Source organism: Botrytis byssoidea (assembly GCF_014898295.1).
Source record: "Botrytis byssoidea strain MUCL 94 chromosome Unknown BBYS_017, whole genome shotgun sequence".
Classification (NCBI taxonomy): Eukaryota; Fungi; Ascomycota; class Leotiomycetes; order Helotiales; family Sclerotiniaceae; genus Botrytis; species Botrytis byssoidea.
The window spans coordinates 427,112-681,648 of record NW_024065858.1 but is presented as its reverse complement, the minus strand read 5'-3'; the positions used below and the strand labels follow the sequence as shown (position 1 = coordinate 681,648).

At 38.9% G+C, this 254,537-nt stretch overlaps 75 protein-coding genes across 75 annotated transcripts; 37 read left to right on the top strand and 38 right to left on the bottom strand.

Annotated features, from left to right (window-relative positions):
* Window positions 1-6,659: 6,659 nt before the first annotated feature.
* EAE97_008270 (uncharacterized protein) lies at window positions 6,660-6,866 on the bottom strand (the record flags this gene model as incomplete). Its single annotated transcript, XM_038878784.1, has 1 exon — window positions 6,660-6,866. The coding sequence occupies one exon, from the start codon at window positions 6,864-6,866 to the stop codon at window positions 6,660-6,662; it is 207 nt and encodes a 68-aa protein (XP_038730464.1).
* Window positions 6,867-11,026: 4,160 nt separating this feature from the next.
* On the top strand, window positions 11,027-12,553 carry EAE97_008269 (uncharacterized protein; the record flags this gene model as incomplete). Its single annotated transcript, XM_038878783.1, has 6 exons — window positions 11,027-11,072; window positions 11,181-11,353; window positions 11,408-11,491; window positions 11,549-11,897; window positions 11,952-12,350; window positions 12,408-12,553. 6 exons carry the CDS (start codon window positions 11,027-11,029, stop codon window positions 12,551-12,553), a joined length of 1,197 nt encoding a protein of 398 aa, XP_038730463.1.
* A 1,950-nt stretch (window positions 12,554-14,503) lies between these two features.
* Window positions 14,504-17,490, top strand: EAE97_008268 (uncharacterized protein; the record flags this gene model as incomplete). Its single annotated transcript, XM_038878782.1, has 4 exons — window positions 14,504-14,708; window positions 14,947-15,416; window positions 15,478-16,549; window positions 16,598-17,490. The coding sequence occupies 4 exons, from the start codon at window positions 14,504-14,506 to the stop codon at window positions 17,488-17,490; spliced, it is 2,640 nt and encodes an 879-aa protein (XP_038730462.1).
* A 790-nt stretch (window positions 17,491-18,280) lies between these two features.
* Window positions 18,281-19,493, bottom strand: EAE97_008267 (uncharacterized protein; the record flags this gene model as incomplete). The annotated part of the gene is made up of 2 exons (XM_038878781.1): window positions 18,281-19,159; window positions 19,227-19,493. 2 exons carry the CDS (start codon window positions 19,491-19,493, stop codon window positions 18,281-18,283), a joined length of 1,146 nt encoding a protein of 381 aa, XP_038730461.1.
* A 326-nt stretch (window positions 19,494-19,819) lies between these two features.
* On the top strand, window positions 19,820-20,594 carry EAE97_008266 (uncharacterized protein). The gene is made up of 6 exons (XM_038878780.1): window positions 19,820-19,847; window positions 19,904-19,952; window positions 20,016-20,062; window positions 20,113-20,141; window positions 20,196-20,232; window positions 20,288-20,594. The coding sequence occupies exons 2-6, from the start codon at window positions 19,929-19,931 to the stop codon at window positions 20,307-20,309; spliced, it is 159 nt and encodes a 52-aa protein (XP_038730460.1). The 5' UTR covers window positions 19,820-19,847; window positions 19,904-19,928; the 3' UTR covers window positions 20,310-20,594.
* A 183-nt stretch (window positions 20,595-20,777) lies between these two features.
* EAE97_008265 (uncharacterized protein) lies at window positions 20,778-21,786 on the top strand (the record flags this gene model as incomplete). The annotated part of the gene is made up of 2 exons (XM_038878779.1): window positions 20,778-20,898; window positions 20,948-21,786. The coding sequence occupies 2 exons, from the start codon at window positions 20,778-20,780 to the stop codon at window positions 21,784-21,786; spliced, it is 960 nt and encodes a 319-aa protein (XP_038730459.1).
* A 177-nt stretch (window positions 21,787-21,963) lies between these two features.
* EAE97_008264 (uncharacterized protein) lies at window positions 21,964-22,752 on the bottom strand (the record flags this gene model as incomplete). The annotated part of the gene is made up of 1 exon (XM_038878778.1): window positions 21,964-22,752. The coding sequence occupies one exon, from the start codon at window positions 22,750-22,752 to the stop codon at window positions 21,964-21,966; it is 789 nt and encodes a 262-aa protein (XP_038730458.1).
* An 8,305-nt stretch (window positions 22,753-31,057) lies between these two features.
* EAE97_008263 (uncharacterized protein) lies at window positions 31,058-34,818 on the bottom strand. The gene is made up of 4 exons (XM_038878777.1): window positions 34,237-34,818; window positions 33,972-34,061; window positions 33,544-33,918; window positions 31,058-33,495 (listed from the first exon to the last, which is right to left on the bottom strand). Exons 1-4 carry the CDS (start codon window positions 34,342-34,344, stop codon window positions 31,594-31,596), a joined length of 2,475 nt encoding a protein of 824 aa, XP_038730457.1. The 5' UTR covers window positions 34,345-34,818; the 3' UTR covers window positions 31,058-31,593.
* Window positions 34,819-35,028: 210 nt separating this feature from the next.
* On the top strand, window positions 35,029-36,870 carry EAE97_008262 (uncharacterized protein). The gene is made up of 4 exons (XM_038878776.1): window positions 35,029-35,395; window positions 35,451-36,046; window positions 36,096-36,184; window positions 36,241-36,870. The coding sequence occupies exons 1-4, from the start codon at window positions 35,139-35,141 to the stop codon at window positions 36,364-36,366; spliced, it is 1,068 nt and encodes a 355-aa protein (XP_038730456.1). The 5' UTR covers window positions 35,029-35,138; the 3' UTR covers window positions 36,367-36,870.
* Window positions 36,871-43,949: 7,079 nt separating this feature from the next.
* EAE97_008261 (uncharacterized protein) lies at window positions 43,950-44,228 on the top strand (the record flags this gene model as incomplete). Its single annotated transcript, XM_038878775.1, has 1 exon — window positions 43,950-44,228. The coding sequence occupies one exon, from the start codon at window positions 43,950-43,952 to the stop codon at window positions 44,226-44,228; it is 279 nt and encodes a 92-aa protein (XP_038730455.1).
* Window positions 44,229-44,842: 614 nt separating this feature from the next.
* EAE97_008260 (uncharacterized protein) lies at window positions 44,843-46,258 on the top strand (the record flags this gene model as incomplete). The annotated part of the gene is made up of 1 exon (XM_038878774.1): window positions 44,843-46,258. One exon carries the CDS (start codon window positions 44,843-44,845, stop codon window positions 46,256-46,258), a length of 1,416 nt encoding a protein of 471 aa, XP_038730454.1.
* A 2,010-nt stretch (window positions 46,259-48,268) lies between these two features.
* Window positions 48,269-49,432, bottom strand: EAE97_008259 (uncharacterized protein; the record flags this gene model as incomplete). Its single annotated transcript, XM_038878773.1, has 3 exons — window positions 48,269-48,914; window positions 48,970-49,126; window positions 49,198-49,432. 3 exons carry the CDS (start codon window positions 49,430-49,432, stop codon window positions 48,269-48,271), a joined length of 1,038 nt encoding a protein of 345 aa, XP_038730453.1.
* A 5,495-nt stretch (window positions 49,433-54,927) lies between these two features.
* On the top strand, window positions 54,928-55,278 carry EAE97_008258 (uncharacterized protein; the record flags this gene model as incomplete). Its single annotated transcript, XM_038878772.1, has 1 exon — window positions 54,928-55,278. One exon carries the CDS (start codon window positions 54,928-54,930, stop codon window positions 55,276-55,278), a length of 351 nt encoding a protein of 116 aa, XP_038730452.1.
* Window positions 55,279-58,096: 2,818 nt separating this feature from the next.
* EAE97_008257 (uncharacterized protein) lies at window positions 58,097-59,275 on the top strand (the record flags this gene model as incomplete). The annotated part of the gene is made up of 1 exon (XM_038878771.1): window positions 58,097-59,275. The coding sequence occupies one exon, from the start codon at window positions 58,097-58,099 to the stop codon at window positions 59,273-59,275; it is 1,179 nt and encodes a 392-aa protein (XP_038730451.1).
* A 1,479-nt stretch (window positions 59,276-60,754) lies between these two features.
* Window positions 60,755-63,564, bottom strand: EAE97_008256 (uncharacterized protein; the record flags this gene model as incomplete). Its single annotated transcript, XM_038878770.1, has 3 exons — window positions 60,755-61,491; window positions 61,545-61,610; window positions 62,119-63,564. 3 exons carry the CDS (start codon window positions 63,562-63,564, stop codon window positions 60,958-60,960), a joined length of 2,046 nt encoding a protein of 681 aa, XP_038730450.1. The 3' UTR covers window positions 60,755-60,957.
* A 1,138-nt stretch (window positions 63,565-64,702) lies between these two features.
* Window positions 64,703-65,007, bottom strand: EAE97_008255 (uncharacterized protein; the record flags this gene model as incomplete). The annotated part of the gene is made up of 2 exons (XM_038878769.1): window positions 64,703-64,838; window positions 64,931-65,007. The coding sequence occupies 2 exons, from the start codon at window positions 65,005-65,007 to the stop codon at window positions 64,703-64,705; spliced, it is 213 nt and encodes a 70-aa protein (XP_038730449.1).
* Window positions 65,008-65,011: 4 nt separating this feature from the next.
* Window positions 65,012-66,757, top strand: EAE97_008254 (uncharacterized protein; the record flags this gene model as incomplete). Its single annotated transcript, XM_038878768.1, has 3 exons — window positions 65,012-65,211; window positions 65,260-65,997; window positions 66,049-66,757. The coding sequence occupies 3 exons, from the start codon at window positions 65,012-65,014 to the stop codon at window positions 66,755-66,757; spliced, it is 1,647 nt and encodes a 548-aa protein (XP_038730448.1).
* Window positions 66,758-99,272: 32,515 nt separating this feature from the next.
* Window positions 99,273-103,155, top strand: EAE97_008253 (uncharacterized protein). Its single transcript, XM_038878767.1, has 7 exons — window positions 99,273-100,316; window positions 100,367-100,515; window positions 100,575-100,663; window positions 100,719-101,531; window positions 101,590-101,896; window positions 101,946-102,075; window positions 102,124-103,155. Exons 1-7 carry the CDS (start codon window positions 99,568-99,570, stop codon window positions 102,899-102,901), a joined length of 3,015 nt encoding a protein of 1,004 aa, XP_038730447.1. The 5' UTR covers window positions 99,273-99,567; the 3' UTR covers window positions 102,902-103,155.
* Window positions 103,156-108,483: 5,328 nt separating this feature from the next.
* Window positions 108,484-108,871, bottom strand: EAE97_008252 (uncharacterized protein; the record flags this gene model as incomplete). Its single annotated transcript, XM_038878766.1, has 2 exons — window positions 108,484-108,788; window positions 108,820-108,871. The coding sequence occupies 2 exons, from the start codon at window positions 108,869-108,871 to the stop codon at window positions 108,484-108,486; spliced, it is 357 nt and encodes a 118-aa protein (XP_038730446.1).
* Window positions 108,872-111,969: 3,098 nt separating this feature from the next.
* On the top strand, window positions 111,970-112,959 carry EAE97_008251 (uncharacterized protein; the record flags this gene model as incomplete). The annotated part of the gene is made up of 1 exon (XM_038878765.1): window positions 111,970-112,959. The coding sequence occupies one exon, from the start codon at window positions 111,970-111,972 to the stop codon at window positions 112,957-112,959; it is 990 nt and encodes a 329-aa protein (XP_038730445.1).
* Window positions 112,960-114,401: 1,442 nt separating this feature from the next.
* EAE97_008250 (uncharacterized protein) lies at window positions 114,402-115,148 on the bottom strand (the record flags this gene model as incomplete). Its single annotated transcript, XM_038878764.1, has 1 exon — window positions 114,402-115,148. One exon carries the CDS (start codon window positions 115,146-115,148, stop codon window positions 114,402-114,404), a length of 747 nt encoding a protein of 248 aa, XP_038730444.1.
* Window positions 115,149-115,678: 530 nt separating this feature from the next.
* On the top strand, window positions 115,679-116,145 carry EAE97_008249 (uncharacterized protein; the record flags this gene model as incomplete). The annotated part of the gene is made up of 3 exons (XM_038878763.1): window positions 115,679-115,705; window positions 115,756-115,917; window positions 115,993-116,145. 3 exons carry the CDS (start codon window positions 115,679-115,681, stop codon window positions 116,143-116,145), a joined length of 342 nt encoding a protein of 113 aa, XP_038730443.1.
* A 103-nt stretch (window positions 116,146-116,248) lies between these two features.
* EAE97_008248 (uncharacterized protein) lies at window positions 116,249-117,801 on the bottom strand (the record flags this gene model as incomplete). The annotated part of the gene is made up of 2 exons (XM_038878762.1): window positions 116,249-117,525; window positions 117,736-117,801. The coding sequence occupies 2 exons, from the start codon at window positions 117,799-117,801 to the stop codon at window positions 116,557-116,559; spliced, it is 1,035 nt and encodes a 344-aa protein (XP_038730442.1). The 3' UTR covers window positions 116,249-116,556.
* Window positions 117,802-119,377: 1,576 nt separating this feature from the next.
* EAE97_008247 (uncharacterized protein) lies at window positions 119,378-119,910 on the top strand (the record flags this gene model as incomplete). Its single annotated transcript, XM_038878761.1, has 2 exons — window positions 119,378-119,524; window positions 119,590-119,910. The coding sequence occupies 2 exons, from the start codon at window positions 119,378-119,380 to the stop codon at window positions 119,908-119,910; spliced, it is 468 nt and encodes a 155-aa protein (XP_038730441.1).
* A 1,526-nt stretch (window positions 119,911-121,436) lies between these two features.
* On the top strand, window positions 121,437-122,973 carry EAE97_008246 (uncharacterized protein; the record flags this gene model as incomplete). Its single annotated transcript, XM_038878760.1, has 3 exons — window positions 121,437-121,485; window positions 121,539-122,590; window positions 122,647-122,973. The coding sequence occupies 3 exons, from the start codon at window positions 121,437-121,439 to the stop codon at window positions 122,971-122,973; spliced, it is 1,428 nt and encodes a 475-aa protein (XP_038730440.1).
* Window positions 122,974-123,475: 502 nt separating this feature from the next.
* EAE97_008245 (uncharacterized protein) lies at window positions 123,476-125,772 on the bottom strand (the record flags this gene model as incomplete). The annotated part of the gene is made up of 7 exons (XM_038878759.1): window positions 123,476-123,693; window positions 123,762-124,286; window positions 124,342-124,607; window positions 124,659-125,144; window positions 125,204-125,404; window positions 125,459-125,565; window positions 125,617-125,772. The coding sequence occupies 7 exons, from the start codon at window positions 125,770-125,772 to the stop codon at window positions 123,476-123,478; spliced, it is 1,959 nt and encodes a 652-aa protein (XP_038730439.1).
* A 736-nt stretch (window positions 125,773-126,508) lies between these two features.
* On the top strand, window positions 126,509-127,636 carry EAE97_008244 (uncharacterized protein; the record flags this gene model as incomplete). Its single annotated transcript, XM_038878758.1, has 2 exons — window positions 126,509-126,991; window positions 127,040-127,636. The coding sequence occupies 2 exons, from the start codon at window positions 126,509-126,511 to the stop codon at window positions 127,634-127,636; spliced, it is 1,080 nt and encodes a 359-aa protein (XP_038730438.1).
* Window positions 127,637-129,051: 1,415 nt separating this feature from the next.
* On the bottom strand, window positions 129,052-130,153 carry EAE97_008243 (uncharacterized protein; the record flags this gene model as incomplete). Its single annotated transcript, XM_038878757.1, has 4 exons — window positions 129,052-129,429; window positions 129,486-129,654; window positions 129,707-129,800; window positions 129,847-130,153. The coding sequence occupies 4 exons, from the start codon at window positions 130,151-130,153 to the stop codon at window positions 129,052-129,054; spliced, it is 948 nt and encodes a 315-aa protein (XP_038730437.1).
* A 1,973-nt stretch (window positions 130,154-132,126) lies between these two features.
* On the bottom strand, window positions 132,127-133,623 carry EAE97_008242 (uncharacterized protein; the record flags this gene model as incomplete). The annotated part of the gene is made up of 3 exons (XM_038878756.1): window positions 132,127-133,157; window positions 133,243-133,518; window positions 133,578-133,623. The coding sequence occupies 3 exons, from the start codon at window positions 133,621-133,623 to the stop codon at window positions 132,127-132,129; spliced, it is 1,353 nt and encodes a 450-aa protein (XP_038730436.1).
* A 1,786-nt stretch (window positions 133,624-135,409) lies between these two features.
* On the bottom strand, window positions 135,410-136,443 carry EAE97_008241 (uncharacterized protein; the record flags this gene model as incomplete). Its single annotated transcript, XM_038878755.1, has 2 exons — window positions 135,410-135,799; window positions 135,982-136,443. 2 exons carry the CDS (start codon window positions 136,441-136,443, stop codon window positions 135,410-135,412), a joined length of 852 nt encoding a protein of 283 aa, XP_038730435.1.
* A 321-nt stretch (window positions 136,444-136,764) lies between these two features.
* EAE97_008240 (uncharacterized protein) lies at window positions 136,765-137,303 on the top strand (the record flags this gene model as incomplete). Its single annotated transcript, XM_038878754.1, has 3 exons — window positions 136,765-136,884; window positions 137,018-137,143; window positions 137,193-137,303. The coding sequence occupies 3 exons, from the start codon at window positions 136,765-136,767 to the stop codon at window positions 137,301-137,303; spliced, it is 357 nt and encodes a 118-aa protein (XP_038730434.1).
* Window positions 137,304-138,015: 712 nt separating this feature from the next.
* On the bottom strand, window positions 138,016-140,369 carry EAE97_008239 (uncharacterized protein; the record flags this gene model as incomplete). The annotated part of the gene is made up of 7 exons (XM_038878753.1): window positions 138,016-138,384; window positions 138,602-138,719; window positions 138,817-138,996; window positions 139,116-139,278; window positions 139,374-139,481; window positions 139,888-140,017; window positions 140,334-140,369. The coding sequence occupies 7 exons, from the start codon at window positions 140,367-140,369 to the stop codon at window positions 138,256-138,258; spliced, it is 864 nt and encodes a 287-aa protein (XP_038730433.1). The 3' UTR covers window positions 138,016-138,255.
* A 1,566-nt stretch (window positions 140,370-141,935) lies between these two features.
* On the bottom strand, window positions 141,936-143,704 carry EAE97_008238 (uncharacterized protein; the record flags this gene model as incomplete). Its single annotated transcript, XM_038878752.1, has 2 exons — window positions 141,936-142,721; window positions 142,772-143,704. 2 exons carry the CDS (start codon window positions 143,702-143,704, stop codon window positions 141,936-141,938), a joined length of 1,719 nt encoding a protein of 572 aa, XP_038730432.1.
* Window positions 143,705-146,954: 3,250 nt separating this feature from the next.
* On the top strand, window positions 146,955-151,496 carry EAE97_008237 (uncharacterized protein; the record flags this gene model as incomplete). Its single annotated transcript, XM_038878751.1, has 4 exons — window positions 146,955-147,096; window positions 147,333-149,992; window positions 150,045-151,399; window positions 151,457-151,496. The coding sequence occupies 4 exons, from the start codon at window positions 146,955-146,957 to the stop codon at window positions 151,494-151,496; spliced, it is 4,197 nt and encodes a 1,398-aa protein (XP_038730431.1).
* A 2,205-nt stretch (window positions 151,497-153,701) lies between these two features.
* Window positions 153,702-155,137, top strand: EAE97_008236 (uncharacterized protein). The gene is made up of 2 exons (XM_038878750.1): window positions 153,702-153,982; window positions 154,123-155,137. Exons 1-2 carry the CDS (start codon window positions 153,810-153,812, stop codon window positions 154,895-154,897), a joined length of 948 nt encoding a protein of 315 aa, XP_038730430.1. The 5' UTR covers window positions 153,702-153,809; the 3' UTR covers window positions 154,898-155,137.
* A 517-nt stretch (window positions 155,138-155,654) lies between these two features.
* On the bottom strand, window positions 155,655-157,874 carry EAE97_008235 (uncharacterized protein; the record flags this gene model as incomplete). Its single annotated transcript, XM_038878749.1, has 6 exons — window positions 155,655-155,791; window positions 155,911-156,086; window positions 156,220-156,992; window positions 157,047-157,219; window positions 157,278-157,625; window positions 157,751-157,874. 6 exons carry the CDS (start codon window positions 157,872-157,874, stop codon window positions 155,655-155,657), a joined length of 1,731 nt encoding a protein of 576 aa, XP_038730429.1.
* A 1,039-nt stretch (window positions 157,875-158,913) lies between these two features.
* EAE97_008234 (uncharacterized protein) lies at window positions 158,914-159,351 on the bottom strand (the record flags this gene model as incomplete). The annotated part of the gene is made up of 1 exon (XM_038878748.1): window positions 158,914-159,351. The coding sequence occupies one exon, from the start codon at window positions 159,349-159,351 to the stop codon at window positions 158,914-158,916; it is 438 nt and encodes a 145-aa protein (XP_038730428.1).
* A 37-nt stretch (window positions 159,352-159,388) lies between these two features.
* EAE97_008233 (uncharacterized protein) lies at window positions 159,389-161,735 on the top strand (the record flags this gene model as incomplete). The annotated part of the gene is made up of 6 exons (XM_038878747.1): window positions 159,389-159,460; window positions 159,511-159,587; window positions 159,776-159,797; window positions 159,844-160,394; window positions 160,444-160,581; window positions 160,628-161,735. 6 exons carry the CDS (start codon window positions 159,389-159,391, stop codon window positions 161,733-161,735), a joined length of 1,968 nt encoding a protein of 655 aa, XP_038730427.1.
* Window positions 161,736-164,563: 2,828 nt separating this feature from the next.
* EAE97_008232 (uncharacterized protein) lies at window positions 164,564-165,520 on the top strand (the record flags this gene model as incomplete). The annotated part of the gene is made up of 1 exon (XM_038878746.1): window positions 164,564-165,520. The coding sequence occupies one exon, from the start codon at window positions 164,564-164,566 to the stop codon at window positions 165,518-165,520; it is 957 nt and encodes a 318-aa protein (XP_038730426.1).
* Window positions 165,521-167,190: 1,670 nt separating this feature from the next.
* On the bottom strand, window positions 167,191-168,648 carry EAE97_008231 (uncharacterized protein; the record flags this gene model as incomplete). Its single annotated transcript, XM_038878745.1, has 3 exons — window positions 167,191-167,628; window positions 167,686-168,000; window positions 168,049-168,648. The coding sequence occupies 3 exons, from the start codon at window positions 168,646-168,648 to the stop codon at window positions 167,191-167,193; spliced, it is 1,353 nt and encodes a 450-aa protein (XP_038730425.1).
* A 5,250-nt stretch (window positions 168,649-173,898) lies between these two features.
* On the top strand, window positions 173,899-175,970 carry EAE97_008230 (uncharacterized protein; the record flags this gene model as incomplete). Its single annotated transcript, XM_038878744.1, has 7 exons — window positions 173,899-174,162; window positions 174,216-174,497; window positions 174,543-174,638; window positions 174,695-174,968; window positions 175,021-175,595; window positions 175,659-175,841; window positions 175,911-175,970. 7 exons carry the CDS (start codon window positions 173,899-173,901, stop codon window positions 175,968-175,970), a joined length of 1,734 nt encoding a protein of 577 aa, XP_038730424.1.
* Window positions 175,971-177,467: 1,497 nt separating this feature from the next.
* Window positions 177,468-177,647, top strand: EAE97_008229 (uncharacterized protein; the record flags this gene model as incomplete). Its single annotated transcript, XM_038878743.1, has 1 exon — window positions 177,468-177,647. The coding sequence occupies one exon, from the start codon at window positions 177,468-177,470 to the stop codon at window positions 177,645-177,647; it is 180 nt and encodes a 59-aa protein (XP_038730423.1).
* A 438-nt stretch (window positions 177,648-178,085) lies between these two features.
* On the bottom strand, window positions 178,086-184,297 carry EAE97_008228 (uncharacterized protein; the record flags this gene model as incomplete). The annotated part of the gene is made up of 2 exons (XM_038878742.1): window positions 178,086-178,565; window positions 178,616-184,297. 2 exons carry the CDS (start codon window positions 184,295-184,297, stop codon window positions 178,086-178,088), a joined length of 6,162 nt encoding a protein of 2,053 aa, XP_038730422.1.
* Window positions 184,298-184,522: 225 nt separating this feature from the next.
* On the top strand, window positions 184,523-185,514 carry EAE97_008227 (uncharacterized protein; the record flags this gene model as incomplete). Its single annotated transcript, XM_038878741.1, has 3 exons — window positions 184,523-184,724; window positions 184,780-184,842; window positions 184,907-185,514. 3 exons carry the CDS (start codon window positions 184,523-184,525, stop codon window positions 185,512-185,514), a joined length of 873 nt encoding a protein of 290 aa, XP_038730421.1.
* Window positions 185,515-185,869: 355 nt separating this feature from the next.
* Window positions 185,870-186,223, bottom strand: EAE97_008226 (uncharacterized protein; the record flags this gene model as incomplete). Its single annotated transcript, XM_038878740.1, has 2 exons — window positions 185,870-186,097; window positions 186,194-186,223. The coding sequence occupies 2 exons, from the start codon at window positions 186,221-186,223 to the stop codon at window positions 185,870-185,872; spliced, it is 258 nt and encodes an 85-aa protein (XP_038730420.1).
* Window positions 186,224-186,808: 585 nt separating this feature from the next.
* Window positions 186,809-187,725, top strand: EAE97_008225 (uncharacterized protein; the record flags this gene model as incomplete). The annotated part of the gene is made up of 3 exons (XM_038878739.1): window positions 186,809-186,983; window positions 187,035-187,050; window positions 187,101-187,725. 3 exons carry the CDS (start codon window positions 186,809-186,811, stop codon window positions 187,723-187,725), a joined length of 816 nt encoding a protein of 271 aa, XP_038730419.1.
* Window positions 187,726-187,954: 229 nt separating this feature from the next.
* Window positions 187,955-188,516, bottom strand: EAE97_008224 (uncharacterized protein; the record flags this gene model as incomplete). The annotated part of the gene is made up of 2 exons (XM_038878738.1): window positions 187,955-188,234; window positions 188,287-188,516. 2 exons carry the CDS (start codon window positions 188,514-188,516, stop codon window positions 187,955-187,957), a joined length of 510 nt encoding a protein of 169 aa, XP_038730418.1.
* A 307-nt stretch (window positions 188,517-188,823) lies between these two features.
* On the top strand, window positions 188,824-190,096 carry EAE97_008223 (uncharacterized protein; the record flags this gene model as incomplete). Its single annotated transcript, XM_038878737.1, has 2 exons — window positions 188,824-188,945; window positions 188,998-190,096. The coding sequence occupies 2 exons, from the start codon at window positions 188,824-188,826 to the stop codon at window positions 190,094-190,096; spliced, it is 1,221 nt and encodes a 406-aa protein (XP_038730417.1).
* A 346-nt stretch (window positions 190,097-190,442) lies between these two features.
* EAE97_008222 (uncharacterized protein) lies at window positions 190,443-191,560 on the top strand (the record flags this gene model as incomplete). Its single annotated transcript, XM_038878736.1, has 2 exons — window positions 190,443-191,037; window positions 191,088-191,560. 2 exons carry the CDS (start codon window positions 190,443-190,445, stop codon window positions 191,558-191,560), a joined length of 1,068 nt encoding a protein of 355 aa, XP_038730416.1.
* A 667-nt stretch (window positions 191,561-192,227) lies between these two features.
* Window positions 192,228-192,967, bottom strand: EAE97_008221 (uncharacterized protein; the record flags this gene model as incomplete). Its single annotated transcript, XM_038878735.1, has 2 exons — window positions 192,228-192,486; window positions 192,540-192,967. 2 exons carry the CDS (start codon window positions 192,965-192,967, stop codon window positions 192,228-192,230), a joined length of 687 nt encoding a protein of 228 aa, XP_038730415.1.
* Window positions 192,968-194,258: 1,291 nt separating this feature from the next.
* EAE97_008220 (uncharacterized protein) lies at window positions 194,259-195,211 on the top strand (the record flags this gene model as incomplete). The annotated part of the gene is made up of 2 exons (XM_038878734.1): window positions 194,259-195,064; window positions 195,124-195,211. The coding sequence occupies 2 exons, from the start codon at window positions 194,259-194,261 to the stop codon at window positions 195,209-195,211; spliced, it is 894 nt and encodes a 297-aa protein (XP_038730414.1).
* Window positions 195,212-196,082: 871 nt separating this feature from the next.
* On the bottom strand, window positions 196,083-197,351 carry EAE97_008219 (uncharacterized protein; the record flags this gene model as incomplete). The annotated part of the gene is made up of 4 exons (XM_038878733.1): window positions 196,083-196,249; window positions 196,367-196,418; window positions 196,471-196,744; window positions 196,792-197,351. The coding sequence occupies 4 exons, from the start codon at window positions 197,349-197,351 to the stop codon at window positions 196,083-196,085; spliced, it is 1,053 nt and encodes a 350-aa protein (XP_038730413.1).
* A 1,550-nt stretch (window positions 197,352-198,901) lies between these two features.
* On the bottom strand, window positions 198,902-199,866 carry EAE97_008218 (uncharacterized protein; the record flags this gene model as incomplete). Its single annotated transcript, XM_038878732.1, has 3 exons — window positions 198,902-198,964; window positions 199,026-199,378; window positions 199,431-199,866. The coding sequence occupies 3 exons, from the start codon at window positions 199,864-199,866 to the stop codon at window positions 198,902-198,904; spliced, it is 852 nt and encodes a 283-aa protein (XP_038730412.1).
* A 1,170-nt stretch (window positions 199,867-201,036) lies between these two features.
* Window positions 201,037-202,662, bottom strand: EAE97_008217 (uncharacterized protein; the record flags this gene model as incomplete). Its single annotated transcript, XM_038878731.1, has 1 exon — window positions 201,037-202,662. One exon carries the CDS (start codon window positions 202,660-202,662, stop codon window positions 201,037-201,039), a length of 1,626 nt encoding a protein of 541 aa, XP_038730411.1.
* Window positions 202,663-204,178: 1,516 nt separating this feature from the next.
* EAE97_008216 (uncharacterized protein) lies at window positions 204,179-205,651 on the top strand (the record flags this gene model as incomplete). Its single annotated transcript, XM_038878730.1, has 3 exons — window positions 204,179-204,503; window positions 204,554-204,789; window positions 204,848-205,651. 3 exons carry the CDS (start codon window positions 204,179-204,181, stop codon window positions 205,649-205,651), a joined length of 1,365 nt encoding a protein of 454 aa, XP_038730410.1.
* A 207-nt stretch (window positions 205,652-205,858) lies between these two features.
* Window positions 205,859-207,374, bottom strand: EAE97_008215 (uncharacterized protein; the record flags this gene model as incomplete). Its single annotated transcript, XM_038878729.1, has 2 exons — window positions 205,859-206,847; window positions 206,936-207,374. 2 exons carry the CDS (start codon window positions 207,372-207,374, stop codon window positions 205,859-205,861), a joined length of 1,428 nt encoding a protein of 475 aa, XP_038730409.1.
* A 4,383-nt stretch (window positions 207,375-211,757) lies between these two features.
* EAE97_008214 (uncharacterized protein) lies at window positions 211,758-213,642 on the top strand (the record flags this gene model as incomplete). The annotated part of the gene is made up of 11 exons (XM_038878728.1): window positions 211,758-211,940; window positions 211,997-212,051; window positions 212,104-212,180; window positions 212,235-212,402; window positions 212,452-212,457; window positions 212,512-212,538; window positions 212,588-212,661; window positions 212,725-212,767; window positions 212,816-212,914; window positions 212,970-213,191; window positions 213,271-213,642. 11 exons carry the CDS (start codon window positions 211,758-211,760, stop codon window positions 213,640-213,642), a joined length of 1,326 nt encoding a protein of 441 aa, XP_038730408.1.
* Window positions 213,643-214,949: 1,307 nt separating this feature from the next.
* On the bottom strand, window positions 214,950-215,883 carry EAE97_008213 (uncharacterized protein; the record flags this gene model as incomplete). Its single annotated transcript, XM_038878727.1, has 4 exons — window positions 214,950-215,542; window positions 215,599-215,703; window positions 215,760-215,822; window positions 215,871-215,883. 4 exons carry the CDS (start codon window positions 215,881-215,883, stop codon window positions 214,950-214,952), a joined length of 774 nt encoding a protein of 257 aa, XP_038730407.1.
* A 1,640-nt stretch (window positions 215,884-217,523) lies between these two features.
* On the bottom strand, window positions 217,524-218,344 carry EAE97_008212 (uncharacterized protein; the record flags this gene model as incomplete). The annotated part of the gene is made up of 2 exons (XM_038878726.1): window positions 217,524-217,682; window positions 217,775-218,344. 2 exons carry the CDS (start codon window positions 218,342-218,344, stop codon window positions 217,524-217,526), a joined length of 729 nt encoding a protein of 242 aa, XP_038730406.1.
* A 318-nt stretch (window positions 218,345-218,662) lies between these two features.
* On the bottom strand, window positions 218,663-219,545 carry EAE97_008211 (uncharacterized protein; the record flags this gene model as incomplete). The annotated part of the gene is made up of 2 exons (XM_038878725.1): window positions 218,663-218,937; window positions 219,005-219,545. The coding sequence occupies 2 exons, from the start codon at window positions 219,543-219,545 to the stop codon at window positions 218,663-218,665; spliced, it is 816 nt and encodes a 271-aa protein (XP_038730405.1).
* An 848-nt stretch (window positions 219,546-220,393) lies between these two features.
* On the bottom strand, window positions 220,394-221,139 carry EAE97_008210 (uncharacterized protein; the record flags this gene model as incomplete). Its single annotated transcript, XM_038878724.1, has 3 exons — window positions 220,394-220,459; window positions 220,552-220,719; window positions 220,810-221,139. The coding sequence occupies 3 exons, from the start codon at window positions 221,137-221,139 to the stop codon at window positions 220,394-220,396; spliced, it is 564 nt and encodes a 187-aa protein (XP_038730404.1).
* A 338-nt stretch (window positions 221,140-221,477) lies between these two features.
* EAE97_008209 (uncharacterized protein) lies at window positions 221,478-222,441 on the top strand (the record flags this gene model as incomplete). Its single annotated transcript, XM_038878723.1, has 2 exons — window positions 221,478-221,966; window positions 222,025-222,441. 2 exons carry the CDS (start codon window positions 221,478-221,480, stop codon window positions 222,439-222,441), a joined length of 906 nt encoding a protein of 301 aa, XP_038730403.1.
* Window positions 222,442-223,098: 657 nt separating this feature from the next.
* EAE97_008208 (uncharacterized protein) lies at window positions 223,099-225,112 on the top strand (the record flags this gene model as incomplete). Its single annotated transcript, XM_038878722.1, has 5 exons — window positions 223,099-223,130; window positions 223,182-223,295; window positions 223,343-223,465; window positions 223,520-224,181; window positions 224,253-225,112. The coding sequence occupies 5 exons, from the start codon at window positions 223,099-223,101 to the stop codon at window positions 225,110-225,112; spliced, it is 1,791 nt and encodes a 596-aa protein (XP_038730402.1).
* Window positions 225,113-225,352: 240 nt separating this feature from the next.
* On the bottom strand, window positions 225,353-227,235 carry EAE97_008207 (uncharacterized protein). The gene is made up of 2 exons (XM_038878721.1): window positions 226,134-227,235; window positions 225,353-225,970 (listed from the first exon to the last, which is right to left on the bottom strand). Exons 1-2 carry the CDS (start codon window positions 226,948-226,950, stop codon window positions 225,864-225,866), a joined length of 924 nt encoding a protein of 307 aa, XP_038730401.1. The 5' UTR covers window positions 226,951-227,235; the 3' UTR covers window positions 225,353-225,863.
* Window positions 227,236-227,589: 354 nt separating this feature from the next.
* Window positions 227,590-229,955, bottom strand: EAE97_008206 (uncharacterized protein). The gene is made up of 3 exons (XM_038878720.1): window positions 229,222-229,955; window positions 228,579-229,150; window positions 227,590-228,496 (listed from the first exon to the last, which is right to left on the bottom strand). Exons 1-3 carry the CDS (start codon window positions 229,303-229,305, stop codon window positions 227,914-227,916), a joined length of 1,239 nt encoding a protein of 412 aa, XP_038730400.1. The 5' UTR covers window positions 229,306-229,955; the 3' UTR covers window positions 227,590-227,913.
* A 3,322-nt stretch (window positions 229,956-233,277) lies between these two features.
* EAE97_008205 (uncharacterized protein) lies at window positions 233,278-233,889 on the bottom strand (the record flags this gene model as incomplete). The annotated part of the gene is made up of 2 exons (XM_038878719.1): window positions 233,278-233,827; window positions 233,885-233,889. 2 exons carry the CDS (start codon window positions 233,887-233,889, stop codon window positions 233,278-233,280), a joined length of 555 nt encoding a protein of 184 aa, XP_038730399.1.
* A 700-nt stretch (window positions 233,890-234,589) lies between these two features.
* EAE97_008204 (uncharacterized protein) lies at window positions 234,590-237,945 on the bottom strand. The gene is made up of 2 exons (XM_038878718.1): window positions 237,335-237,945; window positions 234,590-237,278 (listed from the first exon to the last, which is right to left on the bottom strand). Exons 1-2 carry the CDS (start codon window positions 237,428-237,430, stop codon window positions 234,960-234,962), a joined length of 2,415 nt encoding a protein of 804 aa, XP_038730398.1. The 5' UTR covers window positions 237,431-237,945; the 3' UTR covers window positions 234,590-234,959.
* A 221-nt stretch (window positions 237,946-238,166) lies between these two features.
* On the top strand, window positions 238,167-238,882 carry EAE97_008203 (uncharacterized protein; the record flags this gene model as incomplete). The annotated part of the gene is made up of 4 exons (XM_038878717.1): window positions 238,167-238,181; window positions 238,338-238,422; window positions 238,527-238,760; window positions 238,812-238,882. The coding sequence occupies 4 exons, from the start codon at window positions 238,167-238,169 to the stop codon at window positions 238,880-238,882; spliced, it is 405 nt and encodes a 134-aa protein (XP_038730397.1).
* Window positions 238,883-239,090: 208 nt separating this feature from the next.
* Window positions 239,091-239,771, bottom strand: EAE97_008202 (uncharacterized protein; the record flags this gene model as incomplete). Its single annotated transcript, XM_038878716.1, has 4 exons — window positions 239,091-239,135; window positions 239,189-239,278; window positions 239,465-239,636; window positions 239,692-239,771. 4 exons carry the CDS (start codon window positions 239,769-239,771, stop codon window positions 239,091-239,093), a joined length of 387 nt encoding a protein of 128 aa, XP_038730396.1.
* Window positions 239,772-240,380: 609 nt separating this feature from the next.
* Window positions 240,381-241,177, top strand: EAE97_008201 (uncharacterized protein; the record flags this gene model as incomplete). Its single annotated transcript, XM_038878715.1, has 4 exons — window positions 240,381-240,383; window positions 240,490-240,759; window positions 240,859-241,115; window positions 241,168-241,177. 4 exons carry the CDS (start codon window positions 240,381-240,383, stop codon window positions 241,175-241,177), a joined length of 540 nt encoding a protein of 179 aa, XP_038730395.1.
* A 529-nt stretch (window positions 241,178-241,706) lies between these two features.
* Window positions 241,707-243,758, bottom strand: EAE97_008200 (uncharacterized protein; the record flags this gene model as incomplete). Its single annotated transcript, XM_038878714.1, has 1 exon — window positions 241,707-243,758. One exon carries the CDS (start codon window positions 243,756-243,758, stop codon window positions 241,707-241,709), a length of 2,052 nt encoding a protein of 683 aa, XP_038730394.1.
* A 149-nt stretch (window positions 243,759-243,907) lies between these two features.
* EAE97_008199 (uncharacterized protein) lies at window positions 243,908-245,371 on the bottom strand. The gene is made up of 2 exons (XM_038878713.1): window positions 245,000-245,371; window positions 243,908-244,925 (listed from the first exon to the last, which is right to left on the bottom strand). Exons 1-2 carry the CDS (start codon window positions 245,192-245,194, stop codon window positions 244,251-244,253), a joined length of 870 nt encoding a protein of 289 aa, XP_038730393.1. The 5' UTR covers window positions 245,195-245,371; the 3' UTR covers window positions 243,908-244,250.
* A 208-nt stretch (window positions 245,372-245,579) lies between these two features.
* On the top strand, window positions 245,580-248,486 carry EAE97_008198 (uncharacterized protein). Its single transcript, XM_038878712.1, has 6 exons — window positions 245,580-246,083; window positions 246,136-246,945; window positions 247,008-247,080; window positions 247,133-247,397; window positions 247,454-247,566; window positions 247,618-248,486. The coding sequence occupies exons 1-6, from the start codon at window positions 245,814-245,816 to the stop codon at window positions 248,295-248,297; spliced, it is 2,211 nt and encodes a 736-aa protein (XP_038730392.1). The 5' UTR covers window positions 245,580-245,813; the 3' UTR covers window positions 248,298-248,486.
* A 2,245-nt stretch (window positions 248,487-250,731) lies between these two features.
* On the top strand, window positions 250,732-251,356 carry EAE97_008197 (uncharacterized protein; the record flags this gene model as incomplete). Its single annotated transcript, XM_038878711.1, has 3 exons — window positions 250,732-250,760; window positions 250,785-251,099; window positions 251,194-251,356. 3 exons carry the CDS (start codon window positions 250,732-250,734, stop codon window positions 251,354-251,356), a joined length of 507 nt encoding a protein of 168 aa, XP_038730391.1.
* Window positions 251,357-252,264: 908 nt separating this feature from the next.
* On the top strand, window positions 252,265-254,279 carry EAE97_008196 (uncharacterized protein; the record flags this gene model as incomplete). The annotated part of the gene is made up of 2 exons (XM_038878710.1): window positions 252,265-252,995; window positions 253,043-254,279. The coding sequence occupies 2 exons, from the start codon at window positions 252,265-252,267 to the stop codon at window positions 254,277-254,279; spliced, it is 1,968 nt and encodes a 655-aa protein (XP_038730390.1).
* Between the last annotated feature and the right edge of the window lie 258 nt (window positions 254,280-254,537).

Below are 254,537 nucleotides of genomic sequence, written 5' to 3'. Positions count from 1 at the left end.
GTTCGACGATATCTCTGTATTGTGTTCTTCAAACCAATCATCAAGATGAGGAATTCTACCCACCCAATCCAAAATTCCCCTCTCATCTCCACACACCCAAGAAGAGCGATGCTTGCTCTCTCGGTCGCCCAAAGCTTCAAAAGGTCGGTTGTACGGGATCCAAGGATACCCACCTAGGTATTCGTAGGAGAAAAAAAATAGACCAAAATTGATCACTGGCGAAGGACTTTAATAATCCAATTGTTTAATTTCAGTTCAGAGAACTAAAAGTTAAGATAGTATCATAATTAAAGATTATCTAAGCATTTATTTGATACCCTAAATTCTCTTGATTCCATTTGTACTTGATTTATGATAGAATTTCTTGAGACAATCAATTTTGACCTCTCTTTTCTCCTATGAATAACATACCTACCTCCTATCTACCTCCTACATACTTCGTAACATACATCACATACATCACATCACATCACATCACAAACGCACGGTCATTCCCTCATTCTACGAATAGATCATCTTGTGGTCTATGCAAGCAAGCTCTGTCTATATTTGATGATGCTCTATACATCCTTCGTACATACAGGCGACCTCGGATACAGAAGTGATCAATGATCAATGATCAATGATGAATGATGAATGATATTTCCCCTGCCATGAGACTCCGTTTCAAAATCTACATACAATCTGATTGGAATAAATTAAACGCGTGGCGACGGATGCTTACCATACACATTTCTCATCGATGTGACCATACAATCCTTTGGTAACCGTGATTGTGGTGGCGATATCGACGACGACATCAAACCATACCATATCCCTTCCCCTCTGAAAAAAAAAAAGTCGATTCCATCACACAACCATTGATCTTGATTTTTGTACCGGTAATACATGCATGCATGAACAAATGAATGAATACATACCTACATTTCTAATCCAGATATCCAGATTCTCACCCAATCGGAGATAAGACTGTATTCTACAATAGTTATATAATTCCTGCACTTAATATCATTATATTAGATACACCAATCCCAATTCTGATATATGATAGAAAGTTCTACACTCATTGCTATACTAGTAAGATCATTCCCGTCACGACATTCGATATCAACATCTCAAAGCCAGCCACAGGAAGTAGAGTAGTCCGAGATGCACATACGATACATGAGGTAGTATTTCCATCCATCTCGTCACCATGAGATCTCGACATTGACTGATCAGCAGAAGATCAATAAACGCTCTTGCTCTCTCACTCCTAAAAGATTGTGGTAGTTATGATATGCTACGAATAGTATGAATGGTAAGGATACCTACCTAGTATCTTCCACCATCTACCCCGCTTCCTCCAAAGAGGCAAAGCAAAGCAAAGGAAAGCAAAGGAAAGGAAACAAGAATAAAAATAAAATCAACAATTAGCAAATACATGCACACCCACCACAAAACAAAACGAAATCGACCATCCCAAACCAGACAGAGAAAATAAAAAATGATAATCCTCTACCCATCCCATTCCGGTTCTCCCACAGATAGATACATACCACCATACCTACCTAGTCCATCCATCCATCCATCCGTCCATTCGATATCCTTCAACCCGCCCGCCTCCAGGGAAAACGTGAAAAGTTGGTGCGCGCTGCACCGCCGTTGAAACGCAATTCGAAAAAACGTATGATGCCGTCACTGTACCGAGGTGAGATGTTGGTTGCGGATTAAAGTTTCATTACATAGCTACCATAGGTAGGTAGGTAGGTAGGTAGGTACTTTTCCTGTCAAGAATTTGGGATTTTGTGTAGGTGGTTTTATACTTCTTTCTGTACATTCCAGATAGAGCAACTTGATAAATGATGTTTGAGAGGTGATGATAGATCTCTGATCGTTCAACCGGAATATCTCATTCGTTGTTGGTTATATGATATTTGTCTCATACATATATTGTCGAATAATATAAAATCTTATATACAATACAATAAAACAAGCTATCTAAAACATCGTACTTTGAATAAGTAGTAATAGGTAGCAGGAATACTCCAATTCATCACTTATACCCATAGATAAGTACCTACCTAGTATCCCAACGCGAAGACAGACACATTTATGCCTACCATCAACCTCCTCACCTGCTCTGCTGTACTCAGCGCGGTCACAGCCAGCGACACAAAACCGCATCATAGTCGTAGTCGTGGTCGTAGAATACAAAGTCCATCAAGTAGTAATCAATCAATCAATCAACCAACCAATCACAGCAATCCATCCATCCATCCACCCACCCATCTCTTCCATCTCTACAGCCAGCATTCATGCAATCAGCTACATATAACCTCACATCACTCGCCTCGCTCATCTCACTCTTCCCAAGCTCCCAAGCTCTCACCTCCACCAACTTCCTTCCTTTCCTTTCCTTTCCTTTCCTTCCCTCCCTTCTTTTCCCTTCCCAGCCCCAATCATCTCACAACATTCAATCAACCTACCCACCCCCCCAAGTCTAGTCCATAGCCATGAACACCTACATTATTTACTGCGCGCAGAGGGTTGGTCGTACACGACAATCTCCCTTTTAGGGCGTGGAGATTTATGGGTATTAGTTGTGTATCTGGTGATATGGTATGTTGTTTTTCTTTTGTTTTTGCTATGGAGTTTTGGATGGTATGTATATATATACGTACTCGTATATCATATTATATAGCATCTAAGAATCAGATATTTAACCTCACCTACATGGGAGAATTCCATTACGAGGATTTGATATAGAATATAGAATGCGTATAGAGAGATAGATACCTAGATAGATCGATAGATAGATCGATAGATAGATAGATAGTGGACTGAATGGATAGGTAGTTCCGTGATCAAACTCAGATCTAGATCTTTCGATACCTATATACATACATACACACCTACACACCCATCTAGATACCTATACAGAGATGCCATGAATATCAACACCAATAAACAAATAAACGAATGATCACGAATCACAATAGCTTGCTTCACCATTCTTGACTTTTCCTCGCGTGCTGGTCTGATCGAGTCTGGTCTGGTTTGGTCTTTTTGAATGAATACCGGTATGGATTGACAATGATACGAAGCCACCTCCCCTCCCCTCCCTCGGACAAGAAATCACGAGCCACGAGTCACGAGGACAACAACGAAGAAGACCAATACTAATGATACATTTTGAGATTTTGAGATTTTCGACGACATGATATGATACGATATGAGCAGGACAAAAGAACAGGGGCTGTTAGGGGGAATGAAATGGTAGAGGATGGATGGATGGATGGATGATGGATGGATCATATATGTATATGGTCTCGCGTGTAGATATGGATATACATATAAATGTGAATGCGTATTGAAATCTAACATCTAATATCTGATAATAGCTTCGAGCTTCGCAATGAACATTTCGGCTCCTGATTTTGAGTAACTCATGGTGGTCTGTCTATTAGCTATGGCTACCTGCTTAGCCGTGTTTTATCATTATCGCTCTTATTGACATTTACATTTACATTTATTAACATTTAATCGATTCAAACTCTTTCACTTGCAAGTCCTCAGATTATGCAATTCTCTGGATATAACTTCATATATGTATGTATATAATCCTCATTCATATATACCTAGATATAATACCTGATATCGATATTAAGCAACACAGTGTACGTACAGTACAGTACAATACATACCGCAATCCCTCCATCCATCCATCCATCCAGCCCCTCTCGCTCATCTCATCCATGCCATGATCCATCTCGTATCCCCCCCATCCCATTCTCCCCTGTGATTCACCCACCACCGTATCCCCATTCCAATCCCCAAATCCTTACCATCCCATAATTTTCCTGGACCCGTGACCGAATAAACCCTAAAAAACCGGGTCCCACCACGGACGACAAGCGTTGCAAAACGGGCCTTAACTCACGCTTGCGTTGGTCGTTTGTTGGCTGCTGACTTTCTCTCTAACTGCTCTCGGTTCGGGAGAGAAAAATGCATGAAATTCATTCCTACAGAGGGCGCGTTCAAGGTGGAAAAAATCATATGGTGCGGGAACTAGGTTTGACGAATAGGTACCCTGGATTTTAGTCGGGACCATGTTGGCGGTATCTAATTCTCATTGGGTCTCGGGTTGAATTTTGGGATGGGTGTTAGACTGATGGAGAGGGGTTTGGAACTTATTGATAACATGAGCGACACGAGGAGAGTTGACGAAACGTCGGGTTTGGGTGTGTTCTGTCTGTGTCTTTCTAACCTTGTGAATTGTACATACAGTATGGCTTGGTGTAATGAAGATGTTGTTGGTGGCTGGTGGTTACCTTGAAGCTTAGTATACTTCATTAAGCAATGTTCAGAGTTACCTCCCTAGTCATCAATGTAATTATGGATATGTATGCTGGCTCGATGATTCCACTGAAAGGAAAGCGAGAAGCCACCAACAAGCCATTTCCTACACTGATCAACAGATACATGATGCTGAGTACACCAAACACTATATGATGAGACACTCTGCAAACGAATTTCATGCCTCGAAAAGTCCAAAAATCCAAAAGGCTTCTTTGATATCTTGGCTAAGCCAAAGACCGGGTTGACAGTACTTGGTGACTTGAATGAGATAAATCAAATCCAGTCATGATTCGTGGTACTTCATATTTGTCCTACCTTACAATCTCTTTGAATTACATGCAGATTAATCACTTGTATTCCCCGTACCTATAAGGTACCGAATATCAAGTATCAGTATCGAGTATACCATATCTTGTCAACTGGTACAACATTGCCTCAAATGAAGAGATTTGAAGCCAATCCTGACCGGAATCTTTGTAACTTGGCCCGTGCATTGTATACCAAGAATGACCATGTGCATCCCAGAACATTCAACCCGACTGGTGAAGGAGACTTTTAGTGGTAAAACAAAAGTGACCATTCCTCAGGGAATTGCATCGCATCAGATATAGTAGGCGAAAGACGAGATAAAATAGATTGACTCTGTCCTTCAATCCACCAATTTGAGCCTTCTTTTCATCAAGGGATGTCCTTGACCTCACAGATTGATTCCCGCAAAAGGGGGCTCACGAGGCAAATGGATGTTGCTATGAAGTCTCACAGAAATGATGGATGGACTCGAAAAGGATGCAAAGTACCCGTCATTTTGCGCCAAGAACCGGGTACCCATAATGACTACGACATCCAGATGAGGCAGTGTATTGTCTGTACGGGTGTAACTCTTACCGTTAATATATCAATACGGCAGGTTGCCGGCCGCGGAGAGACACAGGATACCCTGAGGAGGTATCATCCCAATGAATTGGGAACATGGGAATCGACATTCCCATCTAGTATCGTGGACATTGACTCCTTTGGGCTAGCCGAATCCAATCGAATCATCAGGGGGATTGACGATGATCTGATATGGCTGGACACACCTCGCATCTAGACTCTGTGAATGAACCTCCTTTGGGAATCCTCGAGCGTGAGTATAACCAAATTCTATTCCCTCACCCTCACACGTCCTCACACGGACGACGGGGAAGACGGAGAGAGCGACAGAATGATTCCATCTCCTGCTACATCAGCATGCTGTACCTCACCTCTCTACCCACTGGATGGGACTTGCTGTCCTTTTTCTTTATATATGTGCACCCATTCACTCCATGCAGCATTGCCCCAAAAGCGTAATTAGCTTCAGCTCCATGTACGCGTTGCACCACTCACAAATCGCAAAGCTCGACCTCTAGTCGATCGTTCGACGTACATACCATACTACATATGGACGTGCGATACGCTTATGCAATGAGGACTGTTTTGGGATATGTCACGGGTCACGGGTCGTTTTTTTTTTGATGGTTATTTATGATTATTTTTGATCGATGGATGTTTTTGATCTATGGAGTAGTTATCGAAAATAGAAATGCAAGTTCAGGCATGAATACATTATTATTCATATTATTACTGTACTCCAAACATCATACCTACCTATTAGAATCAACAGTCCATAAATGAATGGATTTGATCGTTTAATTCTTTATTAATAATTCTCTTTCTCCTTCTCTTTCCCTCTTACGTGCCTTTCTCACTAAAAGATGCTCAGACATTAATATGGCGCGTGCTGGGGCATCAGAATTGATCCCATGATCGTTTTTAAATCACTCCATTACTGAAACTTTGTCCTCTTGGGAAGCCTTTATGGAACCTTAATCACAGACTTAAAACCAAAAATTGAATTGGCATGTGCTTGTTTGTATGTAACTTTAATGATCAAAAGTCATTTATCCCCCTTATTCATCAATACGTGAATAAGGAAAGAGGTACTCAATATCCATATTGTACTCGGTCTGAAATTGATTGAGGGGGGGAGAGAGAGAGAGAGAGAGAGAGGGAGAGGGAGAGAGAGAGAGATGGAGAAAGAGAGATGGAGAGAAAGAGAGAGAGATAGAGATACTAGGTAGAGATAGAAAGGTGGTCCATAACCACCACACTGGCACTAAGTACCGGGTTCGAGGAATATAGAATGATTGTCCTACCTTACCTTGCCTGACCACGATGGGATCTAGTAAAGAGGACGTTCACACATGATCTTCTGAGCATCTCACATACCAGGTAGGTCGAGCATAGTTCTAAAACTCGAGGTACGATTCGAGGTGGCAATGACTTGACCAATTGCATCAACTCCCCATTCCCAAGGGATGATACATAGCAGAGTACGTAGCTCCGTGGAGGGCAATCTCGACAGTATTAGCTTGCGAGCGAGCAGGTACCGTTCCACGTTCCTGAAAGAAAGATTTTCCGGGTCTCGTTTTATGCTTTACCAAGACTGTGGTGATGGCAAAAAGATTTCCAAGTATGAAGGCCATAAAGCTTGGATATGACATCAATGGTTTGGTATGTTGGTATCTCGAGTATTAATAATCGGAGCTTGATTGAACAAGTAATCAATGCTAGGAAATCGAAATAGGGAAAAAGGAAGCTCTTTTTCTTTGTTCCTCTCTTGGATGAATTGAGATGTGAGATACCCAGAGACTTGATTGAAATTCATCAAGGCACAAAATGTAATTGTGTACATGTAGTCTGCCGTAGACTTGTTAATATGCTTGTTGCTTCTATGACCTAAATACAGAAAGAAATACCACGAGATGATATGAATATCTCCCATCAATATGTGGTATAGAATTCTGTCAAGTACGAGGCGTACGCTATCAAAGGTAGCACAGAGGATTTAAATGTCTATAATGTCATTGATTCACAAATCAAGGTCATGTTAGAGATCTTGACAGAAAATAACCCCTAACTAAAAACTACTCGATGCCGAGAATTTCGAACCCCTCATTCTTGTCCCGCATTGAGCTTCACGTTTATCATTTCTCATCATTGCTCAAAGAATACCAAACTACCTACTGATTGTCCTTGGAGATTCGGAGTTGATTTATGAAGATATACATCTAATAAATTCCGACTCTACTAACAGATCATTCGTTCTACCAAACGGATTTAGATTATTCTATTTAGATATTTTATTTACTTCAAACCTATAAGTTACCTCATCATTTCTCTACCCAGCTTTTTCCCTTCACCATCCGCCTCCTCCTCCTCCTCCTCCTCCTTTAATCCTTGTCTCTCCCATCTTTCTCTCCAGTACTCCACGAGTCCTATAAAAATAATTCATCCCCTTCCCTGTCTTTTGCCCCCCCCTCTGTATACACTTTGCTGCAATGCAGGACAGAAAAAAAGACAGCAAAAGGAAAACCAAACGTCAAGCTCAAGCACGCTAATCTAAGACCAAATGATTAAGCGATTGTCATCTTACCTACGTCTATCCGCTTTTTATGTTGGTGGTGACCCCTCATATGGCTCGTTCTTGCCAACCCTTCGCATGGACTAAGGCAAAGCATCCACTATCCACTGTTGATCTCTGAGAGGAAGAAGATCATTCGCCGACACGCCTCTTACTCCACAATCCAAAGTTTAACACCTGCACCATCGAAATTTATTCACTAGACGACTACATTCGTCAAATGAACACGGAGCTTGATATTCTAGGTACAGCTTTCGCCCACAGTACAAAGTACTCGCTTCGTACCTACCGGAAGATAGAGAGAAAAGCAAGTAGAAGTAGATGATAAAAATTAAGGAATTTTGACAAAAAGTAAAAAGAAGGGACTTTTAGCCCCTCTCTCTTATCCTCCACCCTGTTCATTCGATTGAGCTACAAATCTTGACTCCCTATGATTGTCGACAAGAAGACCAATTTGATCATTCAATTTACTCGGTACTCAGTCCAATATTGACCTCGGAACCCCCTGTGCTCACTCTATTAAACCTCTCACTACATTTACATCACGTTATGAACTCCCGTCTCGATCTTTTTATCCTTCTGCCTTCTGACCTACTACCAACAAAACAAGCCATCATCTAATCCTACCTCTACCAGCCTCTTCTGATCCTCGTTGGGACCCCTTCATTAGACTGTGAGAATTGATATCACAAAGTCCCGGGAGTCTGTTGCAAATTATCGAGGCGTCTACTCTAATTCCATCGCCTGACTGCTAATATCTTTGATACCTCATCCATCCAATCCGGTTCCAGTCATTCTCAGTTACCAATACTACATATATGTAATAATTACTTATATCACAATGCATTCAGAGTAATAAGATCAAATCACAGCCTTGTTAGACAATATCAAATCGAGTCCCATAAGCCCAAAAAGGAAAGATTAATTAACAAACCTCCCTCGACTATTTTGTTGTGTCATGATCATTTATTTGAATTAGATATTGGAACAGCTACATACAGCCTTTTAACCTTTTCTACTCTTGCCTTTCTTCCTGCCCAAAATACAACGTGCCAGCCTTATCTCATCAGTCACTTCCCCAACTGTTTTGTTCTATATCATCGAGATTATATCTTTCGAATCAATCCCAAACAACGATTCAACATTTTCATCTTGAATTGTGTTACAAGACCCAAGAGATCCTGTCCCCCCCTCCCCTCATTACAAACTATTGGTACCTTTTTTGACTGCGGTACGGTACGATGATTGGTAAATAAGAGGCGCACGAAGAAGTCGCTAGGAACGAGACTACTGAGAACGAATTAAACACTACGCTTGAAGGATCATGAGCAACAAGTGACCATTACAAAAAGCACAAACGGGTCAAACCTTTTTGAACGAATCAAGAAGTCAGGAAATACTACCCTAGTCGACCATTAGTCCCAACTACTCCCATCTCCAAAAAAAACCGAGCGCGTGAGCAACATAGCCAGTATTTTGAGAGCCAAGGAATAAATAACTTTGGAGCCAAATTCAGACAGGACAAGACAAGAAGCAGAAGAGTAGAGGAGTTGGATTCACTTAGCAGTACGCAACGACAAACTCCCTTAGCTACTACGTACACATTCACATTCAGGACGCAGGCAGTACGGAAGCACGATCTACGAACTACTCCCTTCAATCTTATTTTATAACTTCTTTTTTTTATACCTCAAGTATATTCATCCATTCAACCTCTTACATTACAATAAACTTCTCTCTCTTTTTCCTCTTTTACCCTTTTAGGTGATTTGTGGTGTCTTTTGGATCAAATCAAGAAATTGACCAGGCAAATTCACCCACCCAACGACCACTACTACTACCACCACCATTACGATCTCTTCCTCTCTCGCTCTCTCTCTCTCTCTCTCCCTCTTTTCTTTACTTTACACTGCCTCTACAGTCCCTTGACCATACACATAGACAATCACTATACACCACGCATCACGCACCTGCACTACCTTAGTTACCTTGCCTTAGTCTACCTTGCCTTAAGTTACCTTAGTTTACCTCAACCTTCCTCTTACTTCATCCATTCTCCATCTCACTCCTAGATTCCTCCCTCGCTCTCCGGAAATCATACAATCATACGGCCATCCGCATACGACCATTCGAGCATCGACCGACCATACGGCCATACGACCAATACACACCACCTCCTCCTCCTCCACAACCATAACCACCACTACCACCACCCACCATTCACCACACATCCCATTCATCCATCAACAAATCAATACATACTACCATACAGGACATATTACATACTATCCACTCAACGAACCACTTCAATTTTACCTTGATCACCTTACCTGTTCCGTATTTGAGAAAAGAAAGGAAACCCAAAGCAAAGCAAAGCAACACAAAACAAAACAAAACAAAACATAACCAAAAAATAACATAAACAATCACGCACAGCAACTACCATTGTCGAAGTTGATTTTATTCATTCATTGGAATAATCCTCGAATTTCGAACTTCAAGGTCCTTTCTTTACGAAATCGATACAATCTCATACATACCATACATACCATTCAAATTCGCATTCAATCCACAAATACATTAACATAACCATTACCTCAAGTTGAATTTAAAATACGGTACGCCTTGACCAACTCTTCTTTTGCCTTGCCTTGTTCATTCATTACTTCCGTACACATAATACATATTGGCACACTTGCACACTTGCACACTTGGACATTTACATTACATACACACCTTGTCTTTCTCTCTCTCTCTCTTATTACTCTCTCTTCCTGTCTCTCTCTCTCTCTCTCTCTGCCTTTACTTCTCCCTCCACACCACACACCACACACCACACACCACATACATAACATAACATAACATAACATCCATACATCCCATACATCCCCCCCCCATCCCACCGCCTTTCACCCCAACCCCTCCCAACCATTAAAGGGCCACAACCACTAACTCCCCAATTTCTCATCAATCAGCCGCAGTCTCACTTTGGTCATTAATCTTCGATTTTTTTCCAAGTTTTCGATTTTCAAATTCGGTGAATAATTTCTTCGACTGCTCGGCCTGTCACGTTATTGAAGATCATTCACTTGGTAATTACCGATTGATTACTTGTGGTCGCACACTCGGTATTCAATTGCCCAACACGGACTACAACAGGTCATCAACCAGTCTCCTCACAACCCTCCTCGTTTACAGCCCACTTCACGAACGATAATAATCGGTGTTTTGGACTTCACTATGTCGTCAAATCGGCCTGCTGCCTTCTCGAGCTTAAGAATGGGAGGTAAGAAACATACTCCTACATATGGTCTTTCCCCTTACCTTGCTACCATCTCTTTTTTTTCTTTGGGGAGAAAGATTGATGCTAACGTTTTTTTTTTAAATTCGACAGAAGTCATCCGTGAAAAGGTCCAAGATGGCGTTACTGGCGAAACCCGAGATATGCAATATACACAATGCAAGATTGTTGGAAATGGTTCCTTCGGTGTTGTCTTTCAAACCAAGTTGTCACCTTCAGGAGAAGATGCTGCCATCAAACGCGTTTTGCAAGACAAGAGATTCAAGGTCCGCGACGTCTCTTCGAGTCTACGAGGAATTGGTTACTGATACAAATGATAGAATCGTGAATTGCAAATCATGCGCATTGTTCGTCACCCCAACATTGTCGAACTAAAGGCCTTCTACTATTCCAACGGCGAGCGAGTAAGTGTATTCCATCCTGCACAAACATACTGAGCATTTCTAACGACCTTTGGGTAGAAGGATGAAGTATATCTTAATCTAGTGCAAGAATTCGTCCCCGAGACCGTTTACCGCGCATCAAGATATTTCAACAAGATGAAGACAACCATGCCGATCATCGAAGTCAAGCTTTACATTTATCAACTCTTCCGCGCCCTAGCCTATATCCACTCCCAAGGAATCTGCCATCGTGATATCAAGCCACAAAATTTGCTCTTAGACCCAGGCAGTGGAATTTTGAAGTTGTGTGATTTTGGTAGTGCAAAGATACTCGTAGAGAATGAGCCAAACGTTTCATACATTTGCTCACGCTACTACAGAGCACCCGAGTTAATTTTCGGTGCTACTAACTACACAACCAAGATTGGTAAGAACACACGCATGGTGAAGACGGAGTAAATGATGCTGACTGTCTTGATAGATGTTTGGTCAACTGGTTGTGTGATGGCAGAATTAATGCTTGGTCAACCACTCTTCCCAGGTGAATCTGGTATTGATCAACTCGTCGAAATCATCAAGGTCTTAGGTACACCAACTCGGGATCAAATTCGTACCATGAACCCCAACTATATGGAGCACAAGTTCCCTCAGATCAAGCCACACCCATTTAACAAGGTCTTCCGCAAAGCCGATGCTAGTGCCATCGAGCTCATCTCCAAGCTGTTAGAGTATACTCCTACTGAGAGACTCTCAGCCATTGAAGCTATGGTTCACCCATTCTTTGATGAGTTACGTGAACCAGACAAGACATTCCCGGATTCTCGCCACCCCGGCAACTCAGCAAAGAATCTCCCAACTCTGTTCGACTTCTCTCTTCATGGTATGTTATGAATTTTACTTTATGTGATACTAGCATATGATACTAATCCTTTAATAGAATTATCCATTGCACCGGAACACAACCAACGGCTGGTACCGCAATATATTCGAGCAGGTTTGGTAGCCAGAGATAGCAAACTTGATATTGATAGCCCAGATTTCAAACCATTGACGAGAGATGCGATGATGGCAAGATTAGATTGAGGGAGGAGTTAAAGCAAGATGACTGATGAATGAATGCTTTCCTGTCGCTCGACCTTAGAGCTCTGCAATGGAGTCGAGATTTTTCGAGCGATAACACCCGGCTATAAAAAACCCCCAGCATATTAAAGGTTCTGCATATCTCGTCTGCAACGTTGGCAGGCCAAAATCAAGTTTGTGGAAGTCCGGGAGATGCATGGCAGGAATACGAAGTTAGTCTATGATGATGGTATGCGTTATTTGGTTTGATAGGAATACCCATAAGGTGGAATTTTCGTTCAGCACGAGTTTTCAGTTCCAGCTAAGGATACTCCCTTGGTACTCGAAACAGCGGTGATTGGGAAAGGGATATGCAATATGATGGATATTGATTCATGAGGGGGGTTGTGGAAAGGGGGTGGGTGGTAGTTTATGGGATTCAACGAATACTTCTATCGGCACCTCGTTACTAGACTTTCTTGCATGAGGAGAAAAAATTATGGCCTTTTTGCTCTCGTCTCCCGTTTTTTGTTCCACAGTGTGTTGTGTGCCTCGTGTGATGAGGATTGATGGGTTGGCTGGACCTTCTACTTTTGCATTTTTCTGACTCTTTTCGTTTTCATCCTTTTCATTTTCTCTTCTTTCTCGGCACCTCTTCGATCGCTACTTGATATTTTGATACTCCAACACAGGCATGCAAGCAAGATTCAGGCGTGCCTCTTTTTTCTTTTACATTTTACATTTTAGTTGTGGTTGTCATGGTGGACGAATATTGATATGGCATGAATGGAAAGGATTAATTGATACGAGAGAAATTAAAGGAAAATAAATAGGATAGGGGTTACTAGGCTTACTATTAAAAAAGGGAAAATTCAAAGGGGTTGGGCTACAACTATTTCTCCATGTTACTGTTGATTCTTTCTTCTCACTTGTCTTTTTCAGAGCTTGATGGATTTATTGAAAGGGGAGAGGAGAGATGGAGAGAGGGAGGGGAGATAGATTGATCGGGATCGATGAACATGAGGGGATACTTTTCTTTTGTCATATGATCGAGTGGGTGGTTAGGATTGGTGAGGGGAGAGTTTGCTTATTGTTGTCGTCGTCGTTGTTGTTGTTGTTGCAATCGTTGTATTGAAAATGGACAAACCAGAAAATAACAAAATATGAATTAATTGAAGTGTATTGTGAAATGAAGTGTTTTTTTTTGCTTTGGTCTGTAAGTGATGAAATGTGATGAATATATTGTTGATGAGTCTGTGATTATGTGTAGGGGCACTATCACTACATAGGTAACTAGATGTGTGTCTTGAGGTGAAAACCCAAAGGCACTGAGAAGTATCTTTTCTTACAACTATATCATCCTTGCCTTGATGTATACACATTGTGACGATGCACAAGTGTGTATTGAGTTCTTTGAATAATAAAGTAGGTATATTGACGTTTTCTACCACCCTTTGATTTATTGAATTGCTGGGTACAATGAATGGCACATTCCATAGCCTCTCGCTGTAGTACCGGTATGTATGCTAATAAGGCAACAAGGCAACAAGGCAACATGGCAGCACGTCCTTCCTACCAGAGATGGACCGAGCTCCTTTTTTAGCATCACAGCTCGAATCTTGAAGAGGTTAAATGGATAAATAAATAAATCAATCTTCAAGGTTTCTCGAAGATTTGGTATTGGAATTGACTACGGCACCGCACACAAATCGGTCAATTCGATTGAGGGTTTCAAAGCGGGACGTCTTTTTTTGAAAGATTGTTTTGTTTGTTGATTGGTTTTGATTAATACGATTCGACACTTGGGAATTTTTAAAGGCTGTCCGCTGTCTGATCGATTGAGAAGGCAGAGGAGAATAAAAAGAGGAAGAGCAATTGATCGCGAATACGAAGAATAAAGCACATTGGAAATCAAATTCGGGCGCGACTCGACTGCGAAGTGAGAGGGATTTAGTAAAGGGAAAATAAGAAAAGATGGCGGATTATGAGAGAGGTGCTGAGAGGGGAGGAGAGAATAGAGGAGGGTATCAGGGAGATAGAGGAGAAGGGGGAAATAGAGGAGGGGATCGTGGGTATGGTAATGGGGAGAGGGAGGAGAGAGGTGGGAGAGGTGGTGGGTATAGAGGGAGATATAATGGGGGTGGTGGAAGAGGTGGTGGTGGTAGGAAGAGGTATAGAGGTTAGTCGATGTGCTTTTTGTTTGTTTTGTTTTCATTTTTGAGACGAGAGAGACGGTGTGGATAAGGCTTCGAGATAGTAATGAAGTCGATTGACGGAAGGGAAAGTAGTGATGAAGAAGATGGCGATTTGGAAGATGAGCTTCAGCTTCGAAAGCTTTGACGACAGCTTCGATTCTCGAGGGTTTCAGTGATCGCAGCACAAGAAACAAAGCTAATAATGTCATTCTCAAACCACAGATGAAGATGATTACGATCGACGACCTCAAAGACGTCGCTACGAAGAACCACTCATCGTCAAAGTTCGCAAACAACTTCTTTCTATCGCCGAATCACCTCTCAAGCGCGTCGAAACGGAAGTAGCCGAAATAGCCAAAACTGTTTGCGACAACTACGATGATGTCGAATTGCGTGATTCATTCTATGATTTGTCGCTGCAATTGGTCGTAGAACAACCTTTCAAGATCCCCTTCGTCGCTGCAGTGGTTATGGTATTGAATACTTTGAAAGAGGAGATGGTTATGGAATTGTTGGAACGAGCTGTAAAGGGCCTGAACAAATCGATCATCAAGGGCGATTGGAGACAGGTCAAGTTATATATGAAGTTCTTGGGAAGCTTGCAGGGTTTATTGGAGGGTGATGGTGTTTTCACTATTCTACAGGATTTCTTAACCAAGGCCCTGGATTTGCAGACGGAGAACAATGAAGAGGTGAGAGATTTGCGTGATGAGATTGTCTTCTGCGATTGTTTTGCTAACATTGACATTTTAGACTATCGGCCCTGAATTGGTCAAGATTATCCTTCTTACTATTCCATATATCATGGCATCTTCAGCGACAGATGCTCATGAGAAAGCTGCAGCTATGATTGAGAACACTGATATCATTGCTTCTGAACCACATGTTTTACAAGCTTTGGTTGATCCATATCCAGGAGATGCCAAAGATGATACCATTGCACCAGTTGGTGTTTTGAGTCTTTTGCAAAAGCAATTGCAAGCTGAATCGCAAAATGGATGGGAACTCTTCTGTTTACCAAGACCGTGGAAGATGATTGAGCCAGAACAACAAGAAGCTTTGGCTTCCGCTTCAAGACATACATTGCCAACAATTACTCTCCCTGAGGTTGTCAATGCTGGACCAAGACCTCTGTTTCCTGAGCTTTACTTTTCGGTTTACGCCAATCAGGATGTGGAGACTGTACCACCTATCACGGATATTTCATCATGTCTGTTGAGAGATGCTTTGGTTGATACGATCAACATCTTGGATTACAACAGAAATGCTACTGCCAAATTCTTGATCGATATCGATTGTTACTTTGCTCCTGACACTTTTGTCAAGAGAGCTACACCATTCGACAGACTTCGAGATGTCGAGGGAGATAGATCAACATGGAAACCTGAGGATGTTGCAGTCGATGCAGTCTTTTCTCAGCTATTCCAACTTCCAGTTCCGGAACACAAACTTGTTTATTACCATGCAGTCTTGACGGAATCTTGCAAGATTGCACCAGCTGCTATCGCGCCATCTCTTGGTCGTGCGATCCGTTTCTTGTATAGAAATGTGGATTCGATGGATCTAGAATTGAGCAGTAGATTTATGGATTGGTTCTCACATCATTTGAGTAACTTTGGTTTCACTTGGAAGTGGACTGAATGGATTGATGATGTGGAACTCTCGGATTTGGACCCAAAGAAGGCTTTTATTATCGGTTCTTTGGATAAGGAGATTCGATTGAGTTTTGCTCAGAGAATCAAGGGCACTTTACCACCTCCATACCAACAGTTGATCACAGAGGAGAAGGAAAAGGATACGCCTGATTTTAAGTTTGATGATCCAAGTAAGTAATATCATTTCTAGAGATAAGAGCACTTCTAATAGTCCGCAGGCACACCATTTAGCGCCGAAGGACAGGAAATCCTCGCACTTCTCCGCAAAAAGGCAACAGAAGAGGAGATTCAACCAGTAGTCGATCGAATTCACGCTTTGGCAGTTGAACAAGCACTTCCAGATCCTCTCGTTCCATCTACAGATGCATACGTAACATCAATCTGCTACATCGGATCCAAATCTCTCAGTCACGTTCTCTCTTGCATTGAACGTTGCAAAGATCGCCTTCTAGCCATTGGACCCGTCTCCCCAGTCGCTAGACGCCAAATCATCACTTCGGTTATGCAATATTGGAAGGATCAACCAGGTATCGGTGTTAATATCATTGACAAACTTTTGAACTATACAATTCTCAGCCCGCAAAGTGTGGTGCAATGGGCGATTGGTAGTGAGGGCAAAAGACTCAGTCAGAGTTTCGTGTACGAGATGGTTGAAGCTACGGTTGGAAAAGTTACTGGACGTATTCGTCAAGTCCAGCTCAGTCTTCGTGTTCCGGGATTATTAGAGGAACAGAAACAATTGATTGAGAAAACCGTCGAGATGGAGAGAATCAACATGAGAGAATTGGGAAGGGAGATGGATGAGCTTTTGACGGCGTGGGCGAACGGATCCAAGGACCAGGAAATCGAAATGGATGGAAGGGAAGAAGATCGGGAGTTGGTCAGGGGATGGGGAGAGAGATGGTTGAGAGTTTTTAGAAGAAAATTCGCGGTTGAGGAGGCTTGGGGCGTAGAGGCTAGTAGGTGGGTGGCGCCTCCCGAACCGGAGGTCGAGGAGGTGCAGGAGGTTGTGGTGGGAGAGGTTAAGGCGGTGCAGAATCCCGAGGAAATGAAAATTGATGGGGATGTGGAGGTTGCTGCTGAGGCGGCGGATTATGAGGGAATTAATTAGAGGGGGTTTGGATTGCGGATAGGGTGTACGTTTGTGAATTGAAAAGGAAAGGAAAGGAGGTCCAATAAAAAGAGAAGAAAATGGAGATGAGAATTTGCATACACAGCAAGCAAGTAAAGTGTCACATCATATTGCAAATGCAAGGGAGTTTTTTGCAATTTTTTCCATACGTTTCAGTGTTCACTTTTTGGGGGAGTGTACGATAGATAGCGCAGAGCAGAGCAGAGTACGACGCAAAAATGAGGAAGTTGACATGACAAAAATACAAAGAGTTGAGAAATAGATAACATGAATACTTGAATGTCATGTTGATTGACAATTGTTTATTATTGTACTATTCTTCCTCCACTCCCTCACTCCATCGATATGTATATGTATCTTTTAATATTTGATGCTGCGTGAGCGAGCGAGCATCGGGGCCATCTAGAACTATAGCTGTAGTTGTAGCTAGCTGTAGCTGTATAAAAGTGTTACTAACTATTTTGCTAGATACCGAAATCCATTCATCCATTGATCAGACGAATGAATGAATGGATGGATGGATGGATGGATGGATGGATGAAAGATGCAATGTAACGAGTGGTGGTAACTCACCCCTTTGGAACGCCGTTGTGAACGCCAGTCCTGATATATATCCATTGCCCGCGCTTGATTTTCATGGGTGCTTTTTCTCTTCTCCTTCTCTGGTATTCTTGACCAAATTTATCTTTATCTCTCTCCTGGTCTCAATCTCACACTCCACAAACTCACATTGCGATTTTTAGAATCTCGTTATTTATCCCAACTTATCTCACCTCCTCCCATAACCTTGTCCTCCATGACCTTGTGGTCCCGCTGGTGGCATCCCCATCGGCATTCCCTGAGCACCTCCAAATCCAGGAGGTGCTTGCATGTTTAATAAACCGGGCGGAGGAACCATTCCTGGTTGTCCAGGAGCTGGCATACCTCCCGGTGGAGCGAATCCAGGTGGGAACTGAATTCCTCGTGCAGGTCCAGTAGTAGGATGTCCGTATGCTCCGCCTGGACCAGTGGGTGGAACATGTTGATTGTGGAAATCCATTTGTGGGCCACCATAGCCGGCTTGCGAAGGGGGTGGTCTTTGAGGGAGGCCAGATGGAGGAGGTGGGAGATGCTGGGGCTGTCCCCCTGGAGCACCGCGTGGACCACCGGGGGGAGGGACGGAATTGTAAGCGGGACGTTGTGGTGGAAATCCTGGGGGTGCGGTAGGTATGGGAGAGTCGTTCAACATTGCTGCTGGAGCTTGTGGGATTCCATTCATGCCTAATAATAATCCTGGAGGCATGTTTTGTAGATCTGGAATTACGTTGTGTTTCTTTGCTTGGGCTGCTAAGGCTCTCTCGGCTGCATCTCCGTGTCTTTCTCCTTTGCCATCTTTCTTGTATGCGTATTGAACGGAGATGTCTTTGTTCATTAAATATTGACCGTTCATATTTGCGATTGCATCGTCGGAAGCTTCGAAGTTGGCATAGGATACGAAACCGTAACCTTTAGAAAGAGAGGATTCGTCGCGAGCGATCTTGGGAGGAGAGATGAGAGATCCAAAGCGCGAGAAGGTATCGTATAGGGTCTTTTCGTCCACCATAGGGTCAAGATTACCAATGAACAGCTCGGCGCCCACTTCAACAGTCTTTTGTTTATCGGCAGAGGCCTAGATTTCCTAGTTAGTAAACTCTTCATGAATTTGGAAGACTGTGTAGAATAAGAATAAAACAAACCTTGTTCACACGGATTGGTTTTCCAAATAACCGCACTTGATTCATAATGCGCGCCGCATATTCAGCATCCTCTTCCGATATAAATTCCACAAATCCATAGCCCTGATGATTTTGAGTGACGCGATCTTTGGGTAAATGTACATTGACAATGCGCCCAGCTTGTAGCATCAATTCCCATACCAAGCTATCAGTAACGCGCTCATCAATATTGCCAATATAGACGGTGGCTTCCTTGTCTTGTTCCCTAAGAGAGCGGCGTTGCGCCATGGTTAGCTTTGGATACTTTCTGGAGGCTTGAACTTGGGAAGGCTAGCAATTTGAAAATTGAAAGCTGGGAACAAGGAATTATTCACCAATGTCTTGCTCCTGACATATTGTTGTTTTGGTTGGAGCTAGAGAGTGAGTTCCCGTTGTTTATGTTTAATAAAGTGAGAGTAAGATGGAAAAAGTGCAGCTGTAGTGAATATGCATGGAGCTGTACAGTGAAGCTCAAGATGCGACGGAAAAATAATGGTGGATTAGTCATCAGCCTTGTTGATTGTGAGAAACCTTGATCACTTTTTTATACTGGAAGTAAAAGTATAGGAAGACAAGCCAGAACATTTGATTTTACAACATATTGTATGTATACTTGTTGGAGTATTTCTTCTTGTCTGCAGAACACTAATTGTCTACAGCTCTGAATTAAGAAATTTTATCAAAATGCAACTTTCTGAAGAATCTAAGGTTCGCATGCAGATGCCCTTCATATGCTGGATGGGTGGAATGGTTTTGTTGACTTTAGAATAGGAGCGCATTGGAAAGCTCATTGACTATTCCCGTGTTGCTATCCATTAGTGAGGATATTCTTCATCTTTCATATTGGAATTATTCTGACAGTTTACAGTGGTTACCTCCCATTGATCCTCTACCTTGGTACGAATTGGCAAACGACATGAAGCACAAAGACATGCATGCTAATGAAATCAGGATACACCCGCAGTGAACCAAGACCATCCATTGTCAGGTCAGTCTCTCTGCAGGCTCTGAATGCTAAAGCATATACTAATGTCCATCTACAGACTCCTCTCTCCTCTCGCATAAATTCTTTATCAAGAATCACCAAACGGAAATGTTTTACTAGTCGGCATGGATATGGAGATAGAGATTCACGGGAAGGAATTGCGAGGCAGAACTGAACTATATATGGGGCCACTGGCATTAACCAGAGAATGATATGACGGTTGTAGCAATATGAGGCGTTCATGAAATAATGAAATGCTCAGGGAGCTTATGTTTTATGGTGGAAACATACCATACGAAGATAATTGTACAATAGCGCAAAAAGCGCAATCACCACTACGAAATCAAAACCATTGCCTGTCTTCAGTCCTAATTTTGAATGCCTCATTCTTTGTCGTCTGAATAATGTGAAACTCTACTCAATATGTCATTTGCCCCCGCCTCGGCAAGCCCCAGAAAATTATGAAGCTTTATTTTCGTCATCGGCTGTAAATATATTGCCCCTCGCAACTTCAACATTCTCGCAATGACAAACATAAATCTTCCCTTATGACCGAAAACCATGCGCGCATCTCTCCCGCGCTGGTCGAGACAATTGCTGGCCTCTCGGCCGGTACAGCATCTACCCTAGCCGTTCATCCTTTAGATGTTATCAAAACGCGATTACAAAGTAACTTTATGCCCCTCCTTCCTACTCAATCCATTGCTAACACCATCAGTTCACCGCAGTACATCCCACACTCCAGCCAGCGGTCTCACCATCCTCCGTAGTCTAACCCAACAGCCTCAACCTCTACAAAGTCTCTACCGCGGTCTAACGCCCAATCTCATCGGCAACGCCAGTAGCTGGGCCCTCTTCTTCTACTTCAAAAATATCTTCGAATCGTCCCTTCGTTCCTTCCACAACCAACCTTCACATTCCAATTATGCCTCTCTTACACCCATCGACTATTTTCTCGCGTCTGGCTCGGCAGGTATCATGATTACCATCACTACAAATCCAATCTGGGTACTCAAGACCCGAATGCTGAGTTCGGATCGAAGCAGCAAAGGAGCGTATCAAAGCATGTGGCATGGCGCTCGACATTTATGGCAACATGAAGGATTACGAGGGTTCTACAGAGGTGTGGGTATCAGTCTACTGGGCAATAGTCACGGAGCCGTACAATTCGCCGTCTATGAGCCCTTGAAGAATTTCTGGCGTAATCATTGCTCACACCAGACTCTAAGGGGCGATAGAGAAAGTTCTCAGGCTAAACTTGGGAATACGGCGACGCTGTTACTTAGTAGCTCGGCGAAAATTATTGCGGGAACGGCAACGTATCCGTATCAGGTTGTGAGGAGTAGATTGCAAACGTATGATGCGGAAGAACGGTTTGGGAAGGGAATTAGAGGGGTTGTTGGGAAGGTTTGGAGAGAGGAGGGATGGAGGGGGTTCTATAGAGGGTTGGGTACGAATATTGTGAGAGTTTTGCCTGCGACTTGGGTGACGTTCTTGGTATATGAGAATGCGAGGTTTTATCTGCCAAGGCAGTGGAATATAGATGGGGAGGAGTAGGAAAGGGGTATAGATGAGGTAAGAAAATCTCGCGAATTGTATTTGTATTGAGTGTAAGCTATCATACGCGCGCAAATTTTGGGCTTCGGATGAGATATAGACCATTGTACTATAAGAGCTTCAGGAGATTGTATTGCTATCTACTGATAAGTAGAGGATCAGTTGCCGTGTCTCCAATCACTTTTTCCAACAAACCACTTCACCACAGCCAGTCTTCCACCAGCATCCCTCCGTTTTCTCCCAAGCATCCCACTCTTCAATCATTTCTCTGATTTTCTCATTGCTGTCCACAACTCCTAGCCTGACCGCGTTGTTGCCAACATCACCAGTCATCAAAGAGTCCTTCCAACTCGGTTGCATCAGATAACTGTAACTCTCCACCACGTTCTCATTTTCAAAACCCGCTTCTCTAGCCCACTTCCCCAAAAAATTTCCAGCATGTGGCTCTGATCCTTTCTCTCTGATCATCGCTTCCATGATCTCAACAGATCTCTTGAGTCCAGAAGTGGAAGGATAAAACAGAGCATCTCCCATATCACTCTCCCTACAAGCCACAAATCCCCCTACTTTACAAACTCTCCTCATCTCCTTGATAGCTTTCACAGGATCTGGTAAATGAATGAGTAGCTGATGCGTATACACTACATCAAATGTCTCATCCTCAAAAGGTAACTTCATCACATCGCCAATTTGAAACGAACAGTTCTTCAATCCCAGATCTTTGGCTTTTGCATCAGCAACCTCAATGACTGATTCCCCAGCATCGAGACCAACAATTGACGCCTGAGGAAGGAGTGAGGCAATGTCAGTTGTGATTGAACCGGGGCCACAGCCGAGATCTAGGATGTGTGACTTGAGAGTCAGGTGAGGTAGGAAATAGGCGCAACAGGTAGAGGCGCGACGGAGGGAGTGTCGATCTACTACTGCAGGACTGTAGCCGAGGGAGTAAGTTTTGTCAGATGCCATGGTATGTGTGATAGGTTGTTTTGTTGATGACTGGTCTATATGTTAGAGAAGAGCTATTCAAGAGGTTTCCCTCCGGAGATAAGATGGAGGTAAGTAGTGATTACGTCATCGTACTTTCCTCGATATGTTATAGCAGGTAGAGAGCAGGTCAAAGCTGCAAATAGCTGAGGCTAGGAATTGAGATGTATCAAGTACGAGCTGAGTTTTTACACAGCAGCAATGTACTTGAATAAGGTAAAATCTGCCTTGGCATGCTGACTACAGCCTCATATGTGCTCTTCTGCTGATCAGACAAAAATTCCTGAGAGAGTCAGGCCAACATGAGAGATCCGTTGACGTATGAATATGCTGTGTTTCAGTAGATAATTCTTAGTGCACCACCTCGGGCCAAGTCAAATTTCCCATCAGGTCTCCTTCTATGTAAAGCTTTCTTTCAAGTTGATTCGAAAGGCGTCTACTGTTGGTGAAGATAAGCAACAGTATTTATCTAACTGAGCATATATCTGGAGAAGGTATCGTATGAGCCGAATAAGGGTTGACAATCTGATACTTCCAGGTTTACTTGCATTGAAGCATTGGGAATTCATTGTCCAGATTGAAGGAAAACATTGATACACAACGTTTGAATCAAGAATGAACAATTTGAGCCATTTGAACAATGGCCCAAGCTGGAGAAATCTGACATGATCAATGAAATGCGGTATGGAAGTGGCAAAATGTAGATTGACTTCACTGTGCAACTATATGTGGAAGCTGGCTTGGATCTTTCAGTCTGCATCGCCAGCAGTGTTTGATTGGTGGTGGATGAGGCTTCATGATTAAACTCACCGTAGCCTCATAGCCGCATTGTCTTGTCAGATATCATGCCTTCTCTTCTTACTCTTCCGTTAATTTGTTCGCAGACGCAAAAGCATATCGCCACAACAGAACTTGCTCGTGATGGGGTGAATACAGTTTGCAGCTCTCCACTTGCGTGCAGACTTATGTAGATTGCGACCTTGATTGCCGGATTTGAGTTCCAGATCATTTGTAATTGGTTCTTTGATGGGAGCAAAGCAACATTTTGACCATGTCAGGTCTATACGAGATCGACAACTGACTTGTGATTGCCCTCGGGCAATATCTATCTACAGAACCCTAAGTTCGGCAGATATAACACTGAGACCGGTGAGTTAGACTTGTGCTCGTGCTTAGATGATAATGGATGTGAATGGAAGGGCGAGGATACAAGTGATGACGGGAACAAGCTTGAAAATGGGGGCGAGAGCATAGATAACAGTAATGAGGATGAGAAAGATTACGAAGAGGAACCTACTTCCGAGGATTAATGCAAGTACAGGGGTTGAACTGAGTACCTATGTACAAACTGCGGTCGAGGTTCGTCGGATTTGACTACGGCGGATTAACAAAAACTTTATAGTCTTTAATGATAGGGCTTCATTGCGTCCCAGGTTCTCACGCACTGCGTGAATGACCACTTTGTCAATGATCACTTGGAGTAAATTTCGAAAAAGAAAAACACGGATAGAGTGAGATCTGTGACCAAGATGGTGATTGCAAAAGCAAAGTTGAAAGTAAGCATCAATGCTTCGTGCCCGGATAGTATTGGGTTTGGACTTGGTAGATGAAGAATATTTACAATTCGGGACTACGTTTATGATCAACACACGTTGCAATTTGATATACTTCATGACATCTCACAACGAAATATGATGTATCAAATGTCTCATTGAATAGCGAGCACTGAGTTCTTGAAGGTTCATCGTATAATATCCATCTATGATTCGTATGCTACGAGCCATAGGAGTAGGAGCAGGTGCTCGTGGCGTCGCTAAGGTTACGCAGCCAGTGTTCAAGTCTTTAATCCCTTTCAGGTAATCGATTTTGGTGCTTTTGGACAACAAGGGAAATACTGCTGTATTCTGAAATACGATACACAAGCATGGATATTTCTCTGGACTGCAGCGAAGCTATATGTCGGGACATCGATCATGTGATCAAAGAGGGCACTGTATTAGCTAGCGTCGCGCTAGCGCTTCCCTATATTAAGTACTAGCTTCCCATAGATAATAATGATCAAGACAATACAACCACCATAGAACTAAGTACTTACACTTATCAACCAAGTTGATACCAACACTATAAAAACGTTGAGAGAAAATAAGTGAGATTCACACGTTTGATGCCCGAGAAATGGATTCGCGAAGAAGACAATTATGTGAATAGTAATTTGATTCGTATCTCGAAAATAAGATTTATCTATCAGTGTTCACACTGAGTTCCCCAGGATCATGTCGATCATGGAAAACCAGATCGGCTTGCACAAATTGTCAAACGAAACAGCTGGGATTCGAAGAAAATCCGCCTTCTCAGGGTTTGTTGACCCTTTGTCAAAGTGTTGATGGGTGGCCATTTTTCCAAGTACAATAGTCGCAAGATAGGCAACGAGCTCGATGATGTAGAGATTGATATACACCTTCAACTGAGACTACGATCGAAAGCAAAGACTTTCATGTGGTTTCCCGACACCATCCAAAGTTCAAAATTGACAATCGCCGTCTCACTATCATTGAATGGCATTGTCCCCTTCTTATGGAGCTCTTGTTTTCTCACTGAACTCAAAATATCCCGTTTCCTGCCTCAAATTTTGTGCCTTCATGACTAATTCCTTTCGTATCTCGAACGTGTCTAATCAATTCGAATGTCTCGAAGGAGCGAAGCCTGATAACCCACCCCACACTGTTTTTAATTCAGTTCTCAGGAGATACAACGTCACAGCGATAAAACCCCAGCAGAATCTCACTATTCTCACTAGTCTCGCGGGTGTCAAAGGGCCTGCACCTGAACCCAAAATGCGTTCTCTTTCACGTCGACGTCCCGCATCGTGAAACGTAAATCCCACGTACAGATAATCCCAAACGGTTCCAAACACCATCAATACCCCCACAATTGGATATATAAGTAGTTCTAGGGCTCCATTACATTCTTCAGGATCTGCGTGTGCTTTGCATGGCCATCGGTGTACAAATTGCATACATCTCATGATAAATTCGCGATGGTATCTCGCGGTTAGAACGAAACAAGAGACTAGCAATGCTGACAATGGCATTTTGAATTCTCAGGTTTCTTGAATGGAGTTCTAATTTTCGTCGTATAATAGGTTTCATTTCATGCGGCAAATTGAGGAAGGAACAATTCAAGGCCTAAGAATTGTATAGAAATTTATTGCATCTTATAATGGTGAAGGACGAAAGTTGAGAGTGTCGGGTATGTGTCGGATGCCATCTTTCCTTATCAAGACTAAACACACCGAGACTAGGTTTGTGCTGGGCTAGCACTAATTTCCAACTTCTTGGAGGCCAAGCTTCGATGGAAAAGCTTAGTTTTATGGAGGATCTCTTTAAATTTATGGTCTGCAAGAATTCATTGTTTGGTTCTCAACCAATGAAGGATAAGTTCGAGAAATTAAACAGGCGCACATATTCGTGAGGTACTCTTTGTTCAAATGATTGAATCAAATAAAGAAGTGGATACTTTACCAGAGCTTTTTCCTCTAGTCCTCGAATATCTAAGAGAAATATTAAAGCTGGATGCAGTCATAGAAGAAGGAGCTAGCCTGAATAGGCATATAATGTATGATTAGAATAACACCAAAACCTTCAGGGGTATGGCTAATCCAATGGTAACCAGATCAATTATAATAAAATCCATTTTTCTATCATTTAGAAAACGAATGAAGCTACCTAGCTTAAGTAAAGAGTATTTTCTGGGGAAAATAGGCTCATTTTATGATTGACGAGTCAATTAACTACTGCTACATGATGTTAACTTCGTTGATCTCAGCAGAATATTACGAGATCATCTAAAACCAATGACTGTCCTCTACTTCATTTGGTATTGAGAATATAATGGCTAACGTCATTGAGAAATACTTTCTGAGCATGCCAAACTCCGCCTGGAGCTGACATTCATAGCTTCATTGCCTCAAAAGATCGGCAGTATGTAAAACTTAGCAATAACACACATTTCTTCCACCTCTCAAGGGCTATTGAGAGCTGATGCCTGATGTCAAAATAGTCAATTATCTTTGATCTCATTCTAATCAGCGACCCAGCTTGTAGAGTACAGTCACTATAAAAACGGATTTATTATCTAAGGATATTCCCACCGAGTGAGTATGAAGTGACTCGAAGTGGAAAATTCCTACTGATCGCACTATTTCATCTACACGATCCACAACTGCATGATTGGTGTTTCCCGAGAATCTTGATGACTAGTGCAAGCCACAAAATGCAGACGTGCAACAGATACATGTAATTACATACTTGGAAGCTGGTACAGATATAGTGTTTCTTGGGACTTCTCTTGTGATAGGTCAGCCTTCGTTCTCTTGGGTCGTTTATTTCACATCACACTAAGTAAGCTAAACTCAGACCCGGGATGTCCTTACCATGCTCGGATGTTGGCTAAAAAACTTAGTTCTCATAGCATATCTCGTTACAATTAGATTCCTATACGTTATTTTTTTACGTCTAGATGAGTATATCACAACTTTAGTAGCATCTTCTCATTATTCGCCACGCCGTAGATGATATTTAAAGATAAGTAAGAGATGTGTGAACAGAAAGCTTAACAAATCGTAGGTGATGATTAGATGAGCTCCAACTTTCCTCATTCCTACATGAGCTTTCACTAGATAAATGTCATAAGTGAGGAGAATACACAAGTGTCCTCGAACTGCGCCAATTACTATAATTAATTCGCATTGTACTCACCAGCTCTCCCCTTTCAAACAGCTCCATGGACGCGGGAAGTTCAGATATGCAACGAAACAAAATTCTTGCTTCTCTAGGATATCGTTGGGGGATGTTATACACCGTTCATATAATAAAGCTAGAGATACTTCTTAGATGAAATTTATTACATTGTGCATGAAGCTTAGATTTGCAACAAAAGGAATTCTATGTTGCTATAGGATTTTACTGGGTGAGTTATGTAGACTACTAAATTACCAAAACTAAAAGTACATCTTGATGATAAGCTATATCATTGTGCATGAAGTTTATATGTGCAACAAGACAAATTTCTGCTTCTTTGGTATATCATTGGAAGATTGTTTTGTACTATTAGAACACCACAGCTAAAGATAAACCTTAAATGATAAGTCTCTTAATAATAAAATATGTCATTGTGCATGAAGATTAGATGTGCAACAATGAGACTATTGTGTTTCTATAATACGTTACTAGAAGGGATATATAGACTACTGAGATAGCAAAGCTAAAGTCACACCTCGAATGGTAAGTTATGTCATTATGCATGAAGCTTAGATTTGCAACAAAAGGACTTTGGTATTTCTGTGAGATTTTATTGGAAGAATTTCATAAAGCACTCGAATACTGAAGCTAAAGATAAGTCTCTAATGATAATTTATGTCATTATGCATGAAGCTTAGATTTGCAACAAAAGGATTTTATCATCTCTATCAGATGTTATTGGAGAGATACAAGGAATTAGCGTGATAGCTGCTCACCTTCTAACTCCTTAAAGATAGTTCTTCATCATACCAAGAATGTCTAGGAAAGCTTTCCTACTTGAACTACTTTCGTGTGATATTAGAGTTTCTTCCTTTCGTCATATTCTCATGCTTGAACTACTTATCACTATTCACAGACAGCAATACCCTCCTTGCAATACGATAAGTCTCAAAACACTCCAAACCAGACCTTCGTTTCTTCACACATCTCGAAAACTACGTAAATAAATGACATAATTGACGAGAGTATGATTTCATAATTCTTAATTTTTGCACATCTTCAACCATCTAAATCTTGAGATTCAAGACGCACAGCACAAAGATGACTTCAACATATCTCGTGATTCAGAACCAAGATGAAAGAAGACCATCGAAGGTCGTAGAAGCCGCCATAGTCTTCCGATCAAGCATAGAGAGAGCGATTCAATATGATGTTTGATCATATGAATGAATGATATGGAATCCTATCTCGAGTATTATTCTATCATGCTCATGTTTTTACTTCCGAAGTCAATCTGCTCCAAATAATCATTTTAGGTGTTATATGTAAATAAGCAAAGAATTTTATTAGGCAAAATAGAACCTCAGAGCAGCTTCCATTGCCATTTGTTTCCTTGAGCGTCACTGATTTCTAAATAGTCACAATTACCGTCGCGACTCCTTGCCCCAAAAAGCAATTCCCAAAGTTTTCGAGCTCTAGATTATTCAAGGAGATCCAGATCCTTGATAACTTAACCTGTGAAGCGGATAGTGTAAAGTTAGACAAGATAGAAAGATTTTGAACAGCCAATAACATACAAAGAAACCCACAAACCATTCTTATGTTGCATATCGCCGGAGATTTTTCGCCGGCCAAGAAGTATACAAAGGTCAAATTTTCAACTATTATAAGCATGAAGGTGGTATTGAGAAAACACATCATGGTAGGTAGTTCCAAACAGCCAATAACAAACCCCCAACCTCCCAACCCATCCTTTTGTTGCATATCTTCGGAGAATTCTTCGGGAGCCAAGGAGTATACAAGGACGCCAAGTTTTCACCGACTCAAACTCAAAGTGTAAAAACAATATCGGAAACCGAAGCCGAGGTCCCGTAGACACATTCATTCCATCCCCCGTGCCGCTCCAGACCCCATTCAATTGTTGCATATCTGCGAATTTATTTGGAAATAGTTCCCTTCAATGAAGAGTCAAGAACCAACCACCATCCGCCATCACCCATCCACTATCCAACTTCCCCTCCCCCCCCCAAGAACTCCACATACCATATTCAAGCGCGATAAAACATGACGTTCTCGAAACCCATCATAACAAATCCCAAAGCTCCACATCAAATAAGCTATGATCATCACACCCTAAACCTCCTATACCTCGCTAGTTCTCGTTAGTTCCTTCTCGCGAAAACTAGCGAGAAACTCAAAAATCGATCTACAGAAGCCCGTTAAACTTCACTTTTCCTACTTTGAAATTCCCGGAAATAAGTTCATTGTCTGATCTAACAATTATTACCGATGATCTAATTACTTCACCTTGATGTCTTGGCTTTCGGTTTCGACGAAGAAATCAGCTTTATAGATGTAGAAGGGGTTAGGGTTGTAACACTATGGATCTAAGATTATTTTTTGATCTACTAAAGTCGCGCCTTCCATATTTACCGCTAAAAACGATACTCAATTGAGCAAGTCTTTGCTTTATCAACTTCCACCGGGACAATATATTCCCTACTTATTTATTCACTCGCTCATTATTGCTACCTGGGCTGGTAATTATTTCCAAATCTGATGGTTTACCGTAGCTGTAAATTAAGTTTATCTTCAGTAATGCCAAGACTTCGATAGAGAACACTAATGGAAGACACGGGAAAAATGAGACGTGCAACAAAAGTTTGAGATGCAATTATCACCTAATAGAATAACAGAGATTGAAGGAAAAAAAGGGATTGGAACAATAGAAGAGCAAAGAAGTCGTTACATCCACTCGTTGATTCTTACCATCTAGGTAACAATCCCCCAATTGTAAAATCATCCTAGCCGTGCTTTGAGTTCCTATAATATCAAACCCAAGAATTACTATCAATATAAGCCATTAAAAACACAAGACATGCGACAAACATTCAAAATACAATTCCTATCGAGTAGAAAAGAGAGATTGAAAGAAAACTGCCAAAGCAAAAGAATACCATCAACAGAAAACACGAGAAAAACACGACATGCAACAAAACTCTCCAAATATAATTTCCACCCAGTAGAATCCAAAGGATCGAAAAGACGAAAGAGTAAATGATTCATCATGTAAGATCTCCACAAAGCTCTCAACCACATCTTGTAAGCTCTCCATACCCATCTTCATACCCCCCAAAAATACCATCCACTATCATCCAAGACCCGCCCTACTTAACCAGCCATATAGTATATATTCGATGAAATACTCCACTATTAAGAACATCAGTGGGTGTATGTGTGTATTGACAGGACACTACAAAAATGGCCTTGTGAATATCTCTCGATGTATCAAATTGGATATCTTGGAAGTTGCTGTAATCAATTAACTGATTTGAAACCATCAAATTATGAGTTTTGATATGAAGTGATTGAAGACCGAATTTATTAGAAATTTCGAAAGTTGGGAAGTGCTATGTCAATCCATGCACCTACTGGTGGAAGTCTCATCTCATGTAATAATATAACATATCAACCGTCTTAATTCAACCCAAAAGATCACAATACCAATCACCAATCACCAATCACTTAATGACTATAAATAGATCTTAGAGAACGTTTTCGAAAACGCTATATATATGTAATGCTGTCTCATTTCTATTATGACCAGCCCCAAAGCTCTATACCCAACCCTGTCCTCTCTATTTATAATCCCATCCTGGCCTCTAATCCCTTTTCCCTTAATGACGTTGAATTTTATAAGCACGCTATAGCTCTCCCCACTATGAATTCGATCATTGATAATGATCTCCCACGCCCTGAGGTTTTTGCACATTGTGCTTTTAACCTATACTCTGATTGGAATAGATATAGTTTGATTCAACCCTCTTAAGAATTGGATCCTAAGGCAGGCTGCCAAATTCTCTTACATTTCCTCGCTAATAACGGCTGTAACCCCGTTCTAAAACCAAAGCCCATGTCCATATACACATGCCATGACCATACCTATAATAAATGGTATCAGAACGTACCTCTAAAACGCCGTTACCAATGTATGAGGATCGACCATGATGTAGGCCTCCTCCAAAATTATAAAAACCTCCCCGGTATATCCAGACGCCTTGAAAATTCTTTTACTCAACTCCTTTCACATAATATTACAAACCCTATCTGAGTGATCCGAATTTTTGTCCTTATCTTTAGCATCCGCGTCCGTGGTTTCCTTGCTTCGCCTCTTACCCTTCTTACTACCTTTGCGGGATATTCCACCAATTGCTTCAGCAGGTTTCGCGAGATCTCCATTAGTACTAGGATCAACAGGACCATCTAATCCCAAAGCAGGAAGAGCAGGCACAGCAGGTATAGATTCTTTGCTCGTATCTGGCCTTTGTAGAGACTCTTTGCTTGCCCTTGATATCAAGTCTTTAAAGTAGGACCTGCGGTTTTCTGACTTTTCGTTCGAGGAACTTTGTGGTCGACTTCGAGATGCCTTGCTCCTCCGAAACGTTCTTGAAGTTCTGGCACTGACCGGCTCCTCACCTGGCGTAGCAGGAGCTGATTCGTTGTCTGATTTTTCTACGCTGACACTACTCGCATCCGTGGCCGCAACGCTTCCTCTTCTGTCATCATCAGGAAGATTAAGGCTTCTACGGGATCGATCAATTTCGGATGAAAATCTGACAACAGAATTCGAACGATCATTAGGTGGCGGGGTAAAATATCCTTCGTCATCGCCGCTGCCACTGTTTAAATCTGGGCTGGCCTTTGAAATCTGTACATCTATACTTGGAACAGAAGAATATGTGTACGATGGAGGTGTCGTGTTTTCAGAAAATCTTGCCAAATCTTCTGGGGAAAGGTTCGCTAGTATAGGAACAAATTCATACCACAGAGTGACCGGCATTCCGTATTTGCTGTCCTGCTTTAGAGCTGCATCAATGTCTACCTTGGCTACTCGTCCCCCCCTTGCAATGTCATCGTGGACTATCCAGCAGTCATCAACATAAGCTGGTGGATGTTGACCATCTTTCGGTTGTACAGAGTCCAAGTCACCATTAGTCTCCACATCTAAGCGAATTAGCGATCTATAATGTCCACTTTCGAGTGATCCTTCGTGGCAAATCATCGATCGAAGTACTAGCTCGAAACAATCTGAGATTGCTATCTCGTTTGATCCTTCATATTCATGGACCAAGTGTGGTGGTAGTTTCATTTTCTTTGGGATATCAACATGGGTGTTATTCTTTTTCAGAATTTCTTTGCCGTCTGGTCCCTCAACATTGTGATATCTTTTCAGATCAAATCCTAGCATTGGATGATGGTTTTGTTTGATCCGTTCAACGAATTCTCGATTGTTTGCAGGAACGGGTTTGGAAAACCAAACTATATCACCAATTAGTACAGGTACAGTCTTAAGTGGAGCAATATTTGAATTTAAATGGCAAGAACTAGGAGACCAACTACTGGACGGACGAATCAGCTTAGATAATATGAACGCGTCGACTTCTCTTTCTTTACGAGTAGACATACGACTCGTCGTACGATTTAATGACCCTCCATCATGTGTGACCTCTCGAGTGAGATGGTTTTGGGATGATGACTGGCCATTCGTCTCCATATGGCTTGGAGATACAGTGTCCGATTCAGCTTCTGTGTTCTCGACGTGTTCCGAAGTTGGCTTTTTACTAGTATTAGGTTCGGCTTCTGTGGTCTCCACGTGTTCTGGGACTGGTTTTTCGTCATCGTCGGGTTCGACGCGTCTCTGAATCTTGACTAAAGATAACAAAGAGCGTTCTATACATTCTTCGAGCCGCAAACGACCTGGCCCCTCATGATCGGTTGAAATGGAGATTGGAAGCGTTCGCTCCTTCGAGGTTCTATGATCATCCTTTTCGCGGATACCACCATGTTCATAATCGACTCTCAAGTCAAGCATTGGCCAATCGAGAATATCCCCAATCTTCATGTGTGCCTCAGTCGGGTCTTGCTCTTTGCGTTTATCCAAGTCGTCCCAGCCGCATTCGATCAAACTATCCAGGATGCGTTCGGTCTGTTTGGAATTAGCAAGTCAATAAAGTATATGGAAGGCAAAACTAACAATGTTAACTTCAATCAAAATGCCCGATCTCATAAGGTTTACCCATAATCGGATTAGTTGGATCAGGTTTTGTTTGAGAGGATCTTCATAGAAGTTGTTGAGGAGCTCTTGAAATTGAGTAGGGACTGTAAATAATGAAGCAAGAAAAGAATCCAGCCAACAGGTAACTCCACGAGAATTCTGTGCTCCGAGCATTGTTATTTTTGGATCATATGGATATATAACCCCGGAGAGCGAGTTATGGAACACTAGCAAGATTTGATGTGCTTTCTCGACATTTCCATTGGCATAAATTGAATTCAGACAAAACAGAATTTGATCGTCTTTCACATCATTGTGTCCATCGGACTCCAATAAGCTTCTGATCCGAGAGATCTATTATTCTGTTAGCAAAGCTGTTCGAGTAGTCAACTGTGAACTAGTCCAACCTTTTCCTGATCTTCATCTTGTTCCTTCTCCGACTTCGAATTTCTGATATAAACAAACAACGAGGTAAAAATGTCAGAAACTGATCGACTCTAGGATAAGCAAGAACAACACGTTAGTAATTGTGAATCTAAAACTGTATCGTCGTGTCATCATTGCATCGGAAATGCGCCACGAAGAAGGATGCTTTATGAGTAACTGCCAATCTTCCCGCCCCAAATGCCAGGAAGATTAAGCAAGGAGATATGGATGTCGCAGGCGCATTACCTTCTTCTCTGTAGATTTCTCGGCCGACTTGTTGTCTCTTGATTTGTCTCGTTTGTGTGAAGTCTCCTTGTCCTTATCCTTATCCTTTCTGCCGCCAAATTTATTCATGATGAAGGATGTGTTCGTGATGCTCTCTGAGAGGCCCGTATGTGAATGTTATTGTTGTAAAGAAACCGGTCAAATGATTGGAATAATAGGACCCTGAGTTTTGATTGTTGATTCGAATTGTGTACGAGTAGAAATGGGGTACGATTCAACGTTGGGAGGGATTGGTATACTCCATATTCCGAAGACGAAGTGAATGAGTGACTGATCGCTTTTTGGAACCTTTTCGCAGATGAGTCCGAGGCGTCTTATTAAACTTTTAAAGACAGTGAAATTGATGACTGTTTTTTGTATGATATTCTGAGTGTATGTAGAGAAAGTTTGAAGCAAAAGCGGGTGTTGTTGTGGTTATGGTTGTAGTTGTTGTTTCTTCATTTTCATCGAGTGGTTACCACTACACTACCTAGTACCTACCTACTAGGTAATCTCGACTCCACACCTGTTGTAGTTCGCTCGTTCGTACTGCGTAGAATCTTGGTGATCCTTCCCTCGGTGCAGAATGGAACTTTTCTCCGAACTTTTTTTTAATAAGGGTCGGACGATAAATGATAATGCTAATCCTTGCTGCATGACACGTGCATGGGGTTTGGGAACTATTCAAAGATCCGTCAACCAATCAATCAACATGCGCACTGGCTTGTTCCCTCTTGGATATAATTGAAAAATGTCTTAGATAAGCAAGATTTACTTTGGAGATCTTGTGGCCTGATACGGAAAAATAAGGCACTTGTCGAGATATTTTTTGATATTGCTGTTGGGAGGGTCGATCAAAATATCCCTCGATATACCCAAACGACATGGCTTTACGAGAATTACCTTCGACTTTATGTCGATTCTCGAGGAGGGAAATAAGATCAACACCCGTATCGATAGGGAGGAATTGTCGCAGATATGCATCTGGTGAAGCTTCTGCCGCAAAAGAGAGTCCAGAAGATTTCCAGGACCTCGAATCGCAATCTTCATTTGCTTCAACATCTGTACCAAATGAAGTAATTGAGACTTATGACCCTGTAAAGAGGGCACAAGGGCGGAAGAGAGAACTTCCTTCCAGTCGGTATGACTGCGACAGATCCCAAGTCAGAGAGGGGCAATGCTTATACCTTTTATAGATACCAATTTCGATCACCGAGATATTATCGAGGTCCCCTCCATCCTCATCAACCTCCACCAAAATCAGATCCATCCTCTCGAGAATTCGTCCCTGGTCCATTCGGTCCCAATCGTCTCGAACAAACCTACAAATCAACCATCTCCCACGACATCATGACCATGGCATACGTTCATAAACCACCTGGAACCGTCACAATTCCTAAAGCCGATCGTTTAAGAACATGGGACGATTCATCACCATATCATAAAGGCAGACCAAAGAGAGGTCCTCGTGGTGGAGATGTTTTACGTCTCATCGAACAAGATATTACTTGGCGCAACATTCCTAAGATCGAAGAAGTAACTGTTCATTCGATGGTTAAGGGTGCGCTTGGAGATTCCGCATACATGCATGTCGCCGGTATTTTACTACAATCAATTACGGGTGTAAGACCAGAAATTCACAAATCAACACATAACGTTGCACAATTCGGTATTCGAAAGGGCATGCCGGTTTCTTTAACTTGTACTATGAGAAATAACGATGCATTGGAGTTCCTCGATAAGTGTATCAATGTGGTGTTCCCAAAAATTAAGGATTGGCAAGGTGTAAAGGGTGAGTTTCTTCGGTAGATATGTGATAGAAGGAATGCTAATTTAGATAGGCTCAACTGGAGATGGAAGTGGAAACTTGTCATTTGGTTTTAATAGAGAAGGAACTATTTTATTCCCGGAAGTTCAGGTCAACTACGATGTAAGTTTTACATTGATGATTTGCATGCACATTCAAAAACTAACATAATCTTCTAGATGTATCCACCTAGGTTGATTCCTGGATTCCACGTTACAGTCAAAACCACCGCAACATCCGATCGTCATGCCAGACTTTTGCTTAGCGCCATGGGTGTTCCTTTCTACGGAAAGTTAGTTGATTAAATTCGATCTTTCACAATAAAGTGTATAAGACGATATAAATCATGTGTAAATATAGCATGGAACACAAAATCACCATGTGCAACACGCCTGGCTTCAAGTTTTGTTTTGAATCGCACAAGTGATCGCTTACAAAGGGGATATAAGGTTACTAGAAGAAGTAATCGATCCTGTCATTTGGTTGTCAAGCCCATAGAATAACTGAGAGTACCAAGGCGTGAATGAACACAATCTCGAGCCTTCGCGCTACCTCCTTACCCCTCGTGAACCTCTATCCATCAATTATCTCAATCCCTCAGAATTTCTCTACCACTACGCTGCACCACTCCAGCCTTCACAGGGATAAGATGAAAGCAACACCTGAAATATGCACATAATTCAATTTTCGATATTCAACAAGTCAAACTATGAATCGAATTTTCAGGAGTCTCTGACACTTAATGATTAATTTTATTATATTCCGCTTTCTACATCCACAGGTTGTGGAGTCAAATTATATACAAAAACCACGTGCTCTTCCTTCTAATATACTTCTGATATACCTGTATCATGATATACATCGGCTTTTTCTTTTTGCGCTCATATTCTCTCCCCACACCAGCTACCTGAATTATTTCCCCAGAGTCACATGCCTAGGTATATAAAGCCTCTACAGAATTAAGTCGAGCTCTTCATCTTGTCAGCAAGAAACAAAGCTACATCGAAGTTATGGAGTATGGTGCTTGTTCTGACAACTGCTGTCCTAACTAACAGGTTCGAGCGTGATTTTTGGAGAGTTTTTGAAGGTGTTTTGAATGGGGTTTGGGCTTGAGTCTGCTTTTTTTCGTTATCTTTCATTGCTACTTTATTATTGTTGAATTTTTATCTTTGATATTCCTTGTTGTCGTTGTTGTGGTATGGATTACACAGTTATCGTCGAATCCATTCTCTCTGAATAGGTTGAACAACAAAAAGACAGGTCTCATCACTTTTCCTTACTCAAAAACGCGCAATGCACTATAACACAATCATGCATGCTCAACCGCATGAAGATAGGATTGTTTTATCATTACAGTTTACCTCGCTGATTCCCCAGCCCCTGTGTAGAACAGTTATTGAGCAGACATGGACACCGAGGTCAAAAGTTCTTATATAAGATCTTACATCTTGTGAGGATATTTTGCCGAATTGGGTAGCATGCACTGATTCTCCTCATGATTGATAGAAAACATTATCTTCACATCTCTCTCTGCTCATTCGCAAATTCACTTCTTCTCTCATCCACCAGACTCCATAGAGCGGAGTCCTAAGTCTGTTCCCTGATCGCTATATAAATGTGTTTGTCTCGGAGTTTGGTCAAGACGAATTCAAGCACATTTTGCAGAAGAGACGAGGAGTGAAAGGCGTCCCTGGTCAGTTTCTCTCTTCCTTTCTATTTTCTCAAACTCGCTACAGTAGTATAAATTTGTCTAGGTTTTGTGATGCATAATTTTGAGGAAAATGGACAGTTAACTATCGACAGTACTCAAATTACCTGGTAACAACATTGGTTCAAGCATCAACAACTCAATTTTCAATTGGTGATAAGAATCAGACGAGTGTTACTAGAAAACGCATAGCAGGATGTCTCACCATTTCGAATCTCAATTGTTCCTAGATTTATTGGAAATTTGATGCATCAGTCGTCCTTGCGGAATCTTGCTCCCACCTCATCTTTGATCGTAGTGTCGAGAATGAAGTCGTTGATTGTGCCAGGGAAATCTTGACAATCAGGGACTAAGTACGTATATGCAATTCAAGACCTTTTATATTTCTCTTGTGGCAAAGAGGAAGGGGATTTTTGACGTATTCACTACAGGTAGAAATCAACTTTTGAGGTTTCTTAGTTTGATTTGTAGATTATTGAATCATGCCGCTCTTTTGAGTACCTATGGATGCACATGAATTCATTCTTTTTGCTCGGACGCACATCTCAGGATTGGATTTGAGTGTTATGTAAATCAATACTGGATCATGCGAAAAAGAAAAGTATCTAAAGAACGGAAGGAAACTCCGACTGCCTATGGGATGAATCCTTGGCTCTCTACTGAAGAGCATAGTCGTAGATGAATTCTTTTGGAATCTCAGAATGATGTGTGATTGATAATACTGCTCAAATTGAAACCAGCATTGCAAAGTATTTATTGAACAATAATCGTGCGTTGGAAGCGACAGTCATAAAAATTAATGACAAGTAATGGCACCTCCTTATCATCTCCCATGATCATTCTAAACTCCTAATCTTGACTTATGAATTTGTCGAGATTATGGGAAGCCACTGATACGATAGTCTTTCATTAGACTCATTCCCACGAACTGACATGGAAATCTCATCTGGTCAACTATGCAGAGCGTACACAAGGCGATATGGAAGGTGAGATGAAAGCTTTATATACCCTTCTCGTGTGAAAAATAATGAAAAAGCGGGTAAAAGAAGAGTGGTTGATGAATGCGGGGTTTCTAAGCAGGCAATGAATTGGAGATTGAATGTAACAATGAAGCATGTGGATATTATGAGGGGGCTCTGGATTACTCAAATTGAAAGTTCAGAGAGTGCAACTGATTGGTTCACCATCTGTACCTCTTTTGCCACAACATTTCCATCTCTCCATTTCCAGCTAACTTACCCAAAAATCCCCTCGTTGATAGTTCGACCAGTATATAAACTCCCGCTCTCCCAGCATCAATTCCTCATACACATTCTGAGAAACACTATGGATTCTCCAATATGGAAGCCGCGTCCTGTTTATCTCGCTCACAAACCCTTTACTCTTCATTCCCTTACAGTCCTACTCGAACTTAATTTTGCAACAATGTAATCTGTCAGTGCCTTCTCTAAGTCCAAAAGACACTGCTGTTCTTGAATTACTGTTGTTTTAACACATTTTTATTGCCAATGCTAAATTCACATCATCGAATTTTGGCAGTGGATATTCGCAGTCTTGATTAATTATCCGAAACTCTCAGGATTGTGAAAGACATGGCTACAATTTTGCAGTTTGTATGCATGTTTGATAGAACGCAAAGACTACTTATCCCAAAAGCAACACCATTCTCCGTAGATTCCCTTGAATATGTTTACTGATAGTAGAAAAGTAAGCTTAACGACTGGCTTAAATAATAAAGCATGATTTGGACACAGAAAGAAGGGAGAAGTGGGTGAATGGTTTAGGCGAGAATATGCTACGCATTGAGTGATTGGTCAGATATGCTGGGAGGTGTAGACATTGGGTCTTAATTGTGAAAACATGTGCGTGTGAGTAGAGAAAAGCGAGGAAGTTATATTCACTATTCGTTCTATGGAGCTTGAATGCGCTGGGAGTCCTCTATATAATAACTCTGCTACGCTTGATGTATATTATCAGCCATGGATCAGCGAAGAAAAACAACTCTAATGAGGGCCTGGAGAGTCATTCAATGTTATATAAGATCAATCTACTTTATCATGTGATGGAGCTAGATTAATGTTCTGCTCTATAATCATCGGCTTGCTATTCAAAACTTTGTCAAAGTTTCGGTGGAATTATTCAACAATAACAGTGAATACGCCATGTTGACAGTGGTGATATATGCTCATCTCTAATAAACTTGGATCGGTATACACTTTCAAGGTCCCAAGAAGCTATACCCAGAGTCCAGAAACACAGGAATGACGTGTTGAATACATGATTTCATATAGATGGCCAAAGTCTGGATGTAGCAACCACTGTATCTCCCCTTTCCTCGAAGCAGCTCCAAATCTAAGAGAAGATTCATAAAGGGTGAGATCGATGTGTCAATGGAAACTTGCAATAATGAACAAATTTCAGCAACAACGAAAAGCACATAACCTCGACGACGATTGAGAACTCTTCTCTGAACATGCTGAAGAAGAAACTATTTCTGCTCAATATGCTTGTGGTCCTATCGAATAGTAAACGTTAGCAGTTGGTCTCATTGAGGAGTTTCACATGCTTGCTTACAGTCGTACATTAGAGAAAGCTCCCAGCGACAGGATATATATGTATATATATGTCTTCATGAGAATTCGGTGTAAGAATTATAAAGCGATATTGAGGGCTAGATCAGGGGCGGGGACTAGAGAGTCTCCCAGCAATGGTATAAATAGTTTTCGATTCTCCATCTCACAAAGAGCAGAAATGTCATGATGAAAGGTTCGGGACATTGCATGCTTAGAATCCACTCGGGAAATGATCTAAAAACTAACATTCGCTAGGAATCTGCGTGAGCATACTTCCAAGCTACGCTTACCCCAGTTTCTTTCTTCTGTATAGAAGAGCAAATCAGTTATTCTGACTCTCATTATGCTATTGGGACAATGAAAACTGTTCCAGAGATAATCAATATAGTCATCTAGCGACAATAAAATTAGACACCAACAGAAATCACAAACGGTCAGAAAATAAGAACCAAAACTTATACTATTACTCAATTTAGAACTGACGCTTTTAGCACCGCGATGTAAAAGCTTGTCAGGACGAAGAAACCCATTCTCTGTCCTACTGATTTGTTTCTGTGATAGCTGAAGATCGGGATGAACGGAAGCATTCCAAGACGATGAATGCGAGCTTTATATGCTCAGGACAATGTCCCTAGAATACTAGACAAATGAAAGCGGAGAATCCTGAGGACGAGAAGGAAAATTGTTATAGTGAATGTTAGTTACAGAGCCGTTGTGTGAGGTTGTACAAGAGTACATAAGGGATGTGAATGGAAAATAAATTAATTCATTACCTCAATCATAAGACAGGTGAGAGAAACACCGCAGGGACGATCAACCTTCCTGTGGAAGTAGAGAGAGCGTCGGAATCTTGTCTACCTACGTAGACCTGTCTCAGGTCCTAAGTCAACGGTCACTTCAAAACGAGAGAGTCATATTATAAAAGAAATCGTAACGTCTGATAGATCGTCTTCATGACAGCAAAATCGATCATTGACAATCGAAGATGTGCCTGATTGATGACAATCCGAATATCTCGTCCGTGCATGTGTGCAAAGGAAAGTACCACACCTCAAATCTAGTAAGAGTGAGAAGAAAATCGACTCCTCGCGATGGCTCCGACGAGTTACTCACTATACAGATGAGGCTTGAAGTTTATGGGAATAGAGGGAATTTATTATAGTTCCAAACGTTGCGAAGGGCTGAGCCGAGAAGTGAATATATGTAATGGACTGGGTGTTGGCTTCATACTAAGTATAAAGTATTCTTTTTCTTTGATAAATTGAGTCTACGAACAAACACCATTTTGCAAGACATGTTCCACCTATTGGTCATTCTAGCCCTATCATAGAATTGGACTTAGAAAGCACAGAAGGATTGAAGCTATCCTGTTGCCATAAAACTTGAATTGTGAGAAAAAGCGATTTAAGAAAATGTACGAAGCTCATAGTCTACTCTCCCTAGATCGGTTAATTTGAAGGAGAGTAGTCCGACAGCAGAAGAAGTATATTGAAAGATAGTGGTATATTGAAAGAAAGTGGTATACTGAGAGAAATTGGTATGTTGAAAGAAAATACTAAGAGCTTAAGTGTATCATGGCGACCAATGGGAAAACGAAAAAAGTAGTGAATTTGATGCCCAGGCTTCAAAGTGACAGCCGCAGCGCTAATTCTACGACAAGACGAAAACACGACTGCACTGCAGTAGAGAGGCTTTACATAAAACCAGGGCATGTAATCACCTAGTTTATTGAATCAAACAAAGTATTCAGTCCACGAAGCTTTTGAACATTCACAATTATATCAACACTTCAAGCCATTGAAGTATTTCTTGGTAATTTAGAGCCTTTCGTTATTAGGAAACAGGGCAATGAATCTTCCCCCACGCAAGATTAGACTGATGGCTCTGCACTCGAAGAAATGAAGAGGTGCCCACTGTTGCAATAAACCGCTATTTAACTTCTATACAAACTTGGCTTGTGAAAAGCTGCGATGAGAGTAAGAAGATAAGTCTCACGATCAAAGTTAGGGTCACAGAAAGGAAAAGCCGTCTCTCCTTGACAAGCCCAAATTTGCTTTAAAGTAAAAGCAGTAGGGTTTCGCTGTGTAAGTTCGTTGCTCAACTCACGTCTCGTCACATAACGCCATATCTCCTAAGAAACTGCGACTAGATGATTGAAGTGCAATCTAACGTCTTATCTCTTTTCGATGTTGGACTTGAAAATTGATGTCGTGGAGCTGAGACTTGGGATGATTTTTGTTGGAAGGTCGTTTTGAGAGCTGGACACCACGCTCCGAGACATATGAGATTTGCCTAGTAGCATAAGCACCGCCGTGGCATTTGGAATTTGGTATAATCGACTTCGGAAGTCCAACAGGACTGGTTCTTAACTCGGCTTCCGGGGAATGTTACTACCCTCTCGCCATGCCTAACTATATCATATCCCAGGTGAAGGAACACGCCCGAAAGTAGAATTTAGATTGCCTAATCATGATCGTACCGACCATTTGGGTTTAGGTTCAGACCAACTATTTGACCCGGTCTAGGAAACAACTTGAGTCTTAAATTGTGGGGTCAAAAGGCTGAGGCTGACACATCGTGTGTTTTGAGTCCAACAGCGGTTCATCTCAAAACACATCCTAGACTATGAGCCTCATCCTTATCCAGATATCGCCACCTCAGCCTTATGCGCGATCTATTTTGGTCTCCCTATATCCTACGGGCTCCACGAGTCACGAAGATACAATGTCTATGTCTTCTTGTGGGAAGGCACGTGAGGCTTTCGAACGCTCAATATGAGCAAGGGGAAGGCGATGAGGTAGAAAAGTGGCTTGAATTGTAATCGAGGACCTCGAGGTGGCATGTCTATTTTTGTATGACCGGAAACCTAAGACCAATAAAGTATTTAGAGCAAATGTAGGCCGAGGAGTAGAAGCCGGACCGCATTGATCGACAACTAATAATTCGAAGTGGAGTCGTGATTGGCGTCGATAGTTTAAGGTTTAGATGAATTCTCCCCCCTTATTCAAATATTATAGAAGACCAAAAGAGTAAGAGTAAGATATGTTCTATGGAGGATTTCTTGTCGTGTAATTTTTATATTTGTTATTGGAGAAAGGATGATATTGTGGTCTGATCGAGTAATGAACCTCATTTGCTTATATAAGATCCTTGCACCGTATCAACTGATCCTTTTCCTAAAATTGCTTGGCACCGCCTCCAATGTGCAACCTCATTTTTGATCATCATCCTTCATGATTGGATGTGGCAAGAGGCTGAGTTGTCCAGCAGAGACACAAGTCAGGTTCCTTCTCAGCCTATTGTTGGGTGAGAATAAGATCATGGAAGGGAATGAAATGAAATGAGTAGAATAAGTATTAATCTCCTTGCTACCCTCATTTTGTTCTCATGCTGGAAGTGAATGTAATCTGGCTGCTTAATTGACTCACAAACGTACGACATCACATCAAGAGAAGATTGAAGTGAATCATAAAGGCTCGGGGCGGTGATAGGGAACAAATTCAGCGTCAGACCTTTCAATATCTAAATGTCAAACCCCAACCCGTCTTCGTCAACCCAATCACCAGCGGAAAACCAACAGATTTACGATTATTATTCACAGTCAAAAATGGCACATCAACCCCAACAGCCTCCAAAAAGTCTCTGGGATCGTGAACCAGCAGATGTCGCAAATATGCCACCGGTCTACACTCAAGAATACGAATACAAGGCGCCAGCTCAACCTCAACCTACATACGTAATGAATGATGGAAAGGGTGGTCCGAGGGAAGTGGTATATGTTCAGCAACAAAAGGTCGAAAAAAAACATAACAAAGGTGATGTCGCTGTGGGATGTTGTGCAGGATGTGCGACAGCTTGCTGTTGTTGTGGTTGCAGCGTGATGTGAAGTTATGGCTGGAAGTGTGGGTAATAGGAGTTATGGCAGGCTCATGGGTTATTTTGGATATTGGGCAGCTTGCGAGAACAAATGAATACCATCGCGGGGTAATGGAGTTTTGACATTTTGGAAAACTTGCGGAATACATCGACGTACGAGCAATTAAATTTGGACATAATGGGGAACAGTAAAGATGCCATGGATATTGGCTAGGTTGTCTACGGACAGGCGTTTGATTAAGGAGGTGGTGCCTTGCATCAATGATACTTCGTCAAAAGCTTTTCGTTCATGAGTTTCGTGTATTTCATATTCAAGGAAATTGGTCGATATTGATGATACTCTCATCAACTCGTGGCATCTTAGACCCAAAGAAATCTGAATAGATATCGTAGGCTATTTACAATATACCAGTGGTATTGAGATTGGCCTGCTTTCTTGGTCGTTCTTTCCTTTCATTCTTCGGCCTTTTTTAGTAAATCGTATCTTATTCGTTTTCTACATCATTCCTAAACTCTATAGAATCCTTTGTGCTCTCGATTTTGTCATGCTTATGTCCACTCTACTCCTATCAACTATCGTTGTATCATTATCTATTTTTATTGTTTGTGCCTCATTTCTAACTAATGCCTGCCCTGATGAACGCACAACAACTCCAAAGATCAACATCACAAAGATTGCCCAAAAAAGAAGAAGCACTCGCAATCTCAAATTTCAGTCTCGACCCCCTTCTCGACCCCATTCTCGACCTAGATCTCCCATCTGAAATCAAAGCGCAAATTTTTATTCACCTTGATATCGAAGATGCAGGATTTTTAAGATTGACATCTCGAGCTTGGGCTATCACCGGGACCGAGAGACTGTTCCGAGATGGTTTCAAGCTTCACCCTCATTGTCAACCAACAGATATGGATAGGCTGCGTAAAGTATCCGAATGCCCGCATCTAGCTCAAACAATCAAGTCGATAGTCATATATCTAGATTCGAGTGATGCGAGAAAAATTCTTCGGAGACGAATCGCTAATGAAACTGGCTCCTGTGATCCCGTTCACTTGGCAAAAGCTTTCAGCAACCTTCCTAATTTCAAAAGCCTCACGATCACCTCACTTAGCTATCCGCTTTCGGAGGAAATGTTTCAATCAACCTCAACATGGATTCCTAGTTGGAACTGGACAATCGAAGAAGAGCGAACACGATTTATGGCAGATGATCTCTCTCAATGGTATTACACTTCTAATGTAGCAGCGATCAATGCGGCTGGTGTAGAACTTTTGTCCGTTGAATTTGACTGCCTACCCATGGACTGTTTATCATCCCAGGAATTAGGATCTCCTCCTTTCATTCCCCTACAACCCTCTCTGCATCGACTTTGTCTTTTATCCGAGTGTTCTGGCCATCCATACAGATCTCTCAGTGGTCTAGTCACCCCTCTTGAGCAATTATCCATTGGATTCTGGGACTATGGAGTTACATCCTGGCAGGATTCGCTCGTCGCTCAAAGGATCATCGATCTTTTGATTTCGGCACGACGTCTTCGAAGACTAGATTTAATGTTCGTGATGAATCTCTCCACAAGCATGACACCAGATTTTCAAATTGCATGGAAAACTTCATTCTATAGCATCACAATCCCTCGTTTGGAAAGTCTTCGTCTTCATCAAACAGATATTCCAGGATCCCTTCTCATTTCATTTCTCGAGCGACATGGGTCTACTCTCAAGAACTTACATCTTAGCGGAGGATATGAATGCGGACCTGGTAGCGGCTGGAATCATCTCACACGATCTCAATGGAAAGAAATGCTTACCTCTTTGAGAGACAATCTCTCGCTCCAAAAATTCGAACTTCTGACGTATGACGATAGAAAAAATATATATGACTGGAATTGGAATACTGTTCCGGGTACAGACGTAACTTTTGCGAAGTTGTTGGAAAATTATGTGCTAAGAAAAGGTCCATGGCCTTTCTTGATGCCGTTGGAAAAGACGGAACATGATTATTGGGGTTGGAAAGTTGATGCGGAAGTTTGGGGAACGTCGTGATTTTAATAGTTGAAGTCCTGGAATGGATAGAGAATGGAATTTGTTGGGATACTCACTCATAACTCCTGACACCTGTAGAATCAGATTGGAAACTTTTTATCTTCGTGTAGTATACAAGTGTAAGATCGCAAAACCCTCGCCTACTCTTGCACCAGCGCGGGTCTCTCTTGAAATTTATATCGCCATAGAATGGCATACCCGACCACCAGGGGGTGCACAGACTCACGGGACAACATGACAGGAAAGCACAATTTCACACTCAAATTTATCAATTTCAAAACTCAATCAAAATTCCAAATTCTATTTAATATTATTCAGATTAAAATATATGATTTATAAATATAAGATTTATATAATATATAAAGATTAAATCTTAGAAATAAATATTGAATTTAAAAATCAAATAATATATTTTCTTATTAAATTTTTTGATAAGATATTATATAATCGATTGTATAAATTTGAATTTTGTTTTTTTTTGAAATAAAACTTTTATTATATAAAATTCTTATATTTGAGAATAATAATTCTTAATTTCAAAATCAAATATCAATTTTTTGAATTTTAATTGAATTATCAAAATAGCTCTTTTTGGTGTGAAATTGTGCTTTTCCTTTTAAGTGTCTCGTGAGTCTGTGCACCCACTGGTGGACCCGGCATAAAGATTTGATCAGACCACAAAAACAATCCGCCCAATCAATCATTGTTGATTTTTTCCAGTAGGTACGTGCTCGAAGTTGATTAGTATAAGATTTTAATTGTCAATGTTATTATTGTCATTATTGCTATTATTGTCATCATTTCTCAGTAAACTGCCCATCAACACCTAGAAGGATACATGGGATGAGTATACAGACTTAATTTTCGATCGAAAATCGACTGAACATCTCAAAATGTAATAAGAAACAGCATTCTCCCGCTCCATAGAAGCTTGTGAGGATTTGGCAGCTTTTTGGGTAGTGTTTGGTACTAGCAAAGAACAGTTTCCTGGCTTTTAAATAGAGAGAACTGAGATAATGAAGATGTCCATCATGAAATTGAGACGCTTGTGGTCATTCGCTTGGTAGAGTTGTGTGTGAGGTTTGTTCATTAGAGCTTTGTTGATACTATCCTGCGGCTCAAGAAAAATTCCATGCGTCAAGTTAAAAGGGTCCTCTGAGTTTCCGGGCACCTCTTGGATTGTAAGATTGCAATTATCAAATTGAAGGCTGTGAAGGCGTCTTCGTTCTGCCTCCGGCTAGGTCTAATTAATTCAATCAAGTTTAAGCTTCATGAAGTACACTCGCGAGAAGTGTAAGAAGATAATTTAGGTTGTATATCTCCTCTCTCGTGTCCCGTTCGACAGATGTGGAAAAGTGATAACGGAAAGAAAAGTATAGTCAACAGAATATAACATACGGTAATGACCATGTATTTTTATAAGCGTGGGTGATAATGGTAAGATCAATCAGTCCCTTCATCATGGTACCACCGAGAAAGTAGCCGAGTGACATTCGCGGAACTATGCCAGCATTTGTTCATTCTGCCTATGTGGGAAGTTAGGTTTCACGCTCCGTCTTTTCTTTTATATAGTTGTATATTTGCGGGGTTTTGTCCGTACCAGAGGAGTGGGAAGTAGCATTCACGATTTACTAGTGAATTAACATGAAAGTCAACAGTTCAATGAAATCTTTTCAATACAGGATTCAGACAAGCAGGCGGAAACCGAGTGGGTCCGGTTTATATCCTTGTGAATGTGTTGAGGAACTAGGCAAGGAGAAGTATCAAGTTAAAATCCAGACAATTTAAGCATAAAATAAAGCATACACTCAGATAAAAATACACCTGGGAAAATACCACCAATTACTACACGACACATGAAGGCATTAGAGTAAATTTAAGTTTCAATTTGATTATAATAGAATGTCACAGAATAACTTGCTTCGCCAACGCTTGGAATATAACATCGCTAAATCATCATCTTCCCTCGGATCGATCTCATCATAATCAATCACCGCCTACTGATGTCTTTTAGTTCTCGACACCACCACTAGAGTACAAACTAGCAGCAGGCTTAACATTGTAAGACTTCGAAATATCGACACCGAAAGCCAACCATCCAAAGATACCATCAGCAACAGTCTCACCCAAAAGCGAGTAGTTGATCATAGGATCAGAGGAAGCAGCCTCATCAACCAAAACGCTATCCTCAGAGTTCAAAGTTGTTGGTTGGTTGTTGGTGCTGTATGGGGAAACAGCCTCGACTTGAGTAATCAAATCTTGATCGAAGAACATCTGTCCAACGTGGGAGATGACTCCACCACCATAGGTACCGTTCTCATAGGTCGTTCCGTTGAAGTGGACGAGGACGTGGATGTGGTTTGAGCGAGAGGTGTAGTGACCGGGGAAGAGAGTTTGAAATTGAGCGACACCTTCGGAGTCAGTTGGCTGGAGACCGCGGAGGAAAGTAGCATTGATGTTGGAGGCATCGGCGGCGTTGCCGTTAGTTGAGGCGACAATGCCACTATATACACCGGTAGAGTTACAGTGCCAGATCTCGACAAAGGCGTTGGTGACTGGATCGCAGGTAGATATATCAATTACTTGGGTATCGAGAATGAGATCGACTCCCTCTTGCTCTTCGACGATGTCTGTTCGGACATATTCACCCGAACGTCTGAGCTTAGGTATTAGAATTTGCCGACATTTTTGATTGAGGATAGATTATCAACTTACAGTAAGGGCCCTGAGTGACTTCCGGGCTGAGAATACAGGAGTTGTTTCCGGAAAATACAACAGACTCATCGGTGGTAGTGTCATAGTCCACAGTAGACAAGTGTGTGGTGTTGGGAACAGTCACCTCATCTCTTGCCTTCAAGTAAGGTTGCTCTGTTCGCAAAATGGGTTAGTTTCTCTGCGTGAATTTGTGAAGCAGTGGAAAACAGTGAACTGGAACTTACCAGAGCTGATACCTCTCTTCTTTCTCTCACTTTTAGCGATGGCAGAGCGTCTTGCGATAGCCGCTTGCTCAAGACCTCTAGCCTGCAACTTTGCAGAGCAGTGGCTGAGATCACGGGTCTTGAGTTGAGACATGAAGGAAGCTCTCTCGGCAATCTCTTTTCTAACATCATGACCTGGGTGAGCAATGACAGAGGTAGCCAGAATGGCTGAAATAGCAGCTGCTGAGAAATGCATTGTTGGATAAGTGGTAGGTGATTTGCTAAAAAGGTTGTAGATGCTAGAAGACTGGTGCTAGTGATGCTGAGGATGGAAAGAAACTATTTTTCAAACAAAATGTCGTCGAATTTATATATCTTCTCTCCTCCCCATGTTGTGTCTTCCCCCCTTCAAACCTCTTGCCAATGCCGAAGGGGCTTACGAATTCATCTTCAACTGGCAGTCCAATATCCCCAGGGATTGAGCAAAATAGATTAGGTTTTACGTACCCGTTGCCACTTCAATTGTAACCTCCATCTTTTCACTTGCAAAAGAAGAAGAACAACACCTCGAACAGTCTCCATAGCATGTCACTGGCGACGTCCCGCTGGCGCAAGAATAATCGTAACAGTATGTCACTGCCGGCCTCCCACTGGCAGAATGATGGGAGAAACGCAGCAGACGGTTTTTCCAGGAAAGCTCCATGCAGGTACCCGGCCCCGTCGTTCTTGGCAGCTTATTTAGTACTCTAAAATCGCACTGACATATGTCGAGGTCAGTGCATCAAATAAAGGTATATTTGCAACAAGAAACATTTGATTGGACGGAAGAAAAAAGGATGACGGATCTAATAAACCACATTAGCACGGCATTGGGTGCCCTGCTGGACAGTTGACGCGAATTCTCCTTTGAATAGTCTAGAAAGTGGAGCAAAACGCGCGTTGTGGGCCTTGACATTGAAGCATTGCCGCCAAGGCTAGAGTCGACCCTCCCGCTTAATATCTGATCCGAGGCTATGACTCTCTTGAATATTGAGGTCTGGCTGTGCGGTTTCGTATCTTTATTGTATGATAATATCTGGCATTGAAGTGGCTGTATATGTAGATTCTGAGACGATCGGTTCGTCTCTAAAAAGTCTTAAGGTTCATCTGGTAAAGTCAATGGAAGTACCAGAACGACTTTCGACACGCGAAGATCATGAATATACCACATATTTAGTTGATTGATGCCTGATACTTAATTTACTGCCATGGTGAAGAAGAAATATCTTGATATCAGTGATCGATACCTCGGTCCAGATTCGTCGACTTTCCGTAATGCAACGTAGCCATGAAGTTTAAGCACTTGCAGGTTTTTGGAACTTGTAATCCATTCAAAATGACGGTAGTGATATTTGTCTATTCTCAGTTGATTCTTTCAATCCTCATCAGTGTATGGCCGGATCAAAAATGAGTATTCCTCAAATCGATGCTGTTTCCGCTTTGGCCCAAATAACGCATTTGTAGACAACCGAGTAAATCGCGATTTCATTGAATTCCATCACTTTGAAGCGGCGACCGAGTATGAGGTGACATGTTTCCATAACCAATGCATCGGATGTGATTGGCTTTTCAATGTACCATCATATGAATGTCCAGCCGAGCTAATACCGTACCGATGGGAGGATTAAGCGGCGTGTTATCTCATGCATGGAGGATAATTCTGAGATTTATGTTAGCCTTTGAATCAAACAAAGACACTGTTTCCATGCAATAATTCCTAGTCTCTCGAGGAATTTGCATCAGTGACTGCCAGAGTCATGAGTATCGGAATATTTTCTTATCGATAATCTCTGCGGTGAGTAGGTAGTAATTAAGGTGCCAGTTTCCAGAGATGAAAAGCAGTAACAAGTGAAATAAGTGTCGTGGAGCAGATTGGATTTCGTAAAATCCAAGATTGAGACAATCAGAGGTCTCTCTTGATGCCCAAACAAGAAGCTGTTGGAGTACGTAAGGCCTGAATGGATTCTTGATGATGGAATTGATTAAGAACTTTCCTGGGTAGTTCTCGATATCTTAAATTGAAGGCGGGAAATAAAACCCTTGCCAACGATTCATTTGACCCCAGGAGAAGGGACAGGTGTTCTTGGATACTTCTCTAGCCTTGCCTATATCGTTTTCTTCTTTCGGGATTTTGAATTCCCAAAGGACTAGAAACAACCATTCTTCGTTATGTACGGCCTCCTAACAGGTCTTGATCTGACAAGTTTCTGAGAATTTTTTGTAATGGAATGTGGTCTCGGAGGGAATTCTGCGACATTTGTTCTCCTTTGGGACTGTAGAATGTCATGTGACCTCCGCATCACCTAATCTCATTGGGGTTCATTTTTAAAATCTGAAGATACCTATGAAAGTTTTAACGCTCCGGAAAAGAATCTTAAGTGAGATTCAAGTACAAAAAACGGAGGTCGTTTTCACGCCGAGCTAAATTGAGCATCAGAAGAAATTTGGGCAACTGTCGCAATCTTGTGTCTTTGAGCGTCGAGAGTTGACTCGAATCCTGGCAAAATGAGTGAATTAACTTCCACGAAAAGCATTCGATTCGAATCTCTTGATCATACGGGAGGACTTTTGAGTGCTTAGGCTCTCACGTGCTTGGCAGTAATATCTAAAGTTGGAATTGTCAATTTCCACCCGATTTCAGATCGCGTGATTTGAACTCCGAGGGGCAGAGAGTCAGACTCCGGTACACTTGATTCTGAAGAAATTTGTATGGAACTCAAGTGAAAAAGAAAAATCGTCTCCACCTTCGATTTTGGCGGATAATCTTTGATAAGATCAGTATGACGGAGTGAAAAATGACCATGATTCTGAAAGGTCGATCCTCCGCATTGTAACATAGTGGAAACGCATGGCAGCGGCGTATAGTCTTCAACAAGCCCCGTATTTCGTCATAATAGCATGGTGGCGCGTCTTTTGATGGCCAGTGATAATCAACGTCAGGAATTGCAACAAGAAAACTAAGATTTACATCCTAGAAACAAATTCATGCCCCGGTTTAGATGAAGCAAGCTATTGCAATTTAGGCAGTATACAGAGCAGAACCATAATTTTTCTGCCTACATCATTTGCTGGTGAATGCAGGATGTGATCCCAGTCCAGCATCTTGCACGTTGTTGAAGGAATCAGTGTTCGCGCCCGTCACTTATTGATATAATAGGTTTGCTCGTGTATCTGTCAGCAGAGCAGGTGGCATGCATCACAAAGTAAGTGGCAAAGAAAAGCTAAATATATCCTTGAATGGCATGCAAAGCCAAATACTGCGGCTTACGGGACTGAGTCGTGCAACCACCCTTCCGTGTCGTTCTTTAGGTAGGCCACAAGTGGGACGTCATAGTATTGGGGTACTTGAGATAATTCTGACCCTCAGAATTGATCGCATGGGAAAAGGTCTGCACGCTGGTAAAAGAGCAGGGACTGGCATTAGTTCTGCTGACCTTGGATGCCCAGGTGTTGAAATCCCAAGTTCGCGAGTATTGATATTTGATTAATTTCTCTCTAGATTGGTAGAGCCTCGATTGTTTCATGGTAGAAGACCAGTTGTAGGTGCGATCGTATCGAGATACGGTAATTAATATCTCCCTGGCTCATGTCGTCCGTCACGAGAGTATACCTCGGGGAATCATCCTGTCAAGGCTTAGAGCTAATTCATGGTCGGGTGATGACACTTCAAACGAAGGCAAAGTCCACACTGTCCCTGCTCTATCTCTTTAACACTAAATAAGTGATTTCTTTCGTAGGAAAGATCCTGATTCTGAAGCGGTCAAAGATGTATCGCCGTATGGTCTTTCCGCACAGGGCGGTAAAAACGGAAGGTACAGTGGCAAATGCATCGGTTATGCTGTTGAAGTTCGGTGCAGAACCCCATTTTCCAGCCATTTAATTCCCCATAATGTCCGCGCTACGGCTGTATTCAAAGACCGGCTCGGCAAAGATTGTTATCAGTGGCAAAGGAACGAAAATGGTATTTCTTGCATGATACCGAGGGCTCAATCTGTAACTGTCGCACGATTTTGTGTAGTAAACATGTCACCATGAGACGTGGCACCATGGGTTGAAGATCATGGCATTGTCATACTTATATCTGGGTCTACACTGCGGATGTAATACCCAGATATTTTGAATCCCATTATGTATTTCATGTAACTTCGATTCGATATTTTCAACTCGAATTTTGATAAGGAAATTCGGAAAGCAAGCAATAAAGTTGATCAATCCAAATCCGAATGAAGGTTTCGCGGATCTTGTTCCATCAAGAGGCACCTAGAACTCTTGTAGTCTTGTATCGCGGCCACATCAAACTTTCTTAGAACAATATAAGAGCCTTGTAGTGCCATGTGCAAACGTAACTGGCCACTCTGTGTGACCTTAATCTGAGATCAACACAAATGTGGACAGTAAAATTCGCACTGAGCGTGGTAGTATTTCCAAACGTTAACCCGGCGTGCATTGTGTAACAATTGGCATTGAACTAGCTACCTTGTTTTCATGCAGTGGCCGTCAATTCGTCTCAACAAAGGGATACCATGCATATATAGAATATCATTCTCATCTACACTTTCCAGTTCTGGAGGTCGAATACTACTCCAGTACAAGTAGGATTCTAAGATTTTCCACAGGTACGAAGTAATGGTGGTACGGTCGTACCTTTTGCTTGTGATCGCGCGCGCGCAGTTATGAAAAGATATATTAATTGTGACAAACCTGCATATATAAGCACACAAAATATCACTGAAAATTCATGGTGACACATAGAAATATGACCATAATCGACTCACTCTAATCAGAGCAATCAGAGCACTTACCAATAATGTAAGCGCACATATAGCCAAATCCGTTAACCGAGCCAGATTGATGGGTCACATCTACAAAACTAATGCACCCCACTACGGTCCGTACCCCTACTCCGAAGCTCCTTTTTGACTGAATTAGGTTTCGGAGTATCCAAATAAATTCGGCTTGAATTGTTGGGCACCAATCAACGAGAGTGGAGCTGTAGATCAACTCCGGAATTAGAGTAGTTGTATGTTAAAGATTGAGATTCACCAAAAGTGCAAGATTCGGTAATATACTCCAAAGAGTAATCATCTAGCCAGCCTCGGTTCTTTTTATCACTCACGCAAGGGTGGGGTAACTCTTCTGATTATCAATTACTATCTTTACTACCAAATCTTTAATTCCATACATATATGCATTCGGTACCTATTAAATGACATAGAGAATTGATTGGTATCGCTACACCTAAATAGCTTGGAACGCCTGTCGAAAGCCTTGCCCAAATGTTGGTTATATAAATGAAAGGATGAAGTAATATCCAAGAATGCAAATGATTTATACGCGGTCTCGAATCGATTCAGCAGTCTGTGGTGAAATTTCTCACCCTTTGTCTCGTGCAACTTCCGGAGTCAAGGCATGATCCCATTTACATCGGTTTCGTATAACGGGATATCTATAGGGACAGCTTCGTCCTACAAATGTAGATAAAACCCCCTTCTCCACGGCAAGCACGAAAGTAATTCTTGGCCACATTGCATTTTTGAATTCCTGACCAGTCCACAAAATCCCACTAGTGACTTTATTCCAAAAGTGGGTATTCAGATCCTTCAACACTCGTGTACACATCGTCTTATACTGCCAGACTTCTAGCATTAGCCTGCATAGCACTTTTATTCACATCGCTAAGTCCTCGAAGTTTGTGTTTGCCGAAACATCACTATGTCTTCAAGATCTTCTACCTCAGAACCACCAACACCCTCTTTCTCAAAGCCAGTCCGCTCCTGTGCCAATTGCCACAAGCCAGAAACTTCTATGGGAAGCTTCCCCAGTTGTGAACGGTGCAAAACTCCCTACTGCTCTCGCGATTGTCAAAAGGCCGACTGGCCGACTCACGAACCAAATTGTAAAGAACGCTATAAATTCAGTATAACAATACACGGCGATAACATTCCAGACGGTTTGGATATCGAAGCTTTGAAGAAGAAAGCCGAACAAGATGGTAAAGAGTTCCAGTTTATACAACTGCCTTCGGGTCAAACGGGCGGCGGATCGAAGGGAGAAAAGAGGTGAAAATCAAGCTTGGCAAAAGAAACCATCACATTGATGATTGGACAGATATATTCGATGGTCTGATCTAGTTGTGGTGTAAGATCTTTGGCCAATGCAAGGATCACGGCGAATGATCTGCAAAATGTTGGCAGTGCTGGTACTTGGAAAACAGTAGGAGAATTGTTAGTGGGCGATAGACGATCGCAATGGACTGAAATGAATTCCCATAATAGCTGGATGAGGATACTCAACCATCATAAAAGGCGTGATATAGAGGGCATTCTGGTTCTTGTGTAGGCGGCAAGAGCGATGGATGGTCGGATTCGATGCGACGTTGAGATAGTACGTTGTGCTACTAACATGGCATATCAATTTCCATAGTTGAACAATGTAACATAGAAATGTGACATGAGATACAACGATGTCGGAAGTCCGGAGTTTATACTCAGTATTTCCAATGGGTAGTCAGGGCCCTACAATAAAACCTTTCACTATATGAAGACGAATCAGCTTTCACGACATTTTCAATCGATTTCTCCTCATTTGGATGTTAAAATAGACCCAGTCACAGATGTTTTTTGAATATTCGAACTTACTTCAGATCATTGCACAATCAGATTCCAGTGCTTCACCTATAATAAGTACCACATATCAGCCTGCGCCAAGACACTTATGGAAAGAGGTCTGAAGAAGGGGACCTGTAGATCATATGCCACTCAAGAATTCTCAACTAGGTCGAAGCTCACACACTTAAATCGAGATAGACATCTAGAAATGTGAAGAAAGAGTCAATTGGACTTACATGATCACATTCACCGTCAAGAATTGAAGTGAAGATTATCGGGTCATGAGAGCTCGATGATCAACCTCGAAATAATTTCTGTTCTCTCTGGCATCATTCGATCTCCACGCTCTTTCAGATTGAAGCCCATTTTCAACCTTGAAAATATTTGGAGTCAAAATCATCTTTGATGTTGATAGCATCATTCTCGGATCAAACAACAGGGTCCCTTTTACGAGCAACGTTTCTCTGTCGGATTGTAGACCATCATCATCCACGACAATATCCAGTCTAGAAAAAAATGTTCCTGGACTACAGAACGAACGTCCTGGCTCTTCATTGAATCTCAAAGGTGAGTCCGAGTTCAGAACAACCAAGGGCCAAGGCTTGAGTGCCAACTTCGGAGTATCTATATAGAAGACAACCGAGACACCTTCGGTGACTTCATCTGTTTGGATATAATCCGATCATGCTGGATAGCAGAATCGTATGTTATTGGAACCATACGCCCTGGCGAATATGCGACATTCGCCACACAATATCATTTTGAGACGATTTCTGGCTCATCAATTTTTGTATTTGAGTGAGACACTTTCAAGCATGGATACTTGAATCTCATTTCTTCTGCTCGAGACTTCATGAAAGTTTGTATTGAGTTCGCATCGGATTATGTATACACCTAACCTTGCGCGAGGCAATGTTGTACATAGTGCCCCAGGTGCAAATCCCCAAATTCAAAGACAAAGTTTAATCCAGCAACTGCGAGACGTTTCTTGCGCTGGTCAGAGAAGGTTGATCAAGCGCTTTTTGGGGTTGAGACAACTTACTTCAGAGATTAAAGTTCTGAAGTTCATGTCGAGGAAATTCGTTTTTCATGTCTTTGAGGGAAGAGAGGTGTTGGTTTGGCTTTTTTGTGGATAAGAATGAGTATGATAAGATTCCCGACCTACTGAGAGAATACTGGTCGTACTATGATTGCTGAAATCATGATGTCATTCTGAGATCATGGTTTGAAGAGGATCCGCTCTTGATTGCGGGAGGACCCGAGTCTGAAGCTTACGATCGAGGAATCAGAAATCACCACGTGATTTGCGCCTTCATATGGTGACTTTTCACTCATTTTCATCGAGTCGTGAGTGCATTTCCTGGAATAGAAGGTCATGTGTCTTGCCAAGGAGAAGTGGCAAAATATTTCAAAACTTCATGGCACCTTCCAATATATGTATATCGGGTCGGGTAGCTCTACCCTAATACCTTAAATTTAAGCATATATTCGATCGATATCCACTAACTGTATTCATGACTGAATACGAAGTTTCTATTGGCTCTTATAGTGTAAGCAAGGAAAGATTGAAAGTTGTATACGCGAGTTTTCTTTCCCAACCCTTGAATGGCAAAGATCACGTACGGCTATTGAGTCCACCTTTGTGAGGTCCATAGCAAATAGTCCTTTTATCTGACTCAGGGGCTGGCTTGGCATGAAAGCGTTTCAATTTAAAGATATCATTATGCATAATTTCAAACACGTCAAAGACCTCCTCAGTGAAGCTAGTCTCCAATAACGTCCCCTATCTCTTGTAAATGCGCAGCATATATTCACCCACTCCATAAATACTTCTGTTGAAGTAATTTAATCTCATGTTAGCCCTGTCTGTTGCCAAGCTCCTTCTTATCTTTCCCTCCCTTCGCCCCACTTATCGTCACCCTCTTGCTGACCCCTCCTGCGTAACCCCCTTTCACCCCGGGAACCAAACTTATCCCGTTCAGCTACTCTGGAGTACTCATAATGTGTAAGGCTCCGGGCATGGTAGTTCTGAAGTGTGAACTTGCCCTCACAAAGAACTTTAGAGGATATATTTCTAAGCTTATGGATTTCAATATGGTCCATCATTCCTGCTATGATCATGGCAGTCTTGCGGCGTTTATCAACCAATAAGGTATTGTGGCGCTTATGGTTCTGTGCGGCTGTGGTCAGCCGCAAAGGTTGTACAAACATGACTTCAAATTATCATCATGAATACAATACAGCATTCTCTTGGATGTACTTTCAGATCAACTATGGAGGCATCACATCCTAGAGCAAAGTTGAAATACAAATCTCTCGGCTCTAGAGCCGCGATTCGGTTAGTCGTGATACATCCTGGCTCTGGGGATGAGCCTATCAGATGTCACTTAATACATACCAAGCTAGGTGAAATGGCTTACGAGGCATTATCCTATGAATGGAAGGAAGAAAGTAATGACGATCCGACAGTCAACGTGAGCGGTGAAAATGTCACTGTTCGAAAGAACCTGCATGATGCTTTGGTGCACATTAGGCTCCCCGAGACTGGGCTGCACATATGGATCGATGCTCTAAGTATCGACCAATCTGACACTTTAGAGAGAAATGCTCAGATCAAAATTATGGGGCAAATCTACAGTGGTGCTCTAAGAGTTATTGATTGGCTAGGCAATGCGGCAGAGAACAGCGACACTGCACTCAGGATGCTTAAAGAGATTGCTACTCACGCCACTCTCAGAAGGACTGATGGAACGAACTCCGATGAACACTCCAATCAGCTTATTAAATTGTTCAACGGTTTTGATCATGGGGAATGGAAGGCTTTAGTCGCTCTATGTCAGCGTCCGTACTGGTCACGTATCTGGGTATTACAGGAGATACATCTGGCGAAAAGCTATAAAGTACATTGTGGCAAGGAATCTATTGGCGATAGCGACTTTCATGATTCTATCACAATTTTTCACTATGACAAAATGAAGACAGAAAATACCACCGAGTACTTCCATATCATAATTAAGAGCGCTGTGTCTGCGCATAGACTGGCGAAGAATCTTCCCTCCCATTTTCACACATTGCGTCGCTGGATATCTGCCACTTCGTCTGGAGGATTTGTATCTACAAACCCCCATGATATGATTTATGCTTCGCTGGGAGTTTCAAGCGACTGGCAAGACGGTAGAGTGTTACTCATGCCCAATTACAACAAGCCATTACCAGATCTTTTCTTTGACGTAGTACGCATAATAATGGCAAGGCCTCTTGGAAAGCATTCAATCAAAACCTTAAATCGGCTGGCGGAATGTTTTGAATGCACCACAGATCCGAAAGTCAAGAAATTTTTCACGCATCTAAAACCAGTTCCCAAATATTACTTGGCTCAATTGCAAGATTTGATGCTAAGATTCAAATTCAAGGCGCGGAGGTCTCTCAATTTGAAGCCCATCGGCCAATAATACCTACCAGATCTCTCTGGCCTCGTTATCTGTGGGAAACGGCACCGCAGCTCAAAGATACGGTACAAAATTCTCAAGACCCAGGATGACCAATACTTCGGGCTCGCTCTCCTTCAAGTCAAAAATTGCACAGGAATTTGGCTCATAAACGATTCAACCAATTTTCATCAACAAAACTATTTTTATCGTCCACTCCATAGTCTACCGATGATTTCTACGGCCATTTTATTGATGGGTTTCCAGTTCTTGATCTCATTTTCCAGGTCCTTTTCTACTGTCTTCACTGTTCAAGACAATATTTGCATCACTCGAGTAATTTTTCTTCGTCTGTTCACACATTTGATGTACATTTATATGAGACCCCAGAATATAGAGTGAAGGGGGTAATTACTTGCGTCGCAGGAGGAATGCCTGTAGTGTAGTCAAGACAACGACCCGTTTGAGGAATTTTGTCATCTCAAATTCATATTGAGTACGCCTATCACAACTACACTGTTTCTCTAAAGCTCAAATATACGAAATTAATTTCTCTGACGGGGTTTCCGTTCACTAGAAACTGTATATCTTTCTTTTCAGAAAAATTATCTGCTCTCCACGTGATGAACGACAGTGAGATTTTGAGAGACAAAACAAGTGCCTAGAATCCACAGAACCAGTATGTGTTCTCAAGTACTGCCTATGTCCCATGCCTAGATACATGCTTTTACTTGTGTAACGGTAAAGAAACCAGCAAAATGCACGGATTCGCCATGACTTACGAGACAATCGCGTCATTATTATATCGTTTTACGACATCTATTCGCAAAAAACAAAAAAAAGACAACAACGATAGAAGGTGCAAATTCGGGGAAGCTAGAGCCTCATCTCGGTCGATGTATCCCTTAACCATGAATCAAGGTGAGGGATATCTTGTCAGTTATTGCCAGAACAATAAATTTTTGATTTCTTCGCCTTTATCATTTTTCCACCCTCATCTTCTCCTCATTAACTCTACATCAAGTTACGAAGAACTTATGAAATAAGTATTATGTGTAGAATAAGCTATCGATAAGAAGTTGGAGTCTGTGATGCAGATGAGGGGCACCACCTAGCCATATTCATGTTAGATTGCTGATAATTGCTCGAAACATTGGTGGAGCGATGTGCGATTATTGAGGCCTGGTGATTTATGGAGTACTAGTCCTGCTCCTGCTGCCACGGCCGAAACTTCAAGAAAGACGGCAAAACGTTAAATACAGCTCGATGCCCCTATTCGTCAAGAGAAACTCGAAGTCTCATGATCCTTCCTAGAGAGCCTCACTAGTTCTTGCTAAAGTATATCTGAATGTCTACTCGGGTCTTTGGTCTGAAAACAATGTAACAATATTTTCGCATACTTCACCTGCTACGGCGTGCTCGAATGAAACTCTAATCTGCCCTCCTCATATCGGAAGTATCGCATAAACTATTTTTGGCACGTGTGGTTTTGTATTTGTCCTTTGAATTTGTGAATGCAGTGAAGTCTAGATGAATAAAGTTTGAGAAAAATGACATCCAATGTATCCAAATACATCGACGCACAACTGAGCGAAATGCTTTCAAGGGTTTCTTACATTAGATGCGAATTATCATTTTGGATTTGAAACACTGACACTATCAGAGAGCTTGGAAGTTGTTGACACAACAGTTATCTGCTGACACAATCATATCCAACCATTAAATTTCTCCTCTGTTTCTACGGCCGCCAACCCTAAACTAAACCCGGTACTCGTCTGTCGTAATATCAAATCCGTATTGACATCCTCCACCTTTCTGGCGACAGCCGTAAGGGCATTAGCCAAATGATATCCACCTCTAGAGCTTGCAGTCGCAAGCGAGCTCAAATCATTATAATCAAAAGTTGTAAGATGAGTCCAGCCCCGAGTTCTGAAGGCTTCCAGTACAGCTATAAGAATAATTGCAAGATTGACCAAGAAAACAGAGTATACATAAACAGGTTGGCCGAGGCGAACTGCCGCGTAAGTGACTGTCGCATTGACGGTCTTTGTATCGTTCGCAATCATCAATTGTGCGCTCGCGTATGCGACCAATAGGTCATCCATCATTGCTGTGACAGAATTCTCGATTCCCGTCAAATTTATCTTTTCATTGATGGAACAGATGCCCTTGAAAGGAGAGCTGATCACGTGGGTTTGATAATCAGCGATGCTGAAATTCAGCGCAGCTCCAATAAAGCTCTATAGAAAGTCAGATCTGCGTCAAGCATTCAACTAAAAGCTATGGGATATACCTGATAAATACCAGTCAAGTCTTTAGAAGCCAACTCAAACCATCGTTCAACTACATGCGTAAGAATCTAACTGGACAGGGTTTGCTGTTCAGAAGGATCCATGTGAGTCACATCTACTCAGATTTGTTTTCCACCATTCAGGTAAATTGATAGGTGATTGCGTCTTCTCCTCCCCAAGTCACCCATAATCCAATAGCCGCGACATGGATCCGATCAATACAAACAGCACTGAGCACATATATGTCGGTATTGTTGAAGGTATTACTTTGACGACTTGTAATACCAGACAATTAAAGCTTCCAAAATGGGTTGAACTGTGTGAACAAGAGCCATTGATGCGCAAGCGCTTTCGTAATTTCATTGATAGATATAAAATCTAATGACAATTGCGCAAGGTCTCGTTCTTTAAAACCATTGGTTAGATGATTATTTCAATCTTGTTAAGAAGCTAGAACAAACTATATATCATTGAGTACCCACAATGACCGCTAAAGTATTTGAACCCTGAGCGTGTTCATTAGGATTATTCCAAAACGCCTTGCCCGGTTCCAATAATAACTTCCAATCAATTCACATCATAATTTCGCAATCCTGTGTTATACACGCTTTTAACTGCGACGTCTATAAGATCTAAGAAACGATCTCGGTCCAGCAAGAGATCTTCCCAATGCCATTCCCGCTTTTGCCGGCGCGAAGGTGCTGGCACTTTCGAAGCGTGCACGCTGAGATATGTGTGCGATCGGAGACCAGCCAGATTTCGAAAGCCCTTGTGGTTGAGTTCTTCCGGTAAGATCTCAACCATTACTGACCGTTCGGGAAGAAACATACCATGAGTCAGGCCGGCTCCATGAACTCCAACTAGAACGTCAGTCTCACGGACTACCTTGACTTGTTCCGCGAAAGATAGGGATTCGAAGTCAATATTTTGGATTTTTACATGGGGATAGCGTGACACGAGCTCTTCTAAGTAGGAATCTTGATCAACAAGTCGTCGTCGGCGTCGATTGATGAAAGTCAAAACTATGTCCCCATCATGAGGTTTCCAAGGATCCACATTGTAGAAATCAAGAACTCGATCAGAAAACGAACGTAGTAACTCTGAAAGCCCACAATCGTGAATTTGCCAGTCTCCTTGCCAAATAGGATTACTTGCGCCCGGCAATGGGATTATGATATTCTCGAATTCTGTCGTCTCGAGAAGCTCGTTAACTCTGATTATCGGTCTCTGTGCAGTCGCGGTCCAAAGATCTATATAAGGGCCGTCCTTATGTTCGTCTAGAATGACTATCTGAGTGTTTTCTATATCTTCAGGTGTGTAAAACGGAGCGTTTGTTTTAGGATCAACAGCCATTTTCAAGAGATCCATGGTCATGAATGTCGACCAAATTTCCATTAAGCAATGCCATAGATTCCCCTCGCCTTCGCGTTTGACAAGAATGGTATATTTCTTTGTGGTAGAATTTGAATTGAATTTTTTAGATACCGAGACATAGTCGTCAAAAATGACTTTCGTGCCAGTGCCGTACCAGTAAGATCGAAAATTGTTGAAATCGGGGTACCCTTTAGCCTTTTCCTCTCCATCCAAGGTTCGAATCTCACATCCGAGATTGAACTTTTTTTGAGTAGGCTCCCATTTTGCTGACTGCCCGAGGCACAGAGTATCTCTACCTGACCCAGGCCACTTGGTCGTGTGGAAACAGGTCAGATTCGTAGAGGAACCAGGCTTACAGTATGCAGTCGCAGTATCACGCGTATTCTCAAGATATGGACGACCATAACGTTCGGCACAGAAGGAAGAGTGGTAAGGTTGAATATTGTATTCAGTGGGCGCATTTATCTTCGAATTTGGAGGAACAGGTTGTGCCTGGATCTCATTCTGGCTCGGCCATTCCGGAAGTGCATACCGAATTGGAGCTTCCCTCGATGGATGATAGAAAAAAAAGATAACAACCAAGAGAAGCAAAGCGACAGATACAAGAGCTATAGTTCTGAACCTTTGCAATGGGAGAGAAGCGATCATTTTCACGTTTATTCTATACAAAGAATGAATGATAGCCGTGAGGATTATAAAGTATAAGATAATCTCCCAAGGTGCAATATGCTCGAGGGATAAACATTGCCTCGTACACGGAGCGCTAAGCGCCTGAGACTATAGCGACCTTCTCACTTCAGCTAATTTCTGCGTTTCCGGCCGTTCCATGCTGCTAGGCCCCACAGTCATGATGACGGGGCCAGCACGAGCCTATAGGAGAGCCGATAAAGCCCTACCCCCGCCTCCCATTCCGTCCCCTGTTCTCCCCTTAACTCTGATACCCGTGGTTATTCACGAATTGTACACCAAGATGCAAGAGACGAAACGTACCATTACCCCTATTGCCGCGCGCAAGTGTGACATGAAATAGATGTCGTATTCAATCTATAAGTAAGCGCAACTTTAGATCGCAACTAAGTATACCTTCACTACTATGTAGGGGAGGACTAGTTCTTCTTGCCGCAAAATCTAGTCTTGCATACCGGTCTCAACGGTTAGTTCTTAAGCTGAAATTTTTTGTTTGTTTAATGACATGCCAACTTTGCTGTGATTTGCTGATAAGTTCAGGGACCCTTGTAGGTGCAGGACCTTGCTTTGTTGTCGTATAATATCAACCAATCAAGTTCACGTATCATTTGCGTTTATGTCGGTGGAGTAAATTGTGGTTTCGGTTAAATAACCGTCCCGACCTAATTGTCATGTCACATGCATCAATATCCGGATAGCTAAAATGGTAGGGGAATGCACCACTCAGCATGAGGCTCGAGTCTTTATGAAAGATATTAATAAATTTGGGCTTTCCTTGATAATTTAGAGAGATCAGAAAGATCAATGCGTACAGTGGATGATAGGTGATTGCCGGGGGTCAAGTGTAATCCTGCCTTGTGCCTAAGTACCTGGTTGATCTTGCTACTAAGTCCCATAATTTACAAACGAAGGACTCACAACCCAGTTTCGGAGGTTTCGATTTTACAAACTCCTCATAACATTGAGCAGTCATAAACCACCTTTTTCGAAATGATAAGCTTGAGCCATGCGCTGCTTGTGCGTAGTTATTGGATACCGGTGTGGTGGGTTAGCGCTGGTTAAATATTGATCGGATGTTATAGCATGTTCGACCAATGGATCAATAGTTGCTCAGATTCAACGCGACAGTCACCATGATGGTAGAGAAGCCCCTAGTTCGCCAGTCAGGCCTGGGGTCTAATGAGCGAAGTAACCCAGGTCTTGACACTTGCACATTTCCGTTCATCGGGGTTGCCCTATGGAGAGAAACACTTAATTTCAAACTTCACCAACAATAGTCAGTTGCATGTAACCAACATATGTATACCAGGTCGCATGAATAGCATACATTTCAAGGCGTTCTTCTTTCTCCTCAAGACACAGCCTTTGTTGCACCTTTATTCGCATTCCTTTGCTGCTTGTCATCGCTATGGCTTTCTGTGGTCACCTGCGATTGATGTTAAGATTTTGGCTACTTTCTTTTTTTGCCAGGCTTGTATCTGCTGTCTGTAGTGTTCCTCCTATCCCTATACGCATTGGAAATGTGACGTTGTCTACAGGAGAGACAGCACGAGGGCTGGACCTGTCGGTTGGAAGTCCAGAACAACATTTTGCCTTCCTCCCTCAATGGTCAGTTTGCAGATCATCTAATGACGAACTCCGACTTACAGTATCTAGGCCACTAAACAATTCGTTCATTTATGGAACGAATGGATTCTGCAGCAACAGTTGGTCTACCGCGGCTTGCACGACATTCCGTGGTGGCTCATACGACGAGTTTGCATCGAAAAGTCGCGGCGTGCCGACCGCCGATACGTACCCCTCCGACAACTCTCCATATCCTCAACTAGCTATGGTATCTGATAACATAACCTTGAGTTCAAATGTTAGCGTTCTTGATTTTCCCATCGGAATTGCCGATGCAGATTGGGGAGAACAAGGTTATAACCCACAGATGGCCATCGGGCTTGGTACAAACTCGACGATCCTGAATACCCTTTACTCATCAGGTCAAATCGCATCTCGGACGTGGTCCATGTTTTGGGGCCGAACTGGGGCGACAGCAGCGACTCAATTAGATGGAAGTTTTGTCTTTGGGGGTTATGATCGTGCGAAAGTTACTGGATCCAATTATACTCGGAGTCTTTCGTACTCTAAGACATCTTGTTCTTCCGGAATGCTTGTCACCATCACGAATATAGTGCTCAACTTTTCAAATGGAACCGACGCTAGTTTATTTGCTGGAGTTGAATCTGCCGCTATGCAAGCATGCATTCAACCAAGCTTCCCTGTTTTAATGACGATTCCAACCAGTCCTTATTTCAACAATTTTGAGGGACTTACCAATCAAACTATAAATGACAGATCATTTGGAAGGTACTACTATGGTATGCTTTATGGCAATAACTCAAGCCCGTATGTATTCAAAGATTAGTAGAATTATGCGGATGCTAACAACCGTTTCAGTTACACTGGTGACTTTTCTATCACGCTAGACTCTGGAATTTCTGTCCGGATACCGAACGATCAACTTGTGGTTCCCAATCTCACAATCGATCACACGTCAGGCGCTATGGTTGCAAATGTTTCAGAACCCGAACTCGTTCTCAATGCAATTCAATCTATAAATGCCAACGACCTTCCACAGCTAGGGCGACAGTTTCTTTCTGCCGCTTACCTAATGTTAAATCAAGATGCGAATACATTTACACTTTGGCAGGCCAACCCTACCCAGAACGAAGATCTGGTAGCCGTTGATCGCAGCAACAATCTCATAGACGATTTTTGCACTTCACCGTCTACACCAAATAATAATAGTGCTGACGGAGATACTGGAACGTCAAGCAGTGTTCCCATCTCATCTAGTACCCCGTCTAGTACTTCGACTGCAAATAGTCAAAAGTCTGAAAAGGTATCAACAGGGGTTATTGTGGGTGCAGTTATTGGATCTGTCGCTGTGATCGCCATCATCGGGGGAGTCATCATCATTTGGCGTATCTCTCAAAGGAAGAAAAACAATCTCATCACAACAGCTGCGTTCACCGCCAGTATGCCCGAAAAACATCTACCGACATATCCAGAAAATTACCAGACCCAGATCCAAATTCCGCACTTCATTCCTCAAGAGTTGCATGCTAAAACGACTCCTGCCAGCGAACCACAAGAAATGCCTTGAACCTCACTCTCATTTATTTGCCGATGGCATGAACTTCACATATATATTAATTACATTTATTCCGCTAAAGCACTGATTTGATAAGTCTGAAAGAGCTTATCATCGCAGTGTCATAGCATTAATGCTGGGACACAATAAGCTATTTGTGTACAGAAAGACTTCGCTATACCGGACTGGGATATACCGGAATAACTTCCTCATTTTGAACACTTTTTATATAGTAATACCGGATTTTAGGTAAAACCAGAATACCGGATACTTTTTTCGCGAATTCGGTATAAAATTTGGTGGTGAATCTGGTTGAATAAGCTTTTTTTTCTGATTAATAAGCTTGATTTGCTATAGTCACACGATCCTTTTTGAAGAATATCAAAATTTGAAGCTAAAATTGATCAAAACACTTGGACCACCATTATTTATACCGGAATCTTCTTTGTACCGAGATTGATTGATCGAATTTTTCAGTTCGATATAACCAAGCTCTTCTATAGTATCACTTTAAGCCACCAACTCGTGTAATTAGATGATGAAATCAGTTTACTGTTCTAGCTTGCTGCAGATACATATTCGTTATACCCAACAGTAACGTATGTTCGTTGTTGGATCGCACCACCCATTGCTACAAGAAATTATCAGACACGAAAATGTAGACTCAATGTTCAAACGCAGAGCTCAAATGCTTGGGCTTCTTATGTTCCTGGCCGGTTGCTGCATATACAATCATCACCCGTCAAAATTATCTATAATTCACAGCTCAAAAATGAAAACGTGATGTGCTTGATCCCGCGCCACCTCCGTGTGTAAATGATGCTACGCCCATTTTTGGTAAGGGTAAGGGTAAGGGTAAGGGTGTGGTTCGAATATTTATGCAGAATTTTCATCTTCCACTTATTTCTTTCTGTAGAAATGGTAAGGCGGACTCACTAGGGTATGTGGAAGTTACATTATTGATAATTTTTGAGGAGAGAGGTACGACAATATCTCTTTCGAACTATAAGGGGTCTTTTGAGAAGCATTTATGAGGTTTTAGGGGAGATGTATTCCGCTTTTCTTCAAAAAAATGTTAGCACTTCTTTTTCCTTTGTTAGCAATTACTCAAACTAGTGCTTTGAAAGAGGTCTGTAATGTATGAATACAACATACTATGAAAACCTGATCTAGATCGCGAAGTGAGTAACGTGGTTTATCACCGTGTCGCTAATATCACTAGGTCGTTATTCAAAAATACACTCAAACTAAGCTTTTTCTAATAACATAATTTATCAGCATATAGGCCATATCAGCATGTGAACCACTTTCACCTCAATTCATATTTTTCTCTTTTAATATATATTTTATTAATAATCTATGATAAATTTGAATAATCAAGAAGCTTATATACTCCTTATTATTAAAACTATTCAAAAAAACAAAAAACTAAATATTTAAAAGATTATTAAAATATATAATATTACAATATAAAATTAATAGTTTTATTTTTTATACAAAATATCAATATAAATTTTATAATCTTTTAAAATTAAAAAAGAATATTATTATCTATTCACAATAAAGGAGCAGGCCAGTGGAATGCATGTATTATTGACTATATAGATTAATTATATTAAGATAAAATCTAATTACAAAGTAGAAGTGATATATATATAATAGTTTAGTGTATATGTCTTAATTTTCAATACTCTTTTAGAGAGTTTACTCTTTTAATTTCAATACTTAGTTTTAAAGTTTCAGTATATTCTTACATCTTTCAAATATTATTCTTACATATGATTTTATTAATTCATTTGTAATTATATTGTTTATATTAATATAACTAATATTAACTAAATGTTTTTCTATAAAATCCTAAATGAAGTAATAATATATATCAATATACTTTAATCACTTATATAAATATAAATTTTTGATTAATACTAATACTTCTTAATTATCTTTAAGTATTGAAATTTCACTATTATTTCTAATATACTATAATTACTCTAAGTTTTTTAAGAATTGAATTATCTATTACTCTTATTTGATAAACATTATTATAAAAATGTACTCAGTTTTTATATTAAATATAACTATAGATATCTATTTTTTGCTTATTTAAAAAATTGATTTATTATAGAATATTATTATTTTATTAGAAATACTTTTTTAATTAGTTTTATTGTTTATTTAATCTATATTAATATATATTTTGATGGTGTATTATGGGAGGTTATATTCTTTATAAATATCTAATTAAATTCTCTCAAATTCAAAATGTAATTTCTATTTAATATTTAATCTCAAATATCTTATAAGGTTTTTGAGTACAAAATTATAATATTTAATAGAATTAGATATAACTTATACTAATCTCTCGAAATCAAATATAATATTCGATCTAATGTAAATCATAGGGTGAATTATATTATTGATTGCTTATTAATATTCGTTTATATTAATAAGTTTATTATTTGGAAATGTTAATTGTATTTAATTGTAACTCAAGATTAATATCTTTCTTGAGATATATTAATTATAAGAAATCCCAAATCAAATAAGTATTATATTTAGATACTCTTTTTGATTTATAATTAACATTCTTTTTAATTTATTATAAATAATGTATACTTCTAAAATCTTATTAATCTCCCCCAGGTCTTTAATATTAAATTAAGTAAAAAGATTATAATAAAATCATTGAATATCTTGTTTTTGTATAATAATAATATTATTATTATTTATATACTCTAAAAGAATTAGTTGATATGCGTGATTAGTATATAAATATAGATCTATAAGGTTTTATATAAAATCTATTTTAATTAACTTTTTTTTCAAAAAAAAGCTCTAATTTCTATTAGTTTATTTTAGTTTATAAAAACTCCAAAGTATATATAAAATATGATTATAATAAATATAAATATTCTGAGAAAATACTAAATAGATTTCTTTTTTCAAAAATAATTTGATAAATGTATTTTAATATCAAAATAGAATTACTTGAGATTTTTTTTATAATAATTATAAAAAAAAAGGTAAAGAGTATTAAACTGAATTATAGGAACAAAGATTTTGTTATAGTCTTTATTTAAAACTTGACTAAATTCTTTAATTATCAATTTAATCTTAAATTATTTTATCTTATTATTTTTTGTTTTAATAAGAAATATTTATTTTATTGAAATCAAATTATTTTCTTATAATAAAATAAACTTTTTCTAAGTATTATTCTTAACTAATAAATCTATTTCTTTTTGAATTATAATTTACTAATTTTTCATATACTTTTTGTTTATTATTACTTCTTTATATATATTTAATATTTTAATTCTAAGTATTTTTGTTATTAATAAAGCGATATTAGATTCTATTAGTATAGCTATTAAAAGAATTAAGATTTTTAAAATAATTTCATTATTTATCTTCTTTTCGAATTAACAAATATTTGGAATAATCATTATAATATATTGTTACGAGAGAATTAAGCCTATATAAACCCAATTAGCCTAATGTCACGGCGCCAACTACATGTTCTATAGTTGCCTTTGTGTCTCAAATATAGACCACTAGCATGCCCTATTTCTTATAAGTAGCACCTCATTTTTCTATAATTCTTTTATTTTTATAATATAATATAAATCTTTATCTATATTCTAATAGTTTATATTATTTTTATAAAAATTATTATAATTTCATTTTAATTGAATTCTTATTAAAATTACAATATAATTACATTAATTATATTTATTATTAATTTATTATATATTCTAATTACTATTATTCAGAAATTCTATAAAGTTGTTTTATAATTATAAAAATATTCCGAAAATAGTTAATTAAGTATCTATATTTAATTTATTTCTATAATTTTTTCTTTAAATTATATTTTCAATTTTATTAAAATTAATATTTCTTTATTTATAAATTTATTTAATAATTTAAATATTAATGTGGTTTATCATCGAGTGGGCTATATTATTGAATGGGTCATTTTTCCTTTAATTCATATCTTCAAATTTATATTATTCAACAATCATTAAATCAATTGATTAAAACTATTAAGATTTTAATAATCTAGAATCTATTATATCATTTTGATAAATTCTTATATTATATTTAGTTTTTTTATACTTATTATAATATCAATTAGAAAATACTTTTCTATTAGAATTCCTCTCTTTTTGATGTTTGTTGTATTGAATCTGAATATCAATCCTTTATTGAGATAATATATTAAGAGTTTCTTGTTTAATAAATATTCCCTTTTAATATAATTAAATTTTTTTTATATATCAATACTTACTTAATACTTCATTTACTATTCAAAATATACAAATCTTTATATTTAAAAATATATTTTTATAAATTAATCTTTTTGTATTTTTAATTAAAATTAGTATAATCTTGAATATAGGTATAGAGGAGTTTAATTAATAATAAATTATTTGAAATTTAATTAATATTGATTAAAAAAGATTTTTAATTGAATTGTAAGAGATTTGAGAGATTTATTGATTTAGATTGAAAGAGAAGAAAATAGATATACAAATTCGAATATCTAATTTCGAAAATATAATTTCAGAATTTAATAGAATTAAATCTATTCTATGAAATTTTAATTTCATATTCTAAAAAATAATTGATTTTTTATATATAATTTTAAAAATTATAAAAAATTCAATTTTTGAAATATAATTGATATATATTTTAATAAATTTATTAATTTAATTACTATATCGATATTTTAGATTATTAAAATAATTTATATTAAATAATTGAATTAAATGATTTAAATATAATAATAGATTTAAATATATAATATTATTCTTTTTATAATATACTTAAAAAGCTTTTAATTTATAGTTTTTATATCTATTTAATATTAATATTCGATATCTATTCTTTTTTTAATTTTTAATATATTTATCAAAATATTTCAATTATTTTAAATCTATTTTATTATTTGTTTATTTATTAAATATAGATTTAATAATCTAATCTATAGGAAAATCGGTTTTAATATATTAATTGAAAAAATAAATCTATTCTTGAATTACTAGAAATAGGAGTATAGTTTTACCTTTTTTATTATTATATATAATTACTATAGCCTATTTTCTATATCTTATTATATTATTTTATTTCTATTATTTTATTTAATATTAATTATAATTATTTTGGAGTATATTATACTTATTATAAAGCCTATTTTATCAAAATTATAGGAATTATTATCCAAAATATTATATTTTGCTTATATATTTATAATTAATCAAAATTACTTTTTAATAAATTTAAAATTTTTATAAAAAGTTCTTTAAAAGTTATAAATATAATTAAAATATATCTTTAATTTGATTTAATATTTTACAAATTGATATACTCAAAGCTTCTCAATATATATTGTATTTCTCGATTTAAGAATATGATTTACTATATCTTTTTATTTCTTAATTTAAATGAAAAACTTTTTAAATTTATATTAAAAATATATTGAATAATATTTCCTTTTTTAATTTTATAATATTATAATAATTTACCCAAGTTTTTATATAAAATAATAAATTGTTTTATTCTATATTAAAGAGCTATATAAAGAATATTATAAACTTAAAAGCTTTTTAAATACTTAGTTTTTTATTTTTATAAATAATTTTGATAATAAAAAGATTTGGGCTTTTTGATTAGTTGATTTTATAATAATTGATTATAAATTGTGTATAAAAGTGTGAAGATATAAATTGAGGGAAAAGTGGCCTATTCGATGATAAACCATGTTATATAATTTGTAATTATTTAAATTGTATTTGAATTAATTAAATTAATTACAAATTTATTACAAACTCAAATTACTATAATACAAATCTAAATTATTAATATTTATTTAAAGATTATTGAATTAAAGAATATAATTGAAACATTAAAAATTATTATTTATAATAATCTATAAATCCTATTTTATTGAAAATATTTTATTATTTCCAAAAAGTTTAATAATAATAAATAAGATATTATAAAATATTAGAATTAATATATAATATTTTATAATATAATTAATTATTATTTAACTATAAATTACAAAAATAAATCAGAATTCCAAAAGATTACATTCCTTATTAACTTATTCTCTAGTTCTATTTATATAAATAATTCAATATATTTCAATATAATTATTAATAATTTATATAATTCCAATCTTTAATTTCCTAAATAATATATTATAGTAAATATTTAATATAAATTGAATAAGTAATATTAAATTTTTAATCTTTTATATAAAACTTTTATAAATTATAATAAGTATAAAATAAAAAAGATTTTGTTTAATAACTTTATTATCAAATTCAAATAATTTATTATTAAATATAGAAAACCCATTAATAATAAGTCATTAATTTCAAATTCAAAATTTTATAAGAATTAATTAATATTTTAATTAATCATTTTAATAAATTCTTTATTATTAACATTAATTTATAAATAATTTAATAATAAGATATTTATAATAATTTAAAAAAAAAGATTTATTTTAATAACTTATAAAAAAATCAAGGTACCAATTTTAATTATAAATAATCGAAATTTTATAATAGAAAACAAATCTTTATTATATCTTCTTCTATACCTAATTTTTCCAGTAACCCTATACAATTAAATACTGCTTAATAAAATCAGTATCCTCCATCTTATTATATTCGAAAATAATATATTAACCTTGGTTTCTACTTTTATTATAAGAAGTCTAATTATATTAAAAATAACTATGAGGAAAAAAGAGTTAATAATATAAAATATAATATTAATATTAATACTAATATTAATATGAGATATATTTCTTATATTAATCATTTTTTAATAACTAATCAATATTAAAGCCCTGAATCCTATCGCAATATTATTATTTCTTTATATCAGAATTTATTTTTGTTTATTAATTGCTTTTTAATTATATTATTATATTATATCTTTTCAATCCTTTTTAATTTTATTTGAAAAGAATAAAAACTCAATTTTTTAATTAAATATATTAAAAAATTAATTTAATTTATAATTAAAAATCAAGATTTTTTATAGAAAATTTATCTTAATGAATTAAAAGATTAATTATATTTAAAGATTCTTTATATTTTAAATTAATAAATAGTAAATCTCTTAAAATCTTAATAAAAATCTTTTTTGTATTTAATATAATTATTTTATTTATTGGTTTTATAAATAATAGAATTATAGATTATAATTTTATTAATAAAAAAGTTGTTTTTAAGTTTTATATATTTATATACTCTTTTCTCTATATTTATTATTTATTTTTAATTAATAAAAATATTCTTTAATATTCTTTTTAATATATATTTCTAAGTATATAAATTAATAATTATAAAGAGATTAGTTTATTTTATATTATTATTTTATTAATTATAATCCTTAATCTCTCATAGCTTTAATATTATAATTCTATTATTAATTAACGTGTTTTATTAGTGAGTGAATTATATCAATAAATGGGTTATTTTCATCTTAATTTATTCTCTTCTCTTTTAATATATATTTTATTAATAATCTATAATAAATCCGAATAATCAAGAAGCCTATATATTCCTTACTATTAAAGCTATTCAAAAAAACAAAAAAATAAGTATTCGAAAAGTTGTAAAGATATATAATGTTTTGAATATAATATTATAATATAGAATTAATAATTCTATTTCTTATTTCGAATATCAATCTAAATTTAATAATCTTTTAGAATTAGAGGAGAATATTATTTCTAAATATATAATTAATATAAATATAAAAGGATTTTTATTTAAATTAAGAAATATAAAAGATATAGTGAATTATATTCTTGAATTAAGGAATATAAATTGTATTAAAAAGCTTTAAATATATCAATTTATAAAGTATTAAATTAAATTAAAAATGTATTTTAATTGTGTTTTATAATTTTTAAAGAGCTTTTTTATAAAAATTCTAAGTTTATTAAAAAAATGATTTTAATTGATTATGAATATAACAAGCGAAATATAAATATTTTGAATAATAATTTCTATAATTTCAATAAATGAGCTTTATAATAAGTATAATATGCTCTGGAATATAATAATTAATAGTAAATAAATAATAGAAATAAAATAATATATTAAATAATAAAGAATAGACTATAGTAATTATATATAATAATAAAAAAAATGAAATTATATTTTTATTTCTAATAATTTAGAATAGATTTATCTTTTCTAATTAATATATCAAAATCATTTTCCTATAAATTGAGCTATTAAATCTATATTAATAAATAAATAAATAATAAAATAGATTTAGAAATAATTAAATACTTTAATAAATATATTAAAAATCAAAGAAAAAGTAGATATTGATATTAATATTAAATAAATATAAAAATTATAAATCAAAAGCTTTTTAAATATATTATAAAAAGAATAATATTATATATTTAAATCTACTATTATATTTAAGTTATTTAATTTAATTATTTAATATAAACTGTTTTAATAATTTGAAATATTTATATAATAATCAAATTAATAGATTTATTAAAATATATATTAATTATATTTTAAAGATTGAATTCTTTATAATTTTTAAAACTATATATAAAGAATCAATTACTTTTCAAAATATAAAATCAAGATTTTGAGAAATAGATTTAATTTTATTTAATTCTAAAGCTATATTTTCGAAATTAGATATTTGAATTTATATATCCACCCTCCCTTTTTTCAATTTAAATCAATAAATTTCTCAAACTCCTTACAATTCAACTAAAGTTTTTTTTCAATTAATATTAATTAAATCTTAAATAATTTATTATTCATTAAGTTTTTTTATATTTATATTTGAAATGATATTAATTTTAATTAAAAGTATAAAAAAATTAGCTTATAAGAATATACTTTTAAATATAAAGATTTATATATTTTAAATAATAAATAAAATATTAAGTAAATATTGATATATGAAAAAAACCTAATTATATTAAAAAGAAATATTTATTAAATAAAAAACTCTTAATATATTATTTTAATAAAAAATTAATATTTAGATTTAATATAATAAATATTAAAAAGGGAGGAATTTTAATAGAAAAGTATTTTTTAATTAATATTATAATAAATATGGAAAAATAGGTTATAATATAAGAATCTATTAGAATAATATAATAGATTCTAAATTATTAGAATCTTTATAATTTCAATTAATTGATATTATTATTATTGAATAATATGGTTTTGAATAAATAAATTGAGATGAAAGTAACCCACTTACTGATATAACCCACTCACTGATAAAACACGTTAATTAATAATAATATTTAAATTTATATTTATATATTATTTAAGATATTACTACCCCACTAATTTTATAATAATTATTATCCCTAATATAATTAATACTCAAAAAATAATTTTATTAAAAGTAATAAAATTATATTAATTAATTTTAAACCATTTTTATAAAAATTTTATTCTGAAATTAATTTTTATAGAAAAAATTATTAATAAAAACTTTGAAAATATTTTATTATTATTTCAAAATTAATTTGTAATCCTCAAATTTATTAAATTTTTTAAATATTTAAAGAAATCTTAATATTATTAATTTCAAAATATTATTTAAATCAAATTTATATTATATTTATTATATTAATAATAAAATAAATATTTAAACTAAAATAATTCTAAATCATTAATTCTAAAATCAATATTAATTTGAATAATTACTAGTTTTAGAATATATAAAAAATTATTATAAAGCAAAAATACTTTATTCTTATTATTATTAATATTATTAAATTTTTTAAATAAATTATTTAATGTTTTATAAAGTATTTAATCTGAAATACAGAATACAAAATTCTTTATAATTAATAATTTTATCTAATTCTATAAGAATTAAAATGCTTATATTATAAAGTATTCTAAAACAAATTAAACAAAGTTTATAAATTATATTATATAATAATAGAAGATATTATTTAATTGTACTATAATCTAATAAATAGTAATATTAACAAATTTATGAAAAAAACAAATTGATTTATTCTTTTTATAATAAAGATTCAAAATAAACTATTTCTTTAATTTTACAATTTATATTTAAAATTTCTATTTTCTTTAGTTAATAAGCTTTTATTATAATACTTTGGAATTATAAAATCAAGATTATATTAAATAAAAAATCATTATATAATAAAGATTATTCAATATTCTTAATTAAGCTTTAAGTTGTTTATAAATAATTTAATAATAATTTAAATAAAAGATTTATTTGAGAATCTCGTTTTTAATTAATTATCCCATTCCTTCTAATTACTAAATTTAAAGAAAGTATTTGAATCTATTAAGATTATTAAGATTTAAATAATATTACTATTAAAAATCGATATTTTTTATTATTAATTAAAGAAATCTTTAATACTTTATATTATATAAAAATCTATATTAAGCTTAATATTATTATTATTTTTAATAAACTATGAATTATGGAAAACTATAAATAGAAAACTGTTTTTTTATTTATTTTAGTTTATTCGAATTATTAATAATATTCTTTAAATTCTATAATATATTTATCTTATTTCAGAATTATATTAACTATATCCTTTTTAATCTTTTAAATAGAATTTATATAATATATTTGAATAATATTCTTATTTATTTTAAGAATATTATAAATTATAGAAAGCATATTTGTAAAGTAATTTAATAATTAATTAATATTAGATTACGAATTGATATTAATAAATATAAATTTGAAACAAAAAGAATTAAATATCTTGATTTAATTATTATTTTAAAAGATATAGAAATAAACTCAAAAAAAGTTAATATTATATTTAATTAGAAATTACTAATTAAATTTAAAAATGTTTAATATTTCTTTAGTTTTATTAATTTTTATTAATATTTTATTCATAATTTTTCTAAAATTATAAAATCTCTTTAATTACCTTTTAAAAAAGAAAAAGATATAGAATTAGATTTTTAATTAAAATTTTTTTTTTAAAATATTAAAAACTATTTTCTCCTTTATCCCAGTTTTTATTATATTTAATCATTATTATTACATAATTATAGAAATTGATATTTCTAATTAACTATAAAAGATATTCTTTTATAATATAATAATAAAGAATATTTACATCTGATAATATATTTCTTATCAAAATATAATATTACTAAATATAATTATAAGATTTATAATAAAGAATTCCTAATTATTATAAAATTACTAAAAAAATAGAAATTAAAATTATATAGAATTTAGAATTTATTCGAAATTATTACTAATTATAAAAACCTTAAATACTTTATATTAATAAAAATATTAAATTAATAATAGATTAAATAAACTAAATTTTTATTTAAATTTAATTTTCGAATTATATATCAATTTGATTATAAAGCTATTTATTCTAATACTTTAAATTACAAAATAAAAGATTATCTAATATATATCAATTCTAATAATAATCGAATCAAAAACTATTTATAGATAATTCTCCTAGAAAGAATATTTGATATTATTACATTCAAAGATATCATTCAATAAGCAAATAATGATTTAAATCTAATTATAGCTCTGATGAATATAATCATTTTTAATATTAATAAGCTAATTAATAATCTTATTAATAAAGTATATGAATTATTCGAATTGGTTATTATTATGTATATAATACTTAGAGGTTTCTTTATTTATTATTAATTATTAGAAATTTGAAAAGATCTTTGAATAATTTTATAAGATTATAAATTAATAAATAATAAAATCTTTTATTATAATCGCCTTTTTGTTTTTTTATTTATTGAATTTTATACATAGATTATATATCAAATATATTCAATTAGACTAACTGAATATTCTAATTATATTAAAATCGTCAATTTTGTTTTTTATATATATTGATAATTTAATATATCAAAAAAAATTGAAATATTTATATAAACTTATCAATTCTATTTTCGAATAAAAACTTCCTATCTCATTATATCTGAATTCCATAAATCACTATTGATATTATTCCACTTTTAATTTGATATTTCTATTAACTATATTATATTATTATTAATCAGCAAATATTATAAAAAAAAGTATTAATATATTATTATAATTATTTATTATTTAATTAAAATATAACATTATATATTAATTATAGAGCTATCTGTCAAAAAGCTTATAAATTGATTTATTAAAAAGATCCATTATTTATATAATATATTCAATAATATTATATTCAATAAAAGCTTATAATTCATTTCTAAATTTTAGAAATATTTATTCAAATATTTATCAATTACTTTGAAACAATTTTTCTTATTTTATTCCGAATCTAATAATTAAATAAAAAGAATTAATATTATAATTAAATGATATCTTTATATCTTTATAAACTTTTATTAGAATAATTAATCTAATTGATTCTTATTTATAGAAATTATATTAAATAATATTATATTGAAAATTATTAATATATCTTTATTCTTTACTAATTATAATTTCCATTTATATTTTAATATCAAATTATTTATATTTATTTTATCAAATTTATTATATTAAAGAAAATAAGAGTTTTTTTAAAATCAATAAGATTGTAGATTAATTTTATTTTATTTTAATTAATTTAAAAATATTTATAATTTAATCAATTTAGAAATACAAAGATTATATTAATAAAACCTATATTGATATTTTTTTATATAAAAAAGATAATAAAATATAAATAAATATAAAGAATATAAAAACTAATTATCTAATAAAAAAAAGTAATAATAAATGGAATAATCTTTATAAAATTCTTAAGATTTATAAATATATTTATTTATTTCAATTCTTAATTAATTTCAAAATCTTTCTAGTATTTTATAGTTTATTACTTCAATTACTTTATTATTCATTAGGATTACTAGATTAGAATATTATTAATATTATTAAATTATATAGAAACTAAGGTTGAATTCTTGAAAAGAATAATAAAATATATAAAAAAATTGAATATTAGGAATTCAAAGAAATCCTTGATTATTATAACAAAAATAGATTTTATTATTAAATCAAATAAAAATATTGTTTAGTATTTTAATAATTTATTAAAGATCTTTATAGCTAGAAAAATATTATTATTATTTTTCATCTAATAAATCCAAATAAGTCAAATCTATTGGTTTGAATAGGTTTTAAAAGATTTATAGCTTTTAATTTTATTAAGCTTTTATCAATATTTATATTAAATATACCAAATACATTTTTGAAATAAGATTGAAATAAATCTAAAAAACTTTATTAATTAATTATTATTTCTAAAAAGATTTATCTTAATTTAATAATAGAAATTAGAGTATTTTAATTATAATTATAAATTGATTGTTTTAAGCAAAAAGTATTATTATAATATCAATTATATATTCTATAATTATCTTCATACTTTAGGTATAGATCACTAGTATACCCTATTTCTTATAAGTAGCACCTCATTCTTCTATAGCTCTTCTACTTTTATGATACAATATAAGTCTTTACCTGTACCCTGACACCTAAGGCTATTAGTGGCGTCACTTTTAGCGTGATATATATTCAATTAATTTTAATACAAACTTATTTAAAAAAAAATAGACTCAAATGATTTTAGAATTTCTTTATTCTTTCATATTATTATTATTACTTTTCTTTCTTTTTTTAAGATTGTACTTTAAATTTGATAATATAAAAACAGATATAATAAATGGTGGATTTTTATTAAATAATATAATATTAGATATTAATAATATATAATCAAATAATAAAGTTATATCAAATAAAATAATTTTTTTATTTATTATCTTCTTCTATCAGATTTATTAAACTATTAATCATTTATTGAATATTTTCATATTTATTTTTATCAAAATATAATATTTCGATATTTGTTTGTTTTAGTATTAGTAAATGTATCTTTATTGAGTCTATAATTATTTTATTTAATAATATTAATGAATTAAATAGAATAGATAATAATTCAGGGATATTCTTAGATTTACCATAAGATCTACAATTAGATTCTATATTCTTAATACCTTACAATTTAACTATACAATTTCTGAATTTGAAATTCAAATCCCTTCCTTTATAACTTTTATTAATTATAATACAATAAAAACAGTAAATATAATCTAATTCTAATAAATATATTTTTATATATTTAATAATATCTTTTGAATATTCTAGAAATATTTCAATTCTTATTATATCACAAAATTTATTATACCTTTATCCTTTTAGAATAATTTTAAGATTAATATAAATATAACATCGATTCCTTCAAATCTTAAATATATTAATATCTAATAATATATTTATAGATACTTTGAATAGATTTTAATCAATTCTATTTGTATCTAAACCAATATTAATATAATTTCGAATATATATATTATATTCAACAATTTCGTTTTAAAATTTTAATAATAAATAAGCTTTTTTCAATATTGTTTTTATATTGATTTCTATAATGTATATATTATATTTAATTGGATTATTTTGGTAAGATAATACAATCACTATAACCTCTGATTATATATTAACTTTCTATTTCCGAATAGTTTGAAGAAACTCTAATATATTATTGATTTTAGCAACAATTATAGCTACTCCTATAGCAAGTTCAATTTCTTGTTTTCAGATTTTTAATAAGAGTATTACATCATTCTTCTATTTCAATAGAATAATTCAATTTATCTTTATAATATTACTAATAATAAGGAGAAAATATCTATATCCTCAAATAATCCTTGGGAAAGGATCAGCAATATCGAAATAAATCAATTGTAGTCTTTTGGATTTTTGTATATTTAATTGATTTAGGATTCTATTAATCATTTTGATAAAAGTATATATTTCATAGATATTAAGAATTGAAGGGATTTTAATCAATTTCTAAAATTTAATAATTTTGTATAAATTTCTGATTTTATTAGAATCAAAATAATTGAAGTGTTTATATTAAATAAAGTATTTTTCCTTCTCTATTATAATTAATTCTTTGATTTTCTCTTTTATACTATTAATGATTTTTACAAAAAACACAAAGAATAACAGAGTTTTTATATTCTAATTTATTATATGAAATAACATATAACGTGTTTTATCAGTGTGCGGGTTATATCAGTATGCGGGTTACTTATTTTATATACAAAATTCATCTATGCATAACCGTGCACTTTCTTTATTTATAAATATAATTTTCTGAAAATTTAATACAAAATATTTGAATATATAAAAATTATGAAAATCTAATTAATTTTAAGAAATTCGAATTTATAAAATTGTTATTATAAAAATAGTTTTTTTGTAATAAAAATCATAACAATTTCCTTTTTCTTTTAAAAAACGATAAAATTATTTTATAAAAATTAGATCAATAGAAAACCTAGATTTTAATTTTTTTTTAAGATTTTTTATTCAAGAAAACAATAATTAATTATTAAAATATTAATATTTTAAAAAGCTTAATTTAAATGGTTTTCGAAATGATCTGTATATTGATATGACCTGTACACTAATAAAACACGTTATCTTGTTTTTCATTTTACTTTTAATAATTTTATTATTTTTATTATTTTTTAATACAAAAAATATTTTCTTAAAACTAAATATATTTTTAAATTTTGTTTTATAAATTTTCTTAATTAAAAGTAAGTTAATTCCTAATTCCAATAACGTGGTTTATCAGCATATGGCCCACTTCGAAAATACACTAAAATCGAGGTTTTTTTAATATTTATATTTTAATAATTAGTTATTATTTTGAAAGAAAAAATCACAAAAAATCATAATAAAAATGAAACATTTATAATGTTTAGATTTCTTTTTTAAATAATTTATTTTAGTTTGAAATTATTATACTTTACATTACAAAATCTCTTTTTCTTTAATAACTTTAATAAATATTAGAATTTTGAAAAAAAATTTGAATCTTTAAAATATTTGAAAAATAAGATTTTATATAATAAATTTTTGAAAAATTCTATTGATTAATAAAGAAAGTGTACGGTTACATACAAACGAATTTTATATACAAAATGAAGTAGGCCACATACTGATATGAGCCATATGCTAATAAACTACGTCATATATAATACTTTAGTTAATAATATCTTTATTTTATTCTTATATATTATATTCATTATTCCTTATATCACGCTAAAAGTGACACCACCAATAGCCTTAGGCTAATTGGGTTTATATAAGCTTAATTCTCTCGTGATACACCCTCGAGATTACTAACTAGTTAATTATAAATAATAATCTCTTTATACTAATCTTATTAAATTATATATGTACAAATCTTTTCCTATATCCTTATATTATCAAATTTAGATTTTTTTATTAAATATAACTAGATTTTTAGATTCTCTATAAATATATTTAATAGATTATATGAATATAATAAAACAATAGAATAGATTCTTTATATTTAGTTCTAATAAGCTAAGATTAGATGATTAAATATAGATCTAATGAAATACTCTCTTAAAAGTAAGTCCACCAAAAACCCTATAAGAGAGCATGGTAAAATAAAGAATTATATTATTATATTATAAATACATACCGGGCTTATAACTATTATACTAAAAGTGACGCCACTAATAGCCTTAGGCTAATTGGGTTTATATAGGCTTAATTCTCTTGTAACATATTCGATATAGATTTGAGAGGATTTTTATTTAAAATAAAAAATATAGAAGATGTAATAAATTATATTCTTAAATTAAAGAATACAAAATACATTAGAAAGCTTTGAATATATTGATTTATGAAATATTAAATCAAATTAAAAATATTTTTTAATTATATTTAATATAGTTTAACACCGAGTGGTCTATATCATCGAGTGGCCCACTTCAAAATATACTAATATTAAGCTTTTTCTAATATTTATATTTTAATAATCAAATGTTGTTTTTATAAAAAAAAAAGATATTAAATAATAATAAAAAATTTGGTTTTTAAAAATCTAATTTTTATAAAAATATTTCTATTATATTTTCAAAAAATCGAAATTGTTACGATTTTCGTTATAAAAATATTATTTTAATAATAACTCATATATCAATTTGGATTTTCCAAAAAAAATTAGATCTTTATAATATTTATATAACGTGGTTTATTATCACGGGGCGGTAAGCAGGATTAATAAGCAGGATTCAGATTTATTAACTTTACTATAAATTAGTAAAGTTATACTAAATTCAGATTTAGAATTAAGATATAGTTTAAAGAGTCATAATATAGAATCTTTTGAATTAAAGAAATATAGAATATTTATAAATAAATTAGTCTGATTGGGCTTTAGCTTATTTGTACTTTAATATGAATATTTATTTCGGTTTTATTTAATAGGATTGATATATCACATAATTCTATATTATAATATTATTCCTTTTCTAAAAGCCAAGCTTCATTAAGATAAGAATATCATAATTCAATTATTTATAGGTTGGTAATATTTGTTTAAATAAATTCTGATTTATTAGGGTATTTTTGATAAAAATTGTAAATTAGTTCTTATACATTTTTTAGATAATTTATAAATTCTTTGATTAGTGTTTTATAACCAATCTAGTGGATAATATATTTTAGATAAAATCCTTTATAATCTCTTCTCTTTTAATAAGAGTTTAAAATTTTAGTGATTTCGAATTATTCCAAGTTATTAACCTTAATAGGCGATAATAATGAGTTATACTATTCAAAAATAGAATTGTTATCTGTGGGATATAATAGATTAATATAAAAGATAGAATAAATCCTTATTGAAATAGAAAGTTCTAATTTATAGGTATAAGGATCTATTAGATCTAGAATTTTAAAGAATTCGAAATTCTTTTAATTAAGCTTTTTCTATAAACATAGAATTTTGATATTTTTGATATTTAATTAAATCAAATCACTAAATAGATATTTATAGGTAACGGAATAATAAATATTAATATTCTTTAAGTATTAGATTTAATTGATAGTTAATATCACGGTGCAAGAGATATATACTAGGTTAGATATATAATATTCTATAAGAAGATTAAAGGTAGTACTATATAAATATATTATATATAGGCAAAGATAACTAAGTATCTACTATATTAGTAAATCTATAATAATATCCCTTTCTTTAAAACTTGCTTATTCTAAGTAAACTAAAATGAAATAGTAAAATAAGAGAGAAAATATATTAAATAAATTATATTTTTCTTTATTATAATAAATACCTAGATTTTCCAGATTTTTCTATAGCTTTTTATATAGGGATTAAAATTGCTTTAGCCTTCGGATTTTCCAATATTCATTTTAATAAATCTGGCTTTTCTGGGTATAAATAATAACAATAAATCATAATCTTTTTATTACTCTTAAGATCTGAGGCTGATTGCTAAATTGGGGTATAATATCTTCATTTGACTAAATAGTAATATCCATCTTCATTGTAATTATCTAGAATGTCTTCGAATACTCACTTCTGAACTACCTCGAGTTTCAATGGTAACAGCAGCCGGTTTTTGAAATAAGATGGCTTTTTATCTAGTATTAATTTGATTCTATAGTCCCAAACTTTTTGAAATAATAGTATTTCAATATTTCGAGAAAGTAAAACTAATAATTTGTTTTAAAACTAAATAAAGAATTTGTTTCATATCTTTTCATTACTAAAATTTAGTTTTCTTACCAAAAACTTTAATATATTAATCTTAGAAGTCCTTTATAAATAAACTAATTAATAATAATTTCAAATAAAGTTATATAAATATAACAATATTATAAGAAATACTTTTATCAAATTATTATATTCCTAAAGTATATTTTTATAACTTTGCTCACTTTTAATAAAATTATTTATAGAGATATAATCGAGCTTATATTTAGATATTATAAATTAGTTTAATTTATTCTAAATAATTTATATTATATAAATATTATTTTATTAATAAAAAAAGACAAAACTTGAAGTATATAATTATTAAATATCTTCTATATTTGAACTTGTTTTATAATCTCAAATTATTAATAATAATATTAACAAAAATAATAATAATTCTTTTACTAAGTTTAGTTTTTTTTGTCTTTATTCTATAATCTTATTTACTACTATTAAATACATTTTCAATTAATTTTGCATCATCTATACTTATATATTTATATTCCCATTATAAGCCTCTAAATAATAATAATTTATATTAGGAATAAATATTATTTTAATAGATATATTTTATTTAATATTAGAGTTATTAGATTTATAATTATTATTAAGCTTATTAATATTCTTTATATATAATAATCAATTTTAAATAGTAATAATATATTTAGAACTTCTTTAATCTTTAGATTGATATTTTAAAAAATTGAAATATTATTAGATTATTATCAAATTAATTTGATTATAAGTATTTGAGAATATAAATTCCTTTTGTAATAATATTATATTATATAATATTAAGAAATAAAAGAAATTATTATATTTATTTAATTTATATATAGGTTATAACATTATAATTATAATAGATCAAAAATGATTAATATATTAGGAAAAAGTTTTATAATAAAGAATATCCAGATTTCTGAATATAATCCTATTATTATAGGTATAATAAAGTATTCCATAATAATATTTATTATATTATTATTAGCTAAATAAAGCTATTAATAATAAAATAAGAATTAAATATAAATTTTATATTAATTAATAAAAAAATAATTAGTAAATATCTTATTAAAACATTTATTATCAATTAAACTAATTGTATTAAAGGAAAAAGTATATATTAAAAATATAATAATTTAAATAAATAGAGATTTAATATTTATAAAACTAAATTATAATAGCTTAATATAATTTATAATATATTTTATTCATTTCTTATTTTTTAATAACCTCTATAATTAATTTATTATAAAGGTAATATATTTTCTGGAAGTTTATATATATTATTAAATAATAATAATAATATTATATTACTATATAGAGAAATATTAGAGGTACTCTCTGAGAATACTAAAGAATTATTTTTAATATAGTTATAAAATATACTAAATTATCATTATATATAGAACTATTATTAATAATTATATTCTCAAAAGTCATTCTAATTATAATTATTATTACTTTAATATTATCCACCTCAATCGAATTATTAATTTTCTTTTTTAATATTATTGTGATTATATTCTAATATTCCTTTTAAAGATTCTATATTATACTCTTTTATTATTCTTTTATATTAATTTATTTTTTCATATTATAATCCTAAATAAAATAATCTAATTTTTTATAGTAATAACAAAAATCAAAATAATACTCCTTTTTATATTATTATACTCTATTTTGAAATTTGATTATATCAAACTTTATAGAATTATTATATAAAATATTAATAAATATAAAAAGGATTATATTAAATTAAGATTAATTATAATTATTTTTTGATAAATTTATATTATAATAATTATTCTCCTAATAATTCTAATTTCAGATAATAAACTTCTTTTTTCATTCTTCAATATTATTCAAAATATAAAGATTTGAATTTATATAAATTATAAATTTTAGTTTTTCAGAGATTCTTTGCTTTAAAACAAAAATCATCTCTTGATTAGATTTATAATATTAATTATTAAAGTATTTCAATTATATATAAAATATTGAAAAGATCTATTTCTCTAATATTTTAAATTTATTAAATTGAATTATTATTTTTTGTATAGAGTCGATTATAATATAAAGACTATGAAATTTTATAAGATATAAGGTAATAATTATATAAGTCAAATTATTCTATAAAATATTATTAATCTTTTTTAATATATATATTCTTTAATAAAAAAGATTATATATAAAAGTTTTTTTTAATATCAAATATAATAGCATTAATTATTTAATAGATTTATAATTTTTAATTTTAAGTAAAATACTTGTTTTATTATATTGCTATATTGATTTTCTTTTCTTTAAAGAATTTCGAATTTCTAAAGATTTATCATTAAATATTAATAAATAAGTTAAAAGTCTAAACTAATATATTCTACATTAATTAAGAAAGCTGATTTTAAAATACTATATTCAATTATATTTAAATCTATAATTGATTTTATAAATCAATTAGAACTATATATTCATTATTCAAATCAATATTTATTCTAATTTATATATTATAAAGTAATTCTAATAAATTATTAATAATACTATATAAATAATATAAGTAGAATTCTTTATTTTTAGAAAAATTGAATATTAAATTCCGAAATTTAGGATTAGAAATATTTAAAAGTTTATTCGTAAGCTATTACTATTTAATAAAAACAGTTTGAATATTTATTCTGAGATTATTAAACATTCGAATCTTATTTTCTATAAATAATAAATTAAGTATATCTACTATTTTCAATAGAAATAAAATAAAAACAAAGATAAAAATAAAGGTAATAATAAAAATAAAGGCGAAAATAAAGATAATTATACAAATAAGATTTTTATTAAAATATTTATTATTAAGATTAGATTACTATTTATATATAATAATAGAATCTTTAAGAAAATAGAATATATTATTATAATATAAGAGATAAGTATTAGATTAGATATATAATTGTCACGGTCATGGACTAAAGGGCTCCATTAGGCACGTGATAGTAAGCCCTTGGGCCTATCGTATGCCAAAGGGAGCCTGCATATATATATAAATTGTATAGTTTTCATAAGTTTAGAAGGATTAATGAAAAGTCTTTGTGCTACATTTCACCTAGTTGATTCATTGCTAGTATCTACTCTAACAATAATATTCTATAAGAAGGTTAAAGATAATACTATGTAAGTATACCATATATAGGCAAAGATGACTAAGCATCTACTACGCTAGTGAACCTGTGACAGTTAATTTGGTTTATGAAAATAAGAAAATAGCTTTCATTTTAATAATAAATTCTTTAATATCTTATATAATAGGATGGGTATTTTTGGATAATATGAACTTAAAATCTAAATAAAAATAGAATTTATAATTTAAGAAAAATGAGATTATTCGGATACTTTTAAACTAGATATTATTAATAAAGAATTTAATAAATGAGAGTTATTTTATTTAATTATCTTATAAATAAGTTATATATAATTAAAAATATTATTTTAATATTATACTAATTCTTTCAATTTGACTATTAGTTTTGGGATAATAAGTAATTAAGAATTTTATAATAATATCTAAGTGTTTATAAATATGTTTTCAGAATTCAATAGTAAATTAAGCTTTATAATTAAATATAATTATTAAAGGTAAACTATATAGTTTTCAGATATTTTTTTGGAATAAACAAATAACTTTTTCGAAATTACAAATATTATAATAAAACAGAAAGTGTTTTATTTTAGTTAGTTAATTAACCACTATTATGATAATACCGAAATTAGTATTTTTAGATAGATAAATAATAAAGTTTATTAAAATATTTTCTAAACTCTTTATAAAATCAATAACAAATAAAGAACTCCTTTCTAATCTTTATAGTTAAAAGTAGTATAATAGCAATTATAGTAATTATAAACCTATTATATAATATAATTATAATAATTAGATTAATAATAATCTTAAAATAGTAATTCAAATATTCAAATATAATACAAATATCTGGTAATAAGGGATTTATAATATAGGTGAAATAGATAGATTTTTAAAAGATTATAATTAGAAATATATAGTTTCTTTTAATAATATAATAAACTATTGTTTTCAATATATTCAATAAAAATAATTCTCAAATATTTCGGGGTTCCTTTTCTTAGGGATTTCAGGATAGATTTGGGTATAGAATTAGTTTAATAGTCTTTATAGAATAGAGTAAATAGATTAATAAATAGATTTAAAGGAGTTTTTAGGTTCTTTAATAATATTATAGAATTAGATATAGATAAAATAAATGAAATTATAAGTTTTATAATTTTACTACTTTTTGATAAAGTGATAATAGGGTTAGGATTTAAGTGATCTGTAGAATTAATAGAATTAAAGTTTCTCTGATTTTGAATAATTATTACAAATTATACTTTCTTAACGATCTTAGATTTATTTAGGGTAATAATAACAGAAAATAGATTAGAGTTTAAATTTTCTTTTTTTAAAATAATTCAGTTTTAACATCGAAAATATTTATTTTCCTTTTTAAAAAGATCTTCTGATTTTCTAATTGAGATATTAAATTTAGTATTTAATTTTCCGGAGTAATAAATAATATAAAAATTAAATCAAAACAGAAATTCAAATTAATAGATTTAATAGTAATTCAATAGTTTTGTTATAATAAAATACTCTAAATTCTTATAATTCGTAATCATTTGAATTGATAATATAATACCTTCTAATTCAAAATATTATTTTTCAAAATAATAAATAATAATTAGTAATTCTTTATTATAAATCTTATAATTATATTCAACTACTAAATGTTTTTTAAAAAAGAATATAATAAATTTTAATATTCTCTTATTATTATATTAAAAGAGAGTTTTGATAAATACATAATCAAAGATATGGATTTCCAAAATAATCTCTTTTTCCCAATTAAAAGAAATTAGAATCAAAATTTTAGTAAACACTTTTTTAATTGAATAAATATATTTTAATAAATAGAATTCCATAAAAACGGAATATTTTTCTTAATTAGATTTATTATCAAATTAATTATCTTCGAAAAATCCTTATTGAATTATTAATAGAAATCTGCAAATCTAATAAATACTTAAATATCAATTATATTAATAAACAGTTTCTAATTTATTATTATATAAATCTTTTCTAGATCTATTTAAATACTATTTCTTTTTATAATAAAATCTAAAAAAATAATTTCAAATTTTAGGAATTTGTATTTCTTAAACTTAATAAACAAATCAACTTTTCTCAATATTTATAAAATTTTTTGAATATATGATATATATTTCTTTTAGATTTTATTATATATTAGAATATAATTTAAATATACAGTATAAAATATATTCAGATATCCATATAGAGAATTATTAATAAATTTCTAAAATATAATAAATACTTCTATTAGTTTAAATAATATAATTAAAAACTTAAATAAACTAAATCGGATACAAAATATAATAAGATATTCTTACCCTTCTTTAATCCTTATATTATTAAAAATAAAGATAATATTAATTTTACTAAAATACTTTATTCCTTTTAAATTGCTTAGAAATTCTTTTATTAATAACAATAGGTATCAATCTTTTATAAATAGATTATTCAAAGCTTAATAATCGATATAAAAATAGAGATCTTTATTAATTTTTTTAATAAATAGAATAAAGAATATAATAAAAAAGAAACTTAAACAAATAAATCCTTTTTTTAGGTTTTTCTATAATTATCTCTTTAAAGCTTTCAATTTAGTTTGGGATATAATATATAGGGCTTCAAAAGGCAATATAATTCCTTTTTGGATTCGAATCTCGTAATCATACAATTGATATAATAACAGCTTATCTATATTCTTTAGGAAAAAGATATTTTTTTAATTTCGAAACTCAAATAAAAGATTCTATAAATCGAATTTTTATTATTATTAAGAATATTATTGATTTCTTTAATTAAGATTTGAAATATTTCATATTTTCGATAAGCATATATAGAATATATTCGCAGAGAGATTCTAGCTATATTTTGATTTCTAAATCTTTTGAATAAATAGGCAAATATATAAATCAAGTTTTAAATGGAATATTAAATAGAATTCTTATATAAAATAAATAGAATAAAATATTATAAAATTTCATAATAATATAAACTATTGAATTGAAAAAAGTTTATTACAAAATCAACATAAAGATTGTGTTTTTGAGTTAGACTATTCCTAAAATAATAGAATAATAAATTAATTTAATTACATACAATATAATCTTCTTTTTAATATAATTATTGATTTTAAATTCTATATAAATATAGAATATAACCCAATTTCTAAATAGAATATTTCTATTGAATTCTATAATTTTAAAGATAATAAATAATTAATATACAAATATTTTCTAGAAAATAATTTAATTCTAATTAACAAAGATAATTCCTTTGTAACCACTATTTATTATAATATACATTAAAAGAATCTCTTTTTTAGGAGTAGTTTAATAAATAAGATTATTAAATCCATATAATTATTTAATTTATCTTCTAGGGAGAAATCATAAATAATAATAATAAATAAATAGAAAATACATGGGAAATTAATCTAGTTGTAATTTAAATCAAATAAATCCCGTTTTTTATATTATTCAGGATTTCAGAAATATTGGATTGTAAAGGGCAATTAATTAATCATTTATAAAAAACTAATAAAAACAAGAAAAAAGTGATAGAGCTATTCCGAATAATTTAGGCTTATACGGAATGGGTATTAGGAATTAAACAATCTTTTATTAGATAATTAAATAAACTCCAGTAATAGTATTTCTTACAATCTCATTATAAATTAAACCTAATAATAGAGAATTTATTCTTTTCAAAATTTAAATCCATTAAATCTCTAATAATAAATCTCAAAATTACTATTTATATAAACAAAATAGGAATTATTTTTTTAATAGAGTAGTAATAATAATAAAATAAATATAAAAGATTTATTATTAATATTAATAAAATCAATTATTTAGTTAATATAAATAATTAATATATTAATGGAATTTATAAATTGGAATAAGGTTATATAATAATATATTCTATAATTCACAAGATATTCCTTGAAATAGAAATAGAATTCAAGTATTATTAGATATCTTTTCTTTTAAAGCGAATCTTTAAAATTTAAAGAAAAAAATATTAAAATTGAATTTATCTTATTTTAATAGATATAACGTGTTTTATCAGTGAGTGGGTTATATTAGTGAGTGGATCACTTTTATTTCAATTCATTTATTCAAAATTATATTATTCAATAATAATAATATCAATTAATTAAAATTATAAAGATTTTAATAATTTAGGATTTATTATATTATTCTAATAGATTCTTATATTATAATCTATTTTTTTATATTTATTATAATATTAATTAAAAAATATTTTTTTATTAGAATTCCTTTTTTTTAATATTTATTATATTAAATCTAAATATTAATCTTTTATTAAAATAATATATTAAGAATTTTTTATTTAATAAATATTCTTTCTTAATATAATTAGATTTTTTATATATATTAATATTTATTTAATACTTTATTTACTATTCGAAATATATAAATCTTTATATTTAGAAATATATTCTTATAAGCTAATTTTTTTATACCCTTAATTAAAGTTAATATAATCTCAAATATAGATATAAAGGAATTTGATTAATAATAAGTTATTTGAGATTTAATTAATATTAATTAAAAAAAAGCTTCAATTGGATTGTAAGGAGTTTGAAAGATTTATTAATTTAGATCGAAAGAAGAAGGGATAAATATATAAATTCGAATATCTAATTTCGAGAATATAGTTTCAGGATTAAATGAGATTAAACCTATTTTTCGAAATTCTGATTTTATATTCTAAGAAATAATTGATTCTTTATATATAGTTTTAAAAGTTATAAAGAATTCAATCTTTAAAATATAATTAATATATATCTTAATAAATCCATTAATTTAATTACTATATAAATATTTCAAATTGCTAAAATAGTTTATATCAAATAATTAAATTAAATAATTTGAATACAATAGTAAACTTAAATATATAATATTATTCTCTTTATAATATACTTAAAAAACTCTTGATTTATAATTTTTATATTTATTTAATACTAATATTCAATATCTATTCTTTCTTTAATTCTTAGTATATTTATTAAAATATTTCAATTATTCTAAATCTATTTTATTATTTATTTATTTATTAAATATAAATTTAATAGCTTAATCCATAGGAAAATCGGTTTTATTATATCAATTAAAAAGATAAATCTATTCTTAAATTATTAGAAATAGGAGTATAGTTTTATTCTCCTTATTATTATATATAATTACTATAGCCCATTCTTTATTACCTAATTATATTATCTTGTTTTTATTATTTTGTTTAATATTAGTTATTATTATTTTGGGATATATTATATTTATTATAAAGTCTATTTCATTGAAATTATAGAAATCGCTATTCAAAATACTATATTTCGTTTGTATATTCGTAATTAATCAAAACCATTTTTCAATAAGTTTAGAATCTTTATAAAAAACTCTTTGAAAATCATAAATATAATTAAAATATATCTTTAATTCGATTCGATATTTTATAAATTAATATACCTAAAACTTTCTAATATAATTTGTATCCCTTAATTCGAGAATATAATTTGTTATATTTTCTATATTTTTTCAATTTAAATAAAAATCCTCTTATATTTATATCAATTATATATTCAGAAATAATATTTTCCTTTAATTCTAAAAGATTATTAGATTTAGATTGATGTTTGGAATAAGAAATAGAATTATTGATTCTATATTATAATATTATATTTAGAATATTATATATTTTTATAATTTTTCGAATACTTATTTTTTTATTTTTTTGAATAGTTTTAATAGTAAGGAATATATAGGCTTCTTGATTATTCGGATTTATTATAGATTGTTAATAAAATATATATTAAAAAAAAAAGAGAATAAATTGAAATGAAAGTGATCCACTTATTGATATAACCCACTCACTGATAAAACACGTTAGTTTATTTTGAATATTTTAAATACAATTAAAGTTTCCAAAAGTATTTTCTAAATATTCAAACAAAATAATATAATTAATGAATTATAAAACTCCATAGGAAATTTTAGATAATATTAGTTTATAAGTCTTTCTAATAAATCTTTCAATAATATAAGTTAAATAGGTAGAGATGATTAGAAATTAGTTATTATTCGAATTCATTTTTCTTTATATTTATTAAATAAATCTTTATAAATTTAAGTAAATACTATTGAATTTTTTTAAATTAGGGATTCATTTATTTAATTAAATGAATATTAAATAAATAATAAACTTGGAAATAAAGTTAATAAGAATTTCAATAAATATAGTTTTAATAAAGATAAAAATAATAAATATAAATTCAATAAAACAATTAAATAAACAACTATTCTAAATAATAATCTAATTATTTATAATTATTTGAACATATTTTCAAATTAATACTTTAGAAATCTTATATTTGAATAATTAATTGATTTTTTTTAGTTTAATATAATATATAAATGTTAATTAAAGGTATTAATATTAGATCTAGGGATTCTCAATTATGGAAATATCAAATTCAAAAGTATTCTCAAACTAATCAAACGGATGCAAAACGGATATTATAAAAATAATAAAATAATAAACAGAAGCTATATAATATTACAAAATAATAAACAAAATCAATAAACAAAATTCAGATTTATTAACTTTACTATAAATTAACAAAATTATATTAAATTCAAATCTAGAATTAAAATAAAGTTTGAAGAGCTATAATACAGAATCTTCTAAATTGAAAATATATAGAATTTTCATAAGTGAATTAATCTGATCGAGCCCTAGCTCACTTGCGCTCCGGCGTGAACGCTCATTTCGGTCCTATCCGATAGGATCAACATGTCACGTGGTTCCACACCGTGACATTTATCAGCATATAGACCATATCAGCATGTGGACCACTTTCACCTCAATTTATACTTTTCTCTTTCAATAACGTGGTTTATCATCGAGTGGATTATATCATCGAGTGGATCACTTTCACCTCAATTTTTTATGCATCAATTCAACACATATTTTATTAATCAATTATTATGAAATCGACTACCAAAAAAGCTCGAATACTCCTAGTTATTGAGATTATTCAAAAAAACAAAAAACTTAGTATACAACAATTTACTAAGATATATAATATATTATTTATAATATTATATTATAGAATAAATAATTTAACTTTATATATCAAAACTTGAATAAATCAATATAAATTTATAAAATTAGAAGAGAATATTATTATTCAATATATTCTTAATATAAATTCAAAAGATTTTCTATTTAAACTTAAAGGAATAGAAGATATAACAAATTATATTCTTGAATCGAAAAATAGAAAAGCGATTAAAAAGCTTTGAGCATATCAATTCATAAAGTATTATAAAGAATTAAAGATATATTTTAATTATATTTATAATTTTCAAAAAGCTTTGTACAAAGATCCTAAGCTTTTTTAAGAGTGATTTCGTTTCATATCGAATATACAAGCGAAATATAATATATTAGATTGTGATATATGGAATTTCAATAAAATAAGCTTTATAATAGGAATTATAACTACTAATATAATAGTTATTAATATTAAAAGAAATAATAAGAATAAAGTAATATAATCAGATAATAAAAAGTAAGCGATAGTAATTATATGCAATAATAATATAAGGGAAATTATATTTCTATTTCTAATAATTTCAGAATAAATATATTTTTCTAATTGATATACAAAAACCGATTTTCCTATAGATTAAATTATTAAATCTATTAATAATAAATGAACAAATAATGAAATAGAATTAAAATAATTAAAACATTTCAATAAATATATAAGAAATTACAAAATAAGCAAATACTAAATATTGATATTAAATAAATATAAAAACTATGAATCCATAGCTTTTTAGTTATATTATAAAGAGAATAATATTATATATATATATCTATTATTATATTCAAGTTATTTAACTTAATTATTCAATATCGAATATTTAATAAATTAAAATAAGAATATAATATTCAAATTAAAGAGTTTATAAAAGTATATATTAATTATATCTCAAAGATCGAATTTCTTATAGTTTTCAAAGCTGTATATTAATAATCGATTACAAATCAGAATATAAAATCTGGATTCCAAGAAATAGAATTAATACCTTTTAATTCTAAAATAATAATTTCAAAATTAGATATTCGAATATATACATTTATTTCTTCTTTTTTTATTAATTTAAATTTCTAAATCTCTCAAACTTCTTATAATCCTATAAAATTTTTTTTTCAATTAATATTAATTAAATCTCGAATAAATCATTATTAATCAAGCTCTTTTATACCTATATTTAAGATTATATTAACTTTAATTAAAGATATAAAGAAATTAGCTTATAAAAATACACTTTTAAATATAAAGATTTATATATTTCAAAAAGCAAATAAGATATTAAGCAAATATCAATATATAAAAAAAACTCAATTATATCAAAAAGGAATATTTATTAAATAGAAAACTATAAATATATTATTTCAATAAAAAATTGATATTTAAATTCAATATAATGAATATTAAAAAGAGGGAAATTCTAATAGAGAAATATTTTTTAATTAATATTATAATAAATACAAAAAAACAGATTATAATATAAGAACCTATCAAAATAATATAATAGATCCTAGATTATTAGAATCTTAATAGTTTTAATTAATTGATTTAATTATTGTTGAATAATATAAGTTTAAAATAGTAAATTGAGGTGAAAGTGATCCACTCAATGATATGATCCACTCGATGATAAACCACGTTATACGTTTTATTACTGATTTATAATAAATTCGAATAATTAAGGAGCCCATATACTTCTTATTATTAAAACTATTTAAAAAAACAAAAAATTAAGTATTCAAAAGATTACTAAGATATATAATATTCTATAAATAATATTATAATATAGAATAAATAATTATATTTTTTATATAAAATATTAATATAAATTTTATAACCTTTTAAAACTAAAGAGAATATTATTATCGAATATATATTTAATATAGATTTGAGAGGTTTTTTATTTAAATTTAAAAATATAAAAGATGTAATAAATTATATTCTTGAATCGAGGAATATAAAAAATATTAGAAAACTTTGAATATATTAATTTGTAAAGTGTCAAATTGAATTAAAGATATGTTTTAATTATATTTATAATTTTTAAAGAGTTTTTTATAAAAATTCTAAATTTATTGAAAAATGATTTCAATTAGTTGTAAATATATAAGCGAAATATAATATTTTGAATAACAATTTCTATAATTTCAATAAAATAGGTTTTATAATAGGAATTATATGTATAATAATAATTATATTAATACTAAAAAATGTAATAGAAATAAATCAATATAATTAGAAAATTGAGAATAGGCTATAATAATAATATATGGAAATAAGAAGGGCAAAACTATTCCCCTATTTCTAATAATTCAAGGATAGATTCATTTTTCTAATTAATATACCGAAATCGATTTTCCTATAGAATAGACTATTAAACCTATATCAAATAAATAAACAAATAATAAAATAGATTTAGAATAATTAAAACACTTTAATATATATATTAAGAATTAAAGAAAAAGCGAATATCGAATATTAATATTAAATAAATATGAAAATTACAAATTAATAGCTTTTCAAGTTTACTACAAAGAGAATAATATTATATATCTAAGTTTACTATTACATTTAAGTTATTTAACTCAACCACTTGATATTAATCATTTTAACAATCTGAAACATTTATATAATACTCAAATTAATAAATTTATTAAAACATATATCAATTATATTTCAAAGATTAAATTCTTTATAGCTTTCAAAACTATATATCAATAATCGATTACTATTCAAAATATAAAATCAGGATTTCAAGAAATAGATTTAATTTTATTTAATTCTAAAATTATACTTTTAAAATTAAATATTCAAATTTATATATCTATTCCCTTTCCCCCCTCTTTCAATTTAAATCAATAAATCTCTTAAACCTCTTATAACCCAATTAAAGCTCTTTTTCAATTAATATTAATTAAATTTCGAATAATTTATTATTAATCAAACTCTTCTATATCTATATTTAAGATTATACTAACTTTAGTTAAAAATACAAAGTAATTAGTTTATAAAAATATACTTTTAAATATAGAGATTTATATATTTCAAATAGTAAATGAAATATTAAGTAAATATTAATATATAAAAAACCTAATTATATCAAAAAGAAGTATTTATTAAATAAAAAGCTTTTGATATATTGTTTTAATAAAAAATTGATATTTAGATTTAATATAATAAATATTAAAAAGAGAATGAATTCAATAAAAAAGCATTTTTTATTTAATATTATGATAAATATAGAAAGACAGATTATAATATAAGAATCTATTAAAATAATATAATGAATTCTAGATCATTAGATTCTAAATAATTTTAATTAATTAATTCAATTATTATCGAATAATATAGATTTGAAAATGTAAATCAAGGTAAAAGTTGTATATACTAATATGATGTACATATTAATAAACTACGTTAGTCAAATTTTATACTTTCATATATTATAGAATCAGGTCGAAGGATAAAGAAAGTGCATGATTATATATAAACATTTTTTGTATATAAAAATAAATGACGCTCTGTAATAAACCATGTTATAAGATTAATAAAACTCATTGTAATGTCACAGAAAGTACTTGCGCATGAACCTGGGCCCTCTTTAAAAACACGCCCTCATAGAGACCACGCTATTCTATGCTTATCTCCTTATCGTAAGTGCAACAGCTGTTAGCTCCAGATCGCGTCAAGCGGAAGTCGTCAACATGGGAAATGTCAAAATGGGATGAAATCCACAATTTCCTACAGTACAATTTCCTGATGTTTACCCCAACGAAAATTTCATAACTCATCTACTCACAATGCTGCGATTTGACGGTTGACCGAACTACAACCTCTCTCCCTCTCCCCAGCGTCCTAGATCTTCCACAATGTCGCTCTGGACAAAACCAGCAGTTCCAGATGCGCCTCCTCCAAAGGATGTTGCTGATGTGGCAGATACCGGTTTTGCAGATGTAGGTCTTCCTGCACCTAGTCCAGTATCTCAAGCTTCCGCCAGCGCTCCTACAGCACGCCCTCAACTTGCACGCAACCAACCTCAACCTCCTCCACCGCATCAGCCCCCACCACCGCCATCATCCCAGCAGATGGTTGGCAATCCGAACGATTCGCTTTCCTTGATGCAACTCAAAAAACTCGTTACTGAATTTCCAAAAGTTGACCCTACATCATATACTTTTGTTTATAGCGATACAGCGACGTTTGAAGAGGAGGTGGACGAGTGGTTTTCGTACAACGAGGCAGAGTTCAGAAGGCTACACAGAGCGAAGGATACTTTCCAGAGAAGATGGAAGAAATTTTCTGCGAAAACCTGGACAGAAGTCGATGGGGAGCGACAACTGAAATTTGTCGAGAGGGAGGTTCAGGGTCTGCATGCTAGCGACCTGCGGAGGAGATGTAAAAGCTTACAAACTTTACTACATATTATACTAGGCAACTGGGATGAAAATGCAGGAAAGAAGGAAGAATTGGAGACTATTGAATCTGGTGAAAAGAAAAGAAGAACAAAAGCGACACCTTCGCACGTCGAAAGTATGAAGAGAAGCATATCACTTCTTGCAGAAAGTGGTGGAATTGAAATGGTCTATGAAGTCATGGAAACCGCCTTCAAACATTTATGGTGAGGGCAGAAACATCATGTGCCGCGAAACACAACTGACTATGCGAAAGGGATGACGAGTTTCGAGAGACAAAAATAACGGAAGATGATATACCGTTTGTACAGGACGAGCTCGATAATGTCATGACTATATTCTACTTGACCATTGAAGGCGTTCGCTGTCACACGGAATCTTTCGATCTTGCAAGGAAGATTCTTCGTAAGTATATGTCCTAATGCACATTCGTTTTCTCCAAATACTAATGTTTGAAATCGCAGTGGGCCTGGAGCCAAACATTGTCCATTATCTGTTGACGATTACTGGGAAGTTACGATGGGATGAGGCCAACGAGTTACCCCAAACACGAGTCAGTATTTAAATGAGACATCACAGAACCTCTTAGCTTACTTCTATGTACACAGATATTTCTTCTGTTTTGGAAATCCATATTATTAGTTTTGGGGGGTACTAAAGAAATTGACAAAGTTAAAAGAGCAACCGATGAATTGGCCAACTCAGGTGGCGAGAAGATAATTACTGCCTCCCCTCTTGACTATCATATCTTTCGACAAGAAATCACTTCAAAGTACCCTGCATATATTCCCCCAGAACCTTTAATACCCCTAGAGCCCGATAATAATTCCATATTACCACCATTACCGAATAGACCAAGTCGAGCTAGTACAACCGGCGTTATGAATCCTCCAACGAATGTCAATAGTAGTGGAGCTTCAATTCTACATCAGCCAGTCCATATAGCTACACCTGCTCCATCGCCACCTCCATCCCCACCAGTTGGAGGAAAGGCAGGTAAGAAACAAAACTATCAAACAAATCAAAACTTCCCATTTATGTACCCACCTCTCGATAGCACTAGCAACAGTGCTGGTGGAAAAGGCAATGCAGGACTACAGGATTTACTTGTAGGTCGCAAATGGGAAGGAAGCGATATTCCCAAATCGATATTGGAAGCGGGTGAACTATTTGCTGGTAGAATGCGAATGACTCGAGCTATGCGTCAATTGTGGGATGAAAGAGAACGTTTTCTAAGGTTCGAACGTGGATGGGATGACAGAGACGATGAGGATATAGAAGAACTTGATCTCGACCACATATTGGCTGATGGACTCAAATCCGAAAAGTCAAAGTCGCCAAAAGTAGAAGTTGATTATGGACCACGAAAAGACATTAGTGATGAGGTAAAAAGGAAGTTGGATCTGGTAGAGTCTTTCTACGTAAGTTTATCGGTTGCCACATCTCACAATTCAGACTCTAAAATTCGAGTTTCAATAGCAATATTCTATTCCGCATTTACAGTCACTTGTCATAGTTCTTATCAAGGCTATGTTGGCGAATGTTACAAATTTGATGAATCAGTCAATCAATGCCCAACCACAAAGCAGCGTCCCTATAAGTGCGCGAACTAACGGCGCCCGAGGACCAGGCCAAGCCCAAGATCCCGCAAACATACCCTTACCAAATCCAATTGATCTTGCAGATCTCACAGTAGAGGAAATTGAGGCGATGAGGTTCAGAGAGATTACTTCAAAGGCAGTATCCGGTATTCTTCTCATTGTACTAAAATGGCTCAAGGTCTCCCGTAGGTTTTGATAACTCCTCATATGTCGTCTCATCTGCTGATTTGAAAGATATCCTCAAATTCGAGTACTTTACGCAGCTTCTACTAGATTCCAATTATCTACCTCTGATTCTCAAAATGTTCGCCCATCAAGAGATAGATAGAATTGTGGACAGTAGGATAGACCGCGAAGACTTGAGGTTAGTTCTTTGGCCTGGCGATGTGAACTCATGACTAACGGATCTCAGCTTCTTCGCATTCTGCAACGGTAACAGTAAATGTGCTTTGGCCGCTGCCAACGTAGAAGACAGCGAGGATGATGCCGCTCCACCTCCAATAAAACTACAAAGAGACAGCACCGTGATCAATAATGACGATCAACTTCCAGCTCTTTCCTTCCAAGAAGGCCAGCATGCAGCTCGACGAGATACAGAAGTCGAAGAACTTGGCTTCCAAAGCACCGAAGTTAATTCGGAACCTATCACCGAATTCTCCTGGCGCAACTTTTTTTCTTCCATCAACTTTCTTCGCATCATGCAAAAAATTTGTAAGAACAAAGCTCATCGAAATCTACTTCTTGTTCAGTACAAATCATCCAATATTCTCAAAAAATCCTTCAAAATTCCGCAACCCGAGCTTCGTCTTTATACTTTGAAATTATTCAAGAATCAAGTTCCATACTGTGGTCGCAAGTGGAGGCAGGGAAATATGAGAGTCATCACGGCGGTGTACCTACATTGTAGACCTGAATTGAGAGATGATTGGTTAGCGGGTAGTGATGTAGATGCTGAAGTTGAGGAAGCATTGCCATTGGAGCAAGCATTAAGAGCCCTGACACATTGGTTCAATCTGAGAAGATACCCGGAAAGAATGGGTGCAGACACGAAGTTATTGCAAGAAGAACACGACTTTTTCACAAGAGAGTTAGACGGGATGGAGATTGGTATGGAGGAGATGGGGATGGGAAATGGAGAAGAGAGTATGGATGGCAGTATGTGGGGGGATGGAAGTAGCGGTTGGCAGTGAAGAGTAATTGATGGTTTATATGCATATGATGTTAAGGTGAGGTATCTACATATGCAATGAATGCAATGAATGACGAGGAACGATTCCTCCCAGCCACTCACTCGCATCCAATCGCATCTCAGTAAATCAATGATATCACATTTACATAATGATATATGTATGTCCCAAACGAAACTAAACGGCTGCGCCCCTCACGTTTATCTAGAAGCTGGAGGTACTATTCACAGCTATGTCCGTTGCAAATTAATCGTATAGACAAGTTAATTGCACCCATCGTGAGTATTACTACATTGTTCATTTGTTACATATTGATAATATACATTAATCAAAAGAGGTTGGCAGCTTATATTTTCATTACTTTTTCAGGTGTTTGTTTGGTCACCCGTCGTCTAATTGTCTTGCTTACTGGGAAGACGCTTACCGCATCTTGTATATTGAGGGGGTGTGTTTGATTATTTTTATATTGAAACACCCCGCTTTTTCTCCACACAGGGATTATCACGAGATTTAGGGTTTGACAATCATGCACTGCACTCTTTCATGGGTGAGCTTGCGAATGTGCAGGTGGGATTTTTGTCTTGCTGGCCGGTAATATATTTTTACATATATGATATTGTTTTTTATTGGGGGAGAAAAGAGGGGGTGATATATTGTAAGATATTGATATATTTTACTCTGTGGTGCTATGGACTTGTTTCCTTTTTTGGGCAACGTCGATAGTGTTTGTAGTGTGACTTGTTCGATCTGGTTTCACTTGCGATTCGAGATAATGGGAGAGGAGTTATTGTTGCATGTCTGTAATTTATTCTCTTACAGTATACTATGGAGTTGTTTCCTGTCTAGAACAGGTTTCTTGGTCTAGTTAATTTGACCAGAGGCGGAACAGAGACTTTTGTTGCATATCGAAGTTTATTTTCCGGACTGGTAAGATATATCATTGGCCGTGGAGATACTTGGATTCTGATATCAGGTGGGTTTGTTGCACGTCTGTAATATATATTGCTGACTAGGTATTAGGGAGATGATCCCTCTTCTGTTCATGGGTGCTGATCGGCGGTTTTGTGTGTCTCAGGATAGGATGGGGATTGAGACAGCAAGAAAGCCATTTGTTGCGTGTCATGTATATTCTCCGATGTTGTCAGGTCTTTTACTGAACCCGACGCTGAGATGATGGGAGTTTTGTTGCATGTCTGTAATATAAAGTTATGTGCTAGCAGATCAAACGAAAACTTCCAGCGTGTTGTTGCATATCAGCAATATATATTTTACACCAGAGCTAATTCATTTCCAGTAAGATCTTCCATCTGTTGTTCTGTTCCATGTCGAACAATTTTCTCCGATAGAAGGGGACCAATTGCTGGCCCTGGTGCTTTGTATATGAAGCTTTGTCGCTCATCTGTAATATATTATGATTTCAAGATGTCTCATACTTCATGCTAGAATGAATGATTCACGTCAAGGTCAAAAGTCTTGTTGCATGCCGCAATATATCTTATGCAGAACCATATGCAGCTTCCACTTATTGCACATATTTTGGTATTCTACGATAAAAGAATCATACTCAGCAATGATCATAACTTCGGGGGTAAAACAAGATGTGCAACAAAATGTACTACTGGCCACGGTATTATGGCATTAAACCAGATCTTGACCACGACTAGCGATTTAAAATGTTGATTTACAAGGCAAATATCCTGTTGCATATCGAAATTTATTCTCCGAAGTTTGGCAGAAGGGTTAGTTGACATAGCTTCTTCAAATACGCGTGTACCTTCGCAGGATGAATGGTTTTTCATATCGATATCCACTCTCCGTCACTTGTCCTCATCGTTCGAGATGGCAATGTAGCGCAGCGAAGGGTGTTTGTTTGACTTTGACAGAAGGAGTATAACAGTGCTCAATGAACTCGGGAGACTAATCCAAGACAGACACATTTCACACACAGTTTGAATAGATTCATAAACATATTGGACTTGTGGATCTGATATCCATCTTTCAAGACCTTGTGTTCATCTTATCTATTCCAGCAAATGATGAGACGTTCGAATGTTTTGTTGCATATCTGTTAAACTCTCCGAAGACTGTTGAAACTTGAGATGCGGGACAACTCATCCACTTTGTTGATCGGATGAAACTATACTTTACCATGCCATGACGTAACGAGATTTCCTAACCCAAACTATAACATGCTTTGGTTTTGTTCCACGTCTTGAATTAATACGAAACGAAGAGTGTGGAACTCCTGAAGGCTTGTGTTTTCTCGACGAAGAAGAAGCGCACTTCATGAACCACCATGATCAGGCCCACTCATTGTACCACCAGTTCATGAAATGAGACGGTTGGGATATGTGAGTCCGAACTTCGAGACCTCAGACCACTAATAGGCAGGATACTTCATCCCAAGATCCTCTTGTTGCATGTCTAATTTTCCGAGTCCAGTATTAACACAGACGGCAGTCCATCCTGGTGATCCAGGGATTGAGGACTTGCGAGCGCTTTGTTTCGTCTCGCTTTTGCATACCTGATAAGTCATTGATGACATTCCAGGCACGAATATACTGTCATGTGCGTAATCATGCTAATGCAAAGCGGACACCTGTGAACTTCGAGTACCCGTGATTCGGCGCTGCTGTGTGTTAGGTCGATGTCAAAGCCCACGGGCCATTCCGATACCCGACTACGTCCATCTCATTTTTGGGAACAGGCTGTTAATATCACATTAAGGCTGTTTCCTTTGAAAACCCACTGTTCTTCCAAAGTCGGCAACTAGTCATTGAAACTTAGCCGATACTGCTATCACATTCAGTTAGCTCATCACCATGTTTTCTAATCTGGAAAGCGAAGGATCTCGGAGGTCGCTCCAGATTGTCACCTTATGCCAACACGTCTAACCGTTTTAGTTTCATCCATAACTTCATGTTTAAGGTTCTTTAGCCGTCGTTTCACACCAACCCTCAGTGAGTCTAAAATTCAAAAGTAGTTCATCACAAGTTGAAACTTGACGACGAAAGGTAACGTTCATGCATTTGCATGGTCTGTGTAATGTTCTAGACCAAGACCCCTGGCGATCCATATTTTATATGAAGATCCGGGACAGGCCAACCTAAGTTGAGCAAACATCAATATAAACAAAACGGCGTGGGGGGAACACTTTACAAAGGTTTGAGGTAAAGATTTTCATGATAATTAATTTGTGCGTTGAACTGAGAGATTACTCTTCCTTTCTAGTCATTCAAAATAACCCATTTTTTTGTATCGAGAACAGATCTTCAAAAGAAATTATCGCGGTCAGACGTGATTTGCGGATCAGAGACTGGGCTAGCAGTAGCATCAAAGGTTGGTCCGTGATCATTCAAGATATGGTCTGCATAGAAGACCTACCCAGTATGCAGTAGATTTAAATAGAACATATCGCATGTCATGGAAGTAGCCACGAAGATGATGGTTATCGAGTATATCCTCAAGCTCTGGTGGAGCTTGGAATAAAGATGGCTGGTTTTGTTAATATGTTTGACGACTTTGAGGCCCACAATTTCATTTCAGCGGTTTCTTCGGTCAATAATATTAGGCAGAATGTGTTTTGTTTCCAAGGTTGAGATGAACCGTCTTCCCGAAAGTATGATGTAGATGATGTTGCAATATAATACGGAGTAACGTTCTGAGAGGAACATTGTCCTCGTGAATTTGATATGTAATATATGGTTTCATCTAGATTGGCTCAGCCCCAATCTCTAGATACGCGTTATCTTTCAGCCGACGAGGATTGGATCTCCCCAAATAGAACAAGTTCTAGCTTTTCCATACACCCACACGGTTCTTATAGATGATCACTCTCAGTTGATGTTGTTTAGACATTTTGAAGACTGGTCCGAAACTCGATGGAGATATTAAGGCCTGTCGCGGTCTCTTTTCTGCTCTAGACTTGCTATCCCTTCAAAAGACAAGAGTCCAGATAAGAAATAACCACAAGAACCATATCGTAAATTGGCTCGGAAAATGTGATATTGTGTGTATTCGGATGATCAGTTACAAGGAGATGTAGAGAAAAAACTTCAGAGATGTGATATCCTTCCGATGTTGGTATGATTCTAGTAAGTTTGACACAGAAGGGGTAAGCCTGATCATGTGATAGGATTCAAGATATGATAGACTCACGCCTCAATGATCGCTAGAAACGATCGAATTGATTGGATTTTCTGATTCAACATCATTCTTTCTAACCAAATCATTATCCTATTCCATCTATATTCGACTTTCACTTGGGCTTAGGATATAACCAAAATACAATGCCGTCACCTAGAGCGATATTAAGAATCTAGAAAATTCGCTTGTCTGGCTCTTCAACCTCATCTGGCTTGTTTCGTCGCCAATTTTCCGTAGTTCTACTCCAACATGAGAGTCGACTCGAGATGCATAAGGAGCCCGGTCTACACCTATATCCTCGGGCCTGAGCGACAAATCACGAGCTAATTTCTCTACCAGAGCTGCAACGACTACGGCTGTCTTAAACTCCACTGATCACAACTTGCAGAACAGGTCTGCAGCGCTGATATTTTTCCCGTACCGCCACAATGGAACATGTCCTGTATATGATCAAGTAAAAGAATAATGACTGTTACATGGATTTAACCTATGAGCAGATACCGAGATACTGACCGCAACCTGATAGTAAACAGCGAGTGGGGCTGCGAGGTCGAGTTAAGAACCGCACACACTTCTTTGAAAGGCACAAGATATGGGATTCAACAACAGCGTATTCAATACTTCCGGTATATCTTTCCATGAAATCTAGTGAAAATATGCAAACTAGATCTCCAAATCTTTCGGGCTGGCATTGAGGGCCGACTTTGGTCAAGATACCTGTGGATTCGAATACAAAATTGGTTCTTTCTTCCTGCTCCGAGCATATTACGGGAGTTTGGGGCCTAAGCTTCTGATATGATTTCGCCGTCGGAGAGACCTAGGGGTTCTGAATGGATGGTTTCTAGCTTCTGGTGAAGCTATTCTGGGTTTCCGCCGAGTGTTATGTTTGGTTTTAAAAATTCCTGGAGCAAGGCCTCTTTGCATACTCGTGGGAGAGTAAATGGTGAGAATTTTGAGCTGCTCTTGATATTCTAGGTATGCTAGGGAACATAGATTTTTTCTTTCCGAGGTGGAAAAACAATCGACGTATTGAATTAGCTTCGTCTGTGGGGGTGCTACTAACAAAAGTTTTGCGTGAAGCTCACAGGATAACGGCCAGTTCCAATTGCCGTGGTATTGAAATTGCCGTCGTGATGCAGTTCTCGCATGAAGCGTCATATCAAGCGCCGATGAGAAATTCAGAAAAATCCCAAAACCTTCTCAATAACAGATAATAAACAATATATCAAGTCTGAATCCTTCTGGTGAAAGATGACAGCCAAATTTTTGTATTCAGCTCATGAAAGTTGTAATTTTGTATCAGCAATTTGGTTTAGGTCGTCTAAGCTTTAAGTGACGATCCAGAAGAGTCAATTTTTTGCCTCCTGTTGTCACAGTTGGACACAATGGCAGTAGAGTGTTCAACGAAAGTGAAAAATAGTATCTATATTACGTCAAATTTAGGTCGTTGCTCTCTGACCGCAGCCTATCTCATGGTCAAACCATGACGAGAACACTTTCACGCTTTGGCAAGCAAATTCATCGACGGCCGCAGATCTTGTTCCTACAATATCCAAAGATACGGTTGAGAGCTGTGCCAATGTAACTACAAACGGCACAGTGGTAGTTAACGGAACCCTCACGACAGAGCCTGGAGCAAGCGACACAACCGGATCTAGCCATTCAACATACGGGTACAGGGATGAACCTGTACAAGAATTGCCACAATCAAAGAGGATTGAACCGACGTCCTTACTCATACGAACTGAACATTATAATAATTTCATGTAATTAACTTAGATTATAATGCCATATTTTTCCAAGGCACCAAAGGACTTGCAAATTCATTGATGTAAGTCATGATAGATAGATGTGTGTGTCAAGATCACGTGGATATCCCTCCAAGCTTCGGGGCCGTTCTGGATTCCCTAACGAAGTTAGACCTATCTCGAAAGCTTTCAACTTTTTAACCAAAATGATGTTAAATCTGCATTCAGAGATCTTCAAACTACACTACGTTGAAAAAAAAAGAGGTTAGACAGATCGCAATAATCATGTGACCTTTACACAACGTGCGGGATATATGGAAGGGTCGGAAGACTCACTCGAAAACCAACATCAACGTATCGGGCCAATAAATCATGGCCTTTGAAAATCTATGACCAACCTTCTGGGTATAAAGGTCCAATTTTCTCTCCTTTAAAATGACAAATACAATACCCAATCATATCTCCGCCATAATGCCATCGATAATGAGACACTAAGCTATTCCACGAGTGTACTTAAAGTTACAGATCAGTCGTGGTCATGTTTCACTAATTTGTGGTAGTTGTTCCCTAGAAAAGTATAGAGGTAGGTATATATCCCATCAAGGACGATGTTGAGTTTAGGGGGCGGGGGGGGGATTGCCGACCAACAATCGTAAATGGGTTTAGGACGAGTAGTTCAAGAACGGGGAACCTGCGGTACTTTTGAAGGTTAGAAATAAGTACGACTTATAGTGGCAACGGCAATATGGTTATGATACCCGATATTACCTTTCTTCGAAAGCAAAAATTTCCTAGGAAAAGCAAGTCATCCTTCCATATTCAACGAGCTTAGCTGCTGGTATGGACAGATTGCACACCTCAAAAACCAGTGTTTAGGCGATCGTTTGTTGGAAACCATGTATTGACAAACTGTGATCGGAGCATTATGATAGTGAGCGGTCTACCAGATTCTATATTTTCGTTAAAGAGCTGTATGCTGGCTTTGTGCAAAGATCACGAGTAGCTGTATTCGGTATCTAGTTGAAATCGAGTGTCAATCTATTTGAAAATACTTGGTTATGGAAAACTTGATGAACGCAATGCCGATACGTTGAACTTCGAGCATCGTGAGCTAGATGTACAGAAGAGGAAATTGCAAATGCATTCGCCAGTTGAGAGTAGTAGGTGAAGCGGTCTCATATTTTTCCGTTATCTTCATGATGTCATGCATACCATTACCATTCTGTAGTGTTCTCAAGCTATGGTGATCTGCGACGAGATAAGTACGAGCTGAGTTCTAACTCCGATTCGATTCGTTTATGATGGCATGGCTATGCATCGATCATACATTGAATGTGGCTAACCTGGATTTAAATCAAGCAAAAAAGACACGTTCACTATTTCATCAGGACATGTGTTCAATGATCTCAAGCTTCTATTATAATTACAACTTCGGAGATCCTGTCGGATAAAGGTGCCTCGCTTGCGCCAAAAATTGCATTTCCTCTAAAGGGAAGACTTTATAGCCCTTCCTCTACAGTCTCACTACGGTCATAGATTCTCAAATTAGGTTTGAACGTGTTTGATCTGTGTTTGTTAAGTCACTGGACTTGATTTATGAGATCATATTCCGTCATTCCATTGTAGTACAAGATTAAGAATCTGAGAAGTCAATGGATTCAGTCGAGAAATTCAGTTGTTGGACAAATATTTAGCTTGACGACCCGATGATGAGCAGTCAATGCTAGAATGGAAGACAAAGTAACTCTGTCGTCCTTGAATATGATTTGTATGGCGGGGGATTACAACCAACCCGTTCTTTCTCTTGTCTAAAAACTTTATTGTTTGTGACGAAAACTTTCCAATAGGACCTACTTCACTGTATTGCTAGATTGTCAGCGTGAAGTTTTTGGCAATGATTAAAAAATGCCATGAAAATCGTGATCAATTTTGAGACATGTCAAAGTTACAGCGATTTATGACTGCGATGAATTCAGTTTCACAGTGTTCAAATTGGTACCTACCATTGACTACTTGGACCACTAAATCACACGTAGTCTAGGTTATCGATATTGAAAATAGAATGCGTCGCCGATATTTCAAGGCAGTTTGAAGTGTCAAAAGAATTCTGTCAGCTTGATTGAAAGGGTAAGGCTGGTCAAAATTAATCTTTTACTCAAACAAGCATCTTCTAGTCCGCGCTAATTTATAGTCGTCCGTGGAGTGCGAGCTAGTCAGCGAATACCAATGGCCAAGGATTTTCTAATACTTGGCTGATGGAAGTATAAAAGACATACTTTCATATTACGGAAACCGCAATGATTCTAGTCTCATGCCACCTAGATTCTAGAATGTTATGGTAAGAGTCTATGAATAGCATCTATCTCAGATTCATAGATTGTTAATATCAAACCGTAGGTTCTAGTCTTCCATCATGGATTCTAGTCACCGTAGAATACAAGTGACATCAGAGTGAGGAACAATATACATTTAGTAGCACGAGTTCAAATGATCCAAAGTTAAATGTCAATACGTCTGAACAAAAGAACCGTCCTTTTTTACACAAAATTTTTCATTTCTGATCGACACGGCGATTGGTACTATTGGTCAGTCGTGGCTATGTAAGATCTGCAATTGAGATTTGAGGCTAAGGGCTATGAATTCTCTATTACTTCGGGGAAAACTTTCATTATATTCAAAATTAGCTACTTTGAAAGCTTCAAAGCAATAACGTCAAAGTCTAGATGAGATGATGAGATAGCCAACATGAGTTCGAAATCGCCATGACGATGATGTTGCACCTAATGGTGAGTCATTTAGGTAAAGACTAGAGACTTTAGCCTTGAAAACCTCGATGCTTTTGAGTATATCATTGTTGAAAATAAGTCATCTAACAAATGTAAGATGATGTTTGTATCAGCGCGCTAAATGACTTTTGGGTATAAAAGTAACATCTTCCCTCAAGGAAGGAGAGCTCACTTAAAACCGTTAAGTTTGAATCCGAAAGCACAGATTTCTACAATATTCTCAGAGATTCATATACCACCAGAGTTCTGGTTAGTATCCCCAAATCTTTCACTTATAATTACACCGAAGTAGTTGAACCCTTAGAGATCTTAACGAATGATTAAGATCCATGTGGCCATCTACAATATCATCATGCATGACTGACAGATTATAAGATTCGAACCATTCAAGATGGTGAAATATTCAAAAATTGTCGTCGTGCTTACGGTCCTCGCCGGAAGCATCAAGGCTCAAGATCCGCCAAAGCTTCCCACCAACTTTCCGCTCTTCACAGACGGAATATCTTCCGCGCCATACCTCGTCAACTTCCCAAATATACACGAATTCCACAAGGTCAAGGGTAGCATTACAAGCAACTCTCAAGGTACAGTTCATGTGTACGTAAATTCTGGCGCGACGGAGCAGTCAGTTTTCTTGGAAGGCGTAGTCTACAACAACAACTACGTCCATGTACCATTGAGAACCCCTGGAAACCAGCAACGTCCACAGATAAAGCCAGGCGAGGTCTTAGTTGAAGCAAATACTGAAAAGTTCTGGCCTCAGGGCACTGCTTACACTAGACGAGAAATTGTCCAATTCGGCTGCAATGATGACGGTACCAGATGTGCCACCGAAGGCTTCCGCTATAGAGAGAATGGTGACATTTACAACGTCAACGAAGGGACATTTAACCCAAATGGTAATGGCCATGTACACGCTGGTGGAGCTCACTTGGACCACAGCCTTGTAGATGGCTACACAGCCAAAATGCTCGTAGCTCCTGACAGCGAGAGGTGTCTTCCATACGGCTGCACCGAAGACCCGACCGGTGGTTGGTGTCCAAATACCCACAAGGTTGTTCTTAGTGACGAGCCAAATCATGCGGGTTGTGCCTCCGATTGCAAGATTTCTAATACTGATGCGGCATGCTGCCGAGGGATCCATGATCACAACCAGTGCCGAGCATCTAGCCAGCACTTCTCTAACCGATGCAAGAATTCATATGCCTATGCATATGACGACAGAGCCGGTCTGAGATTTTGCAAAGAAGTTCCAGACGTGATCTATCACTTCTTCAACATGGACTTGGATTGTGATTGGGCAGTTATCGACCCCGATACAAAGGAGCTATCTGCCGATTCGAGAAAATGTTTGAATAGATTAATTCAAGCTCCGGCCTAACAAGATGATGTTTGTACTTTCCCATTTGTTTTAACCCTACTATAGCTGAACTGAAGCTAACATATCACTTCTCAGTTCTTCTACAGAGGGCCTCCAACCTAATCTATTCCTCACGAATGGAATACTATGGCGGCGAAGGGGAGTTTGGTTCTTGGTTTTTTGATAATCTGATTTCAAATTTCTTTTGTATGTCTTTGGCATGCATTTGAACTTTGAAGATTGGACAACTTTTATGAATTTTTCGTAGTGATCGGAAACTTCAGCTTGTTTTCAGAATTTCCTAGGAAATATGTACAGGGAGTTTCTTTATTACAATTGACTTTTTGGATAAGATCGAGGCGATTGTTTGGAGTTACATGTACTTTTAGGTGCAATAAATGGAATCGTTAATTCCAAGTATTCGAGTTCTCCCGTGAATTCCAGGAGTACGATCAATGATATACAGGACTGCCCCCTCCCTACGTCCCCCCGTGAAGAAAAATGAAAATCTTAGAGCCTGGAAACTCATAAGAGGCTGCCCTGATACTGACAACGCGGATGAAAATCCCAAAGTAATTCACTTCGAACACTTAGAGAAACCACCTCGAAGGACCTGGATAGTCAAGGTCTTTTATCTTGGTGTAATCTTGGCAATAATTTATCCTCTCTCTCTTTGGGTTTTGTCTGTATCCAAAATTCACAGTCGATGGCATGAACGCTCCTATGAAATTCACTTTCTTGGAACACGAACCCGTCTATCAAATTGACAAATATTGATTCAATGATGTACTGCCTAGCAGTCTATATGTATGGACTCTGAATTGACAGCACTACTCGGCATGGCTACACTTCGGATTGCGAAATTATGGAATCGACGAGACATGCTGTACGGGAAATTACAGCGATCATCTAAACGCGTAGGGAAGGCTTTGCCCACCATTAAGCACGTTGTTCTAGGATTGTTGCCCAGAGCTGTACTCATACGCATACGATGGTAAGCTCGCCACTCCAGTATGGTACGCAGAGGATGTGGACGTTTTGGACGATCACGAACCAAATCCGAGTTACAGAAGGATCAAGAAATCGATAATCAATTAAATGCTTATATTTAAGATGCGATTTTGTGCAAAGATAGAAGCAGCCCCACGTGGCGACGTGGAAATAACTTGATACTACTTGCGTTTTTTTGTGCGATAAAAAAAGATCGTAACCCTGATATATTGAATTCGAATCAAGCCGACGTATACTGACGTTGAAACCTTGAATATATACTAGCGATTGCCTGTACATGGTTGAGAATGAAGTTATGTTGTTCCCGACTTGGGGTTTTTAACGCGACGTCTGTTTGCAGAAAAACATTGATGAAAAAAATCCTTCAGATTCAGAAAAGATCATTATGAATTTGTCGGAAAAATTGAAACGCAGAACTTATGTGTGTGATCTTATGTGATTGAGATTCTTGATCAATCTCCACAGCACTCCAAGTTCAAAAACTGCATTCCGTCGTCTGAATGAATGTCAGATAGACTGGTCGGGCGAAGACCAAAAAACGTGATGTTGGTATCTGGATTGCCCATGTCGCTAATTTGATCCCAGGGACTATCCAGATCGAACACCAGTTCAGGGTCCGTGGATATACTCCAGCCGTCCGTCATCTCATTGCTCTGGGTCATTTCCACCGACTGCTGCGCGATGACTTTCATCCTGTACTCTCCCAAAGTCCCACCTGTCTCTTTCTTGAATACCCTACAAAAGTGACTTTCGGTCAATCCTACTTCCTTTGCCATTTTCTTAATCGTCCATTTCTGGCCACCATTGGCCAGCTCGCTCTCGATCAATTCCATTGCTTGGTCAACCATCCTTCTCCCTCTTCCCATTTCACTTAGGTCGTTAGCCTTGGATCTGATGTTTAGGTTCATAGAAGCGGTATTCTTTGGCTCCAAATCCCCATCTACTCCGTTCTTGATCCTCGTCTCATCAATATCAGGCCGACATCTCTTGCAAGCTCGAAAGCCATCTTTCTCCGCTTCTTCCGCAGTCTCGTGGAAAATGATATTCGCACGACGTGCGAGACGCGATGGACAAGTGGGACGACAATATATTTTGGTCGTGATCACGCTATAGATGAATGAAGAATGCGCCAGAGGATCGCGAGATAGTAGTGCTTGGTAGCGTCGAGTTGAAGTAGGGAAGAGATGTTTGTTTGACATCCGAACTAGCCTATCACCCACGGTGGGATTTTTCGACTAAATACATTGCTCTTAATTGGACTGATTAGAATTGGATACGTGGTAATATATCCTCAAAATGAGGTGTCGTTGACCTGATTTATGACTCAGCAATCATTGTGATAGAAGTGACCAATGAGAGCCTTCCATAGACCTCCACTCGTTGCCAAGACCATCCAGATATATCTGCCTATTTTTCTTTCTTGCTAGAATTGAACGTTCGTCTTCGAGAAATCTCCATGATCCAGAGACATTATAGCAAATAAGTTTGGTTCGTCGCAAAAGCGTAAGGGGAACAGAATAAGCCTTTGGATAATCTAAGCTATTAAGAAAGTCTTGATTCACATTCTCACAAGCTACAACCGATGCATAGAGATCAGAATTCAAATTCCTGGAAACCACAAGGAGAATTAAGAAGTCAAAAATTTGTCAACCTGAAGTCCGGACTTCCTAAATTCGTCTGTGTGGCAATGTCGCAAACAAGCTCTCTGTCTGATTCAAGTAATCTCAACATGACAAGTATCACAGATTTCCAAAGGGTGTGTTTCTGCTAATCTTATTCATCATCTTTCTAACTCTACCTCCACAGAAAGTCTACACTCTTCTCCTCCAGATTCCTGCAGGAAAAGTCTCCTCTTACGCCTCTCTTGCCAAAGCTCTCTCAACTGCACCTCGAGCAGTTGGGGGGGCTTTGAGACGAAATCCTTATGCTCCGCAGGTTCCGTGTCATCGAATTATCTGTGCTGATGGGGTAAGGAAATTTGATCAGTCCATTAACCTTGTGACCATACATTCTTCTTGGTGCTAATGAATTGCTCAACAATAGGCAATCGGGGGGTTCAAGGGCGAAGCGCAGAATGCCCCGTCAGGCGTTAATCAAAATGAAAAGTTGGGATTGTTGAAGAGTGAGGGAGTTGAGTTTGATGAGAATGGTCAATTAAAGGATGAAGACAGGTGGTGGGACGATTTCCGTGTTTGAGCGTCACCGTAGTATGCGTACAATAATCTTCAAAACAAGCAAAGGGAACAAAGAAGTACTTGAGAGCTAAATGCCATATTTATCATAATTCGAAGTTTTTGACTCATTCGTTTTGAAAACTCTAATCTTAACTTCCACGTCTCTCTTGTCATCTCGGTAAGAATGATACAGGGAGCATCTCACGGACACGAGAGCAAGGTGAACTCATGAGTATCTAGGAAATCTGTTATTTGGGGACGACCCATCCAAAGTGACATATATGACGACAACATTTGTTCTGATGGTAGAAAACATTTGCCTCTGAATGAGAACGATCGTATCGCATGAGAGATATGCACCACCCACGTAACTTTCAGCGCGGATAATATCGCAACATGACATACGTACTGAGGCGGAACATTGATTGTTCATTCAAAGCTCATCTGCCACCCCGGAAAGAATCTGCTCAAAGATACCTACTCCCGCTCTTCCTAATGCAGTCCCCACCCCCACTATCGACGCACCGACTTGACGCATCCTGCTAAACCCCGCGCTATCTTTTACACCTCCAACACCAATTATCTCTATACTCTTCATGTGCTCTAAGGGTGATGCATCTAGCATTCTTCGGATTGTTTTGACATTTCCTAATGCGATGGGATGTAATGCATCACCAGCCATTCCACCAATACCTTCGCCATTTGAAGAACCCAGTGCAGGGTTGCCCAGGTCATCCATTATCAAGCACGACCCGAGAGTGTTCGTTGTGGTAATAAATGATATGGCATTGTCTCCAGAGGGTAAGGCTCCTGATTCTAGCGCTGAAACCAAGTTCTTAAATTGCTCAGAATACGTGTACGGCGGAGTTTTGATGCCTACATGAATTCTGTCGACTGTTCCTGTTTTCAAACGTTTTATGACTTTGATGTACGAGGCCATTGCTTCCCCATCATATGCAGGAGGTGGTTTTCCTACAATGTTAGGGCACGAAAGATTGATTTCCATCATAAGATTCAAATTGGCTTTCCCATGTTGTCGCAAAATATGCTCATAGCATTCACCAATCTCTTCAGCTGAGCCTGTTACGGAAATGATCCATGGTTTTGAAGTAAGCTGCTGAAGGCTTTTATCTTGCGCAAGCTCGAGAAGAATTTTCAGGTATGAGTCTAAAGATATAGGAGAATAACCGAGTGTGTTTAGACTATTCGTTTCACCTGGAATGACATTACTTCGGCCCTCAGAAATTGAGGCGCTGGTAGAATTGGACTTTGGATCAAAGAAAGTATATTGGTGTAGTTGTGGGTTGTGTGGAAAAGGATTTAAAAGCGAAGTTCTAACCGTAACCGCACCGGTGTAAGGGCAGCTGTAAAGGGCGAGGAGGTCGAATTTACTTGTTGCCCACTAGCGATGACAATGAGTTCCTAACATTCCATAGTCCTTTTATGAGATTGGCACTTCCACTTGCAAAGTACATCCAACTTATGTCTTCTTAGGAAGAGGCACAAAAGCGTTATCAGTAGCACCGTTGGCGTAGTGCAATTCAAGACAGAACGGAAGTCTTCCAACTTTCTTTTACAGAAATGGAACGCAGTGGTAAGGAGGTAGACTTACGGGATTGGCTGAGTTTATCAGAGGAGGCGAGATTCTCAAGGCAGTTGTGGTTCGTTTGCTGGCCATGATTATCTTGATGACTTTTTGGCTGTGATGATAGCATCGTTAGAGTTTAATTTACATATCGCTTAGTAATCAATGTCGGGGCAAGTAATTTCTAACTCCGGCTGAAATAGCTTCACTGATTAAACCCCATGTTTCGAAATGATCTCTCATCTATCTCAATGATGTTTGATGATACGCATTTGTCTTTTCTTCGAGTCCCTCTGAAATTCGAGTTTCATTTGATAGGCCCTTCTTCAGTTGCTCCCCTTCTTCTTTTAGAAAAGTTGATCCGTCTCATTGTGTTTCCCTTTCATCCCTACTCTAGCTCAGAAGCAACTACATCATCACTATGCTGAGTTGTATATAAGCACATCCAATTCCTAGCTCGAAGGAACCATCTCAAATTTTATCGATCTCGATTTGACTGGCTGCAATATTTTATCCGCGAAGGCTGTGAGCGTTATGACTGATGCAACAATACCCCTCATTGATATTCGTTGACAAGAATGCCATAGCCTGCGCCGAAATGCTTCGCTATGCTATGTTTGGTAATGCGAATTCCTTCTTGCGAAGTTCCAGAGCACATACCGGCACAGCACAGGAAACTCAACTCCTCGAAGCGCGCTCAATCCTCTACGATCTCGAGCACACATGCAATTCCAACCAGAATTTATGGTGGATATTGAATACTGGTGTTGAAACCATTGGCGTCTTTCAATGGAGATAATAATTGAATCGACATTTGGCTAAGAATAGGTCGTCGCTCGGAGACCCTAATAATCCACTATTTAGGAGCCTATCTAAAGAAAAGCAACAAGAAGGTTGCAAGCGGACCTCCCAAAGAACCCAATTCAGCTGTCGCATTCTCGCGATTAGTCGCCCAACGTGCTGAGAACCGACAGAGTGAGAACGGGAACTAGTCAGGATGTACAGCAGAAGCTACAAACCTAGAAAATCGCTCTGATCTCACAGTGCTAGGCATGAACATTTTATGTTGTTATGATCCGCAAAAACCTCTACCGGCCAAGGAGATGGAAGCAAAATTTACTCAAAGCATTCACGTAGGTGCCTCCAAGAAGTTCTGCAATTTTGGAAAAGAACAAAGTGGTTACGGTGACATCATAGATGTTGAAAGGGACAAGAAGCGTGTGCGCCTTCCCATTAAAAAGTAATGGAAATACCCAGGGTCCTGATGCTATGGTAGGCGTATGAAAATCCTCCTAATCTTGAGAGCATTTTGTCATTTCATGTACGACCCATCCTGATCATATGCCGTTTATCAAGCGATAGTACTGCGTCTTATACCCTATATGTAATTCAGTCATGAGTTGACACATTTCCCCTGCATTTTGAGTTGACTGCCTTCTCAGGAACTTTGCACATTAACATGTGGAAATGCTATCAAATCGCCCTGATTATGCTTGCTAACTTACTGAAATCTTTCCCGCTGCAATGAAGCACTGACACGTACCATTCTGTCACAACCTTATGCAGCATTACGGGTCATGACAAGCATTCTAGATTGCAGACAAGAGTGGGCCATGCCCACAATGGGAGTATGAATACCCCAAAGCGATCCTTTCCCCAGACTTGAAGTATGGATCAATTAATACCAGACCACTACGCAACTCTTGGAATTTCACACAATGCTGTTGCGCAAGATATAAAGAATGCTTTCTTCGCTTTGGCTAAAACCTACCACCCTGATAAAAATAATGGTGGGCCAACGAAGGAGTTTATAAAGGTTGACTATTTTTCGTCTAACAATAGGGAAACCAAAAAGAGATTTTAGTGCTGATTTATCGAAAGGTCAGAACTGCGTACGAAGTGTTATCTGATAAAGAACAGCGAAGTCTTTACGATCGTCAGTATAAGAAAGTAATAAGTAACGCGGGATCTCAAACATCGAAGGCATCGGGTAACTATACTTACGAGGGGAAGCGAGAAAGACGCTATTCCTATAGGAAGGGATCAAGCGAAAGTGTTTCCGCAAAGAATGCGGAAGCAAAAGAGGCAGAATATAAAAGAAAGGTGGAGGAAGATAATGCCAGGAGAGCAAGCGAATCATTGCATTCTCTCATGAAAGAGTTGGAGCGAATTTCTGGGCGTTTCGAAAGAAAGGAATACTGATTCGGAAGCCTACATTAAGACGGCTATTGGATAAAATGATGGAGGGCAGAAGATCTGGAAAAGCTCATGACACCATGAGAGCCATACAATCTTCGAGGTCACTGGGTGGAATAGGTCGACTGCGGATGAAACACGACAAATTGTCAGAAAATCGAATTTCGAGACGCAGCAGATCTCTGAAAGCATAGTCTATTTGTTTCCATGGAAGAAAACCCAGTCAATATTCGAACCTCTCATTTAACTTGGGTTCAATGACCTGCACTTCGCGTCTCTCAGAATGCGGCATTGAATCTTTCGCGTTAAAAGAGAGTCTTGACGAACTTAGTGGAGCCACGGCAAACAGAATGCTTAAAACAGATTGGATAGCTATAGCCCAATAGCGGATAGGGAAGTTATAATATGATATTGGAAAAGGGAACTCGGATTGCGTTCAAGACATTGGGCGTGAAATTTTGTGAAAGCAGCCGTGTGTTTGGGATCTCCAGTGAGATACGTCATTGAAGGGTGTATTCTTTTTGCTTTTTCGGTTTATGCGTCCATAGTTATGTTCTATTATTCTTGCTCTGCGTTGGCGCACAATCTCGAAGCACCATATTGGCCATGTCTTTCATCGATGTATTCCGATTTCCCACTCAACCAATTTTCTCTATACTTTTGAATCTCGATACTTCGGTTTTTTTTTGTAGCTATTGATTTCTAATTCCATAGAAAACTTCGCCCCGCTGAAAACTCAAGTCTATTTGTCCGGACACTGGGCTCAAAATCCGTACACAAGGGTGTTATTAGAATCGGACTTCCCCATCACAAAGCTCCGACATATCAGCCCCATTTACAAAGTACAGTCTTCTGTACTAAATTTCACACTGATACTCAGTATGACGTCCCAGCCTTACCGGTATATTTCACAATTACTTGGCACACGCATGGACGCGCAATCAATATTTTCTTACCCATCCATATCGTTGCGATTGTTCACACAAAACACCACATGAGCCTGATAAATACCAAATTCACTTGGCTGAATCGACTGACTCTGCAACTCAAACTTCCATCAAGAGCATTGACCGTCCGGGATCTCTATGAAAAGAATGGATTGGGAATCTGGCATGCAAAAATCACGCACGTCCTGTAGATCTATCGGTTTATCAGAGGATGTCTGAGATTACCGCTTTTTAAGAACACATCAAAGTTTTGATTGCACGTCTATGGTGCTAAATCTATGTGTAAAACTGTAATTGCACTACCAATACGAAGGCGCGGGAAGGTAAGCTTAGATGCGGGATCTGTTTCAACTGCAATTGTTTATTCCAATTGATTTTGGTTGGTCGAGCTTGCATATGGAGTCAAGCTGCGGACGCCATTTCGTAAGCAGTTTGTAGGAATACCTTTTATTATGATTTTGCTTCTTCGGCGTCCTCAAACATATTCAATATTAAAACCTCGGTGCCCCCCATATTGAATAATGAACCTTCCTTTGATCTGGTGTTGATATTGATACTGTGATAAAATATTTTTGAATATTCAACATGAAAGTCACTAATCTTGTCTCGTCCCTAGCCTCGATCATAAGCATCGGTATGTACCACTCAAAGCCTGACTGGATTAGAGATTGCTGACCCACATCGTAGTCCCCACTGCTTATTCTCTCGCAACATATTCCGCTACTTCTGGTGGTCCCTCTTACTCTGTTGGGATCTCCTCAAGTAATTCAAACAATGTCTACTTTCAACTCACGGCACCAACATCATATCAATGGGTTGCTCTTGGCATCGGTTCCCAAATGTCCGGAAGTACCATCTTCGTTATGTATGCTGATGGTACCGGCAATGTGACACTATCCCCTCGAAAAGGAACCGGGCAAGTCGAACCAAAGTATGATAGTAGCATAAGCGTTGAATTACTTTCTGGGAGTGGCATTGTGGATGGAAACATGGTCGCCAATGTCCTCTGCACAAGTTGTAGTTCTAAACTATCATCCACAACATCCACATCATCAAATTGGATTGCCGCATGGAATTCCGGTTCTGCTCTTGATACTACCGATACTTCGACATCGATTAAGCAACATTCAGGGTCAAACCATAAATCATTCACTTTCGATCTGTCGCAAGCTCAGTTGGAATCTGATACCAATCCTTTCACTTCAACTTCTGCAGCTACAACTTCTTCTAGTGGCAACTCCACGGATTCGTCAAGTTCTTCGAGCTCTTCTAGCTCCAGTGGACTTTCTCCCGTCCAATCATACGATATGGCACATGGAATTATCATGGGAATAACCGTGGTCTTACTATTCCCCCTCGGCGCCCTTTCCATGCGTGTTTTTGGCCGACCATGGCTCCACGCCATTCTTCAAATCCTGTCCTTTTCCTTCTTGATTGTAGGTCTAGGCTTGGGAATCAAGCTTGCAGGATTAAAATATGGCTCAATTGGCGAATCGACAACACTTGCAAAACGCATTGTTATTGATGAAATCACAAAGAGACAGTTTGGAAATTTTGGAAGTAGCACGTTTACGGGTACACCTCCTTGGGCTACTGCTACGAGCACTTATACGGGGGGATTCGGCCGTCCCACTTCGACCTCGGATTCTGGGTCTGGATCTAGTTCTGATTCTGGATCGTCCAGTTCTGGGACCGCAGCCGTCACAGGCGCGGCTGTGACTCCATCTTTGGGAAAGATTGTAAGTTTCTTCATTTCACTTTAACTTTCGAAACGTTCCCGGCTCACGATTTATAGATATCCAATACAACTCACATGATCTTCGGTATCATATTAGTAATTTTATTTTTCATCCAACCATTTCTCGGACTCATCCATCACTGGAGATACATGCGAGCTCAGCAGCGAGGAATTTTTGGACATATACATTTATGGTACGGTAGGATATTAATTGTCCTCGCTGTCATCAATGGTGGTTTGGGATTGCAGTTGGCTGCCAATACACGGAATGGAGAAGTAGCTTATGCAATTGTCGCTGCGTTTATGGGAGCGTCGTATATTGGCGTTGTGATTCTCACTTCGATGAGAAAGAAGAGGTTGAATAGAAATGGGTCAAAATTCTAGGCGTGGACTTTACGTGGTAAAAAATTGAGGATTCGGTTTGGAGCGGGGTTAATGAGCATCGTACGACAAATGAAAGAATGATTTTATGCATGTATAGGGATTATGATTATATTTGTTTGAATTTTTGAATGTGTGACTACCAATAAAATGACAATAACGGAGCGATTCCTCGACTCGTACTTCGCAATTTCTTCTGCCCGTGATTTTCATGGATATGGGTATAAAGTCCGGACAAATAATAGTTGAAGTTTTTGGAGATTACTCACTCCATGATGGCCACTTCCATCCAGTCACTCCTTATCTTCCCATAAAGTAGATGATGAACCTCCAACCATCAAACTCCCCGGCCTCCCCATACACTCATCTCGTCCCATACACGAAGCCGGAACCAGCTCCTACAGCTTTCCAGTCGACTCGAAAGCTGACACCTGCAACTTCATCGGGGTAAAGCGTCCAAAGGTCATTTTTGTATAAATGCGCCATTGCTGGGCAGCGAGCTCACTCATGTCCAAGTGGCAAGTAGATTCTCATCGAAATTCCAATCCAAAGAATTTAGCAAATCGAAATCCGCAATCATAGGTGGAAAATTCATCGCTTCTTCTAACGATCCGGGCTGGAAATAGGTTGCAGTGGCGCCTTGATCTTGCATAACATCACCGTTCATATTGTTGTATGAGGTTTGAGAAGCATTTATAGGGCCGTTACAATTGGCATCTGAAACTATTTGGAAGTTAAAATCGAAGAAATTGGAACGAGGAAAGTGGAGAGGTAGGGTTGGGGAAACTTGCTAGTTTTTACAGTCGCGGGAGGGTTAATTGTTTTTCTCCAACGTAGAAAGCAATCATGAACATGACTTATAGACATTCTAGATTGAATTTTAATATCTATAGGGGAAAAATCCTCGCGTTTTCGGTTCAAATCTCCTGACCCTGCACTCCTCCACATTCTGGCGAGTGCTTCAGCGATGCGATCCGAGAAGTCATTTGTAGCTAAACTCGTGGATCTCAATGCCAAGATCGCGGCATTGAAGAGCGATCTCCCTTGTGTGCTATCGAATTGCATGGCATATGTACTGTTTAAAATCTTTAAGAGGACACATGATGCGCATATCAAATTCTTGAGAATGTAATACGAGCAGTAAGGAAGTATTGCTTCGGAATGAAGATCGTAGTCGAGAAGTGCTTGAATAAATCTTGTAGCAGAATTATATGCAGAAGAAAGGACAGTTAAGTGGTTTGGTGAAAATTCGGGGACATAAAATGCAAAGGTGTGCAAATGGAGTCGAGCAGCAAGCAAGTATAATTTATTAAGTGCTAGAATTGTGAGTCGTGAGGATAAGAAACAATTGTTGCCAAAGAAGGTACTTACATGAGAACGTAACACTCTCGGACTCTAACTGTTGATATTGATGTTCGAGCATGTTAGTCATTGATATTTGTTCATCGATATTGGATAAGACTCCTGTCACTTCGGAGCTATTTCCATATAATGTTTTCGAGACTTTCTGACAAAACTTCTCAATCTTCAATCGTTGTTTGATACCTGGTGGAAGGATTTCAGAATCTTGTTCAAGGCCATCTCCAAGTCCCCAATCATAAATGGTTATTGTAGGTTGGCCATTCGCAGTCGAAACACTGGATGTTATGTTAGTTTTTCCATCCGTGATGATGGGATTAGACTCAAACCTTTGAGAGACAATATTACATAAAGCCCACGTTAGTTTCCTATCACTCAATTCAGCTTCTGAGACATCTCTTGTCTGCTTAAGAAAATCTTGTGCATGGCGCGGTCGATGCATTCCAGTTTGGAGAGAAATTTGCATCATAATTCCACTCAACATCCAGGTCGGATCTAATTCACTCAGTCCCATAGTAGCTGAAGCTTTATCATTTCTACTCTTGGTAAAGCCTCGTATTAAAGGTACAGGCCAAGTACATAACAATGCCAGAGCTTTTATGGATGATGCTCTCTGAGGCATATCAGATATGGAGTTCCACAAAAATTTCATATATGCTTTTGACAAGTTGAGTACCAAGGTAGGATCTTGGGGGTAACGTCTAGCTGATACAAGAACGATCCCCCATCCAAGTACTGGGTCTTGGGCAAAAGTCTGATCACAAGTTTGAGTTGGATCCAGAATGGGACATATGTGATGATATCGCGAAAAGTACCTGCATGGAAAAGATGAGCTTGAATTACGGGGCATTTACAACATGAAGAGAGACTCAACTGATCGAACAGAAAAGAAAGTTGTTCACCGGTTACTAGAATATCATCAATCCTTTGATCTTTTGGTTTCGAGTCTGTAGAAGACGATGCGTTGTTTTCCTTTCCAAAATTATCAGGAGAATTTGCTACAGCAAGTAGTGCTGCTTGCTTTGCGACCAATTCTTTTAGCTCCTCTATTTCCTTCTGCATTTCCGCATGTTTGCTGCATACTTATCAGTACTATATCGCTCAAATGTGAGTTATGATATTGACATACTGTCTCTTTGCCACTCTCTTGAAATCAGAGTCTAATTTGCATTCGATGCCAAGGCGTGTACATCTACAACAAGGCTTAAATGGGTCCTTTTCAACATTACAACCAAGCTGGGGGTACGAGTCAGTAGAATAGATACACCGGATGTCGCGGTCACTTACTTTCTGTTGCCTGCATTCATTACATGACTTTATAGAGTTTGGTATCTTGTGTGGCCGCTCCATTTGGTCACGAGATCTTTTTCCAATGCTCGTGTGAGATATCGTATCATCGGAATGAGGATGATCTCCGTCATCTCTGGTACTATTAGGGGTCATGTTTCATCGGTCCTTTGGTTCCTCCTATTATGTAAATCGTCCGACGTCTTACAAGGAATTGAGCAGATTGCATTCTGATGTTGAACATTGAGAAACGTCAAATGAAAAGTCAAGTGAATGTAGCTTGAAGAACGATTGTGGCGCAAATATTTATATTAGTCATAATTTAGTTTGTGGCTGAAGGTTTAATGAGCTTAGTTGACGAATTACAGGGCTTGACTCTATAACAAGCACTGAACTCCGCTAGTCCACTATTAGCCCCCCTGTTGTGGGGGAGTGTCTGGAACATACATTTCATTGACTAGCCGATATATCATGGAACCAAATACTTGATCAAGCTGACAGCATTAATGATGCATTGCAAGAATCGAAAGGCTGGGCAAGGTTTCTGTGTTTGTGAATACTACTATGAGTACAATAAGCACCTGTTCTTTTACTTGGGTATATTAGTAGCATGCCAAGTCTTGTTTCAAAAGCGATGATAGCGATTTCTTGGAATAAGCTTATCGATTCTCTTCACAAGAAATTGATTTTGAAGCGAGGCCAAATTGGGGGTTTCTTCAGTCTTCGAATGCTGGTAGTAAGAAATGGACTCGGAGCTATCTCCGATAAGGAAGGTATGACTATCATCTAGAGACGACGATCTTCGTCACACTTGCTGATAACTTCTCCCCTGCCCACACAAAACTTCTTTAACATTGTCTTCGTATCATACCTAGGTCAACAAGCTTACAATATGGTGATCCAAAGTGTCCTAGTCACTGGTGGTCTTGGTTTCGTTGGCTCGGCCATTGTCGATGCACTACACAAAAAGTACCCTTCTAGTTCAATCAAAATCTTGGACGTTAGTGAAGATACCTTCGAATGGAAAACTAAGTCGAAATACACACCAAACATCAGTTTTGTGGCATGCGATATTCTAGATACGAAAAAGCTAAGAGGTATCCTTCACCACACCAAGCCAGATGTCGTTATTCACACGGCCGGAGTAGTTCCTCCATTGGGCGAAAGATACCATCGCAGGATAGAGAAGCAAATCCTAAATGTTAATGTCGAGGGAACTCGCAATGTCTTGAATGCCACGAGAAATGCTGGGGTAGGTGTATTCATATATACAAGTAGCTGTTGCTCTGTGGTTGATGATTGGGCGCATCCGTATCCAAATATTGATGAACGATGGCCGACGGCGATAAGGTCATCGATCTATGGCGAGTCAGAGGTAGTAAAATCTCGAGATGAGAAGTCAATCTACTAATCCGAATGAAAGGCAAAGGCAGAGAAAATTGTTCTAGCAGCGAATTCCGCCACACTCTCAACATGCATCCTTCGACCGTCAGTCATCATGGGTCCGGGTGACAAACAGCTTATTCCACCTATACACGCCTGTATAGCAAAAGGAGAGACCTCATTTATTATTGGATCGGCCGATAATCTCTGGGATATAACCTACGTTACAAATGTCGCGGATGCTCATGTGCTTGCGGCTGAAAATCTCCACTCGAACACACCAACCGCTGCTGGTGAGATCTTTTTCATACAAAACAACACGCCAATCACCTTCCGAGATTTTAGCATAGCTGTATGGAAAGAGTTCGGACATATCCCATCTTATGAAGTAACGATACCGCAAGGTTTGGCTTGGGTAGCCGGCATTTTGGCAGAAGCTGCCTCGTGGTTAAGTGGGTCGGAAGAACCTACTTTGAGTAGAGGCAGTGTGAATGATGCTTGTGCTACTAGATATGCGAGTGGCGAAAAGTCGAAACGAATCCTTGGGTACGAGGCAAAGGTAGGTTTGGAGGAAGGTATTCGCTTGAGTTGTGAGGCGTATAAGAAGAGACTTGCGAACCAAGAGAAAGAGGAATGACGCATAGTAACTGTTGATTGCAGCTCATCGTTAAGCTTAGAGACATCGTGGAGAGGAGCAGTGGCATGAAATTTAGGTATGTAGATATGAATGGCAATGTTTGTTGAATCTAGGCATTGATACAAGTACAATATCTTGAGCTCCGGCAATACGTCAAGATATTCCACTGCACTTGACAAGCTGATGATCTCGTGCTCAGCTCCAGCTATCGGTTCATGACCTCTATAAATCAATCTAATACTATAGTCTTTCATTTTGCCCTCTGTATGTCTTATATTGTTATATGCAGCATAGAGTATCGTCGTGCGGCTTTTGCATCTTCGGGTCAAGTCAAACAATTTTTATACGTCTCACATGCCAATTTAATGAAGAAGCTTATAAATTCAACCTTCCTTTCAATGCATCGCACTTCTTACTGCAGGGTCTGCGAAGCAAATTGTTGCAGCCAGCCAGCATTCAGATTGTGCTTTGCGTAAATGCAGATTGTTGATATGGACTGCACCCAGAAGCACTTTACGAACACTCTTAGTTATGTTCACAAATCTGTGCTTTGAAGTACTGATTGAAGCCAACAACTATTCGAGTAAGTATCATATCTTTTGGGCCGCCCTCAGCGAATACTATAACATTCTGCGAGCGACATTGTTAACGATTACGAATACGGTGCATACACTGTGGGTTTAGGGATATCCACGGCAATCTGACCCTGGAGTGAGCTCCACAAAACAAGCTCAGAAACCAAACCTTCTCTCAACGTCGCGAAAGATAATTAATGGAGATGTTTTATCCTTCATATTGTATTCTCGGGTTCTCCACAGTATGAATCTCAACGGAGATAAATAGGAAGTCAAAATTCTAGCTTCGAGACCACGGTTATTGAGCTGACGAATGTGTTCACCACGAGCGAAGTATTCGCACATTCTCAAGTATAACCTGATGACAAGTCTAGCTTTTATGATTGGCATCGAGGATCAGAAATAGCCCGTGGAAGCTATTGAGTTCCAAGTGGCATCTTGCTTTCTAAGCGTGGCCAATACCTGTCTTGGGTCTCGAATATCGTTTGGGATCAAGAATTAAACCACGGAGCTCCATAACTTCTAACATACAGTGGAAATTTGTTTACCTCACAAGAGAAAGAGATGGTAACGAATCGATACAAAGAGACCAGTGCTGGAAAGATCAGGCAATTGATTGAAGCAAAGGGAGATTTCACTAAATGACATGGCCAATTCACAATGTTGAAGACCCCTCAAAATCGGTGTAATTTGATTACTTGCAAGTCATCGCCAGTAAGGCCATTTCTCGACACTCAAGAAAAGACTAACAGCATTCACAACAGTATTTACAAGAACCTATGTACAGAGCCATGCAAGCCACCCAAATCCCCATAATTAATCGCCAATCCCCATTGTCAACTACTGCCAAACCTGAACATAATTGATCAGCCAATAAGCATTAGTGAATGCACTTGGATTCTGCGCAACATAAGCCTGACAAGTCGAAGCCGCACCAGCACAAGAGCCTGAAGACCAAACAGATCCTGCCCACGTTCCGCAGAAAGTGGTATCAAAGACGAGATTCTGATTTGCAAAAGACTTGTCAAAATTACAACCACTACCACTGAAAGTCGCCAAGGGAGTTCCCCAAGAGCTGACATCGATATCTTTGGCAGTGATGTCAGCTGGAATGGAACCTCGAGGCCAGAACCAGACGTAAATGCCAGTGGAAGCCCACTGCATCGCATACACACCACCACCAATTGCATTGAAGCCGGTGCCATAATTCTGGGTGTTCTGATATCTGTGATTAGTACATCCAAAACTTCGTGATTCAATGTTTGCTAACTTACCGATGTAGCAACGCCGCATCCAGTACCAGCGTTTTCTTGATTACAATTTGAAGTTATAGTGGTTGTTCCACTCTGTGAATTTGCGTTGCTGACTGTACAGCCAGCGGCGGTGTGAAGTGTTATCGTATTAGTTGTGCCAAGGTTAACTCCCTCAATGATATCAATTTCCCTGGATATTCTTTAGCAATCTCATTGCCAGTTTGGACATACTGAAGACTAACCCACTATTTGGCCAATTTGGACCAAACATCCAAAATGCAGGCCATATACCACAAACGCCACCCGGCATGTGCTCGATGTCTGCTATGAAGACGCCTTATCTGGTCAGCTTTCTCTCTGTCTATGTGGAGCGTCTTCATACCTTCACCCCATGCTTGGTTGCTGGTCAATCGTACACTTTCTCGTCCTCCACTTGGGTTAAGTGTCGTATGATCTACTCCCAAGTATACCTGATTATTTGCTGTGGATACTAGACCAGCTTCTTCAGCAGCAGCGAGTGGTTCATATACCACATATCCCGCTGTTGGATCGGCTGCGGTGAAGAATGTGAAGTCATTGAAGAAATTAGCTGCGTTGTATGTGGCTGCGAGATAATACTGGGCATTTGAAGTAGTAAGTATCGAAAGGAAGTAAATTCCAAGTGACAAGGTGGATTTTGAGTTCATCATGATGACTCCGAGATAGAAAAAGCTATATACAGGAAGTAAGAAGAATAATGACCAGCCGTATCCTCCGAACTTCCATATCTATGGTTTTTATACATTTGCTCTGCCTCCTTTGACCTTCCCCATGCTCAAATCAGTAACGCGACAAAACCAAATGATAGCAACGATACACTCACTCATTTGCTTGAATCCAGATTCCATGAGATGAGGTTACAAGGGAAATCGACACCAGCACCAAGCATTCGGTCCTTCTTGCGCGGCTCTTCAGCATGCCACTATCATTAAAATTCACATGACAATTCTTTGCTCATCGGAGATGAAACTCAAATCACTTGTACAAGAAAGATAGTCAACGCCTACGCGTCCAAATTGCCTGATGTTACATTCTGTATCTTGTGAAGCATATTTCCAGGCTTCACATGCATGAAAAAGGAGAACCGAATTTTTGCGCAAAAGATGTTTGCCATTTTTTATTTCACTTTGCTCTGAGAAAAGGGTAAAAGGAGTTTGTTTGCAAGCGGGATTGCCGCGGGTCCAAAGATCGTGTCGCCATCTATCTCTGTACCACATGAGCTATAGACACGTAGTTACAAGGCTGCACGACTAAAAATTCTACCGAAGGGATTCAGCCGGAATGAATGGCCTGTGTAAGGATAGTGATAACGTTTCCATGTACACATCTCCTCTCACTACCATCGCATTTTGAGATGATTCGAGAATCGGAGATTACTCGTCCCAGAGTCCATAGTCCCAACTATCACAAAGCTTCTAGATTGGTGGACTTCCTAGAAGAGAATTTCGCACTTGCGACAGTCCCTTGTTCCATTCTCTATCTGCCTTGTGATTTCCGGGGGAGACAGGGGGAAGTGAACGCCTTCAGGGGCAAGGAAACTTCTAGCCGCCTGGCATATCCGGGGTAGCTCGGTAGATCTGCAAGATTGTGTCTACTTCTACACGTGCCGAAGCTGATTTTCTAATAATTTCCGATCCGGGGCTGCGAAAAGATCGATCTTTAGATACTGTAGAACCTTGATGCTTAACTTTATAGTTATCCTAAAAGGCCGACGAGAGATTACATGTGTTTGAGCGATAAAATGGTAACGTTACACATTCCCTATATTGACCAATCCGATATCGACTTATACTTGCATCGGCTTGAGTGACAAAGTCAACCATATCACGTTGTAGCCTCTCATGTCTACCTCATAGATGGGAGGAGGAGTCTTCATGGAATTTTTTTTTCAATATCTTGCATTACGCTACAACACCCATCGTCTACTGCCTCGTCAAACGAACTACAGAAACTTCCTAACATGTGGAATCATCTGGCTTCAATAGCCGCTTTTAAACTCAAGTATAAGAAGTTTATTCCCTCCCTCCAAGTATTCAGAGACTTAATCCTATCTCATCCCATACATTATACTTATATCCATCGCTCTTTTCTGTATGATGGCTTTACATCAGTCAGCTCAATGATGAGAGTGAGTTCCTTACCTAGTTAGGCAATTACTTTTCAACGAAAGATTAAGCTGCCTATCTTTCCAGGGGATCTGCAAGCGTTCAATGGCTTTGCAGAGTAACGTAGAAAGTAATAAGGAACTTGCGAATTCGAGATTACTAGTTTCGAATCACTTACAAAAAGGCCAAAGGTATAGTCTTAGAGACATGAATGTAATGCCAAATTTGCCTATATGAACTAGCTGCGTTTACTTTGGAGTTCCACCTGATGTGCAGATATTCCATGAAACAAGCAAACACATTTTAGCTATAAGTTTTTTCAGTCATGAAGACATAATGATTCACCATCAAAAACTAAGATTATTCTTTGGTTATTTAATTCATTTCCATCAAAGTTTTAACTTTAAGCTACCTGATTTCCCACGCAAAAGATATTTCCCACCCAACCCGCAAATCCCGCATCATATATACAAGTTTTTAAAGTATCCAGCCATTTAATTCATCAACATCGTAAACATTTACCACCAATCACCGTGGTTGTGCATAGCGCTAGCAACCTTGACGAATCCAGCAATGTTGGAACCAGCAACCAAAGATGGGAATTCGCCGTCCTTTGCCTCGACGTACTTCTTGGCGGTCTCCAATCCATTCTCGAATGCGTTCTTCATGATATCCTTGAGCTTCTCATCAACCTCCTCTTGAGTCCAGCTGATGCGAGCACTGTTTTGTGCCATCTCGAGACCGGAGACAGCGACACCACCAGCGTTGGCAGCCTTTCCTGGTGCGTACCAGATGGCCTCACCCTTCTTCTCCTTGCGCTCAGCCTCAAAGACATCAATGGCCTCTTGTGTACAACCCATGTTGGATCCTTCAGCAATGTATCTAGCACCGCTGGCAACGAGAGACTCAGCCTCTTCCTTGCTGACTTCGTTTTGGGTAGCACATGGAAGTGCAACATCGACCTTGACGTGGGTCCAAGGTCTGGAACCCTCGATGTACTTGTATTTTCCTCCGTGTTCGAAAGCGGTGAGGGATTGTCTCTTGAGCTTCAACTCGGCGATCTTTCCAATGTCTTCTGGGGTGAAGTATGCATCTCCTTCAGCGATCAAGGAACCTTGAGAATCGGAGAGGGATACAACGGTGGCACCGAGCTCAATACACTTGAGAGCGGCGTATTGGGCAACGTTTCCGGATCCGGAGATGGCAACGCGCTTTCCTTGGAATGAACCTTGACCAGCATATTGGATCATGTGGGCGACGTAGTAAACGAGACCGTAACCGGTAGCCTCAGGTCTGATCAAAGATCCACCCCAGCTTCCTCCCTTTCCAGTAAGAACACCCTCCCATTTGTTTTGGATAGCCTTGTAGGCACCGAAGAGGAAGCCAATTTCTCTTCCTCCTACGTTGATGTCACCAGCTGGGACATCAGTGTCGGCTCCAATGTGCTTGCTCAACTCGCGCATGAAAGAAACGCAAAATCTGCGGATTTCGTTGTCGGATTTGCCTTTTGGGTCGAAGTCGGCTCCTCCTTTACCACCTCCAATGTTCACTGTTGAGAATAATCGTCAGCATATCATTTCTTCATTTATATTCGCTTTCATCGAACCGAAGATCCGCGGATAGTTAAGACTTACACCCAGTCAGAGCATTCTTGAAGATTTGCTCAAAACCCAAGAACTTCAAAACACTGAGATTGACGGTAGGGTGGAATCTCAATCCTCCCTTGTATGGTCCGAGAGCGCTGTTGAATTGCACACGGTATCCGCGGTTGACTTGGACTTGGTTCTTGTCATCTTCCCAGACGACACGGAATTGGATAACTCTTTCTGGGATGGAAACGATCTTGAGGGCGGTACGGTATTCTGGGTTCTTCTCGAAAAGAGTGGAGTTCTCAAGAGTTGAGGCAAGCTCTGAAGAAATGTGTGTTAGTTGTTTGTTGACATGTGAAGGCGCACAAGGAGGGACAAACCATTGTAAGCTTGCTCGAACTCTGGCTCAGATGGAAGGTTAGACATGATTATTATTGTGGTTGTTTGGGTATCAAATGAAGAAATTGGCAATATGAACGTTAAGTGAAAAAGAAGAATAGAAGTTGGTAGATTGAGTAAAGCAACCGGCAAGACTGAAGGGAAGAGAGACCTTTTTGTATCGAGGTGGGGTGGATTAGAGTGAACGAACTAGTAACACTTTGGTGCCGGTTCAGGACCCATTGAATATTCGATGAAATGTGCTAATAAATTGTCTAGCTGGGTGAAGGCTTGTATGTGCATCCATGCCTCCAGTGTTTTTTTGTGGCTCCGATATTGGAGGTTCGGATGGAGGGGAGGAGGGGGTGAAAAAAGTAATGCAGATGGATGACTTGATAAAGATTTTCCAATTGTATTCTTCCTGTCAAATCAATGTGTCTCACTCAATCTCTTGCATAATTGTGTTTGCTATGAAAATGATCGTCTGTTCCGTAAAAGTTCTCATTCAGTCAGCGGAATTGCATGTTCCATGAGAAAATTGAAGAAAATCTGATACATGACGTGACCCCCTCCACGCCGTGATCGGTCGTATCGTTACATTGCATATTTTGGTGTATCTGCGTGGGACAATGGAGATATGTCGAAATATCAAATCTAATTGATCCTTTGCTTTATCCACCCCCGTCAATCTAACCAAAATTAGGATGGCTTCAAGAAGTCTACCCTTTCCTTCTCTCCTCTTCTCTGGATCTTTGCTTTTACTGGATCCCGTTTTGAAGATTATTCAACCCAAACTGAAAGAAGAGAAGAAGAGAGGTTGAAATCGACCAATGACATGTTATATACGGTGTCACCGATGAATCAAATAGAAATTCTTATCGTACATCTCCTATTGGTCAATACGCATATAGATTAACAGCCCAAGCTTTCACGTACCCGGAATCCTGCATTAGCATGCTCGGCAAACTTTTTCTAAATGCAATGTTGAGGCATGTATGGCGCATGCAAAGATCCCTAGCCACGCTGGGGTAACTATCAAGGATGATTGACTCTTTGATGAAGATGCGAGATGGAAGAATGAACGCCCCGCGCATTCAAACCCAGGCAGCCAGGCTCGCCAGGATAAAAGTGTTACAATGCATTTCCCCGAGAGTTCCCAGTCTTCCTACATGTCCCGAAGTCTTGGAACTGTACCCATGAAATTATTTGGTAATACTTCATTTTGTTCCTGCAGAAGCGTAACAACTTCACTGTGCCACCTCACCCTCATGTGGTTTTTCTTGCGGCAATCGCTTACCTCGACTCAACACTTCGTAAAGCATTACAATATATCCGATGAAGGTGGCTCAAGGTGGATGCCAATGTTTCGAGTGTTCTTGGTGAAGATAGGAAGAAAGATTTGTCAAAGTTGTGATGAATACTTTCGTTAATCGGAATTTTTCCGGTATCGGATGAGGGGTAATTTTTGAGGGGAGATGGGGAGATGCGTGGTAAATATTATAGGGATCCCCCGAAAATAGAACGAGGACATTTCAGTCTCGACTCAATTTTTGAATTCGAACTCATAAAGTCACGGAGATACTTCATCCTATAGGACGCGCCCAATTCCATAATTGGTTGCAACTTTCATCCATGTTTGGTGTACAGTGAACCAAAAAGTGATGAAGGGGCTTTAGCGATTATTTCAGTATGGGAGATGAAGACATGGCAGAATGCTTCAGTTCTTCGGGAGAAGGTAAATCTGAGTTGAGAGGACAAGATTTTTGAGATGGTTCACTTTGCGATCATGAATACTGCATTTAAAATCTGGCCCATTCGATATTAATCAATCTAATTAATCCGCATCAGTAGGATCCCAATCTGTCACCAAATATTCATCTAAGCCATCCATTTCTTTCATATCTCCATCCTCAATCTCAAAGCCATCGACATCGCCGTTTGAAATGATTCTTTCTTTGGTAACACTCTTCGGCAGTGGCACATAACCATGCTGTAAAGACCATTTTACCAATAATTGCGCGGGGCTGCACGAATATTTCTTCGATAAAGAGACGATCTTAGGATGCTTCATTCGTAATGCTCGAGCTAAAGGTGCGTACGCTTCAACAACGATACCGTTCGATTGACAGAACGAAGTAATGTCGGTTCGAGTATTGAATGGGTGGACTTCGATTTGATTCACAGTGGGGATTATTCGTGGCTTTGAATCGAGTAGTTCTTGCAACTATTGGGAAGAAAATATCAGCCTCGTGTCTGCGACTAAACGAAGAGAAATTGTACAATATTAAAAAAATTGAGCCGAGAGATACACCGACCAAACCCAGGAATTTAGGAAGGATCGAAAGGAACTCTTCATATGCGTATTTGGAGATTGTGAAAAAAGAACCTGGAGAAAGGGAAACTTACATGTTTTACACCATAATTACTCACACCACCAGCCCTCACTTCTCCATCCGCAATAGCATCCTCTACCGCTCTCCAACATTCCAGTCTACGCTTTTTTCCGCCATACGGACTATGTAATAGATATAAATCAATATAATCCAGACCACTTCTCTTCAAACTATCCTTAACGGCCTTCCTTGTAGCATCATAGCTTGTGTTTGTTTTCAATTTTGTCGTGAACCATAAATCCTCTCTTTTGACATTTTTATTGGCACTCAAATATTTGTTCATTGCTGAACCGACTTGTGCCTCGTTTGCATACCATTCAGCAGAATCAAATGCGAGATATCCTGCTGCGAGAGCGGTTGATACGGCGGTTTCGGTTTCTCGTCCAGAGGTCATGTAAACACCGAGATGGATACGAGGCATTTGTGCGCCATTGTTGAGAGCAATAGTCTTGCTTAAAGATGATGGGCTAGGCATGTTGATATATGTATAAGTCATGTGTGAAGAGGACGTGAGTTCTAGTAGATTTGATTTGGAGTTGTCGGAGATACTTTTAAACATTGAACAAGAGGGGGATAAATATAAAGCGGTCAAACATGGCAAAATCTATCAGCCAGAAACATTATCGATGACGTCGACTCATTTGACCTCCTTCCTTACCTGGAAATCACACTTGAAAATAACGACTTCAGCTGGTCTGGTATTCAAATAACGTTAACGAAACCACGATATAAAACGACAATAAATTCCTTCTCAATACGCGATTCACATCAAATAAAAATATAAATCAACTTCAACATGCCAGACCAAGCATCCATAAACCGATCTCTCAATACCATTCGAACTGAGCTCGAATACTTGCAACAAAGTGGTGCTGTTGCTCCAGCTCAATTCCAATCAATCATGGCACAACTTCCTGTAAGTAATCTAAGTTCTTGACGCTCTATCCAGCTAGCCGTATCTCTCGAGTGTATTTTTCCGTTGTTTCATCATTCTTGTATCCCGATATCCGTATAGACTCAAAATCCGGATACACTAACGCCAAGAGCAGCAAGGAAATGGTCAACCATCCCAATACATAGATCCTCGATACAATCCCAACGGTGGTTTTAACCCCAGTAAAATAAGCCAAGAAGCTCAAGATCCAGGCCATCCCGCACATCCCCAAAATCCCAAGGTACGTCACATGGGTATGCAATTCCCGATGTAAAACTAACCAAACCTAGCATCACGAATGGGCAAAGAAGATGGCCACCAAGTTTGGTAATGCAGCAGTCTTTGGTGCAGGTGCAACTTTCGGTGGGGATTTGGTTAATGATGTTATGAGAAAGTTTTAAAGAATGGGATTGATTGCTTAGAGTCTTAGAATAATTATATTTGGTGGATGAGTTGAAGTGTAGTAAGATCGTGGCGTGATCTTAGCAAGTACTCACTTCTCAACATTCATATGAGTGCAAATGCACCATCAGTTACGCCAAGTGGTCAAAATTGGATCGCTGATCCAGATTACAAAACTGAGCTTTCTTGTAATTTCCCTCATCTCATGATGAACTGCTTGATCTGGATCGAATGAATCGCATACCATCTTATAACTAAGATCTGGCTGCCGCTGTCAAAAAAGATTCCGATTTGTGCTGGCTTCGTTACTGCAATCCTAGGGGTAGCGAAGGGGGGTAGTGGCAGTTCTCATATTACAGTAATCACATATCATTTTACCTTCAGCCATGTACCCGTGGTTATCGAGACGTAAAATCATTTCTATGTAGCAGTACGATAACAGGTTTTGGACATTCAAAACTATTTATATTTATGGTAGCTCCACTAGGATCGAGTTGAATCCGAACTAAGCATCATTCTTGAGTTTTATTTCTATACTCGACCTCATATGTTCAATTTCCCTTTAACTGAATATCAACCGGATACATATGCTCTTTGACAATTTCCAGACATTCATTCATGCCTTTTTGAAATTCTCTCGAATTCCTCTATAGGAAGTGACATAACTGCATGTTCATCGAATGCATCTGGCTAACACATATATTTATCTCTCGCAATCAATACAGATTTTGGTCTTCTATATGAGCTATTGTATTTATACTGTAGCCTGGCCAAAAATCTTCCGAAAACATGTTCTCGAACAGAATGTGGATGCTAGGATCCCGATAATTGAAGGCCAGCCGAAAGCCTCCTCGTGAGTGCGGAAAGGATCAAACTCTTTATCAATATTTTACGTACACATGATAATCCTCAGGGTATCCAAAACCATTCCAAACATGGTTTTTAAATAGCCTACTCCCCAGGACATCGAAAAGCATCATTACTACCGAAAAGCGCCAGGTCATCTGCGAGATACCCTTGGTTGTAATCATAATCAACGCATTTCATACCGCCTGTTGGGCCGACGTGGGGACAGTGTATCTTTTTTTGTTAGTTGTTTACTTTCTTGGGGTTGGTTATGAGAATATGGATGAAGTACGAAGGAGATAGAGTAGAGTAACAAGAGAATAGAACACGAGAGGGTAAATCATGAAGTCAAGAAAAGGGGGAGAAAGGAAACAAAGAAGATTCTAATAGAGTAACCTATCCTATCAAAAAACAATAAGAAATGTCAATAAACGAAAAAAATATCTCATACCTCCGGTCTAACCTGTGTCAAAACAACATGCACCAATCTACACACAATATTATCCCCCCACGTCTCATCAAACGTGCCAAAAGGTTTCGCCAAAAGCGTCGCTATACATTCAAGCTCACTTTTTGCAATCGCATTAGCATTTCTCTTTGGCTTTTTCTTTTCATTCGTCGGGGTTTCCCATTCTGGAGGATGGAAGAAGAAAAATCGAAACGTACCTGGAATACACTTGATTGGCACCCGTACATCTCGCTTGTATCTGCGGACATAGATTCGTCACGATATCTAGAGTCTGGACAGCGACATTCGATATGTCCGCCCCGGTGAATTTTGCAAACCAGAGGGAGAGATTGGGGATTTGGGCGTCGTAGTAGAGGACTGCTCCGGTGTCATCAAATCTTGAGGGTTTTTGTTAGAATTATTTTTTCTCCCGAGATGAGATGAGATGAGATGAAATGAGATTAGATGAGATTAGATGAGAGGGGAAAGAGAGGAGAGAAGAGGGGGGAGAATATACCGCCAAAAAGCAATCTCTTTAATCTTCGTAACATATTTGCCATGAGAAGGAGAACCAGGATTCACAATCGTTGTATTGAGATAGGCGATTGTACTTGCTACTTCTGGACAGCCGGAGGTGAAGGCATGCAGTTCGTAGGATGTAAATGCGTTGTAATTTGGTTCTGGGAGTGGATGGTGAGTTGTGATTTCGACATGGAACTCTGGAAATAGGACTTTGGAGGGAGTGGGGGAATGAATAGAAAAAGAGAGAACGAACGCAATATCCCAGGACCAGTTTGACCGGGGATAGGAGAAAGAGCAAAGAAGTATTCGGTGGAATCATCGAAACCGGTGAAGTTTCCCAGGGGGGAAATACGACCTGTTGCTATGGGAATGGTAGAGGGGTTAGTGTCTTCGATTTTTGAATTCTTGGGGGATTTCTAGTTTTATATTTCAGTATCGATGATTGAGTATTTGAGCACTACTCGAATATTCATGAAGATTTCATCTGAATTGTATCAGGGAATTCGAAGTTCGAACTTCGAACTTCAAGTGCGAAATCCACGAATTCAGTATCCAATATCCAATACCCCGAATAACTCAACAAACAGATAACCCAACCATCACTCTCCCCTCTCCACTCTTCCTTTTCCCTCTCCCCTTCCCCTTCCCTCTCCCCTTTCCCCTCCCAACAAAAACCCAACGCAAAAAAACCAACCAAAAAACCCCTCTCAAACAAACACTCCCCGCCCCCAAAAAAAGAAAGAAAAAAAAAAACCACATAAACCCACCATTCACACTAAACAACCCCTCCGGCGTAGCCGTCGACCCATTCGCAAGAACCGGTAGATTATTAGGATAAATCGTCGTATTATATATTCGACTAATACTATATTCATTGAATGTAGATTCTCTCGTTAGCTGAGATTGGGGAATTTGATTGACTATATTCAATTAATGATTAAAGTGAGGGTGAGAGTGAGTGTGGGTGTGGGTGTGGGTGTGGGAAGAGAGGATATTGAAGTAATAAAAGGAATGAAATGAAGAAAAGAAAAGGAAGGTATAAGAAAGGGAGACTCTACGTATCTCGATTTCGGGCTTGGAAATCGTAGGGGTGTGGGTGTGGGTGTGGGTGTGGGTTTGGGGTTGTGGTTGTGGTTGTGGTTTTCTGTGGACTTGCTTTTATTTCTGGATTTGTATTTGCAGTTCCAAACCCAATATACATGAATACACAGACGCATGCATACCGAAGAATCGAAGTAGAAATCTTCATCTTTATCTTTATCTTCAGTATTCAGTATCGAATATTTAGTATTCGATGCGTAAAACGATTTAAAATACTGATATCGTATCGTATTTACGTATGTACATATGCTCAATTGTTCACCAAAAAAAAATAAAAATGAAGAAGTGAAAATAGAAGAAACCTTTTGCATTTCCAAATCCAAAGTAGATCCAAACCCAGACCCAAAGCCAGTATATATCTACTGGTACATATCTACCTACAATGTAAGCACAAAAACGCAAAAGTAACAATAAAGATAGGTAGGTAGCAATAAAGTGCCATCAGCAAATCAGATCACATCCCAAACAGCCATTCAATGTAACCTCTGCACCCAAAGTAGCAGGTATCAGAACTCTCATTTTTCAGCTCTCTCCCACGATTATGACTAAGAACAGAGATGTGAACATGGATGTGAACCGCCGATTCTCATTCTCATTCCTATTCCTATTTCTTGTCGTGAAGACGATAGGTTAAGAAGAAGAAGAAGAAGAAGAAGATGAAGAAGAAGAAGAAGAAGATGAAGAAGAAGAAGAAGAAGAAGAGGAAGAAGAAGAAGAAGAGGAAGAAGAAGAAGAAGAAGAAGAAGAAGAATATTTTCATATCAGAATAGGCATGGACTAATGGGATGTATTACGTCGTACAATATTAGATAAATTTATACCTACCTATATATATCTATATCTATTGATACCGTATACGAAGACAATAATAAGCATATACCGGTATTAGAGATACCTACGTATCTCAGCGAAAGCAGGCAACTCGGTGATCTTAAATTTGAAAAGGGAAAAAGAAAGCAGGAAAGCAGGAAAGAAAGAGAGAAAGAAAGAAAACAAAACGAACTACCTACCCAGAGGAAATTATCTCGAAAGGGAGATGTATACCTACCTACCTACCTACCTACCTACCCCCCTAATGTATTCCAAACTCCAAACTCCAAACTCCAAGGTCATTTCTTATATTCCATACCATCCCAAGTACGATTCCTCGAAAAAAATGATAATAATAAGCAATACAATGTAATGTAATGTAATGCGACGAGAAGAAAGATTTTCTTACTCTACAGATTCCCTTCCCCTCTCCCTCCCCTCTCCCTCCTTCTCACACCATATCATACCTCATACCTCGTACTCAATTCCTCATACCTCATTACCAAGTTCAAGTTCAAGAATGGGAACTTGTACTCACCTACACCTACACCTACCTACCGACACAACATAAAATTCCACGAAACTTCAAGACGGCCACAGATTCGAGACAAAGGCTTCCATTCATTGGGTATATAATTCGCTAGACGTGAAAATCTCATTTCCATTTCCATCTCCATTTCCATCTCTCTGCATCTCCTGCTCTCCCATGCCAAAATGAGAAGTGTTTGTTACAAACTTCACTCATTCAAATCCCCTCGCTAACGCCCCTCATGCAAAAGAAATCCCAACACAACTAGAAAATTCCCCTCTCAGCTGCATATGCGAATCTAAGTTCCTCAACATCCAAATCCATTCCCTCTATTCTATTAACGTACCATACAAGCACTCCCCTCCTTTTCTCTTCTCAATATGCAAGTGTTAATCCCTTATCCCGATCCAGTTTATCCACCAATACACTCAACGAACCCGCTGCTACTTTGGCCGATGGTGGAGCCCGAGCTGGGAAATCTACTAAAGCCACTCTTAAAGCTGCAATTGCTTGAACTCCATAGAGTTCTATGAATCTTTGTTCCCAGCCTTCGATCATCGATCTCAAAGCTGTATATTGTGTCGAAGAAGCTTCTTCTGTAGGTGTAGATACAATGCTTGCCATTGCTCTCCAATAATATGTTGGTGGCCATGGATTTGTGAGTTTTACTTTTGAGAAATCACGGAGAGAAATAGCTGCATATCCTGCTGCTAATCCAACCATTCTGTTGTTATGAGCTTGTTCGTCGATCCAACTTCCATCATCTAATCTTTGCCATCCTATTCGAGCTCTACCTTCTTCTGTTTTATCATTTCCCCGAAGTCCGAATACTACCGGTATGGAAACGCGCATTTTCGCCATCAGAATATCGATTAATGAAGAACCTCTCCATAAAAATTCATCTCTAGCAAATATCGAAACAGCAATGACACCAACAGGATCTGCCATTTCTGGTCGAACACCTGCTTCATTGATAAATTGAGAAACGATAGACTTCGAGAAAAAGTTGAGAAGGTAGATGAATAAAGAGGGAAGTTGTTCCCCATTATTCTGAGCTCCTTGTACAGGATTTGGCTTTGATACCATATAATTGCTAGGGTCGATACCTGGGGATTGTACCGTTCGCAGAGATTCTCCAAGTAATGTAACTATTTTGTTGATCTATCAAATATTAGTGGTCGTCCATATTAAGTGAGACTTATCAAACTTACACACTCCCTATTTGCACCTCGTTCCCCAGTCAATTGTCCAACAGTTTGCCGAATTGCTCTCCGATAATCTCCCAACATCTTCTTGAATGGTATATTTTGTTTCCCTTCCGTCACCAAGTATTGCCGTAACTGTTTAAGATTCTTATGAATTTCAACATAACGTTCCACACCTGGTAGTAGATGATCCTTGGAAGAAGCTGATGGTTTTGAGGTAGGCGTAGGTTGTTGTTGAGGTGTAGGTTGCGCAGATGGCTGCTTTGGTGGTTGTTGTTGGTTGCTCGAGAATCCATTCGTTTGCTGTTGGGGTTGAGATTGAGGTTGCGAAAAGGCATTGCCTTGTTGAGGAGGTCTACTTTGACTTGTTTGTTGACTGGGCGCGCCGAATCCCCCTCCACTGTTATTATTCTGCTGCGGTGGTGGTTGTTGCTGTTGGTGTTGCTGATGTTGTTGCTGGGGAGGAGGTTGAGATTGATTCTGAGACGGATTCGAGGCCGTTTGTGCAGGAGCTCGAGGAACTTCAGCTACTGGCGGAGGGGTAGGAGGTTTTGGAGGGACGATCGGTATTTTTCTTGCAGCTTCTTCCAATTCCCTCCTCTTTAATTCTGCCAATGCGCTCTGCCTTTCCGTATTGACGCGATTTTCCTCAATCTTCAACCGCATTTCTTCAATCCGTAACCTTTCCTCTTCAGCTCTGATCTCATGTTGGGCTCTGAGTTGTTGTTCGTGTATGAGAGTGATTTGAAAGATTCGCATAGCTTCATTCCGCACCCTTTCATGTTCCAGTCGCGCGGCTTCGAGTATCCCATGATGCAATTCCTCGGTATTTCGATTTTCGAACCGTATGTCGTGGTCATATACTGAAGGAACTGGTACGAAATTATAACTCTCTCTCAAGGCTTGATCATCTTCATTAGAAGATTGATTGGTAGCCATTGTTCTGTTCGCTGTAGCATAAAGAGTGTCAAAAATATCAGGCAGATTGGAAGAGAGATGTTATCGTAGTTTACAAGAAGAAAGACAGAAATTGCAGCTGTGAATAAAGATTGTTGGAGTAGCAAAAGCAATGCTTGTAGAATTGAATTAATTTGGAGGTGAATTCTTGATAATCACATGACATTGATATTTTGCCAAAAGGCGGTCGGTTGGAGCTGCAGGAAGGAGCTATGCTGTAGTTAGCCGGTAGGTAGGTAGTCCACGGGTGGTTTTGGTGGTTTGCATGAACAGGGATTATATAAGCAGGGATTGATGATGTTTCTATATTTAAGAGCTTGATGGTTGGCTGTCGCGGTAGATTCTCTGCATTTATTTATTGATATGGAGGACTGATTGATCCATTTCTATAAAGATGGCATGGCATGCATCCAATTGGGTGAATTGAGCCTCAGGAGTTTGAGTTGGACCTGGACTTTGGATTGACTTTTTCTTTCTTACTTGCTCAATTCCGAGGTCGTTTTCTTCTCTGGGTCGGTGAGGAAAGGAAGTTCTAACCATAAAGCTATATCCACGTAAGAAATAAATGAATTCCTGGAGACACTAAGGGAAATACCCAAGGACAAGGGACAAGGTATCACACAACAAAGACGATTCGCTACTGACGGACACATAAAGACATCATGGATATCAAAGAGGTTCAAAGCTTCACAAGCTTCTCGAGCTTCCCAAGAGGGGGAAGGTTGTCATCGAAGCTAGATATCTGGTCAGATACTTTTACCAAGTAGGTCGTAGTACATTTGGTACCCAACTTTATAAACTTTATATCATACCTACCTCTGTCTCTATCTTTACCTCTTCCGATAATATGATATGAATACGGTATAAATGTGAATGAAAAGAAGAAAGACGCACAAAGACGACAAAACCCACGCAATATCCATCAGATAGAATCCCTCCATCCCATGTTTACCCATTTCATTTCCAGCATTGGGCAATTGAATCATTTGTTTCACATACTTTCCCACCTGCATGTGTTTGGGTCTCCGTGTAGTCCGGACGTACTTTGATTACAATATTGCCAAGGGGGACGGATTCCCATATTAAGAGATTCAACGAGTGATCGTGCGCAATTATATACCTAGTTCGTAGAATGATGTGATGTTTATTATATCCATATCGTAGGAACCGTCTTTTCCAAGGCACGAGGGTAATTAAATATAAACTCTGACTTATGATGATGATGATGATGATGATGATTAAATAGGAATGATGACCGGAACGTGATTTGGGGGTCGATAAAGAGTCGTAAATAAGTAGTAGATAATAAGTAGTAGATATTAATAGGTAGGTGAGGAGGTAAGCAGATAGACTTATACCTAGGTCGTCGTCGCAGTGATGAATGGAATAAAAGTATATTTTGTAGTCTCGTTGATCAATTTCCTTGATATCTATTATGGTTATAGCAGACGAGAGGCGTAGAATATCTTACTGACAATGCAAAGTGAACAATTCCGAATCAATTCTGGGGTAAAAAGGTTCATGCCGTTGACTGCCTTTTCTCTTCCTTTCAAACACTTGGTCAGATTTTACTTATATGGGAAGGAGGGAGGAGGTTTCTTTGATTGTGTCAAACACCGAGGATTGCTAAATGCGAACAAACGAATGGATGGATGGATGAATGAATGATTGATTGATAACTGGAGCATAGAGCATGGAGAATGCAGAATCGAGATGGCACATTGAACTAATACCTAGGTAGGTAGCTTATGATATAGATTCATAGATTCACAGATTCATCTAGTATCTCTTAGATCCAGATCCCCATTCATTCAAATCCAACAGCTATTCACTAACCATATATATGTATCACATCATACCTGCTCATCTGTCTATCTAGCACGTATCTACCTACCTACTCGGCACATCTACTTCAATTCCACCCAATCGGTTCCGACGATCCACCGACTCACCCATCGACCTAGGTATCGTCAATTCATCTTAATCGTAATCCAGACTGTTTGGATGTCATTCGGAACATTACAGAGAGATAACCACCACACATCATCTTTTACATGACTAAGGTCGATTCACCCAAGCGTCCAATACAGAGCAAGAAATCCATCCCAACGGGCAAGTTACCTGTTCCTGTTCCTGTTCCTGTTCCTATTCCATCCAAGCCATCCATCAAAAATTAGATAAACGCACGAACCATCTCCCTCTCCAATCGACCTAGGAGAAGAGAGGGAGAGTTGACGGGGTATTTATGGGATATATCATATATACCTTTTATTATACGATTTCTTCTATTTCTTCTATTTATACTATTTATACCATTTACACGATTGATTATTATATACTCTTCTCGACCTAGTCCCTCCCTAGTCCCTTCCTAGTCCCTTCCACCTTACCAGGTATCATTAACCGATTTTCAGTCCAAGGTCCAACTTGATACATTTCCCTTCTGCCCTTCCCACCTCCACTCACACATTACCTACATCTACCTCTTACATTTCCATCTCTCAAATTCCTTCCCTCTCCCCAATTTGAATGCACCCATTCATTCTCTTTCTTACAGACCTTCACTCTAAGAGTTTCCTCTCACTACAATACAACATCACAATACAATACAATAACATACACCATTTTCTCTCCCTTCCTTATTACAACATTTAAAACGGATCTATCTTGTCCCACCAGAAAATAATCGTCAACAAAGACAATAATAGCTACCTGCTACTACAACAGCGAATATATCACCAGCTTCAACGTGTACCGGAACAGCTATATCAAGAAATTGATATATCTGGCATACTCGAAAAGAATACCCCGAGAATCATTCTTTCAACATCATCCTCCTACTAGCACTTCAGCTACCTGGGAATCTTGACAATACACCTACCAATCTACGGAGTGTAAGTACGCACCTTTAAGTCGCCTCCCAAGCAGCTAGTTAGTGATTAGTTGCCAAAGCAAAGACATCTCCGCACCATCAAGCCAACTTTACTACCATACCCACCCACACCCACACACACACACATACATACACACACAACACATATTCGCAGAGAGGATACCTTCCTTCTCTTCATCTGCTGACAATTAATTTAGTATTGATATTACAATCATTTCTGGGGATTTGATCTGTGAAATCAATCCATATATTCAGATATCATATCGTACGCAGACATCGCATAACTCTCTCTTTTCGGATCGTCATCGCACACTCGAAGTGTAACCAAGTCTCTCCACCATGGAGCAACAACAGCAGCCGCAAGGTCAAGCACCTCAAACGGGTGTACCCGGTCCAACCGGACGAAGATTACACATTGCGCATCGAAGAAGTCCTTCAGAACTTACCCCATTGATGAGCATGTTCTCCAACCCCAATAGTAGTACGTTTGCCACCTTTCTTCTGTTCTTCCCATTCCTCCCGGCTCCCAGTGACGTCCATTCATTCATCTTTCGTTTGTGATACCTGGGGCTTAAATGCTACAATCAACAGCAATGAATCAATGAGCTAATTAGTTGTGACAAGGGTTTCTCCAAACACCCAATCATTACATCATTATCCCGTCATCCTCTCCCATACAATTCCATGTAATATGCTAATCCTTTCTTCTCCTCACAGTGGAACAACTGGCTATTCAGCAACAAATTGAGCTTCTACAAGCACAGCAACAGCAGATTCAAGCTACACACCAACAATATGTCAATATGGGAATGATTGCCAACCAGCATCTCGCTGCTCCTGGCCAAGGTTTCAATCCTTTACAGCAACAACAGATGCAAAACCAAAATGCATTCCAATTCTCTAATCAGCTACAACCACCACAGATGAATGTCCCCATGGGAGCGCCTCCTACACAGCCTCTTTCACATCGTCGTAATCAATCGGCACTTCCAAACATGGGTATGGCTATGGCAGGTCCACCACCTGCTCCATCTTCAGGTGCGGCTGGCCAAGGCTTTGGTCAAGACTTTGGCGGAAACAACAACCGTGGTGAAAATCAATCTGCAAGAGGTGGTCGTGGCGGAGGACCTCCAGGTGGCGGTCATCAAAGACGTCATTCTCTTGCCTTGCCTGAAGCCAAGAAGGCAGCTGAAATCGCGCAACAGAAGAGAACGACTTCTGGTTTTCAATTCCCGATCCCTGGTGCAGCTGGAGCTACATCGACTGGTGTCGATAACTCAGAAAATGTGAGCCCTGGCGATGACAAACCTACACAGAGTACCGGCAATCATTTGACCCCAAGCTCTGCTATGCGTGGTGGTCGTGGTGCTCATGGTAGAAGTCAAAGTATGGCTGTTGGAGGTGGTCAGACTGGTAGAGGTGGATCATCTCAACGAGGTGGTGGCTCATTTCAATTCCCATCAACACAAGGATCTACAGACAATGGTGCAGGTCAAAACAATGACTTTGGTAGAAGAAACAGTGCTCAAGCCGGGCATGCTCGTAACTCTTCCCGAAACTTTGATGGTAACTGGAGAAATCAAGTACCTCAAAACGCTGCTCCTCAAGATCCACAACCACAAATGGGTAACTTCCAAGGTCAACAAAACCAAGGTGGTTTCCAACCAGGTCACCGTAATCGTGGATCTATCAATCAATCCATGAGTAACATCGGTGGATTTCAATACCAAGGCCAACCTCAATTGGTACAATTCGCTCAAGGACAGATGATCATGCCTCAAGGTTTAGGATTTCAACAAATGAACCCCTTACAACTTAGTCAACTTCAGCAGCAATTGCAGGCTTCTCATCCAATGAATGGACAGATGGGTATGCAAAATGGTCAGCAACAAGGACAGCAACAGCAACAACGTAAAACCTTGTTCACCCCTTATCTTCCTCAGGCTACTCTTCCAGCCCTTCTTGGCGACGGTCAGCTCGTTTCAGGTATTTTAAGAGTTAACAAGAAGAATCGTTCTGACGCTTACGTCACTACTCACGATGGATTGCTCGACGCTGATATCTTCATCTGTGGTAGCAAGGATCGTAACCGTGCTTTAGAGGGAGATCTCGTGGCAGTCGAGTTGTTGGATGTTGACGAAGTTTGGGGACAAAAGCGCGAGAAGGAGGAAAAGAAGAAGCGCAAGGATATCACTGACACCAGAACTGGTGGATCGGGCAATGCAAACAATGATCGCAATCATCATCGTGATAACTCTACAAATGGTGATGACCAAAACCAAGAGGGTGGACTCAGAAGACGTGGAAGTTTGAGACAACGACCAACCCAAAAGAAGAATGATGATGTTGAGGTTGAGGGTCAGAGTCTTTTGCTTGTCGAGGAAGAGGAAGTCAATGACGAACAGAAGCCACTTTACGCTGGTCACATTGTCGCAGTCATTGAACGTGTCGCCGGACAAATGTTCTCCGGTACCCTGGGTCTTCTTCGACCATCCAGTCAAGCTACCAAGGAAAAGCAAGAAGCTGAACGTCAAGCTCGTGATGGAAACTCTGGACGTCATCAAGAGCAACGTCAACAAGACAAACCAAAGATTGTTTGGTTCAAACCTACCGACAAGCGTGTTCCATTGATTGCCATCCCTACCGAACAAGCACCACGCGATTTCGTTGAGAAGCATCAAGATTATGCTGATCGTATTTTTGTTGCTTGCATCAAGAGATGGCCAATCACCTCCCTTCATCCTTTCGGTACCCTTGTTGAACAACTTGGAAAGATGGGTGAATTGAAGGTTGAGACTGACGCTCTTCTTCGTGACAACAACTTTGCTTCTGACGAATTTTCAGATGCTGTTACACGTAGCGTTGGTCTTGATGATTGGTCTTTGGAGAAGGAAGATGAAACTTCCATCTCCAGTAGACGTGATTTCCGAAGCGAGAAGACCTTTACCATTGATCCAAATGGTGCCAATGAACTTGATGATGCTATCCACGTGAAAACTGAAGCAGATGGAAAGATCGAAATTGGTATTCACATTGCTGATGTTGCTCATTTCATCAAGGCAAACTCTCTTGTAGATAGAGAGGCACGCAAACGTGGTACTGCTGTTTATTTGATGAACAGATCTTGTGCTATGTTACCTCCAAAGATTGCTTCGGACATTTGCTCCTTGACACCAGGCCAAGATCGTCTCACCGTCTCGGTTGTATTCAAAGTCAACGCCCAAACCGGCGCTGTTTTCGAGGATGAGACTTGGATTGGAAAGAGTATCATCAAAAGTGGTGGCAAATTGACATATAAGGATGTCGATGCTGTCCTTTCCGGCCAAACCGATGTAAAACTCGAGGGTGCTGAGGTAAAGGATATCCAAATTCTCAATGTAAGTCTTCAATGCACAAACTAAATCCCCACCGAGGTACTAACATGTCTAGGCTGTTGCTCAAAGATTCCGTGAATCTCGTCTTGGTTCTGATGGAGAGACTATTGCACCATTAAGACTTGTTTATCAATTAGATGATGAGAATGTTCCAGTGGAACAAAACATCTTTGATTCTACTCCATCTCACGAATTGATTGAAGAATTGATGAACAAGGTCAACTCTTATGTGGCACAAAGGATCTACCAAGGCCTTCCTGAAAAGGCACTCCTTCGTCGACAAGGTCCACCAAATCCAAGACGTCTTCAAACATTTGCGGATCGCATGAACAAAATTGGATACGAAATCGATACTTCAAGTAGTGGACGTCTTCAAAACAGTCTTTTCAAGGTTGATGATACCGACATTCGCAAAGGAATGGAAACTCTTTTGGTCAAGTCCATGCACCGCGCCAAATATTTCATTGCTGGAAAGACTCAACCACATCTTTACCCTCATTATGCTCTTAACTTACCATTATACACTCACTTTACCAATCCATCTCGTCGTTACGCAGATTTGGTTGTTCATCGTCAACTTGAAGCTGTTCTTTCCGAAGGCAAGATTGAATATAATGAAGACATGGAGACTCTCGTTAAGACAACCGAGTCTTGCAACGGAAAGAAGGATTCATCTCAAAATGCTCAAGAACAAAGTGTGCACATCGAGTCATGTAGGATTATGGATAGAAAGCGTGAAGAAGCTGGCGGTGAACTTATCAGTGAGGGTATCGTCGTCTGTGTTTACGAATCTGCTTTCGATGTTTTAATTCCCGAGTTTGGCTTTGAAAAGAGAGTTCATTGCGATCAACTTCCTCTTAAGAAGGCCGAATTCAGAAAGAATGAGAGAGTACTTGAGTTGTATTGGGAGAAGGGTGTACCATCATCTGCATATGTTCCAGAAGATGAGCGTCCAAAGGCTGGTGCATCTCAAAGAACTACCAACGCTGCTGCGGCTGCTAAGCAAGCCGCTGTTGCCGAGAGAGCCAAGAAGGAGCACGAAGAAGCTCAACGAAAGACAACGGAGACTGGTACCATCTCAACTGATGATGTTGATGCTCTATTCGATGATGACGATGATGCTTCTGACATTGCTGGTAGCGTTGCCGGTGTTTCCCTTGCTGAACGCCCAACTCAAAGCGTTCCACCATCGCCAACCAAGAACTCAATATCAGCTGCAACCAGCCTGCACCGAACTCGTTCCGACTCAAAGGTACCTACTGGTGAACCTGTCGAAGCTAAGCTTAGTGCTAAGGAGAAGTACTTGAAGTATTTCACCCTTCGTGAAGAAGATGGTGAATACATTCAAGATGTCAGGGAGATGACGAGAGTTCCTGTGATTTTGAAGACTGATCTTACAAAGAGTCCACCGTATGTTTACTTATATCTCGCTTCACTTTTGTTCAACATTGACTAACATATTTATAGATGTCTCACAATCAGATCGCTCAATCCTTACGCACTCTAAATCTAATTTAACCAACCATCTTACATGAGGTTTCGAACGTGCTGATATAATGTCGAATTCTTTGACTACCAAAATGGATACATTCTGTGGACTATGGGGTATTGCAGACGCAACACGTTGATTTGTGTTATTTTTCACCAATAATACCAACCAAGGGTTGTTTCTAGGAGGTCTTTTTTGACTGTCACATTGTCATATTGATGAATCAAGATGAGACTGGGAATGAAAGGTGGATGAATGAATGAAGGAAGGAAGGATTAATTATTGAGGAGGATCAAATGGGTACGAGTTTTACTTGATAGCAGTGAAAAGTGAATGGTTATGATACGTGTTAAGAAGAGGAAATGGTACGAAGAAAGTGTATGCCTTTTTTATTCGGATGATACATCGGGTGAGAATGGGATTAAGGCTCGAATATATTTCCTTTGCTTTTTAGCGTTTCTGTATCAGATGCATTTATAGTCTAGCGAAGAGAAATGAATTTAAATCAGAAATATCTTGTCTTTGAGATGGGCTACTTGTGTATTGTATATGAATGTGATGATTTTGTAGAGCTATGTCGAGATGATGACATATATCAAGCATTGTGAGTTCCACGCTGTGCTGTACCTCCCCCTTGATCTACATTTGACATGGATCCTTGATTTCGGCAATTATCAGGCGATTACGATATCTGTACTTGACGGGAGTGGGTGAGAGGGGGGTTGAACGGGATGGTATAGTATGGCACGGAGATGGAGGATGGGATAGTGAGATAGTGAATTGGGAGTTGAACTAAGTAGTAATTAGATAGAAATGTAGGTAGTAAGGTAGGTAGGTAGGTAGGTGGGTACTTGACAGTATAATTAATGCACATTGTATGAATCTTGCATTTCTTTGCATATCATTCAGCTTTTTGTTTATGCGGATGTGTACGGATGGGGATGTGGATATTAATGCGAGAATAACCGATCTATTATTTCGTAGAGAATGATGATGAGGATGAGAATGAGAATGAGAATGAGGGCTCGGATGTGCAATGTAAGGAGATGAATTGAAAGATAGTTACTTACTTAATTAGGTTCGGTACTTGGGAGCCGGATGGATGGATTGCTGGATAGATGGATATACGTAGGAGGTAGGAGGTGGGAGGTAGGAGGTAGGGCAAGGTTGTGCAGGGATTAGGATGCTTGACGGATGCGAAACGCATGTGAGACGGCTAGCTTGTAATTGTGGACGGGTGGATGGGTGGATGGGTGAGGAAGGGTGAGGAAGAAGGAGGAAAGGAAAGGAAAGGAGGGAAGAGAAGAGAAGAGGAAAGGTGGTGTGAGGTGTGAGATTTTGTGGTAGGTGGTTTGGAGGGAGGGCATTTAATGGTGGTTGACAATCACAAAAGATGGGATCTCCTTTTTCTTAGCGTGATTATGTAATTTTTGCTCGGTACTCGGATTAGCATTTGTGAGGTTCATTGGGATAGGGAGGGGAGTAGAAGATTGTATGAGAGAAGATTGTATGAACCCATCTATCCTACAGATGAGATGCCGAAATCAATATCTGAGTTATTAAGAGTCAGAAAAAAAAATGATGCAAAAAAACGGTTTTCAGATGATATAACCTTAACCTTAAGTCCCCTAGCTCCCAATGCTCACGCACTCGAAACAAATCCCACACGTCTGCATCCCAGCCGCCCTCCACCCATCACGGATACACGATGTTCCATATTCCCATGTCCACAAGTGCGTCGGGAACTGAAAATAAGCTTATCTGAATTTCCGCATTGGGGAATATAGACGAGCAAAGCTGGGTGTGCGATTGGCTGGTGCGGATGTGATGCGTGGGAACGGATGAAGGAGGGTGTGAGAAGAGCGCTGAGAAGTATTTAAGCACCGCTGCCAAGAGTGCGCTTGGGAGATCGAGTTGCATGTTGCTACATGTGAACGGGAGAGCTGCTTCCTGCGTCTTGGTATTGCTTGGGGGTTTGTAATGAGGGTGTGGTTGGGTTGGGTGTTCGTACTCGAGGTGGATTACCTACATATAGATGATGGGATGTCTGGTTTTTTGCTTTTGCGTTTTCTTGGGCTTGGAATCACATTACTTTCTTTCTTTGCTACTTACTTAATTTCTCAAGCACTGGATTGCTTTTTGTTTGAATTCATTCATTCATTCAATTTTATTTTTTTGTTTATTAATTCTTTTAGAGGCTTAATTTATTATTTCTAGTTAATTGTAGAGGTGTTGTAGCTCAGGCTGGTCTTGCATACATCTTATTTTCTTATAAACATATATCTTTTTTTTTTTTTTTTTTTTTTTTTCTAAAACGAAAACCAATTTAAAATGCCTGGATTAAGAAATCTTGTTGGAGCGGTGGTTGGATTGGCAGCAGTAGCATCGGCTCTCCCAGCGCTACCTAGGCTTAATGAGAGAGCGTTAAAGATGTACGAGGTGAAGAGACAGGTTACCGCGACCGGTCTACCGGCTGATTTGACGGATGTGGATATTTTGCAATTGTATGTTTACTTTCCTTCTCTCTCCTATTCCTTTGATAGAGCGAAGCGAAGAAGCCTCCACGGCAGTGGCCCAGCGGAGCGTCATTACTTCCCTCTACATCTCCCCCCTTTCAAAAAACGTAACTAATAACCCTATCTAGCGCCCTCACTCTCGAGAATCTGGAAACAGCCTTCTATCAACAAGGATTTGCCAAGTTCCCCGACTCCGACTTTACCGCTCTGGGTCTCACAACCCAAGATATCGCCAATTTGAAAATGGTCGCCATGACGGAAGCGACTCACGTTACTACTCTCATGACTGCCATTTCTGCCGCGGGCACCCAACCCGTCGCACCGTGTACTTACAACTTCGGCTTCACCACCGCCCAAAATATGATCGCTACAGCCAACGTCCTGGAAAACATCGGCGTGAGCGCCTATCTCGGTGCCGCGCCCTTAATCAGCAGCAAAGCGGTTCTCACCGTCGCAGCAGAAATCGTCACCGTCGAATCTCGCCACCAGACATTCATCCGCACCGCATCGAAAGTGTCCGCCGTCCCCTCTGCCTTCGACACTCCCCTCGGCATCCGCAATGTCTTCTCCCTCGCCGCCCCCTTCATCTCTTCCTGTCCGCAAGGCTCCAATTTGGCAGTCACGCCTTTCCCGGCGGTGACGCTGACGACGGCGAATGAGGCGATCACTCCGGGCTCCACATTGCAGCTCACGACGACGGCGCAGGGCGCCACGGCGTGTGCGTTTACGAATGGTGGACAGACGGGCGGTACGGCGTTTACGGCATTTGCGAATGGAGCGTGTACCGTGCCGCAGGGATTAGCTGGGGATGCGTATTTGAATTTGGCGAGTCAGATGCCGACGACGGGGGTGCTGACGGATGATATTACGGTGGCGGGACCGTTGGTTTTGGCGATTTCGTAGAGGGGTGGAAAGTATGGGGGTTGGTTGGAATGAGGGGAAGGTGGAGAGGAGAAGATGAGAGAAGGAAAGAAATAAGTGATAGATAACTTACTTGAAAATCTAAGCATGAGTTATGGGATGAGAATGGGATGTTGAGAATCATACGTACAGATGAGATTGGGCTAATTTCTGACGCGGGAAAAGATTTGATGGATTGGTTGGTTATCTTAGAAAAATACAGGACTTCAATGTCGGATGAGAAGAAACTTTTCTTTCAACTTTTATGCTTTCTTATATGTATTTTTTTCTCTTCTCTGCTTTTGTTCTTGGGTTATTATTGTCGTGATTGGTTGATGTTGATCTAACTCGTCTAGTGCATAGAAGACGATAGCTTTCAAGAAAAAGAAAAAAAAACATCGCAGGGAAATTAATGACAATGTATGATAATATCTTATCGTAGATCTTGTAATTCCAATGGATGGAAATCATTTGATAATTGTTGCATGTCTCCTTCCTTTTGAGAAAAATTATCCTATTTGTTGAGGGCCGTTTAATGATTACAGATATTTCAGAGTCTATAGTATGTCGCTACCCAGGTATATAATTTCAGTCTGAAGTCTCTTCTCTCCAGCTTGAATCATTTTTCCGGCCACCCGCCCGTCGAATGATTCACCTTGTCGCGTCCATTCAGCTCATTCATCCCAATCGTTCAATTCACCTTGTCGCGTCCATTCAGCTCATTCATCCCAATCGTTCAATTCTTTCATCTCGACTCAAATTATTGAACGTAAACCGGCACCACTGGATCCTCTGCATACAGTTTGAATGCGTTAACATATTCGAAGAAACTCGATTTGTAATACCGTTCCCCGGTTGTGAAATTCACATATTGCATTCCGAATTTCACATGGTATCCTATACTATCATTAGCGATCATTCTTTCATATCAAAAATAGGAGGGTTCCTCCTGTGGTGAAGATAATAAAAGCATCTCGGTGAGGGATGGTAGCGAAAGAGGAAGGGGAAAATCTCACCGGAACTCCACTCTAAATTATCCATGATACTCCAAGCTAAACATCCAACAACATTGACTCCCTCATTAATGGCTATTAAAATAGCTTCCATGTATTGCTTGTAATAGAGCGTTCTCCTTGTGTCGGTCTGGATATCAGAGAGGAGCGTTTTTTGATATTCGTAGGGCTCTGCAAAACTATTGGGAGGAGAGGGGTTAGCTGTTTGGTTTGATGTAATAAGATAGAGGAAAGCCTCGTAAGAGAGATGAACGTGAAATCAAAGGAGAAGAAAAATGCCATAGAGCCATCATTGGAAACCGAAAAACTAACCCAAACTCAGAAACAGCAATTCCTCCCTTACTAGGCCAAGTATCCTGAATGTATTTCAAAAACGTAGGTACCCAATCTGTGGCAATGTGCAACCAACTTGCCAACGGATCTGCCGCCGCTCCAATTAACCACCCGTCTGCATTTACATTCGTAGTATTGAAACAGCCTGGGAATAAGGAATGCGAAGAATTAGAGGTACATGCATCAATTCCCGTATCGGGAGCCATGTAATATGAAGAAGTATACGCATCATGAGCGAATAGATCAGCAGTGCCATTTATCAATGCCTTTTGACTCTCATTGAATGTGAGAGGAATGGTATCCAGATAGGTCTTTAAATAAGGTGGATAGTCTCCATTGATGTAAACAGGATTTGCAAACCAGCCTTCGTTGAAATCCCAAGCTCGTTGTGTGGCAACGGCATCTTCGGTGGAATTTGTGAGGGGAATTTTATACCCGCCGTTGTTTTTGAAACTTAGGGTTCCATTGAGTCCTAGGGATTTGAAGAGATGGTACGATTCAGCGTGTGCAAGAAGAGCATGGTGCCCGCAGTAAAAGCGTTGTTGTTCTGAAGGGATGGTGGTGGGTGTGAAGTAGCCAGAGGGGAACGGATACTCGCCACAGAATTCGTGGGGTTCGTTCACGGTAAACCAGTGAGGAACTTTGTTGCCATAGCGAGAATATACTATCTTGGAGTAGGCGACGAAATCTTCAACGATGTTGGGAGAAAGCCAGCCGCCGTAAGAGTTTTGGAGGAAGAGAGGAGTATCCCACTGAAAGGAGAAAGTTAGGATCTAAGGATGGGATGACGTATGGACAAAGCTTACATGAAAGAGAGTAACGACAGGTTGAACTCCATATTCGATGCAAGTATCAATAAGATCTTCATAATGCTGTAGAGCAAGTTCATTGACCGGCCCCTTTCCAAATGGTAAAATTCTAGACCAAGAGATAGAAAATGAATAGTATGGAACACCGAGAGCTGCAATTCTCGCAATATCTATTTTTGTTAACTTTCTTATCCTTCTAAGCTTAGTGTATTATTTCAGGGGACAAACCTTGTTTATACAAATAATATTGATTGTCACCGACGTCTCCTGTATCATTAAATAAGGTCTCCGTCGCAGCTGCATTGTGAGTAAACACATCCCAAACACTAGGACCTCTGCCTTCATCGGCAGCTGCTCCTTCGATTTGGTAGGCTGCAGATGCTACACCCCACCAAAAGCCAGAAGGAAATTTCCAGGACTCATTCTTTTGGGTCAAAGGTACCTGAGCACCACTTGGGAAGGGGGAATAATGGAGAGGTGGTGGAGGAATGAGCTCAGATGTTGGAACGGGAGTCGCAGAGACGGTTGTATTGGTTGTTGCGGTTTCTACCGGACCGACAAAGAAATCCCATAATTCTAGAATAGATATTAGTTAGTTGCGTGATGGACTGGGACATCGAGAACGGGAAGTGAGTTGAAAAGCACCGAGAAATGTTGCACGTGTGATTATCGATGAATCAGAAAAGCGTTGATGTACTCACGTTGAACATTTATATCAATATTCGTAGCAAACGCGTCTGCACTTTCAGCTGTCGTCGTAGGCGTGGCAGCTGTGGAGGCAGACAAAACAGTTCCAAAAGACAATGTCCATAAGAAGACCTTCATGATTACCTTTGACAAAAGAGAATTTCTAATCGCATTCTACTAGAAAACAGCAGTTTCGTTTGAACATATATGTAATGTGGGAATTTCCCCTCATTCTCCTCGCGGGGTAGTCACTTGCATGTATCCATTATTTGAGCTGTCAATCCAGGATAGGACGTTAAACTCACTTGAGCTATACGTCCGAGGTGACTTGAGGCCGATTGACTTTTTCAGATATACACCGCAAGTTACTTATACGAGTGACGAGTGATGATGAAATCGTATGCAGGTGTTCATCCAACCGAACTTGGGATAAAAACCGGCACATTCGGTAAAATTGCGGGGAAGGACGGACATTGGGGTCGGGTAAATTGTGAGCGAGATGATCAACATCAAGGATCAATCAATATGTTATGTTATGTTAAGATTGGTGATAATTGACATAATGCCATTAGTTGAGCGTATTCCTTCGTAGGATAGATTTCCTTGTTTATCGTTGATTACTCTGCGGGAACGTGTGAAGAATTTAGGAGGGAGATTCAATGCAGAGAAGCAAAACAGTCGATTGAATCATACAAAAGGTAGTATGATGGTTGTATGTATAAGGTCTATCTATTTTGTGTGATGCTTCCCATCTGCTGCCAATTGATCGAAACACAGTTTGAGTCTGCTTGTTTTGCAGCAATAAAATGTACTCCGTACATAACGCTTGAGTCTGGTATATGAGCCCGATAATCGAAGCGATCCAGGAAAGAACATGATTGCTCCCACTCAAGGTTGGCTTGAAAGTAAAGTCATGTTCTTTCTCTTCATTCCTTTCCGACGGGCAGATTCCCATGAATATATCACCTGTATAACTTCCTAGGAGATTCGATGACCACGGAATGCAACGAAAACTCCAGAAAGATGCTTCTATACGATTAAGAATTTGTACATTTATCTTCGAAACCGCATAATAGAGGATAATTTGAGCCCTGCCATCCTGCTGGACGCATTCAGAGAGTGTCAATACAGGATGGCATTCAAGACTCCAAAGACATTGGAAACATATAGCAGCTGGCTAGCTAGCAAGTGCGGTTATACGGTTCCAGATGGGATGAAGATATAGATCAACATGGAAAGCTATTCGTCGTTCGAATTGCGTTTTGGAGCAAATGGAGGCGGGTATTATATCTTTCACATTTTGTGATTCGAATGTGAGATTGCCACTATTGAGATCCTTCGAATGTGCGAGTTCGACTATGTGTTTTAAGAGAGATTTTGCTAGTGGTACAGTTTGAGATCTTCCGACGTTTCGAGAAGATTTTAAAGTTTCTAGTTTTGATAAAATATTCGAGGGCTTGGCAATGAGAAGATACGAAGATACGAGGATACGAGGATACGAGGCAACATATAGATAGCTTTGTGGTCTTAACGACGTTAACTCCGCTTCAAGACCCAGTTTCACGTGACGAAAGCCAACCACACCGTTTACCATTTTCTTCATCAATCTACACATGATATATATACCGCTACACTGGACTGAATACCTGATCATGGAAACGAAGCCACAGAAACGAAGACGTATAGTAAAGACATGTTGGGAATGTTATAGGAGAAAGCAAAAGGTAAGATATGATATATCATTGGTAAGGATTACCTCTAATCAGTCAAATAGTGTAATCGTGGCCAACCATGTGGTGTTTGCATTGCTCGAAATGTTCCGGATAAGTGCTCTTATTCTAACCCATCATCGTATGTTATAAATTCTAAACTGTGACTGGAAGACGTTCTCATGAAAAGGATAGACTCGAAGATCTGAAAGATATCTCAAATAATGGGGGATAATCAAGCAAACGTACAAGAGACGAGGAAATCATATTGAAGTCAGGCTCAACACCATCCGATCTCTTTGATCAAGTAGGATATGCTTCTCATAATAGCTCGTTTAGTGGGTTACAGAAGGTATTTCTTCTTCTCCCTCGTCCATGGTTCAGCCTGACAGAAGCAGTCATTTCATGTTAATGATGACCTTTCTACATTCATGGGAACACCTACATCAAATTCGTTATCCCATCCTGGCTTACGACATAAATTCTTGAGTTTAGTTATACAGCTGCCATCTCAGTCTATTGTCTCTGAGCTTGTCGACTTGTTCTTCTCAGAATTACATTGGTATCTCAAAATACTAGAAGAGCATTACTTTCGGAATCTTCTCAAGTCATGGCAAGATATTCGCAATACTTTAAGTGGGCAATCAGATCTTGGGAGTATCTCTAAAGATCTTCTATATTTTCCTGCATTATTATTCCAAACTCTTGCTGTTTCTTTACAATTCTTACCTCCAGACACAGAAGCATCAAAAACACTTCATTTAGATACATTATTGGATTGTGATAGACTTTCTCATGAATATAGTAAAGCTGGTATGGAAATAATGTCTCTTTTGGGAAGACACTCTTCCACCATAACGGGCGTCGAACATGATTTATTAAAATCTAGTTGGCTGAAGAATTACAGTCGAGGCACAGAAGCGTGGCATCTATTGGGTAGTGCAACTAGGTTTGTAGTCTTTCTATCTCATTTATTCATCATGCTGACCGAATCTCAGACAGGCCCAAGATTTAGGACTTCATCTACAAGCGTCAATTCCAAAAGTTCCGGGAGAGGATGTTGGGATTGGACTGGAGAAACTTTGGTATGACGAATACAAAAGGAGGCTTTGGGTAACGCTCTTCACTTGGGATAGGTCAGCAGCTTCCATCCTTACTTGATACATTGCTAATTTTTGTCAGTCATATGTCTGTGATGCTTGGAAGACCTCGCTCAATCAACGCAAGTGATTGTACAATCAACACACCACTTGATTGTTCATTTCCTATTGATCCGTCAAAAACCATACCTACACCAGCAGACTCGCAGGATCCTCACTCCCCACCATCCACTTATTCGGCTCAACTGTTTCACTACTCTTTAGCTCAAATGATTCATGAACTGTTAGCAGCTGGCGCTCATAGACCTCATATAAAAGACTACTCACTCATCACGGATCTTCACAACAAAGTCGTTTCCATGGTTGGCGCTTTACCACCTACCCTACGACCAGAAAACCCAGATAAATCATGGGACGTGAAAGAACCGAGACTTCCTCTTCAAAGACTATCAATGGCGAATTCCGCGCATTCATTTCTCATGGCACTCCATAGACCTCATGCACCAATCCATTCTACAAGTCGGATTGCATGCATAAAAGCTGCATTAGATTGTCTTGACGCTCAGGATCAACTTTTCAAAGCAGTGAGACCACATCAATACCGGATTTATCCCCTAGCATTTAACACTATTGATTGTGGAATTGTCTTATCAGGAATAGTATTAGAATCACCGAATTTGGAAAGTGGTCTAAAGGAAAGAATGAAAATTGCAATCGAAAAATCGATAGGCAGGTTGAAGATGATTGAGGACAGGAGCCCCATGGCAAAATCAGGTCTACAAATTCTCACCATTTGTCAGGAGAGGATCTTAGACCGTAATAAGAACGTTGATGAAATAGCCAACAATTCACAGTCATTGGGTAGGAAAGAAGAAAGTCAAAATGTCACCGAGGAGGGGGACAACGCGGCTACTCAGGAAGTTACGGCTCCCCCACAGGACATAAATGGCTTTGAACTTGCTAAACCACAACCACTGGTTCCAAATAGCGCTTCTGCTGACCCCATTGTGGGCTTCAACAATTTTGAAATGGGTACGTCGTTTTGGGAGGAGATGACTCAGATGATTAACTTTGACGTTGGCGTAAGTATGGAAGAGGACTTATGGAATCCAAACTACTCGTTTCCGGATTTGAATATGAATTCTGATAGCGGATTCGAGCCAGGAGCGTGGTATGAGGGGGGTGGGTGATGCCAAAACGATCGAGTGGGAATTTGTCTAAATAAGAAAATCAATCAAATTGACATAGCACTCTACCGAAGTTCTTTTCTTGACGGATTTTGAGTGATTTGTGGCTACTGCTTTCTTTTGGTACTTTATGATTCATGATGGATTGATTAATGTTTTCAAAAATCTCATTGCCTTCTTCGGAATTGGAATTACTGAGCGGACATGTCCACATAAGATCTATAGATTGATCTAGCAAGATAGTAACTTCTGAATTATTGTCAAATGTTACATGTAAAAGTAGTCGGGGGGAATCTCGGAGGTAAATTTTGGTGAATATTGTTGAAAGATTTCAGGTAATGATGAAGGGTTATTGAGTTGAAATATTAATATATAGGAATTTAAGCCATGAGTATCAAATTATAATATGATTTAAGTTCATGTTTAGAAAAAGGAAAGAAGAAATAGGGAAACAAAAAATTTTCTGGTAAGTTTTTTGAATATGTTTTTCCTTGTCAATATTGTAATTCATTAGATTTAGAGGTGTCATTTTGTATATAATTGCGAAAGTCTCGCACTCAATAACGGGTTTGAGATGATACATATATAGGGTGGAATCAGGAGAGTATTAGACGAAAGGATTGAAGTTTGGGAGCTATATTGTCACAAAGGAACTTCAGATACTATGTCCTGAAGGGGAGAAGAAGAGGTTGTTGAATGCTATTGCTATACTCAAAATTTCTACGTCTCAGAATTCAATTCTGCTAATCGCTGTAGTTATCAGTCAACGGCTGAAAGATAATGCTAATGAGACGTGGAAAGTTTTGAGGGTCAAACCAACCGAAATACAGAGAGAATGGAGAGGAAGTGTGGCTTGATTTTCAAAAATTCGGTAGATTCATTTCCAATATTTTGATGAGAGGTGTTTGATGACATTTCGCAAGACTCTGGGAGCTCTTATTGCTTCCCAATAATATTTAACTAACTATTTATCCCTATTTTTAATCTTAATTTGAACATTTTACGTTCCACTTTCAGTCCAGTGTTGTAATTAGTATACGGTAGTATTACTGTGGCTGATATAGAGAGTACAATACGCACGCTAGTACGTATAATAGCCAATGATATTCACGTCCGTACGTATCATACAAAAGGAGCTATACTGAAGATATACTGAAATACGGGAACTCACATATTTTTATTCGAATATTACATATTTTGAATAATCTCTTTCCTTATTAGGCGTAAAGTCAATCGAAATATGCAATATTCGAATAAAAATATGTGAATTCCCGCATTTCAGTATATTGCTAGTGATATTCGATATTATTGAAATATGGAATACTTTCAGTGATATGCAATTCAATAACAATTACTGAAATATCTTCATAATTATCAATACATATCACTAAAGTGGGGCGTAATAGAAATACGGAAAATACTAATTACAACACTGTTTCAGTCTTAAATAGGATCAGGTAGTAACTTATTTTCTGCTTTTGTAAAAATGATAAGTAGTGAGTTAGACCGTCTTAAGTGTTCAGACTTGAATGGTACAAACAACATTTCCCTCCCACCCTTTGCTCAACTTCGACATCTCATCCCTTTTTTTTCTTTCGGGATTATCGACCTTGGTCTCATTTATATCATCGAGGCTCAACCTGAGGTTTCAAGCATGCTTCAACGTACTCAGCTCGTTTCAAACTGTAGAATCTACGTGATGCGAATCAAATAGGTTTGTTAGCAGAAGATCGGTTGTTGAAAAATGGCATATTTAAGGAGTGACAAGGTAGTTCCGGATTATAAAATTAAATTCAATAGTACGTCCATTGTGATACGAGTGAATATGCAAGTGAGCGTGCGCTAGCACACGGGTATATTACATGTAGCTCTGGAAACTCTTAACCTAGATTATTAGAACACACCATATGAATCAATGAACTAGAACTACTACAAAAATTTCAAATTCACCACCGAGGTGATATCATTAGTTGAATGAATCATTAGTTCTAGGAAGACTAGCTCGATGTATGAGGCGTGGACTAGCTCCGATTCAACATAGAATTCAGAATTGCAAAGCTTCATACCGTGGTATCAAAAACCGGCAATATATTCAAGAAACCATAAGATTTCAGACCATCTTATGATTAATCGGGTCGAATAGATGAAAGATGTGATTATTTTTTGTATATCAAAGATTGTGGCTGTGCATGCATTGCTGTTGATTGTACCTGCCACGACACAACGAAACATCCATAAACTATATGACTTCTCGGTCTTTCCCTCTCATGCACACAATCAAAGTGTTGTAAACAATCTTCTCTTTCATACAACCTCATTTATTTCCACTCAAGTTGTATACATCTTATACCTCAAACCACGCAACTTCATTATCTCACATTTTGAATACATTCAAATAGTATTAATACCATGTTGATTTTTACGAAATTCCAAAACCTTACCCCAGAGCTAAAATCTATGGTCTTAGAGTGTTGTGGGTCAAGAGCATTGTCAAGATTATGTAGGTACTCATTCTTCAGACAGTCGCAAAAAATCCATGACTGACTTTGTTACAAATAGCACAGACATCGCGTGCTATGTATGAATTTACTGTGCCGATAATGTATTGTCATGTCCATCTTAGCTCTCATCGGACTGCCTCTGATGATTTGATCGACTTGAGAGGTTTTTTGTACATGTCTCCGCAACACGAAGACAGTGTCAGGCGACAAAATGCATTCATCGATACAATTCTCAGATTCCCCGCGCTAGGATATTTCGTTTCTAGTTTAACGTGGACCATCTATCCGAGGCAGTGTTCATATAGACAGAAATGCGTGAATCATACAAAAATGTGGGAGGCGTGGAAGCTTCTAATTCGAGTAGAACGTTTAGACATTTATTCACTTGCTGGTGACTGGAGAGACTTTGTTGATTTTCCCGCACCAGGATTCGACGAAGAGTATTTTGGACCTTCGGCAATTATACCGCCAGCTGTATTCCTCGGAGCTACTTCTATTCGAATAGGTGGTCTTATGCCGTATCCCTATTTCCGCGCTTTTGTTTCAACACCTTCTATTGTAACTTCTTTGGAGATGGAAAATCTTCAAGGCCTTTTACAACCGAAAGATAGCTGTCTTCTTAATTTTCATTATGTACTTCGTTCGGGTATTGACGATGATTTCTGGACAAATCACACAAAATACAAGGAGACTGAGGATAGGCACGGAATTCCTGTATTGAGACACGGCGGCCCAATGATAGGGCATCTACAGCCTCTTGTTGGAAAATTTGTGCAATTGGAACATCTTAAAATCTCTATAGCAGGTCGTGAAGTCAGTCGAGATGTTAGATGGTCAGGGACAAGAGAACAAAAGCGGTATTCCGAAATGGCAAATTTCATAAGATCGGTAGCACCCAAACTGGTCACTTTTACTTTTGAACAAGGAGTGGGACTTGAATTACTTGAAATATGGCAAGTGGAGTCGCATAATAATACATCCATATTGAGCCAATCCCGAAGGCCAATAGATGATTACTTTTTTGAGTTTATACTTCCAGCATTGTTAGAAGGAACTTGGTCCGAACTTGAGAAATTTTCTATCCAAGGTGTTTGTGGAAATGTTAGGTATGAGACGAGACACTTGCTTAGAGATGTGACTTTTACACCAGAAGCACCTGAAGTTCTAGAGTCTGTTATGCACCAGTTGCGTTCTGTCATGAGCAATAGTGTCGAGTTCACTTTTGAGAGGGAGACTCAGAGGGTGTTTCACATGGCTTCTTTAAATGTCTATAGGACACGATATTAGTCGGCCAACGATAACTAGGCATTCCGTTATTCGACAGGGCGAGATAATTCTTTCCAGTGAATTCGAGCGGGCACTTCGTTAAAACCAAAGAGCTACTCGTCTTTTTTTTTTAAATAAAATCCTTTAGTTTTGCAGATAATAATGAAAACTATCGATAAATAAATTAATAAAGTGTGACTGATTGCATCTGTTTACGATGTGCCATACTGTTTCCAAGACTCATAGAACATTTCACATGATTAAACGGGTACTCGCTTAGGTCGTTGGTAGATGACATGAGCTTTCTTTACAATAGCTGCTGAGGATGATATCGACTACTAGAGAGTATTTTCAAAGTTGGATGTTGATTAACAAAATGGATTGTTCATCCATAGTCTATCATGCCCAAAAAACTAGATTCAGGGTGATTATCAGCTCAATTCCTGCGTTGATCGCTCAATCGTATCTTCTAAGCAACACAAATGCTTCTACCTCTGCGACTAGTCATTTAATCTGCGAACCCCATGATTGACTCATTTCGTAGCGCTCGTATCTTCATTTTTCTGGATTCAACCTTTCAGCATTATCCAAGCCCATCAGACTCGATTTGTCTTTTTTCCTCACCTGTATTATACGCCAGAAAAACTTCTTATCGCTCACTTCATCTGAGCTCTACGTACTCTTTGTATCCTGTTAGAGACTAGCATGTATTAATAGCCTTATAGATTCGGGAATACAAGGGGCTTGGCCAAGTCAAGAATATTTAAGGGTTAATCAATATTCCTGGGGTTTGGTTTCTTTACTATTGCCAGTAAAAGAGCAAACATCAATTTCTTGTTCACAAATCATGGTTCACATGCAAGGGGATTAATGAGTAGCAGATGCTGAGGCTTCGTAGACTCTCTAATACTGAGTCACATCTTCCCATTCTCACTAGGAATATCTCAATTCAGATGACAGTATCGTATTTGATTTTGATATTTCTAATCGAATTTGTCAGTTACATATTAGAATTCCATTTCACATCCTCTTCGTAGCGCACCCGCATATTATGATCTTGATATATGTTTGTAGGGATGGGATAGGATTCCACTAAATCTAATCAGGTCCAGAAAACGGGAATGAGAGGCTCAACTAGCATGATATATTAGCATGAAGCTTGTGTGTTCAAGTAAGCTTGTTTCCCCGCTTTTTACTGATTCGTATTAGCTCCCGCGAAGTTTGAGCTTTTAATGATTGTATTGCATATCTGAACATGAATGTTTTTTTGGATGGTTAGTCTTGTTCTATGGGCACTTTAGCCTGACTTTCGTCATTCTAACTTTGAGCTTCTAGAGAAGTTTAATCTATGCTTATTTTATCGTGTACTGAAAATTCATCATCTGATACTGTACTTGTTTCCTGGAACCAAATTCACTACCAAAGCACGAAGCAAGCATGATGTCGATATACGATGCGTGATCATTGAAATCATATGTACAAAGTAGACTTCCATATACACGATTCTTCAAACGAGCGAGTCTTTCCAACGTTAACTTTCATCCCCTACCACAAAATATCAGTAAAAGATCGCTTCCAATTTCCTCCACCACCTGATTTTGATAAACGAGCGCTTCCAGTTTTCTCCTTCATCATCATCATCCATCACCTGACTCCTAAGATTTGGCTTCTAGAGCCTAATCCACATACTCTTAACCGTAAGTGGAGTTAATAGCTCCGACCTTGATGTTACTATAGACTACATAAGCATTGGGAGAACTTGCTTCTACCGAAGCTGGGACTCCCGATGAAGTAGAGCAAGTACCTCTTGGACCACCTGCTGATGTTTGCGTAGTAGGGTATGTAGAGTCGAGCCAAAGCATATTAGCATAATAATCATCCCAAAGAGACAATACGAGAACCATGCCGGCTTTGAAAGCAGCAGACATGGAAGCAAGACCACCATGGTCGGCAAAAGATGTTGGATCACCAAAAGCAGTCTTTTGAGCATCACAGAAAGGAGTTGTGATGGAATTACCGGTTACGCCTGAGATGGTGGAGTAGGAGTTGGGAATAACTTTGCCGTTTTGGACGTAGAAACGTTTGATTTCATTGAGAGTACCAGATGCTGTGCCGTCGGTGGTAAGGAACTGGTTGGCATGTTAGTTCATTCTCTAATTATATGTCGCTAAAAGATGCTTGCTTACCTGGGTGACGACAGTAAAGACAGACTTGGTGTCGACAGTCATACCTGGACCATAAAAGGTCTTGTTACCCATGCGGTAAGAGTTGAAATCACATCCATCCGGATCGCAAGTACCAGCATATCTTGATGATGAGTAGGTACCGCCGCATGCATCACCGGTACAGACAGTTGGTGTCACAGTATCACAAGAGTGGGGAGTGACAGCAGTGGAAATCGAGTTTGCTTCCCAGATATCCATTTCAGCACAGCATGAACCGTGATTACCAACACCAGTGTTTGCGTTGTTGCTTGAAGGCACCCAGCCATCAACATTGGCCTAGTATTTAGTTAGCTTTATCCTCTTGCAATATGTATCTTAGCTTACCTGGCCATTAATGAACTTCATGTCACGTGGACATTGTGAGTCGCAGTACCCGGTGCCATACTTGGCACCAGCCGTGTTGGTTGAGGAAATGCCTCCATCAGCGGGTAGGTTGGCGAAGTAAACAGCACCGTTCAATCCACAAGGTAGATTAGAGACATCAACATCGAATGTGAACTCCTGATTCAAGAGATTGAACGTCTTATAGTGGGTATTGTCGGCTAAGAGATAAACTCGAGATCCAATGTTCTTTGATGATGATTGAGTAACGAAGTTCAATCTCAAAGAATTTCCGCTGGTTGTGATACCATAGGTTCCAGAGTAGTCTGCACCTTCAAGAGCACAGTTCTTTGCACAAGTGGCATCATCTGGGCACAATGTTGCGTCCCAAGTATTTCCTGTGTAACAATTTGTCGAAGTGCCTACTCCATGAGTCCATCGCCAGTTTCCATCGAGAACAATACTTCCAGTGTTTGTGGTGCAAGATCCTTTAGCTGTGCAAGATTGCCAAGTGAGGGAGGGATGAGTTTCTGTTTGATATGTACCAACTTGCTGACCATAAACGGCCGCGAAAAGGGAGACTAAAGCAATTCTTGACGACATGGTGATTTGTTGTCAGATTCTTGTGGTAATGCAAATTGTAGTTGAGATGAAGGGGAATTTGAAGCAGGAATAACCCTTCACTTTATACTTTGTTTCGCGTCCCATGGATTGCGGTCAATAGCTTTTTCACATGGCCAAAGTTCTTGACGTATCTATCAAACTCTGACCTCGTCGACGACCGGCTCGAGAGGCCGCTGGACTGACGGTACCAAGAGCCTAAGATCCGCAACAAAAATCGGACAAGCGGTCCGTAAAAGATGATTACTTGAAAAATTAACGATGGAATACATGGAAGCTTAGGTTCAGCTGATATAGAGTCTTGCTAAAAAAGCTTTATTTTCACACTGGGGGCCCACAAACATCTCAGAGCAAACAACGACATGTCAGTTAGCAGGATATATCCGGAATTTCAAGTCAGGAACGTCGTGCAGGGAGTTCGTTGGGTGTTTTGTATAAATTTCTCCGCTACCCCCCCTTTTCATATACATGCACGAATCGTCGTTGGAGAAAATATTTTAGCCGAGAAACTTAACTTTTGTTTCGGCATTCGAGCTATATCTTGTCGCGCTACGACAATTGGCGTGAATTCAAGCCACAAAAAGAAGCGCTCTAGCTGTTCCCCACACTAAATCATCTTATATCTCTTGAAAGCTTAACTATAACAACACAAACAATTGTTGACAATGTGAGTTATGATATTGAGGCATCACAAATCTGATCGGTCGGCATATTACCTGTGATTTTCGATTAAGAATTAGGGCTCGGATGTGTAGATCCGGAGGACTCTTTTATTGACCCGAAGGTACTTAAAGCTCTTGTGTTAATTTATCTCGTTAAGATGTCTGCCGAGTAGCGGGGTATCCCCAGTTTTCCAACGCAACAGTGCATGGTCATCAGATTGCCAAGTAAAGCTTTTTTGATTGGCAAAGGATAAATTATCCGTGATAATCGAAGAAGACCTAACTCCCCCCTAAATAATTCGGTCACAGGAGCAAAATTAACTGAAACGTTGACAACATGAAAAGTCTAAAGGAATCAGAAATAGCGAGAGTGGGAAAAATCGGCGAAGTGGATCCAACAAGGATAGATACTAATCCTGCAGTGAGTTCGTTACCACAGCCATCTTGAGGCAGTATAGGATCTCTCTCCATGTCAGAATTTCATTGTGACGAGGAGTACAAAACATAACATCACATCACAGGACCTTGAAGTAGCATAAGCCTCTGCTATACCGCATACCTCGCCATGGAGACCCCGTCCCTACTTCTCTATTTTACACCACTTAGGCTCAGGTAGAAACTATCAATGTCTGATTTATACTTCAAACTCCGTATCCATTTTGCTCAAGTGCGGGGAACTCTTTAGATCAACACTGCATTCCACATTTGCTTCTGCGCCAGCTACTATCTTGTGAAATCCCTGATTAGGCTCGGACAATGACCTTCCGATTTGAATTTCTGAGGCTGCCAAATCTCAGGACTATTCAAATAATTCATAGCCACTTGATAATTTGGAGTCTAGCGTCTCATACAAACCCTAGAAACTGACCCAATCAACGGATGCCAATAGGCACCCCATTCTTTTATGTCCTACCATTTCTGCATCAACAGAATAGTACCTAGGTACCACTTAACCACTGTATCCTCGATCGACCTCTTCGCATAAATTGTCCCCGTCTTATTTCCTCATGACATGAGCGACAAAAACGCAGAATTTTTGCGCATAATCGAGGAGAGTGAACACATTAAGGGCTAGTTTGGATGTAAAATCCGCACTGAATTTGCTGAAATAATCCACTCTTTATATCACCACGGATTTCGTAATAACAACAATCCGTTTCAAAAAGAGTGGATTATTAATCTATAGTTTTATAATTTGTATATCAAATCCACTATAAAATCTATTAAAATGAAAGAAAGTAGAGTCTATATATAGTATATATATAGTATATATATAAATTAAATAAAATAATTTGAATTTTCAATATACTATTGCTATTTGAATAACTAAATAAACTATTACGGAATTCACTGTTTTATACAACAACACATAATTAAACATAACACTCCTCCGAAATGCTTATTCCTATAATCACCATATAATCTTCTATTCATTTCATATATAAACCCTAATATCTAATTAAACAACTTCATCACTCGATCAGAATATATAAAATAGATATAATCCTTATAATCATACCTCAAATCAATCTAGTTTATTATCACTATACATACCTATTATATAATCAGAGTGACCAATCGACATAGCTATCCCTCCGTGATATAAACAAATATAAAAATAACTTTATTTAAATTTATATATAATTATAAATTCTAATTCAAAATAAATTTATAGCTTTAGATTTTATTTATTATAACTTTAGATTTTATATATTAAAGCTTTAGATTTTAAAGCCTATAGAAATTTATAAAAAGAACAGATTATTTTAATAAATTCGATAAAATCTACTTTTTTTTAATTTTCGTTCTCAATCTACATTTTTATTTTAATATACAAATTTATTAAAAACTATAAATTTTTTAATATTATTTTAAAATAGTTCATTTCCTTTTTATCTCAAAATATATAAATTTATTGAAATGCGAATCATTCGACAGAATTTGTGATTTGATATTTAAATATGAATTCAAAATCCGTTTTCAAAAAATATGAAATATCTAGTGGATTCAGTGCGGATTTATACATCCAAACTAGCTCTAAGACCTAGCCCGAACGTTCTTCGGGGCATAATCAAATAACCATGGTTTCTCAATGATAGCCTAGGACTTGGCCTTCCTGCACTTGATTCAATGCTTCCGTATGTCCACCAACAAACTTGACAATTCTTTAGGTGAGCCCATCTTTCCCCTCGTATTTTGCTTTGAAAAATTCTCCACCTACTACGTGAACAGAATGCTTCATTGAAGAGACAGGGAGAAGACCTCGATTCACTCGTAAGCCAATATTACCTCTAGCCTCGCCTTCAGAGCCGACAACTTCGACTCATGTATCGCGATTTAATCTTGGTGAAATCTCTAGCTCCAAGAACATCGGAAGAATCACATGTTGCAGTCGAGATGAGCTTTTTGATCCCAGCAAGAAATGTGCTTGAAAGACGTGCCGCACATGTTTGATGTGAATAGAAGATTGCATTTCTGGTCACAAACGTAATTACATCAGCTTCCGCAAGCTTACACGTGCATTCATCACTGGGTTTTAATGAATATTTCTTATGAATCTATTGGTTAATGATATACTTAAAACTGTGCTTGAGATTTCTTGCTTTATAAACGGTAAGTAGCGGCGATCGAACTGCTTTATCTCCGCCGCCTTCATCAGCGTCATCTTCTAGAGTGTGCCTCTGTTAGGGATAGAAAGAACACATTTATAGCTAATGATAAAACTAGAAGACATCCTGATCATTCGCGGACAAGAATTGTACTTCTGGCATAACTTTAGGACGCAACTATTGATCATGCTTTCTTGAATATTTGAAGACTTATGTAGCGACTAGCCGCATTCGATATACCCGGGGATGAATTCTTAGAATTGATCCAAAGTACTTAATCTACCAAAGACTCAATAGCTAATCAAGATTCCACCAGATTTTATTGGAGCAATAATAGCTTCAATAGCACCTACTCAAGCTGTCAAAGTATGGCACAAAATGACGTAATTAGGTCTTGCCTAGATGTACGAGCTTTGAGTATTGGTATTCGTAATCAAATTTGTGGTACTGACTGCTAATTTCACTGTCTCGTAAGCTGCTCTTATTCCACCCATCTCTAAACAATCGCTAACTGTTAATCCCATACTCAATCTTTCCGCGTAGATTCCCTATTAGACCCGGATTGACATTGTCAGGTAAGTCTTCGACTACATCAAAGGTGTTATCTGACCGGGCTAGAGTTGATTGAGCCACCACAATAGCATCTGCGCAGCTTACATGGCTTGCCGGAACGGTACCAGCTTGTAAGCTTCTAATTCATTCTTAATCATAACGACAACTGATAGCCTATGTTGAGAGTCATCTGCTGTATTTCCATGACCAGGGAGATGCTTAGCGTAAGATAAAATGCAGTTTGGCTACAAAATCCTCACTTACGCCTTTACAAACCTTCTAATTATCTCTAGGTCACCCTTGAATGACCTCACTTCAGTGATTGAAGTCTTTGATTCCAGATATTTATTCGCAACGGGCGCCTAGTCCATGCTGATGCCATGTTCCATCAGTATCTTTTACCATAAATTCAGCAACTTTAGATGACTGATCACCGGTCGCACCAAAAGCCATCGAATCAAAAAGTTGTATTGTAAAAGACGGATCGATGCGAGCCACTCGCCAATCCCGCCGATCGATTGCGAATAAAGAGTTTCTAATAATCTTCATAACTCTCAACCAGATCTCGCAATGGAGCTGTTGGTCGAATAAATCTCACCGCGGTAGAGATATTTCTATGGAATATTATGACGTTTCCAATTTTTCTAAGGTTTTCGACACCTTCAATGACAAAATGACTATTAACGGCAACTTTGCTAGGTTGCCATTGAAATAAGTGAGCAACTCGATTGCACATTCACCTGTGGGATACGTGGTCGATCCGCCCGTCCATCGATCCCATGACATTCGAAAGATTGAGAGCAATGAATTTGGCAGGTATTGGCATGAATTTGAAAGAGTTTACAAGGATAAACCATACCTTTCCAATCTTTTCCTTCAGCTCTTGATCTGAAAATCAGCTAGTTGTTAATCCCTTATAGCTTGGCTCCATTGTTTTTAAGTGTGTCTAGTGAAGCTTGCAAAGAGAAGACTGTCGGTGACCTTCCGTGTTATTTAATCACGAGGCCCAAAGCTCCCAGTGTAACTTCGCACTTAAAAAGATGCCCAATGCTTCTTTGCATGCTAAATGGTGAAAGATCACGCACAGAGGAAGTTTTGACTTGACAAAAAGATTATATTAATAGGGAGGTTGAGGAGAATGGTCACGTGATGTGACCGGAGATCGGCCGAGACAACTTGGCTGAAGCCCGACGACCGAAGTGTGTCGTCTGAATACAATCACGCCTGCAGCATAGCTATCTCCTTAGCCAGCCTTTGCTATTCAATAGGCTAACTCTAATATCTGTAAAAGAGCGAGGCCGGGTGCGACATGATAACATTATCTTACGAAATGCAACGCGGCATTGCGTTTTGTACGACGAGAGACTAGCTAAGGCTTCTTCGAGAAATGAGAAATACTTATAAACAATATGGCTTCCTCCTCTGGAGAACGGAGTCTTTCGAGACAGCCACTGCTGAGAAGAAGAGCAAGTATGGGCTCTCCCGAGGTCGATGAAATCGAAGATAATGCCATCGAAATGAACGACAATGGAATGCATATCGATGGAACAAAGTCTGATCGCATCAAGAAGAACCTCAATAAATACGAACAACTGTTTGGTATCGACGAAGAATCATCTAGTCAACCTACGACCTCGAGAAAGGAGTTATGGTCATATTATCTTTATTACAATGTGAGCGCCGATCCACTGTCTTGCTTGATTGTATTTTAACCGTCAGTTCTTAGGGAAACAACGGAGTAGGGCCACAAAGCTATTCTCAAGCCCTTTTTCAAAATGCTCTGAGTAAAGCTGGATGGGATCCCGCCATTACACCTGCTCAAATAGGTAATTGTACCACGGGAGGTTGTGTAATACCGTGGGGTACTACTACAAGATCTGTATCTAGTGTGGTTTTGCTCGCCAATGGGATTTGCTTCACCATTATGTCTGTCATATTTGTGGCTTTTGGATCTGTTGCAGACTATGGGCATTTTGGGAGATGGATACTTCTATGTCTTACCGTTGTCGTAAGTGGCAAATTACTCCCATGAAGGTTACACTAACAGATTAAGTGCTGGGTTTTCCAATACGGGATGATGGCTATTACGAAGCCAGAACAGTGGCCCACAGCCATGGCTTTGTATATTGTATCATACATTTCATACGGCGTTAGTATTCTCATTAATCTAGCTCAAGTGTTTGTGTTAACGTTACATGATAACAGGCATCATTGGTGTTCTATTATGCATTGTTTCCCAGATTAGCCCGTTACATGCCTCATGTTCAAAAGGCTCGAGACGAAGAACTTAAAGAAGAAAAGATAAATCAAGATGAGTATGATAGGATAGAAAGTATGGAACGAAACCATATTAGTAATATATCTACCGCCCATGCTAGTATCGGATACGTTCTTGTGCTGGTACTCAGCCTCTCTATCCTGATTCCGATGCAAGGAAATTCTTTTGCTAACAATCTTGCATTGTGTCTCACAAACTCATGTGAGTTTCCCTTGACTTCATATCGAAAGACGATCTTATCTGACGTAGCTAGATTGGGTTGTTCTTGGTCTTCCTTGGTTTATTTTCCAATCAGCACGTCCTGGGCCACCTATCCCAAAAGGCAGTTCAATATGGACTATCGGCTGGAAACAAGTCTATCTCGCCCTTGTCGAAATTCGTCATCTTCCTCAGACATTTACTTATCTACTCGCATTCTTTATGCTTGCTGACGGTCTGAATACGACCACTACTCTCGTCTCTATTATTCAAAACGAAGTTATCTCTTTCTCCTTTCTTCAATTAACGTATCTTGGACTTGCACAAGCGATCGCCTCCACGATATCCACTTTCTCATTTTGGTACATTCAACAGTATTTTGGCATTCGAACTAAATCCATGTTTATCGTCACCAACATCTTTAGTGTTTTAATTCCGCTATATGGTATGATTGGATTATGGACTGACAAGATAGGCTATCACCATGTTTATGACTTTTATGTCTATAACATTGTTTTTGGATTATTTCAAGCGCCATATTTTTCATACTCTCAAACAATGATGAGTGAGGTCACTCCTAGAGGATATGAGGGAATGTTCTTTGGGTTATTTGGTATTACGAATAAAGCTGTATGTGGTTCATATCCTTTCTAATCCCTAACGATGCTTCATAACTTTCAACTAATCGACCAGTCTTCAATCCTCGGCCCAAACGTCATCCAAGCCATTGTTAATCATACGAACAATAACTGGATGGGATTTCCATTCTTGTTCGCTTTATGTGCTTTTGCGAGTATCATTATCTGGTTCGTAGACGTTGAAAAGGGAAGAGAAGATTGCAGAATCTACGTGGCAGAGCGGAAGGCTGTCCATACGGTTAGTAACATACTGCCCAGCTCATGAATTTTTACATCTGTAGAAACATTCTAATATATCTATTCTCAGAGTACACAGAGACAAGCCACCGATGATACAGATGAGCAGCAGGGTCGAACGGTAAAATGATGTCTTTACATGGAGATATCACTGCTCATGTTCGGTGGAAGAGGAATGGTGGATATAGTGGAAGGGTTCTCTTAGTATAGTGTTTAGAGATTTCGTACACAGAGACAGATTCGAGTTGTATGCGCCGTTTTTCATAGTCCTTTTTGAAGCAGCAAAACACCAATTTATACTTCCACATCTATCTACCAGTTTGTCTTCTCTGCTTTTCGTAAATGATTTTGAACTTATGGGGCCGTGTACATTGTTACACAAGATTCACTATCTTAGGTTGGGTTCCACGGAGAATATGATACCAAGCATATGGATAGCTGTGCTTAAGACAATTTACTAAGTGCATTATCTATAGCGTGACATATTCAGAGTTCAACACCAAACAAGAGCTAGCAACACGGAACATCAAAAGTGGCATTGATAGTGAAAGTCCAGAAATAACAAATTTCAAAGCTCAGTAGAAAATACCCTTGAAATATGAATATGATCGTCCATCGGCAAATAACCATCCCAAATATTGAAACAAGAGTCTTTTGACGAACATCATCTAATGCTACATACATTCAAATGGTACAAGCGACAAGCACACTAGAATGGATATGCGAACAGATAATTCCATCCCGTAAAAATCAATATTTTCCTCGATACCAATCAATCAATACAGTAGCAAGTAATCTATTGATGCCACAAAGCCACCACATCTCACTCCAATAATCACATGACACCCTACATTCCGACCCGCTCTTTCCATCTTATCCTACCTCAATCTCTCTTCCTTTCGTCCGAAACACCTACAACTTCCATCCCATCCCATTCCATCCTACCAAAATAGAACACAGTGCAACCCCTACCAGCAATCCAAATCAACTACGTAATCAAACCTCCGAAAAATCCCTTTCCAACCCCAAACCATCGAGAAACCATCGCAATTTTCACCCCCAAAAGATGCAACACGTCGGTAAAAAAATGGGGAATTCTCGGTATGTGGCGATACAACTGACCATTCAGATCATGACTCGATAAGTGATTCGAAAAATCATGAGATTTTTTTTATAGATTTTTTTGCATGCTAGCTAGCTGTGTAATGAATCTCGAACATTTCGGAAATGAAAATAGCGATTTTCGGGGCTTGGTATTTTTTTCTTTCTTCTCGGGTTGGAGAGAGAAGACAGGGGGATTTCGGGTATGGCTCGGTACATACATGTATGAGTACTTATGTAGGGCTGGATATATAGATATAGATGGGTATATATACTAGCTGCGTTGTCCCTTTTTTGAGTCGAGAGATATACTTCCCAATTCAATCTCCTCAACTCCGAGAATTGTGAGGACAGTTGTTGCCAATCACCTCGTTAGCTCACGTTACACGACATCACCGTACCTCAAACTCAAACCTTTAAAAACGCTGAGCCATCTCATCCACTTTCTCTTAATTCCTCAGAGTCATCCTCCTACAGCAAATCCAAATCCAAATCCAAATCCAAATCCAAACCCAAAAAACAAACCATGTCCTTCACCCTCAATTCCATCTGGCGCTCCCTCAAAAAGCCCTTCTCCGCCCTCCACTTCGAGCTCAGCTACCCCGAAAGCGCCAGAACCGGCAACGGCCCCGCGGATTTTTTCTCTCCGCCTACCAGAACCGAGAGTCAGACGATAGAGTGGGAACGAAGAATGATTAGACGATAGATTCCAGGAGATGGGTTACCAAATGAGTGAAGGAGGGTTTCCAGACAGAGATGAATGTAATTGAGATTTGGGGTGTTAGACTGGTCTGAGGGGATGGAGATTGCGCTGGAAGTAATGAGATGGGACAGGATATAGATTTGATTATGGTGTTTCAGATATTAAGTCGGACACAAAGTATAGCAGGAAGGACTCTCAAACGGGAGAAACAGCACACAACAAGACATGGATAGGCGCATTCGAGAATACCACTTCCCTCTGCTTAACCGCAGAATAATATCTCCGCTTAATATTAATATCTATCCCAACCTATCATTCAATGCTATTTTCACCTCCCATAATCATCCCAACATACAATCCTTACTCCACTCTATACAAACTCAAAATTTTACTTTACTTTCTTTTCTTTCTCTTCATTGCCCTCTCCATCCCGTTTCTCCATTATCCTCCAAAATCCATCCTCAAAGCAATCGTGGGTTCTCTTCCCCCCTCCTCATCCTCATCCATCTTCCCCCTTCCACCCTCTCTACCCTTAACGAGAACTCCCTCCATAAATCCCTTCTGCTCTGCCGTCATTCCTCCAACTACTGCTCTAAAAGCTGTTGGATCAGCCGCCGCCATCTCAAGCAATCTTGCATTAGTTTCCTTCCAAACTTTCTCTCCGTCGCCATTCGCACGTTTCAGTAAAGTAGGTATGACTACAGACATAGCTACTGCTCTCTGTTTGCCATCAAGTGAAACCACAAATGCTGTTAGAGCATGCAATGTTAGAGCTCTGGCATTTTCAGGGTCTTCAGCTGCAGTATTTGTGCTGAAGGTAATCAGGAGGGGTAAAAGATAACGCGCGATGCTTTGATCTGCTGGTATTTTGGGGTTTGTGAGAAGAAGACTGCGAATACAGTTTGCTGCTACTTTTGCGGTCTGTGAAATTGTGTTAGCAAAGTTTACCTCTTAAGGGAAAGGCATCTTACCATTCGATCACTCAAGCAATCTACGACTTCGTCCAGGAAACGAGTGACAAGGGGCTCGCTAGCAGATAAATGATTTGTCCCACTAGTAAGCAACAAGGTTGAAGCGAGAAGAGAATTTTTTACACATGGTAGGGATACTTCTGTCTCTCGTTTTTGGGCGTTCATGTATATCGATAAGAATCGTTTGAGACAACCTTGTAATTGTATGATGCTTGTGTCGTGTTTAGGATTTTGTGTTTTGTACGATGCGGAGACACTCGTGATGAATCGCTTCAGTATCGGGAGCGATTGAGGGACTACCACGGCTTGACAACTTCCTGTTCCAAGAATGGTAGCAAATATGTGAATAATGCAAGCGTGCAGATCTGTTTTGATTATCGATGGGAACACTTCAGCAGCATCAACCAATGCGTTGAGAGACACTCTGACCAGAGAGACAGCTTCATCTGTTAGTGGATGACGAGCTGGTTGCTGTGCTTCAATCAAATTTGGTAGCAGTCCAGCAAGTACCAAAACAATAATTCTAGTCAATTCAAAAAGCTGTTCGATATCCTCCGACAAATCCTCACCCTCAGCCAAGTCCGCCTTGGTGGCCGATGGATGGGAAATGCACAGACTTCTTGCGATTTGCACAATAACAGTTTGAACATCAAGGCCTTCGGTAAGAACAAGTCGGTCTAGTAGATCCATAGTTTCCGAGAATATTGCCTCTCTGTATATCGCATGTCCGGACACACTAGGATGTAGGATTTTTTTCAAAGCTTGCAATATTTCGAGTGTTTGTCCCTTTGATGCTAGGGCCTCACTTCCAGGTTTAGCAACGAGTGCTTCGAACGCAATACCGAATAAAACAAAGAAAAATGCGACGGGTTCGTCTCGGTAGTTGATATCATTCCCTTTCGAATTTCCATTTGTCGAAGGAGCATCAGCTTCCTTGCCATCAAGAGCATTGAACACGAATTCACTATCCTGTTCAATAAGACTAGCGATAGCGTCAACAAGTTTGAGCCATGAATCTTGATAAAACCTCAGCAACGTCTCTCTGTTCAATGCAGAATAGATACTATCTAGACTGCCAGACAAAGATGGGGGACCTAAGCTCATCGAAATATCTGGCTCAAATCTTAAACGTGCAAATTCTCTCAACGAAGCAAGCCATAATGGAGTCAACGTACCAATATATGGTTTGAGGACATCCACAAGATACTTTTGTTCTGTGCTGGCTACTTGCAACTCAGCCCAGGCAGAGAAGACTGCCATCTTGACCATGACCTGAGCATTAGAACTGAGGCCTTTGAGATCTCCAATAGATGCAACTTCAGACTCCGTCGAGAAGTTCTCCAGTGCAGTCACCAAAGTTTTGAGAATACGACCCATTCGATCGACATCAGTAACGATACCAGTAGCAATGAAAGCCGCACAAACGTTAACAGCCTCGGAAGCTAATTCAGGCGAGGAGTCAGCGGCAAAAGCTGGTGTAAGAGCAGAACTAATCTGAGCTTGGTATTGTTCTAGAAGTGGCGCCTCGGCGAAATCAGGATCTGGTGTATGACCAAACATCTTCAGCACTGCATCGATTATCTTTAAACCCCAGACTCGGAGCTCCACAACATTGGATGTGGAGGCAGAAAACGCCATCCGAATAACATCGGCAACCCTCTTTTGTAAAGCAACTTCCGCGGATGAACTACCATTAGCTGCTAGATCCTTGCTGACCAATGCAAATATTTCTCCCAAACAGCTCATGGCAAATGTTCGAACCTGCCATCTAAGTGGCTCTTGACCCGCAGCAGGGGCATTCGTATCTTTGGTCATGCCAGAAGCAGCTGCAAAACCTGCTACTTCTTCATCCTGCAAATCAGGCATGGCACTAACCTTTGCAGATATTGCCGTGGAGTCTTCTGCTTTGGGTCGCGTCATTGATAGGACAGTTTGGCATCTTTGTAGCCATCGTGGAGTTTCTGTCAAGCAAGATTGTTGTAACCAATTCCGAATAACGTTCCTGATACCGTCATGTGCGGGGTCTGAATCTAAGGCCAACCAAAGCTGATCTTCAAAACCGGTCTCGGCCGCTTTTACAACATCCTCCGAATTGCGCTTCATGAGATTGTATAAACCGTCGATGGCGATATCTCTTAGTAAAGAAATATCAGATTTGAGATCTTTCTGGAGAAGGACAACGTAATCTACGAATTCCATGTGGCCTGGAGCATATAGAGCTAGATGTTCTTGACATTTCAAGCTACCAGCCAAGACCAGGATGTTTTCCTCTGCCCCAAACTGTCCTACCATAGTAAGTATCAAGTCTCGAGCTTTGGTCATATCTTGGAGATCAGGGCCAAGAACATTGACCAAAGAATCTATGCAACGTGCAATAACAGCAGTTGTAGATAAGTCCAATTCTAGATTTGAAGTAGCCAGGGAAGAAATTTCCTCGTTATGTGTGTCCGAAACATATAATTGGCACAGCATGCCAAGTGTACTCGATACATAACCCGAAAATGTTAAACCAGCTGACTCTGCAACACGTGATAGTGACTCGAGTGCCCAGATATGAACAGTTGGATGTGGATCATTGCATAATGACATCAAAATTCCCAATATCGTCTTCAAGTGAAAGCCCGCCGCCATTCCTCCGACTTGAGAATGAATACACCCAAGTGCCATTGCACAACCGGCTCTGGCGCTCGGCTCACGGTTGCTCACAATGGTATCAATGAGATGTTTTATTTCTGAGTTGGTATATGTATTACCAGAAATATTGCACTGTCGGGCTAGGGACTCATAGCCAATGTTGCGTACATATTGATCTTGATGGACAACGAATGACCTAAGAATTTCTTGCATGAGCTTCTCCACAGCAGGATTAGTGAGGTCGCCAGGGGGAGATGATGTCTCTTTAACAGCCACCTTCAGCGCGGAAAACAAAGCGGTCGCGATATTGACGTTGATAGCGGCCTTGCGTCCAGGGTCTCGTTGGAGTGCACCAGTGGATAAGAACGTAGCGATCTGTTCTAGTATACTCTCCTGAATTTTGGGGGGAGTGATTGGGAAAGCGATTGCGAATAATCTAATAGCGATGTTGACAACTTCTGTAGCGGGCGGGTCTGGTAAACTATCTTCTTTTTGGATATCACCCAAATAAAGTGAAATGGAGTCGTGCTCAAGGGAGCTGCAAATAGGGGATAACAAGACATTTGATATGTCAATGTCCGATCCGGTTTCTTTTATCCAGTCATCTTGAGATCCATTTTCTTGCTCAGAGGCCAGCTTTTGTACATTGAAGCCTCGAACAAGGCCTGTGACTCCAAAGCCAGAATTATCTCCAACGTCCCAAACTGTTTCAAAATTACCTGCTGAGCTCGCAATGGACGTAGATAAGGAACTCGGGCTATAATTTTCAGGATCAGCAAAGAATGATACAGCAAGCGTGAGAAGATTTGATTGTAGTAGTGCTTCACTTCCGCCAACTGGACTAAGCTCAACCAGTCGTGCATAACATTGAAGAACGCGACGCTGAACCATCAAATCAAGATCTTGCAATTGCAATGATGGAGTCAATCTTTGTGTGACATCATCCGACAGCTTTTTGGATGGGAGACTCTTCAAAAATGCCGAAGTATTTGTAAGCATGGCAGCAATTCGCTTAGAGACGTCTGCAGTTAGGAGGCGGCTGTTAAATTGTAGGAACGCCAGAATAGAGCCAAGGGCACACTCTCTAACGTGTGTGAGAAAAGAGGATTCGAGAAAACTTCGTTGAGAAGTATTGTCCTTTGCAAGAGGTTTGGGCAATGCATTCTTCCATAGTAAAAGTAATTGAGATAAATGAATCTTAACAAAATTCGGTCCCAACGACATCAACCCGCCTATAAGGATCCAAGCGACCTGAATTTGAGTGCTTGAGACCCGCAATTCCGATTTACTACTGGATTTGAGAAGGTTGGTCGCAAGGGAAAGGACGCGACTATTAACATCGACTGAGCCGTAAAGCGGTTGTAAGTTTGCTGTGCTAATCATGGCAGACAGCCCATTGGCATACCCAACACATCGTCTTGGTGAGTTTCGTCCTGTATTCAACAAGTTCAATTCTCGGTTGACGCTGTTCATACAAATAGTAAGACATGGCAAAAGTTGCTGAGGACAAGCCAAAGTAAACGTTCGTAAACAATATGATGTATATATTTGCACCGTGTAACTTGGATGTTGAAGGACTTGCAATAGTCCATCCCGGCAACCTTCAGCAATTACATTCGCTGCGGACCCCAAAGTTTTGATTAGCGATGCCAACGCGCTTAGAGTGGCAATAAGTGTATGTTTCGAAGGCTCAGCTCTCTCTTTGATAACTTGAGGGTAGTTTTTCAGAATGTCATTGACCAAGGACTTTGCAGCGTCCAATTGTCCCGATTCGCCCAGTATGGAATGGCCGACAACATCTTCGAGAATGATTTGCACAAATTTACGTGTGGTTAACAAACGATATCTATTACAGGTAATGTTTGCATGGCTTAGAAGTTCCACAGTAAGATGGTCCACAATCTGCATATACATCGTCTCAACCGTTCTTTCGCTCATACTTTTAAATATACGACTGTAGCAGACAGCTATTCCGGCGCGAGCTCTGTTGGTTGTGGATATTTTGATATAATGATTCGACAACACTTTCAATATCTCTTGTAGTGTAAGAACGAGTATTTGACTTTTCTTGTTGCCGGTGGGCGTCCCAGGCCTCGAGGGCATTTCATCGTCGTCAAGCCCCTGTCCAGCGATTCCGGATGAGCGTTTATTGGTATTCGTCCTTTTGATCTTCTTGATTATTGGTATATCATTATCCCGGGGTGGCTCCTCAGAATGACTCTTTACTAATGCCTCTGCCAAACATTCTGCTGCCGCCTGTCGAACCAATGCGCTGGGCGAATCTATAGTCTTGAAGATCGTCGACTTTAAACTTTCGAAATCGCTGGAATTATCATAGTACTGCGTATTCTTACACAGACTCCTCAAGCATTTACATGCAGCAATCTGTACCAAGGCTGACTTCTCACTCGAAGCATAAGTTCTTGCTTGTTTCCATATGTCCTTTGCGATAGTGTCGTCCATACTTGTCGCAACCATTCCTACAATCTTGCCCGCAGCTTTGAATATCGCCGCTCGTAAACCAGCATTGTTTTGCGCGGACTTCAATAGCTTAAGTATAGCACTGCATGCTAAAGAATGTAACCCAATCGCGCTGTCTCCAGCGGCTGCGAAGACATCCCCTAAACAGTAAACAGCTGCATGTTTCGTCCTGAAATCCCCATCTGTCTTTGTCTTCCCATTACTGATAATTGTAATCAGATCATTGATCGTTTCGAACAGCAATTTTCTATCCCCTTCCCCAAGCACATGTGCGAAACATCGTCCCAAATTATTTCGAATGACTCTCGTGGGAGGGGGAGCTGCGAGATTGAGGATTTGAAAGAGTTCTTTCTTGAGGTAAAGCTGCTGAGCGGTACAGTCGTCTGGTTCCAAGCCTTCCACATGTTTCGTGAGCGTCGAGACAAAATTCAGGAGATATAAGTCTTGTTGTTCCGATGGGAGGGATTGGAGCTTCTTGATGTCTAGCTCGGGGGTGGGCGATGGCTCTAATCTGCCAGGAAGTTCACTTGAGCCATTATGAGAATTTGGACGACCTGTCGATGACATTATTTATTATCCGTTGTATCTGTTGTGTTCAATGTCCGTGTGAAATCTGGACATTTGTGGAGTGGTTCTGGCCTCATTGCTGGCTCCTTTACTTGTACCAATTTACAGAGGTGTTCGCGATGATGATCGAGTTTCAGCCAATCGGAAGCCACAACAATATTTATTTTCAGAGCTCAGTTCCTAAGTCTCAACTCAATATTAAATTTCATTCTCGGTATGACAAACATGCCAGCATTTTCTAGAGGTCTTAGACCTTTCCTTCGATCCGATTATATCTGTTCGAAATGTCTACAATTTTCCACTACGTCAGCGATATCTTCAGGTCACAATCGATGGTCGAAAATCAAGCATGACAAGGGTGCTGTGGATGCAAAAAAGACGAAAGCCCGTTCTATCATTGCGCATGATATTGCGTTGGCTGTAAAATGTGTGTTTTCTGGTGCGCCATTCATATTGCTAATGATACTAACATAAAATTCAAGTGCATGGAGCCGATCCATACATAAATCCAAGACTGGCGACTGTCCTAGCTGCTGCGAAGAAAGGTACATAATGGGGTACATTCCCTTCGACATCGACATGTACATTCATATACTTACAATGCCATAGCTGGTTTCCCAAAAGCTTCCATGGAAGCTGCCATAGCCCGTGGACAAGGAAAATCTACAACTGGAGCTGCGCTACAGAAAGCAACTCTAGAATGCATAATGCCGCCACAAGTTGCCATGATAATCGAAGCCGAAACAGACAGCGTTAATCGTACTATGATGGACCTGAGGCATCTGGTCAAGACTCATGGAGGAACTGTTACACCTACTGCATATCTATTCCAGAAGAAAGGATGCGTTACGTTCGAGAAAGACGAGAAAAATCTAGGCGTAGATGATGTAATGGATGAAGCAATCGAAGCAGGAGCAGAGGATTTAGAAGTCGATGATGAGGGAAATATTGTCGTTTGGACGGAACCGAATATGGTAACAGTAGCTGGGGACGCTCTACAGAAGAAATTCGATATTAAAATCGGAAGTTCCGATATCCTGTGGGATCCGAATGAAGATACAAATGTGCCAGTCGACGCGGGGGAGGCAACGGATAGACTCATTTCCTTCATTGAGTCTACAAGAGACAACTCCGATGTCCAAGGAATTTATGCAAATGTGGTACAGGGAAATATTGACGATGGAAAATGGGAAGAATTGATCAGTGGATTGGACTGAGTGAGAGGGGTATTATATTTTGTTTAAACGCATATAAACGTAGAATGTAGACTAGATGTACAACAGTAGGGATTTGTACCATAGTAGAAAGCATCCCTCACCCCTTAGCCATGCTTCAAGAAAGACTGAAATAATTCGGCTCCATCCTTTGAAACTCCTCAATAGTCGAGCAAAATATGCAAGTCCTCTGCCGGTCCCCTACTAGCCCTGCAACATATTGCTGATGTGTACTCGTAGAACGCCAGCCTGCCTTATAGCCCATTTTATACCAATATCGTTCCGTAAAATCTATGTCTTCAACTCCCTTCCAAGTAACGTCATTCTATTGTTGCATTCTTCATAGCCGTCTTCTCCCCTATTTCTCCTCTTCGTTTGATCCATTGGCACCCCGCGCCCTCTGCTCTCTCAAGTACAGTCTCTTCTGTCTTAACCTCTCAAGCTCTGATTTGATCTCGTCCCTCTCAAATGGTATACGATTAGTCTGATCAACTCTTGGCCAGAAATCCGGAACCGAAAATCGTTGATCGAGATTTGTGCCATAATAGTACATGATGGCGATTGGGAACATGATATACATGCCGAACTATTGAGTTGTCAAATTATAATTCATGGAGGGGCATCGAAGGTGGCAATGAGACTGGCAAAGTGGATGATTGGAATTGGGTATGGTAATGCTTACCTTGAACACTTCGAGATTGGGGCCTCCCATGATTGTAGTATGTGTTCTGATATTGCGATATAATCAGTTTATTTGTGTGGTATGTCTTCCCTTATTCCTACATTACAATCGAAGCTCGATACAAATTCCATAAAAAATCATGCGAGTATCGAGACTTCACAATCGACCAATCATATCAAGCAAATCTTTGGTTACAAACTACAGTCAGTGAGCGCCGGACGATGAGAATATCCATTACAGTTTTTTTTTGATAATTAAATCTTCATATTTATGATTGACAATTGAAACTTTCAATATTACTATCGAAGTAATTTACAATGCTCAGTCAATTATTGTCCCGGACTTTGCCTTTTTGTAGTTGGGTTCTCCTTCAGATACAGGTCGTCAGCCTTTCCGAATCTCTGGTCGCATTTTGGAAACCGAGGCAATCGGCTACCCCACAAATGAGCTTGATAGCTTGTTGGGTCCTATTCCTTGGACTATTCGAGATCTATTTGTAACTTTGTTGATATCATTATAACTGTTGGTTTGATTTCGATTGCACTTGTGTTCTGCTTTTTTGACAGTATCATTCTTCACTCCCAAAATATAACAATCACCACGGAATCATTCAAAATGGCTCAAACCGAACCAGTAACTCTCGAGTATAAGGGTAGAATCGCAGTTATCACTATTGATAATGAGAAGAAGCTTAATGCTTTGACTCAAGATGGTTATTATCTCATAGCTAAATTCATGAGGGAGATTGCTACCCATGATGAAGTTTTCGTCACGGTTTTGACAGGAAAGGGTATGTCCCGCAATATTAATTATGAGAGACCTTGCTGACTTGAAATCGTAGGACGGTACTTCTCAGCGTAAGGTTCCTCCACTAATTAATAGCTGCCATATGTTAATCAATACATAGAGGAGCTGATGTATCGATCAGTAGAGAAAAACCTGTTGGAACTGATCTAGCTCGTCATTGGCTGAGCAGCTTCGTTGCGAATAACCTCAACATAACCAACGCATTCTATACACACCCAAAAATTCTCGTCACGGCCCTAAATGGTCCAGCAGTCGGACTCTCAGCTGCTTTGATCGCTTTCTCAGACTTCATATACTGCACACCTCAAACCTTCCTCTTGACCCCCTTCTCTAGTTTGGGGCTTGTTGCAGAAGGAGGAGCTTCGAGAGCTTTCGTCCAGCGTTTGGGAATCAGCAAAGCAAATGAAGCCCTTATTATGAGTAAGAGAATCACTGCAGAGGAATTGCTGCAAGTAGGGTTCGTGAACAAGATTTTCGATGTTCAAAAGGGAGAGACCGAGAAGTTCAAAGAGTTGGTATTCGAAGAGATAGATAATCGGTTGGGAACGCATTTAATCGGCGATAGTTTGATTAAGATCAAGGCGTTGATTAGAAAACCAGAGAGAGATTTGCTTGACGCCCAAGGTGTAGCGGAGGTGTTCGGCGGGCTGGAAAGATTTGCTGCTGGTATACCACAAGAGGAGTTCAGGAAGATCGCAAGTGGTGAGAAGAAGCATAAGCTGTGAATGTTTGAGATTTAGAATGTATAGAAAAAGGAATCGTGAGGGTATATGTCTAACCTTGAACATTCATACCAATTGATGTAGGGCTCCAGCCCAATACAGATAATTAAACCCATGTATATCCTAACAATAACTCCATTCGGAAGACCAGCTATCTGATTGCGCAACGCCCCGAAATGATCGTCCAATATGTAGTCGTGTCGAGGCCTTTTAATATCTCGTCTTTTCGCACTCATCTATCGGCTGATGGAGCGGCAGATCCTTCGCCATTCTTTTCCATTGCAGCTTTTTGTCTCTCTTCCTGCTTCTGCCAATGGCCACCCTCCTTATAGTCCTTAGAAATACCCAAGGCACTCCTGAACTTATTGTCTTGCTTAATTTTTGCTTCCGCCAAATCATGGACTTGATGCATCTTTAAGCCTTTCCTGCTTGGTCCATTACCTCTTTCCATCTCCTTCAATAGCTTCTTGCGCAATGCCTCTTCCTGTATTTCAATTTCTTCCTCATCGACTCTGTATACATCATTAGCTCCTGGGCGATTAATGAATGTGTCCAAAAACTTACCCCTCTTCCTCTAATTTGTCGCGCAGCTCAAACACCTTGACCTCGACTTCTCGTTTTCTATCATGCTCAAGAATTCCTTTGTCAGGTTGTCGCTGTCTGTGTCTAAGACTGTCAATATCTGTGGGATATGGCTTTCCTTGATCGCGGGGTTTGATGTGCGCAAGATTCCTTTGGACATAACCTGAAGTTCCACTTCCTCTAGGTGTTGTAAGACCGACGTTGGAGGACATGATTGCGAAATGCTCCAGTTGTGATAGTTATTAGTTGTTCTTTTCCAGATGATTGCTGGCTGGTGAGAAAGCTGGTGGTGGGCGGAGTGGAGAACAATTGACAAATCCTTGCTATTGCAGGCGGTCTATAGCTTAGCGTGGCAGAATCTCCCAAAAATATTGATTGCCCCTCGATAAGATGGAACATTGATGTGAAGGGATCACTCTGACTCACAACATACCAGTGTACGTTCTTCATATATAATCATTTCTTCTAGGTCTCTATATCAATCGAATCCCATCCACACAGTCAAAGTAGTATACGAAAATGCCAGCTCCCAATAGTTCAGAAGCTGGAATCACTGAGGCTGAACCCCTCACTAGACTTCCATTCGAACCTATCACTAAATCCCACATCTTGAACTGCTCATATGACAATTGGCATGCAAAGTATGATTTCTGCTCCCATGTGTTTCTCTGAAAACTGCTAACAAATATTAAGATATCGATCTTCAACTCTCAAATCTCGAATCATCCCTCTCACTTCAGAGTTCCTTTCATATCTACGGGAAGATGGCATAGTTCTTCCATCTGAGATTGCTACATTTCCTCCACCAGAAGCATACAACAACAATTCAACTAGTGATGGCTGGGATGAAGATACAGATACAGGTCCCGACCCCTCTGAAAAATTCTCGGAGATTCACAAGCAAATACAAGAGACAATCGCAGAACTTGGTGGATCAGTGGTTCCCAAACTCAACTGGTCTGCTCCAAAGGATGCTACATGGATTAGTTTAAAACAGAACAGTATGGAATGCAATACACCAAACGACATTTACCTCCTCCTCAAGTCTTCCGACTTCATTACCCACGATCTAGAACACGCTTTCGACGGTTGTGCAGAGGATCCGTCCATTACAAAGGAAAATACACAATATGTTTTGGTCTTACGAAAATGGTTTAAAGTTAATCCATCATGCGAGTTTCGATGCTTTGTACGAGATCGAAGAATCATTGGCATTTGCCAAAGAGATTTGAATTACTTTGAGTTCTTGTTTCCTCTTATTCCAACTCTAAGAGAAGTCATTCAAAAATACTTTGATAACACTCTCAAAGATACCTTTCCAGATCGTAACTTCTCATTTGATGTCTACCTACCGGATCCTTTTGATAAAGTACGGCTAGTGGATATAAATCCATGGGCTCCTCGGACAGATCCACTCCTGTTCTCGTGGCTAGAACTCCTCACCCTTTCTGTACCTTCGCCATTACTTGGTGTGGCAGATTCATCGTCAGTGCAGCCATTGCCTGTTCAAAGTAGTGATGAAGATGAGGGAACTGATGATGTTGAGGAGCTTGGATGGATGCCCGAGTTCAGGTTAATAAAGAAAGATGATCCAGAAGCATATAGCTTCTCAAGTCCACAATACAGTGCACACAAGATGCCACAAGAAGTGGTGGAAGCCGGTGCAAGTGGGGAGGGTGGTATGAGAGAATTTGCGGATAATTGGCAGAGGATGCTGAACGGTGAGCTAGAAATGATGAGAGCTGGAGAAGATAGTGATGATGATGACGATGACGATAAGACGACAAGGTAGAAGCAATTGTTACTTGGATATGATTACAATATATTCTTTGCCATCAAGATCTGTCATATCTGCTTAATTTGATGGGGCGAGATTCCAAAATTGTTCTTCATGCACCGAGGCGTTTACTTGTGGGGCGAATATGTAGAATCCAGATTCATCGGGAATTCGGGCTTCCCCACAACGATGATTTAATCGCAACAATCTTTGGTGGGTCAAAGAGCAATATCTTTGTAATTCAAGATGGACTTGAAAATTTCCATCTTTGTTTTTTCTCTTTCATTATATTATATTCCTTTTTCCGTAATTCGTATTTCTTTTTCCTCTCCTTCCCTATATCCTCAATCTCGAATTAATCATGTCACTCCCAAATATCAACAAGCAATGGACTACCCAACAGTCCGGTATTCAAGATCTTACTCTAGGATCATCTACAGTCCCAACACCTGGAGATGATCAAGTGCTTGTTAAAATCCACACTGTGGCTCTCAATTATCGAGATACTGAAGTGATAATGGGACTTTACAACCACCACAAAACTACTGGCAACGAGTCCTCGTCTCTGGTTCCCTGTTCCGATATTTCTGGAACAATTGTATCATCCAAATCCTCAAAATGGAAGTCTGGTGATAGAGTACTTGCAACCTTCAATCAGACACATGTTCGTGGTCAAGTGACTGCAAAAGATATGGCTAGTGGACTGGGGTTACCCACTGAAGGCTGTTTGCAGCAATATCGGGTATTTGACGCTGAGGGTTTAGTCAGAAAACCAGAATATCTCACCGATGAAGAAGCGTGTACATTGCCAATTGCTGGAGTTACAGCTTGGATGGCAATCAATGGCATGAGACCGCTTGGACAACCGGGCGGAAAGGGAGAAACAGTATTGATTCAAGGAACTGGAGGAGTAGCAATCAGCGGATTGCAAATTGCTAAAGCCAGTGGCATGGAAGGTAGTTCTGACGTATCATCCCAAAAGCTCATACAACTAAAAGTTATCTAGTAATCATAACTTCTTCTTCCGACGCCAAACTCACTCAAGCCAAAACTCTTGGCGCAGATCACACAATCAATTACCGTACCACACCCATCTGGTCTGAAGAAGTAATGAAGATCACTCATAACGAGGGCGTTTCCAATATTTTCGAAACAGGTGGTGCCTTGACGCTTCGTCAATCATTCGATGCCATTGCTTTTGGTGGACTAATTAATGCTATCGGATATCTCTCCGGGAAAGAAGACGACAATGCAGATCGCACAAATACCAATGTTCTTGCGCTGAGAAGAAACGTTACGTTGAAGGGAATTTTAAATGGACCGAGAGAAAGATTTGAGGAAATGCTGGAGTGGTACGATGAAAAGAAGATTAGACCCGTGGTTGATAAGGTGTTTGCGTTTGAGGAGGCCAAAGAGGGATTGAAGTATTTGTACAACGGGGGTCATTTTGGAAAGGTCGTTGTGAAGGTTAGCGAGTAACATTTCAATAACCCCATAGTTTGATGAAAGTACATCCAGTTAATGGTCAATTGACTTCTTATTCGAAAAAAACAACACCTTCAACACTCTATCCTTTCGCGATTCTCCTTTCAACTATCGTTGATTTGAGTCTTGTTTTTCTTGCAGCCGAAGAGATTACATTCAATATGAGTATCATTGAACTGTTGGAAGCGGTTTTGAGACTTAAAAATTCGTTCTAGACACCCACGCTGAAGACGATAGTGCAATCCCGAATAGATTGATGAGAGAGTATCTATATGCAAAGTGTCGTTTTTGGTGAGATTTCTTATATATGAGCTGTTGGGCAATTTCAGAGTAAATAGCTGGAAGAGACTGCGGATCTCAATCTGTTCGAGCTTAGAGGTATGTATACTTTCACATTAAATCCCTATATTCTTGGGTGTTATATATATCGATTTCAAATACAAATTGTTCCCGTCTGGCTTTAATCTCAAACTCTGAATAAGCTCTTCAGCAAGTGCAATTTTACAAAACAAAAACAATTTTTTAAAACAACCCCAGCCTACAATCTGGACATGAATACTGCTTTGACCATTGATCTCTATACCTCCCATCTTTCTGATATTCCAAAATACTGGTGTAATTTCAAGTATCTTTTAGTATTGCCTTAAACCTTTGTTTTTCCTCAACGACGTTTTACAGATCCAGAACCGGAACCCGTTCTTCCGTGTGATCCAGATTCAGAGTCTTTTGTATTAGTGTGTCTTATTCTATTCACTTTTTTTGGTATGTCTGTTACGAAAGTGCCCGGATCAATCTCTTCTAGCTCAGGATTTTTGCCTTTCGAGTAGTTATATCTCAAGCCGTTAACAGCATCTTCGGTTGTAAGAGGGCTCGAAGATGAGATAAATCCGGCATCATTAAAATCTCTAATAACCGTTTTCCTTGCAACAAAGAATCAGTTTCACGGTTTGTGAATTTAGAATACGTCACTTACACCCAGTGTCTACAGCCCAGGCCGCTGCGAGCTAGCTGATACTCATCACGCTTCTTCTTTTCGATCAGCTGCAAAACGTGCCCAACTGTTAAGCCTTGACTGGTAGCTGTGAGATCGAAGTCTCTTAGCGAACTATTTGTTCTTTGGTAACTGCAATATTTTATCTCATATGTGCCCATCGTGGCGTCTGCTGATGTTTTTGTCATGTTAAGGCGGACTGAAGCATCATTTGATGTTAGAAGGAAGATCGAGGCATGGTTACCACTGCGAATGTCGCTTTCGAAGAATTTGCCTGTAGTGTGAACGGTTACGCGGATTGCTTTGACAACAAGGTCATAGTCACTTTCCTTGACGGCACGAGTAGACGAACGTGAATCCTTGGGTTTTGTGCGCGAACTTGAAGGCTTGACATGCTTACGGGAAGACATTAATAGTAGTGGTTTGCTAGATGGAGCTAGATATTCGTTCTGTTTGTCTGTTTGTACTTTTAACGATACTACCAGCTTGGGGAGCTTTTGTATAAACACATTTTGCATTACATTCATATTCATTCTCAAAGACACTACGTACGACGCTGCTTAGAATCCAACATTAATTGTACAGCCAAACACACACCAGGTGATTGCCGTGGTACAAAGCCCGACGACGACCTGAATGATATCCAGATGGGTTTGTATGGGGCGACATTACTATAATTAGCAGTGCAATAGTCTTCAGTGTCCAAGATTGGATATCATAAATGAAGAAGGCCCTCTCTGGTTTGATGCTATGCTTCGCAATACTTTCTAATATTTAAAATTAGATGCGATGACCATACGGCCTTTTACGTTTATTTGTATGTAAGAAAAATCCTACTGCTTAGTTGATCAAATGGCGCTCAGCCATAGGATTATTTCCTCACGTAGAGCTTATTACCGGTCTTCGGATTCGTACATCGAAGGGAGCGGTAATAATCTAGTTATCTTGGAAAACAATCTTACGGCCGCTATATTTCTTGAATTATCACTCGGGCGAGTCGCCTTTTAGAAGAGACTAGAAATTTGGCGAATTTCTTTACTAAAATCGACTCACATTCAACTACTTTGAAACACAAATCAACTTCAACCTCGTGATTGATCTCTTCGAGGTCAGAGTGACATTTTGACTTTTACTTTCAAAGATCTCATAGATTCTATCCCAATTTTGATTCATATCTTCCTAATATTGTTTTCAAATTTCGAAGGAACGCAAATTGTTTGGTCAGATCGCGTATATTACCTGGCCCTTCAAAAGACCCGCTCTACGTAAGCGAAAGAAGTCGCCGGAATTGAATACTTCAATCTTATAAATTCTTTAGAATTACAAATCAATTTCCAATGAAACCGTAAAATCTGAAAGTATGATACAAAAAGTTCGGCTTTTATTTTCTTCAAATTCTATAACCAAAGAAACTTCATTGATGTGTCAAAAAGAATTGATTGATTTACAAAGACTTCGTAAAGGTACTCAACATCGGCCGCTTATCTCCCTTACGTAGAGACCCCGCGACTAGTTGACATGCTTCCGGGGCACGGACTTATGTCAGGGCGCCGAGGGCGCTTGGCGTTGAAGGCCAGTCTAGTGGTCGAGATTTTGGAATTTATTAATAGAATTCTATTCGCGAGCGACTGATATCACAAACACAAACGTCTCATTATATTGCCGTCTCAAAATTGTTCAATCTTCAATCAACGTACCAGTATGGCAGACTTATCGTTGAATATTCAGACAGTCAATGAAGAATGGCTGATTGAATTCTGCGACAGGCTCGTGAAAGAGGGTAAAACGATCGGAGGCTGCTTTGGAGGGGATAGAGTAGTCAAGCTATCGGATACGATAGTAGCCAAATTCGGAATCGGTGTCATGGCTTCTGAGGCAGAAACTCAAAGATTTGCATGTCAGAATGTCGATTCGAAAATTGTTCATATTCCCCAGGTTTACCGCTACTTCGACTGGAAAGATTCTGGCTACTTGTTCATGGAGTATGTGCCAGGTCGACAGCTAGACGAGCTAGATCTTGATGAGCACACGGATATTATTCCCCGTGTTGCCGAAATCATCGGGCATCTGGGAACGATTCAGAGCGGGCAAGTCCCAGGTCCTATAGGTGGGGGTCAGCCACAAGGCTATCTTTGGGGTGATGATGGTGCGGGGACATCTTTTACCTCTACATCAGACTTGGAAGCTTGGCTTAACAAACGTTTGGCAATACGTGATGAATCTATCAATCTGACTTCACACCCACTTGTTCTGTGTCACATGGATTTATGTCGACGCAATATGATCCTGAAAGACGACAATACGATTAGTCTCGTTGATTGGGGCTGCTCTGGATTGTACCCTCGACACTTCGAATTCGCAAGTCTGTCCTTCATCATGCCGTATGATGAAAGTTACGAAAAACCAGTAATAGAAGCCACAGCCACTTTGCTGAGATGGACAGACGACGACAGAGACTTTATCAGTCTTTTGAAGATTGCTCGTGCTGTTGCCTTGCGATACTCGTTGTAAGTTCAGCAAACTATTGAACCGTCTAAGATACTGTTGAATCTAACGGCTTGGACAGGGACGATGAGAATAAATACGGTATACCAGAGAGTTTACATTCTTGGTGTCCACCGCCCATGCTTAGCCGATCGCCCAGCCCGTCATGATTGGGCCCATACGAACTGTAAGAGAAATATAACGCACCCTTCTTGTCATGTTGACAGCTCACTCGGCGCTGCCAGCTGAGATGATATATCTCGCAAGATATGGTCAAGGCAGTATTACTAAATCCTTGAATGCCCACATATGAGTAATATAATTTGTTTTCCGAGTAGCCTTGCATTTGTGAGTGCTTCTTGGTTCGATTATACATAATACGGATGAAACTAATGTCAGCAGAGCAGCAAAACATTATTCGTGCGCTATCTTTTGGGATTTCATTCTGCCTTGATGCGAGGAACAATTGCGGTTCTCGTTTTTGGGACAAGTTACCACTGAGTTCAAAAAGAGCACCAGTGGGTGTACGGACTCACGGAACAGTACAAAAATGAACTTGTAAATATCTTTTGATATATTGAACCATTTATTTTAAAATTTGTTATATTTCTTGAATAAAGATAAAATAATCAAAATACAAATTCTGATATCAAACAATTGAAGAATGAATTTATTGAAAATATTGAAAATTGGGAAGTGTCCCGTCAGTGCTTGCACCCACTGGTGGAGGGGTCTTTTGGGAACATAGTTAGTTTCATCATTCACGTCAGTCTACCAGTCTATAAGTCTCCAGGTGGGCACGCGTAAGAAGTATAAAAATGATAGTATATTCGGAATCTTACCATGCGACTCTTGAACTCAAGAGGCAGCAGTATTAACTATTATAAACACTATTCAGGGCATTGAAAGTTTACATTGACAAGATTACAAGTCAGAAATCACTATTATATAGTCTGTACTATGCACTATAAATCCCTTGCTAAAAACGCACACATCTAATTCGCATCACTATCTTCCTACTCAATGACATAGAAATTTTCCCTACTTTTTCATCGGCTTAACGACCAGTTTAACATCTTCTCCAGGCATCGGTGCCATTGTTCCAATTCCAGCAGTAACATCATCGATGCGTGGAAATTTTTGATTGGCGGTACTAGTTTCCAAAGTAACGTCGTATCGAGAAAAAAGAAAAGCCACGATGGTGTAAACTGATTTCTTAGCAACAAAGCGTCCTGGATAGAGTGTATGGCCGCCTCCAAAGGGTCTGAAATTCTGACTGCGTGTAAGGTTTTAATCCTTGAGAAATCTTTTTGGGTTAAAGTCACGAGCGCTTGGTCCCCATGCTTGTCCATCAAGATGAAGTTGGCGGTACGGAATCTAGGTCGTAGCATTAGTTTGATGGATGTGAATGATACGACCGCTTACTTACCATAAGTTTCGTGCCTTTAGCAAGTACTTTTCTACTAAACAATGTGGGTGTGATGACCTCACGTGCAAGTGCTCCTGCCGAGTTGATCCTCAGGACCTCGTTAAAGAAAGCTTCGAGCCGTGGACAATCTTCTGTGAGATACTTGAGATCTACTGTCTCTCCATCTTTTCCCATAACTGGAGCGATTTCAGCGCGGATTTGAGCAAGCAATTCTGGTCTATGGACAATGTGAGCTATTGCCCAGAATGCAGCCTTGTACACGTTAGCGGTAATTCTATAACTTTGTTAGCTGTTTATAATATTCTTCGATCTGATACTTACGCCCATAAATGTAGCATTTGTATGCCTGCAATTTCGCGATCACTCAAGCCAGCTGCCCTAATTTCTTCTTCCATCGCCGTTACAAAATACAGAGCATCGGAACGGTCTTTCTTCGGCGTCTCAAAGTACTTGCAAAGTGTGTCAATAAATTCGCTTCTGGCATTAACCATATCTCGTGCCATGAATTCAGGTAGCTTGTACATAAATTTCCAGTTTGTAGCTTCCCATGACATCATTACTTGCAAGAGATTTGGATTTATCTCGAAGATTTTGGGTCCGTAATATGCAGTGGCTGAGCTCCTGATGATAACTTCATTGCACCACCCCCACAGAGAAAGCGTGATAGAGTCTCCGGATGTGCGCATACAAGCGGGATGTTTCCTCAATATGTTCCAGGAAAGGCTTTTTCCAAGACGGGGAACTATTTGTTGGATGAGGTTCTCAGCATTGACAGCTGTGAGTAATTGCTGGCGATGATATTCGGAAGTCATCTCGTGTGCTGATCGAGTGGGGTTCTTAGAATCTATAGAAGCTAGCTGCTCATAAGTTTCACCCCACATCCGGGAGATGCTTCTAGGAGATAGGCCCACAAAGGAGTACATGTCTTTGATCAAATTATCCCATGTTATTGTCGAGCTGTTTCGGTAAAGCTCTTGTATATCGCTCGCTCCAGTGATCACAAAAAGAGTTTCACCTGCGAGTGTGATCGAATATAGAGCTTTGGTATCTCCAAAATGTATTCTGAGCTCTGGACGTTCGTTTCGGCTTATAGGAAATTCTGCGGATTATCGGAAAACATACCTCCCACGTTCTAAGACATCATTCGCATTCCTATAGAACCCAATCGCATGTCCTTTGTAAGTCAGCTCGTTCTTCTAAAAGGTAAATATCAAGCTGAATTGCAGTTGTGCTCGAATATTATATCGAGGACTGCTCAGCTAAAACTGGAAGATTGAAATGTCAGTACACACAAAAAGGTTCTTGATGAGACTTCGTTGACTCACATGGAATCCAGTATGGTAGTTCTTTAGGGCTCTCTGGATGTAGCCATGGAGTAATCGTAAATTGATACACTCTCCAAGAAATTAGAAGCAGAAAGCAAGCAATCAAAGTCACCAGATTACCTTCAATGGCTTGCAATGGGAAAAAATGGTTCTCCATGTTTATCCTCATGCCCGAAGGTTGCTAAGAATGGCAGTCTTATAAAGATACAGTGATACTTTCTTAGCCTCTGAGTAAATAATTTGCTGCGCCATCCCCATTTCTGAGCTTCTGTCAAATTCCCGGATCCTTGTTTATTTGCTCTAGTCAAATTTCTTTTGAGAACCCTGCGCTGCACAGCACTGCTGGCAATGTAAATATATGGCACATCTATCCCAAGGTATGATAGGGTAGGTTCTCGATTCCAACTGTTGGCAATTTCCATTTCGTGCCCCTGCTCGGTAACTACGTTGAGCCCGACTGTTCTCTAGTTTCTAGTGGATTGGTAGCGAATGCAGCCCTCGATAGATCATTAGGTAGCAAACATGCAGTGTTCTCTATTCGCCGGATGTATATGCTGGTTAAATGTAAGTATGACACCCTCTCATTGACTCTGTTAGCCACTACAGCTCTCTTACTTCGAACGCATACTTGTTGGATTTTCGGAATGGTTTAATAGAAACTATAATTCAATCTCAGGCTAAATGACCATCTATTCACCTAGGAGAAATTTTTGAAATACTTGATATGACATCTGGTATCTCTCTGTGCACAGCCTGTTGCATACAGTCGGGAGCACTTGCAAGTATGAGACGTGTTTGGGAACTCTCAGTTACTGATACCTCGGGGGGTTTTCATTTTTGTAAGTCACCATCTTTGATCATCGGGACCTCGTAGTTGGAATTCTATAGCAAGTATGATTACTGTACCACTGTACAAGCGAGCTCTTCGTCTTCCTTGTCTGGCCGTTTGCCAAAGATGCCCTTTCTCTGTAAACATTTTTTGTTTTCTTAAAGGAAAATGCTTACGCTAGGGTTATATATTTGCAGCATTCTTTACGGATAATTAGTACATAGATAATTTCAATAGTATGTAGGTGAGATGTAAGGAGCGGAGAACGTCCTCGAGATTAATTCTCCTTCGATTTGCTTGCAAGTTCATCCCACACGTACCCCATCACCATGAAGCCATCCTGTGTTTGAAATGTTAGTATAAGATCTTGGTATTCTCTAATACTCGGTCACAGAGCTTACCGAAACCCCTTGTGGTGTTATAGCTGATCCAAACTTAGTCTGTGTTGCGTTTGTGCCACACCAAAACCTTCCATTACATTTTCGGCCGACAATACTATTCACAACTTGCTCTGCATACTCCACTGTGTTTATCCGGAGAACACCATCACCGGCGCGAGCTCTATTGTGTATAGTATTCTCAATAAGCTTGTACAAAGGGTCATGGGGAAGCTTCCTGTCATCAAAATGAGTCTGTCCATTTGTTTGAACCGCACCAGTGACAATAGATGACACATGAATGCCAAATGGTTGAATTTCAAGGCGTAGCGTTTCGCTGAGAATCTCTAAAGATCTTTTTGATGCCGCATAGAGTCCTAGAAGACTTTATTCAGTAGTTGGTGAGATATGCTGTGTGTGACAACATACCCATATAGGGAACATTCACGTAGCCTGAGATAGAAGTGATGTTGATGATCGATCCTTTTGCTGAAATAACAAGCGGCGCAAACTTCTGAATAAGCATCAAAGGGCTCCAAACATTGATATCGTAGATTTTCTTCGCTTCAGCTAAATCGATATCGAGCACTGGCGAAAAATATTTATGACCATCATTGTTTATAAGAATATCAAGAGAGCCCCCACATCTGTTGCGGACAAGCTTCACCGCGTTATGAAGCTGTTGAGGGTTCGTTACATCGAGCACCAAGTAGATTATGTTAGATAAGCCCTCGAGCGCTGACATGTTGGACACGTCTCGAGCGCTGGCAAATACTTGAAACCCCAATTTCTGGAATTTAAGCGCGAGGGCACTTCCGATACCACCATCACTGCAGCCTGTGATAATAACAGTTTTCTCAGGCATCTTTAAAATTTATGTATTGAATGAACATGTATTGCTACTGATTATAGGCTGACGAAAAACAAGTCCCAAGATGGACCTCGAATTGTTGTGAGAGCATAGAGCATGGCAGTCACTTTGTACTCTTTCGCTAAGCGGAAAACCAATAGTTGGCTGACTTGCATGGCAAGACGTTGATAGTGGAACGCAATTCCAACAAATATCCTGAGCCTGATCTCATTATTGAACTTGGTTTGCTTTCTGATGAGATTTTCTTATTATTGACTGTTGCTATTGCTTATTTGATAATCCGCTTTGTTAACAAAGTAAGTATATTTATTGCATGTGGTTAACCTCGGATATACGAGATCTCCGGTAAGCATTACCGTATTAGATTGCTACCCCGTAATATAAAGAGCGAAAGCGGAATAATATAGCAGGCTAAGATATATAGCCAATTTGCATATCCTCGGTACGCACCCCTGCCTAGCGATCACACCTAGGTATTAAAAGGGTCTCTCAGAAGACCCTCTGTTTGAAGATTGAATTCCTTCCTATTTCTCTTTTTTTTACACACAGAATCATGGCATCATTTTTGCAAAATCCCAAATCCCCGTTATACGTGAACGGATTACAACTGTTCATAACGTCTTTTGTGATTGGGTTCACAACGGCTCATTCGCGAGTTCGTTTAGCTGTATTGCCTGTATTGCTCGCGCTTGTTTGGATAAGTATTCCATCATCCTACGAAACTATCACGCAGAAAATGTGGAAGAGCGTCTTAGCATCTGAATCCGTTACTCGAGTCATTTATTATATTGAGGTTGCATTTGTCACGAAGTGGACATACGAAGCGAATGGACCGAGCCGATCCAACCTCAATATCCAGTATGCTGATAAAATAGCTGCATGTGATTCAAGGCCACCTCGGAATAACGCAAACATCAGCAGCCGTTTGTCTTTTGGGATTGCAACTTCCCTCGCGCACAGAAATAGTGGAACTCGATTTGAAGTGAAGAATGTTCCGCCCTTCTCGGAGCATGATCGATCATACATTCCCACTCGTAAGGAATTTCTTCGTTCAACAGCTCTCCGAGCAGGCATTTGTTACGTCATCGCACTGTATCAACTCTGTCCTCCTCTGAATCCCCGATCTTGTTATTTCTCGATCCTTCATCTATACCATACTCAGTATCAAGCTCCTTCCTCAATTCCAGGTGCTTTTCTGCAAAAACACGCAAAAACACGCAAAAATCCGATGCACGCGAAAGCAATGCTAACCTGCCACACTGTCTTTAACGCATCAATATATATCCCGATCACCCTCTCTTTTACTCCCGGAGGCAATGTCGCAATGTAACCTCCACTCTCGTAAGCATATGCCGCACCATTCGCCAGCTGCGCTGGGATTTTTGCGTCGCCAATCTGATGGGCATATTTTTGAAATTGGCCGTTGAATACGATTGACGGAACTGTTACGCCCCATATGTACCCGAATGATCGCAAGAAAGAGTACATTCCACTGGCAGTCGCAACGTCTGACTCTGGTAATGCGGCGAGTATAGGAGGTAATGTTGATGCAGCGATCATACCAGCGCCACTTGCCATGATCATCTGGAAACAGATCCATGAAGCTTTATTTGAATTCATTGTCAGAGTTGAGAGGAGTCCAGCACCAATGCTAGCGAGGCCCATACCGACCCAGTGCAAAGGACGATACAAGCCGGTTTTCGACATAATAATCCCCGCAGCAATCCCGAAAGGAACAACGGTGATTGTGGTGGGAAGTAGTTGGATACCAGACTTTAAAGGGCTTGATCCGAATACAGCTTGAAAGTATACTGGCATGAAAAACCCGATCGATTCAAGCAAGAGACCAGATACAGATACGAGAAAGTAGCCGACGACGGACGTTCGATTGCTGAGTATACGCGGAGGGACACTAGGCTTCTTGCAAAATGATGATGCCTGGTAAAGATGAAAGAGAATCCATCCGGCGAGACCTAAGACAAGCGGAACAATGATGTGATAGGAGTTCCACGGGTAATGAATACCGCCAAATGTTAGACCAAACATGACCGCCACGATCGATGGGATGAGAATTGCGTTACCAAGAAAGTCAACTCGTTTCAGAGCATGCTTCCATGATGCGCTCCGTTTCCAACGCATGCTTAGTAAACCGAAAACGAAAGCTAAAGAGAGGCCCGAGAAGGGTAGATTCAGGTAGAATATCCAATGCCAACTGGCTTGGGCAAAAGCTCCAACTATGAGAGGTCCTATAGTTACCCCAATCGCTGAAGTCCCGAGCATGATACCGAGATACTTGCCTCTTTGGCGGAGAGGCACTATGTCGCAAAGTACAACATCAAGAAGTACATAACAGCCCCCTGCGCCAACTCCTTGTATTGTTCGTCCGGCAATGAGCATAGCTGGAGTTGTGGCACCGCCAGCAAGACCGCTTCCAAAAGCAAAGAGGCAAATAGCGAAAAGAAATGGATTGCGTCTTCCCAGAATATTGGAAATATGAGCGAAGAGAGGTTGAGGTGCAGTTGACGCAAAAACGAATGAATTGGCGATCCATATGTATTGCTCTTCGCCTCCAATTTCTCTCGTAATTGTGGGCAGCGCTGTCACAACAATAGTTGTATCTATACTACATACAAAAGAGATGAGGCATAGCGCTAAGAAGATGAACCAAAATCGCCAGGAGTGAGTTGTTGATAGTTTATTCGAGTTCTCATTGGTAGTATCGTTGAGAGAGGTTGCTATTGTTGAAGGGACCTCAACAATAGCTTCTTTCGTTTCTGGGAATCTGGACATTATAGATGTTGATGCTCAAAAATTATAATCGCGGAAACGGAAATAAAATGATCGGGAAGAATGGATTGAGAAGGGAAAATATGGATTGAGAAGACAGACCCCAAGCCGAAGGGGCAGTAGCTCCTCGGCTATGTTGTGTACGGATGGAGTGTGCCGTAATTCTGCGCCGATGATGCTCACCACCTGCAACTTTTAGATTTCAGAGGGTGACATGCATTAGTGGTTGTCAGATTACCACAACTACCCAGTAATTAATAAAGGCATTCTGCACGCTTTATTTTACTATTACTCGATTAGGAGATTAGGAGTGATAGTCTCTCCAGTTTCAGTCAAAGCCCTAATAGAGTAACTAGACAAGTATAATATAGGACTAGTAATAATTAACATTTCGAACTCTACTCCTTTCTGATTAATGAATGAATCTCGCTGAGTCTTATTACTAGTTTAAAACAAGTAATAAAGCAACTTAGCCCCCCCCCCCCCCCCCAGATCTACCTAGCATCTTTCTAGAAATATTACTTTCATAAAATCTTCAAATTTATTAACTATGCCTAATTGGGTGAATCAATATCCGTAGAATGTCTTTGGTTACTTGTAATATATATCTTTATTACCTATGTATAAACTTCTAAATACAAGAAAAAACAGATCTGTTGATTGATTCTTCGGTTTCAATATACTTTTTAGTGTAGTATCTTCAAATGCTTTCTATGAGGAAAATCCATTAGGAATCTACATCCTAAATTCTATCATTTTTACACAAGTATTCTAAGCTCAAAATAATAAGAATCAGCTAATGATTGATTTATTGATTATTCCATTTACTTCCTGTATCAGTCTAAGACTATGTAGGGCGTCTAGAGCCGGTGAGCTCTAACGTGTCAAGGATCAGCTAAGGGTCTTGGTCGAAATGAGTAAGATATTAAATATGAGGCCCAAATATCCTCAATCTTGAAGCTAAGAAATTATCTTTACGGGGCAAAGACGAACCGAGATTAGGCAAATCAAGCAGGCTAAACCTCAAATCACGCTTCCAAAAATCAGTTGCCCCTGTATACCTAGTAATTCTATGAATTTGTTTCTGGACTTCGAATACATGAGTGTTCATTGTGAAACTTACGGCTTGTCTCAACTTCAGACAAACATTTCTACTATGGATTTACTTTTAGCATATTAACGCCTTTGAGATGGTAGTAAATGACCATCTCAGGATACTCGTTAGGTCCGCCCTTTGCATTAAGTTTTGCCTTCTCATCGGCCATATTCTCTTGAGGAAGGCTAACAGAAATTCGTTCTGGAAGTCGCAGAATTGGGTTCAACGTACAGGCAACATACTTCAAACATGGCGTGGCAATCTCTTGTCTCTATATGGCCTCAAATTAATCGTAGCTGAGGGATACTTCAAGGTACTCAAAACCCACCACTATCTTGTGTATCTGTGCTAAATTGTTCTGTTAAGTTCTCTAAGAAAGGCATTCCGCACGCAATCACCACACTTTTCTCGGAACCCATGATCATGCTCTCCCCAAGTCACATCAAAGATGTCTTCAATAGACCTGAACGGGAAATCGAGGTTCTCCGTCCACAGAATGAGACAATAGAGGCCTCCTATACACTTGGCGACCCAGAGCTTTATGATAATGCCTTCCACATTAAAGTTGTGCGAAATCAACTTACGAGGAGCATACCTCATTTTTCCGAGTCTATTGCAGAAGAGTTACAACTGGGACTAGATCTTTATTGGGGTACCTCAAATGAGTGGAAGACAGTAAGGATCTTTGAATTCTGCCGTAATGTTATTGCAAGAGCAGCAAATCGTGTCTTCGTTAGACCTGTATTATGTACGTTCATTCATGGTCTCATGATATATAATCTGGCTAATTGACAGAAGGTCGAGATGAATATTATCTCGAGCAAGCACGCCAATATGCTCTATCAGTATTTGGTGGAGCTCTCGTGATTCGACTTTTCCCGAAGTTTATGAAACCAGTTGTTGGTCGTCTAGTTGGTCTGAAATCTAAATGGCATGCGTCCAATGTTGAGCATATAATTCTCCCAATTGTCATTGACAGGCTCGAAAATGCGAAAAAGAAACAAGTAGATTCAGAATTCTCTTGGGTTGAGCCGGTAAGCTCCTAGCTCTCTTAGAATTAGTCAGATATTCGTGCTGACTAACATTAAATAGGAAGATGCTTTGCAGTGGATCATTGAAGAATGTCTCAAAGCTGGCGATTCGAAGCAACTAAATCCAAGACTTATTGTTAAACGACTTCTTAGCTTAAGCATGGTTTCCATGCACTCAACAAGTTTTACAATAGCCAACACACTTATTGATCTCTTCAGTTCTTCTGGTTATACCAAAGCTCTGGAAGTAATACGCGAAGAGATCGAGAACACCTTGAGGGAATCTAACGGAGCGTGGACAAAGACCGCAGTCGTAAACCTCCAGCACATAGACTCTACCATTCGCGATTCAATGCGTTGTTCTGCATTTGGGATTGCAGCATTGCCTCGTGTAGTTGCGCACCCGAAGGGCATATATATAAACAGATACAACATCCCAAAGGGGATCAAGCTCGCTGTAGCCATGAATCAAGTGCATTACGACCCATTATTCTACTCCAATCCAACGCGCTTTGATGCACTTCGTTTCTCTCGCTCGCTCAGTACCAATTCTGCCCCACTCACCGAAACAGGCATGGAAGACAAAATGAGAGATATGAATGATGAGGCGGGCAATCCGGCCGGATCTTTGGAGCTGTCAGCCGCTACTCTCTCGGACCGCTTTCTTTCTTTTGGTTATGGTCGTCATGCATGTCCTGGTCGTTTCTTCGCAGTGCATGAGATGAAGATTCTACTATCATTGGTGTTACGCAATTATGATATCGAGCCTCTGGGAAAATATCCCGCGGGCAGACACTGGTCGAGGTCCAACTTCCTTCTGAGTATACAACCCTTAGAACCCGCCGACGTAATCAATGATGAGTGACATATGTTCTGAATGTGATTGAGGCATTTGCAGCTCAATATAATCTCAAGCCTACAAAGGATCAATCTTCTAGGTTGGGATATAGATGAATATTCTATTGGGTTTTTCCAATATCAAGATTCTTATCAGATGGCACAGAGAAACAACTTGAGTTGAGATAAATATTTATCCTCCAGACACACATTGTTCACAGACATATTTCCAATCTTAACAATCTGCACTAGTGAGCTTGAAACCACCTGCAACCCTTTCCTGAAAGAATTGTGTTGGGTCGTACAATTCGCTTGTACTCTTCAATCTGGCGATACTTTGCTTTCCATAACCTCCAATCACACTCTGGCTGTTGAACGCATAATTGAGAAATTTGTACTCAGAACTCAAGTTTCGTTTGGCAGCCAATGAATCAATTTCCCCAACTAATCTAAGCATTGCGGCGGAGATTGTATCATCGAGACTCGAGTCTGTAAATACAGCGTTCAGAAGGCAAACAACAAAAGGTCCATCGGATACATTTAGGCCGAGGGAATTGACACCAGCTTTCAATGAATTGGATATGAGGCTTTTGATGACGGGCTGGTATACAAGAGCATTTGAAAGGCCTGTCTGATTCATGCCTGAGACTGCATCTAGCCACAGTTGATGGATGTCGAGCATAAGTTGCTCGTCAAGCCTGAAGCTTGTGGTGAAGAACCATTGTCGATCACCGTTGGTAGCATAGGCGGACTGCTCTTCTGTGAATCCAAGCAACGAGTCGTTGCGTAGAGTACTCTGAAGCTGTGGCTGAGCTTCTGCAAAAGGCTTCAATGATGGAGGGTCGGCAATGGGGGTTGTATGGTAAAGATTTGCCGTGGCCGACTCTCCTGTTCCGCCTCCAATCCAGTCACTTGACACAATCACATGTGCCTTCAAATCTGGCGTGGGATTGGTGGCAAAATTGTAAAAGGATTGGATGAGCGAAGGGTATGCAGATTTTTCGAAGAAAATAGAACCACCCCACATTTGGCCCTGCTCGAATGTCCGAAAGTCAATCTTTGTCACAACGCCAAAGTTTTTGGATCCACCTTTCATAGCAATGAAAAGGTCAGGATGGGAAGTGGCATTGGCTTGAACTATTTCCCCAGATGCTAAGACAACTTCGAAGTTCACCACATTATCACACACGAATCCTGTTTCTGCAGAGAAAAACGACAGGCCACCTAGCAATATTAGATATATTTATACCCAGAAAGAGAAGGCGGGAGTAAAGGGGGGGAGTGTTGCATGTGCCTTGTGCATTTAACTAACCGCCTAAAGTTAATCCCCCGACACCAACAGTAGATACTCTTCCACCGACAATAGCAAGTCCCTTGTCACCAAGAAATTTGTAGACGTTGCCACATGAGTTACCCACACCGACGGATACAATGTTCATCTTTGAGTTCAGTGTGACTTCAATCAATCTTGACAAATCAATCGTAATCCTACTTTGGATGTTTGCCGAGCCAGCCCATGAGGTATGCCCACCACTTCGGATAGCAAGCTTAGCAGCGCTGACCGATCTATCCAACTGAGATTGTTTGATGACTTCTGCAACATCTGCAGTACTGTTTGGCTGAATGAAGCATGCAGGGGAAATCTCGTTCTCAAAGGCTGCAAAGTACAAGGCTTTGCTTGCCGCGTATTGCACGCTTCCTGGGAGAAACACCTGTCCCGGTAAATTGATCGAAAACACCGAACAGTTCATGATGATAGCCCAGGAAATGAAGTTGCAAGTTGTAGAGAACAGCTGGAGAGAGTAACAAACGACCAGAAAGAGACTTTCATTTTAAATAAGTTTCGACTTTGCATTTGCGTCTGTTACAAATAGTACAGTAAATTCCTAGTGCCCATTTTTCCCTAGATCTTCGCCGTACTTTTGCAGAAGCCGCAAGATTAAAAATCAAGGATTTCGGATGCAAGTCTTGGTATTATTACTGTTTCCGATCCATTTATCGGTCATCGCAACAAGATTCGTCAGCCTGCAATTTATCCAAGTTTCAAGAGGCATAGTTGGGGCGCAAGAGGCACATGAAGCTGTACTCGGCGTTCCTTTACGGCAAACAGCAGCTTCCGGAGTTTGAAAAGACAACTGAAAGCGTGGTTGTATTTGTTTTCCGGACCTCCCATCATCCAGACAGCCTACAATAAGGTAGAGACTGAGAATTATCTATATACTAGGCGAGATAAACTGACTGCTTGATCAAGCAAATAGCGAGTCTTTTGAAATCTTGGCTCCCGAAAACAGATTTGTCTTTGTTTCATCACAGAAACACATTGGCGAGCTAAACAAAGCTCCAGATACGGTGTCATCACTTCATGCAGCATCAAAATAGGCAATACAATCAATTTTGAACCAAAGCAAGACTGCAAACTGATGCTTTTTAGATACTTCAACCCAAATACACGATGCCTGGGTTTAATTGGTTTGATTGAAGAGTAGTGAATGTGTTGGCTTCATCTAAGCTCTCCGTACGCTTTTGGCCAACAACCTACCATCCATACTCCCTAGCCTCCAGATTGTCATCGCAAATAACTTTTCTGAGATGAATGACACACAAGGTTGTGAATGGTAAGTGGTAGAGATATTCGATCTGAAAATTACTAACCGGACCCAGGATCCAGGCACTCGCCTTTATACCCGATGATTGTGCAATTGACAGTGCTCGCTAATTCCCTGCGAAGATTTGGGGTAAGTTTTTGTGGTAGCGCAATTGACTACTAAAAATGACTGACAAGTACATATAATAGCTGGCAATAAACATTTCATGATCTCTGCCCTGAGCTTGATCGAGGTCCCATTGATGACCGCAGAAACTGTGCGACTTTTACCGGGGTGGTTAGCTCAGTAAGTATTCACTCCTCCGTTACTTTAAGAGCAGCGAAATCTGATGGGTTGGCAGACTTATAGAACAACTTCTAGCCGGGATGCTATCGTCTCATCGAACAATTTTTGATACCTTACTACCAGTCGCGGAGCAACGACCGCTCGAAAAACAATTGGAAAAAAATGGGGCAAACCGTCCCTAAGCATGTAGGTACAAATCACAACAACACAACGAAAGCTGGAGCTAAAGATGCAACAAATAACACGAATGTATCCAATGGATCATGGAGATGGCATCAAAGAATAATCTATGAACAGGACAACGAATTGTTCATGAGTTAATGGCGATTTGATTTGGATCTGTCCATGCACTTTCCACAACCACAAGTTTTGCCATCCACGACTTATGCCTGCACCCAAAGTAAGTGGATCCATTACGAGAAGAAATTGAAGGACCCGGATATGCTCTGCTTGAACAAACGGCCCAGGGCTTGCCTCTTCTTAACAGCTTTATCAAAGAATCGGCTCGTCTAACACCCGTCGAATCCAGTGAGTCCAAGCTCATCTTGCTAAGAGAAAGATAAAGGCTAACCCTTTCTCAAAGTGAGCACAAGGAGTCATGCTCTACAACCATTTATACTCTCAGATGGAACAAGAATTGAGATTGGAGATTGGGCTTGTGCTCCGGTTCAAGCCATGATGCAGGACTATAAAGAATACCCCGAAAAACCGCTTCAATTTCGAGGATTTCAATTCGTCGATCCAGTGCTTCTTCCTGGTGCAGAATTGCCACAGATTAATCAATATGCTTGACGAACTCATGCCTCCAAGCTGACGGATGTGAATGGATGCTTTCATGTCTGGGGAGCAGGTCGTATAGCGTGGTACGTTAACAGCTCCATTTTTTGACATAAGGCTAGCCTTCATCGAGTCCTGGACGATCTTATGCAGCGGCCGTTATGAAGGTCATGTTAGCACAAATAATTATAAACTACGATTGCGAGCTCGTGGACAAAGAAGCTTCGCGATATTTCACCTGGCGGTCAAGTATGCTACCAAAAGTAACACTATGATAATTTTTTCTCCACGAAAGTAAGATTTTAGCCGAGTTCGGGGTTGCGAGTCGATTTCAGGATCATCGGCTACGGTTCGTTTTTGGACTCGGATTGAGAATACATGTAACTTACATGGGATTTTTGAGAGCGGATCTGTGATAACGTATTCACATCAAATTGATTGCAATTGTACCGAAGTGATTCTGACTAAAAGTTATGCGGCATGCCGTCGACACCCCAAACCCTGCCGATTTTGTCGTGGCTCCAGTAGGCTTCCTTATGCGTCCCGACGTTCCGTTGCCGCGATGTTATTTAGCCGTCGGAGCATCTCCTAGAGAAGGCCTAATTGGCATTGAGGTTTTAGTAGAATGAAGAGTATCTGGAGAAGGAAGAGCGTCAAGGTTTATTCAATCTTCCGGTGCACACTCGCCCTCAAAATCGCCCTCCATATATTTCACAATCAGGGCTGCATCATTCCTAGGAGAGAAAACCCTTGGGAAAGAGGCATGAGCTGCTGATTTTGATTCGAAGAAACGCGCTGCTAGATGATATCCCAAAACTCTGCAGGTTTTCTCTGAATCGATTGAATAGGTAAATTGATCTGTATGATGAAGGTGATCTTTGTGCATCTCCATTACATGATGTATTTTACTTCGTTTCTTCAGCTTTGCAAGTTTGCCTTTGAATATATCACGACGAGAAATATATACCAACTCCTTTTCAAGACGTGAATATAACATGGCGGCGACATCCGAGGACAGACTATCTGGTGAGGCTCGGTTATGCTCGCAAGTCTGGAGAGGCCAAGGTGTATAGACCTTCATTTATGAATCTTGATACCCGTTTCACACGAGATTCGGAGACTACTACCGTATTCATTTGGAAAATTGGTACAGCGCCTCGAGAGCGCTAACAAGGATTCATAATTGAAGCGCTCATCGTGGGTTGGGGTTACGGAAACCACCGCAGTTGCTTGATTCGTTCAATCAATAGATTATTCATCAAATCGCCTGGTATTTCTATCAAATACTTCTAAACTATTAATTAAATAAAAGCATCAACCCTATATTAGCAATAAATCTAAATAAAATAAAACAATTCGAACGGGCCCTTACCAGGACATAATAATGACGGCTTCTGAGTCAGGCTCCATATAACTGCGCAGTGTTAGAATTAACATAATGCTATCTGAAATCATGTGAAATACAAAGCTAATGATTAATAGGGACTCAAGTGTGTCTTGAGATGAAAGACCTACGGTTTCTAACACTTTCGAACTTACATAGGATTGTATTCATACCATACGCAGATATCTCCTAAAATTGTTGCAAGTCCAGACTACCGCAGTGTAGAATACAACAACATTGCATCATGCTTTTAGTGGTGCTTCTACAATTAGACGACTGTACTAAGATTCTCAACGAATGAACATCATCTCTATCATGCTGGACAGAAGAAAACTTCTCCCTTCGTATGAGATACTAGATCTACCAATAATTACAGATTGCCATTGGATGTACCTTACTTAAGGGAAAGAAGTTCAAGATTATTTTCTCTGTTGAGCACTACCGTTTTAAGTTTTCTGAAAAACTGTACACAAGCGACTTCTCAGTACTTGCTGGAGAGATATTGCCGTTGGTATTTACACTTGAATAGTATGTCATTTGCGACAAAAGTATATCGAGAGTGGCTGAGGTTGTATATGGTGAAATCATGATTTCCAGATAGATATAATGTGTACAAGTGAATACACAACATTCAAGTCAGGAAAACTACAAGCACAATTTCTCATCTCATGATTCATCCATGGTTTTGATAAAACATATGACACTTTATCAATTCCGAGGCCATGTTAGAGTCCTTGACATCTTTGGCCAGGCCCTCAGGCAGAATAATGTATTGGCTCAAAGACTATCGTCGGATATTTCTCTATCATTGAATATCTAGGTAGAAGAAATTCACTACAACTTAAGATTACCCAAGCATTGCCCACCTCAGATTCTAAAGTACAGAAGACATGCAATCCACAACTATAGAATGGAATAGACGATACTCCCTCGATCGTCTTCAATCTAAGCTTCGTCACTGCACAGTGCCGTTCTCAACTACAGGTAACCTGACTTGTAATTTTGTACATTCTCTACAATTTACTTTTTTGTTCTTACACTCTCCTTGAACTTTGATCTCGACCTTCATTCTAGCCAAGAAAATGATTGAAAATACTGTGCAGGTTGCTCAGACAGCTTATGCAGTCACCGCTGTGGTGCTCTTGTTGACCTGTGCCAGATTCTTCTTAAGGCGAATCAAACATGAAAGAATCTACCCTGATGACTGGCTCATGATATGCGCTTTCTTCCTTATGGGAGGTTTTGCTTCTACGTTCCCCGTTCTTGTATGTTGCTTCTTGTTTGTTCCAAAATTTCCCACATTGCTAACTTACTATCACAGCTTCAAACCGGATTAGGAAACCATGCCCACTCAGATGCTGAAACTGTCGAAGAAAGTAAATAGCAATCATCCTTCATAATTGATAACATCATCTAACATCGAAACAGCGGAGTTTGACTCCAAGTACATCATGTTCGGACGTATCGCCTACGTATCCTACATTTGGTCTCTGAAAGCTTGTATTGTACGCTGTTTACTCACGCACTTGTTCGAATGTATTTGCTGACAAGCTTGGCAGTTACTTTACTATTACCGTTTGACGACTCGACAGCCTGAACAAAGATTTGTGATCTACACTTTCTGGTTGATTGCTGCGACCTGGACAACTACTTTCTTACTATGGATGCTTCAATGCCGTCCATTTAATCTGAATTGGAAACTTACAAATCCTCCTCAAAAATGTGCAGTGAGTTCCCCAAAATGCTATTGAGGATTTTGCTGACAGCTTTCCTTAGGAGGGAGTAAGTACTTGATAAAACAAGATTCTGACTAGACGATGTACTGATGCTTATTAGAGAGTCGGACTGCTGTTCATGGCAATTGTGAGTAGATCCTCTTTTTGTGCCTCGTCTTAAGCTAACATCTGTCAAGTCGATCATTGTAACCAATGTCATTTTGATTGCCATCCCTTTGCCAATGATTTGGCGAACGCAAATGGTGACAGCGTATGTACTATCTACATAAAATTTGTATTATCTATTCTCGCGTTATATTAACCTTTTCAACAGTACAAAGCTTAAAGTATCAGCCGTGTTCCTCGTTGGTATATTTGTAAGTAGCCGTTTGATTGCCAGCGATATAATTCTGACAGATCGCTAGCTTGTTGTAATATCTATCATACGAACTGTCTTGCAGGAAAGCAAAACCCAAGAAATTGACGATAGGTTCTTCTGGGGAAACATGGAGTGTCTTCTGATGGTAAGGTTTTATCCACATGATCACTTGAACAGACATTCTAACAAATTCTTTGCAGGCGTTTTTCGCCAATGCTCCTATACTCAACGCTCTTTATCGACGCATCAAAGCTGGTGCTGAATCCAGCCACCTGGTATCTAGAATCGATATGAGATCTGCCAGAAATACAGACGGTATTGAGCTTTGCTCTGCTGAAGACTCGAGAGAGATCGACTTCATGGAAGCGATTCGAGGAGGACCTGAATCTGAGCCTGATAAACAGTCCACCCATACCTATGTTGTATGTATATGATTTTCAGCACAGTCATGATCAAAGTCCACCAAATATGAACAAAATTAACACTAGGCACTCTCAATAGTTACCAGCCTCACCAGCACCGGCCAAAACCGTATCCAGGTCTCCAAAGCATTCTAGACGCAAGGAAGTCCCCCATACCAACGTACTCCTCTCGGTTTCAAGATCCAAAGGAACAAACCGCGACTCACTCGGACGCGCCGTTCAAACCATTGAGATTTTCCAAACATCTGAGCTTGCAGATCCTGAAAATCCAATGACGATAAATCCATTAGGGGGCGTTGGACGAGTTGAAACGAAAATTTCTCATCATGATACCTCGCCGTTACCAAGCAACCCGGATGTTTACGATGAACTTTATTCTTCTGCTCATAGATCTATGACTCTGGAAGATATGCTAGCGGAGCCCAATTCGCCTGGTCGGAAACAAAGATGATGGTAGGTTGTGTGTATAACATGGAAGAGTGTTCTCTATGTAGCGAAATTCAGGATATTTGCGACACAGATGGTATTAATATATCCAAAGACTTCATTATTGGGACAAGGAGAACATGCCTGTGCTTTAAGATCAACACGATATCCTGATCTATAGCGTTTCCACAATCAAACAAATGTGCAGGGAGTGTAACACACATCTACGACGTTTATTTCGCAGGGAGTTTGGGTATACCATGGAGTTTGGCGTTCTGAGCTCGCTGCTGCCTTTCTGTCTTTGGGGGTTGGTTGTGTGTCCTAAAACACCTCTGGTCTCTTAGAAACTTATGATCAATACGTCAAAAGACGCTTCATCAGCAAAGAATATCCATTTTCGAAAGAGCAGCTTTGGAATTTTTCGCCAAATACTCTTCTCTTTTCATTCCCATTGTTCTTTCATAGTTGATACCTTCAAGTCATTTTCTCTTTCCTCTCTCTATCAATCAAGAAATATCAACACTCATTTGAAACTTCGAACAACCAGGCTCTTTCCTTTTGTTTTCGCCCCTCGGTCACTCATCTTCTGAAGTTCGAACACAGCATACCATAGCATAGCACGGCATAACGAAGGAGTATCTGGACTTTTTGGTTTGATACCGGGAAATACGTTGGCATTTACACTTGAATGGCGCAGAGAGGCTTTAGTTTAGATATGATTTTATCTTACTTGAAATTCATAAATTCATGCATTTTTCTATGGTTATGGGGATGGATATTTTATGGTATGTGAGATTTTAATGTGGGCATTATGGTGAAAGGAAAGTGTGTATTGATATGTATTTTTGCAAGCAGCAAGACTGGGAGCTGGTGAGTTTGGGTGTGTATGATGCATAAAGTCTTTAAATAATATCATGCTTGAAGTACCTCGATCTCAGCGGTACAAATCCAGCATAATATCTGAAAGTCTTCCACCGTGAGAGTTATGGCTGAAGTCTATATCAAGAAATAAATATGTGAACTGAGATTTGCAAATGGATAGCAAAGATTTACACAGTGTGAGCTGGACTCTCTGTCCAACGCGAGATCTCAAGCTTTTATAAGCAAGGTATGAGAAGAAAGGGGCTGTAGCCGGTATAAAACTTCCAGTAGCTTGGTGATCCTTCTGTTAAATATCGTAAAATAGCAAATATCCAAAGCTCTGATGAAGTAGCCACAATCAGGCCATCCCAAAAATGTGCTTGGATATATTCAGCCATCAAAGCATGTTGCGGAGGCAAACTGGTATTTCCAGCATCAGATGAAGCCATAGCCTAACAACAGGGCTCTCTATCAGACAGAATCACGCCACTGCACCTGTCCACCCAATGGACCAGCCTTCGCCGCCACCTCATCAGGATTAAGGAGTCTCGGCTCATGCGTCATTTTCAAAGTCGTAACTCCGCTCGCAAAGACGAAAGTGAAAATAAAAGCGGTCCACTGCAGGAACTGTACTGCCACGCCAACCTTAACAGTGATATTGTTACTCCCATCCAAAGTCAACAGCTCTTGCTGTGATCTTACAACTTCTACAATTGACAATGCACCTGCGAAAGACCATGCTGCAGTGAACCAAAAAAGCATTATAATGGCATGATTAAGGAAGAGAACGGTCTTAGGCGTGAGTTTTGCAGGTGGTCGAGTGGATATCTCGAGCGGTATGAGAAGCAAAACGCTAATTAGGAATAGGAGCCCAGCTCCGGGGAAGAAGGAGGGAGATCCAACAAAGACATCACGTTGCATCCCTGATGCAAAAACGAGAAGTTTCTCAGTAGCATTTGATGTGCTATTGGAACTTTCGATGAGTATATCACTAAATCCCTTATGGGTAGTAGTGCACTGTAATTTTATATCAGCGTCGGAGCCAGTCCGTCGAAGACATGTACCTTCTCGTGGTCAGTTTGATTTCCTTCTATGAAAAGCTGAAGAAAAAAAAACTAACCAAAGTATCCAACTCTGACTTCAAGGCTGCCGGTCCCTAGATCCGTTTGAATATTCTCTATAAATATTCCCGGTACCCCCGGAAGAGCTGCAATTGCCGCAAGCACTGGGAAATCTGATGTTAGTATAGATCGTTACGTTGTTGGGATTTAAGCCGCTTACTATAAAACAACAAAGCAGGAAGTGCCAGGAAACCCACTGCCCGTCTGTATTGCGGTAGACCCCCTATTTAAATTTAGTCAATAAGACTTCAAACTCATAGACAGTACTTACGAATGAGAGACATCTTACTCTCGTAGACTATTGGAGCAAACAATCGTCAAAATTCAGTTCATTAAGTTAGTTCACAGATCCAGCTGACTGAAGAACATTCGTGATGGAGTTGCAAAAAAGAAGGCTGCGAACAGACAATTCAAAGATGAAACGGCGATAGACGCTCTATATGTTGTGCGTGAATAACATGCATGATCCCTCAGCACTGTATTTGTGACGTTTCGTGAGGGGACAGTATCTTGGATAAGAAGGGGAAACAGAAGGACATGGCCAAGTATTACAACCCCAGACATCAGACTATTCACTTCATGATTGGGATTAATTTAATATCTTCCAGCTTGAGATGTCAAAGGATTTGGCGAACAGGCTTCTGCTCTTTTTGGGACCAAAAAATCATCAATTCGAGTAGCAATAAGCTGAAACTTGAGGCACAGACTCCACTTGGTCTCATCTCATAAGGCTGGGTATGGCAATCTCTCTGCTATATTTAGCAACCAAAGACTCGTAAGTTCATGCAATGAGGTCTAGAATCTGATTCACGAAAAGTTACTTTCGAAGCATTTTGAAAGATCCGATTTTCGTTTGTTTCTTATTCATTGTTTCTATTCAAGAGAAACGATATGCATTTAACCCGAAACATGTATCTCTTGTACCCGATAAGCTCAGCAATGTCATGACAATAACTTAAACTTTACTTGATAGAGTTCTGTGTTATGTGGGCTTATAGATATTGATTTCAATAGATGGAGATGATAAGGGATTCAGATGGAAAAGTTCTCGGAAAAGGGAGCACCAGGGGATAGACGTATGTATTAATTACATAATCGACTAGCGCTTCTTCTAACGTAATTTATCAGCATGTGGGCTATATCAGTATATAAACCACTTCGAAAATATACCAAAATCGAGGTTTTTTTAATATTTATATTTTAATAATTAGTTATTATTTTTAAAAGAAAAAATCATGAAAAATTATAATAAAAATAAAATATTTATAATATTTAGATTTTTTTTTTAATAATTTATTTTAATTCAAAATTGTTACATTTTGTATTACAAAATCTCTTCTTCTTTGATAACTTTAATACAAATTGGAATTTTGAAAAAGAAATTAGATTTTTGAAATATTTGAAAAAATCAGGTTTTATATAATAGATTTTTAAAGAATTCTATTGGCTAATAAATAAAGTGTACAGTTATACACAAACGAATTTTGTATAGAAAATGAAGTGGCCCATATACTGATATGGCCCATATGCTGATAAACTACGTTACTTGGTTGGAATACAATCAAAGTCACGGCCATAAACAGATTCTTGATTAGGTGCATGCTTGTAAATTTCAAGAAGACGGAAGCTATCACGCAATGTCTCTCCCTCAATTTCTGTTCCTCGTCATAAAATTATTCCGATCTGTTCAGCTGAACATAGAGTGAGTGAGATTAAAAGCCAGCCTTGGTCTACCTAGGTCGCCTCAATATTAAGTTTCTGCCCAAATGTTGATGGAGCACTCGTGATTTGAAAACAATGAAAAGCAAGAATTCGCTCAAAAATCAACAGGGAACATTTGACCTAACCAAGACGAAATAACCGGAACAATGCCCATTTCACATGTCCAATGACCAGCCCATTGGGGCAATATATCCTCTTATATTTACATCTTCTCACCCTGGATCGTAGCAACAACCTTCCTAGTATGTTTGCTAGATCTGAACTCCAGATACCATATTCCTTGCCAGGTACCCGTATTCAACTTTCCATTCGTGATAGGAATTGTGACACTTGCTCCAACCAACGCCGATTTAATGTGTGCCTACAATGATTAGCTCCTGTCTTATACAACTTTCCAAGAACTCCCCTATTTCTCCATCGAAGAACAAAGTAACAAACAAAAGGAGTACAAACCGGCATGTCGTCCAATCCTTCTGCACTATGTCTATACAACTCTCCCTTCCTATCTTCTGGCGCAATCCTATCCAACGCATCACTCATATCAGCCCTAACATCCTCATCCCAATTCTCATTCAGACTGATTGCGCAACTTGTGTGTTGAATGAACAAATTCAGAAGCCCAACTTTATAGTTCTTGATTTCGGGAATCGAGGAGACGATGTGGTCGGTGACGAGATATGAGCCGCGGGATTTAGAGGGGAGAGATATGGTCTTTTGTGTCCAAGACATGATGACTGGCTTGGTATAACGAGCGGGCGAGAGAGCAGAACTGTATGTGCTTGGGAGGAGTAGTTTAAGAGGGAGTGTCCAGAGAGCGTGGAAGAGGGGTGGGAAGAGGGCGACGAGGAAGATTAGTACGAAGAGGATATAAAGAAATGGGAAGGATGACGTTGATTGTATGTTTGGACGTGGGGTTTCGTCTTTGTCTGGTTGCGCAGATGAAGAGGAATTTGAAGATGACATTCCAGAGACTTTGGATGTAATTGAGTTGCTTAGAATTGTAGTGGGGTTTATGGACGTCATGGTTTGGAAGCTTCCCGAGTGTGTTGACAGGGATTAGATATATGTATTTGACATGGACCTACCAGTACTCGAGTAGTAGATAGATAGATAGATAGCACTTGTGCGTAACATCATTCACGTTACGATGCAAGATAGCTACAATGAATAATATGATATGAAGTGACAATCGTGAGAGAATATTTTGGATATCTTTAACAAATCGAAGTTCTCATGTCTACCTGGTCAATTCATTAGCTATTCCAAAGCTATTGTATTTTGACCTTTGAACGCCATTGCCGTGCCTTCCATTGCTTTGAAAACACTGTCATTATCCTGTAATTATTGAACGCCATTTTCTTCCTTGACATCAGCTTCGCCCATTGTTTCGTCGTCGCCCCCAGCCAAAACGATCGTCTTTGGCACATATCCTTCTTCTGGTCCTCCACCAGGAGTAACAGCTACCACATCACCCTTCTCATCAACAAACTCGAAGTTATATCTGGATAATAGATGTGGAATTGCTGAGAGTTGAGGACCATATCTTGCTGTGTTATCGTAGAGCTCGAAAAGTGGTACTGCGAGAAGTTTCATATTCTTGGGAACACTTAGTACTTCTGTATACGTATCAGTAATGCCGCATTTCTGGTTCAAGGGATTATTAACAAGATAGAAAATGCATACTCTGTCTAGGAAGTTGAATATAATATAGTTTCTTGCACTCCTTAGGTCTTGTAACATGCGCCGGGATAAACGGGTACATGAAGGTTTCGAAGTTCGGCCTCCACCACTGCGCCAACGTGTCTCCAATTTCCCACTCCTCATTAACACCCTCTCCACTAAATTGGGTGCCTACAGGTGCCAATCGCTCGTTCAATCTCTGTTTGAAACCTTCTACTTCATCGTCTTCGGGCTTTAGATAATCTCCAGGGAGTTTGAAGAAGGCATTTGCGATTTGAAGCATGAGAATGTGAGGATGATTATGTTCATGACAGACGAGAATTCCTTCGCAGGTACGTCGCATACCGTGTTCGACATAGTGTTCTTCTAAACGTTTGAGACGCGCGAGGACGGAGGGGTCTTCTTCAGGTTGGGTTTCTTTAGTGCCGAAAGTGTAATTTGAAAGGGGAAAAAGACGAATTGTTTTAGGTTGATTGGCATTGAAGGATTTTGGGAGAATAGGAGGATATGATGTCTGCAGGGCGGGGGTTGTTATGGTAGACATCTTGTAGATACTTCGAATAATAGTAGGAGTTTTGTTCGATTTGGAAGCTCTAGATTGTCGCAAGTAACAGCAGAAGAAGCTCGATCGGTGAGTGCGGCCGCTCTCATCCAATATTTTCTCGAAGACAAATCCTCGCCTAGCCTAACAATTTGTATAGCATAATAGGTAGTAGGTACTCCTTTTATCATTTTGGAAGATGCTACCTAGGTTATTACACTTTTCCCATTCTATCTTCATTTTCTTATTCATCTGGTAGAAAGGACATCATGGCTCAAGCAATGGCTCTGTTCTCCTCTTGGAAACAATCCTGCAACTGATATAGATAATTTGCAGGCAATTTTAATAAACGATATCTCCTATCAATCTTTCAGTTTCACGTGCCTATTGTTATGGTCTTATGGTAACTTCTACTTGGTGCAACGAGTTAGATCATACTAATTATGCATCATTCTCCACGTTATACTATTTCATGATGTCCTCGAAAACTTGTTTATGGATGCCTTCAAGCATTCAAAGCAGCAAGTGCCAACATGCTATGATCTTCACTATCTATAGATCAGCGATATAGAAGATGAAGCTGCCAGATATCTTTTGAGGTTGCTAGTCTAATGGGATAACACAATAACACATACTTGACTTGTGACTCGTAATAGATCGCTGGTATGCTTTGAGGTCAATTGGAGTGAAATGTCATTGTAGAAGTAGGCAGATAATCTTGCTTAAAATTCTCATTGCGCGGTATTTACACTAATTGTCAACGATAGACTCCCGCATCTATGAACAGCTCATCGTTGGACAATCTTCCATCGGTAATATGTTGTGGTTCATAACAGTTTGGCAGCATGGCCTCATGCTTCAAGAGGGTATGCAGTTTCTGGAAGAGATTCAAGGTGTGCTCGGTGATGTTCATTGGCCTGTAAGATAAATGAGCATGAAGCCAAAAAGATGCTATGGTTTACGACGGAGAGAAATCTGGCTTGAGGTCTCAGTCCGGGGTATGACTTACAAACGGCAATCCGCAGTATGTGCAGTTGCAAATTTCGGGCTTATCAGTGTTGATGAAGATTCTTGGGTGTCCTAATGGTCCTCCACCTCCATCGCATGCCACAATACGATCGTGTGTCCATCGCACTGGTTGTTGATGAATCAAGCTAATTGCTGATTGTGGTGCTGGCTGGAGAAAAATTAACATGCCGCCCAAATACGGGTTGGAATGATTTCCAAGAACTATAGCGCAACACGTAAAGCGCGGGGTCTGACATACCTGAGCTTCCATAATGGTCTGCTCAAACCTAGGGCCAGACATTGCCTTCTCCCTAGGATTCTGACTTCGCGACCATTTGCCCTCTCTATTTGGTGCCTGCATAACCCTAAACTTTTCCGCGGTCTCTACGCTCTCCTGCAATGGCTTATTCTGGACGTGACTTTCTATGGGCAGCTCGTTGGATTTCGAGACATTGGGCACTTTCTTCGGAGAGTTTGGATCATTAATTTCTTGCTGATCATTTGCGGAAAATGCGTAGGCTCGTCTGGCTGAGATCTGAACTCTACGAGAAATTTGCCATACGGCTCTTGATCTGGCGGTGGACAACATTCTGCTGGTGTTTCAATCAATTGCTACGGAGGGACCGAAGAAGGACTTAAGGTCGTTGTCGTCCAATTCCAGGTCGCTTACGTAATACCCTTAAAGCACAGAAGCTTAATCTTTAATCGGGGAAAAGTCCGCCTTGCAGCCGCGTAAATACTTTTGCTTTTGACTTTCTTTCATCACCTCCGTGTTACTTATACAGACACTTTACAGATCGTGGCAGGTCTATTGATCTACAACTAACATTCAACAGCATAATTTCATCTCGCCAATTCTTCTACATCATCCTCTCAATTATTATTCTTCTAATTTCTTCCATACTGTGAATCAACAACAACTACAACATGTCGGCAAGTGCAGGGACCCCAACAAGTGCGCCAAAAGCTATGTCTTCCAGGCTTTTGACGATGAAATTCATGCAGCGCGCTGCTGCTTCTTCACCTACAAACACTTCTCCTTCTTCAATAGATGAGCCATCACCGAAGCGACAAAAGACAGCACAAAACACTCCTACAAAGTTCAATGTCGACACTTTAGCCGATAATCGCGCGATTCAAGCCGCAATAGTGGAAGAAGAAGCCAAAAAGCAAGCCGCATTGGATCGAGCAGCCGTTGAAGCAGGAGATACACGATGGGTTCTAAGCTTTGAGGGAAGGAAACATCTCAATACTCCAACAAACACATTGCGTGTAGTTCAGACTGGTTTCGCAAATTTAGACCAACCTATGCCGATAAAAGCAGAACGTGTTGATGATGACGATAACAATTTTGGAGAAGAAAAACCATTCATGGTCGGTCGAAGGAGTTTTGGAAAATTTAATAAAGTTTTGGAGGTATGCCATGCATTTTAATGATCTGCGCATTTATCACATGCTAATGACTGGCCAATAGAAACAGCAAAATCCAGACATAGAATTCACATCATCAGAGGAGGACGAAGAGAGCGAGGAGGAGGAATCTGAAGATGAGGATAGTGAGGATGATCCAACAGGCGCAAAGGAATTGATAAAAGCCTCGAAACAGGAAGCAATAAAACGGCTCAAAGAGGAGCGTAAAGCCAAGAAGAAGGCAGCAAAGGCCGACTTGCTGGAGTTATCGAAAAAGAGAAAGAAGAAGCATGTCTCGCTGAATGGTTTGACATCTCTGTCTGGCTCAGGAGGGGGCTCATTTGGCTCAGGAGGTGGAATCAAATCCGATATAAAGTGTTATACATGCGGAGGAAATCATATGGCGAGGGATTGTTCAAATCCAAAGAGGAAACACCAAGGAGATGGGGGCTCACCTAGAAAATCTCAAAGAACAAGATAATGAGGAGCGGTGGCAATGATAACATGCGTCAGAAAACGTTGGAGATATTGGAGAGATCACAGTCATGAGCTGCTCTACGCCAACAAGTTTACTCAGAGGGTTGAACAGCCACGACGGTCTGTGATCATGGTGTTTTCGGATAAAACTTCCTCGTGGACTCCATCACTCGGGATTATACCAGCTGCAAAGGTCGAATCTACTTCACCAACATATTCTTGAAAAGCCTTGATTATCACAAGGTACAGATAAACGTCGCACAATAAAGGAAATCAAATCCATAGTACGAGTATAACAAACATGTGCCAGAATTTCGATTATACTTTTCTTTTCCTGTTTCATTCTATCAATGTTGACGTTCTTTTCGATAATCTCACTTTGCGGCTCTGGGGTGTCAACATCTCTCAATTGAGGTACTGAGGGAGCATGATTCATTTTTGCCTATCATGGATACTCAAACGCATACAGCGGAGTTCTTCAACCCCTCTTTCCGTCGCTTTTTCCTAATCGCATCATGTTGAGATTAGCGCTAAGAAGAAGCGAAGGAATCGTACCTCCCTTCTAGTTGTTGCCATCTCTTCAGTTAAAAGCCCTCGCACTTCAGATTTCCTTCTCTTCATCGTCATCTCATTTCATTACAAAAGGCGCAGTCAGGAAATCATGTCGAACTATCTCAGTTCTTCCGATCCAGTGTTTGTCTCTTCTAAGCAGTGCTTACGATTGTGATTGCTGATAGCAAGCAGAAACCCCCCAACAGTACCTCAACGCTCGGCAGCAATTGTTAGTCCAGACGGGCGTTGGGCACTTTATCATGAGACAATAGACTCTCCAGATATCCCTGAAACATCATATTATTTGTTAGAACTCGGGACTGGTATAACAACTAAGCTGCCAAAGTCAGCAGAGTCCGCACCTCCAGGCTCAACATTGACCAATTTATCTGGGCCGACGAAATTACCCTTTTTTGTCAAGCGCAGATGAACCAGATAACTTATTTTTTCACTCTCACAGGTCCACAATTTGCACTGTATGTAACATAACTGTGTCCAATACACCAATGATAAGACTAACTTGGCGCAAGGCATCTGGCCAACGCAGGCCATGTTGGTACATTGATGACTATCTTGAAGGCAGTACATGTCGCATATGGCAACATGCCTAAGACCCGGGAACTTTATGTGGCAATTGCAGTTTCTGGTATTGGCACTGGAACAACCTCAGCACGCCCGAGTGCTAGTGAAGTCGATGATCTAGGATATTCTTCAAGGCCAGGTGGTCAAATACTGCGGTGCCTTGTGTTCAAGCTTCGAAGGAAATTTCCGCACATCCGTGTTGAGGGCACTAGTAGTGATATTCTTGAGACAATTGAAGTTAGATATGTTCCCTTTCCAACCCGGGTGTCAATGGGACCAAGAAATTTCGATATATGTACAAAGGGACTAGCTCTTGTCGCCCAAACTGAAGGACAGTCTCAGGCTCAACATGGTGGCATATCTGATGTCTACTTTATTCCTTTTGATCAGTTACCGACACCGGCAAAGTTGAAGGTACTTAATCCTATAAGAATGAAAACTAATGGAATAACCGGCAGCGCCTCTGTACCAGTTCTCAGTCCTAGTGGCCCGTTCTGTCTCGCATTTCTGAAGCGCAATGATAACTCCACAGAAAGGGGTGAAACATTTATTTTCATAGTTAGTGTCGACAGAGTAGAGGACCGACAATACAATATACAGCGCATATCAGGTTCAGCCGAAGGGATTAAATTTGCACCCAATCCAGTAAATTTGCTTGGGCTGGCACTTCTCAATCCATAGTGTCGAGGAGGTTGATCTACTGGGTGGATAGCCGAATGTCCATTGTCGAGATTCTTATTCCCACACGAGATGTTTACAACCCACTTCCTTCCACATGGGTGGTCACTGATTTTGATCATGGTGGCTCAATCTTGGGCATTGATTGTTTAAACAAAAGTAGACTGCTGGACGGCGACCCCCGATTACTCATTAGCAGAGCTTCGGCTAACGGAAGTACCGATTCTTTAATATACAGCGCTGATACCAGGGACCGATCAATGGTTCAGTGCGCCTCCATTGGTGAAGTAACGACGGAGCAGAATCAGGACAATAGTAATGAGATTGGGGGTCATTTTGGGGATCTTACCGAAGATCGTATTATCGAGGATTGGATTACTGAGAATAGAGAAGAGGTTTCTCAAGAGAGCGACGATATTGAGGATGAAATTATTGAGGATGAAATTGTTGATAATAGAGGAGTTGGCGATGATAGTGATGGTATCGAGGATAGAATTATTGAGGATGGATTTATTGAAGATAGGGTTATCGAGGATATGATTGCCGAGCATAGAGCGGACGTCATTAATGAAGATAGAGAGGAGGCTATTAATACGAGTAAAGATATTACGGATAGGATTGGTGAGGATAGGGAAGAGGTTATCAATGAAAACAACGTTCCCGCGGATGGAATTATTGAAAATAGAGAGCAATCTGACCATGAGAGTGAGAATGAGAATGATCCTCTCGAACCTCCTTTTTCGGCTCTAGAGAACAGAGGAGGACAAGCAGATTCGCCCCTTCGTCGGCATTCCTCGCACATATTAATTATACAGTGGTTAGAGGCGAGACGCAGACGTGGACTTCCAGAACTGGAATTGTGATTGTTGGGATTCGTTGTTGTTGATTGTTATTTTTTAGATTGTGGGTGTTTGAATTATAGGGTTGTAGTTAAACAGTTAAATGAGGATTGAGTTGAATGTTGAGTTGAGTAGCTTTGTGATGGGGTTCTTTTTGGAAGTGAGGTGTTTGAGACTTTTAAGTTGATGGGTTTCTATCTAGGTATACATTTGAAAACATCAAGACATCAATATGATATATCAATTCTTCGGATTCTTTTGTGCTTTTACTCAAATTTGAACGGTATTGGTATTATATAAGTAAGCCTAAGAACTTATTACTAGTATACGTCTGACTGATTGATTGATTGATTTCCTTTACTCCTTTTTTTTTTTTTGACTATACTCCTTTCTCGCTTATCGGATCATCTGTTTTCTGTTTTGGATGTTGTGGTAGGTAGGTAGGAAGGTAGTATCTCATCTCCATAGCATATACTCGCTCATGTCCATTTGCGTACGATGCATCCATCTGTCCATCCGTCCATCCATTACCGACTATTCTCTCACATTCCATCTTGCGTTCATTCCCCTAGATGAATCCTCATACCCATTCATTCATTCATTCAAATACGAATGCCATATCATATCATATCATATAGCTATAACGCAGTCAAATACAAATGAAGAGACGATGCAATGCAATGCAGTACAATACAATACAAAGTGATACAAATCCTTCAAGTAAGATGTTACGTGTCCAACATAACTCCATTCAGCCCAATGCTTCGTTCACCAATCAAATCCCACTTTGACGGGGTCTTTTTCGAGAACTGCCGGGTGTACCGTGCGATGGATGCATCTTGTCGTTCTTTTCTCTCTTGAGTTTTTCGTCCAGCACACGTGCTATTGTTTGTTAGTATTTATTTATCTTGAAAAACACAGTGGTACAAGATTTCTGAATCCTTCAGCCACCTCTCTATCCACACCCAGAGCGTGGGAAAAAGAAAGCAGAAGAAAGGTAACAAAAAGCGAGAAGCTCCAAAAGAAACGAGCAAAAAAAACTTACTCAAAACATCGTAACCAAACTGCGGAAACTCCAAACACATCTCTCTAAACTCCGTCTCCGCCTCGCTCCTCAAAGTATGGCTTCTCGTCGCCCAGAAATTGGCCACCGGCGCCCTAATCGTCTGATCATCCTTCTGAGTATGCGCATACACATATCTCGCATATGCAATCTCTCCCTTCGCGGTGCTATTCACGCAATGAATCTTGCTACTCGCCAAACTCTTCAGACTCGGAAGCTGCAGCATTTCCGCCAGCGTATACACACGCGCGTGTTTGAGTAGTTGATCCCCCGTCTCATCGACATCCGGCATCGCAGGATCCGATTCCAGATCGCGCGACCCGGGGATCTTGCGCGGGAAATAATCATTCGTGTACAGGTATTCGAGAAAACAGCCGACGGCGTCGAGATCCTCGTCGACGAGATCGATGCGTCGTTCGCTGACGTCGTCGCTGAATTTCCCGCAGGCTTCGGCGAACCAGGGGGATTTGCAGAGGAGTGCTTCATGTGCGTGCAAGAGTGCTTGTTCGTCGCCTTGGCCGACTAATAATGCAATCATGGGACTCTTGAGATAATCGATATAGGTGACGCGCGCGGGAATATTCTCCATGGCTGTTTCTTGGAGATCGGGACCCGAGGCATCGTTATCGCCTTCATTGTCGCCTTCGTTGGAGATGTGGGTGTTGGTTTCGGTGCCGGCAGACGCGTCGATTTCGATTATGACGGCGCTGGGATTGGTGTCGCCCATTTCGATGTCGGTGGGATTGGAACCCAGTACATTGCTATCTGGTGCGAGGGGATAATCATCTGCGGAAGACATATTTGAATGTTGAGAGGCAGAATTGAGAAGTTGTGAGGTGGAGGTGGATAGATGGAGAGGTGGAGAGGTGGGAAGATCACGAAGGTGGTATCGAATTCCTGAAGCTGTGTAACTTTATTGACTCAATCCAGAAGTTACAATGCAATACGACACAACACAGTACAGAACTCAATTGAAAGAAAAATGGCTGAAAAGATTGATGAAAAGAAATCGATTATTTCAATTCATTAAATTAATGAATGTATAGGATGATAAGATATGATAAGGATACCCAGGTAGTGAAAGTTGAACGCGCTTTGATTGTTATCCAAGGAGACGTGTAGAGCTCCAACCCCTGATTGTGTACCTTAGCTGAGAGCTATCCATTCTAGCCTTGCGATTAAGGCATCAAACTCTATTGAAGCTTTGGATTGGTCAACTAACAGTAATTACTCTCTACATTGTAAGATTACTATGATCTCAACTCCAAGTACGAAATTCCTTCAATATCATTCATCTGTACCCCTGCCTACCCGAGTATCCAAAGAGATATTTATCCCAGAGAAAATCCTTGATGGCTTATGAATATGAACGACATGAAACTCTTGAAGTACTTGTCTAAATATCACAATCACATCATACAACTATACAGACAAAAGGTAGTCAATAACTCTTCATTCAAGCTACAAATCAGTCTCCAACTTTCCATTTCCAATACGCCGTTTATTTAGAGGCCTCAAGCCATGCTGGTATCCATCCAAAATACTCAATATGGTGAGTATAAAAAACCAGACAAAATATATGTGACAGTAACATATACATGAATATGCTCGCTCAGAAGAGTTCCTTTCTTCCCATCCCAGCCCATCCGAAAAATGCTAGAAAAACGCCCATCCATCTCTTTCTTTATTTTCTCCATCGTCGCTGATGACTCCATTACAGAAGGTAAAAGAATGTCTCTCTTTTCTTCCAAATCCATTGGACTTAAGAACGACTGACTCTCCTCCTAAATCTATCTCCCGTCGTTGGAATAGGCTTTTCCAATCTCAAGCACCAGAACAATAAATCTTCCACAGGTAACAAGATGAGGAATATCCTATTACACAGATATGCCGCGATTGCCACGAAGAACGCCACAAATGCATCGAGATAATAATGATTTGCCGTCGCCACAATTGTGATCAGGATATAAAGTGGATAAGCGATTCCCAGGAAAACATAAAACAGCGCCCAGAATTTATTCTTGCGTTTTTCGCCTGTTTCGAGATTTCGACGGAAGAGTCCAGAATGATAGATTAAGGTCACGCCGATGCAGAATGAATATCCAAAATGCATGGATGGCATGGCAGCGAGCGAGTTGACGTAATTTCCTTGCATCCAGACAGATTGTGCGTTATTGCGACCGACGCTGTCGAGGAATCCATACTCGGGGGGAAGAAGACGTGGTGGCATACAGGGGTAGAGGATAAAGATGCAGAAGGCGAAAAGATTGGTCAGAGTCATGGTTCGACGGACTGTTGCGAAAGTTGTATGGGATGGTGCCACATAGTACCAGAACGCGATGAATCTATTAGAAGAAAGTATTAGACAAAGAGAAATTCTCCAAATCTACTAGACATCTTTGTCTAATCATGACTTTGAAAACTCACCCAACAGTACCAGGAATATGAATCAAGGCATAAGAACGATTTAGAACGGTCAAAAGCGTCCCATGACCATTCAAAAACCACTTCTGTACACTCTGTTCCCTCACCGGCCACAAAAAGCTCATCCATGAGAACTCCTCGAACTCCAAAATCGCCAACCCATGATCCTGAGCCACATCCCAGATGCCCATTTTGGAAAACATAGCTTGCGAGAGGATTTTCGTACATCGATAGAACGCATATGTAACAATCCAATAGAACATCTCGATCAGAAATGGAAATTTCTGTAATATTCGACTGTGGTAGTAATCTCGATATCTCGAGGTATTCGGCGTTAGGAGATTCGTGCCACAGCACCTTCTCTTCTTGGGGGGATACTTCGACGTCGACATCGAATCGACGTCGGAATCTCGTCCGCTGCCAATCATGTAGTCCCGAGCTAACAGATCATCGGATGAGCGTGCGGAATCGGGTTCCTCGCTCAATAATCCGTAGGTGTTTCGCCTTCGATCGAATATCTTATACCCATGTCTTCTCGTCAGTACCATAGATCCAAACAAGATACTAGCAACCATCTGTGAAAGAATCGTTAGTTAATGAACTTCCTTCATGTCTTCTTGACCAAAAGTCCAGAAGGAAAACTAACAATTGGTTCCGCCCATCCCGGCAATCTGAATTGCGGTTTACTATTCCATTGCGGTTCGCCATCTGGAAGGGGTGTAGTCGCCATATTTGGATTGTATAAATGTCGTCCGCCCAATCCGACTCAAACGCCAGACGTCAAAACACGATGGAAACCCTCAATTGAAGGTTTTTTTTTTTAATTTTCCCCCTTTAAAGAGAGTATTTCGGACAGATATATAAACAAAGTATTGATACAAGATATCTATAGAAAGCCCCGTATCCAAATCTTTTCCTTTGTATTGAAATAATTTGCTCGTTATGTTTACCGCAGGGATGACGTATGCTTTTGGTGTAGGAGATAAAGAGGAAAGAAATCCCTTGACAACAATGCGGGTTGAAAACCTTTGAAGAAAACAGATTAAATGGATTGATATATGGGTATTATAATTGTCGAGTTTTAGGTCAAGTTATTGTAACTGTACAAATCAATGAGAGAAATCGAAATCGGCCGCATAAGTAGGAAATTGAATGTGTTCGTTCGTTGTGTGGATTTAAATATCCTGGAAGTTGATATTCAGGGGTGATGCGGATCTGTTAGTATGGAGAAGTAAGAATGAAAGCAAGGGCTATTGTCTCTTTTCTTCTACTACTCTCCAAAATTTGACTTGAGAAGTAGAACGAAAAGTCTCGAAAAGTCGAGGTTCAGAAAGGAAGAAAGAGAATCAAGCAACCGAGGGAAACAAAGTGATATGGAGCTTTATTTATTCAAGAGCTGATTGACAGGTGAAAAAAGTTGTAAATAGGGCTACCTAGGTATGTATGAATTTGATACCAAGTAGCGGCTAACTAGCTCGACTAGGTCCTCACGACTACCTCTTAATATACAGCAAACAATAAGCATCAAGACCATGCATCGCTAGTCATGAAATCTAGAGCATATCCCCTTCTTCTCTTCTCTTCTCCTCTCTCCTAAATGAGTATATTATCTAGTCCCATACTTCTTCCCCTTCCCATTCTTACTCGCCGACGCAAAATGAGATCTCCCGACGATCTAGCAAACTACCTGCTCTCTGCTCAGAACCTGACCTGATCACTCGAATACCTGCAGAACCACGGTACACATTTCCGCGTATTCATCAACCCGCCGCTACCACAAACCCGTATTTACCAAATAGAGTAATTCTTCACATGCCAAGTATCTAATCACAGGTTATTTTTGCTTGGAGTCTGGATCAATTTTGCTCCAAATAGCTGGGGCCAAGACAAAGCCAATTCATTCACATGTTCAGAAAGTTACCAAGAGGAGGTGGTGTTTAGGTAATGGGGTGCGGTGTAGGTAGATACTCCGTCTTTTGTGAGGAAGAGACAGTTATGGGGTTTTCTGAGGAAAAAGAAAATAAGGATCAATTAAGATTAGACGAATGTTAATAGCTTACGACGACTCTATGGGATTCGAGATAGCTTATAATATTGTCCATACTTTAGATCATAGCACAAATAGATAGCTAAATAGAAAAATATAACCTCGCACTCAGATTCAAACATAAGTATATATAAATCCTAGACGATTCTTTTTTGGACATGGCATTCATACATCATATTCTTGAAGAACATCCCTTTTCCATATATTTTACTCAATCACCCATTTATCCATTTACCCCTTCATCGATCGTTAAATCCCCGGCTCTTTTCTTCCCCATTCTTTCATGAATTTATCTCGACCCACCAACTAATAATAACCTCCTACATCACAATCGTGCATTGTGGACCACTCAAGCTTCCCCTAAACATTATCTCTACTCTAGTTTCGCAAAGTAGAATTATTCAAACTTAACTCGATATACTTTCTCCACAAAGCTCTTCACACCTTCTCCAACTCTATTCACAAATTCACAACCTAAAGAGAGAAGCACACGACACTTTCCAAGCTTAATACAAACATTTGACTCGTGCTGCTTTGCTTCATTTTTGCCCATGTGTACCAGCCAAAACTAGCCAAGAATATCAAACTGCATATTATGAGGTGATGATCAGCAAGCCACACTGCCACTGCCAAGACAAGTTTCTGATAGAAGCTTAGTAGACGGTTGAAGGAATTGTTTGCTCAAGAGGAGAGAAAGAATAATATTATCTTGAAATTGACTGATTCTACTTGATCCTTGGACTCTTGCGAGTGGACGGTTCACACTACATTCTTACTCTCGCGTGTCGTATTGTATCGTGTGTTTTGTATTTTCCTACGTCGTGTTATGTAGATGTGGAAATTGTAGCCAGAAGAAGTATGCAGTTCGTATTCATTTGTAATCTCGCATTCGCATACATATATACATACGCTCAACCAGAGTCTCACAACAGATACCAATATACCAAGGCTTCCTTCTAGGTAGATGTCACTCTACCTAGATATTTCCCGCACACTTTTGTTTCGCTTTTGACAAGTTGGCAGGCATGAGTTTGATTCATTTCTTTTTCGCGACTGTTAGGTTATCTGTTGGTTCTGTTTCCATTTCTTCTGGACTGGCAAAGAGTGAAAAAAAACGGGAATACACAACATAAACATAAACCCGATGTTGTATTCCTAACAAGCATCCATACCTACTTACCTACAAGGTCGCACCCAAAACATGCGGGAAGACGTCACGGAAGGATGCACAAAAGAAAGCCGGTGTAAGGGTAGGAAGAAGTAAGCCGGATAAATCGTTCCGATATTCTTTCGGTGCTGAGATGAGTGTGTTTCGGTCGCTGTTTGAGATTTGATTGAGCCGCAATGTATACCTGGGTAAGCTAGATGTGTAGAGTAAGCTTGAATGGATTTAGTTGGTTAAACGATTGGACATGTGTGCATAGAAGTTGGGGTCATGTGAATTTGGGTGATGGGTTTTTATATTTTGAATCCACGACGACGCACAAATATTTCAAGAGTTAGGTCGTTTCTGGTATAGATATATCTAATCTGGGTTTCGGCGAAAGTTCCTTGCCCCTTCAATGAGAAATTCTTTGGAAAGGATTTGTCGGCGTCTATTCATTCAAGGAGGAACTCAACACTCATTTCCAAGATAACAATCCACCCAACCTGCTACACCCATTCAATTTGATTCGCCTAGATCCCCCTAGTTCTTCAAACATACACACATCAAAACAGAAATCTCATCTCTGCCCACGACCTCGATATTTGTTTCTGCTCCTTCATTAAGAGAATATGTTGTAAGAAATCACAGTTTTTTCACTCTTTCCATAAGCTTGGAGCGGGTCGGACTAGGCTTATTGATACTGTTTTGTGAGATTGATTTGGTATGTGGTTTTTTTTTGCAACGAGATGTTGTGGACTTGAGGTGGATGAATGGGAATGGATTGGGTATAGTTCTTGTCAAATAATGAGTGTATGATTCGCAGCACGTTCATCGCCTATTGAATGGCAGTGAGAAAAGTGATCGAGAGGGTGAATGGGTTTAAAACAAGGTGTTGATTAGAGGAGCAAAGGAGTCAAAATTCTCTACCTTGAAATGTCCCTTGATAATTGCCTCACAGCTTATAGTAGTCTAAATGGCTCAAGTATCTCGATAAGCTCTTTCTCCTACCCTATCCCAAACCAATTATTCAACATCCAAACACAATTTCTGTAATCAAGACCTCACGATCTGAAGCTTCTTCACCCTCCCACCAAATCCATCAACATGTCCCAATCCTTCCCCGCCAAAACAACCGTCGCCACATTCAGCACCTTCCCTCTCCCATGACACCATCCCACAACGACCATCCTCCCCTCCGCCAACTCCCCAGCAAACCTTTCTCTAAACCCCTCCAACCCTATATTGAAAAACAGCGGAAACAAAATCGCCGCATCCCTAAACCCTCTCTCTCTATTAAATTATCCCTTCCAAAACTCCAATACCTGCGAACCCGTAGCCCGTACATTCAAATCAATAACCACATGGTTTCCTTTCGCACCCATCATAATATCCGCACCCAACAGACCACAACAAGCAAGCGTAAGCATATAATCTCCTATTTTAATCGTAATAGCTCTATACTTTTCAATGAGACGTTCCTGTCCTGCATAGTGAATATGGCTCCCACCTCAATTTCCCTGTGCATCAACAAATTGATCGCACATAGATCTGACCATCACCTCCCCCTCTCTAGACAAGAATAACGCAATTGCCACCGCGGATTCAGACAACATTTCTTGCACAGTAAGACTGCTAGGATGTAAATGTTCATTATTCAGACTTAGCTGTTTGAGCATAGTATCTACACCCATCTCCAACACCGATAGTGCAGTACTCCTCTCCTCCTCATTTCTGACGAGAAACACACCCTGTCCCGAACACGCTTGCGGTAATTTCACCACAAGGGGCATAGATTGGTATTTGATGGCCTCAAGCATGCGATTTACCTCCTCGACTCGCGTTTGTGGATCCCGCACTTGCATGGGATTTAATCGCGTTTCAACGACTATCGATCCCAGAGTCGGCAAGCCAGAGACCACCAGATCGCGCTTTGAAAGCACTCGATAGCGGTTTTCAAAAGAGATTGTGGAGGGAAAGTGCTCGAGACAATCCATTGGGTTGGCTACTGCGAGGAAGACATCGGGAGGAAGGATGATATCTTCTACACTGCGCACATAACTAACGATAGGTCTCTGGACAGAAGATATCTTGATTGATTGAAGACTTGGTTCTCACAACATGATGGATTGTCCATGGATTTTATGTGTTATTTTAAGATAACTTATGCATGTTTGTCTCAATCCAGAAGTACATATATCGCAATGCTAGTTGTCCTTGCAACACAATGCCAGCCGAACCCAAGCCGATAGGGCCTACACCCTCTGCACCATTGGATATTGAAACGTATACCGATCAAAAATTGATCCAAATCGAGCAACTTGCTTAAGACGAATTGAGGTCAGATACTTCAATTTCCTTATTCAGAATACACGAGCAGGGATGGGTACCCGCTCCATACCCGTGATATTGATCCTACTCCATTGACACATAGCCGGATAGTAATCCGATAAATTCTCCGGTTATTGGGGTACCTGGATATATGTTACGTGATCGTTCTGCAACTGTTGTCTAAAAATGAAGGTGTCCCCAACTATAAAAACAGTTCCAAAATCTCCATCGACATTCTGCAGGTCATTTATCCTGTCTTATAGTATAGAGAACAACATCTATCCATCAAAGTACTCACGTGTACCCCAGATAAGCCGACCCGATGCCCAATCTTGCACATGGGGTGATGCGGAAAAAGATTAGATGGATGAAGCAGACTTTGCTTTTGTGCCATTTGGTACAAGATTGAGGTTTGTGGAGTATAGAAAATATAGGATGCGAATCATGAGTCAGTATCAAGCACTTTGAACAAGAGCCAAAAGATGATATAAACAGGATATCAGAAACTGCATTCATTCCCATGTATCCAGCACGCAATGCAACACAATACTCTAGAAATGAATCCTTCTCTCATCTATAAGTACACTAATTTCATCGCTCCACAAAACGCTATAATACAAACCATTCCTCATTGTCCATTGACATTCCGTAAGTAATTTCCGTTGACAAACCAGATCCCAATCGCCAGACACCATGCCACAACCACCATCCGCAGTAGTTATAGTAGCCCATACCCCAAATCTTTAACTTCAATATAAAACACAAGAAAAGAATGTGCATGCCAAATCTCACAACCGTCCCTAGTTCCCATCGTCGTCTATCATATCATGAACCTTTTCTTTCTATCCTTCCCTCAAATATATTACAAAGTGAATCTATCTCTCCTAGTTCGTTCACTCTTCCTCCCATACACTCTCAATAGACCACCTGTCTTAGATGATTTCTTTACACCATTAATCTTAACGGATGCCGCGGGAGTTACACTAGCTTCTTTCGTTACTTCTCTACTCCCAGTGCTCCCGCGTCCACTCTTCCTCCTGATGTCTTTTTCTTCCGAGGATTTGATAAAACGATGAACAGTACGATGATCTAGAACTCTTTCCTCCTCATCATGTTTGCCCTCTTTATCCGTTTTTGGCCACATGTATCCATACAGCTTACTATGGCGTTCGCATCTTGGACAAGATGATCTCGTAAAATATGCATCTTTTTGAACAAAAGGTTCTTCACAGATCTTGCAGTTGATCCATGCTGATGCTGGCTCAGCGAGAAGTGCATGAGTCAATACGTAGTCACCAGGAACTCGTACATTTGGCGCATGATCCTTATCATTAGTTGATGGTAAAACTACTCCTTTGCGGCGTCGTCGAATTTTAGGCTGCGGAAGTTTCTTCGAGATCGTCATTGTTGAGTCGTCTATTTCCATGTCGGATCCAAGATCAGAAAGTGCGGACGAATCTGCATCGTCTTGCAAAGCTGGATGTGACTTGCTAGTATTTGGACTGACGAGAACAGCATCTGATGGTGCCTTCTTCGCATTCTGAATCTCTAATGGCGTGATGGCTTTTGTTTCGCCTGCCCTTTCTCGCTTTTCCTTCTCCCACAACGGTCCTCTTCTTCGACCACCATGATTTCCCCTTTTCACATAACCCTGTCGCTTAGGTTTAGAATCGACAGAAACAGGTTTCTCATTTAGCACCACGATCGTCTCTTCTTCATCGACCGATGTTGCATCTGTTTCTCCTGTTCCCTCCCCTGAAGGAGAGGATGTGAAACTTGCTCTCCTGGATTCTGAAGCAGAACTTGGTAAGGTGACATGGCTATTGTTTCCATAAAATGATGTAGGTGTGAACTCTTCAACTTTTACGGAAAACTGGCTCTTCAATCGCTTTGTCGTGTCGGATGGCGAAACTGTTGGTTCCTCAGAGCCTCTCTTTCGCTTAAGTGTGCTTGATCTCAATGGCCGAGACCTTCCGGGATCTATTATTGGTGAAGGCATACCTTGAGTTACCGGATGGTTCCATTCGACCAGAAGGGTTTGTTGTAGTATGTCTGATTCCGGAGAGCTAGGCATTTCGCTTCCGTTCACTCCATGTAAAACCCCTAATGGAGAACGCTCAATCTTTTGAGATGGTCGTCTTCTTTTCGGAGTAGTTGGTTGACAATCTTCCTCGCTAGATGTTCTTCTTCGCTTCGACGATCCTGTTGGTGATGGTAGGTTGCCTTCATCAACTTGATCTACTTTAGAGACAGGCTGATTTGAGGCTAAAGGTGGAGAGCCCAGAGCAGGAGGTCGTCCATTCTGAGCCGACGAAGCTGATCTACCTGACTTTGGTGGCATTTTTCGTACTTGTGGTCGTAAATTGACATCAGGTGTCATCGATTCGGAACGCGATTCGGATACCGTAGAAGTGAGTCGTCGTCTACGCCGGAGACTGTAACCTGGTACCTCTGGGGGTGATGGTTCCTTTTCAATTGATAATTTGGGAATAGACTCATTATTATCATCGCCTTGGGCCCATCCATTTTCACGGTTGTCCTCACAAGTCTTACATAGACATTCGCAATTATCCTCGCCGAAATAACTCTCGCCGTAAGTGACCGTAATCTCCTCCCCGATCTCAATATCCCTGACTGCAATAATTTCCATTCCGGCAGTTCCACTTGTCATCAAACGAGCATTTGCGCCACAATCGTGATTTGCGAATCGGGCTGGTCCGAGAAATAATGATGCAGATTTGTTGCGACTTGACATAACAATGCTAAAGTCTCTGCGCAGGAGATTAATATGTTCTTCCTCCTCAGGTGTCATAACAACTTGAATTCCGGAAAGATATTTGACTACCTCTCCTTTCCTAATTTCCCTCCGCGCAACAACTGCCGCTTCATGTGTAACAACGGTATAGCGATTTGTGCTCGAAATTTCGAATGGACAATCTGGTAGATAAATGTTGATGTACTTTTTGAGATGACGCCTAAAGTCCTCCTTTTCTTTTTCCGAATTGAGACTTTGGTGAAATTTCTTGAGACCTGGAAGAGCTAAGAGTTCTGTTTCTGCTTTTGCAGTGTTCTTCTCAATGATGACTGAATTTTGGAGAATTTTGGTCACATCTTCCTCTCTAATTCCACGAGATGAATGGTATGCGATGCGATTTTTGCGAATATTAGTCCAATAGTAAACCTGCCGGCTGATATTAGGAGAAGTTATAATTGAGACTATCATACAAAAAGGCTTACCTGGTCAACAAGCGCATCTGTCAATATATCATCGTATGACCATAATTGAGCCAGAGTAAGTCGTTCCTTCTTCGTTGCATTTGATTTTGGAGGCATTGTGACGGTTCAAGTGGTATGTAAGTAAGTATGCGATTGTACAGAAGTTAGGTTACAAACAAAGCCAGTCGTGATGCCGAAGAGAAGTGGATAGTGTTGTAGGAAAGATGCGGAAAGAATTCGAATAAATTGTATATCCAAGTGAGTGTATGGATGTACGGCTCGCAATAAATAGGAATATCAGATTGAATGAATGATTCAAGTGGCTCGTCGCCTACGAAAAACGTGTCCGAGCTGATTTTCGTGAACCAAATACATTCACTTCTTCCAAATGGACGTCCTCCCTCGCTATTTTTCCTGGCCTACTGAAATAAAAGAGAAGCAGATACTTATGTGCTGAACTCTAAAAGTTACGTTATGCGGAATTGAGAATTGGAGAACGAGAACGCTGAAATACTTCAAACGGGAAGAAAAAGAGGGACGAAAGTAAGTAAGCAGCAAAGGAATGGATGATTGTTTCCTTAAGATACATGATGACCTTCAATAGAAGATGAAGTGTATTTTTTCACCCCTATTAGCCATTCTCAACAAGATAGGACAATTGATAAAAGAGGCTGGAAATAGAACTTGGAATATTGAGGCGTGGGTAAACATCGCCTATACCGAAAACAGACTAGTGTCCTAATAATTTGACGATGACAATAGTGAGATAACCATACAATGCAGAGAGAGGGAGATATATAGAGAATCTGCAGCAATACGAAAGTGACTTCCTCCACCACGTATTGTCCACAAGATGATTCAACTAAAGGTATGATCTGTTTCCTTGCGTATACATGAAATACCCTCAATGATATATATTCAATTACTTTCCCTCTGTTGTGCCTGGCGCATGTATAAAATACTTTTATGGATTTATTTGCTGTTGCGCGCATCACTTTCCATTGTGCTAACTATCACCACATAGACGATGCTTAATTGCATCGACAATTCTGGCGCCGCCGTGGTAGAATGCGCCAAGGTCTTGAAAATGAAGAGACATGCAAAAATTGGTTTGGACCCCTCTCTACATCACCCCTCCTACCATGTTCCCCTCCCTCCGCAACGCCCCCCACAACCTTGTCTCGTCGATTCCAATTCTAATAATGCAAATTAGGAGATCGCATTATCGTCGTCGTACAAAAGCAACGCAATTTCTCAGAGTCCGGTCCCGGTGCAAGTGTTTCCACATCCGCAGCGAACAAGGTCAGAAGAGGAGATATTAGACACGCAGTTGTGGTCAGGACGGTCAAAAAGCTACAGAGACCAGATGGAAGTGTCGTCAAATTCGATGACAATGCTTGTGTTTTGATTAACAAAGCTGGAGAACCCATTGGAACAAGATTAAGCGGTTAGTAGTCTCGACTATCCTCAGTATGTTTTCTTTGTTAACATTTTACAGGTGTGGTTGGCACAGAATTAAGAAAGATGAAGTGGTCAAAAATCCTATCACTAGCACCTATGCATCTTTAGATATCACTGTATAAAAAATATTGATGTAGCATAGCATATCCGGCGTTTTAAAGGAATTTTGGACAATGAAAAATTATATTCTCCCCCCATATTGACATGCCGTAGAAATTTGATGATGCATTTTATGTATCTCCAATCCATGTGATAGACTCCATATGCCTGTTTCCCCAAAAATCAACGCCTTCTCTAAAACTCGAAACCCGGGGTATCATTGGAAAATATGACCGCACCCGCAGCAGACGTAGAAGAGTTTCTGTGATTGCTTGTTAGCAAAGCCTGAGAACATTTCCAAATTCGATAGCTTACCATTCCCGTTTCTGCAGATCTCTGTTGAGACTGGAAAAATACAGCATCTTCGTTCCTGCAAGCAGGGCAAGTCTTGTTGGATCGTGGAAGCTAGAACCAAAGAAAATTGATATGTCAGCGGAGGGTTTCAAAGAGACCACAACAGCCACCAGAACTTCCGCAAAGGCCCGTCCTTCAAATCTTCTCCCCTCAAAGCTTCTCCACACCCAGCCTGTTTTGCATCCTTCCCTCACAAATGACCAGATGGCCGCATAAAAGACATAAAGGTAAACCCACAGTAGGATCAGATCCAACATCCTGAGTGACACCTGCAGTCTCACCGACAGCATTGTTTAGAACATTTCTGAAGACACAAGAGGAGACAGCCTCCTCGGAATATTGACAAGTACGGCATGCGAATTGTAGGCGGTGGGTATCGGGGTCCTCTTTTGGATACAACATATTCGAACTAGATAATGGTTAGCAGATGCGAGGAAACCTTTGAGGGGGCGATAGGAACTTACCATTCGCTACAGAATCTGAAAGTGATTTGTTCCTCATTCTTCTTGGGCTCTTCGCCAGAAATGGATGATGGAGATGCCATGATGGTATTTCTTTGAAAGGTGTGTTCTAGGATTGATTTTGTCGCAATAGATAAATCGTAACAATCCTCGTGGATAAATATCGTTATTCAGCACCGAGAGCTAGTTGAAGTCGATGTTTTAATCGTAGAAGAAGAAAGAATATTAGTATCCTTCTCTGGTGTTGTATAATAATGAGATTCTCTCGTTGTATCGCGTTGCTGAGAAATGTCGATGAATGATAGATTATGGATTGAGTGGATTTCGATGTGGATACTTTTAGCCGGACTAGAACTCTTTTGTAATCCTTGTAGATGAAGGTCTTTATTAGCTTAATAAGCTGGCACAATTGACACGATTGGCTTGGTTGGTCGCGAGGTTGCTTGGTGGTTACTAAAGAGAGGAAACCCCGCCTGCCACTAAACTTAATTGGGTTCACCCTGTGACCAAGATACAGTACCTTCCAGTTAAATGCATCATCTCCTTTCACGCCTCTTCCTTTGGAAAAATACAATCAAAAATAAATAACAAGAGTAAAGTCACAAAAATCTATATCAAAAGACTCATCATTCATATCCATCACAAATTCGAGTCATTTGTAGCACATTCAATCATAAAAAATCAGTTACACAATGGTAACGTCTTCCCTTTGCGCTCTGAATATTTACCATACCCTGAATAGCTGAACTCTTTGAATTCGTAACGTAAATATCGCTCAAGCTTTACTAACTCTTCACATAGACAGACGCAGGTCTACCAGCAGGATGGGAAGTTCGCACTTCAAAATCTAAGAACATTCCCTACTATTTCAACGAAGCGCAGACGATATCAAGCTGGGAGCCTCCAGCAAACACTGACACCGAGAAGCTGAAGGCATACATGGCCGAGCATTACAGCGCCTCGGAGATCGGAGACAATGCCAATGGCCAGGAAGATCAATCAGGAAAGATCAGAGCCAGTCATTTACTGGTGAAGCACAAGGGCAGCAGAAGGCCGAGCAGTTGGCGCGAGGTTCGTTTTCTCCATGACCAAAACTAGAATCAACAATCAGCGATTGAGCAACCTCAATGTCTCAATGTGCGCAAGGAAATATGACTAATACAATGATAGGCCGAAATTACACGCACAAAGGAAGAGGCGATGAGCATCATTCTGCAGCATGAAGCTCATATCCGTTCTGGAACAACATCATTGGGTGACCTTGCCGTTAGCGAATCTGATTGCAGCTCTGCCCGTAAGATGGGGGATCTTGGTTTCTTTGGACGGGGAGATATGCAGAAAGAGTTTGAGGAAGCAGCTTTCGCCTTAAAGCCAGGTGAAGTTAGTCATGTGGTTGAAACTGCTTCTGGCTTGCATTTGATTGAAAGGTTGGTTGTAAATTGACATCTCCCACGTTCTTTGCCCACTAATCTTTGTTAGACTTGCGTAATATGACTTCGAAATTACTGAGAGAGACGGAAAGAACGTTAAAACTCTAAATGATTCACAGGAGTTGTTGCTTAGCTAGGCAAACTGAGACCAATCAGAAATACCACTTGCGCTAGCATTCCCCGTTTTCCAATCTTGGATCAACAATGAAAATACCGAGTATTATACGGCGCCCTCAACACTTCAGTTCAGATTCAATGACCAGTGGAACCAAACGCTTTCTGACAATTCAATATTTTAATTCAGACAATCACTTGATTAGGTGTAAAAAAATGTCATTTCGATGTGTTACTTGTTTCGATCAGCGCTTGTAATTCTTCGTCACTTGCCTCTTTATGGTATAAATAGGTAGCTATATAGATATGGAACCACATACATGTAAAAGATTCGTAGCTATAGAAAAGGGGGTGATGTGCTTGATTGCGTCATTCTCATAACCGATGATGTATATTTTATTTGGACGATGATAATGATGACACATTTGTAACCTTCGACTGTCGTCACAAATTAATCCTCGAATATGCCCGTTGCTACCCAGTACATCTTTCCCATGGCTCTCTCCATTCTAAGCCTACACCTTTGAAAACAGCCATTTCCTTCTTTCTCAATACTTCAATCATATCTTGTTCCATTCTCCCTTTCATATCACCATTCTCCTTTCCACCCCTCTTACTATCTCCATGCGCCAATCCCTCTACCTCCACACCCCTTTCCAAATCAACCCATTCCCCCGTTCCCCGCTCCCGAATCCCACTACTATCAAACCTCCAATTCTTCTTCTTCTTACAATACTTCCTCAAATCCCTTTGAAACGTCGTTCCACCAGACCACCCAATAATAGCCGTCCCCGCTGTCTTCCACGGCGTAATGATAATATCCACTCTGCGATGCGGGTTTGGATTTTTGAGTTTCTTGCTCTCTCCCCCCTCTTTTCCTTTCTCTTCCTCAACCTGAAAATTGATATCCTGCCAAACCACCAACGCCTTATCCAAACTATCAAACCCCGTTTTTCGCGCTTGATCTTTCTTCCAACCCAAATCTACAGGCCATTGCCCTCTCTCGCTATTCTTCATCGACTCAAGCAGAATATTCGTAATCCATCCCTGTTCTTCCAATCTCCACGTTAACGCCGGGAGGAATCCTAGCGTGCGACTCTCATCCGGATGCGTAAGCATAATATCCACATCTCCGCTTTCTGCTTTCCCTCTCCGATACCCCCCTACAATAACCATCTGATAGCCGGGATCTATCTCACGCGCTTCGGAAAGAATTATGGAGCCGATGGCTTCGACTTCGGAGCGGGGGATTGTGGAGTTAAATTCCTCGTAATATTTGAGTCCAACTTTTTGGACTGGTTTGAGATCGTTCCAGCCTTCGACTACGATATCGTCGAGGTCTTTCCAGTTTCTCTGATCGTGAAATTCGCGCGCGGTGATGTCGGCTACGCCCCAGATGTTGTAAAAGGTCTTTAGAACTTGCATGCGGGGATTCTGTTCGAAGTCGAGAACTTCGTCTGTGGTTCCTGTGTTGAGGAATTGATGGAGGAGATTTGCGATCTTTTGGTCACACCCCGGAAGACGGATAATTTCCTTGGGTGAGCGGAGGGGGTATGGGTAAGCTGCTATGGAGGCGATAGAAGTGCTATAGGCGCGAACACCGATGGGGTCGCCGTCTAGGAGACGTTTTAGCTTAATGGTTTTGAGTTGGTTGATGAAGGGATCGTTGGGAGAGATCAAGGGGGTAGGTCTTTCGCAAGAGTAAATTGTTTTGAGATACTCTGGTAACGGGGGGAAATGTGATGGGTCGTCATGTTCGGAAGTGGATTCTGTGAGGAGGGTGGGTCTGGTAAGTGGTTTGATTGATTGTGGCTGTCGATAATGGGGACTGTATTTGTGATTAGGAGAGCCCCCTGAATCGGCTGCTGCGCGAGTAAGGAGATCTGAGGGGAGAGATTTCGGTGGCTCCGTTACTCGTCGTCCTTCGTATATGAGGTATTTGTCTATGGGAAGCAACACTCCTTCTTTGATTGAATCGAAATACCAATCAATCTTCAAAACCTTGAAAGTATTCTGCACATTGAAGTTGTCTGGAACATTGCCAATATTTCGACCATAACCACTTCCAACAGGAGCAGGAGAACTTTTCCCATCAGCTGACTTCAACCTTTTCCTAGCCATCTCCCCTTTCTCCTCTTCCTCTTCCTCGGATTCAGTTTCATCTTCATCAGAACTAAGCTCGATAACCTCATTCCCGTTATCATTCAGAATACTCCTTCGCTCCTTCTTTCCACCCCCAGCTTTCCTCTTCCTCCCCACCTCCTCCTTCACCCCAGCATCCACTTCCCCTAACTTTGCTATCGCTCCTCCAACATTCGTGACGTCAACCGTCATGAATTTCAATTTCCTCAATTCAAATTCCACTCTCGCCTTCGTAGGAATCCTTGTGAGTCCCACTTCGGCTTCTCGAATTGTATATCGCAAAGCACCGTATTCATCCAATCCATCTTCTAGTTCTCTGATTTCTTTATCGCCAAGAAGAAACTTGAATAGATAGCTTGGGGGAAATCGGATTGTTGAGGACATCTTTTTGAATTGTGGTTAATCAAAAGCTTTGAGTGTGTTTTGTAAATTCGAGGAGTCTTGACAATTTATAGTTTGATGGTGGCTCTCAAGTACGACCATCAAGTGAATGGCCAGAACAACTATTCATTGAGTTGTCTTTTAGGATGAAAATGAATACAGTGCATGAGAGAAAGTGAATTGATTCAACTAGATTTTATTGTACGGTGCAATGACGTTACAAAGGATGCGAACTGCTAGCTTTCATAATAGTGAATCATGTAATGTGACCAGAACAGCTAGAGCTTAGCTAGGTAGGTAGGTAAGCCCTTCATAATAAAGTAGCCAAGACATCTCAAATTTATTAGAATAATATTAAAACATTATAAAAGGAAGTTTTGTCATCCCAATTAACGTGATGAGCTATTCACATAAACAAAAAACTTGTGAAGATAAGGTTCATGAGGGGTATTAGATGAATCCTAGAATGTGAAATGCGGGAAAAGCTTCATTCGCTTATAATCTGTTGGCTACCCACCTCCACCAAGCATCAACTGATCCACCATCAGATCCAATTATATTACCACCCGCTACTTCAACAGAGATGTTGAACTCCTCCATTTGTGAAAACTTGAAGTCGGTAGAACCCATTTCTCCAAGCCATTCATCTTTATCTTCGTCCTCCTCTGTAGACATCCCCGAATCAAGTAAACCTCTCGATCGCGAGACTCGAACTTTGGTAATTTCTCTTTCCAGGCTACTTTTGACTAATGCGGCTGGAAGAGCAGTGAATAGATCCATCTTGTTGGCAGCAATGAGTATTGGTAGTTCTTGAGGTGTTTTTGTGGTAGTTTTTCCATCCATGAGCTTTTGCATGAGGAGCAGTAAATCGTGTAGATAATCGGCAGCCTCTCTTAAACCCTCATCTCCAGCTCCCAATGTAGTAGCATCGACTTGAAATATTACACCTCGAAGATTTTGAGCAGTTGAGAGCTGTTCGAATGCATGGTGTCGCAGTTTTCCATGCCCAGGAGTATCGATTAGGAGGAATTTCTTGTGAACTTGATTGGTAGGATCATTGACGGAACGATATTTATTTGAGGCAGCTACTGTATCGACCGGTAGAGAACATTCGGCAGATGAAATTGTTTGAGAAGTATGAGTAGTTGCAGGTTTGTTCTCTCGTTCAAACTGTAATCGGTTATTAGTATTTGTGATGGCTACTCACCTCATGCGACCAATGCGTCTTCGATTGAATTACTTACAAGAGTAAGAAGTGCTGTTTTCCCTGCGCCGCTTGGTCCAATCAGCACAATAGAGGGTAAAGATGTGAAACCAGTTGCGCGAAATACTACAGAGTGGAGGAATATCGGTATCGAGAGGACTAGGATAATTGTGATGATCAAGCCCAAAGGCGAGGGGTTCATAAGAGTATGAATCCAATCCTGTGAAGAAGACATGACCAATTGGAGAGGAATTTTGTTATTCAGAAACTTGAGGATCGACGACTTTTATCAAGTACCGCAGACTTGAGGTTGAGGTACATATAAAAGAAAGGCTCCACGTTTACAATGGGGTCATATTGCAAGTGGTCTTTTTCCTTATGGTGGTGTTGTTCTTTCACGAGGCTATGGAAATTATTTTATGGTGACGGATACGTCGTATGTACATGTAAATTAGGAATTTAGGGGGTTCCACATGCTGAGCTGTGCTAAGAAAATTGACTTTACCCCTGTCACCGCTTCCATAACAAGGCAAGCCAGATACCAAAATAAAGTACCAACGGATACTCAGCCTTGTATGCACTCTAGTTGGGAAAGGAAAGGAAAGGAAAGGTTACCATTCCATGTAAGCAGGAATATAATTTCAATCCAAGGCCACGGAGAATACAACTAGTCAGCTCTTTCAATGATAAAACTCCGCCCTCGCTGTGTTTCTCCTTGATCATTGACTTCTTTGCTTTACTATATTCTTATGTATATGTTGCCATAACGTTCACGATTGACATCCTACGTATCGTAATCGACTTCATTCCCTCGACACCTCGAACACTCTCAATCCGGTTTCACTGGTCCCGATATGGCTCTCGGAGACTCGAAACCCTCCTCTGGAACGGAATCTTCGAAGAAAAATGCTCCAATAATGCCGAGTGGAAAGTCAAATGTCGTGGCGCCGACTCTCAGTGATGATAATCATGTAGAGCTTGGGGATATGACACCTCCAGAACAGCCTGCAGCGGATATAATGCAGCTTGCTCGGATAGGAGACATTCAAGCGGTAGAAAAGTTATTCGATGATGGCACATTTGATGCTACCTATAGTGACGGCGAGGGCATAACACCTTTACATGTTCGCCTCGATTTCCACTGTGCAAGATTTCCTCGCTAATATGTTCATGCAGTGGGCGGCTATCAACAATCAGTATGCCATGTGCCAGTTTCTCTTGAAAGCGGGCGCAGACGTGAATAAGAAAGGAGGAGAGTCTGTAGCTACACCAGCAATGTGGGCTGCTCAAAGATGCCATTATTATATCGTTCACCTATTACTTGAAAATGGCGCTGATCCTCTGATCACGGATGTCCAAGGATACAACATTCTCCACCTGGCTACATTTGAGGGGAATATATTCCTCCTCGTTCTTCTTCTACATCAAAACATTAATGTCGACGTGCTTGACAGCCAGCGACATACTTGTTTAATGTGGGCGGCGTATAAGGGATTACCGAGTTGCGTAGATTTGTTCTTGAGATGGGGTGCTGATATTCATGCCACGGATGAAACTGGATTCACTGCATTACATTGGGCTTTGGTAAAGGGATCTCAGGGATGCATACAAAAGTTGATTGAATACGGAGCGGATAGATTTGCCGAAACCTCGACTGGCAAAACCCCAGCCATCACAGCCCAGGAGATGAAGACGGAAAGAATTTGGCACAAAGCTCTTACAGAGTGTGGCTACGATGAGGATGCCAAGCCGGTTCTTATCAGCTTTCCCATGTCATCATGGCTGTTGAAGGATAAACGCGCATTCATGAACAAGTTCTTCTTTTTATGGCCATTTCTAATTCTTTGGACGATGATCATGATCAGTAGTCAAATGGTAATATTTATTGGTGTGCCTATGGCGTTGTTCTTTGGGTATTCATTGCAATGGTTAGCTCAGCAGGTATTGGAGTACGCGCCGTCAGATATGAAGCATTTACATAAAACGGTATGTCTAAAAGACTTTCTACAATAGTCTCAAGAGCAGCATTGATGATTATGTAATTTTAGCCTTGGCTTGCAGGAATCTTTTCTGCTACCTTATTTTGGGTTGGTGTTAGATGGATGACAACTTTGTTACCAGGTTTGTAACCGAGAATCCGTTTTGTCATGAGAGTCTATACTGACAATGTTAGCTACCTATGACACTTACCCGCTCTCTAATCTCTTGTTTCTCGCCTTTTACAGTCTCACTGGATATTTCTACTTTTGTTCAATGGTCTACGAGCCAGGTCATGTTCCAAAGCTGGGTGGTTTAACCCAGCAAAAGGCTGTAATTGATGAATTATTGAGTGTGTGGAAGTTTGACGAGCAAAATTTCTGTGTTCATTGCATGGTTCGCCAACCTCTGAGAAGCAAGCATTGCAGAAGATGCAACCGATGCGTAGCAAAGCATGACCAGTAAGCTCATTTTATACACCTTTCTCTTGAAAAAGATTGCTAACATGGCGACCTAGTCATTGTCCTTGGATCAACAACTGTGTTGGTGTCAATAATCATAGACATTTCTTCCTCTATCTCGTATGCTTGGAACTCGGAATTATCTTCTTAGTTAGAGTTGCGATCGGATGTGAGTGTCAATTTGATATTTTTCATGGAATCAATGCTAATCGAGATTAAGACTTTGAAGGCTTCGTTGGAAAGGGCGAGCAGGAGTGCAACTTTCTTTCACCTACACTATGCGGGATTGTCAATTCGGATTCTTATACTTTAGTGTTGGTATTATGGGCAATCTTGCAACTGACATGGGTTACTATGCTACTGTTCGTCCAATTGATTCAGATCTCAAGAGCCATGACCACTTGGGAAAACATGCGCGGTACACACGCCGGAGGAAAAACTTCCCAGGCCATTACCAATGCTCTCACCACTGGCGCTACATCAAGATCAGGCGGTCAAGTCGGAAATGCTGGACTTGGTCCTGATCCCGCTTTACCACCAACCCACGCACCAGACGGCCACGGCCATCATCACGCTCATAAAGCCGGCTGTTTCGCACAGTGGAAGAAAATCCTCGGTGTGGACACATTTGTTGAAACTGCTTTCCATGGCTACGAAGGAAGCAAAAACCGACGCCGGGCACCTCAAAATCCCTTCTCCCGGGGTTGCATTGGAAACTGTAAAGATTTCTGGTGTGATCCAGCGCCACTTTTTGGGAAGAGAGAAAATGGTGCGGCGATGTTGGGTGGTCAGGTAGTCAATTATACAAAAATGTATGAGACGCCTTCGAGAATGGAGATGAGGAGGGGCGGAGATGATGGTGGAGCTTATGAGAGTGTGGCAGCCGATGAGGCGGTTTAAATGAGATGATATGATTTTGGGGATTAGATGAAGGACATTACTGTGTCTGTGGAGGGAGAACAGTTTATGATTCATGAATATATTTTTATTGGTTGCGGAGTTGTTCATTGAGAATTCTCATGTGATGAGTGAAATACACCGTTGTGTAGACGTCAGAAAGGACTATTGGTGCTGAGATAAGTAATCCGTTAATCGTGTTCGCAACAGATTCACATACCTCCTTACTAGAAGTCTTGACAAAAAAAGTAAAACAAGCAGCACTTTCTGCCCCAGTATTCTTCTATCAGAAGTGGCATTATTAAGCATATTCATGTTAAGTGATATGATTATCTTGATAAGCATTTCTAATTCGTAACTTCTATCCAGCAAAGCCCCTTAATTAGCGAAAATCCACTCCATCAGCCGAATATCCAGGGTCATGATTCATGAAATTTTTGATTAAATTCGATATACAAGTACCGTGCGAAGTATTCTTTCACACCATTCGTACGATTACCAAACCAGCGAGGATTAATAATTTAGGTTCATTATGGACTGAGCTTGCGAAAAACTTCAAAATCGTTTAATTCAGTAAATGCCGTGAAATTAATTCTGTTAAATACTGCCGACTCCAGGGCTATCTTAAAGCGTTTGATCCATGCCATGCAAAAGCGCGCTAATTGACCCTAGAATTATCTATGCACCCTTGCTAGCTTTTGTACGTATTCGATAGGAGAATGCGGTTTTTGGTCGTTTGGGATAGGGATACGAAATACGCATTGATTAGTCATCTGGTGATATTTTGATCGTCAATTCATGAGCTGTGGGGAATAGGGAATAGGATAGATATATGGAATTTGAATTTGTGGATCTGTAGTTTTGGTAGGAGAGGGAGAAGCCTGGGTGTGGTGATGTAGGGGAGGATTGTTTAGGGGGTTTATATTTGTAGAGAGGGTTGTGGATTGGTTGGGTGGATTGTTTAATGTTGTATGTTGTGTGAAGACTGAAATGCATGAATATATTCTATTCTTCTGTGTATAGCTTTGGAATGCACAGGGGTGGAGATGTTGTTGACTTCCAACTTGGTTCTCTGTGATGGAATCAACACATTGGAAGCGTACTGCTATCTTCCTTATCAATCTTTCAACCATACTCCTTTTTTGTTATTAATAAATCCTCCTAAGCTACGCTCTTCTCTCCTATCTCATTACTCCCCTCCAATGATCTCAATCTTCCTAAATTTGTCATTAATTATAATTGCTCTTTATTATTATCATGCTTCTATTCCTCTAAACTAGCCATCTGTGTTTAAGATTCTCACATTGCGTTTGTTCTTTCTGGACAATAGTCAGCCAGGCCATTATCTTCAACTGCGACCAAATTTCCCCCAAGACAGCATCTGACGGGAGAGCCGTTCCTCCCCTGATAGATTTATCTAGCTTCGTCTTCACTAATCTCCCAGGTTTTGCCATCTTCTATGTAGAACTATACTACTCGGTAGCTATTACTCGTCAGGAAATCATGGCCTCGTCATCGTAAGCCCTGTGTGTGAAACCAGTATAATTCGAATCCACAGTCGTGGAGAGTGAAGAAGATGCGAATATTTTGTCATTACTTCTTGTTGGCCCAGGATGAAGAATGCAATTCCAATGCCGTTTGAAAAGTTCCTAGTCATAGGCTTTTAAGAGCCAGCCCAGACGTTTTATCAAAAATCTGCAACTGTGCAAATGAGACTGGCATCGATGAACTCGATATATTCACTGAGAATGATTGTCATGGGATTAAGGGCAGAGGGCAGAACTCTAACTTCTGGGACGGTCAGTCTTTTTGATAGAAATGGCCTCAGGATTTAATGATGGATCCTCCAAGAAAGAACGAGTGCCAATTGGTTGCAGAGGTTGAAGAAAAGTACATGTATCCACAATCATGTAATTGTTGTAGGTGTCTGGTGAGCTATACTATTCCAAGAATTCTTAGGTCCCATCGCATAACACGAGGCTGTTGTCAAAACTGCGAAGATGTAGAATAGTGTCTTCCCATAGTCTCAATTCGAATATCAAATGGACTTAAAGCCAAGGATTCGAGATGTGCATGACAGGATCATTGAAGTTGCAGTATCAAAGGGAAGTGTGATTTTACGGGTGTAATGCGCGACACGACAGATTGATTCAAAACACATATATGATTGATTCAATGAGAATTCTGTGTCTTTAGGCCCAGCTATACATTGAAATCTTGATTTCTAGGTCCAAAATGAAGAACCATTCATTGCAGTTCTCAAACTTTGCGTTGCTGTAAATCTTGACCCACAGGCGAAACTGAAGCCGGAACTTGAGTACGGGATGTTTTACACTGGAATGTGTGAATCACATAATGCCAATAATATCACACAAAAGTGGATAAGTACGCACTTCCTGAATTTCCTTTTGAGTTCGTTGTTCCTTGCTATGATTTAATGGAATGGGCACTCATCGACGACATTGAGTGAGACAACTAAACATTAGTAAGAGAAGCCCGATGCTTCTTGGCGATACTGAAGACGGAATTCGACTTTTTCTGTGATACGCTGTTGCGATTAGCTGTTGATCAGCTGGATGTCGTCTTGGAAGAGGTTATTAGCGAGGAAGTTCCTACGGAGATGGGTTCCTCCAACGGAATTAAAGCTGGCAAATATACTGGTATACTATCAGATGACAAATTTTGGTTGTCATACCAAGGAAGGATCACCCAACAGTGGAAGGGAAAAAACATTGACCGAGAGCATATAATCGCAGAACTATCGCCACCCAGTATACCCAAAGAACACTACACAAATATGGCCCAGTGTAGAGGGTTGAGAATAACCATCCCGATCATGCTCCTCTAACTTCTCTTCAAATTCCTCTGGACTCTCGATCATTTCATAACCGTCAAATAGTCGCGACGAAACGCAAGCTGCCGCTGCCCAGATTGCCTTTCAGGCCCTACCTAAGCATTTTAAGAATGTAAACACTCGCTGCTCTGAAGAAGAGCAAGTGGCAGCACCCATGAAGTGTTATCGGAAGGACCGTAAGATGCAGAATTTTGACCTTCGGTATTAAAAGATGTAGAAGCAGAGTGAAAACACACAAGAAAACATAACCGTATGCTCCTTTAGAGCCGAAAAGGATAAGCTCCTAAAGTTTCCTGCACGAATCTCTTTGTGGGCTTCGAGTTTGGATTTACCTATTTTCATTGTGATCCTCAATTTCATTTCGAGATCCCAGCCGATTTGAATCTCTCAACTCGTTTGAATGCTTCATGCCACTTCAATATCTCAGTGCAATTGGATCTATCTGCTGAATCTAATGTTTCAACTCGGTAGAATCATCAAATGATTGTAGTCTTTGAGTTGACTAGAATCTTCCAACCCATCGGAAAGACTCGGCCCTTTGGGCATTCAGTTCATTTGATAGAGCATTTTGATTGCACTGCTTTGCCTGAACATTCTGAATATACTGCTATACCAAACATACTGTGGTGAAATAAGCCGCGCTTTAGAATAAAAATAACAAAACGCTCAATTTAACTAGGTTTAACACCAATAGCCACTGATGGTTAAGCCTAAGCTGGGACATTAAAAAGTGTTTCTGAGGATTTGAGGCTTGTGACAGTTCAGGTATCCGATGGTACCATTAAAATGATGGTAACTTGTACTTGACGACGCTTTCATGATATGGCAGAGCCTGCGAGGTCACTTGATGGTCAAACCCGACTTGGAATATCGAAAGGCTCCTGGGTATTATCTGTACTCTCCAGAGAATTGTGTGTCGAATATGGCTCTGTGTCGCGTGCAGTACTACGTAGATTAACAAAGCGGTGAAATTCTGCCACACTAACAGGCGATCGATGTCGGTTATTTTTTAAGTCCACCTCCCTCCTTGCACCCCACTACCCCAAGCTGTTGACACCATCTCCATACTGCATGGCTACAGTATTACCCTACATTCATCAATTCTAACACCAAACAATGGCCAGCCATACCGCCACCCTCAGCGCTCTTCTTCGCGATTCCTCAATTACTGACCATAATGAAATACTCAAAGCTGCCAATGACGTATTAAAGAGTTCTAAACTCGACCCCAATGCCTTACATACCCGCGGCGTCGCCCTCCTTAAACTCGACCGATACGACGATGCACTAAAAGCGCTCGATGATGGTGGAGATAGACTGGCGTCTCAATGTATTTTGGAGCGCGCTTATGCTCTGTATAAGACAGGCAAATTGGCAGATGCAGCGAAAGTTTGTGAAGGAGGTAATAGTAGGGGTTTGAAACATGTTGCTGCGCAAGTCGCATATCGCGCCGAGAGATTTGCGGATGCTGAGGAGCTTTACAAACAACTCGCAGAAAGTGTGGGAGCTGGAGATGAAGTAATGGATCTGAGGATCAATGGACTGGCTGTCGATGTGCAATTAGCGTGGCAGGGCGAGAGAAGTGAACTGAAGAGCAAAAACAACGATTTCGAGGCATTCGAGACGGCGTATAATGTTGCATGCGGGTATATCGCAAAGGGAGATTATAACAAGGGAAGTTTCCTGTTGAAGCGGGCAAGGGATCTGTGTGAGGCTCTGGACGAATTAAGTGATGATGAAAAGAGAGCAGAAGTCTTGCCTATCATGGTACAACAGGCATTTGTGCTGACGAAGTTGGGTAAAATTGAAGAGGCCAAGTCATTAATCAAGATGATTAATCTTGCTGAGTATGTATGCCAAACACTTTTACTGAGCTTGAAGCTGACCCCTACAGTGTACCAGAACCTCAAACCAAAATTATTGCACAAAATAATGTACTAGCTACATCGACCGAAATTGATAACCCATACCTTTTGAAACGAGTTTTCGACTCAGTACCCAACTTATCGCATCGAGAGAAGCATTTCGAGCATCAAGCGAACATTCTGGAACGAAATCATTACACAGTTGAGTTACAGGCGTTAAAATATGAGGGCGTAGCGAAATCTACATTAAAAAAGATCTTGTCCTCTTCATCACCATCTATCTCACCATCAATCAACGGCCTCTCGGTTCTCAACGCTGCAGCCCATGCCGAAGACAAAACCGGAAAAGCCGCTTTGAAACAAACTCTGTCACTTTTTGAGAAGCGACCAAATGACGTTGGATTGATCCTTACCATTGTTCAACTTTACGTATCGACGGACAATCCTGCCCCTGCAATTGCCCTCCTGGTAGCATTTTTCAAGCGCCTAGAAGAGTCTACCACTCCTTCAGATCAAGATGTACGATTTGCACCAGGACTAGTAGCCCTTCTCATCTCCCTCTATCGATCCACCGGCCAAAAGACCCCTATAAGACCCGAGCTCGAAAGAGCCGCTTCATACTGGCGACAGAAATCCAAACCTTCCCCATCCCTCTTCCACGCAGCAGGTATCTACCTCCTCGAATCTTCCAAACCCGAAGATGCCAAAGCAGCAGGCGCAATCTTCTCCTCCCTCCGCTCTCAAGATCCCACAGACCGCGTCGCAATCGCCGGTTGCATTGCTTCATACGCATCTTCCGATTTCGCCCAAATCTCCTCAGACATCGACACGCTCACCCCCATCCCCAAACTCATCTCTGGCATCAATGCCGAAGATCTCGAATCCTCGGGCATCCCAACCTTGACACCCAAAAGCACATCTGCTCCATCCACCGAATCATCCAAGAAACGCGCGCTCGATGACAAGGAAAGAGAAAACGGGAACGAAGACCCGACGAAAAAGCAAAAGACGATGGGAACGCGCAAATCAAAATTACCCAAAGATTTCGAGGAGGGCAAGACAATGGATCCCGAGAGGTGGTTACCGCTCAAGGATCGCAGCTCCTACAGACCGAAAGGTAAAAAGGGAAAGAAGAAGGCGTTGGATGCGACGCAGGGAGGCGTCGTGAGAGAAGATGCGCTGGAGGGTGTCGAGGCGTCCGGGAGCAAGGTTGTAACGGGTGGAAGTGGAGGCGCAAAGGGGAAGAAGAAGAAGGGCAAGAGGTAGAGGGATAGAGGGGAAGGGAATGGAATGGAAGCCGCGGGCTTGGAGATTGAAATTGGTAGATGTAGATGTAGATGTAGATGTACTGTGCTGCTGGGAGAATGTGGATGTGGCAGGCAGGCAGGCAGGCAGGCAGGCAGGATTGAATGGATTGAATGGAAGGGAATGCATATACATCTCATTTCATGTAATGTAATATATGTAATGTACGTAATGCACTTACCTGCTCCCTATAATCCAATTCAATCCAATCCAATCCAA

What these genes read in the sequence shown, in the direction of transcription:
- EAE97_008266 (XM_038878780.1), top strand. Translation starts at nt 19,929, where the DNA reads ATGCAACTTTCTGAAGAATCTAAG. An exon ending in TCCCGTGTTGCTATCCATTA is followed by an intron (nt 20,063 to 20,112) that starts GTGAGGATATTC and finishes GACAGTTTACAG; the next exon opens with TGGTTACCTCCCATTGATCC. An exon ending in CCAAGACCATCCATTGTCAG is followed by an intron (nt 20,233 to 20,287) that starts GTCAGTCTCTCT and finishes GTCCATCTACAG; the next exon opens with ACTCCTCTCTCCTCTCGCAT.
- EAE97_008263 (XM_038878777.1), bottom strand. Translation starts at nt 34,344, where the DNA reads ATGAATAAATTTGGCGGCAGAAAGGATAAGGATAAGGACAAGGAGACT. An exon ending in AGAAATCTACAGAGAAGAAG is followed by an intron (nt 34,062 to 34,236) that starts GTAATGCGCCTG and finishes TGCTTATCCTAG; the next exon opens with AGTCGATCAGTTTCTGACAT. An exon ending in TTTTGATTGAAGTTAACATT is followed by an intron (nt 33,496 to 33,543) that starts GTTAGTTTTGCC and finishes AATTCCAAACAG; the next exon opens with ACCGAACGCATCCTGGATAG.
- EAE97_008262 (XM_038878776.1), top strand. Translation starts at nt 35,139, where the DNA reads ATGGCTTTACGAGAATTACCTTCGACTTTATGTCGATTCTCGAGGAGG. An exon ending in GGATTGGCAAGGTGTAAAGG is followed by an intron (nt 36,047 to 36,095) that starts GTGAGTTTCTTC and finishes TAATTTAGATAG; the next exon opens with GCTCAACTGGAGATGGAAGT. An exon ending in AAGTTCAGGTCAACTACGAT is followed by an intron (nt 36,185 to 36,240) that starts GTAAGTTTTACA and finishes ATAATCTTCTAG; the next exon opens with ATGTATCCACCTAGGTTGAT.
- EAE97_008253 (XM_038878767.1), top strand. Translation starts at nt 99,568, where the DNA reads ATGTCGCTCTGGACAAAACCAGCAGTTCCAGATGCGCCTCCTCCAAAG. An exon ending in ACCGCCTTCAAACATTTATG is followed by an intron (nt 100,317 to 100,366) that starts GTGAGGGCAGAA and finishes ACTATGCGAAAG; the next exon opens with GGATGACGAGTTTCGAGAGA. An exon ending in ATCTGGTAGAGTCTTTCTAC is followed by an intron (nt 101,532 to 101,589) that starts GTAAGTTTATCG and finishes GAGTTTCAATAG; the next exon opens with CAATATTCTATTCCGCATTT.
- EAE97_008236 (XM_038878750.1), top strand. Translation starts at nt 153,810, where the DNA reads ATGCCTGGATTAAGAAATCTTGTTGGAGCGGTGGTTGGATTGGCAGCA. An exon ending in GATGTGGATATTTTGCAATT is followed by an intron (nt 153,983 to 154,122) that starts GTATGTTTACTT and finishes AACCCTATCTAG; the next exon opens with CGCCCTCACTCTCGAGAATC.
- EAE97_008207 (XM_038878721.1), bottom strand. Translation starts at nt 226,950, where the DNA reads ATGTCTTCCGCAGATGATTATCCCCTCGCACCAGATAGCAATGTACTG. An exon ending in GTTTGGTTACGATGTTTTGA is followed by an intron (nt 225,971 to 226,133) that starts GTAAGTTTTTTT and finishes AACAAACAATAG; the next exon opens with CACGTGTGCTGGACGAAAAA.
- EAE97_008206 (XM_038878720.1), bottom strand. Translation starts at nt 229,305, where the DNA reads ATGGCGACTACACCCCTTCCAGATGGCGAACCGCAATGGAATAGTAAA. An exon ending in CGGGATGGGCGGAACCAATT is followed by an intron (nt 229,151 to 229,221) that starts GTTAGTTTTCCT and finishes ATTCTTTCACAG; the next exon opens with ATGGTTGCTAGTATCTTGTT. An exon ending in CATATTCCTGGTACTGTTGG is followed by an intron (nt 228,497 to 228,578) that starts GTGAGTTTTCAA and finishes TTCTTCTAATAG; the next exon opens with ATTCATCGCGTTCTGGTACT.
- EAE97_008204 (XM_038878718.1), bottom strand. Translation starts at nt 237,430, where the DNA reads ATGCCTCCAAAATCAAATGCAACGAAGAAGGAACGACTTACTCTGGCT. An exon ending in CAGATGCGCTTGTTGACCAG is followed by an intron (nt 237,279 to 237,334) that starts GTAAGCCTTTTT and finishes ATCAGCCGGCAG; the next exon opens with GTTTACTATTGGACTAATAT.
- EAE97_008199 (XM_038878713.1), bottom strand. Translation starts at nt 245,194, where the DNA reads ATGTCTTCTTCACAGGATTGGATTCATACTCTTATGAACCCCTCGCCT. An exon ending in AAACAGCACTTCTTACTCTT is followed by an intron (nt 244,926 to 244,999) that starts GTAAGTAATTCA and finishes AACCGATTACAG; the next exon opens with TTTGAACGAGAGAACAAACC.
- EAE97_008198 (XM_038878712.1), top strand. Translation starts at nt 245,814, where the DNA reads ATGGCTCTCGGAGACTCGAAACCCTCCTCTGGAACGGAATCTTCGAAG. An exon ending in AGGGCATAACACCTTTACAT is followed by an intron (nt 246,084 to 246,135) that starts GTTCGCCTCGAT and finishes ATGTTCATGCAG; the next exon opens with TGGGCGGCTATCAACAATCA. An exon ending in TGCGTAGCAAAGCATGACCA is followed by an intron (nt 247,398 to 247,453) that starts GTAAGCTCATTT and finishes ATGGCGACCTAG; the next exon opens with TCATTGTCCTTGGATCAACA.